This window comes from Pelmatolapia mariae, linkage group LG14, assembly GCF_036321145.2.
Source record: "Pelmatolapia mariae isolate MD_Pm_ZW linkage group LG14, Pm_UMD_F_2, whole genome shotgun sequence".
In the NCBI taxonomy this organism is placed as follows: Eukaryota; Metazoa; Chordata; class Actinopteri; order Cichliformes; family Cichlidae; genus Pelmatolapia; species Pelmatolapia mariae.
Window position 1 is genome coordinate 6,708,410 of NC_086239.1, and position 243,464 is coordinate 6,951,873.

General features: G+C 39.9%; 1 protein-coding gene across 3 annotated transcripts; it reads left to right on the plus strand.

The window, feature by feature from the left end:
- Positions 1-75,509: 75,509 nt before the first annotated feature.
- Positions 75,510-240,175, plus strand: clcn2c (chloride channel 2c). 3 transcript variants are annotated; one of them, XM_063492667.1, is made up of 25 exons: positions 75,510-75,716; positions 119,905-120,055; positions 136,373-136,423; positions 150,124-150,255; positions 152,263-152,391; positions 153,359-153,492; positions 156,585-156,662; positions 165,736-165,814; positions 166,373-166,498; positions 168,626-168,710; positions 171,908-172,009; positions 173,897-173,981; positions 175,564-175,719; positions 190,433-190,502; positions 191,657-191,767; positions 196,108-196,321; positions 203,164-203,297; positions 206,708-206,901; positions 208,517-208,628; positions 209,652-209,722; positions 210,263-210,337; positions 222,912-222,950; positions 225,137-225,241; positions 231,196-231,282; positions 235,730-240,175. In XM_063492667.1, the coding sequence occupies exons 1-25, from the start codon at positions 75,666-75,668 to the stop codon at positions 235,922-235,924; spliced, it is 2,766 nt and encodes a 921-aa protein (XP_063348737.1). In that variant the 5' UTR covers positions 75,510-75,665; the 3' UTR covers positions 235,925-240,175. The 3 variants fall into 3 exon arrangements, with proteins under 3 accessions (XP_063348737.1, XP_063348739.1, XP_063348738.1); XM_063492669.1 differs by lacking the exon at positions 210,263-210,337; XM_063492668.1 differs by lacking the exon at positions 136,373-136,423.
- The last annotated feature ends 3,289 nt before the right edge of the window (positions 240,176-243,464 follow it).

Below are 243,464 nucleotides of genomic sequence, written 5' to 3' on the forward strand. Positions count from 1 at the left end.
GCAGCTCAGTTCATGCTCACTTCATATTTCCAGCTGAATCAAACTCAACTCTACCTGAAGCAGCACTCTTGGGTTTTTTTTTTTTTTTTGGTTTTTTTTCCAGACTCAATTTGCTTTGGTTTTGCTTGGCTGGACACAGAACTTTAAAAAAAAAAACTAAACCTAAATCTTTCTTAACTTAACTGCTGACACACTGAGAAGAACATAGTCTCCAAAACTGCTAACACACAGACACAAAGCTGTTAAGAGTGTGAGAAATCTATTATTATATATGATTTAAGATCTTTCTTTCCTGATTTTAGAGAACAATAAAACCTGCTCTAGTATGTAAAATCCTGTGATATGACATGATTTCAGAGTTTGTACTAGAGAGACAACAGAGAGACAACAGTCCATAATGACATCACAAAAAGCATCTGCACTTGAGGAGTGCAAGGTAAGCCCACACAGAAAACCTACAGGTGGACACGAGAGGTCCACACATCCGCTTAATTCTCTTCCTCCAAATGCTACTCATTCGGAAGTCAACAATTCAGTACAGTATGTACCTCTGTGCAGCAGTGTAAAATAGAGCTAACACAGAAATTGCAGTTACCCTGGGGAAAGACCTATGGATGGCCTCACATGAGCCTCGCTTGTTCCAATTCCAATAAAGCTGGAATGCTGTGCAAAATGTAAATCACATCAAAAAGTAAACAAAACAGAATGCAAGGATTTGCAAACCCCATAAACCCGTTTTGTCCACATAGACCACAAAAAACATATCAAATGTTTGCACTGAGACATTTTTCTATTTCACGAAAAATATTCACTCATTTTGAATTTGACGGCAGCAAAACATCTCATAAAGGTTGGGACGGGGTCATGTTTATCACTGTGTACTCTTTCTCCTTTATCATCAGTCTGTAAACGTCTCTGGACATGAGAAGAGTTGTCTCATTGTTGTCTGATAGAGGATTGTAGCTGCTCCACAGTCCGGGACTTTCTTCATTGCACTTTTAGTCTCATAAAGCACCAAATGCTTTCAAAGCCATGCTGTTGTAACAGATGCAGTGTGTGGTTTAACATTGTCTTGCTGCAATATGCAAGGCCTTCTCTTAAAACGTTGTTGTCTGGATGAGAGCATATGTTGCTCTAAAGCCTGTGTTTACCTTTCTGCAATGATGGCGCCTTTCCAGATGTGCAAGCTGCCAGTTTATAACTGGGGATTCTAAATTACCCATGGGTGTGAATGGTTCTCTCTCTGTGTGTGAGCCCTGTGACTGGTGACCTGTCCAGGGTGTTGCCTGCCTCTTACCCTGCAGTAGCTGAGATAGGCTCCAGCCCCCCGCAACTCTAATTTGGTCAAATGTAAAAAATTAGCCTTTGTTAAGTTGGAGTACATTTTTTAACATAGTATGATTTTAAAATATGGACATGGAGGTGTAATTAGGAAGGTGTTTAAGTTCTGACTTCATAGATATTGTTCAACCTTAATTATTGGCACTACATCTCGTTAGAGGAAAAACCGGCGTAACTGAATTCAATAAATAAAAACAAAGTAAGAATAACGGTGACGGTGTCATGAGTGCAGCCCTTAAGGAGGTGTGAGGAGGAAGGTGTGAGAGAAGCTAATTTGAAGAAAAGAAAGGAGTGAAACGAGATGAAGAGTAGGTGGGAGTGTTGTGTTGGTGTGACCCAGGTTATTCATTTCTATTTATCTTTCACACCGAGAAGACAAACCAGATTAAACACGAGTGCCAGCCTGCGACAGCAGGAGGGAGAAACAAACACATCTTAGCATCTGTAAGTCGGGGTGGCAGTTTTTCATTTTTATGCACTGACAATAACGCGTCAGCAAAACCAAACCTCAGCGGGTTTTGAAAAAAATACAAAGGACATCACGACAACAGAGAGCACACTGCACATAGATCAGAGGCACACACACGTGGCCACATTTGTTATGTACTAACAGCAGAGCTATAGTGTGAACACAGCTGCTGCAGCCACCCGATGGTCTCATCTGTCACGCACACACACACACATACACACATGCATACTGATTACACTTCTTTTTTTTTTTTAAAGATGGGACTATTAAATGCTATTTAAACTGCCCCATCTGATCTGGGGTCAGTGTTCATGTGATTGAATCATTAGCAGTTATGGGCACAGGAACATCAAGCGAGTACTCGTGCAGTCGTTACTTTGCCTCTTCTCAGAAATGATTTTCTTTCTCCTTCTTTTGTTCTTTTTTTGTCCAAATTCACTGTGGTGCACACAATGACACCAAATGACTCAGTGACTGCTTGTCTCCATTTGAATAGTCTGAATGAGTTGAAAGAACAATGACTCATAAGATGCTCCCTGAAGACAATAGTTTGCTTGAAACATAATGACAGCTCAATTATTTATAATAAATATATTTAATTCTACAGCAAACCTGCATTGTTGGTAATAAAGCTGCAATACTGTCTCTTGATAGCCATGAAGCAGTCACAATGTACAATCTATTCATGTTTCTCTACACAAATGGAGCATTCATCATCTTCCGGGACATGAATCCACAGGGGTTTGTACGGTGGCCCAGAGAGGTCAAATGCACTGCAGCGTAAGAAAACACCAGCAAATATAAAGAAACTGCAAAAGCACACAAAACAGAATGGGAGTTAAATAAAACTCTTTGGGAGGAATGACGAAACAGTTGCAAAAGTGACAAAAACCCAAACGCATGACGGATCGCACTGAGATGCGCTGAAATGAAGCAGGGATTCATAGATGACGTGAACAAGATACATTAAAAAATTTTAAATTGCATAATAATTCTGTTGATATAGCTTTACTATCAGTTGTTTACACATCATGTTATTGTCTCCCCTAAATCACTCATGTTCTGTTTTGTGAGCCTTTTTTTGCAGCGTTTACTTGCTGGTGTTTTCTTACATTGCTGTGTTTGATCTCTCAGAGCCACCATAGCTTTGGTTAAAATATGAGTGTTTTCACTTTTCCATTTTCTCTTCAAAGAGTCCCCAGAGCATACGTGCTGCAGACACAAAATGTTCCTCTTTGAAATACATTCAGTTCATAGTTATGCTGAGCATGATGTCCATGGACACAAATCGAATGCTCTTTTATGGCTATTTGTCATTTCACCACGAGACTACATCCTTGTGCTACAAACTCAGTTCAGAATACCCAGGTTATCTTTCTGTTGTCTGGATTCACTTCACCAAACATCTGCAGTCAGGCTGAGCTCGGTAAGAGTTTCTCCTGCACGTTCCTGTAATATGGATGGCATTGGAAACATGACCGATCACAAACACGGATAAGTGTGCTTGTTTTTAAGTGTGCAAGAGGAAGATAAAAGTATACTATGAGTAAAAGTATGAAAAGGTTCAACAAAACAGCTGAGTTTGTGTGAGAGGGAAAGCAATGTGCAGCAGGTTAGTGTTAAAAGCCTGTTGGAATGTGTTTCTGCAATACAGTCTAGCCTATTTGAAGCCTGGAAAGAAAGCTGTGAAAAAAGCTGACTGCGCAACTTATCAGTATTAACAATATTACAACTTTTCATTAATACACAGGAGACAGATTATAACAGGGGAAAAGGAATAAGGAATACAGCTGCACCTATGAATCAATTTTTGTTATTGTTGCTCATCAAGGAAAAACAGAAATCACTCATACATACACAAGGAACCAGTAAAACTAGATTTATATAACTAATTATTTCCTATGACTTTCGACCATGTGGAAAATGTTATGAATGGGTGTATGTTTATACTACACTGTCACCCAAAATACCCAATAAGATTTTTATTGTAACCCAATAAAATATTTATGCCCAAAATATTGACTTTAAGTAACTGATCACACGTAAATTTTCTGTGTAATCTTGTTATATAAGTAAAATGATACATTTAATGGAACCTGGTCAAATGAAACTTGCTTGCATACATCTTGTTTACACTAAGCACCTTTTCCTTAATGATTAATTATCTGATTTTTATATTTCAGTTACTCAGAATTATTTCTTCATCTTGGTGAAGAATCTTTTGATGAAAGTTAGCAAATGATTGCTGTCTACTTTATAAACATACACAGAGAGACTGCCAACACAAACAATCTGAGTGGGTCTGTTTCCATTAGCACAACTTGTCTGACGAGTCTCTGGTGACAACAGGTGGCTCTGAATTTAAGTAGCTATAGTGTGAATTTCTGTTTATGGATGCAACAACAGATTTAGTGTTGCTACATTTTTACAGTTATTAACTACATTATCACAAACAGATTGCATGTAACTGCCAACTTGACCCCATTCACTCAGACTGATAGCAGACTGACTGCCTTATTGCCATTTTATATCCATTATGTGGTGACAGGAAGTGAATGCAACAGATCACAGACCTGGCTCCTGTTTACAAAGCAACCCTTTTCATTAATATTATCTCTACCGTGGACCTCTGTTTTCCCTAATGTGACAACAGCAGGAAACATTTGACTCCATAACACATGGAATTAAATGTAAATGTAACTTTATTACTGAGCATGGCATTAAATTAATCTAAAAATATTTTTACTTCCCTGTTTTTGAGAAATGATAGAAAATTATTCCACTTAAAGTCCAAACTGTACTGAGCAGTTTTCTCCAAAGTATTAGTTCTTGGCTCTGAAGGCTGTGACAATTTAATAGAGTCTCACTTGTCTACTTTGGTTATTATTTCGCCTGTGAAAAAAGTGTCAGTTATTTTACAAGCCAGTCTACACATTTCCTGGATTTGGTATCTTTTTAAACTTTGGAATCTCCAGTAATCCATTTCCATGATTTGGTCTCCTGCAGCATCTATGTCACGATTTGTGGATGAATTTCTGAATTTCTCCTTCAAATCTATGACAGTCTGCATGGATTCTGATTTGTTAAAGAAGTTAATAAGAATTTGTGCACTCAAGATTTGATGCATGCGCGAGTTTGTAAGTAATGGCACAAGCTGGACAAAAGAGGTTCCATTTGGACGTTTTTAATTAGAAAGATTAAATATGTGTCGTACTTTGAAAGGTGTGCTAGGAATAGATTCACATAGGGCTGATTATCAGGTCACTGAAATGACTCTTGATAGTGTGAGCAAGGCTCATCAATATTTTACCACTGCTGCCCTCTGCTGTGAACAGCTGAACTGACATTTTAAATCACAGCCCTAAAATGTGGATTTACACTGTTTAATCGACCATATACACACGAGCCTTATATAGCCTCATAAAATAGTTCCTGCTTCACTGCCACAGCAGAAGCCTTTCACACCATAAAGACCCTTCTGAGTCCAGTCCTGCCCCTGTAAAGCTATTCACAAAACACACAGCCTACCTGCTCCACTTCTGCATTTTCAAGGGTAAATGCCTCGCTCAAGGGCACTACAGCAGAGAAAATAAACTTTCTTTTTGTATGTTTTCTGTGTGTGTGAGAGCTAACCTTCAGGCACCCTCTCCACACACAAGCGAGTCCAGCTGTATCTGAAGAAAAGCAGACAAAGTTGCAGAAACTAAACTATCATATCAAACGGATTTTGACTATAAGTTTTTTAGAAATTCAGCTTTGTGTTTAGACTGTGCCTCAAGCAATGAAACACCCTCTGGGGTTAAGGATGAAAAAGAAGCACTTGATGATTTATCTATCTATAGTTATATATGGCAAGGAAACTGTATAAAGCCCTTTTAAGGTGGGCAAAAGTTTGCTTTATGACCTTCTCTCTTTACAAAACTTCTGAGTATGACTGACAAGGTCACCAACACGACTCCTTTATACTCTCTCAGTTAGCTGATCTTTGCTGATATTTTGGATTTTGCAAGGTTATGTCTGTTTGCTGTATAAATGTCATATTAATCTAAGATTTCTTTTGAAAAGACTTTGATTTGAGGCCTAGCAGCACCATTACAGCAGAAAGATAGGTTCTTTTGAGTAGTACCTTTTGACAGACAAACATGAAGTGGGGATGACAGAAGTGATTGTATATGACAAATCTATATTTATAAGCCATAGATTACTAAAGGACATTAAGAGATGCACTTCAGTGCTATTTATGTGAGCACTGTGTTTGTTCAAGCAGCTGTTCTACAGCTGATAACCATTCTACACATCCTGCTGGTAAACTGTTTATGCTGCTGTAGATACTGTAATAAAACTTAATCTGTCACATATCTGTTCCAAGCCTCCCCAAAGGTCACGATTTCCGGGACATAAAGCGCCAGGCTTTCTTCACAGTTGCTGGTGTGACAAAACCAAAAATCCAACTCAGAAATGACAGGTATCAAGCGGTTACCAACTTTAGCCCAGGCTTTAAAAGAAGTATGTTAATATATTTATACTACCACTCAGTATGCTCTTGGGGCTGCTGTTTCTTTCTAATGTGGCAGCTTCGTATTAGAACTCTGAAACTTGCACCTGAACATTGCAGGTTATCACTGTGTTCAGCTCTGACTCTGCCCCATAGCCTAATAACGGAGACATGAATACAGCTTTAGTTTGTCAATTCATTTTTTAGCATAATTACTATGATGAGCTAGCCAAGTATAAAGGGAGCTACCTTTATGACATTGAAAACTGTGACTTAAGGCTCAGCTTAACATAGATATTCCATATCTTTATAAACACAGTTGCTCTTGCAAAAGTGGAAAGCCATACAAAATTAATTTAAAATTTCTAGTTTTAGTTGTATTGCATTTCTAATCTTGTCTTTTTTTAAGTGTAGCCCTGTCTTGCTGCTCAATGGAGCACAGATGCTACACTTTAAATACAGGGAAAGATTGAAAAAAATTCTGGGGCTCACTCATTTTTAAACCCAGGTTACAGCCCTGCCTGTAAAGTTGAGAATTTTACCTTGTAGTTTGTGAGGACTCACTTGCTGTTTGGCCCTGCCTTAAGTGATTATAAGAGGAAGCTTTTTATTATTATTATTATTATTATTATTATTATTATTATTATTATTATTATTATTATTATTGTTATTATTATTATTATTATTATTATTATTATTATTATTATTATTATTATTGTTATTATTATTATTATTTGGCTTCATTTTTCAGCCTCGGATGTGACCACTTGAAAACTATAAGTAGAGTGAAAAACAAGAATATGAGAAGACAAGTTATTCACATTTATGCAGTAAAAACAGGGCCAACAGAACAAAGTACTTCCAGTTCGTATTAATGCACCTATACAGTAATTGTATGTAACCATGAATCATGAATGTATTTTTCAAGCAGCTCCTTCGCTCTATGTCAAGTTCGCTTCAGCGTTTATTTGTGATATAGCCTTGGAAAGAAAACATTAAAGGTGCAGTCTCAAACTCAAGAACACTTAAGACATTTGGAGTGCTGAGGGATCAAACTTCAGATTTGCCACTCACAGGTAATTGGTTGCTGGATTTCCTTCTTGGGTGGCCGTAGGGTGAGATTTATGCACGACACGTAGAGTCTGATGTTTCCGCGGTTACATCAGTCAGTCGGATTCTTGCAGGGTTTTTTCATCTAGACAGATTTAAAGTATGCCAAATGATCTAATGTTTCAGGAAACATTATTTCATCTGCAGTAGTTTTTATATAGAAATATAATTGTTGTTGGTTTTCACTTAATTTCACTTAATTTCTAAATTCTGATCTCTGAACCAGGTCCTCAGTATCCTCGGGACAATAAGCAAATCAGTAATTAGTCTGGTAAAATCTTAAAGTTGACCTCACATTACGAATCACTAAAACAGAGACAAGAAGAAGAATGAGAATATAGTTTCGGGTGAATTTTAAGCACCTGTGATGAACCATGTTCTTGTTCATGAAATGACAACAAAGAAAACAGAACAAAGAGTCTGTGTAGTCACCACAGAGAGGAGGAAATGTAATTCCTGTGTTATCACAACGGCAACCGGCTTTCACTGCTGACGTCAGTGTCAGCAATTTTGGTGAATCGCAGAATATTGTTGACCTATTGTTGAAGAATATCAGTTTGTTGACGGACTCAACAGTGTCAACCTCTGATTTCTCCAGAGCAACAAGGTGCAGACATGTAGCAAGGGAACATACTACTCTCTGAAGGTAAGTTTGCTGAAAACACTGTAAGCACTGTTTTCTCCATTTTTGTTTTTTGATTCAGTGTGAAATGAATGCTCAGCGTTGTTTTGACGCTGGCTGGCTGTGGTCTTGAGCAGAGAAAAAACTGTATTGGAAAAACTGGATATGCCAGAAGTCTTGCATGTTTTGTGTGTGTATTTTAAAAATTGGGTTTTGTGTTTTCAGGTTTGAGAAAAGGGGGGATATCTTCCAAGAAACTAGCATTTTTTACAATAGAAAACAGTCCCTCTTCCACCTCCTCTCATTCTCCCCGCGTGCATTTAACTTCTTTACCTGTAATTAGTAACGCAGATGTGGCATCTTTTATTCATGGATGAGGACTGATTACCAACACAATAGCTGTTTCACAAAGGAGCTCTAGAGAGTCATGATTACAACTATGTTGCTGTCTTTCATTTAACAGAATGACTCTAAATGAGTTTTTATGGGTGACATTTTATAATAACCGTAATGCTAAACTGATGGTTATCTATACTATTGCTATATTTACTATCTATACTAATATTTAGTTTATTATGATACCATGGTGTCAAATGCGTGTCTTAAAGATGTGTAAGTATCTCAGTAATGAGACCAGTTGCTCTTGGACCCAAACCACAATCTTTTCCTAAAAGGCCCCTACTCATTGTTTCTTTGATTTAGCTGGGGAAAGTGAAATGACAGCAAAGCAAAGCACAGTGTCGTAAGTACATCTTACTGGCTCCATAGGTATTACAAAGTAAACAGCGGCAACTAAGTTCTGGTAATCAAATGCACTTGATTACCTGAAGTGTGAACACCTTTATAGTTGGCACTCTGCTGGTCTGGAGGAGTCAGGTGAGTCTTAAAACAATTCCAAAATCTTCTTGGGGGCGGGGGGCGGGGGGCATCCCAGCAAAGTGACAGCATGCAATGCAAATAGCAAAATGGTACAGTTACGAAAACCTGAACAACAGCTTCTCAGAGAAAGCATTTTATCTTAAAAAAGAAGATAACAGCTTAGCTTTGCAAAGTTTCAAACAAACAAATCACAAGATTTACTGTGTGTTTTATTGTAGGGTCTTTACCTTACAGTATTAAGTGCCTTGAGGCAGCTGTTGTCACTGTTGTTGTATATGAATATAATTAAATTGAACTGAAGACTCCTAAAATAATGTTGCTTGGACAGACAAGACCAAAATGGAGATGTCTGGCCATAATAGACAGCAACACTTTTGGTGAAAACCAAAAACAGCATATCAGTACAAACAGCTTATGACTGAAAAGTGATCATTTACATTTGTTTTGCAGCCCCAGGACCTGGGCACCTTTCAGATACTGAGTTGACCATGAACTCCTCTGGATCCCAAAGTATTGGAGAGGCTATCTAGAATACTTAAGCTTTCCCAGAGTGGGTGGTGCAACAGGGCAATGATCCCAAGCATACCAGTTAATCTCCAAATTTACAACAGAATGGCTGAAGAAGAAAGAAATCAAGATGTTGCAAAGGCCCAGTCATAGCCAAGACCTGAACCTGACTGAAATGCTGTGGTGGGATCTGAAGAGAGCTGTGCATGGATGCCTGCTCTCCATTACAGGTTTCCTATGAAACAACAGGTAAAACATCACTCTAGAGACCATGTTTATTTCAGTAACAATGCCCAAGCTCAAACTGACTGGTTATAAAGTGTTAATACTGCAACTTCCAACTTTTACAGTTTTTCAGCCTGCTAGCTATTCTAACATGTCAACTGCTGCTGTCCTGGTTTGACTCTTGGCTGCACCCACTCGACTCCCTCAAATCACAGCCAGCAGACATGGACATACCAGGCAGCTCTGCTAGCTATGTTAACAATGTTAAGTGTGAACGTGAGCAAAAGGAATAATGTGATGCTGGTGGGAGTGACATCACAGACTAGCAGCATTTAATTACTTAGCAATATTCTTAATCGTTAATGTCTGCTCTGCTTACCACTGTCTTGCTTTTTCCTCTTTCAGAAGGGCAACAGTTATTTTCTTTTAAGCCTAGTCATAAATTCCATTTGTAGTGGAAGAGAGTGGAGGCAGCTGGGGCCCCCTTAGCAAGGTTAGGTCTCTTCAACTGTCAACACAAGCTTTGCACATTTACACTGCTGTAGCTTGCCTCAAGGCTTCCCCTTACTGGCCTGGGGCTCAAGTAGTCGCTTGCCTTACCTGGTGTGCCACCAGGTAACACTTCTGCCTAGTATCATTATTTACAGTTCGCTATGTTATGCCATGCCTTATCCTTTAATATTGCTCCTCTATCATGCAGGTCTTTAGCTTTGAGCAGTACTCAGAGAAAAAACTCCTTCTGCTGGCTGTTCATTTTCTGCCACTCTGCACAGCCGTCACCTCGTAACAGTGATTTTTGACAAGTGTGTAGATAGATAGCCAGAGGATACGGTTTACAGATTGGATTAACTCTCTCTATTTTCTGTGTGCAGGAAGCAGAACCACAGGTACGACAGACTGAGGTACACATGCTGTTCAGTTCCCCCAAATCTATGTTTTAATCTACAAGCAGCTCTGGCTGTACGGCAATGTAAACCTGTCTGATATGTCTTAATAAATAGTAAATTATTGTGGAAAAAATTAACATATAAAATCGCTTTTTTAATTTGTTTATCTAATGTCAAACTGAACGGACTGAGAGGCTTGACACAGGTCCTGCGTGGAATTCCCGTTTTTTATATTGATGGAAGAATGATGTTTACGAGTAACAAGAGCAGTTATTGAACATAATGGTGCTACCTCCCAGCATGTTTCCATTGCCAGCTGGATATGGCATCATTCATTATTTCCTGCAGGGGTTTATTGCAGCTTGTAACTCTGTTGCGCCCTCATCAGAGACAGCAGGGCCAGATATGGTAAAGTCAGATTATCATTACTCCTACAGCGTCTGCAGCCATTATCTTCAGCCCGAGCACAGAGGTTAGACTGGACGGCAAAGAGTGTTTTCCATTATTCTTGCCAAAACAACAGCTGACATTTTCAGATATAAAAATAGCAGGATTGGTTATTTCAACGTGATTAGAGATGGATTTGCATTATCGCTGTGTTTTGTTTTTTTGTGGGGGGGTTTTTTGTTAGATGTCGAATAGATGTCCCAAGTATTTTTTAAAGTCTGTAAGACTTATAACCTTCTGTCTGTAACTTTCTGTACTGCTCAATGAGCCACAAATTTGAAACTGTATCAGTCATAACATCCATTATATTACAAGTACCAAATTATGAATAAAAAGAAACATTTAAAACCAAATACAATGGCTAAAGATTATGGCTTAAGTCACCTTCTGAGAGACAGATAGATAGGTTTGTAATCACACCTTGTGGGGGGGGGGGGGGGGGGGGGGGGGGGGGGGTTCGTTTCCATGGCTACAGAATTGACTTTTGACACATTTTGTCTATTTGAAATTGTTGAATGAAAGCAAAAATGAATTGAGCATGCTTTTCACTTGGTTAGGCAAAGTCACCACCATCTGACATTATACATAAGCTAGTATCTTGAATCACGTTAACTAGGAAAGCAGTTTAGCAAGAAAGACAACTAGCATTTAAGTTGTAAAGATAAAAGGGAAAATAAAATAAAGGGAAATGTCTAGAAATAACATAATGCAACATTAATGCTGCTTTGATTCATTTTTGCATTGGGATGTTATTTTGTCTGTAACATTGCACATTAGAAAAACCAGTTGTTTTTAAGCATCAGTTAGAGATAATATTGGAGTTGCTGAATATATTAGCACTTTTGTACACTTGTAGTTGGTTATTTTGTCTTATTGTACTGATACTGCAAAAACAAAACTTGATTCCTACTCTAGGCTGATTTTTGGCTAGTTTTGACTGGATATACAATGAGTTTTATCACAAACACAGGACAAGCTGCATCCATTGTGGATGAAAACACCTGTCTAAGGGAGCCAGTTGCTTTTCCTGAAACACATACTCATTCCCAGCTCCTGTAATACATTATAACAGACCTCTTACAAGTTGAGCTGTTAATTTCCAAATGTGCTGCACTCTATCTGGTATTGTCTAGTATTTCACTGTGCTTATCGAAGCATGCAGACAGAGAAAATTATACCATATCTCCCTCCAGCAGAGAATATTTTTTTCAACTCACTGTAGACTACACGTGATCTATGCAAGCTTCTGTCAATTCAACTAACTGTCTAGATGTTGCAGGTGTTCTTCAAGCATACAGTTACTAACTCTATTTGCATAAATGGTTATTTAGATTGTTTTTGTTTATTGTGAATAGCTTATATTTTTGAAAAGGTGCATAGGTATCATACCAGTTGTTACCATATAAGGCCATATTATTCATTATTGTCTCAAAAGAATATGCAAATAAGCCTGGAAATTATAGTACGCAGACAGCTGCTAAAATGTCCACAAGCTAAAGGAAAGTAGTGAGGTGAGTCTATCTATGCAAGACAGACTCAGGTGCTGCAAATGAGAAAAGAGCTGAGGAAAAACAAAGCAAGTAAGCTTCCTGTTCACTTAATTGTAACCTCATAACCTTACATACCTCAGTCTGGGATATCAGGCTCTAATTGGGACTTATAGAGTTCACATTCTCATATACCCGTCAGCCCTGGTGCATTTTTCAAGACAGGCCTTCTACAGTGCATAAATGAATCTGCTTTGGGGTTGTGAAGCAGCTGGCTCACTGATCTACGGGATAATTGAGTGAGATCACGGAGGGCCAATGCAGTGGTGTTACAAATTACTTTATTGACTTCTTTATGCTTTCGGCTTTATGTCTGAAGAATGGCTGTGGAAAAAGAGTCGAGCATACATTGTCAAAGGCTCCAAAACAAATAATGCCTCACATGCATATGGGTTTGAATTCCAGTACCCCGGTTATTGACAACATTATTTGTCAGATGTTCACATTACAGTTGTCTATACTGCTTAGTTCACTATATATGTCTTCTTAGCTAAACCCTGCTGTCTTACATCACTGTTGTTTAGTTAACTTTTCTAGTCAAACTACATCACATGGTATTGCCTACATTTAAATGGACTGGTGCTGATATGGAGCACTTCTACTCTGAGTGCTTAAATTGCTTTTTACTGTAAGCCTCCTTTATCCAATCACACAATCGCTTTGTTTTTCTATGTCTAAGAGCTAACATTCTCATGCACACTCATAACTTGAGCTTAAGTATTTTGCCCGAGGATACTTAAGGAAACAGACTGGATTAGCTGAGGAATTGATTCAATGACATCTAATCCTGCGCTACAGCCAAAAGCTTATTTTACTATTTATTTTGCTGTCTTCATACTGCAGACTTTCACAACCGCACATTTGGAGTGTGCTTGCCTTCATGTGTGCTTCAGATTAATACAGCATGATTCAACCCAACAGAGCATGCTTTTCATTTATTAAATACACAACTGAATGCAGAAACCCACAAACAAGCAAACAACCTAAAGGCCTGGCAGAGCATCTCAGCGGAGGAAAGACAGAATCTGGTTATGACTGTGGGTTCTAGATTTTGAAGCAGTCAGTAACTGGTAAGGATTTTCATCCAAATAATAAAAACAATCCTTACGTTAAAAATTATGTTAGCTTGTCCAATTAGCCTAATTTTGAGCCTCTGAAAACTACGTATAAAAATGTAATTTCTAAACTGTTAACAACATACTTTTGTTAAACCCCTTCAACTACAACTGAAAGTCTAACTAAGGACTCAAATTATGTGGCACTGGTATAACAGCAGGATCGTCCTGAGCTTTTCCTGATTTTTCTTGTTTGTGTGGATAAAGTAAATTAAAAGGGTAGGCTGATACCAGAAGAGCAGGCCAGTCTTGTCTTATTTATTGATATGCTAAAGTTTTTTAAAATAATGTCAGAATAATTATTAATGTGGAAATCTAATATATAGCATCTTTAACTCTTAGGGGGGAAAGCTCTTAGAGGTGCAGGAGCTTTTCTGCTTTAAAGTGCTTGGATTTGCCGATAAGGCTAGAGACGAGCTACATAAAAGCAGCCCACACACCATTTTCCGTTGGAAATTCTTTAGGCCTGAAAAAGGGCAATTTACGATTGCCTGTCTTATAAACACAAATGCATTTTTATTGCAATATATCAACACAAATGTCTCATAAACCTCTGAATTATTTCTCTGTGTAAAAAAAAGTAGCTCAGTCTGCACTTTAAGTTATTTTGGGATGATATTTCTCTTGTTTTTTGTTCCCATTACTCTGCTGCTTATTTTCATCCATGCGGTCCATAGGAGAGAGTCACATTTAGAAATATAAAACCCCTGTGCTGTGCTGATATTAAAAAAGGGTCTCATAAGCTTTTACTTTTACAGTCAAACACTTCAGATATGTCTCAGACCAGATACTATTAGATTGAAGGCTTTAACTGGAAAAACTTTCTGCGCATGACTGCAAAGGAAAATCAGAATTGGATAATCGAAACTCTGGAAACCCTTCAAGGTTCATTTTTTTCTTTTTCACTAAGAACAACAGACACTTCTCAGCAGGCATTTATTTAACTGAAAAAAAAACATGCATAAGTATGTTTTCTAATGTTTTATGTATGAAAAACTAATACGTCTTAGAAGAGAAGTATGTGATTGTGGAGGCATTGATGTACACATAGCATGATTTTACTGAAAAAACTATTTCACTTATTTCAATGCAGGATTAACAACATAATGTGATGTAAAATGCAGAAACTGGAATTAGAAAAAAATTTCAGAATCAGAAAAACTTTATTAATCCCAGAGGGAAATTGGGTTATCATAGCAGCAAATATACAACAAACAACAAGGACTCATATAAAATGAGTGTAGAAACTGAGTTATGATAGATAAATATTACGATAAATAGATAAATATAGAGATATAGGTATAAATATACACAGAAATATAAAAGGACAAGTATGTGTGCAATATATGTCGTGGCATACAAAAGTGAACAAAGGTTTGTTTCCTTAGTTAATATTTATCAAGTCCAATGTAACCTCATAACATAAAAAGGTCCACGGATCCAGAATCAAACTCTTCTGTTCATTTTAATGTGACCAAATCCCTTTAAAAAGTGTAAAAGCCTTGCTGAAATAATCTCCTATGGAGCTTTTGTGTATGTTTTTATGCTCCAAACAAAAGTTACAGATGTTCTATTTCCCTGCAGCACCATTGTCCATTAAGTTAAGCTGTAAAAATGGTTTTATTAGTGCTTTTTTTTTTTTTACAATGATTTAATAAGACTGAAGATATGAGTTATATGCCCTGATAAAGGTTTTTTGGGGGGTTGTTAATAATGAGGTTTGAAATGCTGGAATGCAGGGGCATCACAGTAGCCTCATATAAATGGTAAATGGCCTGCATTTGTATAGCGCTTTACTTAGTCCCTAAGGACCCCAAAGCGCTTCACACTACATTCAGTCATTCACCCATTCACACACACATTCACACACTGGTGACGGCAAGCTACATTGTAGCCACAGCTGCCCTGGGGCGCACTGACAGAGGCGAGGCTGCCGGACACTGGCGCCACCAGGCCCTCTGACCACCACCAGTAGGCCATGGGGTTAGTATCTTGCCCAAGGATATTTGGCATGCAGCCTGGAGCAGCCTGGGATCAAACCACCGACCAATGAGATACAAACAGTGCTGGCAACAATCAGCAGTTCAGATCTGACCGGGGACATTTTTTTCCCTGTTTTTTCACTCACTATGTGTTTATAGACCACTCTGAATGTATTTATTTATTAGTTTTTCACGGTGTTTCTTTGTTCTGTCTTCCTTGCCTCACTCCAAACCGGTCGCGGCAGATGGCGGGCCCTCCCTGAGCCTGGCTCTGCTGGAGGTTTCTTCCTGTTAAAAGGGAGTTTTTCCTTCCCACTCTCATCAAAGCGCTTACTCCCAGTGGATCCTGTGATTGTTGAGGTTTTCCCTGTTTCCTTTGTGTTATTGTAGGGTCTTTACCTTATAATATAAAGTGCTTTGAGGCCACTGTTGTTGTAATTTGGCGCTGTATAAATACAACTGAATTGAAGTGAATAACGTAAATGATGATGGCTGAAAAAAGTTATAAAAAATATTTTAGTTGATGTAAGTGGTAAAGAGGGAAATAGGAGGACTGCACACTCATAACTCATACAAATCTTGTGAATTTATTGAAACACTAAATACTGACATTTAACCAAACTGGTTTCTGGAGTGGTCAAACATTCCAGCTTCTCAAACAGCAATCGGTGATGTACTTCACCAGCAGTAACTCTATGGAGGAGTCTTAAAGAGAAAGACAAAAGCTTACATGACATCTCAGAAGAACAGTGTGATCCAATGAAACATCACCATGGATGCACAGTCCTCAGTCCCTAAAAATCTGTTATCTGTTCTCCTGAAACCATAAAAGTTCAGCGCTGTAAAGTCAAGTCAAAACAAAGATTTCCAGAGGGTTTGAATGCTTACAATAGCAAATAATAGATTCTTTACTAAAGAGTAAAAGCATTTTGGCAAACTGGTGGGGTTTTTTATATATATATATGTGAGAATTGCATGCCTTCCTTTCCCTATACAGCCTTGTAACAAATTTGTACAAAGTCTAATTACCAAACTGTAACAACACCTAGCTACATAAGTGATTGTTTCAAAGGGAGCAGTGTGCAGGCATTTCACCTACACACAATTAGAACAAAACAAAAGCAGAGGAATTACTTGAAACCCCAACATTACTCTGCAAGTCAACAATGCCCCAGACGAGAGTGAGTCTGCACTGGTCGTGTTTTTTTTTACTCCCAAAAATTGATTAAGACTTATGTGTTCATACAGCCACTGAATCTTTTGCATGTAAATGTAATTTCCCACTCACACACGTACACAAACTTACACACGTCCTGTCTTTCTCCCCTTACCCTCAACTGTTCTCTTAGAATTGGGAGGGGGTTACATGTGATGGGCAGGTTCCAATCTGCCCATCACATGTAATGTTGCCTTTCCTTTTTATTTTCAGTCATCCCCAAAAGGCATCACAAATAGAAGGTCATTCGTCCAATCTGCTATTGTTTTTTTAAACCAATTATCAGTTTTTCTGCCACCTCATGATTTATACTGACAGTGTGGGATCGGCTACTGCTGCCTTTTAAAGATAATTGGTTCACAACATGAAAGTTTTACTCTATCCTAATACACAGATATCTAGTATGTATATGCAATAAATCTTGTTTATACACAGCTATTAAAATCCAAGGGTCAATAACTAAATATATGAAGGGGTGAAAAACATTTAAGCATGTTTCTCTGTCCAAAAAAATCTCAAAGGCAGTCTGATATCAGACAGAATAGACAGCTCGGCACACTCTGACTCTCAGGTCTCGAGTTAGAGAAAGACAATAATTAATCAATAATAAATTATACCCACATCATACTGTATTTGAAAGATACCTTACTGGACTGAAGTAAAGGACTTAAAATTGTATTTTTTTTTCTATTGGGCAGCAGGGGGCGACTCCTCTGGTTGCAAAAGATTTCTGCAAACTCTATGTAAAATGCCCCCCTTATTGACCTCAGTAAATGCTTTTCTCATGAGTTCATGCTCTTAATCGCCACTTTCATGTCTTATTAAACACATTATGATGTTTATTTTGTAAAGTGTGGTGCCTGCTAGGGTCAAAAAATGAGAATAAGGCTGTATGTGATCACTGGCTAATCACTCAGTTTTGGGTGATGGCTACTTTCATTTTTAAAGTTTTAATCTTTAATCCAGTCTAAGTCTATCCCTCAGCAGGGATCACATTAAATGAGAAAAGTTATTATTAATTATTTAAACCAATCCTGGTTCTTTCCTTTCAATTCACTAAATATTGACTTGTCACCATCTAAGTGATTTTTGACTTTTATATATATATGTGTGTGTGTGTGTGTGTGTGTGTGTGTGTGTGTGTGTGTGTGTGTGTGTGTGTGTGTGTATAAATGAAGATATTTAAATCATAAATTGAAGCAGAAAGAATACTCAGAAACAAACCCCAAGCTTATCTATATCAAGCTAACAAAATAATTTCCTAAATGAATCACTTATTGCAAAAGAGACCGCATGCTCTTTCATTCAAAGAACTCGATTATTTCTAGATTCAAATGAAAGGACCATGAAAGCTCTAAGTGTGCAGGAACGCCGGTTAAGGCGCACTGACGCGCGGCACGCACAGATGCTCCTCCGCCACTTTACTGATCACCCGTCTTTGTCTGCATGCCACCTAATTTCACCCAAATCTCCCTCAGGTATCCACATCGCGCTCTCTCATCCAGCTCCCATGCCTCCTCCAGCAGTGAGCTCTCCTCCACCCTCCTCCACTCGCTCGCTGCTCGCCGCATCCCCGTCTGTCCTGGTCAGCTCCGGGCGCTGGAGGCACCACATCTGGGGGTAGCATGGGCAGCCGAGGAGGGGTGTGTGTGTGTTGGTGTGTGTGTGTGTGTGTGTGTGTTAGAGAGAGAGATTTGTTGTTTGTTTTTTTTTGCCACGGCAGCAGCAGCACCCGCATTGCAACACAGGAGCGGCTGTTGAATGTGTGAGGAGCATCTCCCTCTTCTCCCTCTCTCTCTGTCTCTCTCTCTCTCTGCGCTCCGTGTTTATTGAACAGACAGGTAAGCACGCTGTTCCATTTATCAAGACGTCTCTTCACACGGTCACAGGGAGGGGGTGTTTTGGGTGGAGGGAGTTTTTAAACGCGTCTTGGAAGTTGGGGCTGTTTGTTGCAGCCAACAGGATTTCGCCCGGCAGCCTGAAACGGCGGCATCCGGACAGGAGCCTGGAATCTTTGCAGCAGCAGCAGCAGCAGCAGACAAGTTCCAGCGGAGGATAAACTGTTGCCTCGAATCAAACTTTGCCTTTGAACTTGCGGGATTTTTCGACCTCTTTCCTCCCGAGCACCCTCCTCCTCTTCTTCCTCCCCCTCCTCCCCCTCCTCCTCTGCCCTCAGCGCTCGGAGGGTCTAGAGATGGAGAGCAGCAGGTGACTGACCGCTCACCGCCGCTTCAGGACGCCTGCCGGGGGTTTCACTGGTTCCACTGGGGGACACCCAGGGCCCCGACGAAGGACGGTGAGTAACCTGCGCACTGCGCCTCTGCGTGACTGATGAGTGTCCTTGCACGCGTACATGCGTGCATGTGCGCGCGCGTGTGTTACCAAGCATCTTCTGCTTTTCCCCTCAACTTCCTTACCTCCTACTGTCCCTCACACACACGCCCCCCAACCCCCCAACCCCCCCCCCCCCCCCCCCCCCTCCTACACCGAAAGAGGGTCGCGCGCGTCCTTTCCTTGTCACGGGACAGATAATGCTATCTGCACATCAGCTGCGAGCTCTCAAATCACAAGACGGCCTCTCCGAGGGCCACAGCGCTTCACACATTATCTGTTTTAATAGGGAAGTGATCATGTGCTTCACCCTTTCAAGAAAAGAGAGGGGAGAAAAAAACTCTTTTAATTTGTGCGCCTTGTGGGTTTAGTCATGCCTCCAAATACGGAGACTCTTGACACAGTTCTGAGTGGGCCCGAGGCCACCAGTCTTTTTGGTTTTGTCCGGGTGGAATCAAAGCGGAGCGCTTCCTGTTGCGCAGAGCGTGAACTCTCCGCAGGTCCCGCTACTTAACTGTGATGAATACTTCAGAGTGGTTACACAAGGACCAGCTGTACCTGGATTGTCCCACCAGGGGGCCCAGAGCATCCGTGTTACAGGGCTTCCCACACACATTCAGATATGATCGATCTGGGACCTTCCACTAATCGTTCTTTAATTCGGTTTGCCAGTTTCTCCCAGTGTGTATCAGTCATCTGATTACACGGCTAAATATGCTGCGACAGTGGGAGAAGTTGGAAATGTGAGAGCTGTCACATAAGTGGGACTTCTCAGTGTTTCTCGGTCTTGGAACGAATTCTGACATTTTTAAGAACTAACAACAGAATCTGGCGCCATTATTTACATTTCAAATAAGGAGCTACTGAGAATTTTGACTTCAAATTAGACATTTGGTGTCATTTTATGTACGAAATTCCTTTGAATGAATGTGATTCGAGAATGAAGTTATCATTGAAACGTTTACGTTTGTTTATATGAAAGAAACTGCTTACATGACAACTTTGGTATTCAAGTCTTCTTCCTCTGTGGTCCTGCTAATGTTGTTTAAATATACTGTGTTAAAAGTTGTATTGGACAAAAGCCAGGTAGCACTCCGGGTGTGGCCCAAATGTTGTCACATTTAGCCTGAACTGATGGCACTGATTCACGTGGCTCATGCCGCTGAATGGATGTCAGATCTGTTGCGACAATGAGATTAGATCCCAAAATAGGCGCAGCAATATCTGCAGGGAAATATATAGGTGAGCCCTGATCACATGGTTTCTTTTAAATACGAACTGTAGTTTGATTCAATTCATTTTATAAGTTTTCTAGCACTAGTTCACTCTGTATTGTAAGGTAATTACCCTACAACATTAGAGCAAAAATCCTCTCAAAATGTGTTGATCCCTATAAGGAAGCATTTGGTGAGAGTGGGGAAGAAGAACTCCCTTCCTCCAGAATCAGAAGCAGAATCAACATTCATCATATCCGCGATCTAATATGGACATCCAGATTTAGCACAATATGTGAGGTGTCCTAGCTAGTGTGCTGACAGCACATGTATCAAAACAAGTAGTTCAAATGCAAATTTTCCAGTAAGTCTGCAGAAAACTGCATAGCCTGTCAGCTGTCAGCTCACTGACAGGAGGTCAGAGTTATAGTTTGTAGAAGTGCAACACATCCTTTTGTGTGATTGTAGTGTCACTAGAAGTGTGTGTTATATGTATGTTCACAGACACAGAAACCATGAAATGTGATTTATTACTCCTGTGCATTTTGTTTCTTGAGAAACGGCATCGGTTAAGTGACTTTTTCCAAAAACTGTGTCAGCGCTCAGTTTAATGGCGAATACATACTCCTAAATATCCTATTTCTGCACACTGACTTGCTGAGATTGTTTTGCTTCCTACCTGCATATACAATGCTGATTTTGGTCTTCCTTTCATGAAATTCAATTTGGATTGATTCCATTTTGATCCTCAGACATTATACAGCTTTTTGCAATATCTTAAAAAAATCTGAATTTCTAAGTAGATTACATTTAGAATCTGTTTGGGGTTTTCTGGGGTGGGAGATAATGTCTGTTTTGTTACCATATGGAAAAATTAGTTGTATTCCTGGTCTTGGACTCAGATTTTTTTTTTTTGTGTAGATCAAAACCAACTGTGAATAACTTTAACATGCACAAAATCTCCATGCTCATAAACACAAACTGTAGTGCTTCCAGTCTGATAAAAAAAAAAAAAGGGTGGGAGATGGTGGCGATGTGGAGGTCCCCGAACTTTCACCAATACTGGGTACCAGTACTGGGACATAAGTTGCATTGGACTTACTGTTGCCACAGCTTCGTTAGACTGTGGTGTTTAATGTGTCAGATGTCTGGGACAAAGGCAATGTGATTTCTGGTTGCAGCTGCATCAGAACAGCACAAGTAACAGAGTTTTGAATCCGTAGCTAGCAAGTGGGTGTCGTATCTTTTGCTTCCTGAAAGCTTTACTCAGTGAGCACTGTCTTTTAAACCTGCTGAATATCTCCAAAAGTGAGAACACATCTGATGAAAAGAACCTCTTGCTGTGTGCAACATGTGAGAAAAGACCTGACCTGATTCTTACCATTGTTGTTTTTTTGTTTGTTTGTTTTTTAAACATAAACTATGATTTAAAAACAGCAACTGAAATTCAAATTTCATATTCAAATTTCAAAACACCAACTGAACTGCTAATAACACTTGCTCAACATCTCACAAACACAAGATTATTAAAAAATTATTTCCTTGAGCTGTGGTCTTTGCTTGGGAGGATGAATGAACTTACCAGTTCCTCTAGCCCCTCTAACCTCCAGTGTCTTCCTGCGTCCTCCTTTTCCCTGCAAAACTGCACTTCATGTATCTGCAGATAGATAGGATAGCTAAAATACAAGTGATACCATGCCATGAGACTGTTGCCGTGTAAGCATGCTGAAAGGATCGATAGTAGTATAAATCACAAGTTTTCAAACCAGGGGTCTAGGCTTTGAGTATAATGCATTCTACATTCTTTTATCTCACCTTTTGGTTACTTTAAGCCTTAACGTAACCAAAGGGTGAGATAAGGTATCAATGACAACTTAGGAAAGGTTCAGAGTTTGGATTAGAAGACCCCTTTTAGCACTGAACCTGTGCATCCCCTATACTGTTTGTGGCTAATTGGTAGTGAGACTGATTTCAATGTTGCCATGGCTGGACACTTTGTTTCGAATGCCTAATGACAGAGAGGCAGTATTGAGAATGGGCTGGCACAAAGCACACTGCCAACTAAAATACATTACTAAAGTTAAAAGGACATTCCTTAAACATGTACGGGGGTAAACACATTGTGTAAGTGTGATCGAGTTGCTCCTTGAGTTGTGAAATGAGACCAGTTCTGTATTAGGAAACCATAAATCTTGTCCTGCATGTTGGCTTTCTCCATGGTTCTGTAAAACATTTACTTCCCTTCAGTCACGGGCTCTTTAGACACATTCCATTAACGCCGTAGTTGACATTTAAGTGTGAAACAATTAGGTGAGGCATCAGCCGAGCTGGCAAAGAGCCGCAGGTCTGCACTGCAGGCCTGGAGGGAGTTTTCACTTCAACATATCACGACTCTAATAGAGTTGTCCACCAGCAAATAAAGACTGAGTGTGTCAGTGGACGTGCAGCCCAGAGTGTGTGATGGATTTTCCTTTAAAGTTCACCACTCGAGGGACAGTGTGAGTCTTGTTGAGACAGGAAGAGAGAAAGGTGCAATGTGGTGGTGTGGGGGGGGGAGGGTTGGACTGCTCCCAGTATTTATTATTGATCTTTGAATCTTGCTTCCACTTTGATGGCCTTAAAGAGTGAGCCAGAGTGTGCTGCATCATGAAGTGCTCGAACACATGAAGTGAAGAGGAGATCAAACAGACTGTTTTGTTTTTAGCTACTTCTGCTAACAGAAAGTGTTAGGGTGCCTGGGTCGTTGACCCAGAGTTTTGAGTTTTCATTATTATTGTACTTTGATTTTTGCCTTTATTTATCATTTCTAGTCTTTTGGTTTCTTTGTCAGAGTTGTGCCTTCTGGTTTCTGTTCTGTTCCATAGTTGCTGTATCCCTGTGTCAAGTCTGCGTCTCTGTGTTATGTTTCCCGTTTTACTTTTAAGGTCCATGTCTTATTTTAATGTATCTGGTTTTGCTTCCCCTGTTTCGTTAGGCCTGATTTGCCCCAGCTGTGTTTCCCTCCTGTTACCCATTCCCTGATTGCTCCCTCTGTGTATTTAAGCCTTGTGTTTCCCTGTGTCAGTGTCGTGATCTACTGTCATATTGTATTGTGTGTTCTGTCTGCCAGCCTGCTGCGTTAGTTTATTTTGTATTCTAGTTCAGCCAGTTTTCTGTCTTGCCGTCCAGCATTAAAGCTGTATTTAAGTTCACCTTTTGTTTCCTTGAGTCTGCATTTTGGGTCCTTTTCCTGCCTGCACACAGCCTTCACATGACAGAAAGGCAGTTTTAATGAAGTTCATCTATTTGGGGCGGGTTGGGGTCTAGAAATGAGAGCTTAATTGAGATTGGTTTAATTCTACTTTGCTATTGTTGAGAATAGATTCCTTAATATACATCAGAGTTAAAGAGAATATAGTTTGTGATTGCTTGCAACATTATAATATTGCGGTTAATGGGTGTAAGAATACAAAATAGAAAATGGGCCTGGAATGGGAACAAAGAACTGGGGTGCAGGGCAGGAGGACAATCAATCCCCACCCCCAGGGCAGGAAGGAAGAGTTACTGAGAGTGAGGGGCAGACAAAGTGCAAACGGATACTACCTAAAAAGGAGATAGGGGTCAGGGTGTCAGCATCCTTGGCCACTGTACTAGTGTATTTCCATTGTGGGGGTGTTTACTGTAGGGGGGAGGAAACCAGAGGTTATAACTGTAACTGTTGTGTGGAGTTCTTTAGATCAGCCTTTAGCATAGGACTGCATAGGAATGTAGTGTGCTGATCTCCAGATACATCTGTAAGAATAATGGGTAATAAAAGGATTGTGTAAAACATGGAAACATCTCAGCGTGATCTCTACCAGGACCAAAAGAATCACAGAGTGTCAGTGTGTTCATGTACATGTCTGTGCGTGTGCAGTGTGCAATGCCACTGGCATTCCTGTTTAATTGGAGCTAGAAAATCATTTCCCTTGATTGCTTGCACACTCACTGGGACACAGCTTAGATGGATTGTATTGTTCCACAAATTACATTGTTTTTTCCTCCACAGATGGGGCATTGATGTTCTAGTAAATACATGTAACAGAGATATTCGGAGCCAGAAGCCCACCCATGAGCATCAATGATTTTAAAAAATAGCCTTGCTGATATTAGATTTCTGAGAAAGTATATACATAGTCATTTAATGCCATAATACAATCTGAAAGCCTAACAAGCTCCTGTTATTCAAATCAAGATTACAGCTAGCTATATTGGCTTGCTTTAGCTATGCAGTCGAGGTGGGTGGATTGATCCAGATATCAATAGTATTGATACCAGCACTGGTATTGATATCGGCTCGATACTAGCACAATAAGGTCAATCCTTTGTTTCTATCATTCTTTCAGACCACTCTGTCTGGGCTACAGCAGCAGAAGATTGCACTGGGTGACCCAAGAAACCCAAGAAAGTGAGGGTAGTTTGTATTGGCTCACCAAAATTGGACAACAGAAGACTGGCATAGCTTCACAATCAAAGGCTCTCTAGTTTGATCTCTGCAGGGATAAAGATCAATTGGGAGTTTGTGTATATATATATATATATATATCCCTAACTTACTTATAACCCTGAAAAGAAAAACAAAAAATGAGAGGTACAGAAAAAATGGCCTCAGCTGCCACATTTGAGGGAGGATGATTAATTTTTAAACACTGCCAACTCCTGAATCACCCTATTTTCAGGTGAACCTGTTCACTGTGAATGGTTTTAATCTGTAGTGTAAGACCGGGGGTCTCCTTTTTTGGGCATATATATACTTATTCCATCAATCCGGAGACTGCAAGTAAGTTAGGGGGTCCTCAGGTGTAACAGTCATTATTCTGGGGTCGCTTTGAGAGCCAAGAAAAAGAATTTATGGGGATAACAGTGAGTCCACCTCCCAGCATATAAATACCTTCCTTGTAAACATCAGTGAGGGTGTTGCTGAGAAATAAAGCTCTTTTTGTCTGGAGAGCATTACTTTCATAGGCAGAGCATTTCCAGGTAGACATGCACACAATGCAGATGCTATACACACACAATGCAGTCATACCTGAACGCACTCAGATGCTTCTTTCTTGCAAAATGACTCACACACACACACACACACACACACACACACACACACACACACACACACACACACACACACACACACACACACACACACACACACACCTGGACCCACGCACATTCTTATAGATCTGAGAATCTTTATTTCCTTTAATTGAATCATCTCAACACCTTGGTGACCTTGTGCAAGCTGCCTCAGCAGAGCTCAGGCAGCTTGCACAAGGTCACCATTGAATGGACATGAGTAGATGCTTCAAAATACAAGGAATACACTCTTTTACGCATTTGTCTTATTTGCTAACTCAACAGTCAGCTGTTCACCGTGCCAGAACAGAACTAAATGAAACTAGTGTAGAGAATGACAAGATGTATTCAAAGTAGTAGCAGGTCATAGCAGATGCAAGTCTTTGTTCTACTCTTTGTCTTTGCACGCGACTTAGATAAAGTAGATTTTGCTGACAAGGATTTTCAGCTGTTTGATTATTAAATGGATTAAGTGGGATAACTCCCAAAACAAATAGACATGCTGCAGAAAAGAAAGAAAGAGCACCCTGCTGTGTGCAGTGAAACCAAACTACACACAGCCTCCTGAGAAGTTGGGAGGCTGTGTACAATGCGTGAGGCTGTGGAAAAGATACGTTGATTTTCAAATCATTTAAATCATATATTGAAGTGAAATTGGACCAAAGACATACATGGGTATAAAAAGAGAATCCCCTAAGGGAAGATGGATATTGATATGTTTATAATAATATATATTGTTTTTTTTATTACAAAAAAATGGGCAATTTCAATAAATCAGATCATTAACAGGTTCAGAGAAGTGGTCTCTGTGTACAAGAGAAAAGACAGAATAGCCATGATCTACTGGAAATCATTGCATGGATTTAAGAACTAATATCCAGTGACGGTGAACACTGTTCATTAGTGTATTAATAAATGCAAGTCAAAACTCTAAAATATGAGGTAAATACATACATAAACAAGATCCAGAAATACCTATACCTTCTTTGGACCTATAACCTCATTTAAAATGGACTGAGATTAAGTGGAAAACAGCCCTGTGGTTTGACCAATCAAAATCTGAAAATCATTTTGGAATACATAGATGCTGCGCCCTCCAAGCTAAAGAGGAGAGGGACACTAGCTTTTTATAAGCACACTGTGATGATGGTGCACACTAATGCACATGGAATTGATAGCACATCTGCAAAGGGCTCATTTAACCCTTGTGTTGTCCTCGGGTCAAAAATGACCCCAGGTGTATGGCAAACAAGTGTATGGAAATCCAGAGCACATTACAAGGGTTAAAATGAATGACACATACATATTTTGTAGCAACACACTCTGTCATCCAGATGTTTCTTTTTTGTCTTCTGTAGATGGTATTGCTTATTTCAGTAAGACAATACTGAACCTCTTCCTGAACGTACTGCAGGTTTTCAAAAGTATAGAAATTTGACTGCTGACTGTTACAAGAAGAGATTGGGGGGGGGGGGAGAGAGAGAGAGAGAGAGAGAGAGAGAGAGAGAGAGAGAGAGAGAGAGAGAGAGAGAGAGAGAGAGAGAGAGAGAGAGAGAGAGAGAGAGAGAGAGAGGAGGAAAAATGCTTTTTACAATTAAAAAGAAAAATGTAATGGTTTCCCACTTCAAAATAGGATAACTGATCCCTTATAGTGGCTGGTCGGGACAGCTTTAAGACATCAAAACTGCTCTGGGTCAAAACTCAAATGCCTGAAAATGTCACGGGTGTAAGTTAGAAGGGAACCCCTTCTAAAACGGGAGGAGCAGCAGGGGATGATCACGGGAACAGAAAGACATGTAAAATCTGGTTAAAATAATTAATCAAATGTATACTTTATTTACAGCATAAAATGTATCCTGATCAGGGGAAAGAATAATTAAAAGAACGTAAAACGAAACAAAATAAAGGTCCATTCCGCAGTCCGCAAGCTGAAGCCCCCCAAGGGTCCCAATCAGTCTCCTCCACACTTCAGGCTGATAACAGTCCACCGAACTCCACCAGTGGGGCCAGGCCGACAGCATCCTCCAGTAGTGTCCTCCGCCACTCCGCTCCGCTTCCACTAAACACAGTGAAGCAGCAGCAGTCACCCATCCTAATGTACCAGGGATGTCTTTACACATTTTTACAACGGGACTCTAGGTCTAAACTCTGCCTGCCGCTGCTCCGTGCCTAAAGCATTTTAGCTGGCATCTTGCTACTCCATGGCTGTCTCTTCTCCTCTGCGTCCAGCCACACGTCCCTTCTCCGACCTGCTAGGCCCTCTTATTGGCCGCTGCCAACAAGGGAGGCCTGACTGATTGCGGTCCCCTGTGCCCTCCAGGTGTGTCTAATTAGGGAAAGCAGGGGGCGGAGTCTCTCCGGAAGAAGCTCCAATAAATACAATAAAAGCATGCAACACTAAAATACACTCAACATTAAAACACAACAAAGCATGCAACACTAGATAAGAAATCCTTCTTCCCCGGATGACAGAAGCTCAAAAGCAAGATGCTTGTTTGTTCTCTGATCACTAAGCAGATATATGATGTCACATCAACTATTCTGTTTTGGACTTGAATTAGGCACTAAAGGCTCTTAATACCCTGATAGCCTCTTCAAGCTGCTTGTCACAGCTGGTGCCATTGATAAATCTGATGATCACAATGGAGGGCAGTCAAATTAACAGACCTTTTATCTTAAAAAGCTGACGTTTATAATGGTGTGACTTTAGAGTAGCACAGTGTGAGAAGTATGGAGTGTCAATATAATTGTGTTTGAGTTTAAGAAACTTTAGGAGGCAATTTATTACACTGTAAAAAAAAAAAAATCCCTACAAGCATGCTATAATCTGCTGTTTTTATATGAGGAAATTTTCCATATTGGAATTCACAAAAGTATCCATAATTAGTAGGGAAATTGTACAGTAAATTTACAGAATTATATGTATTGAGGTTGATAGAAATGACCGTAATACAGTCAGCAGAAAAACACATAACATTTTGGCAAAAAAAAATTACCAGTATTTTACAGATTTTTTACAGTGTATCTTATAGAGTGACTGATCTTTTAAAAAAAATCATCAGCTGTTTCTGACAGTTGTCTTGCTGAAGTGTCTGTAATCTCAAAGTAAACGGTTTGCAAAATTATACACACCGCATTTAAAATAGGCTACCTCTCCTCTCCAGTTGTCATTGCACATTTCCTGCAAAGCTAGTGACAGGAGAGTAGCGAGTGCTTTGTGAACCTAGACAGTGTGCCCGTCTGGCCCAGGGGATTTGCGGGATGATTTATTCAGCGTAGCTCAGCTGATGGGAGAAAGAAAAAAAAAAAAGAAGCTCATTCATATGCAGCTAGAAAAGTTTGTTTGACAGCTGGATAGAACCAGTGCTAATAACAAATGGAAAAGAATAAAGAAAAACTGAAGATGTAATAGCAAAAAGGCTCCAGTGTCCAACTCCCAGCATTTTCACAGCTTGAAATATGACTGCACCCTCATGGTGCTATGTGCTTTGTTGTATACCAGGGAGGAAACTGAAGTCAAAAAGTGTTTGTTGTAGAGTTTGCAGTGAGGGCTGCAAAAAGAAAAAAAATCTACCCCAAGCTTACTGACTCTTCTAGAGTGTTTATTTGCATGTGCACATTTATACCCTCAGGCTGATATTCATTTATAACACCATTTGGCAATGCATGTGATAGTCCTGATGATAGACTGTTACCTGCACTGTGTATTGCTGTTTGTGTGTGCGCTTTAATCACCCTGCAGCGACGCTAATGTAGTCACAGAGTCACAGGGTCACATTACAGAGTCTCACCTCAAAAGATAAAGCTTAGCATGCCAGGGTTCAGCCTTTTTTTTTCTTTAGATCACAACTGAATCTAGTATAGACTTTAAAAATACCTTTTCGAACTCATACTTATTATATGAAACCTCACCATTATGGTTCAATGCCAGTGCATGGAGTAGTCTGCTGAATTATTGTTGCTGAATTAAAGTGTATCAAATGACAGGAGAAAGGACCTAACCACAAAATTTTACCTTCACAATTTCAAAATTACAGGCTCTCAAAATACATAGGGGTGGATTGAAATATAGCATTTTGTGATCCCTCACTGCAAAACACATGAAATTTTCAGGGTTGGAAAACACATTTAAGCAAGTTATCACATATGAAAGTTTTCTTTTTTTTAATGCTATAACTTTCTAACTTTTAATATCTGACTCATCTTCTAGTTGTCTAGTTTGTGACAGTGAAAAGAATTTTCTAAACCACATTTTGCAGTAAGTCTGACATTATTAGTCATTAACGGGTCCAAACTTCTTCGGTTCTCAAACACTGCGGCATCACTGTAGGTTAAAAACTGTTTAAATTCTTTCATCTTTAATGAAAATGATCAATGTGGCTGTTGTTCAGGTGCTACAAAAAAGTTAATATTCAAGCATTCATTAATAAGAGGATTAGTGAAGTTTAATGGAGTTTGATAAGAGCAGGAAGTTAGCTCGCTAGTTTTCACCTAAAGATGATATACCATTTTCTGACTCAGGGATTTCTAAAAAGTAAAAATGGACAGCTCTGCTATCACTTCGGACATAAATGAAAACAGAAAATTAAACAGCAATGTTTGTAGGTTCAAGGTTACTTTATTTATACCTGTAATTAAATTTGATAGCATATTAGGAGGGTTACTGAAGTTGAGCTAGCTGGCATATAATGGCATGCGTCCTGGCGGCTAGCTACAGAGCTATTGCTAGGATAATATAAGTACATTGTGACCTTAAAAATGGAGAATGAGCGTTAACTTAATAAAAGTTAATGTGAGAATCCCTGATGGGCAGAGATAAATACAATCACATAACTGGGAAAAAATGCAGAAAACAGGCCACACTTCAGTCGAGGGAGCATCTAAGATGATCCATCCCCAGAATGAGGTTAGTCATTAATATGATTTTGGATGTCTCACTATAAAAATTCCTAAGTTCGATGTACCCATTCAAATTTTGGTTAGCCTTGGGGTAATTCTTTTCTAAAGCATTCAAGTATTTGGTGTCCACCAAACTGTGAGCCCATGGGCTAATGTTACAGCGCAAGGTTTTAAACTTATATAAAATCAAATATGATATAAATAATTAGAACACATTAAAAAGACAGTAGCCTTAATGAATGCACGTCTTCAAGCAACTCAAAGAAGTCCAGACGCTTTTCTTTGCAAACTCCTTTGACTACGATGACCTGGATGACTGAGAACCTTCACAGACATATTGCCATACATTTTGGGAGGAACACCCTTCAACTGGTGCGGGAGTATGAAAGGGAATCAAGGAAACTGGCGGATTATAGGAACCACCTTCGTTTCAACCTAAGATGCAGACAAAGCAGAGTTGTTTCTAAGAGCTTGCGCCTTGGATCCACTGTCAGGGGACACAGAGCAGACTTGATTCTACAGAGAGCACAAAATCACCTTTTAAGTGAAAGGATAAGACAGGTCCATTTCACTATAGATGCCCTCCAGATCAAGATCAGCCAGATTCTGCAGGAACTGGAAACCCTTCTACCCTCTCCAATCCTAGAAGAGGTTTACAAGTTTGTTGACAAGGCTCAGCGGGCCCAACACTCTAAAGGAAAAGAAAGACAACGCAGGAAATTTCACACCTTGCTTTCAAAAACCCACACTCCTCAGTCTGAACCCGCACAACTCGGAGAAGAAAACACACCTGAAGACAGTCGGGAGAAATGGGTAAAGAACTTTTCAGACCGGAATCTCACTGAACCTGAAAAGAGAGTTTTAGCCAAAGGACTCAATTTTGCCATTTCTCCGCAACAGTTGCCCATAGTGGACCTCATCACAGCCACAGAAACCGCCATACGGATTAATAAATTATCACAGACAGAAGCAGAGCAAATCAGGAAGAAAGTCTCAGCCACCCTCTCCAGTGCCAAAGTCCCTCCGTCTAACCTTACATTACAAGAAAAGAAGGCCGTCGCTTCCCTGAGCAAAGACCACAACATCACTATATTACCAGCGGATAAGGGAAGGTGCACCGTGGTCCTAAACACAACGGATTACCACACAAAGATCACTACTCTCCTCAGTGACAACAACACCTACGAAGCTTTAAAGCGAGACCCCACAAGCAGCTACAAAAAGAAAGGTATAGCTTGCCTTCAAGACCTTGAAAAGGACAAAATCATTGACCGCATTACATATCACCGCCTTTATCCAGGGGATGCCATACCCTGCATTTATGGACTTCCAAAAATCCACAAGGAAGGGGTCCCACTCAGACCCATAGTCAGTAGCATAAACTCAGCCACTTACAACATCTCGAAACACCTTGCTACCATCCTTGCACCTCTCGTGGGGAACACCCCACATCACATCAAGAACTCCACCGACTTCACCGACAAGGTCCAGAAACTTACCCTGGACCCAGATGAAACCATCGTGTCCTTTGATGTAGTCTCACTCTTCACTTGCATACCCACCACGGAAGCAGTGGAGACTGTCAGAAAACGACTACAAGAAGACAGCTCCTTGGAAGACAGGACCAACTTCACATCCGATCAGATTTGCACACTGTTAGACCTCTGCCTTACCACAACATACTTCAAATACAACGAAGGCTTCTACAGACAAAAACATGGCTGTGCCATGGGCTCCCCCGTGTCACCTATTGTAGCCAACCTTTACATGGAGGAAGTGGAAAGGAAGGCTCTTGGCTCTTTTAAAGGAAGAGTACCCAGCCACTGGTACAGATATGTAGACGACACCTGGGTCAAAATCAAAACACAAGAAGTGGAATCCTTCACTGCGCACATTAACGCCGTGGATAAAAACATCAAGTTCACCAGGGAAGACACAAAGGACAACTGTCTGCCTTTCCTGGACTGCCCTGTGCACATTGAAGAGAATGGCAACCTCAACATCGAAGTTTACCGGAAGCCCACACACACGGACCAGTACCTCCTCTTTGACTCCCATCACCCTCTGGAACACAAACTTGGAGTAATCAGGACCCTACACCACCGGGCAGAACATGTTCCCTCTAAGCCTGAGGGAATAAAGAAGGAACACACACACGTAAAGGAAGCACTCAAAACATGCGGTTATCCTAACTAGGCATTCATAAAGTCAGCAAAGAGGCACAGAAAAGAAGATCAGACACCAGCGAGGGAGGATAAGAAAGACAGACGCAACAACGTTGTCATCCCCTATGTAGCCGGTGTATCAGAGAAACTCAGGAGAGTTTTCTCCAAGCACAACATCCCAGTGTACTTCAGACCCAGCAACACACTCAGACAGAAACTGGTTCACCCGAAAGACAAAACTCCAAAACACAGACTTAACAACATGGTGTATGCTGTACAGTGCAGCAAGGAATGCCCAGACCTCTACATTGGAGAGACCAAACAGCCACTTCACAAGCGCATGGCACAACATAGAAGAGCCACCTCCACAGGACAAGACTCAGCAGTCCATCTGCATCTTAAGGATAAAGGACACTCTTTCGAGGATGCCAACGTTCACATTTTGGACTGAGAGGACAGATGGTTTGAAAGAGGAGTGAAAGAGGCCATCTATGTCCACTGTGAGCGACCATCTTTGAACAGAGGCGGTGGTTTACGACACCAACTGTCTGCCATCTATAATCCAGTTTTGAGTTCCCTCCCCAGACGCCTTAATGCCCACTCACATCCTGGGCCATCTGACCTCAGGAATTCACATGACAAGGTGGGGCCAGGTTTCACAATGAGCTCACCCGAAACCCTGGCTGATTAGGTCCCACACCCGCTTTCACACCTTGGCTCATGTGATTAGAGGATCATCAGGGGACCCCCTCTTTGGGGGGATACTCCCACTGGGTTTAAATCTGGGACTCTCGACCATTTGACCTTAGAACTGAAGAAGCTTCTCGGATGAGAGGTGAAACGTCTTCAAGCAACTTAAAGAAGTCCAGACGCTTTTCTTTGCAAACTCCTTTGACTAACAGTAGACATAGACAACTAAATAATTAAACACTGAAACTTCAATCACATCTTTCAAATATTTTAAAACCCCTGTGTTAATGAATGGTACCAAAAACTACAAAACTTGTCTTATTAGACCTAACTGTATTCAAGGAGTTAGTGTGTGTGCAAAATGTGACTAATGTTAAGTGTGCTTGGCTTCAGGATAGGGTTAGAGTCGGCACGGCCAAATTTTCTGTTGGCTTTGAAATGTTTGCTTTGCAGATAGTGACCAGGTCTGTGACTACTCACAGTTAGTTGCAGTCTGCCTAGTAACTGTAGTGCTGTAAGATGGTGATAAAACATCAAATTGGCAATTGCATGGGGTCACAAGTACATGCAATCTACTTGTGACGATACGGCAATTAACTGTGATCATTTGGCAAAACTCAGAAATCTGATCAAAGAGATGAAACAGAAATTCTGAATTCTTCCAGAAATAGTGACGTAGGAGCTGCAGGATTCATTTATTTGCAAAATGATATAGATGTACTCAGCAACCTTGCGCTTATATATGAATATAACCAGAATATGACCAGCATCAAAGCCCCAGAATAACTCTGATTGATTGCAACATGCTGACAATCTGTCTGAGAGTGATTGCAGTCAGTCTGAGTCAGGTTTTGGAGACAGGTTGTCACCCACCAGATGAACTGTGCAATTGCCTTGCAGTTGAAAGTGGTCTCCCAGAGGCATGCTCAACTAGGTGACCAGATAGTGTCTTCTTCTTACAATTGGTCTCCAACAGCACAAAAAAAAATCAGTACAGTCACCATGCAACCACCAGTTTTTCTTACTCATTCTAATGTGACTGAGACAAAAGAGGCTTAGGATGTGCATTCACAGTATATGATGTTAGGGAGGGTCTGCGGAGAATGATTGCTAGTCAGTGAGAGCATGACAGAGCAGTTAATGGAGAGATACAAAGAAAGACAGCACTGTGATAATTTTATCTTCAAGTAGTCTGAAATTGATTTTCAAGGTTCTTGGAAAGACAGTGGGCCTCGTTCATCAAACTGCCTTTTGTTACACTGCCAAACTGCATATTTATCAGTTTAGTCTTTGTTGGAGCCATAAACAAAGGTCCATCTCTGTTCTGTTTACAAAACCTCATTTGAAATTGTATTTGAAAACCTACTGGGCAAGAAATCTTTAACGATTACCTATGCCAAGTCTTTCAGGCTTATTTATATCCATAACCTTCCTGTGAAAGTGACATCAAAACGCTAATTTCTGTCATATGTATGCTCTTATAGTGCTCATATTAAAAATGGTCAAAGATTCACATACATTTTTAGAGTTCAATACACGTAGAAGTGCTTCCCTTGAGCCAAACACACAGGATTTAGACTCACCAATCAACAATGAGTGTCAGTGTTTTTTTACTCTTGGCTTTTTTATAATATCATTGAGATTATACGTCCCTTAGTGTACCCATCTCAGGAACTCAACCAGATAACTTCTAATATAACTGAGAACTCCCAGGATGTAATGCTAGCATTTTATGGTCAAATTGGCATATCAGTAAAAAATAATTAAATAAATTTCATCTAACTTGGATTCCACATATTATCAGTGCAGTATCTTCATCCACTAATAAAACAAAAAACAAACAAAGAACAGTTGGATTTTTGTGTAAAAGCAGTAATCAAGAATTGCTTTAGCCATTTCGCATTTCACTCTTTTGAGTTTTGTGCAGTGAGTTTAACAGGAAGTGGATTGGCTCTTAGACTGACTCTAACACACCTTTGGCTTTCAGGACAAAAGCCCCACCCACATTCCATTCAAACCTATTTTTTATGAGGAACAGCCAACCAGAAGAAAGTTGACTTAAACAGAAACGCATGGACTCACCTGGTTTTTAGACAGTGAATACATAAGGATTATTGTGAACTTAAATCATACAAAGCCATTCTACAGGAGTCCAAGAATAAGAATGTGGTGTTGAAAACAAGCAGAATAAAGAGTTTAAGACTCAGATTATTGGTGTTTTCCATGTCATGAAGATTGACGTTTTTCAAAAGTTGCGAGCTGATTCTTACATTTAAATTCAAGTGCAGATTTTCCATACAAACACAATCACAGTGAAAAAAACTATGATAGTTGGTTGGGATATTATTTTAAGAATTATTTTAAAAATAATTAAAATGGTCACTTAATAGCATACTTTGTGGATTGAGTCACACACTTGTACTTCTACTTCTACTTGAATAGAAATTTTAGTCATAGAGAAGAAGTACTTTTTCAAGTGGAACTGGGTATCCTGCTGAACAAGTTGGACTTGTCACACATATGTAAATTTCCTTTAGCTATCAGAAGTAACGAAGTACAAATACTTTTGATTTGCACAACACCAGACTAACTGCAGGTGTCCATAAGTTACAGTTGTGGTACTTCAGCATCTAGGTAGCCCCACAGAAGAGGACTGAACATAAAGGACTTTTTTTAAGTAGCAGGTAATGTCTACTCCAATGTTTCTATCAGCTCAACAAACATCAGCAAACACACAAACTGTTTGTGTGCAGTTTTTCTCACAGTGTGTTCCTAGCTAAAGATCCAGCTGATGTATTTCACAGGGAAAGAAAACAAGGAGAGCTAACTTCACTCAGAGATGGAGAATGATAAGAAAGACAGTACAGGAGAGGAAGAAGAGAGCTTAGAATTAAAGGTAAGAATGCTTAGTGGTGCTTGATAAACTGAAAATTTAAAGCTTACGTGTAAGTCTTCATGTTTTTAAATCAGATATTGGGTCTGTACATGTGACAAGTTTTTTACATATTTTGAAATGTGCTGCAAAACAAACTGAGGTAGACTTTTTTATTTAAAGATGATATGAAAAGCAGTTAATGCAGGATCAACAGGTTTGTTTGCTGTACTGTGGTGGGTTTAAAGTAAAGAACAGTGTGTGACTGGTGCACAGTGGCTGTGGTTTCATGGTCAGTGTTAGGTTACATCAAGTGTAGCAGAGATTCATACTGATTTTAGCTGATGATGCTTAGATCCATTCATTGAATTCCACCTTCATACCAACTTTATACCATCTAGAAAAAAGGGCAACATAAATAGTATACTGTAAGTGCAGAGGATGGAAATTAGCCAGGAACTCATGAAACATCTGCACACATCTGGTTGAATTCGGGTGTGTACATCCACAAAGAGCAGCAGGTGTCACGATCCTGGGTCTTTTGACCCAACGTTTTGAGTTTTAGTTTATTTTGATGTTTATGTTTTATGTTTAAGTTCATTAGGTTATCTAAGTTCATTTGTTTATTAGATTTCCCTTGTGTTTTCAACCCCTCTGTTAATCTTCCTTTTCATGTCTGCATATTTTTTGTTGTCAAGTTCATGTTGTCATGTCTGCGTTTCATTATGTTTCCTGTTTTATTTTGAAGAGGTCCTATGTTCCTGTTGTCTATGTGTTTAGTTTTAAGGCCTTTCTCAATTCTCAAGTACGCGTGTCCGTACTTGCATCCTCGGCGAGTCCGGACTTGCCGAGAACGCGAGTACGGACTTGCGATTTGTACAACTGGAACACCAGCGTACTTGATGATGTCACGGGTCTGGAGTTTTTACTGCTGTCCCCTCTTAATTTAACTGTGATTAATATGTTATGAAGCTTAACTTTAATCTCAGCCAAACCAATTTACTCAGGAGCAAATAAAACACTGAAATAAACCAAACATTAACATTTAGAAATGATCTAAGTGACTTATATATTGTGTTTAACCTCAGTAGTGAAATCTCTATTAATAAAAATAATGTACATGTATGCCTTAATAAAAACAAACAGGTGAAATGTTAGAAGGCTTTTATTTTTATTTTAGTGGACACTCAAAAATTACAGTAGACAGCTGCTGGGGTTTGGAAGAGAACTGAACAATATTTAAAATATAATCTGATCATTTTGAAGCATCCTTCAGAATCTCCACGTATTAACATGTTGTTTTTGTTCCCGGTGAAAATGTCTCCTCCTGAATTGAAATATATCTCAGCCAAACTGATTTACTAAGGAACAAATAAAACACTGAAATAAACTGAACATTAACATTTCGACGATATCTAAGAGACTTATATATCATGTTTAACCTGAGTAGCGAAGGACCGCGGAGGGGTTGAAAACGATGTGCCTGTTCTCGCCAGCTCTAGTGATCCTTGACCTCCGGGTCTGCTGTGGAGCTGATGGGTAACAGACGTCTCCGAAAACGTCAGAGCACATTTGGAAATATATGATATCTTGATAAATCGAGCAGATATTTGAAGCGTACACAGCTACATTCTCGCTTGAAAATAACTTCAAAGTTTATTTTGTGAGCCAGAAAGAATAATATTTAAAAGTTTTTAGCCGCGCTCCTCCGCCATTGCCACGTTTGGGTTTTGGACAAAATGCATTCTGGGATATTTAGCTGTACCAAGTACACACAAGTCACCACCGATGCATGCTCAATAAAACAGGCGGAGCGAGAACACATCCGAGAAATTTGCACGTTCTCGCGTACTTTGAATTAGAACAGTACTTGGTCTCCAACTGATGATGTATCACGAGTACACGAGAACGCAAGTACGCACAAGTATGCATATTGAGACAGGCCCTTACTCTCCCCTTCTGATGTCGTTATGTTCTTGTGTGTCAGCTGTTTCCCCATGTGTTCCAACTTCCCTCATTAGCCTCCTGTGTGTATTTAGTCTATGTGTTTTCAGTCATTCCTTGTCTTTTTTTGGATTCCCATCTACTGATATTATTTCATCATTATGTTAATATAGCACAAGGCTTAGTTAGCTTTCACAAAAATAGAGAGGTCCTCCAAAGACCTACTTTTTATTTTCTTGCTTTGACATTTCAGAGTTTCTACTTTTTTTTTCCTTTATCTTGAGTAAATTAGTTGAATCAGTACTTCCAACTTTTACTGGAGTCTTTTTAACAGTACTATTTGTACTTCTATTTAAGTGCAGAATGTCAGTACTTGTGCCAACTCTGTCTACATTATGATTAAGTATCTTTATTCTTGTCTTGCAGTTACATAAACACTCAGCCACAATGAGCCTTAAAAGCAGTCATAAAGAATTGTTCTAGCCATTTTGCATTTCACTCTTTTGAGTTTTGTGCAATGAGTTAACAGGAAGTGGATTGGCTCTCTTAGACTGACTCTAACACACCTTTGGCTTTCAGGGCAAAAGCCCCGCCCACATTCCATTCAAACCTATTTTTTATGAGGAACAGCCAACCAGAAGAAAGTTGACTTAAACAGAAACGCATGGACTCACCTGGTTTTTAGACAGTGAATAAATAAGGATTATTGTGTGTACTGTAAACCATACAAAGCCATTCTATTAGAGTCCAAGAATAAAAAATGTGGTGTTGAAAACAAGCAAAATAAAGAGTTTAAGACTCAGATTATTGGTGTTTTCCATCTCATGAAGACTGACGTTATTTAAAAGTTGCGAGCTGATTCTGACATTTAAATTGAATTGCAGATTTTTTGTAGAAACACAATCACAGTAGAAACAAAAACTATGGATTAGTTTGGGATATTATTTTAATAACTTGGGAATATTGTATAAGAATCACTTCATGGCATAAGCAGGCTTATATTGGCTAACTGACTCGGTGGAAAATAAGAGAACTAAAGCTAAAAAGAGAACTAAGAGGACCACTGTTGTATTGCCCTTGTCTACAGCAATGAATTTGATTGATTTTTCCATTCATCCATCCATTTTCTGATGCTTACCTGGGTTCAGTTTGCAGGAGCGTCTAAGCAAAGAAGCTCAGACTTATCTCTTCAAGGGGAACCTCCTACAGCTTTTCTAAGGTGACCTCTAGGTAATCAACTTTGTTACATCTGTAGTGTTCCTGGTCAAAAGTGACCACCATAGGAAATAAATGGCAATCCCCCCCACACTCCCTTTGGCCTCTGACCCCCTGATGGCCCACTGAATGACCAAATAAATGAAAGACCCACTGAACAACCCATTGAATGGCCCACTGAATGACCACTGAATGACTCAGTGAACGACCCATTGAACTACCCACTGAACTGAATTTGGTGGTGAAAAATGTTTTTTATGTTAATTTAAGAGCTGTTAAAACTGACCAGTCCATTGTGACCGGGAACATTAAAGTAAAGGGGGTGGGGAGCTAGTTTTACACCTTAACCACCTCAACTGGTACCTATTGATGTGGAGGATTAGCAGCTTTACGCTACTCCCTTCTGAAACATTAAGCTCCTCACGCCATCTCTACGAGAGAGGTTACCAAGGACTGTCCCATGGCCTGCTCATAGATTTTCATGAGTTAAAAACCAAGGAAAGACTGTGGATTTTCAATCTTTGCCTCAATTGACAAGCGCTTCTTCATTGTTTTTTTGCTGGTGAAACAGGCATCGTTGTGTTTTAGAAAATAAAAATGTTATAAGCAGGGGCGGATCTAGAAGGGTGGCAAGTGCCACCCTAAAATGATCTCTTGCCACCCCAAGTGCCACCCTAGTTTTGCATATGATAGTGTTGTTTATTAAAATAAGATAGCAAGTCGCTCATCATTGATGTTATGACTCTGATCAGGCTGGGACATTATATTGATGAGAGCTCTTGAATTTTTGTGGACAATGGAAGAAACCACTGAAAGCACTGGGAGTAACCTGTAAACTGGATTCTAATGGACAACAATTATGGACATGAATTATCACAAGTTCTCTGTGGACTCTGGAGAATGTGTAATATTCTAGTGCTGTGCAGTGTTACTATTTTGGATTCTTGTATTTGTTGGGGGAAAAAAAGTTAAATAAAAGTTAAAAAAAAAAAAAAAGATAGTATTAACACTTTGAGCGTAGTTACAACATAAAACTGAATATATTGCATCGTGTTACCCACCTCCACCATTAACAAATGGTCCAGCCCATAGCGCAGACCGGCTTTTTTCTTGTTTTCAGTAGCAAGTGATGCTTATGATTGTGTGAGAGCACATTTTGAACAACACCATGGGAATTTCAGATTTTACACAGCTGGTTGGTTGTTGTACTCTGGAAATGGAATAAGGGTGAGTGTTATTAACCCTCTGGGGTCCACGGACACGCTGCACCTCCAAATCACATGACTGATTCAAGCTGACATAACAACAAGCTGCAGCCACGCTGACACTTTCAGCCCGTGTTGAAAGTTCGGACTTCAAAGTTTTAATTTTAATTACAGGCCAGTAAATCCAGAGTTAATATAAGTATATATATATATATATAAACTGCCAAGCAAAGACTCACAGCCTTGGCCAGCCGCTTGAGGAGGTACACCAGAGAGATAGAAGGCAGGAGAATAAACCAGCTGTTCTCCACAGAACCAGCAAAGGTGTACTCTCAGTGGCAAGGGAACAATAAGAGAACAGCACCACCAAGGCTGGAGACGGAGCAATACTGGAAGAGCATATGGGAGAAGGACGCAACCCATAACGGCAATGCTCAGTGGCTAGTGGATCTGAGGGCAGACCATAGCGACCTCCCTGAACAGGGTCCAGTAACCATCACAGTGGCAGACATCCAAGAAAGGGTCTCCAGTATGAAGAGTTGGACAGCACCAGGGCCCGACATGGTTCACGCCTACTGGCTGAAGAAGCTGACTGCACTCCATGAGCGTCTGGCAGCACAAATGAACCAGCTGCTAGTTAACGAGAGACACCCGGAATGGCTAACCGAAGGTCGGACGGTCCTGATCCCCAAGGACCCCAAGAAGGGACCGGTCCCATCCAACTACCGACCAATAACCTGCCTCAGTACTACATGGAAGCTCCTGTCAGGCATCATATCGGCTAAGATGAACAGGCACATGGGTCAATACATGAGCAGGGCACAGAAAGGGATTGGCAAGAATACCAGAGGCGCAAAACACGAGCTACTGGTAGACAGAACAGTCAGCCGAGACTGCAAGACCAGACTGACCAACCTGTGCACAGCCTGGATTGATTACAAGAAGGCCTACGACTCAATGCCCCACAGCTGGATACTGGAATGCCTAGAATTGTACAAGATCAACAGGACCCTAAGAGCCTTCATCAGGAACTCAATGGGGATGTGGCGTACAACACTAGAGGCCAACTCCAAGCCCATAGCACAAGTCACCATCAAGTGCGGGATCTACCAAGGAGATGCTCTGTCCCCACTGCTGTTCTGCATAGGCCTGAACCCCCTCAGTGAGATCATTAACAAGACTGGCTACGGATACCGACTACGAAACGGAGCGGTTGTCAGCCACCTCCTGTACATGGATGACATCAAGCTGTATGCCAAGAGTGAACGAGACATCGATTCACTGATCCACACTACCAGGCTATACAGCAATGACATTGGAATGTCGTTCGGACTGGAGAAGTGTAGTCGGATGGTAACAAAGAGAGGGAAGGTAGTCAGAACTGAGGGGATTGAACTACCAGAAGGCAACATTGCAGACATAGAGGACCGTTACAAGTACCTGGGGATCCCGCAGGCAAATGGGAACCATGAAGAGGCCGCTAGGAAAGCTGCAACCACCAAGTACCTGCAGAGGGTCAGGCAAGTCCTGAGGAGTCAGCTGAACGGTAAGAACAAGATCCGGGCCATCAACACCTACGCCCTGCCCGTGATCAGGTACCCTGCTGGCCAAAGGAGGAGATAGAAGCCACTGACATAAAGACAAGAAAGCTCCTGACCATGCATGGAGGGTTTCACCCCAAGTCCAGCACCCTGAGGCTGTACACTAAGCGGAAGGAAGGGGGCCGGGGACTGGTGAGTGTCAGCACCACAGTCCAGGATGAGACAAGAAACATCCACGAATACATCACGAAGATGGCCCCAACTGACAGCGTGCTCAGTGAATACCTCAGGCAGCAGAAACCCAAGAAAGAGGAGGAAGGCGAGGAACCATCATGGAAGGACAGGCCCCTGCACGGTATGTACCACCGGCAGATAGAGGAGGTGGCTGATATCCAGAAATCCTACCAGTGGCTGGACAAAGCTGGACTGAAAGACAGCACAGAGGCACTAATCATGGCAGCACAAGAACAAGCTCTGAGTACAAGATCCATAGAGGCTGGGGTCTATCACACCAGGCAAGACCCCAGGTGCAGGCTGTGTAAAGATGCCCCAGAGACAATCCAGCATATAACAGCAGGGTGCAAGATGCTAGCAGGCAAGGCATACATGGAACGCCATAACCAAGTGGCCGGCATAGTGTACAGGAACATCTGTGCCGAGTATAACCTGGAAGTCCCGAGGTCAAAATGGGAGATGCCCCCAAGGGTGATGGAGAATGACCGAGCTAAGATCCTGTGGGACTTCCAGATACAGACGGACAAAATGGTGGTGGCTAACCAACCGGACATAGTGGTGGTAGACAAACAGAAGAAAACAGCCGTAGTGATCGATGTAGCGGTTCTGAATGACAGCAATATCAGGAAGAAGGAACACGAGAAGCTGGAGAAATACCAAGGGCTCAGAGAAGAGCTCGAGAGGATGTGGAGGGTGAAGGTAACGGTGGTCCCCGTGGTAATCGGAGCACTAGGTGCGGTGACTCCCAAGCTAGGCGAGTGGCTCCAGCAGATCCCGGGAACAACATCGGAGATCTCTGTCCAGAAGAGCGCAGTCCTGGGAACAGCTAAGATACTGCGCAGGACCCTCAAGCTCCCAGGCCTCTGGTAGAGGACCCAAGCTTGAAGGATAAACCGCCCGCAGGGGCGAGATGGGTGTTTTGTTTTGTTTTAATATATATATATATATATATATATGTATATATATATATATATATATATATATAGATAGATAGATAGATAGATAGATAGATAGATATATTAAAAAAATTTTTTAAAAAAAGTCAACACGTGGGATTTGGTTGTTTAGGCAGAGGGGAAAGTTTTGGGAGTGACAGTAACGGCAGCGAGACAGAGCGAGCGAGTGAGAGAGCGACTTTTTAGAAGTGGGAGATTTCTGACGTTTATTGCGGAGAGTGTAGTTAGTTGTGTTGTCTTGTGCAGTTAGTCTGTTGTGTAGTCGTTGTTTTGTTTTGTGTGTCAGTGAGGGCACTAATGAATGTCATAAAGGCACATTGCAGTGTAAACACTCTCACCAGGTAGAAAACCAGTGGAGTGATACACCTCCTGTTGTCAGGCCTGCAGATTTATCCCTGTGCTGTTCTCCTCTGTCTTGTGGTGAACAAACTTTTTTTTTACTGGCACACACAATTTGTGGAGCCTCCTATTGCGAGACCTGATTGTTCTCTCATTTTAGTTAGAATAATATTTTTAAATGGTTGTGCAAAATAAAATAAAAACGGCAGGTGTATTGGCTGCATTTTTAGATAAATAGTTGTATATGTTTACAAAATGTGTGCATAATTTTTTCGAAATGTACAATTTATATTTGCATTTCAAGTTATAAAGTAATTTACTCAACATGTCCGTGTTTTTTTACAGTAAAAAAAAAACTCGTATTTTAAGTTCTTTGTGTGATTTCAGATCAGTAATATTAATACAGTATGTCAATGAAAAAACAACTACATTTAGACACGTGAGGTTGAGCTGAAAAGAATGATACCAAGCAGGACAAGGGGGAAAAATAAAATGACACATTTTGAAGGTGAAATACAAACGTAAAATCAAAAGGAGTCCAAAGTGGCCGGTTGTATTTCGGACCTCAGAGGGTTAATCCAACAAATCATGAAAAATTAGGTTTAAATTTTTGTTCATGACAGTGCAGATTTCTGCAAGAACCGCCCCATGTTGTGTAGCTTTCTGGATTTTATACTTATTGGGCTACATATTTATTTATTATACTGGCTATACAGTACATAACATCACATGTTTTATGTAACTAAAGTGTTTAATTATGTGTGCTACAGAAAAATATTAAGTTATAGACTATATTTATATGAAAAACGTGTATACTTACTGCATTTGATTCATTTTAACCACATGTAACCACCTGCATATGTGTTTGGAAAAAAAGGCTTTGATTTTGCCACCCCATTTGATTTCTTTGCCACCCTCATGCCACCCTATGAATTTCTCTAGATCCGCCCCTGGTTATAAGTAATGTTATATCTTATAAAGGTAACACCAAATGTGGTTTCATTCAGGCCTAATGTAGTGCTGATTGGACCGAGCAGACCTCCTGGTGCTCGCTGTTCTCCAGAGCCTCCAGATGGTCAGTCTGCTGCTGCCTGAATGCACTCTGAATTATTCATTTCGAGTTGTGTGACTCCCGTGGGTCCTGTCACACAAACAGACTTATAGCATTCTGTATGTCCTGGAAATGTGCAAACTTATATCATAAGTTATATATATTATCTCCGAGAGCCCTCCTCATAATATCAGGGGACTTTAATCATGCCTCACTGGACTCCACACTGCCCACCTTCACCCAGTATGTGACCTGCCCAACCAGAGACAATAAAACACTGGACTTACTGTATGCCAATGCTGAAGAGGTATACAGTTCATCACTTCTCCCTCCCCTGGGCAGATCTGATCACAACCTGGTGCACCTTGTCCCTGTGTATGAGCCCTTAGTGCGCAGGGAGCCACCAGCCACCCGCACAGTACAGAGATGGTCGCAGGAGAGCGAGGAGGCTCTTAAGGATTGTTTTGAGTCGACTGTGTGGGAGGTGATCTGTGACGACCACGGAGAGGACATCGACAGCCTTACTACATGCATTACGGACTATATTAATTTCTGTGTGGATAACACCGTACCTACCAGGACTGTACGGTGTTTCTCCAACAACAAACCTTGGATTACCCCGGAAATTAAAGCTGTCCTCAAGCAGAAGAGGAGGGCCTTCAAATCCAAAGACAAAGAGGAGTTGAAAAGGGTGCAGAGAGAGTTGAGGGGACTGATAAGGAATGGGAAGGATAGCTACAGGCAGAAGATGGAGAACCAGCTTCAGCAAAATAACGTTGGTGAAGTCTGGAGAGGCCTCAGAACCATCTCGGGCCACAAACATCAGAACTCTCTGCCTGGGAGGGATGTGAGGTGGGCAAATGAACTGAATCATTTCTTCAACAGATTTGATTCAGCCATGAGGCAGTCTCCAACATCGGCTGCAGACTCAACCACCCCCACTGCTGCTGTTCCACCTCTGACACCTCAGACACTTCACACCTCCTCTATTCACCCTGCTCACTCCTCCCCACCCCCAACAACAGCATCCAATACACAATCAACACAAGGCTCCAGCCTGTCTCTCTCAACCACCCAGGTTAGGAGGGAACTGAGGAGGATTAATGGCAAGAAGGCAGCGGGTCCAGATGGCATCAGCTCGAGGGTCGTCAGGTCCTGCGCGGACCAACTGTGTGGTGTGATGGAGCACCTCTTCAACCTGAGCCTGAGGCTGGGAAGAGTCCCACAGCTCTGGAAAACCTCCTGTGTTGTACCAGTGCCAAAGACTTCACGCCCCAAGGACCTCAACAGCTACAGGCCGGTGGCTCTGACATCCCACCTGATGAAGACCCTGGAGCGGCTGGTCCTGGCTCAGCTTCGGCGCCTTGTGAGCTCATCACTGGACCCACTTCAGTTTGCCTACCAGCCTGGCATTGGAGCGGATGATGCCGTCATTCACCTCCTACATCGCTCCCTCGCTCACCTGGAGACCGCTGCGAGCACTGTGAGAATCATGTTCTTTGATTTCTCCAGTGCCTTCAACACTATTCTTCCCTCGGTTCTGAAGGACAAGCTGGAGAACTCTGGAGTGGACCATCACCTCACTACCTGGATTTTGGACTACCTCACCGACCGACCACAGTATGTGAGGACTCAGGGCTGTGTGTCGGACAGGGTCGTCTGCAGTACGGGGGCCCCACAGGGAACGGTTCTGGCTCCGTTCCTCTTCACCATCTACACTGCAGACTTCTCCCACAACTCCACCCAGTGCTTCCTGCAGAAGTTCTCTGATGACTCTGCTATAGTCGGCCTCATCACTGATGGGGACGACAAGGAGTACAGAGGACTGACTCAGGACTTTGTGGACTGGTGCCAGCTGAACTACCTCCAGATCAATGCCAGTAAAACCAAGGAGCTGGTGGTAGACTTCCGCAGGCACAAACATCCTCCACTGCAACCACTGAACATCCAAGGTATGGACATTGAGACTGTGGACAGCTACAGGTACCTTGGTGTTCATCTGAAAAACAAACTGGACTGGACTCATAACTCAGACGCCCTCTACAGGAAAGGGCAGAGCAGGCTGTACCTGCTGCGGAGACTCAGGTCGTTTGGAGTGGAGGGCCCACTCCTGAAGACCTTCTATGACTCTGTGGTGGCCTCAGCCATCTTTTATGGTGTGGTCTGCTGGGGTGGCAGCATCTCTGCTGGGGACAGGAAGAGACTGAACAGGCTGATCCGAAGGGCCAGCTCTGTTCTAGGATGCCCTCTGGACCCAGTGGAGGTTGTGAGTGACAGGAGAATGGTGGCTAAGCTGTCATCCCTGCTGGACAACATCTCCCACCCCATGCATGAGACTGTGACAGCACTGAGCAGCTCCTTCAGTGGGAGACTGCGGCACCCACGGTGTGGGACGGAGAGATTTCGCAGGTCTTTCCTCCCCACTGCTGTCAGACTCCACAACAAAGACTTTAACTGATCATACACACACATCCACAAATGTGCAATAACACAAATGTGCAATAATCTTTCTGGCACCGTTGTATTTTTCACTCTGTTGTATATAGCATTTGTATTCTATTTTTATCCTATTGTATATTTTATTCTATTTTATTCTACTGTATATAGTATTCTATTTTTATTCTATTCTGTACAGTTGTGTACTGTATTTATTCTTATTTTATTTTATTCTAAGTGTCCTTCATAACTTTTGCACTGTCCACTTCCTGCTGTGACAAAACAAATTTCCCACGTGTGGGACTAATAAAGGTTATCTTATCTTATCTATTATATAATAACTCTGGAATGTATGGAAGACAAAAAGTAAAAAAAATGAATAAAAACAAAATATAGAAATAAATGAAATAGTTAAGAATCAGAATCCTTGTGTTTCTACATGTTTACTTCACTGTTTTTTCATTTCTGTTATAGAGTATCCATGTGTTAATGGGCTGGGCTAAAAAGGGATTTGGCAGGTAGGGGAAACCTAAGATTTAATGTAACAATTTCAGTATGATTAAAAGACTAATTTAGAAATTTAATAGAATAATTTGTGTTGTCAACTCCGACCTTTCCTTTTGTGAGGGTTACTGCTCTTTTTTAGATTTAGACAAGTATGCTTTCCAAACTTTATCCAGCTGTATTTACTGATGAATTTTATATATTTAAGTATATAATTTTGAAAAATGTAAATACATAAAAAATTTGAATCGGACAGTAAGTCTTTACATTTGAAAGTTTTGGTCAAAGCAAGAATGATATCTGCTTTTGACAGTTTTCTTTAGATCATTCTCTGCTTTGAATATTTGACTTCTTTGACTCTATAAATGATGAGTGTTAAAATCTGTTTTTATTTGTTTTAGTGACTTAAAGTCAATAATCAGTGAAACAAATCCACAGTGGCTAAATTGGGAAACCATAACATTCAACAATATGTTGCTATGACACAGATGTTTTGTTTTGATCTCTGTATTACCATTACTTACCTCCAGAGCACCCAACTGTTCATCTGACATAAATCAAGCCACAACTTTTTGGTTAGTCCCACGAACAAACAGAGAAGCTGAATCAACCACATAACCTGGCTGATGTAATTAAGTTGCAGCTGTGAAAAACTACTGTGTATACAAATGGTGAAGAACAAAAGAAAAATGTGTTTATGTGTGCATTGTGGTGTTCCATATGACAGCCACAGTGGTCTGACAATAGGTGAGATGAAATCTAGGCTTACTCTAAGATAAGCTTTCTTAGCAATGTATGCTATGTACACATAAGGAAACTATGTTATGTTCCAATCAGTAACTGAGTTAAAGCTGCTAACATATGACATCACTGCATAAGGATCAGGTTAGATCTTTAGTGGTCCATGGACTCAGTTTATGCTCACGTTTCAGACCACCAGCAAACATTTCTTATCACATTTCACAAGTTCAGATCTAAGAGCAACATTATTTACCAGATTCCCCTCAGTGTAGATGTTCCTGCATAATCTCTTCTGTTCTGATGGAATACATTTTAACATTAAATTGCTGGTGGCTGAATTGCATTTAGCTGCTGGGAGTCCTCATATTGTACATGCTGCCTCACACTGAAATGGCTTATCAAACTTTAATACAACCAACCAGTTGTTTATTTTGCTAGTGAAGCCTATGATAAAATTCTTGCTATGGAAAAAAAAAAGCTTTTCCAAGCCCTCAGTGTGTTGTAGAAAAGAAGAATGTTTTAAAGTTCTCAGCAACACACTGGCTATTTCCTGTCCACAGGTGTGAGTGACTTATTTCACTTGTAGTGATATGTGACTGTAACAGAAACTTATAGAGGTTATTGTAATTATGACAGGACCAAAGGAGAAAACAAGTGTGTTTATTACTCCCACCATGCCCAGAAATATCATCTGTTTTACTGAATACAATGATGATTCCCTGAGCCTAAATAAGACCCTTTTTGGCCTTAAACAAACAGAGGTTACATTCCCCTTTCTACCCCTACCCATGCACCTGACCAATGTTCCCTCTAAGCTGCGCGCGTGCGCAATTGCGCACTGCTGGCAGGGTCTCTGCGCACAGAAAATCACAAAAAAAAAAAAAAATCTAACCTGAATTGAAATTAAAATTAATACTTTAACAATTCTGTTTTGCAGTGTTAGTCAGTAAGTGACTGGCTGCTCCCGTATGGGATTAGAACGATGCCACCTTATCCCATAGTCCAGCCAATAATGCGATTCACATTCGTATGTACGCAGCTAATCAATGTCGTTGACAGGCTATGACAGCGTCCTTATGTGCCGACACCGGTGTTTTAGATAGCAAAGCGGCGTGGCTGATGTGGAGTGAAGCCACGTTAATGACAACATGTACGACCATTGGAGATGTGAGCAGGACAGATGGAACAATTGACGGAAAAAGTGTGGACTTTATACCAGTTTTTAAATTGTGTTGATAGGCCACGTAAAACCAGAGTTATGATAAAAATATATGCAATGTTTGTTTTGTTTCCTGAATACTATCGTTGTTTATATTTACTGCGGGAAGAAACGGTAAAAACGGCGTTTTATAAGGAAAGCGCTTAAAAGCACTCTCCGCCTGTGAGCAAAAACAAAACCAAAAAACCCCACCCTTTCCTATTGGTCGAAAAATGTACCATGTCGACCAATCAAAAATGATATGGCAACATGGCATTTAGTAGTTTAGGAAGAGGGAAGTTTTAGGAGTGACGGTGGTGTTTTGAGATGTGAGAGATTTGCGATGTTTAGCGCAAATCTTGTGTAGTTAGTGTGTAGTGTAGTCAATAGTTTTGTTGTGTGTGTCAGAACAATGAGGCGACCGCTGAATGCTACAGGTGTTACAGGAGTGATACATCTCCTGTTGTCAGGCCTGCAGATATCAGGCTGTTGTTCTCCTTTATCTCATAGTGGACAGAAATTTTTTTTATTTGTGTGGCATCAAATTTGATGCAGAACAGCTGATTGTTCTGTAAATAGTTTGAAATGTTTATTTAAAGAAACGCCTTTGCTGCATTTTTAGGTAAACAGCTGCAAAAAACTTTGTTGTTTGCATAACTCAGTTACTTTTTTGAAGAAGTAACTATATAATTAATTGCCCAACATTGGTCACTATATACTGTATTTTGCAGACAGAGAGTTACAGGACTCTCTCCCAGACAACACACTCAGAGCTTTCAGTCAGAGCTTTATAAAAAATAAAATAAAATAAAATAAAAAAGAAAGTTGTGTTTTCAAAATTGGAGCTCAAGTTATTGTTTTACTTCCAATAGTGTTAACATACTACACAGGTCATGAACAAAAAACAAATTAGAGGGAACATTGCACCTGACCATCACCTGTGAGACTGTAGATGGTTGAGAATCGCTAGGTGAATCATATGTGTCATATCTAAAGAACAAAAAACATTAACCACCACTTGTCTACTGAGAAAAACTTTTTTAGCATTGTTAATGGTGCACGCCCACATGCAATATCCTTCCAAGTGTGTAAAATGCAAACCTTTGTATCCCCAGGTCCAGTTTTGAGAAGCTGTTGATTGCTTCGGCAATCCAAACATTGTCTTCTTTTTTAGAAGACAGCGTCTAGTTTCACGTGGATGTAAGAGGACAGGTTTTTTTTGTCCCTTTTTTGTTTTTACTACAAGTTTCATTTACCAGAGAAACACATATTCAAACAAGAATTTTTTTTCTTATACCTACGTTTTGTCTACCATTCTCATATATTTACACTCAGATCAATGTATCAGGGGGAGTTTCAGGTTCAGTATCTTGCAGTAGCTCGAAGAACACTTGGAGACAGAAGCCACTGGGATTGAACCACCAACCAACATTTGGACTAGGAGTTAGCTAATCAGTAGACTGAATATTAGGTTTTATTCATCCATCCATCCTCTTCCACTTACTCGGCTCAGAGTCATGGGAGGCAGGAACCTATCCTACCTCCCATAGGACGAGAAACTGGGTACACCCTGGGTTGCAAGTCACAGGTCAAACACAGAGAGACAGACAACAATTCATGTACGCCTTTACACTTATGGGAAATTTAGAATTGTCAATTAACCCAACCCTACTAATTGCATGTCTTTGGACTGTGGAATTAAACTGGAGTACCCGGAAAGAATATGCAAACTCCAGAATTTGATGTTCCTTAGCAGACTGGAGACTGGAGAGATGTAGTATATGTACCTTTCTGTCATATTTTGTGAAGATTTTCTCAGAGATTAATCAGAACATGGAACAACCTATATTTAGTCAGATGTTCATTAGATATGCAGAATATAAATTATATGTGTACGCTGTGCAGCCAACAAAAGGGGTCACTGTTGCAGTGTTACCACTGTGTGAATGAGCCTAATTGTTGCAACCACAGAACAACATCCCTTCCTCACACTCCACTGTTGCAAATGATCTATTGTGCGGCAGTCCTTTGAGCAGCTTTTTAGATACACCAAGAGAAACCACACATGGCTGCAGGATGTTTTTGAGTTCTGCACATGCTGCGAGGAGGATAAGCAGGAGGTCCTCTAAGCCTCAAAGATTGCAAGTTTGATTTCACTGCTTATTAACACAGAGAGAAAGACATAAAAGTGTCAAGACTGAGACAAACAACATCACATGCTTTAGCGGAGAGCAGCTTTGCATGAAATGGGCTCTAATATAGCACACTTACACTCACACAATATGTATATGCACAAACACACTCATTCAAACCAAGAATAAACAAATTAAGGGGTGGAGAATGCATTATGGCCCTTTAAAGTCAGAGAAGGTCAGATGTTGACTGACGAAAGCAGTGGAGAGGAATAATAAAGTTTTAAGTGGAAATATCACTGCTTAAAAGAAAGTGTGCACGCAAATGCTCCATTCAAAAATAAATACAAGAATAAAAGCCACACAAATATAAAAAAAATTTTTTTTTTAAAAAAGGTCACGATATAAATCAAAATAAAAAGAAAGCAGCAGCATCCACAGCTGGGAGACATGTGTTTAGAATCTTTTTAATTGGTTTACCGCACATCAGACCCTCGTGGGTGAGAGCGGAACAAAGCTTGAAGGGATAATAATACTCAGAAAAGTGATGACCTTTTTAAAGGTTAACAAACTTATACAGTGGTTTAAAACAGAGGGTTTATGACGGTTTTTCTTATGAAATACAGGTAAAGAATAGCTGTCGCAATTTATTGATGAAAAGGGTTCAGAAAAAAATTATATTATTCCTTTATTTTTTCATATGTTTCTGTCAGGTTTACACACTGAAACTGACAGTAAACTATTGGTGGTTCACTTACATTAGGTATAGATAGATAGATAGATAGATAGATAGATAGATAGATAGATAGATAGATAGATAGATAGATAGATAGATAGATAGATAGATAGATAGATAGCAATTTGGCCACTGAAGTTACTTCTTTTGTTAGGGAGGATTGGTTTGTTGTTTTGTGCAATGTTAAAAAAAAAGTTCTTTAAAAAACAAAAAATAATTTAATATGAAGGCAATATGAGCAGAGAGTACAAACATGTTGAGGGATTGGCTGTGTTAGTTCAGTGAGAGAGTTGTTGGTAAAGGAAACAATTTTCACTATTATTCAAAAACTAATGTTTATACGTATGTCTGCATTTTTATTTTGTTAAATACAAACAAAATTATAGCAGAAGTGCGGCCAGAAAGAGGGTACCAATTTGTTTATTTGGTAGTTCAATGAAAGTCTTCAGTTAGTTAAGAGAAGAAAAAAAATACATTCACGTTTGCAGTTTTGTCTTGTTATACAATATTAGAAATTTTAAAAAACAAACAAAACACTACAATTTTGGAAATATTTGCAGGTGTTTCCTTGTTTGTTTGGTTGGGTTTTTTTGTACTACTTGAACACTAAAGTGGCCTTCCAATGAGAAGACAGTGCCAGCAGTGGCCCACAGCTCATTTAAGTTTGAGACCCCTGCCTTAGTATAAAAGATAGACATAAATACCATAACTTCATCTTTTGGTTTCTAAAATCTTGAGTAGATGTGGACATATCGATTCAAACATTGATAGTATCAATCCCAACAGTGGTACTGGTATCGGATCAATACTAGCAGGATAGGTTCGATACTTTGCTTCTGCCCTTTAAGTTCAGTATATAGCCCACTGTGATTGTGTTAAATTAATTACTTTTTTGGAGATAAAAAAAAAGTATACCACAAACATACACTAATGGAAATGTCTGAACCTTTTAGTGTTGACTAGGGATGGGTATCGTTTAGGTTTTATCCGATACCAGTACCAAACCGGTACTTTTGAAACGGTGCCGGTGCTTAAACGGTGCTCGAACCGGTGCTTAAAGAATGGAGAACACACACTTTGTCCAAAAACCTCTTATGTTTAGCTGTTTTTTTGTAAAAAGATAACAATGTTAGCCTTTTCTGCAGCTATAGGGCATATATGGTATTACTCTTGGCTGGAAGCAGTGCTTAATCAATGGAAAAAAAAACACCAATTTTGTCTAAAAACCTCTCATGTTTAGCTGTTTCCCACTTTTTCTTTGGTCATTTTAGCCTTTTTTGCCAGGGTGAAGGGAGTATCTGCCATCAAACAAGAAGACAGCCGCATGTAACTACGACGGTGTTTGCTAGTTCACCTTACATGCATTAATTTAATAACGTGGTTAGCCTACTCAACGTAAATTACACACGAACAACATTAAGCTACTCGCCCAGAGAAGAACAGCTGCTGCTGCCATCATCATCCGTCATCATTTCTGCTACACTGGCAGGGCTAGGGGCCAGGACTCTCCTCTTCTGGTTCTTGGGGGATGTTGCTAACTCCGGGTCCGATAACAGGCACCACACCCGCAGTAGATGTGCACGGTGTGAGGTCTCGCAGCAAGCTATCAAATACGGTGCATTTCTCGGCTTTTAACAAAATGCTATACGTCGCTAGGTGTTTCATCAGATTCGAGGTGTTACCTCCTTTGCACAGAATCACCTTAAAGCACTTGTTGCAGGCTGCTGAGTTTGCATCTTTTGCTGTGAAGTACAGCCAGACTTTTGACCGCTTCGCCTTGGGCATTTTTAATCTGTAGCTCTGCTCCAAAAGAACGTACGTACCTGGGCCCGCCTACTACGCTTGCAAAGGTAAAACGATTGGCTAGAATCCAAAGTGTATGACATCTCAGGAAAAAAAAGCACCGAAATAAAGCACCGAAATGTGCGCTGCTTTTCGGTCTGGTTACTACCGTTTATGTCAGAACCGGTGCCATAATGGCACCGGATACCGGTACCCATGCCTAGTGTTGACTGTTGCATCTATTTTATTTACAGCCTAAAACACATTAAAACAACAGCGGCTGACCCAACGTGCTTCAGAGACAGGCACGTTTACATTCCAGGTCTAAAAAAAAACTCAGTTTCAAAATACTTGAAAAGCTGAAAGGTGTGTTTTGTTGTGTTAACTTATTGTTGTAATTTAGTGGTCATTACAATGTGTTCAGAAGTTATCTTATAAATCATGACACAGTACTCTCCCATATAGTTGGCTTTATAAGTTAAAAGTTATGGATATTGGTATTGGCATCAGGAATACTGAGTTCTGTATTTACTTGGTATTGATACCAAAATTTGCATTATCATGCAACGCAACTTCTGCAGTTGCTAAAGAAAAAGACGGCATGCACTGAGGAAGGGCAGGTCTCACTGTGAAACTGCACACTCTTTGGCTAATGACTTGTGACTGACAACTTACAAGTCAATGAGTGTGCAGTTTCCTGCCACAAATAAATGTGTATTTTCAAACAAAGTATGACATCGTTTGATTAAACAAACTATATATTTTATTTATGACCCAAATGTGACTGAGATCATAAGCTCAAAGTGTTTACAGAGGTGAGGTCAGAAAGCCATTCAGACAGAATGCAGGCTTTTTAGGCACTTCCACATTGGCGTCATTTATCAGCCCGGAAACATACTGTTTATGAACATAAACAGTATGCATATTCTGTCAATGTTCCACACAGAAGGGCCCCAGCTGGAAACCCAGCTGATGGATTCGAACGCAGGTGCTAACCGCCACACCATTTCTGCAATACTGGAGGGAAAATATTGTATACTTCTTTACTGAGATAATATTGGAGACAACTTTTGATGTGACTTCTTTTAAACCAGAAGCTTTCTGGTTTCCATTTTTAGCCTGTTTGGACTCTCAGGGTCTGTTGGAGAATCAGATTTGAACAGGTTTTGGCTACATGTAGGTAGATTGCCCTTGTGGAGAGTAAAAGTGGGACTGGGTTTAGTAAAAGGTAATGTCAAAACCGTGAGCTATCTTCTGCATAGTGTTCTGGCTTCAAATCATACCAGCAGTGTTTTAAAGTGGAGCATCTAGGTGCACCTAGATGCAAATGCACTTCATAAATTTGGTTCTCATTTCAGTTAAAAAACAGCATAGTGCTGTTAGAAATGGCATGCAAATGTATTTGGATAATGTGCTTGAAATGTGGAGTGAAAAGCTTTGTGCTATAACTTGTGTAACAATGGAAAGTGTAGCATTTTGAGAAGCTGCATTTGTGCCAATAAAATGGAAAGCCCAACTTTAACAAATCAGAGAGAAAGTAAGAAGCAGAAATATTGGGCTGTTATCGGTCTCACTGTCTGTGTAAGCATGAAATTCATATGGACTAAGGTGACTTTGTTGCCTTTCAAGCAGTTTGTTTTGCCCTTTAGCGGATCGAAGACTGCAATGTTTCTTGGAAAACCTTTATTTTTGGCTAAATTATGCAGGTGGGACCAAGGTTGAGCTGCTTAATTTTCTATGTTTGATGACACGATGGAAAAGAAAATCACTTAAAATCACCTCATATCTGCACTGCACGGCTGATAAGGCTGACTCAGCTTTCATATATGTTTGAATGTGAATGCACATTGTTGTGTTATCAAAGCAATACACCCTTTCTCCTAAACACTGGGAAAAGCATGGAAATATTTGTTGATTTGATTATGATTTAGTTTGAATTGATTTAAATATTTAAGTTGATTAGTATGCATCTAATTTTTACCCAGAGCCCTCTGATGATGTCATGTCCTTTCTGAGTCTGTGAGTCCACCCCAATAAAAGTGCATCTTTTATTGAAAATTCAGCCTGACGCCTAACTCTTTAAATATTGTGCATGCAGAATTTTGGCATTGTCTTCTTTCAGTGTTGCTTATTTGTGCTTTGGTTTTACTTTCAATTCTCTTTATTTCTTATTTTTTGTCCTACTTCCTCCTTTGTGATCGTTCACTCTGCGCTCTTTCACCAGCATTCCATTCTCCTCCTGCCATTCCCCAGTCACTTCTCTTTGGTTATTTATTCTTCTCTTCCCTTTATAAAGATTTATCAATGAATACCTGCCAGCAGTTTTCTTTGTTTAAACTTTAAGTTTTTGGTTTTTGAATCTGTCTATGTTGTTTTATTTTTAATCAACCAATCACCGCTCTGCTGTTGTCATGCATTTGAGTCCAAACTCGAGTCCACCCCGATTTTTTTAGTTTGCGTTTGTGTTTTTCAGGGTTACAATTTTCTTAGTTTTTGACATCCCCTACAACAAATCATTTTACTGTGAGGATTTTATCAGTCGAAATGTTTAGTGTCAAATATTGACTGATATGTCAACTTTTACACATTTCTCTTGGAAATCAATAATGAAAGTAAAATATTATTTTTTAAGGTAGGACTGTAAACATTAAACATCTCATATTTCTAATTTTATCTCTTTGTTTTATTTTATTTTTATAATTATCATCGTTCAAAGAAAAAGACAGCGGACTCTTTGAAGTGCACACATGTCACAAATGTCTGGTAAATTTACATTTAAAAGTTTTTTAAAAAATCTATTTACAATCGTAAAGTTGCTAATTATGATCAATATTGATATATACTATAAATAAACATTAATGATACGATAAGATGAAGTTTTCTTGGTGGATGTTTGAGAGTTTTCTGGATAAAATTCTGGAGCAGTGAAGTAGAGGTATAAAGCAGAATAAAATCCAAGATCCAGCTACCAGAAAACCCCACTTGTAGTCCAATGACAGATGTATAACAGTAGGCACTTGCAGGCTATTGGAGAGCAGCAGACCTGCTGGAGGATGCCAGGTGTGTCTTTCACAGAAGTCAAAAGAGGATTAGAAAGAGTGAAATGTGGTGGTTTTTCCTGCTACCAAACTGATTTTTCTTATTGACACAGACTGTATGGAAAGGAGAAATCTGGCGAAGGACAGAGCCGTCGCATCTGAGCACCTCCTGCCACAAAAGGTGCTCACCTACCCGAGTCTCCCACGTGTAAAGTTAATTTTTTTTTTTAGCCCTGTCACTACTCAGGCCTCCGCTTCTCCCACTAACCAGTTCTGTTGTGCAAGACACTGAGCATTTAGCCAGCATTTGGTTTAACCATTACACTCAGAGACACTGAGTGTTCCTGCCACAGTGTTCGAAGCTTTCTTTGTGTTCTAACAGAATATGATTATTCAAGAACTTACACTCAAAACACGCAAACACATACATACACTAATTGCGTAAAAAGGAAATTACCGGCAATTCGTTCAAGTGCTTGGGTGTCAGCTTTCTAATTTAGTGTTCTGTAGGTGTGTTTACCCCTTCTCGGCCAGATCTGTCAAACTTACATGCCTCCAGCAAACAAGCTGTCGCACAGTCAAATAATAGTCATGAGCTTTTGCATTAGCACTCGTGAGTGATTGCTTTTACGTTAATATGGGTGTGACAAACACATTTTTTGTGCATTAAATAGAAGAGAAAAAAAGAACGGAAAAACAGGGCATTAAGCCTTTGTTTATTTGTCTTTAGATTATAGTCCTTGAGTTTGGTATTCGCACTTGACTAACATCAAGTATTTTTCCATCTCTCATGCTTTGGTCTCAGTTGACATTGGGGGTCAACTTTTCTTCCAAATAACAAAAAATTCTTTCCATTTCTTCTTTTCCTACATTGTCAAAGTTAATAATTAGAATAGCAGACATGTACAGTTAAGTCCATAAATATTTGGTTCTGTACATTATCACAATGAATTTGAAACAACTTAGATGCAGTTAAAGTGCAGACTTTTAGTGAGCTGAACAAAAGGATTGCATGAAAATGTGAGGACTAAATTATTTTTAACACAATCCCTTCATTTCAAGGGATCTAAAGTAATTGCACAAATTAAATAACTGAAAATAAAATGTTCATTTCTAATACTTGGTTGAAAACATTTGCTGGCAATGAAAACCTGAAGTCTTGAACTCACGGAAATCACCAGATGCTGGTTTTCCTCCTTTTTAATGCTCTGCCAGGCCTTTACTGCAGCAGCTTTCAGTTGCTGTTTGTTTGTGGGACTTTCTGTCTGAAGTTTAGTCTTCAACAAGTAAAATGCATGCTCAACTGGGTTAAGATCAGGTGACTGACTTGACCATTGAAGAAAATTCCTTTTTTTTTTCTTTTGCTTTAATAAACTCCTGGGTTGCTTTGGCTGTATGTTTTGGGTAATTGTCCATCTGTATTATGACTGTATGTCTCTGAACACCTTAGAATTAATTACCTTCTGTCCTGTGTCACATCATCAGTAAACACTAGTGTCCCAGTGCCACTGGGAGCCATGCACACCCAAGCCATCACACTGCCTTGGTCGTTGTAGGTTTGCTTATAATAATCAGTCCGCTGTAACTGTATGCCAGGCGTTTATTAGCAGCCAACATGAACGTTCGTACACTCGTAACAGGAAGTACTGTTATAGGCAAGTTAGAACCACAGCGACATATGCTGGAAACCTCCGTGACAGCAGCAACGGCAGGCAGTATAGACAAGCATAACATTACTGTTATCTACATCCCCCTTTTCATTCTTTTTTTTTCTCTTTTAGTTTTGCACTTCTTAGGCAAACCCAAATCAAACAACACCACTGTAATGGAAGAACTTATCAGGTTATGGATTACACAAAAAATAAAGGTTCAAATGTCAAATGAAATTCACGGTAATCACTGTCATAAATGCAACAAATATGCAACAACATAACATGAGAGAAAACACATTTCAAAACAGAAAATACAGCATCAGTGTGCTTAGACACTCTACCAGATCTGGTTCGGTACAAGTTGTCATCAGAGCGTACTTGGCATTTTGTAGGTGTGATCACTTGTTCGGACTGTTTTGTGCCAAGTTGTGGTGGGTCAAGTTGAACTTGAATTGTTTCATGTTTGTTGGTTTGTGCTTTATTGGGTTCAGTTTCATCCACTCGTCGAGATGTGTCCAGTTCATTTTGTGTTGTAGTGAGCTTTTCCGGTTGAGGCTTGCTCACAGGCAGAAGATGTTGTCTTTGCGCCTGTATTCCTTTCCATCCGACTCAACTACATAACAGCGAGGTTCAGCACATACCTTACTTACAACTCCAATCTTTTTTTTTTTTTCTTTTTTTCTTCTCTTCTTTTTTTTTAAACCTGTCCCGTTTGGTTCTTTTGCCATCAGAATTATTGTCTAAAGGCGAAGAAAGATGCCCAACGGATTTACTTTACCAAATGGACCATCCCAGCCTTGCCGTAATGGTCCATTTGATTTACCTTTTATTGTTTATTTTATTTTATTATTTTTTTTTACTTGCTAGATACGGGACAGGGGAAAAGAAAAGGGAGAAAGAAAGAGGGGGGAAAAAACAAAACAAACAAAAAAAAAAAAACAGCGGAGAAGAGGGACGGGGATAAAGGGCAAAAAACAAAAACCAACAAAATAAGCAGACAAAAAATACATATATCGATCACCTGGATCACCTGTTGAGAAAGAAAAAAGAAAACAAGCAGAAGAAAACGAGAGTAATAGAATAAACAACATCACAATGATATATGGGAATATAACACTACATACTTAATATTAAACATTATTGTGCAGCACGTAATATCAACAGCGCACAGTGTGCTTTGAGGTAGGAGCCAAAAAGGGTGTAGTTTGTGTGTGTGATCACCTGTGTGTACACCTGTGAGCATGAGCGCGCTTGTATTTAAAAGGTTCCTTAATGTAATGATCTGCTAGAGGGTGTGGGGGGCCACAGTCCCATCCTCCAGGGCATGAAGCAGGTATGGAGGAGATCAAAACTCCAGACATCCAGAGGCCCCCAGAACACAAGAGACCAAGGAAGACCAACAGAGGGGCAGCCGCGCCACTGTCCCAGAAAGAGCTGAGGAGAGTCCCAGATGAGGGATCACTCAGCAGCCGCGGAGCAGAAGCCAGGGGGGGTTGCAGTGACGTGCCCGTGAGCTCCGCCGGCAGCCAGCTGTGCCTGAGTGACCGAGCCCCAGGCCGAGAGGCCGAGGGCACCCCACCCCCGAAGTGGCCCGAGCGAGCCCCAGGTTCCAGGCCCCGATAAGCAGCCACCAAGGAGTGAGCCGGTGTGTACCCGGACGCCCACCCCCGGACACAAAGAACCACCAACGCATCGATGTCTGAGGGCGTCTGCCACCGGCAGGGGAAGTGGTGGGGGGAGATAGGCCTCCAAACCTTGGAGGGCCTGAGATGTCCCCAGAGAGGTGGCGTCTGATACCCAACCTGACATATAGACACAGACATACAGGCACACTCAAATACAAACATCCATTCCCACCCTCATGCTCTCATAGGCAATTACTCCACACTCAACCAACGTGGAGACAGACATAAAGAGACGCTGTACACACAATCACACTCCCCAAGCGTACTCTAAGAACCGGGTCTAGGTACCCTTGCCCCTGGAGGGGGAAACTGCACCCAGACCCAGGTGGTGTTACCCTTTTCCCTGCAGTAGGGAGAAGCAGACTGCCCCGACTCCGCAGCAGCAGGGAGGACCCACACCCCAGACCCCAGTCGGACGGCCAACTCCTCCTCCTAGCCCCCCCGCTCCAGCAGGCCGCAGAGACCGGGGGTGTGAGAAGACTCCAAACCTCCCTCTACCCGCTCATATGTAGTGTTGATGTATATGTGTTCTAAGGTGCAATTAAAACCCAGGAGGGCATGGAGCTACCTGCCAGAGAGCAGCAGGTAAGCGCATAGCCCCTCCAAACATGACAACTCCAATCTTGTCATGTCCTCTCTGTGTTTGTAATCTCACCACCTGGTTTGGTGTTAATGGACTGAGCAGCTTGCTGGACTTGTCGTAGTGCTGTTTTTGAATTCTACACTTTTTGTGAGTTGAGTTTTGATAGTGGTTGTCACTTTTGCTGTTGGTGTTAGCAGTTTCTTGCACACAGGAAGGGTTCACCGCTTTCGCCTTGATAGCAGTCTCTGTGCTGGTGAGCCAAGAATGTTGTCTCGTGGCGTGTTGCGTAGATGTAACAGGTTCAAATAGAAATCAGTTCCATATCTTTTTGATGTTTCAAGGAGTCTTTTAGCACTCCGGACAGCTCTTTCACTGAGTCCATTTGACTGAGGAGACTCAGGGCTGCTTGTGACATGTACAAATCCCCAGTGTGTAGCAAACTCACGAAAGGTCTGGCTGGTGAACTGGGTGCCATTGTCTGAGTACAGTTTCTGTGGTATCCCATGTACTGAGAAGTGGCGTTTGAGTTCGTTAATGACTGAGGCAAATGTTAGGTTTTCAAGTTTATCTATTTCAAACCATCCAGAATACAAATGCACGAGCACAAGGTAGTGGCAGTTGTCCCATTCGAATATGTCTGTGGCTGTGATGGACCAGGGAAGATCAGGAATTTGGTGTAGTTTCAGGGGTTGTTTTTGTTGGTGAGGCTTTAGACTGTTGCAAATACTGCATGATTTGACTTTGTTCTCAATGTCAGAGTTTATTGTCAACCAGAACACACTGTCCCTTGCTCTCCTTTTTGTAGACTCCATGCCTGGATGTCCCTTGTGTAGTTCCTGTAGATAGGTGTCATGTAGTGATGCTGGAATGATGGCTCTGTTGCCTTTCATAATGACATTGTTGTCGATGATTAGTTCATCGTGGTAGCTGAAGAATGGTTTGATTTCTATAGGTACACTACTCACTTGTTTTGGCCACCCCTGCTGGATGTAATGAGCAAGTGTCTGTAGAGTAGCGTCCTTCGAGGTGTGTTCGGCAAGCTCTTGTAGGCGTGAGACGAGCTGAAGTGACATTACCTTGAAGTCGCGCCCCTCTTCCTTTAGAGGTTGCTCATCCAGCGTTGGTGTGCGAGAGAGTGTGTCTGCGATGTAAAGGTGTTTGCCTTTCTTGTATACAAGAGTCAAGTTGAACTTTTGTAATCGTAGCATCATGCGCTGTAGCCGTGCCGGAACTGTGTGGAAAGGTTTGTTTTGGATTGTGACCAAAGGCTGGTGGTCGGTTTCAATCACCACTGGCTTTCCGTAGATGTAGTCATAAAACCTGTAACATGCGAACACTACAGCTAGTAATTTCTTCTCTATCTGAGCGTACCTTCTCTCTGTTGGAGTTAAAGTTCTTGATGCATACGCCACAGGTTTGTCGTCCTGAAGGCATGCAGCTCCTAGACCATGCTGGGAAGCATCACATGTGAGAGTCACTGTTTTGTGCATGTATTAAAGTATTGAAGTACTGGTGGGCTGGTGAGGCACGCTTTAACACTAGGTTTACTATCCTGCGCAAATTTGCGTAACTTCCCTAAACCCAACACCCCCTAGAATTACTGGCTTTTTTATTTTCTGGTGCAAGTCCCGAGGTGTTAAGCACCCCTGCTGAGATTTTCACAGGTCGTCAGCTTGTTTCTCCTACAGCTTTTGTTGTGCAAACCACCCATTATCCTTGAGGCCTGCCACATTTGCATTTGCTCACTCAGAGTTGCTCAGATCCAAGGCAGGCCAAACCTCTGTGTTACAACTTTCTGAAATGCCTGGTAGAAATGCTTCAACTTACTCATGAGATTTTGACCACATTTCTTGCGGAAGTCACAACTATACTGAATGCACGACCGTTGTTGCCAGCTTCCCTACGAACCTTGGTAGGGAACAGCTGTTCCCTACCAAGGTTCGTTGTCCATTCACACAGTATATCGCAACCAAGCCAGACAAATTTGGGATCAAGTTCTGGATGGCCACGGATTTGGACACCAGATATGTCTGCAGTGCATCTCCTTACTTGGGAAAGGACCCCAGTCATCAGAAGGGAGAGAGACTGGCAGAGAACGTGGTCATGAAACTGATGGAGCCGTTTTTGGATGATGGGAGAAATGTCACAACGGACAATTTCTTTACTTCACTGTTACTGTCGCACAGACTGCTGCAGCGCAAAACAACGTTACTGGGCACGGTGAATAAACTCCGGCGTGAACTTCCTCAACTTGCAAAAGATACTGCAAAGCGAGAGGTATTCTCCACTTCAGTGCTTAGAAGAGGCAGTGTCTCCTTGACAATTTATGCACCTAAAAAAAACAAGACTGTGTGTGTTCTAAGTTCCATGCACCAAGACGTGACGATCGGTGACGGCAGAAAGAGGAAACCCAACACGATCACAGACTACAACCACATGAAGGTATGTGAATGTGTGTACAATTTTACACCAGTGCTACAATGTTTTCTGATGTGTGCTATACAGGCCTATAGAAAAAAACATATACTCATGACTCTCTCTGCTTTTACAGTGTGGTGTAGACATGTTGGACCAAATGGCACGGATGTATTCCATAAGATCAGCAACACGCAGGTGGCCAGTAGCGGTTTTCTACAATATGCTGGACCTGGCGGCAGTGAATGCCTACATTTTGTACAAGGCATGTACAGGGTGGACAGGCAAAAGAAGATTGTTTCTGAGTCTTCTAGCTCAGCAACTTCGTTGCCGATTCATGCAGCACAAGGAAATATTAGCACAGAGGCAGGCTGCTGCAGCTGCTGTGTCGGGGACTGTAAAGACAACGCAGTGCCAGGTGCAAGAGAGCTGCAACAGGAATCGCAGCAGGTTTACCTGTGCAACATGTCAGACGTTCACCTGTGCCAAATGCAGGGATGATGGACACTGGGTCCGCAAACGCTGTAAAGTTTGAAACACTTTGAAATAAAACAGACTTGTGTACCCATATATTGTGAATGTGTGTCTTTTGTATGTAGGTTGTAACACAGAGGTTTGGCCTGCCTTGGATCTGAGTAAACAAATGCTAATGTTGCACAAACACACACACACACACACACACACACACACACACACACACACACACACACACAGCAAATCTGCATTTATTTGTCCCACAAGTGGAAAATCTGCATTGTCATTGCAAAAAAGTGGACAGAGCACGGTATAGAAAGTGCACTATACAAACAATCTGGAAACATATATATGGACACGACTATTCAAAAATATTGGTGTATGTATACACACACACACACCTATCTATCTATCTATCTATCTATCTATCTATCTATCTATCTATCTATATATATATATATATATATATATATATATATATATATATATATATATATGTATATATATATCTGATATAGATGTGTCTGTGTGTATAACTAGACTTTATGCATATTATATAAGGTGTGGCTATATAAATATATGTACAACTCTGTGTATATATGTTTATGGCCAGGCATCCAATGTAGTGACAAGAACTAATATTGCATATGAGAAATATTGCACATAGAAGCTACCATGGTGTATAGTACGCTGCAGGTAAGGAAGGAAAGTAGCCTTGCAGGGAAGGAAAGACCTGAATCTCTCATGGTTAGGGGTTGGGGGAGGGTGTGTTTGCACAACAAAAGCAGGAGAACAATGGAGCTGAAGACCTGTGAAAATCTCAGCGGGGTGCCGAGAGGTATAAAGGTCGGGGGGAATTTACGCAAATCTGCGCAGGCTAGTAAATCTAGTAGTAGGGACTTGCACCAGGGAAAAAAGGCTCAGTAATTCTAGTGTTAAGTTTGTTGAAAGCATCCTGCTGATGTTGAGTCCAGCTCCACACCACATCCTTGTGAAGCAACTGACAAAGTGGTGCTGACAGTTCACTTAAGTTTGGGATGAACTTGCCCAGGTAATTGATCATTCCCAGGAAAAGCTGGAGAGACGTCTTGTCCTCTGGTGGTGGCATTTCATTGATTGCGGTGATTTTAGTTGGATCTGCTTTTAGTCCTTCGTCAGTGAATATGTGTCCCACGTAGCTCACTACTTTAAGTCTGAACTTGCACTTTTTTGGATTCAGTCTGAGTCTTACTTGTCTGGCCCACTCCAGGACTTTTTTCAAATTTTTGTCATGCTCCTCTATTCCTTTGCCTCCCACTAGGATGTCGTCCACAATCACTGCGCATGGATATCCCATTAATATCTGTTCCATGGCTCTCTGGAAGACTTCAGAAGCGGTGTTGATGCCAAAGGGCACCCTCACGAATTTGAATCTGCCGAAAGGTGTTGCAAATGTAGTGAGAAGAGATGAGGCAGGATCTAGTTTGATTTGCCAGAAGGACCTCTGCCAGAACTGAGAAGATGGTTGCTCCAGACATATGAGCAGCTACTTCCTCCACAGTTCGCATGGGATGGTGAGGTCGTATTAGTGCCTTGTTCAGATCCTTTGGATCAATGCAGATCGGTATTCTTTTTGTGTGTTGCGACCATGTTGGATAGCCATTCTGTGGGCTCCTCTACTGGTTCAATTACTCCCAAGGCCTGCATTCTTTGGAGTTCCTCTTTAACTCTTTTCTGCATGGGAACAGGAACGCGCCTTGGAGGGTTGACGACAGGTGACACGTTTGGAGTGAGTTTCATTGAGTAGGTTACAGTAAGTCACCGACTTCATCTTTAAACAGGTCTGCGTATTCGTGAAACACTTTCTGTGCCAGTGTCTCATCCTGATCTGTGTCAACATGGTAGACTTCCTTGCTGAAACTAACCAGTTTCATTAGCACGCTGTCCTTTAATCCGATAATGGAATGCACATCGTGTTTTACAACTTGGAATTGCAGGTCATATAACTGTCCAGCTAGCTTGCACTTGAGAGTAACTGTGCCTAGGACTTGATCTTCGTGCCTCCGAAAGCAACGAGATTTACTGTTTTTTGTGACTTGCGTAGGGTTTCGTTGTTGCCGATGTTTCTGTAAGTGTCTAATGAGATTATGTTGCACTTTGTCCCAGTGTCTACCTTTAGTTTGAGGGCCTTATCAAAAACTTTGAATGTGCAGTATCCTTCTTTTTTGTGATGGTTCTCGCCCTCCATTGTTGGGTGCTCACTGCAAAATGTCTCATCACTGTCTGGGTCAGTATCCTCTGAAATTTGGTTCACTTGTTTGCCTCTTTGATGTGGTTTTGCTGATCTGCATTGTTTTTTGCAGATGTGACACTGTTGTCCGAAAGCAGGACATTGCTCCCGTTTGGCTGGATGCGAACCTCCACAGTTTCTGCAATTTTGAATGTTCGTTAGGGGTTTATTGGTTTTCCTTTTGAACTTGCCATGTTTAATCTGTACAGTGTCCACACTAGCAGATGTAATATGCTTTGGTGTAGAGAGGGCTTTGCTATGTTGATCTGTGAGCTCGCTTATTTGGCATATACGCACCGCCTTGGCAAGTGTGAGTTCCGTCTGTTTAAGCAGGGAACATCTGACGCTGTCACTGGTTATACCACATACTAATCTGTCTCTGATTAGCTCATCTTGTAGTGCACCAAAGCTGCAGGTTCTGGCCATGTTCTGTAATGTGCTCACATATGCTTCAATGGTTTCACCGGGTTTCTGTTGTAATTTGTTAAAGTTATGCCTCTCCATTATGACATTGGTCTCTGGGTTGCAGATCTCCCTGAACTTTCTCTTTAGACATGCGGGGTTTTCCCGCGATTCTGGCGACTTCTACTACGCCTTCAGCTGATATGACTGCCGGGGCATACGTGAATGATCTCCCTCTTTCAATGGCCTCTGGTCCCGCCAGATTGAGGAGTATATAGGCCTTAGTCTTAGCATTTTTGTCACTGTGGGCAGCAGTGATAAAGATGTCATATTCGCGCTCGAACTTATGCCAATTTTCAGCGACGTTGCTGTCAAAGATGAGAGGATCTGGGCGCCGGAATCCGTCTGCCATGATGTGTGGAGATTGCTTTTCCCGTCGTCCTTACCGGCTCCCCTTTTCTTCTTGGACTGTGGAGGCTTTGTAAACCATCCCACTTCTGACACCATGTAGGTTTGCTTATAATAATCAGTTTGCTGTAACTGTATGCCAGGCGTTTATTAGCAGCCAACATGAACGTTCGTACACTCATAACAGGAAGTACTGTCATAGGCAAGTTAGAACCACAGCGACATCTGCTGGAAACCTCCGTAACAGCAGCAACGGCAGGCAGTATAGAGAAACATAACATTACTGTTATCTACAGTCATGTTTTACTGATAGTGTGGTATGCTTGGGATTCTGAGCTGTTCCACGCCTTCTCCACACTTTTTTCTTGCCATCATTCTGGTAGAGGCCAGTTTAATCTGTCCAAAGAATGTTTTTCCCTGTGCTGGCTTTTTTTTCTGTGGCTTTTTTTGGCCTTTTTTGGGGGGGCTAGTTCAATCTAGCCTTTCTATCTTGAGGTCTAATGTGTGGTTTGGACCTTGCAGTGAACCCTCTGTATTTACTTTCATGCAGTCTTCTCTTTCTGGTTGAATTGGATATTGATAAACCTACCTCGTGGAGAGTGTTTATCATTTGGTTGGATGTTGTGATGGCGTTTTTCTTCACCATGGAAATGTTTCTGTGATCATCCACCACTGTTGTCTTCTGTGGACATTCAGGTATTTTTGCATTGCTGAGATCACCAGTGCTTTCTTTCTTTCTGAGGATGTACAAAAGTGTAGATTTTGCAACTTCAAACATCCTAGCAATTTCTCAGATGGATTTTTTTATGTTTTTCCAGCTTAAGGATGGCTTGTTTTAATTGCATGAAAAGCTCATTTGACCACATGCCTGCTCACAGCAAAATCTTTCAAATGCAAGCACCACACCTCAAATTAACTCAAGGAATTACCCACACCTGTCCCTGAAATACCCTTTGTGCCAATAGTCCAATTACTTTTGGTCCTTTTAAAAAGAGGGTGGCACCTATTAGTGAGCTGAAACTCCTAAACCCTTCATCCAGTTTGGATGCTGATACCCTCTAATGAAAGCTGAGCGTCTACACATTATGTCCATATCTATTATATAACTATAATGGGTAAAAAAAATAAAAATAAAAAAAAAACTTCTGCCAGTGTCGAAATATATATGGACCTTACTGTAATATCTGATTATATCTTGGTAGAGCAGTTAAAAACATTATCACATGTACAGATATGGTAAGGACAGACACAAACCAAACGTATATATATTAGTGTGTTTTAAAAAGGGTACTCATTTAGACCAGGGGTCGGCAACCCTGGGCACGCGTGCCAGCTTAACTGATGGCACGACCATAGCTAGACTGGCCAGTATGCCCGATGCCTGTGGTGATTTTTCATTTTTATGGGCCGATGATTTTTTTTAAATTTTTTTTTTGTAACGGTATAAACAATGAAAGGTGGTGGATTGGCCAGATGATGGCCAATGTGTAAAAATAAGTCAGTTCTTTGGTGGTGGCCATGGCGGAGCTTCCACAAAGGCCAGCAGGTGGATGAGGGAAAGTGGAGGCAGGAGGAGGAGAGACCCGAGGCGGCCGCCGGTCCGAGTGTCAGGTGAACTGAACTTCAGGTAAGAAGTTATGACCTGCAGTCTATCTGGGTCAGATATAAACCAAGTTTAGGTGTAGTTTATTTTCGTTGTGCTGACTTTTTACAGTCAGTTACAATAACTCGTACTGCGTTCTAGCTAGCACAACGGAGTTGCTATACAGCTGGGTGGGTGCTATGATGTTACTGATAGTGAACTTTATTTTATTCATAAGGTTAGTTAGTAGAGTTGCCAACCGTCCCGTAAAAAACAAAATCGTCCCGTATTCAGAGAAAATATTACGCGTTTCGCATTGAGCTGAGAAGGAACACAGTTTGTCCCGGACTTCAGCTAGAATGGAAAAAAGACACAAAGCTGGAGTTATTCTTTGTCTTTACGCTGCAGCTGCCTCTTCTTCTCTCATTCTCTCCCCTCCCTCTCCTGTTGCTACTTCAATAATGAAACTGTTCAATGATCAGCTGATCGGCTTTTCTGACGCAAGTCCCGTCTCTCTTGTTTGTTTATTTCCCACTTTGCGCCAGAAAGAGGAAACCAGCGGATGTCGCGCTAAACAACAGCAGCATGTTTAAGCTTGATCAGCTGTTGTTAGAATTTATTTATTATTAATTTCTAGTATCAGCTGATGTTTGCTGGAGCCACAGCTGTAAAAGCTGGTGGTCATGATATCGGTTCGGATATGTGGTGAGGGGGAAAGATGAAGATGAAAATAGGAGATGTCCTTACTGAATCATCAGAGCTGAACAGGTGATGGAGAAACAGGTTTACCTTTTAGGTGACATGGATGAGTTGAAGGGAAGTTATGAACTGTTTCTGAGAGACAAATAACACCAGGATCCTTTTCTATGTAGCTGACAGCTGGTAACTGTGCAGGGGCGGGTCTAGCAAAGTTTTGCCAGGGGGCCAGGTAGGGCATTAACAGGGAAAGGGGAGCACAAAGAAATACTTTTCTTTCTTATTCTCATTTAAAATGTCTTGCTTTTAATAAATAATTATCTGAATCTTACAACCAAAGTTTTTATCTGATGTAAAATGCATAGAAATCATACATATACCAACAAGGCAGTGCACATCACTGTCACAACAGCGTTTGTTTTCATTCAAAGGCTTTATGGCTTTCCCTATAATACCTGGTGGGCCGGTCTCTAGTCAAAATGCCCAGGTCCATTTTTTTGTCCCAGTCCAGCCCTGGACACGACACACAGTGAATTAATCTGAGAAGGTGCATTAAAAAATAAATGGCCGGGCCAGCGGTGCACATCGCAAATTAGCTCGCATAGACACATTAGTTGTGCCGCTTCTTAATGACGGTATCTTAGCTAACAACCCCAACTACCAGATTCAACTTGTAATTGGCTAAAAATAACTTAGCCTACCGGTGAGAGGGACGTTGCTAGCTGGCAGTTTTTGCAAGCGATGTTGAAATTTCCACATTCCAACACTTCAAATGCTTCAGGGGCTGTCCACTCAGTGCAGCATCAGCACCGTGGAAATACACGGATACATCCGTAGACTCGAGACAGAATTCACAATGTGTTTTCAGGACTTTCAGGTGTATGGACCAATGTTTTCTTTTCTGATCAAACCAGAAAGCTTTAATGAGCAGCTGGATTTGTCTCGCATTAACTGGCTGAGTTAATGCCAGTTAATGCGACATCGAAATGCAGCTGATTGAAGTGAAAACCTTGACTCTGTAGGGGTCAAAGTTTGCAGAACTATGAACGCAGCTGGAATCCATAGCTGTGCGTGTTCATGGAGCTTGCATTTTCACCTGCTGGACATCACTACCTGACAAGTTTAACTGTCTTCAGAACATTGCAGAGGCATTATTGACAGTATTTGGCTCTACATAGCTGTGTGAGCAGATTTTCTCTCACACGAAGAGTGTCCTCAGGTAGCCGCCTGAATGCTGGACACTTGGAGACCTGTGTTTCTGAGTGGGAGAGGATAGATCACATTAACATGTGTATCTCTGTATTAACAAACATGCCATATTGGCCCAGTTTATTTTTCTTATCATTGTTGTGAGGAGACCATAAATAGCATTTGCATTTTCTGTTGTACAGTTCATTTGCTGTTCTTGTTATGGATAAAAAGTGTCTTTTTTTGTTTCAAAATAGCTGATAACTATTCGCTGATAGCTGCCAACATCTGTGAACAAATATAATTCTATAAAATTGTTCTATATAGTGTGTAACTGTTAATATAGAGCATTATTAAATTTATTGCTAATGCAATCATATGGCACATTGACTGCTGAGGAAATTTTAGATGGCACTCATCATCAGAAAGGTTGCCTACCCCTGATTTAGACTAAGGTAAAATGAACACGAGGATATTCAGATAAGGTTGTTCTAAACAGAGAGACTGAGAGAGAGAGCGGAAACAGCAGTGCTAGCTTTATTTTTTAATGTGGTTGAAGAATGGCAAATAAAAAGAGTGCAAAAACAAAAAAGATGAATTCTTGAAAATTTTCAAAGACATATCTCAATAAAAGACTGAAAGTCATATTTCCATTTTCTTCAGCAACAATAGAAATGAAGAAAAGTTATTCAGATGTATACGTGATAGCCAGATACAATATGGACATTGGACAAGATTCTACATACACTGTTTAGACTGAATTTGGACCTAGCCCCAAATCTTGTTCTGTGTAAAATGATATACCTGTACATGGCAGTAAAATCTCTGAACTGGAAAAATGTGACTTAAATCAGCAAGTTTCACTAAGTTTTAATAATGCATTTTCATCAAGGTACTACAGGGGCAATATTTGGAGAAAGATGCATAATGGTGATCAGAGAAAAACTGCTCTTCTTGAGGGTAACATATTTAATTTGCAGACTTTTAATGACAAAATAAACTGTGATAAACTTTGTGGTCTCCTTAAGAACAATGTACGAATTATTTCAGACTAGCTGCCTCATCATTTATGTTATGGTCATAGGTCTTTGACCCAGTGTTTGGAGTTTTTGGAATTTCGCTGTGAGTTTCCATTCTCACTTTTAGTTTTGTTATCCTTTGTTTGTTGTTGTTCTTGTTTTGAGTTTGCCTATTATCCCTGTTTCAGTTTATTCTGCCTCGTCTGTGTTTTCCATGTCTTGTTATTAAGTTAGTCTCCTTCCTGTTTGTTTAGTATTTAGTTTTACTTCCCTTAGTCTTGTATCCTTGATTGTACATCAGAGTTTTCCCTGCTAGTGTAATAGTTTCCCCTAAGAACCCTGTGTGTATAAGAAGCTTCAGTTTTCCTGTGCGTTTTGCTGGTGCATTAGTCTTCCAACATGAAGTGTTACCTGTAAGTTTCGTTCCTGCTCGCATGACTTCTTTCTTTGACTTCTTTCCGGCTGAATGTTGTTCCTTTGGACTATGTAACCTAAAAAGCAATCATTAAACGTACAATACGTTTCAATTTCACCCATCTGTGTCAGAGTCTGCATTTCATGACAGTTTAGCCAACTCTCTCAAAACAGATTAATATAACAAAAAAGGGACATAGCCACCGTTGTGGTGCGTGGTGTGCTGTTTTAAAGGCTCCAGTTTTGTTTTTCAGCTGTCACCATTTTCAGACCTGTGACTCCTTTCAGCTCTTGCTAACAAACATGCACTTTGGATGATAACTAGACAAATTTAACTGCACAAGTGGTTGATTTTCTTTTTCAATCTCTATATACAACCATTGCTTTGTGAAAGTATTCTGGACGCTCTCAAGTACAACAAGTGAACCAGGCAGAGGCCAGAGACCCAGAGGCATTACTTATACTCCAGATGCCCTAGAAATACCTCGGTTCACTCTGATTAGAGATGGAGGATGTAGTAGGGAAGATAGATCCCTCAATAAATGTTTTGTGCCATCACTGCCCAGATCCGGATAAGTGGTAGAAAATAGATGGATGACTGCTGTTGATCAGCTGGTGTTTCTGCTTATCACATACCTCCAGTCATTTTCCATTGTGAGTCATGAGTTTCAAGAATGTGAACCCTTGCATAACCTTAAAAACAGCAGCTCCACAAGATAGGAGCTGAATCTACAAAGGTTGTCGCTTTCAAACGAGATTCACACAAAGCAGTGCTATTCTAATGATTAACCTCTTCTGTCCAACAGCAGTGAGCTCAAGTGTGTATTTTTGTAGCGTTTCATGTCAGGTTGAACTCCCCGCTGACAGCTATGAATAGGTTCCTAGTATTTGTTTCACATCACTGCAAAAGAACATCAAACACCTGAGTTTCTCGGTATCAGGTTTCTGAAGACAAATTAAATCAAACACATTATTGACCTCAGGAAAAGTTATCTTTGTTCGACTGGATAGCAGTTAATATCTTTAGAATGGTTAACCTCTGCACATGAAAAGGTTTGTTCAAGTGATACCGAGTGAGAGTGAGCTTTCTCTGCATTGATCTGATTGTCTGTGGTTTCGGCTCAGATCAATAACTTTCTATCTTTTATTTCAAGGCATAATCTTTCAGATGTGATTCTTTTATGTGAGAGTATCTTATTCCAAAACGATAAGCAGAATGGGATATTGTGTCTTTGTGTCTTACTTAACAGGACTGAACATCTACACTCAAAACTCTGTGAGTCTGTACCTCAGGGGAAAAACAGTAAATGCCAGTATCACAATGCTAACATCCTCAAAATTACAATGCAAACATGATCATTCTTCTATAAACTGTATAATAATGATGGATGTAGTTTCTGGTGCTACAAAATGAAACCTAGCAGAAGTGCCTGAATTTGCCAAAAGGGGGCGACTGCAAAAAATAAGTCACATTGTATGGAAGTCTTTGACAAAAGCCACTAGGTTACTTCTTATTAGATTTATTAACTGGAAAAACATTTTCCTATTGGGTTTAAGTCTCAGTTGCTGTATAGCATACAATTAAACAAAATTCGCTAATTTCTAAAGACCCTGACTGATGGCAAGATGGTTAATGAATGCAGAAATGGATCACTCCCTTGTGCAGCCCAAACAACAAATACCTAGTGCTTCAGCTGATTCACCACCTAAAGAAAACAATAACAAGGAAATATTTAGTAGTCAGTACTGTGAAAGCAACCTGTCTTATAGGTTTAGACAGACTGGGGATTTTATGAGCTCGCAGCTTGAGAGTGCCATCTGTTGAGAGAAGCTTTCTTATCCTAACATGGTAACACCAGCTAAAAAGGCAAAATCAAACATCCCGGGCACTCCTATTGCTCACTGGGGTAAGCAGGTGATTGCTGGGTTTGAATCTACTCCAAAGCCAAATGCTCTGTCTCCAAGCATTCATTACGTCTCCCACATTGAAAAAAAACAAAACAAAAACATAAAACTGTTACAGACGTTTCCTCTCCCCAAGGAATATAAAACATAAATCTGAATTGGGGGAGAAAATTGGTTTTATTGTTTTAAAAAAGAAAATGTCAATGGTAATTTGAACCCTCAAAGTTGGCTAGCTTGGTGGGTTCAAAATGGTAATCCAATGGTGTGGTCCTATTGGTTACATCTACACAGAAGGCGATGTAAATTTGGCGGGTCCCAAGATAAACTTTGAGACAAGTATTTGAAGCGACTGCTGATGAGAGAGCACGATACTGGTGACTCACAGATAACCTGCTAGCAAATACATTAGAGGGTTACCTGGGTAGCCACAGGCTGGAATGTCCAATAGAGACTAACTATCACCTTCAAAGTGATACATGATGAGTGAATCCCTCATTGTCATCCTTGTGTTGATGCAGCTTTATAGTTAAAGTTCTAGCATCCTAGCATGCAAACATGTCTGCACTGGCAACATATTGATGTTTGCAACATTTGAAATAGTTCTTTTTTATAATATGAATCATTTTAGTTTTCTACTTTAGCATGTTAGCATTTGTGCTAGCAAGTAACAAATACTAAGAAAATATACAGAATGTTATTAGATTTGAATAAACTAGCTTACTGTGTCTGTAAATATTATAATAATAATCAGAAAATGGAAAAAGGATTAGATTACATAATCTTAGAGATTTTAATGAATTGCTCCAAATTTTACTCTTGCTGGCAGTGTAGCTTTGTAAAAATGTCATATCTTTCATCCCTTAAAACAGAGTGAAATACATCAGTTAGATGGACTACCATAAAACAGGGTATATTAAGGCACATGGAATTTTAATGAATACTTTACACAGTGTAGCTTGTTGGTTGTCAGTATTGACAGGTCAGCTGGTATAATTATGGTATAATACTTCACTAAAGCCTCAAATACTGTAGTAAATATGTGGCAAATCCATCAGATAGATCGCATTAGGTCACCATGAATTATATCTGCAGATAATCACTTAAACTCAAAAGAGCTTTGTTTCCCCCCCCCCCCCCAACCGAAATGCAGACATTTCTATTTCTAACATTAAAAATTGTCACATTTTGTTCAGTCCCAGGGCTCTGTTATTGTGCATTCAGACACAGTGGGCTAAATGTGGGCTAAAGTCTAAATGTTTGCTGTGAGATGAGGAGTCATTAGGAGCTCTACCATATGATTGCAGCACCGTTCCTTATGAAAACGGTTAGCTTGATTGTCCTTTGTTTTTTGGTCCTGAAGAAGCTTGGACCAGCTCAGAAGGCTTTAATTAAAAAATTACTCATATTATTTAAGCTTTAATGAATTCCCTGATTACATACACAACAACAACAACACAAGCATATATACTAAACTAGACTGTTTGGATAAAAATTAAAACCAAAACAAAAGAAAAGAAAGGATTAAAGGTAAAAGAAAAACCATGAACAACCCAAAGGTTCCTTCTGGCTTGACTGACACCTCCCACTTAAACTAGCAAACCAAAAGCTCCGCCTCAGCCTTCTATCTTGTTGAGAACTTGAGGCTATAAAATGAAGGAACTTACTGTAACCAGTTCACAGTCTTTACTTGGAGTTCCTTTTGTGAACTCCTTAACAGAAACTACAGTAAATCTAATGCTTTAATCAGTGAGAACACAGAGCAATAGCGCTGTCGGCTTTTCCTTTCACTTGGCGACCTGAAAACCGCGAGCTGAACCATGGCAGGAGACGGGTCAGATCAGCGGGCGCTGCAGTATGAACAAACTCTTGTAAGTCTTCGCTTGTCACCACTCTGAACTTTGTTCCCTTGTTCGACAGTGCGTCCACTTCTCTTGGGTTGGCGGAGAAGCCACCGTGTGCCCTTTTTGCTCGTTAAACTGTTGGAGACAACGATAAAGAGCAACGTGTGAGCCAAGTGTGGCCAAAAGCTGGAATAGAGATGTAATGAATGAAGTGTGGGGCAGTATGTACGTGCCGAATTCAACGGTGTGCATATGTGACTGTGAAAATTTCTTGTGGAGTGTGTATGAGGTAGAAAACACAAGTTTTAAGTATAAACTGTCACTTTTTAAACGAAGTTCAACCTCCGGGTTTTCTCACGTGAATGGTCGAGGTTTGCGGTGTCGGAAGCCTGCTGTGTCCGGCTAATGTGCCCTTAATTCCGTAATTGCATGTCATGTATTCTTGTGAATTAACATGAGCTAATTCCTAAACTGGTGAACACCACACACTGCTTGTGGCTTCGCTGTAGCTCTGGAAGTAAAGGTGTTCGTCCGAACATCTGGATTTGGCTCTGTGAACAGGTAACAGCCGATAACACCCACGCAAGAGTTCAGCCAAACTCACTGTTAAAAAAATAATCTGGCCGTAAGAGTCGTCTGTATTGTCATAATACCATATAAGAATTTACTTACTTAATTGCAGTTTTAATGTGTAAGTGAGTTTATTAATTCGGCATACAAATTATACCAGTTTGCATCAAACAATACTGCATCCATTTCCAACCGATGGACGCAACCGTACTTTTAGATGCTTTATTAGCTAAATGTAAATTTTGCAATGCATATCTGACTGCCAATAAGTAAATGAATCTTGCTGGACAGCTTTTTGTCAAGATTTAAATTGCTACAATGCAAGCGCCATTTGGCAAATAAATTAAATGCCTGTTAGATAGTTTGGGTAAACATGCACATGTCATAGGGATTACTGGTAGTGTCAGGAGCTCTGGATGTGTATACAACCACCAGCATCAGACAATGGATCAATTCATCGTTGATTAGCGGCTTGGGTGCAGAGGCAACCTGCTGTGTGCATGTCCATGCATAATGTGCAGCAAGATGTGATGCAACTGGCAGCTGTGCAAGTGTCTCGTGCAGCACCCACATCTGGCTCACCATTGTTATCGTAGGCCATCTTCTTTATCTTGCTTTTTTTTTTTTTATTACACATTACACAAGCAGTTGTCAGAAGTCCTAGAAAGTCTTCATGCAGCTTTGGATGACTGATTTTAGACCTGATTTAAACAGCAGGGGGCTCCCACACATTTTAATGCCACAGGGCCTCAAATGAATAGAGATCAGGGCCTGTAGGTTCCCACTCCATATGAGGACTAAGTGAGGGCTTTTAATTGGTAAATTTGAGCACATCCCTCAGAATGGTTACAGGGCAGGCTTTAAGCTGAGAGTCCCCCTCGTGTGTGTGTGTGTGTGTGTGTGTGTGTGTGTGTGTGTGTGTGTCTAGTTGAACTTTTCCTGACAAAAACAAAACTTTGGTCAAGCCTAAAGAATTGGCTGTTTGAATAGACTCGTCTTATAGGCCAACTGGATCCATTCAGCGGCACTGAGGCTTTAAATTAAGAGGAGCCACAACTGTAACACTTGTTTGGGCCTCTGTTTCTTTTTTCTTGAAGTTTCTCTGCACAAACACGCACACACAGACACACTCGGCTCTGTCCACCCTGCCTCTGCTAATCTGTGTGTTTGTGTGTGAGATTACACAACTTGCGACCCGCTGATTCAGCGCTGGACGCTCTGTCACCCTGGCAGGGTCTCGTGCCCGTTCCTTCAGCTCTCGGAAAGAAAGAGGGAGGAAGAAAAAATGTGTTCAGACTACTTCCTTTGTTAATCTCGGCTCACTTCACAGCATATAGAAGATTGTTACAGGAACAAAAATTGTGAAATGGAATCAAATAAAAATAGCTCCAGTGTGCGAATAACCTCTTTCATCATAAATGAGTTCTCTCTCTGCCCCCCATCCCCTCGCCGTGGGTTGTAGTAACATGGTGTCTTTGTGCAATATTGGCAGTCGTGGTGGTTGTGTGGGTTTTGTTGTGGGCAGTGGATGCTCAAAGAGGCCAGTGTAGTTTGGCTGTTAGGAAGGCTGAAAGGCTGGCTGTACAGAAACACTGGCAGAAAAGCAGCCTCAACATATTGTCGGCTAACATCAGACTAACACGTCAGTTTGTGCGTGTAGCTGATTTTTGGCTGTTTCTTCAAGAACATAAAGTTACATTTGCGCGTGTTTGAATGGTACATGGTGTGAATCTAGTGTATAAAGTTACGTACGCACATCTTTTGTTGCACGAATTATCAGCAAATGACACCTTCAGTCAAGAAGTAATATTTTTGACCTTCATAACTGTCAATGCAAGGCTAACATTAGCAAATCATTTATGAAATGAGCAAGAGAATAAATAACTGAGCAAATGTTAAAGACTTCTTCTTCCAAGAAGTTGTAACAAAACTGTTTGATGGCAGTTTAAGGGTTTGGTTTTTTCCATTTTTTTTTTTTAATTAATTAATTAATTTTTTAGCTCAAACGTAAGGTTTTAATAGGTCTTGTACAGTGGTGTGAGTAGCCTATCAGACGTCACAGGCTAATATTTATGACATTTTCCGTGGCGACCGCTATCATAAGCAATAAAGTGAAATCCTGTTTGTCGGTGTTGCTCCAATTTATTTGCAAAACTGTGCGAACATGTAATAATTAACAGAATGATCACACTGGTGCCAAACACGGAGTGCACACGACACGCGAGCTTCTTGGAGGCGCTAAAACAGTTGGTTTACTCGTCACGAGGAATGCTAATAAAGTTATGGAAAGTGTTGTAATGTCTCCTGCAGCTATAAAGAGTCCAAAAATAACCCTGAACAAAGGACATAATGGAAAGTGTCTCTGTTGCAATCTGGAGTTTAAATTAGAGTTTGAAAGGGAGTTGGTGGCAACAAGAGATGCCATCACGTTGCATTATGATAATTGTAAGATGCTAACACCTATGTTATTTACTCATTTTTTAAAAAAAATGAACCCCCTGAGGCTTAAATATTTCCAACCTTAACCCTACGCTATCAGATATGTAGTCTGTTTACTTCTTTTCTGCTTTTCAAGATTGTTCTTTGAAGACTTGTCAATCAGGGGCCAGAAAAAACAAATGAAAAACAGTTCTTCTTCTTCTTCCTCTTCTAAAGAAAAATGTTCCCAATAACATTGCTATTATCAAAACGTTTCTCTTCTTTTCTCTTCTTTTTTTTTTTTTTTTGGTCCCAAAAAAGTCACTGTCCACATAACAATGAGAAGTCTACGCATTGGATCATGTATTTTTACTATTAGATGAAAATAATGAAATCAGCAGAGGCTTGGCTTATCATTTGAAACCTGTAAAGGTAGCTGGCCTGGAGCTGTTTTTATCTTAGATGGACAGTCACATGCACAAAGTAATCCAAGACGTATACTGAAACGCTCGTTTTTTTAAAGTTTTTTTTATTTTTATTTTTTTGTTAGTCTGTTTAAAAAAATAAACTATGACTATTAATATAAAAACTATGGTCTCTAAAATATTTTGTTTATTTACATAAATAAATAAATTGAAATCATGAATTGCAGTGGCCGGTCTACTAATTGCTTGAGCTGCTTATTAGCATTTCACTATGAAAGCTAAGGGTAGCGCTGGATAAGAGTCCAGAGATAGAGCTTGACTACAAACTAATATAAAGCAGGAAACTTTAAAGATACATTTTCTGTAGAGTGTCAAAGATGCTCATATTGGAGCGTGACCTATTATAAAATGTTTGACGGGTACACTCCTGCACTGATTCTGGTAAAGTCTGACTGGAAGACGCTGCTTCTCACCCTGATATTCTAGTCCTGAAAAAAGTTTTCACCATCTCTTAATGTGGAATTGGCAGCACTGAATGGGCAACTTTCCCCACTAAGTGACTGATTAAATTGTGTGGTGTATAAAGGTGTGGCATTGTTAGACGTTAGAGTCCTAACATTGTGGACAGCTAGCTGATCACCACCTTTGCCCTTTTATCTCACTCACTGGCTTTGATGGCTTGCTATGACAGTGTGACATGGTATGTGTGGAGGCTTACGACCAGCTATTCCAGAACCCGTATCAGTGTGGTTGTTGGGCGTGCATGTTCAGTAATTCAGATATGAGTGATAGGACAACAAGCGAATACAGAGTTAAAGATGGTCACTGATTGCGCTCGTCTATGGTGATGCAGGATGCTACAAAGGCAATGTTGGAACCTTATTTCAGTCAGACTGTTTCATTGGAAGGGAAGTTACGGGCAGGCGTATTTTGTGACAACAGGTCTTCTGATTGGGAATGTGCTGCCATTATTATACTGACCGAAGGCTTTTTTGAAAACGATGAGGAAGTGAAAGTGTCAGCTAAAGAAGTATGGAGACTTCATAATTTGCGAGTCCATATTTCCCTGTGTTTGTGGGGGTGGCTCTGTGGGTTGTGTCCATTTGTCTTGCTGTGACACAGAATCATTTGTAACCTTGTGTCTTTCGCCTCGCTGTGGTAATTAGGCTTTTTGTTTGAAGCTTGCTTCCCAGCATTCATAGTGGAAATTTCCCTTTACTGGATCTCTCTCTGCTTCATTATGCCTTGTGGGTGAAGTTTTTTCTTCTTCTTCTTCTTCTTCTTCTTCTTCTTCTTATTTATTTCTTTTTTTTTTTTTTGCAGACAGGTCAAGAGCTACTTGACCCCCTGCTTTTGAGTTTGTGCAGAAAGGGCTGTTTGCATAACCTAAGCTGGCTCTAGCTGCAGATAAGCGTCAAAAGCCTCTAACAAGTTTCTCTTTCTGTCAGAAGAGATCAAGCATTTAGTTTCTTTTCTCTTTCATAAACTGATGTGTCCACCTGTATTTACTCTTTCACAAACAATTGTGATGGATTTGCCTCTTGGTGTTAAGGGCTCTTGAGGACAAACGGTTTCACAAAAGCAAAATTCTTAAACCTGTTAATGACGAAACCACACATAGTAATGGTGCATTTGGCAATCACTTCACAGGCCGGGACAAATGGTGGCCGGGCCTTTTTAGGTAAAACAAAAGCTGGGATGTGTTTGTGCGACTTACACTTTGTTCTAAGATGCATTGATCACGCAGGCTGGGTTGTGTTGATTATTAATCACCCAGAGATGGCGGAAGGGAAAGGTTAAGCTCGATAGGCCATTAGATTAAAAGGATGAGGCAGTTTTTAGTGTTGAGGCGTGTCTCGTGATTAGTGCCACACAATTTTTTTTTCTTACTCCTCTTGAGTCCTTAACAAATATGGATCAGAGAAGAGATCAAAAACAGATCTTAGGCAAATACAGGAGATTCAGCGGAACTGATTAGAAACTCAACGAGGTGATGTCAATTTAAAAAAAGAAAAAAGAATGGATAACAAAAATAAAACACAAAGCACATTCACTTGACTGCAAAGAGTGGTATGAAACTGGCTGTAATGAGATGACAGGAACAGTTCTCTAGCCAAAAGCAATTAGGAAACCTTGAGTTTTGCTATGGTGCTGCACTACATACCTTTTAACTGTGCTGGCCTGTAATAGTGTCTGTGTGTGTGCAGGCTTGCAGAGGTAGGGTTTATTGGGGTTTTGTTCACAAGTGATGGGAGAAGGCAGCGGGAGATCGACAGACGGATTGGTGCTGCGGCTGCAGTGATGCGGATGCTGTACTGGTCTGTTGTGGTGAAGAGAGAGCTGAGTGTAAAAGTGAAGCTGTCAATTTACCGGTCGATCTACAATCTCCCTACCCTCACCTATGGTCACGAGCTGTGGGTAGTGACTGAAAGAATGAGATCGCGGATACAAGCGGCAGAAATGAGCTTCCTCCAAAGGGTGGCTGGCCTCTCCCTTAGAGATGGGTTGAGAAGTTCAGCCATCTGGGAGGGGCTCAGAGTAGAGCCGCTGCTCCTCCACATTGAAAAGAGCCAGTTGAGGTGGTTCGGGTACCTGACTAAGGATAAGAGTTGTCACCATATAGTGTGTACAGTGTGTTTTTAGAAAAAAAAAAAAAAAAGTAAATATTATTTGAAACTTTTGACCTTCAGATCAAGCTGTTGACCCTCAAGGAGAGGTAAAAGGGATAATAATGCTATATAGAACTATTTAAAACTATATTTCTGACTGCTATTGTTTGTACTGACGACATATAGGCATATACGGAATGATCTATGGGGATTCTAAATATCAAAATGTTGTTTTGTGTCCACGTGAACTCAGTGATCTCACTTTTACATTTCACATCTGTCTTTGTTTCAAGATGACCCCAAGATGTGTTATATCTTCAAAGAAAGTATTGTCAAGAGAGAGAATGAGCTGCCTACTTAGTGAGAAATATACTGTAGTGTAATATTATATAATAAGCTCAAGTTATTCATGTCCAAATCAATATCTATTATCCATGACCGACTCCTACATCATGTTTGTGTAATCAAAGTAAACCTCTGTCATGCTACCCGCATCTAATTTTTACTGAGCTGTCTTGGTAGAGGTTTGCTCTGCTGGAGCGCTTCTTGTTAAAAATTAGTTATGTTTTAAAACCTGTGCAGGTAAAAAAGAGAGGAATTCATCATGTTTAAATTAACTGTACAATTTTGTCAGTCACTGCGTCAGACTGGTGACCTGTCCAGGGTGTATCCCGCATCTCGCCCTAAGACAGCTGGGCTCCATTGCCCCGCGACCCTGAAATGGATAATGAGAAAAGAATGGATGGATGGATTTTGTCAGTCACTTGGTGTAACCTGATAATGCACTTAATGGCGATAAAGTGGTAATAAAGGACAGTGGGAGTGCACAGCCGGAAGAAAGATGACAATCATGATGTGGAGCACAACCGATCGGTGTGTGATGCTGTGCTTTAGACTGTGCAGTGCAAGTTGTGGCAAAAAAATCTACTGTTCAACAGTAGTAGAAATATTTAGTTTAGCTAATTTACTACCCAGCACTATACCTTTTTCTTTATTTTTATTTTTTTTTCTGTTGCTTCTTATATAAGGTAAGAAGATAAGCAAATCTCTTTGATCATATACCCTGAATTCACTTCTTTAGTACTTTTATGTACTATTTTGGTGTTGGATGTTGGTTTACACATGTGCCTAACAAGTGAAAGATCCCTGATTTTTAGACTGGGACAAGGGAAATCTTTTTGGGAGGTTGTCTCAGAAAGGGCATCCAGTATCAAAAGTCTGCCAAATCAATTACTTGGAGCTGTGATTGAAATGCAGCTGTAACTGGTTTGAAGGCTGGTTGTTTTCAAGTTGAACTGATATTGTCTGTTCATTTTTTTTAAACTGTTGTAATATTGATCATTTTAGGAACTGTAGCAGATGGCTAAATGTTTCCTTACTTTGACTATTAAATTCTGTCTGAAAACGCTGTCAGTCACAAAAGCAGAATGATGGGCCTTGCTCACAAAATATCCAAGTCAACTGGAACGCAACAAAAGTAAATGGGGTACATACATATAGTAGATTGTTGTAAAGGGTAATTAAACTACTTCTTTATCTTAAAAGAAGGAAGAAATAAAATGTGAGGATGTCACAGTAAAAACTCATTTTTACTGTCTTGACCTATAACATCAGATTGCATCCAAAGAACCAGTGTTTACTGTTTACACCCATATCAGCACTTATGCTTTTCAAGGGAAAAAATGTAAGCATTTCTGTTTATATGAGTGTCTCCACATTTATTAATTTCACACTTTCTCAGTTTGTGAAGACTTCCTAATCATAGTAGAAAGGAATGCATACTTTGATATGATAAGTTCATATCATAACTACCCGTCCCATCTCTAGATTAACTCCTTGAGTCTGAACTTATGTTAGAATTCTGGTAATTCTTACCCTTTAAACCTTTAGTGTCTCATCACTTTGCTAAATTAATCTAACATAGTCCAGTGTGTAAGATGTCATATGAGAAACGTATTACTATGTTTTTCAGGAAACACTTTGTGCTTTACCTTAAACATCTGCAGACTCTTTGTTTTTTAAAAAAAAAAATAAAAAAAAATGGTAATGGGTCTGTGAAATTGAAATAAAAATAGGACAGCAGACTTCTTGTGAGTAGGAAAAATTGGTGGTTGTCTGGTTATTGCATTTAAAAGTAGTTGTGGTGACCAGCTGGTTGCCCTGTGCAAAAACCTCAACCTCTGGGCAATCACTTTTGACCACAAGGCGGTCTTTTGAGAGATCTGTCTTCAAACAATAGCGGTCCAACTCAGATGAGTCAGATTGGCCTAAGTTTGCAAATAATTGCGGTCTAATTTATAAATGCAGAAAGATTGACTGCAATGTGTTGGCAATCTGCACTGATGAGTGCAATTCATCTACATGCCTTTTGCAACTGGGGGACTTGATCCAGCTGGTTTCCAGCTGGCTCTATTCTGGATAGTGTGTTTGCCAAGTACCTATATCATTTTGAATTTCTTTTTCAAATTTGTGAGGTTCTGGCTAGACTCTGATTTGTAATTTTTCACTAGTTTATCATAGTTATCACCAATGACTGCAGACTGACAATCCAACTTATTGCTATTTTATTTCCTTCTTGATCCACTGAAATCACTTTGAACTGACTGCGAGTGGTTGCAGACCTTGTCCCCATCTAAAAAACAACAATTTCAAAGGAGATAAGATAACAAGTTCATCTCACACAGCTGCAGTAATTTTGGTTGTGCTGCAGTGTCCAAGCACTGTTTTCCCTAGACAGTCTGTAGCATTATGTTAACTTCAGAGAGGCACACTCCAGTGCATTCACTTGTTTGAGCATGAGGTACTTGGAGGTTAAGTCACAAAAAATGTACATATAACTATAAACTTAAAAAAAAAAAATCAGAAAACCCAGCAATAGATCTTATGGATTATTAGTAAGGAAAGAACTGTTTCATGTGGCCCATCCACCACACAGGTGATAGGTGAACAACAACCCTACATTTAAACAATCACTACAGGAGTCTGTTATGCTGGCTAAACCTTCAGTGTCCTCGAAACATTATCTCACATGTTCAGGAACTGAAGTCAAAACACAACAGAAAAAATGATGACAACACTGTTAAATTAAGAATTTAAAGTTAAACATTACCAGTCCCATGAGTCTTCTGTTTGCTTTTGCAATAGTGTTTCTCATAGGAAAACCGATATAAATCGAATGTTGTGCACAACTTGCATTGCACAAGTTGTTTCCCTTTAAAGTGTAATTGAGGTTGAACCTCAATGACCTTATTTACCTCTAACAATGGTGAAACATTGTTAGAGGTAAATAATTATGTAATCTGTTTATTCATAAAATGCAATGTTAGTTTAAAACTAAAACAAAAATCTAGAAGATGAGCATTAATTGTAACATTCCACAACCATAATTAATACAAAAAAATAAAATAAGAAATTGTAGTTTTGTTTTTTTTGTTTTTTCGTTTTTTTTTTTTTGTCAAGCGATTTATAATGGGTATTTATCAACTCTAAGGAAATTACTAGTTATCTAAGGGGCAAATATCAAAGTGCATTGTGATTTATTATTGGTTAGATGGTTTATATGCTGGAAATTTTATTGATTTATTTGGGACTCCAGCCTAACCCCTACACAACTGTTAACTGTGCACCTTTGAGTGAGTTCTAGAAATCTTTCTCTGAGCTATCCAGTAATCACCATGAACTAGGCAGACACGGTCTGTATTTGGTGGGTTCAAGCAAATGGGGAGTCTGACTTTGGTATCGGATCATGGCACTCAGTCACCTCAAAGTGACTTAGCTGGATTTTTTTGATTTATTTATTTATTTTTTTAGCGTTGACACATCAGCGGATGTTCAGTCCACTATCAGTACTATGTGTGACTGTGTGTTTGTTTGCTGGGAGATTTTCCATGCCTGGAGCTGCTTTTACTTCAAACACCTTTTTGATAAAGGAATTCTTGTTGATGTATCAACTCTGTGTAATGAAAAAGATCCCAGACTTCTTCACCTTGTTTGGCCTAACTACCCCAGTGCCTAGTGTTAGATTTTTGGCTTTTGAAAGTGCTTCATCTAAATGCTGCACCTAAACTCATTATCAGTCTTTCAGTTAGGGTTATTTATAGTCATCAGTGTTGACTTGGAACACACAAAGTTTTAAATGGTCAAAATAGTATTTGTTCTCTTTGGGTTTTTTTTTTTGAAGCCCTTTACCTTCTTTGAATGACAACCCAGTGACAGGGAGCCACAAGCCAGTATACTCCCGGTACTGATCCAAAGCCCAGACAAATGGTGAGGATTGTGTCAGGAAGAGCATCTGACATAAAATCTAGCCAAATTAAACATGCGGGTCATAAAGAGTAAGCTGGAAAGGATATGCAGCAGTTGGTGGTACTGGGGGCAAAAAAGACAGGAAGCCAAACTGGAGGTAGCAGAAGTGAAGATGATATTTTCATTTGGTGTGACCAGAATTGGCAGGATTAGAAATAAGTACATCAGAGGGACAGCTCAAGGTTGAGATGGTTTGGGACGTGTCTAACAATCTTTGTCCAGGCCGGAGGAAAAGAGAAACTGTATTGATGAGTCCGGGAGTATTGTTGAATATTGACCCTCCAGAATTTCGTATGGGTTCATCTCACACAGCTGGGTTTTTGTGTTTTTTTTGTGTTTTTTTTTTTAAGTTCTGCTTTCCATTTACAGATTTAGTTCTTAAAGTGTTCAATTTATATAAATTCTAGAGAGTTTTACAGAAAGAGAAATGTAGGTAAGAAATTATACTTATTCCTGTAAAAAGTATTCCCAGTGGAACTGGTAAAGTAACAGGTTGTAGCATTACCTCTAAACACAAAGTACATCTGAAGCTCATGGGACTGTCAGTAGTCTTGTAGGTATTTGCTAATATATGTGACAAAGGAGGAAAAGCCAGGGGATCATCAAAGTTGGTGCCATTCATGATCTGTGCACAATGAAGTTTGGCATCTACTGAAGGAGCTGAAAGAGATGGAAGGCACAGTAAGATCATGTTGTTGTTGTTTGTTATTTTCTTTCTTTCTTTTGTCTTGTACTTGTCTTGTGCCTGACAACAGCCTTAAGAAGTTCTAAATCACAGCCTCTTTGCATCTATTGCTGATCTGTTTATGTTTTTTTTTTGTTGTTTTTTTGTTTTTTTCTGTAGCCTGTGGCATCTTTCGAAAGCTGCCCAATCAGAACAGAGCGGGCTTAGAAGTGGGGCCTTGAAGAGCTAAAACAACCCATTCAAGACAGAGGCTAACCTGAGGGCTTTCACAAAGGGCCATTTTAAGATAAATAAGGGCTTTATTAAACTGTAAATCATGCACCAGCAGAGCCTGGACATGACAGTGTTTCTGAGGGTTTGCTTTAAGGAATTTACTGTTCAACATGAATCAAACCAAGCTCAGCTGCTTTATGGTTAGTATTGATTCTGAAAAAGTTTCCGTCTCCTATGTTTCTGATAAGTCGCTAATGTGCTTCTAATAGCCCTGCATTTTAGTGCACTTTAAAATAAACCAAGACTAACACATTTATCTGCCTCAACTGCAAGGTAATTGTGTGAATGCCACACACACAAACACAACACTCCTGTGTGCTTGTTCTTTGTGAAATCTGCGTACTGTACAAGATCAGTTCATAAGCCTAGAATTACAGTAACTCTTCCCCCTCAGCTGCCTGATGTCTAATTGCTGTTAGTTTGCGGTCGATGGAGTGTAATTAAACAGACGCTTGGCGGTGTTTAGACCCCGATGAAGTTGATCAACGCTGCTCTTGGCAGCAGAGACACAGCGGTCCCTGTGCTGACAGATTGGAAGGGACGATGGAAGGTGCTTTGTTGCACCAAATGTTGGTTATCAGCTGGCTATACAGAACTCTTAGCACACACACTGTCTCACTAATAGGCACTTGGCCTTTTGCTTACATGCAGCTCTTTAGACAACGGCATGCAGGGAGGTGTGACGTGGACACATTAACACATCGGCACTCGTGCACAGCCCACCTGTTTATTTGTATCATCCATGACTCTTTATACCTCGTGCCGTTCATCCTGTGGCTGTGCAGAGGCAAACTGTTGCTAACAGGGTGCAGCTCTGAGCATCCAATCAGAACACAGTAGATTAAATATTATGCAAATGAGCCACTTTGCTGTCCTGTCTCAAGTGTTTGAGGGCCTGGGTTTGTTCTCACTTTCTGCATGGCTGTCCCCGTCTTTATTTTCTTTCTCTTTGTCCCCCTACCATGCCTGGTCGCAGACGCTCTTGTCTCTTGTCTCTCTATCTGCTCCTGGATTGTCTGGGACTGAGCGTAACTTGCCTGTTCTTGCTGATAATATGGTGCTGATGTGGGGGTTTCTTTCAAAGTTCTACTGTGTGCCGGCTGTTCGACCTTTGAACATTGGATACTAAAGTGGGGGTTTTTTTTTTGTGTGTGTGTGTGTGTGTGTGTGTGTGTGTGTGTGTGTGTGTGTGTGTGTGTGTGTGTGTGTGTGTGTGTGTGTGTGTGTGTGTGTGTGTGTGTGTGTGTGTGTGTGTGTTTTTTTTTTTTTTGTTTTTTTTTTTTTTTATTTTTTTTATATTGACCAAACCCTTTCCTTCAAACAAATCCTTGCTACTGCACTGTGTGTCTGAACAAATGATGTAGCTAACAGTATCCCTGTGAAGAGTCAACTTCTGCTTTGGCACAAATTTTCCTCTGTACACTTCCTCAGTACACTTTAAATCAAACAAACAAGATAAGATTGAATTGCAGACTTTCACTTTTAATTTTGCATATAGGAGTTTAAAAAAAAAAGTAAATTAACTGTGTAGGCGTTGATAAGGATTGTTATCTAGATCATTTAAACTGCTGTTAGTTTCTCCAGTGAAGTTGAGCCTCTTGAAATGTCAGGACTGTGGAAGACTGTGTATTCAAACTGTTTGTTTGTTTGTTTTTATCAAATGATGAATATTTTTTGTCTCAGACGGTGCCAGATTGTTTAACATCCGTGTTGCAATCAGCTCAGAACGTCACTATTTATTATTTATAATGTTAAGAGTTAATCGGCTTTATGTATTATGTTTGTTTTTGTATTTCATCACTACTTTGTGTGTCCAGCATATTTTTCCGGCATTTTGCTTTCCTAGAAATGTTTCCTAAAGTAAAATTAGTTGATTTATTAATTAGTGGACACACGGAAATGAGTTTGTGCTTATCCATAGAGTCACATTGAATTTTGTTTTTGAAGTGCACTCACTGTGTTTTTAAATTGAAAAAACTGTCCTTGAGTTGTTAAATCTTTTCATCTCTGCCTGTTGATTGCCTTTTAGTGTTATGTGTTGTTGGCAAGCCCTTTTTAATATTGGTTTTGATAAGTAACTTTATTACTTTATTATTATTTTTATTATTGATGAATCATTTACAAGAGGGAATTTTACTAAACAGCCAACATCCAAAGGACGTTGGCTATGAATGTCCTTCAAGAAGCCTTGAGAACTATTCCTAAAAACTACTTGGAGAGTGATAATTGTATAAACTGTATTTTTTGCTTTGTACACTGGACAAGTTTCTCATTTTCCTTGCAAAGTGTAAAGAAATGAGGGGTGGCTCAAGACTTTATTACATGCATGGAGAACCAGCAACAAGCTACATACATGCATGGAGAACAGGCTCTTCTTTGTGCGCAAATTGAAGAGAAAATTTAATTAATTTATTTAATTTAGCGATAATGTTTCTGGCTTTTAATTTGGATTTTTTCGTTTTATAGGTTTACACAGTGTAATGAGTTTTTAATTAGTTTTTTAACTAGACATGGCACATTATATGCTGATTGGCTGATGATTTAAAACAAATTACTGCAATAATGGAATACAAACATGTTAAAGAGGATAAGGCCAGTAGGTTATAATTTATATATATTTTTTTATGTCTTACAGTTTGTTGCCCTTTGTCTGCAACTATCAGTATTTGTTTTTTGTTTTGTTGTATTTATTTATTTATTTTTTAAATTACAAAAGAAACAGAAACAGGCGAATAAAATAATCCAACAGCCACCACAATAAAAGCTTGGCAACAGATGTAAAACAGATCATTATAACATCATATATTAGAACATTATAACAATGATTGCATATAGGAAATGTGTGTGTTAATGATGGAAAATTCCATAAAGTAAATGAAGAGTGTCATCATCACTATAATAGTAATGACAATAAAAAACCATTATGAGCTGGGATAAATGCAAGTAGGAGGTTTATTCTGATGTCTAAATTTTACAGGACTTTTACACTTTCAGATTTTGTTATTATTTTATTTTCTTAAAATTTTGCTATTGTTGTTTCCTTCTTTTTTCACTCATGATGTGCATGTATTTGGTCAAGTCAGTTTTAGTAACACCAACAACAGTTGCTCAATGTGCTTTATATTATATAGTAAAGACCCTACAATAATACAGAGAAAACCCCAACAATCATTTGAACCCCCCATGACACGCACTTGGTGACAGTGGGAAGGAAAAACCCCCTTTAACATGAAGAAACGAGGCTCAGGGAGTGGTGGTCATATGCCACGGCCGGTTGGGGTGGGTGTCCTCCTCCATAGTTTACTCCCCTGTCGCTCTATCGTCTTTTGTTCTTCTCTTTGTGGTAAACAGCTGCCCCTCGCTGAGCCTGATTCTTCTGGAGGTTTCTTCTTGTTAACAGGGAGTTTTTCCTCCCTACTTGTCACCAAGTGCTTGCTCATAGGGGCGCACCTGATAGTTTGATTAGAACAAGAACCCAATCTATACCATACAATTCTAACACCTTGAGGCGACTGTTGTTGGTGATGGTGGTGGTGCAGTAGCTTCTGCTGGCTTTAGAGTAAAGGCTGATTAATATCATATTTAAATATTGTGAAAGATGGACAGTTTGTAACAGAGTTTTCGTGTGTCAGCCCTTTTGGTATATTTCATGCTGGTTCTTGTTCACACACTTGTCAGACTTCACAGGTTTAAAGTATATTGATGCAGTCTCTCAGATGCGCGCCCCTCAAAGAACAGGCGTTATGCAAGCACAGTCCTCTTTGCTGATTAGTCAAGGAACATTAGATGTCAGTGCACTTCAAATTCAGGGCTAAGTGAACAAAACGTGTCGCTGCTTTCTTCAATTTGTCATTCTTTAGCACCCCTGTAGTCATTTGAACAACCACATCCACAGCACATAACTGTAATTGAGCTTTGCTGTAGCAAAGGCAAGCATGGGCGCTACAATCCTGTGTGTGTGTGTGTGTGTGTGTGTGTGTGTGTGTGTGTGTGTGTGTGTGTGTGTGTGTGTGTGTGTGTGTGTGTGTGTGTGTGTGTGTGTGTGTGTGTGTGTGTGTGTGTGTGTGTGTGTGTGTGTGTGTGTGTGTGTGTGTGTGTGTGTGTGTGTGTGTGTGTGTTATGGATGGATTGTGTAATGTGATGTGACACTGGAGAGAAAAAGGAAAGATTAAGTCTGAGAAGTCGCTGCTATTAAAATAAACCCTCTAGCACACATCAGCAGAAGTAAACCCACATGCAGACAGACAAACACCTTCTGACTCATTATTATTTTACCTGCGTTTATGTCACTGAGACCCAGCTGTGTGCGTCTCACTGTTAGACACAGTTCTTTGGATATAGCGGTAAGCTGTAAAACGGATGCCACTGACTTTTTCTGGCATGTTTTAACAGAAGAGCTGTGAGGGCCCTGTTTAATTTAGCATCACATTACAATGGGGCGTAACTCTGCTGGTCTTTAACTTTCTACCTTTTTGTGGTGTGCGACTCGCTTCGGCACCTACTTACAGAGCTTCTGGATGTGGCTGCGACTTCTTTGCTCTCTACTTTTAGTTCTCGGTGTAATTTTTTCCTCCTTCCTTTCTAACAAATTTGTGCATTTGCTGTCTTGCTGTTGTTGTTTTTCTGTTTCTGCAAACAAATTCCACAGCATTCTTTCCCCATAGGAGAATGACTGTGTGCCTTTGAACGCCCCTCTGCACTCTCACCACAACATACGATTAGTCTTCCCACACACACACACACACACACGGAGTGGATACTATGGGCACACTACAGAAAACATGCAGGAACATACAGGCATCAAAGATGCACATTAAACACACTTTGTTTGAAGGTCTGCCCACTAGATCTAAGTTGCAGTTAGAGTGTGTAACTTGATTGTTAACTGGTTAATTCTCGCCCATCAATCACCTCCCTTCTCTCTCTATTTCTCTAGTTTCTTGCCTGTTTTTCTCCAAAGTGATTTCTTTTTTCTAATCTGCTTTCATCTTCTTTAACCTCTCCAGTCCACCATGAAACACTGCACAATTGTTCTATGGGTTGTAAATTTGGATCTTTAGATTAGATTAGCATTTAGTATGACCTTTTTTTTTTTTTATTACTGATCAAAGTTTTAGGGAAAGCACTATCTACATTTGTCATCCACTTACTTGCCATAGTTTGTGATTAAGCCACAAAGTCCTCTAAAAAAATACTTGTTGGCATGTCAGGCGTGAAATGACCATTAATCTATCATCTGAAAATTTTTAACATCCCTGCTCAGAGGACATTTGTATGCCATGTACCCTTCCTGCTTCAACCCTTTGCTTGTTGGGAAGATGTGTAAACCGCCACACTGTGGCATCACCATCTGAAACTGCTGACCTTAATAATAAATGAAAATTTAAGCTGACATGATGCACTTTGATGGAGACTATCGTTCTAACAAAATGATCAAAGATCGAGTGGTAGTTCCCATCTCTCAAATGACCTTTGGCCGAGACACAAGCACAGGGCACTTTAACCTGATAACAAAAAGTTTAATCTTCACTCTAAGAATTAAAGATGATTTCATAGTAGACATGATCTGCTGATGTCAATTGTTGTTGTAAACTGTGAAAGCAAGGATCAGGGTTGTTTATTTGTATTTCAGCTTGGACCAACTTAATTAATCATCAGTTGAAGCGAGTGGGAGTACATAAATGTTACTTCTTCCAACTCCTTTTCGAGCTCCTATTGTACTGCAGGACTGTATTTTCCTTCCTGTGCATATGCTCTATTTTGCGTATATGTACACATATGCTCGAAATAAATGATGATAAATGGAAAAATAATTCAAAAATCCTGTTCCCCTGATGTGGCCAGTAGACTTTTTTTAAAATTAGATTTCCAGTGTTAGCACAGTGATAACCTCTTTTAAAGGTTATACATTAAGATTTGGAGTTAAGAGATAAAATTATTATCAATAAATTGATTATTTGTTGGTTTAACACTGACTCTACAATATGATATCTAGAGTTTGTGTTGTTTCTGCTTTTCCATTATGGATCTTTTCTTCTATCGATCGAGAGATAGATAGATAGATATTTATTTATTTTTTTTTTTTTTTTAAGCCCCGCAGGCATCAGCAGCTGATGTCCTTTGTGCAGATAGCATTTAATATATCCAAACAAAATGCACATTTTCAGTCTTGTCTTCAGAATTTCATTTTGGCAGGGTAGAAAGGTTTAGTTTTCCCTCTGATCTGTAGGCAGTAACCAGTGTGAGAAGGTTAAATAGCGTAGGAAATGTTTGCTGAGCTGCTAAAAGAACAAACAGGCCTATTTTTTTTATTTATTTATTTTTTTTTTGCATCAAATCCTTCTGTACTACAGTAGAATATGCAGTTACCGTGTTTTCTATGTTAAAATATTTATTTGGATGAACCCTGTGCTTGCACTCAAAAGCACAGATTTTTTTTTTTTTTCTCTCGAAATCTGATCAAAAATCCACACCAGACTTGGACCAGAACAGCATATTGATTTCTGCTGTTGTGTTCAGGGAGGAAAAACTTGACTTGGATGTTACACTGATGATATCTGCAGTGTTGTCATGTAACTATCTGACCTGTCTGGCTCAAGTACACAAAGAATCAGGTGTCTGTCAGGCAAGCGCCGGCCTCAAGGATCAAACTCACAGAGGTGGAGAGGCTGATGATGCATTTGGCTTTCTAATCTGTTATGAAATCCAAAAAGAGTGTCTGTGTGCACGTATGCTCAGGGGCACCTTGTGGCTCATGCCTACCTCTCCCATTCGCTCCCAGACTGCTTATCTCACATTATGACTATCTCATAGAGCTTATGCAAATATTCAAAACCAGGATGCCCAAACCTCCAGCCTCTTTGCTGCTACTGACTACTTCAAACAAACTTGGCCCTCTGGAAGATATCCTGAATTTGGTATAAAACGTCTCAGATTAACAGTGACACCTCCAGCACCTTCTCCCCTTTGATGTCATTTGCTCCCTCTGCCCCAGATCACTTCTTAAAGATCAGGGTCAGGGCTGTTATGTGTTTTGATGTCAATGTTTTTTGTGTTAGTTATTTCACTTATGTTAACTTGATCCAAGTTGGGATTTTTCAGGGAGTTGAAGAGATGAATATATGATGATATATGCTGCTACCTGCCCTTTTGCAGCTGAAGCCATTTATCCTGTATCATTTATCCACCTCAGTGTTCTCTAGAGAAAGAACTACTAAGGGAGGAGCATCAGTCTGTCAGCACCTCTGATACTTGGAGGGCCATGTGGGCACTTACCGGTGTTGATGACACCTGTAGGCCAGAGGGCACGTTGCTATAAAGTAATCTCCCCTCAGTTTCACACCGGAAAGAGTGCATTATGTGAGACCAGAGGCCACTGTGTTAGCCTGTAGTGCCACCTGATGCTACCCAAGCATGACCTGGCTACGACCTTTAAGAAAAGACACTGACTGAAAAAAGTGAGGGACAGTTCTACGCAGGGACAGAAAGAAGAACTAATACACTGAATAAAACAGTAGACTGTTTTGGAAAGAAGCAGCTTCTATCTATCAACCCCATTTAGTCATGCCTTCTTCCAATTGTTCTTAATGGTTAAGATGTATTCCCTCACTGAACTTGTTTCCCATCTGATGCTTGTCACTGGATGCCTTGGTATTCTATACATTTAGAGCGCTAATCCACCATGTGTGTCAGCATACATTAATTACACATTTGATTTGTTGATCTGTATATGAATGCATGCATAACAATGTAGTTAATGACAGTAAATCCTGTGAAAAATCATTGTAAAAGTGCAATAGAAGTTCTGTTTACAGTATATGTGACCTCCCCTTCTTATCATCCTGTGTTATGGTAAGAGTTTGCCATTTTCAGGACTGATAACAGTACTAAACTAGTAGGCCAAATCAGAATAATTGCAAGGCATATTTGCCAACAGTCCCTGATTAGTTTAATTTAATAAATCCCAGGCTGTCACCCACGCAGTTATTAATTACAGCTGTTTGTTTTTACAGCAGTCTTTCACTTGCCCACCTGCCAGCATACTCTACCAGCAGTATATATCTGCAATTTAAAAAAAAAAAAAAAAAAAAAAAAAAGGTGTCTTGTGCCCTTTAAAATGGACTCAGTCACTTGCCTAAAAAGTAACACAACATATTGTTATGCTTGGGAAGTGCGCAACAAAATCTCTGCAACAGAAAATATGTTATCATGACTAAGACTTTATCTCTCAGTGGAATGTGTCATGGGTTAAAAAATGAATAAAACCAAAATGTTACAATGGTTATAATGTTAAATTTGTTTTGTTGATCATACATTTTGTTGCCATATTGAAACGTAATCTCTCTCCGTGATACTGTAGCTACAAAACCACAATCAAGCCAATGAAAACCCAGCTATCTATTTGATGATGAGTCCTCAGGTCCACCCAGCTCTGCTCTGCACTTCTTGTTCCCTCTCTCCATCGCTCTCTGTGTTCGAACTGTAGCTGAAATATCTCCCCATTTTATTTTTACCGCAGGTGGGTGTTTGTTTGTTTGTTTTTTTTTGTAAGTATGGCACCTACGGCTCAGCTCATTCTCCCAAAGCTGGTCCCCTGCGCCACTCTTCTCCGTGATTTATGTGTGTGCATGTGTGTCGAGTTGCCAATCTTTCAGGAAGGACAGATATGAGAGTGTAGGAGGTTTTTAAAATTGCCTTTCCTCTGCCTTTGCTCTCGAATCTCTGAGTGCAGGTGAGAAGCTATGCTCAAATGGCTGATATTAAGCTCTGTGCACGTGTGTTTGTGTGTGCGTGCATGTGTGGGTGGTAAATTGGAAGGAATGTTTGTATGAACACCACAGACTGTATATAAAAGGTTTACTTGGCCACTGTGACATTACCCAGTGGTTTTAAACTCTGGATTTTGAAGCTTTAACGTTAGCCCTTTGGCTGACGGCATGTTGGGTTTTTTGAAGCCAGAAGTGACTGTGGTAGTGTCAGAAACGATTGACTTATCCTCTACGCCCTACTCCCTGCTATAATGGTCATACAGTGTAACTGAACTACAATACATAAGCTATAGTAAAACTCACTAATTCAAAAAGTGCAACCAAATGGCAAACCAGCTAGCATGACAGATTTTTGGAAGTCCATATTTGGACGAGAGGGTGGAGTCCAGAGTTATCGGCAAAGGCTAGCAGCCCACTTGGGTCCCAGTAACGTAAATTTTATAATCAATACTCAGTTTTTTGTTTTGTTTCTTCCTTTACTATACTACACTAAAAGAGTGGAGATGATGCCTTGCAGATACCTGTCAGCTACAGCTGCCTTTTTATAAGTGACCACACTCTAACTTAAGGACCAGATTACTAACCAGGGCAAAATAGCACATGAGCCCAATCTCCAAATAGCACCCATAAGTGTGGTTAGTTTTACAGACGATTTACAGAAGTTGTGTTGGTTTTCAAACACAGCTGCATTCAGTTCATTTCAGTCCCGTTAAAGTATCGTGTTAAATATCTGCGCTATTAGCAGTCAATCTGCATGTCACAAATGCTAGTAAATCAGTTTGTACACTTGATTTAATTATTACACTACCTATATTTTTTGCCTTGAGAAAGGAATTTCCAGAAATGCATACAGTGCTCTCTTTTTAAAACTGTTTTTTTTTTTTTAAAAAAACACCAAGTTTGTGCTATTACAGTGTGTTACTAAATCTAATCCAAAATCTCAAAATCCAGATGGGTGTTATATAAAAATTCTAACAGGACTTTTTTTTTTTTTCTTTTTTTTTTTTTAAATAAAAGGGAAATTGGTCTTCTGCTGTTAAGCCGGGCATTTCAACATTTCTAAACAGATTCAGCCAAAATCCTAAGTAGATGGAAGTTTTTGTATCATCTCCTTATGGCTGCATATTGTGTCTGTTTTAACACAGTAGTAGTTAGCATGTTTCTATAATGCTACAGTGTGCATGACCTGTATTGGTTGTAAACTACCTGCTGCCCTGCTATATTCATGTTCAAATTGGATCAATGGATGTTATTTTTAGCCCCCCCCCCCCCCAAAAAACAAAAAAACAAAACAAAAAACAAAAACCATCATCCCTCTTGTCATTACTATCCCCTCCACTCATCCATCCCATCCAAACTCAAGAGTGTGCTCACTGGCTTGCCCTCCCAAATCCTGCTGCCAATATTGAGGGCTCACGCACATCGATCTCTCTCTAATAGACTGGGTCAAGCCTCAGCCGTTCTCATCCTCAGAGTCCCATCCTCCTCTGCTCTCTTGTGAGGGAGGTATTTAAAAAAGTGGCACAGGGAGGAAAACCTGTTGGGGGTTAGGGTTTAACTGCCTTAAAACGCTGCAGGGCAATGGTGCACTACATTGGGCTCAAGCATGGTAAATGGACTGATTCTTATATAGCGCTTTTCTACTCTCCCGGAGTACTCAAAGCGCTGTATACAACATGCCTCATTCACTCATTCACACCTACTCATACAAGCACTTCCTTAAGTGCAATCTAACCAGCATTCACACACATTCACACTCTGATGGACAAATCGGAGAGCAACTTGGGACTTGCAGACTGGGGAAGCCAAGGATCGAACCACCAACCTTCCAGTCAGTAGCTGATCTGCTCTACCACCTGAGCCACAGCCACCCCATGTGACACACAAGCTTTGTATTTTTGATGCAGTGATGGTCTGTTACATTGTCTGGCTTGGGTGTGCTGCAATTTGATCAACACATGCCACCTCTCACACACACAATCCAAGGACAGACGACCTTGGAAACACCTTGCTCCTGTTGCAGTAGTCATATGTTCATTATGACACTTGAACGCACACAGACGCTGATAAGAATGTGGACATTGGACACAGTATCGCATCCATTAATGGCACTGCATTGACAGACTAACGCCTGTTAATATCTCGCTGTTTGAGCCTGAGTGGTGACACAGAGGAATATCAGAGCACAAGGATTTTATGGACATACATACTGTAAACCACAGCCTGAGAAATACCAGACCCTGAGAAAGCAGGAGGTGGAAGTGTTATAAAATGTTTCGAATGCTGTTGTCATCTTCTGCTGCTGTGATAAAACTTTGTTAGCTCTGCCCTTAAAATGTTGATGCTCCTGAGCTTTCAGACACAGTTTTACTGTAGCTGGCTAAGTTTTCAACTAAACCAGCTCATGTTTCAGGGTCTGTCAGCCCAAATTGCACACTGTTGCAGCGTGATATGTGTAAATGTATTTCTTTTGCCTAATTCATAAATTCCTCCCTGAAATGCTCTGCCCATTTTCTGAACTTCTGTTTTAAACTGTTAGTTTAATTTTCAAAAAAGGGATTCAACAACAGATGACATAAAAGATGGATGTAGCTTCTGGGTCTTAAATCCAGTGTGGACGAGCCTTGAAGCATTCTTTCCAATGGCTACAGAGGGGAATGGCTGAAGCCTAAATATAGACGTTAGGGTGACATGGATAATCTTCCACATTTATATCTTCTGTAATCTTCTATTATAGTACATAATGTCATTTAAGAAAGAATCTATGGCTTTAATTATAATACTTGATGATGTACGTCTATTTTGTAGTTGATCCAGGGTATTACAACATGACAAATCTGGCTTCTTTTATCATATTGATACACAACCGCTTGTGCATATACAAGTCCTACATTGTCCTGGTTTTACCCAGAATGGTCTTGTTTCTAAAACATTAAACTTTACATGTATTCAAGTTTAAAAAGGAGGTCTTTCAAACAGACCTATGCTCCTTAGAAACCATTAAAATTTAATGGTATGCAACAATAACAAGAGTGATTGTTCTTTACAGTTGTTCAGACCTGTCTGTGTGTGCTGCAGTACATACATGTATGTAGGCTACTTTTATATATTTAGAAATATATTGTTTTATCTATATATTGTCTGTAACTGTATGCACCTCACCTTTGTAGAACTGCAGTCAAATCAGCCCTCTACCTCTGTGTTGAAGGGAACTTCTCTCACTGCGCTCATAAGTTGAAAATTGAGTTTAATATTTGCACACGTGCAGGTTAAGTTGTAATCCCCCTCGCCTTGCAAGTTACCTGTAGCTTAGTGCAGCTGGATCATGCAAATATTACACTCTGGCAGGTCGGAGGAAAGCAAGTGAAATGAGATATAGTTGCGTTGGTGAAGCTGCCTGGAGGTCGATAATTGATGCAAATGCGAGGTGGCATTTAGAGCTGACTTGCTCATTCATTAGAAATCAGCCTCCTGTGGTATAGCTTCGAAACCTTCATTGTGATATAGAATTGACTTTAAATAAGGTGCAGTGAAATGGAAAGCAAGCCATTGTTTGGCACCTCTTTAAAAGTATCCTTGCCCAACATTGGTTACATCTATATTTTTTTTTTCTAAGATGAGTATAAATTTCCTTTATTATGCATGTATATATGTACCTTGTATATATGCACATATGATAAATATAGTAAGACGATGCAACAGCGAGAACTTGTTGTACTCAGTCGGGTTTTTTTCCTACATTTGAGTAAAAGTGCTGAATATTTATTAGATCCATGAATCCTACATGATCAGCTCACTTTCACTCTTGATGGGAGAGCAATGCAATTACACCATCTCCAAGTGCAAACAATATTCTCACCCTCTGCTGCAATGCTCTACAGGGATTCAGTATCGTAAATGAAGCGTTAGGGATGGACACACACACTCACACACACTCTTTAGCCCAGCACAAACAGCACTGCTACTGTGACTAATAAATACTAACACAAATTGTACTGGTATACATTTGAGTTTGTGGGTGTGGACATTGATTGCCTCTTGTACCTCTTAGAACATGATAACCCCACTAAGCATGTATACAAAGCCCACAGTGACCATAGCACGACACATTCACATACTCGCACAAAGGACATATTTGTGTATGCATATCTAAATGCCCTGTTGATATAGCCCTTAATTGCTTGTTTTTATTCTCCTCCATGCTGTAGGAGCCACTCTCTCACTCACTCTCGTGCGGTCGCACGCACACACACACCTCAGGGGTATTTGCAGTAACAGTTAGCAGTGCAGGTGGTAGTGGCCTGTGTGAGGGGGTGGCCTGGCTAAATCAAAGGATACTGATTTAATCAGTTACGTGTGTGTGTGTGTGTGTGTGTGTGTGTGTGTGTGTGCACGCACTTTTACAAATGACATGCACTTGCTTTGAGACAGATGGGAATCATTAACCTTAAATTAATTACAGCACACACCTCCCTCTCACTCCCCGACTTTTCTCTTTTCTAGCAGAGATGCGCTCGGAGGCAGCCGCATTGTCTTCCACAAGACGATTGAGTGTGGGGACGAGCATGGGTGTACCTTGTGAACTTGTGTAATACAGCAACTCCCACAGAAAGTCATTTTAAAGCCAAAAGTTAATCATTTTGGCTCAGAGGGCAGGAAAGAGCAAATTGAGGCTCAATAGATAAGAGTCTGGAAAACTCTTTAGCGCTTCTTTAAAAAATGATAATGATAGCAGTGTATGAGGAAGTATGGATCTCCCACTCCACTCCAAAGTCATTAAAAGGCCTGTGTTGTGTGTGACAGTTACAGTGACAGTTAATTTTCATGGCTTTAGAATTGTGAAGTCAAAGCACATCAGTAACAGTCTATTGTAACCTTTATTAACACAAGCTGCGACAGTGACTCTGCTGGAAATGAATCTGCAAATGACTGATTTAAGATGCCAAACATCTGGCGATTCACCGTTCCTGCCTTTAGTTGTCCTTCATAGTACGCAGAAGCATTTTGTGAATAACTTGTGACAGCTGGTTTGATATCCAAGAAATCAGATGCTTCTTTGAGACACAATGATAAATATTTGCTGACACAAAATAAAGATTATCGTGGCCCTTCTTTTTTCTTTCTTTTTTTTTTCTGCATCTTTTTATCGTCAGGCCTGTATTGCATTAACACCAAAAGGTTTAGGTACAGAATCATTTTACATTGTGGGCCACATACTGATCATTTTGATCTTACAGTAAGTGGACCAGACCAGCAAAACTCCCCTTACTGTCAGTTTAAAGACGTTTAACTACATATTTAATCTCTGCAATGTCTTAGTGAAGGGGGAAAAAAAAAAGTTCTTGGTAGCTCATTGTGCAGACTGTCCTATAATTAAAGTCATAAACGTTTTACTGTACATTTATTGTAAAAATAAATAAATAAAATAAAAACTTCTATGGCAGATCGTAGAAACAGGAACTTTTCTTTCATTTTACTGTTTTTCTTCTACTTAATTTCCGTGGCGTATGAATAGCCATGGGGAGAGGGGGAGGGAGGGTGTCTTTATTAATCGGGAAAGCTTTAAAAGTTCTGAAACTACAGTTGAAAGATTACTTTTACTTTTTTTTGTGCCTTTATTTTTTCCAGAGCTGGCTAGTGGGCCGTATTTGAGTCTTTGCTGGGCTTTATGTTTTACACCTGTGATGTACAGGGACTTTATAAAGTTATTTTAAAACAAGACGCAAGATACTGTGGCTCCATAATGTAGTAGTTTACAAGTGAAAGATTCCAACTGGAAACACAAATCCCTGTGCGGATTCGTCAGGAAGGACTTCCGGGGTAAAACTCTACCAAATCAAGACCATGGTGACCTTATGTGACAAATTAGCAGCAGAAAGTAGCATCAGTTTCAAACATAAGACCTTGTGGGCCTTAACTTTTGTGTGGATGTTACTTTTACATGTATCCATCCACCCCTGCCACCTTCGTCCAAGGGGGATGACCCTCCAAACTACCCAGACTCAAACATCCATGGAGGCCCTACGCTGTAACACAGTGCACAAAGGATCTTCTGTAATCCCAGTACCACACACCACAGCATCCTTCCACAGGTCCCACGGATGTCAAGGACATGTATTCACACACTTCTCTTATGTAACCCTGTCAAAAACATGTCGGTAGATAAAACTAGTGCCTTAGTATATCTCAGCCATGCATGGATACACAAACATAAGTTCACATGTTGTACAAATTAGTCACAACATAACAGTAAATCCTCTGTTTCAGAAAAAAATTACTACCTTAAGACTTTTATTAAGGGCAGAGATTCAAGCTGTAGGGGGTTGGTGTGTTTGGCACAAGAGTAGCTCACATGGCTCAGTGGACTAGCAGTGGGGCATTTTGATGAGAATCTCCTCGCCTGTGTTTGTGTGTTCCAGTGAAAGCACAGTGCAGAGGCTGGACTGACATTCGTCTCACTGTGCCCTAAAAATATGAAGTCCTCTTTAGATGAGATCATACAGCCTGTGCCCACGAGCAGTTCAGCTCTGCTCTGCTTGCCTCTCATTATATGGACAGCGAGTGTGGACAGATTCTGTGGCATGTAGTGAATGTCAGCAGCATAAAACCTTCAGGTTTCTGTGTGACTTCTAAGCTTATGACTGTCTTAAGTCGTAGTTGGCTCAACTTGGGTAATACACCATGCATAGCAGTTCAGCTAATGCCCGTATCCGTGATATGACAAGTGCAGACTCGCACAATAGAAATGATTGTGAAATTATACAAATTATTTTGCACTTTTAAGTGATCCACTAAGTATGCTGGATAGTATTGATTACACGTCTGGTTCAACATGGTGATGAAATTAAAGGCTTTAGTAGCTAAAAATGTGTGCTCAAACTTTTTGTTGGCTATGTGAATGCAGTGTTAGTCTGTTACATAACCACTATGCGAGTTAAACACTCATTATTGTCCTTTCGTAGTTTGACAAAAGGCAGCTGCTTTGCTCTGAGTGCTCTCTAAACTGTTGGTGACCTCAGACTCTGATCCGGGACCAGTTCAGTCACGTACTCTCTCCATCACAGGACTCCCCTCCGGAAAGGACTGAGCTCTGCAGTGATAATGTTAGAGGGCTCACTTTTAAATAAAAGATTGACTACGTTTTGGAGGAGAGATCACTTATTATTCAATGTTACGCTGTGTATTCTTGAAAAACTAATACCATTAACCCTCACTGAACTCTGTTTGATCGCTAACTTAGCAAATCTGATTTTTCTTTTTTTCCTCTTGAATGTTCTGTAGTGATATATGGTGTTCAGTCGGTCATTCTATGAAAACCTAGAGAGATAACTGAGTGGATCGATTTAAACTTACAGTGTCTATATTTACCAAGTAGAAACATCTTATTTTTTTGTAACTAATGCCACAATCATGATGAATATTAATTATTATAGTTTGGCGCTAGCATTTCAAACAAATTGTCAATATCCCCATAGAATGAGTCTCTTTTGGACTTTGATTACCTAACATTTCATTCGCCAGCTGTATTTATGTTAGCCAGATAATAAATGTAAAAAATATTGCTAACTAGTTTTTTTTATTTTTTTATTTTTTTTTTGCCACTCGTGAAGTGTGCCACCTGGTTAAAAGCATGATCATTATTTAAAGCATTGCTAGCTATTGCTACTAAAAGTACAAAAAAAATTTTTTTTTTACCTTGCTCTGAATTTTAAACACGTTCATTTTGTTTTCATTGCATCTATTACTTTTTTTTTTTTTTTTTTTTTTTAAAGAAGCAAAATAAAACATCCACCAAGAACTTTTTTTTTTTTAGACTGCTAAGCTAGGTTAGCTACTGTACTATAGCGTTAGCCAAACTCCCTTAGCTTATTTCTCAACTGTCAAATGTTTGAATCATTTACTGAATTACCACTGTCACTTTATGAAAATGATTTATAGCCAGACATAAGGAAAACAGTGCATTTTTATTTTTTGCTTCCTAGTGTGCCGTACTATTATAATATCATGCAATTTTCGGTTTAAGAAGCTGTTACCCTACTTTCTTCCTCCTTTTTAATTTCCTCTAGGTGTCTGAAAGTACTCTGATATAACTCGTCAGCTAAGTGGATTTACTGAGGCGCCAGTGTGGAGCGGTTTCACTATCACTGGTCCAAGTACTTAATCCTCAATGATCATTTAATTTTCAAAAGGCCATGCACGACTGATGCCAGATCAATATATGTAGATTGGCCGTGTTATGAAATGGGGATCACGGAGGATTTTAGGTCTTTCTCTGTTTTTAGTGAATGTTACACCACAAAAGCTGATATTATTGCCTGTTTTACGGTATGATCAAATATATTTGCAGGTTATCCACCCGCCCCCCCGCTTGTTGTCATCAGGTGTATAATTTTAAGGATTGAGTTGTTTTCATTTTTCTTGTTTCTAATCTCCTCCCACGTGATAAAGCTTAAGCAGCTAATCTTTTATAAAATGGGGTAAAAGTCATTCCTCCGTGTGTGCGTGCACGTGATTTTTGTCGGTCTGTGTTATTTGTATTAATATTTGTATTAATCCATGTTATTTCCTTTCTGGTCCTTCGATTGGACTCTGCTGTTCCTCTTGTTTTTGTTTCTCCTCAGTCTCTCTGGTTCTTGCCATTCTTGTTCTTCGTCCTCTTCATAAACATTCAGTAACACCCCTTCTGTTAACATTGCTTCTGATCATCCTCGCTTCCATTTCTTCTCCTTTTTTCCTCCTCCTCCTCGTTCCTCCTTCCCATAATCCCCTTCCTCAACCTCCTTATTCTCCTCCTCCCCTGCTTGTTCTTCCTCTTCCTTCTCCTTCTCCACCTCCTCCTACTCCCACTTCCCATCCAGCATCTTCTTCTTCCCCCATCTGTTCCTCCCCCAATTTCCTCCCACTTTTCCTCCTCCACTTCCTTCTGCTGTCCTTCTCCTGTCCCTGCTTTTTGATAGTCATATCCTCTCCTTTTCCACTTCCTCCTTCCTCTTCTGCCTTGTACTAATTTTATAATCTTGTTTTCCTGAAAACAGAATCCATCTATTAATAATAATAGCTTATTAAATGGGAAAATTGAGGCTAGAAGTGCAACTACTTTAAATCACATCATTTTGAGCATAGATGGAAGCAGTTTGGGTTTTTCATGAGCAAAGGCAGGACTCTTATTAGATTAATTGGTAAAGGGGTGTTGCTGGTGGGTGGTGGTGGTGCAGTGCAGCAATATGCTGAGAGCTGCAGGTTTGTCTCACACGCAGGTTGATTGAATATTGTCTCAGGCAGCCTTTATTTCATTAGAGATATTGACACAAAACTGGCCTGCCTGGCACTAAATGGTGGCCTTCCTCTCCTCTTCTTCCTCTCTTTGTGTGTGTGTGTGTGTGTGTCTGCAGCTGTGAGCCTTTGTTGTATTCTTGTTTATCCTCTCACCTGGGTCTGTGTCTGACTTTTCTCACATGCTTTTTTTTTTTTTTCTTTCCTCACGCTTAGTGGAGTCCTGTTTGTGTTATGATTCTCATATTTCAGCCCGTCTTTCTCCCCGCGTAATGTTTTCACATGCTCTTGCCGCCGCCCTCTCTGGAGGGTTCACACCACTTGTTGCACAGAGCCCAGCCTTTGTCTTTTGTGCCGTTTTTCTGTGGATTTGTCTGTTTTACTGTGTTTGTGCGTCACTTTCTCAGGCTAGTTATTGTCACAGCTGTGTTTTCTCAGTCAGATGTCACTGATGAGTTTGCCGGACAGTGTGTCCTCAGCCCGCGTCTGTGTGAGAGTGTGAGAGTCGGGGCCGGTACAGGGCAGTGCCATGGCGGTGTCTTCCCACGTCCTGACTGAGCACGCGTGAGAGACGGAGCGAACACTGAGGGTCATTGTGCATAGTCGTCTTTTCTCAGCTCCTTTTCTCACTGGGACTCCATTGTCTGTCCTCTGACTGTCATATTTCATTTCATCTTCAATTCAGCACTGGCATTTGAAAGTGAAATGTTGTGGTAACATAGTGACGCAATTATCAGTTTCTAATCAATACGATGAGTTGGAATCAGCCGCTGTCACAATACATTGCTAGCACATAGCTGGTCTCACAGAGCAGCAATACATTATAACTTGACATGATAACCTTACTTGCCCCTCATTTATCTGATAAACACCTAGGAGTCATGAAGAGTACCCCTGATGTGTCAAACAGGCTGTCGAATCTGTTAGAGCGCCTACATATTTTCATAAAAATATCGATATTTGGCACCTGTGTGTGTTGGACCTGCTGGTGGTTGGGATGACTGAGAAAGATGCAGAAAGACTCAGAGACATATTCAGATTGCCTAGGGTGTATATTCTGATTGTCATGCACGTAAACCAGGCTGATAGCCTGATCTATGATCAGTTATTTGAAGGCTGTCATTTAACCGAGCAGCGCACGATCACATTCTGTACATAGGTGTCTGTGTGCTAACCTGTGAGGAAAGAAAGCTGCTCTTCCCTGAGTAACCTGATATCAGGTGTGTGCCTGGTATTTAAAATAAAATGTAATAAAAAAAGTCAAGTAATAGTTTTAAAAGACTTCTAAATACTCAGTATGTTTTTGCAGGCTGTTTTACGTTGTCTGTTACAGTCCACTTAATTTTGCCTGAGTCGATGTTAAATTTTTTTGACTGGTTGATTTGTTGAAATTTTTTTTTAATATTTCATTTTTAATAAGCTAATGAAACATCTTAACAGGATTGTCCCCTCATTGGTTGCTCTATTAGTCCGGACGACCAGGTGTCTTCATGTGGGACTGCGCAGCAGTTTTAATCCCTTTGCCTTTCACAGTCTTCCAGATTTTGATTGGCTCATGTTTTTAAAAATCCACATCATAAAATGGGTGCTTTTCCTAAATCTTATTTTCCTGAATGCCTGTCAAGACAAAGGCTGTCATTAGAGGTTAACGTTTCACTTTCTGCGCTACTCTCAAAGCAGAAAATTGCAAGTCCACCGCAAAGTCACACAAATGTTTGTTGCATGTGATGTAAGCTACTGCAAAAAGGAAACGTAGCTCCGATAAGACTGGAAACTTGTAATAACTGGTTATTGAGTTATTACTGGTTATCTGAGTTAATTCTCAGAATTTTATTATGAGTTTATTTGTGAGTCAAAAAGAGACGTGCCAGTGAATATTTGCACCACTACTAAAATACAAGTGGTCCTTAAATAAAATATAGGTTATCCATAGAAATATCCATAACTTAGTCTTAAGAGCTTCAAAAGAAGCCGAGTGGACTTTTTCATGTTAATGGGAGGGTTGACATCCCAACCCCCCCACTCCCCACACACAGACACACACCGCTGTCTGTCTGTCTGTCTGCAAAACCATTTACCTAATGGGAATCTCTTCACCACAACTTCCTCTTTATGGACGCCCTCACTGCAGTGCCCTCAATCTCACTACTGTGTGTGTGTGTGTGTGTGTGTGTGTGTGTGTACAGTGTGGGATGGATTTTATAGGTAGGGGTAGGCTGAAGGAAAGAACACACTGTGAACAGCATCATGGTGGTATATGTTTAGAAATGTGTCCACTGTGATGGAGCACTGTTATTGAATAGCAGTGCATTTGATCTCGTTTTCATATCAGATTTCTGACTCTCTCTGTGTGTATTCTTTCTGTAAGGCCTTTATCTCTGGCTGCCACTTTATTCTAAAACTGTCAATTTTCTGGTTTCCTCTTGTAGAGGACTGAATTATTCATGGCTAAAATGATAATAAGTGCTGAGTGAAATTAAAACCCGTCCACTTGTAAAGTGATTGGCTCATCATGGTGTAACTGATGGATTGTGGCTAGAGGACACTGCAGACTGTGGTTGTGCAGGCACCACTATAATGTGCCTAGGATAACACTACCATCTCATATGGTAGTGTTATCCTAGGCTCTCATTAGCAGTTGCGGCAGTAGCTCGCATCTAAGTTGAGAACTCAGGACCCAGCCACGCTACACTGTTAACAGTTATTTAGCCTGATATATGTACAAGTTACTGTATTTCATTTACAATGCATACTTCCTGGTTATTACATTGATCTTGAATCACTGCTAGTTTTTTCCTGTGACACTGTAATTAACACCTAACACTTTACTTGTAGCACTGTCCCAAATACTACTTGCGCTCCAGATATTCTGGGCAGCTTGCTGAATCAATTAAAAAGGACTTTATCACTGGACTCTTTTTGCACTACAGAAGGACCTCAGCACAAAACGGTGCTGTTCATCATGCTTCAGTTCATGTTGCTGCTGCTGACTTAGCAACAATGTTCATCGCTTTTCTTTTTTCTTTAAATACCACTGTTCGATGATCGCTGCTGTGTCAGTGTAGTTTCAAACTTTAAAAAAAAAAATTGAAATTCAAATACGTTTACGCTGAAACACAATGTGAATAGTCGAATATTTGTGTCCTCTTGTAAATTGATTGAAAACAGTTCCTTCTGTGGTTTTTTTTTTTTTTTTTTTTTTTTTTGTGGTTTTCAGTTGATTGTGTACTTCTTCTTTTTTTTTTTTTTTTGAACAAATGCATATTTTTCTCTTTTTAGAGGTCTTTATTTGTCCGCAAAGATTCTTGTAACTAATACCTGACTTAAGATCCAAGACTGTGGCCGTGTAGGTGGTTGCATTTTGTTTTCCCCTAAAGGGAACTGGTTCCCATTACCATTTAAACAGTAACAACAACAAAAAGGCAACAAGCATGGTAGGTCCTTGTCTGCAAAGTTTAGTGCAAATTTTGTTCTCAGTCACTACTCTGATCTGTGTTGTTGAAGATCTCAGCAGCTTGTTAATCAAGACAGATCGTTAACTATTTCTACGGGTTGAGAAATGTACTTAGAGGTGATCAAAAGGAACACAGAAACTACTGTGTTCCTTTTGATCACCTCTAAGTACATTTGGCAACCCATAGCACCCACAATGGATTTACTTCAGTTTAGCAAGTTTTAGCCAGCTAGCTTTGACCTGTCATCTGTATGTTTCTCGACCTCCAGGTCAGTCAGCTTGCTGTATCGGAGTTGTCAGTGTTTTCAGCCTTGTGTTCATACACATACCGGTTATGTACTGCCAAACATCAACATCATCAATCGGAACCAGCACTGAAAGTTGTGCTCTAAAGTGAAATGAATGGACAGAAATGCCAAGATAATTTGCTGAACTAAAAGACAAGGTGATGATTCTCCATGCTCCCTATGAGCATTTAACCAAAGATTTTAACGGGGGGGGGGGGGGAATAAGCATTTTGATTAGAGAATTTACTGGCTGGCTGAATTAATTGGAGGAATGCAGTTTGAAAGCCTTCTTCAAAACCACATGTGGCTTTAAACCTTGGAAGGGACGACCAAGTGATGAAGTATTTGGAAGGAGCAGGTGTGCAGTTTGCCAGCAGTGCTGAATGTGCCCAAGTAAATATGGGTTTTCTTAATGAGGCAACAGGAGAGTGCAAGTTCCACACACGCACGCGCGCACACACAGTCCACAGGTGAATATCAGTGCTTTGCAGCGTGTGTGGCTTTTCCTGTGGTGGTTGTTAAGACGTGGTGCTAATACCAATGTGCAGCTGCCAGTGCGCCGTTGGAACTGATTACTGGGGCGAGTGAATGAAGCAGGAATGGACAGAGGGAGAGGGAGAGGAAGATTCATACAGTCTCTGTAGCACGACATCAGTGCTCGTTTGTCTACATGTAACTGATATGAGGAAGTGAGAGATTGCTGCGTATTGGACTGAATAATCTTATTCATTTAACTGAAACTCTGGAACATAATTAAACAGCGTATTGCACCAACTGGAGCTGAAGTCGTTTAAAGACAGGGTCACTATTCAAGCCCCTCCTGTTACTCACATTTTGTACATTAATTACATTTATTTGCTTTTGTTTAAGATGTGTGAAACCCCAGTCATTAATCACTAGCCATTCCTCCAGTGTTCACAGCTTCACTGTTTCATTCTTCTTGCTTCTTCCCTCCTGCCCGAACACACAGTTAAAATCTAAATTCAACTCACACTGTAGGATAGATTCTGTATGGACTGCCAAACTTCTTAACACCCCCTCACACATATATCAACCTACCCCACCTCTTTCTTTTACCCCTCTTTGCATCGTTTCCATCACTGCACAGTGCTGTTCTCCAACACGTCCTGCAGCTTTTCCTGCCTCTTATTTTTCTGTCATCTGTCTATCCGTCAGTCTTTCCCTCCTTTTTCTGTTTGTCCAGCTCTGGGTCAGTGTGAGAGAGGCCTCGAGGGTTGGCATGGCAGCTTGGCACAAGTTCGCAAGACTCCCTAGTAGCCCCCCTGGGGTCCCTCACAGGAGGATAGGGAAACCTTTATTTACTGTAAATCCTTTTATTACACTGCTCCTTGTTTTCTTCTTGCAGTCTTTTTCTTGGCCACTTTGATTCGCTTATAGTAGTAAAATCCTGCTGGTTGTTAAGCATGTATTTGTTAGACCTTTCAAGAATTACACTCAAGATTAGTAGTAAATGTTTTGTAGTAAAAGTATTTGACAGTAAAGTTCAAAAGTAGTTTCAAGAGCTAGGTCCACATTGCCGCCAATGAGTTGGACTTGTTCTCAGCGGGCTGCATTTGTCCCTGATTCTCTTCATAGTTTTCATAGGCAGAATTTTTAGGTGTAGCCAACTGGCAGTGTTCTGTTTTGGTGGTCTCAGGATAAGGGTCTGGAACAAGTTGCTGCCCCAAGTGAGGAAAGAGTGGAACAGGAAATTGACAGATTGGGGCTGTGTCTGCAATAATCTAGTTCTTCTTCTGGTCTGTTTGGTGAAAAGAGAGTTGAGTGTAAAAGCAGAGCTGCTGTCAGTCTGCCTCCCTGTCCTCAACAATGGTCACAACCTCTGGGTAGTGACCAAATGAATGAGATCACAGGTTGAAGCAGTGGAAAAGAGATTCTTCAGAAGTGTTTCTTGCCTGTCCCTTAGCCATAGGGTAAGCAGCTCATTTACTACTCTACTCTATTATTCTACTATTCTACTCTACTCAGAGTAGAGCTGCTACTTTACATCAAAAGAAGCCAGTCAAGGCGGTATTGGCATCTGACTACGATGTCTCCTAGACACCTCCTGGGTGAACATGTCCTACTCAGAAGAGGCCCCAGGGCAAACCCAGGACAGGGTGGAGAAATTACATCTCTTGGCTGGCTTGGGAACGCTTTGGTATCCCCCCTGAGTGAGTTGAAGGAGGTGGCCACGAAGAGGGCATATGCAAAGGCTGCATATTCCTTGATTATACTTGATTATACTATACTATTGCAGACAGTCACAGACAGATATCTGGACTACTTCTTGAAATTCTCTTTTTTCAGTTTTTCCCATTTCTCTTTGGTATATGTTTATGTAGGTCTAGTCCAAAAATGGCTGTCTTGTCTGGGAATGAATCTTTCAAAATGGAATTCATTAGAAAATACCTAGACCCACATCCAGAACCTCTTCAGAGCTGAACTGAGACAAGTCTGCTAAAACCTTTACACAAATCCACCCATAACTTTCTGAGTGATCCTGATTAAAAATACATTTTAAAAATTAAAAATTGAAACTTAATCGGTCACAGAAACTTAAAAAAAAACAGTAAGCCTGCAAGGTTACAAAGAAATAAGCTTATCATAGAACTATATTCTCCTTTAGTCTGCTTGAGGCTAGCACAACAACACTGATATACTGGCTGAATAATGGCTGGTTAGGTGGCTGTGTGGTGAAAGATGGGTATACTCTTTGTGATATTGGGGTATCACATGAAAGTTGGCTAACCGCATATATAAATACAGCATAGCAAGGATACAGATTGCGAAGGATTACATCAGGACATTATGACCCATCATTCAGTTGTTATTATGGAGAAGTCTGCATAGATCAAACCTAAACCCAAATTCCTTAGACCTGGGTCGTACAGTACAGATTGACTGTAGCCACACTGAGGTACCTTTACCTGGCACGGCTCACACTGGACCTCATTTTGATTCTTTGGAAGGAGTTTCACTTGTCTTTTAAAGTGCTGTAGTCATCTTTAGTGTTGTCTGTTTTACTTTGTTGAGATAAAAATATCTGTGAGTCAATGTAACATTGCACAGTTTAGGTGTAAAGCGAGAAGTTCTGCCAAATAGTAGCAGATTTGAAATTAAAAAGTCAGCCAGCCATTCAGAATCAGACAAAGGTGCTGCTGTGCTCAGTAATGTTCTGTGAACATTAAAATCTCAAAGCGGTGCTGTGTTTCCCCACACAGCTTTCTTCTCATTAGGGTGAAGAATCTTTCACCAAATTCCTCCTTCTGTCCCACGCCGTCTCACCGCGCACCCTTTCTTCTTCCAGTCCTCTAACACAGTCCCTCCTTCAGATTAATTACACAATGACTCTTTTAAATTCTCTTCTTCCTTCCTTCCTTAAAAGTATGCTGACACACTTGGACTTGTACACTTAAAAAACAGGAGGAAAAGGTGTGTGTGTGTGTGTGTGTGTGTGTGTGTGTGTGTGTGTGTGTGTGTGTGCGTGTGCGCGCGCGCGCGTGTGTGCGTGCGCGCGTGTGTGTGCGCGCGCGCGCGTGTGTGCGTGCGCGCGTGGGGACACAGATGCTGCAGATGGGTATGATGATCAGTGTCTCCCTTCTTTCTGTTGCTTAAGAACACAAAAATGTACCATGGAGAGAGAGACACACACACACACACACACTTTCATATCCTTGTGGGGACATCTAATTGACATAATACTTTCCCTAGCTGCTTACCCTAACCATTACAAATGATTTCCTAACCCTAAATCTAACCATAACCTAACTGTAACCCTGACACTTAAACCACATTTTGAGTCTCAAAAATGCCTTCAAACTTGTGGAAATGTAGATTTTATCTCTATAAGAGCTGTCGGTCCAAACAAGTAAAGTAAACTTCCAATTTTTTGTTCCCACAAAGATATAAATACACAGTACACACACACCACCTCACTTTATTTGCTTTATTAAACTTGTCTGCTGTGCTGTATTTGTCTACCTAACAAGAAGCCATAGGGAGGACTGACAACAGGATCTGAATGTGCCTGTCATTGTTGACCATAAAATCCTACAGTGTCACTCACTTTTCTCTAACCAAGCGACAATAAATCGTACAGCTTTGGCTGAACACGGGTGGTGACACAAAGTTGTCATTCAGACTGCAGGAGAATGTCAGCTTCCAGGCTTCCTAGATGCAGCATCAAGCACATTTTTTTTTTTCCATTGAAGTTTAAGTATTTTCAACCCACGTGGGCGAAAGTTAACTTCTATTGGTGTCACCCAGCCCGAATTAGCATCTTCAATGGGCTCTTTGTGTAATTGTGTGAGAAAACTCTACAATTACAGTTGCACTACTGACTCAGAACAAGTTCTTGAGACATGCTGCCCGGCCACAAAGGAAAACAAATGTGTTTATAGATGGCCACAAAGCTAGCCAACCGTTCAACATGCTGTTCAGACAGACAGCAAGTTAGATTAGCTACATTCAACTTGACTTTATTATTTTATGACAAACTATTTTTCAGGTTTGTTTGTTTGTTTGTTTTTTCTTATGTTTTTTTTGTTTAGTTTTTCTCTACTGTTGGACCTTTAAAGCTCTAAGTGAAAGAAGATATCTTTAATATGGTCATCAGAAGCCCCTCCCATGTTCTGTTTGCAAAAGCAAAAAAAAAAGAAGCTGGCTTAAAGTTGAACTGCTCCGAAGACAAGCAACATGGAGGATCTAAGGATCAAATCTGATTCATGCAAAGCTACTGTAATAGAATCCAAAAATAAAAATACAAAGGTAGACATGAGGGGAATGTCATTTAAAATCAAATTCAGTTTACCTGTGGACAACTGTGTTTACAGTGTACACAAATCTAAACAGAAACCGAGACGATAAATACTGATGATGTCAGTTCAAGTGCAGCAAAGACAATAGAAAAGAAACAAACAAGCAAGAGGGAACAGGTGTGCACGTGTGTTGTGCTAGTCTAGTTCACTGATTAACATTGAGACTCTGTGAAACTTGGAAGATGTGACAACAGCAAACCTCCTTGATTGGCCCTTCAACTTCACCTTCTGTTCTGTGTCCTCTTTACCTTGACTTGTTTCCTTTCTCCAAACTTTTTCTTTTTTGATAACGGTATCAATAAACCATGACTTTCTGTCTTATCTCTTACCTTTTGATCTTGTTTTCTATTCTCGGAGTCATAAACAGTTTCAGATTTCACCTGAAATGTCCTGCATCATTGGCAGTTGTTGTCTTAACACTGCCCTGGGGCGTTTTGTTGCCCTGTCTGCTGAAAAATCTCAGCTTTTAAAGTTTGTTTCAGATTTTAAGTAATATTTTACTGTACTACACATGGAAATATGCACTCAATGTACCTTGCCCCTGTCAAATAAAGCACCCCGCCAGAGATCTTCAGATACTGTGATCTGAAAACGGGTGAAGCATTTCCCTTTTCCCCAACCTTCCATGTAGGGTTTTTTTTTTTTTTTTTTTTTTTGTTGGTTTTTTTTGTAAGACTTTACTACATCTAAACAAAGATGAGGAACAACTTGGGAACTATCTATCTGTCTCTGCTGCTATCTTACCTGTTTGAGTGCCTGTCATTAAACAAGGTAACTTGACCCTGGAGTCACAGTTGGTTTCCGCCTACCCAATCCTTGTCCCTTGTTAATTGCATGCTTGTAATTTAGTCTCTGAACTGCGTTTAAACCATGTTAAATAGATTTCGTGGTCTTGCAACAAACTGCCCTTTTGAAAGGACCTTGCTTCTCTGCTTCTTTCCAGCAGCTAATACCTTTAATATCAATACAGGCATTATTTGTCATCTGTGCCCTCTCTCTTGCCCTTGTGGGCAGGACAATGAGTCCAGGACAGCCCGTTCATCTGGGATCAATTAACCCAGGCATTCAGGCTCAGCCAAATGCCCGTTTCTGACTATGCTCAGCATAATGATAGGCTTTCAACCAATAATGTCTTTGTTCTGGATGGGTCTGTTTGTTTTCTTTCTTTGGTCAGATCCAAGTTTCAAGGGGTGCATCTGAGAAGGCCTATTTCTGCCCTCTTGTTTTTGGGTCTTTTGAGTTTCCGTTGCGTTTGAAGCTTCCTTACTTAATTAAAACTTAGGGTTGGCGATCATGAATGTGGCCGAGAATGCCATGCAGAATGGCATCTTGGGTTAAACAGCGGTTGGCATTTGATGTCAGAAACCCCAAATCGCTCCCCAAATGTTTCCCTTCTTGATTTTTTTTCTTCCTCCGTTTCCCACTGTTTGTGTTCATTCCTGTCCTCCTCCCATATTGGACTTTAACATGGACCCGGCGAGGTATTTCCAGGCTTGTCAGTCTATTAATCCTTTCTACCAAGAAGAGTCTGCTATTAAGAAGTGGTTTTCAACTGGAGCCAGATCCACATTTTCGGACCACAGATTCATCAAGAAATATTTTAAATTCTTTCAAAGCCTTTTGATTCTGTTCATCTGGGCCTTTAAAAGAAAGTCCCGCTGTTCTGTGGTATGCTAGTGTTTCCCAGAGAATTGCATTTTGTTGACGGTGGTTGTCGGATGCATGCGGATGTGTGTTTTGACAACTGTAGGTACATGCGACCTTCCACAGATGAATTATTAAATTATACCATTATATTTAATATTTCAACTTCCAACTACTATGTGACAAATGCATGATGAGTAATAAACTCTGCTGTCTTTCCAGTGAGTCACCTTGTTTTGGAGGAGAGTCAATAACCGTAGCTGTTGTCCTGCTCTGCAGTCACAGTAACCTCACTGAGGCTGCAGGTTCCTCTTTGAAGCATATCTCTAGAGCAGAACGAGCTTTGTATTCCACCTCCATTTGACATTTCAGTGTCTTTAATGGACAACTTTACCTAAAGGAAGCTGGTGTCATTTACCAGAGAGGCAGCTGGATTAAGGACCACCACATAACAGCTGGCCTACAGGCAGAGAGACCAGTTAACAGCTAGCTGGTTTGCTGCAACTGATCTTTCAAAACAAGAGTGAGGCTATTATGCATGGCACTGTGCACTCAGATCAGGATTGTTGTAGCATTCAGAAGTTGGGGAAATCTTGACTTAAATCCAATAATGATGCACAGAAAAGCAACTACTTCAAACAGCTACTTGAAAATGAAGTGTTAATACAACAGTGGAAGTCTAATGACTTGATTAGACTTCACTGACATTGCCTTTGGTTCTTACCTGCCATTTGCAGGTTTAGACACCTACTTCAAGCCCAGATGGTTTGATAAGACTGAGCCGGGCAGTTTCAGGTGCTCCTCAGTGAAGCAGCACATTTTATACAGTTATGCTTCAGGAACTAACATGAGGAACACTGGAAGGAAATTGGTTGACAAAAAAAATATTGAAGATTTGCTTATGCTAAGCACCTGTCAGATAAATATGTGGGCTATTTCAGTGACTACACTGGTGGTTTTGAAAGTTGGAAGACTTTAATCTCAGTCTGTTGGAAAATTATATTTTACCACCTAAAAAAAGTCCTTGGCCTTTGGAAATCTTCTGCTGCACACTGTCTTAAAGTCAGGTGATCACTTAATTGAATTTGGCCTGAACACATACTTCCTTAATTTGTCACTTCATAGATCTGCATATTCAGGAACTTAGACGCACTTAGATTTGCATCTAAGTGCCTAGATCTAATCTAGATCAGTCATTGTTAGCTGATACCTGATCTATTTAATAAAGTCACTACTGGGGCTCCTGGTTACTCCTGGAATTTCATTGACTTTAGTGACATAACTGCTATGGCTTTACAGAACCCACACGAGCTTGATAAGGACAGAACTTGCACAAGATGTAGTCAACCTTTTCACAGCACGGCTGTAACAAGAGACACAATGTGACCGGAGCCAACAATAAATGTGACTCAAAGGCACCTTTTCTGTGAACTGAAAGACCTGCATTTATGTCTTTGACCTCCTGTTTTGACTGAACCATGGCTACAATTTGAAGTCCTGTGCTGCTCCTCACTCACCCTGCGCCAACCTGTCAGCTCATACGGGATTTGCAGTTCAGACAAACTTATGCAAGAATGTACATGGGTGTGTGTGTGTGGTTAAAAATAGCCCACAGAAATTTTTTTTTTTTTTTTTTTTGTGCATGGCAGATGGTGTATACAAGTGCATATTGCCCGTGGGTGTAAGGGTGTGTGTGAGAGTCGATCTGCATGCTTTTCCCCTTTGTATGTTATCAAAACAGTTTCTTTTGTCAGCCAACAGGCGCCACTTTCCAAGAATTTTTATCCTGGTTCCTGTGTCTGTTTTATTCTGGCATGCACGGAATCATTCTATATCGGATCTGGACATTTGATTATTAAGAAAGTGAACACACAACACAGTCATGTGAGCCGTAAAAGGAATGTGCCCTGAATGATTTTTCTTTTTCTTTTTTTTTCTTCCTTCAAGGCCATGTCAACTAGTATTTCCAATTTAAAACCGATGATAGTTGGTGTCTGTGCTCAGCATGAATTATTCAATATTTGGCTGTTCTATATTTCACACTGTCCACGGGCACGCACGCGCACATGCACGCACGGCACTCAAACACACACACACACACACACACACACACACACACACACACACACACACACACACACACACACACACACACACACACACACACACTCATAGTGAGTTTTACACAGTTCTTCACTGTATTTAGTTTTTAACCAAAACACTTGAGTTTTTTTCCAATAGCAAAAATCAGATCTCTTTTAATGGTGAAAAAACCCTGTAATAAAATAAATAAATAAAATAAAATAAAATCACAGGATATGACATTTTAAACATGCTCAGTCAGACCACAACACATATTTCATCACGTATTTAACTGAGCCCCTTTCAGCCCCTTTAACTGTTTTTATTGCTCGTAAGAGCAGCTGTTAATTGTGCAGCACTTTCACAGTGGTTTATTTCCATAAATGTTTAACTTCATTAACTTTTATAACACATGCAATTGAACCGTTAAGTTAATGTACACCTCTGAACGTAAAGGCACTCTTGGCCGTGTAGTGCGGTGCCTCCATTGATGTTGCAGGAAAGCTTGAGCAGGAAGAAGAGTGGGAGCGGGATTCATGGAACGATGAGGAGGGAGTAGAGTTGGAGAGCCTGTTACAACTTCACAGAAAAGGCATGTTATGTGATTCCACTTCATTGTGTTTTATTAGACGCATCCCCAGTTCAACTTTGGGAGGAGACACAAACCTCAGACCTCTGGTCTGTGCCAAATCAAACAGCTGGTGTGGCGACCCATTTGGAAATAAAGGAGCAGCCAAAAAGTACCTAAAGAATTACCAAGTTTGAGTCTGACTGTGAATTTTGTCCAAAATACTTCTGTTTTACAGAGCATTAAGTCTACAGTGGACACGCCAACGTCAGTATAAAGAGACCTGATGCCAATTGTTGTTTGAGCAGTGTTGATACTCAACTTTGTGGACACGATAACGCAAAAATGAAGCGATGAGATATTGTCAGTGTGTCTGCTAAAAATCTCAAGTTCAAATCTCGGTGACTTTGACCTCAACGAGAAGAAAGTCACCTAGGATTTTCAAATTGATAGGAGGAGGCTGAGGGGCAGCACTGGCGGCTGTCAGTATTTTTGTAATTTACTGTAGGCAGCAATATTCTCAAACAACTAAACCACCACCAACAATAACCTCAGTTACACTTCTAACACTGTTATTTCCACCACTACGTTGTAGATTTTACCCACCAGTGAAAACAAAGCAGAAGATTTTAATGAGAGTACATTGCTGATCCCCAAAGGGACAGCTTGAACTGTACAGTATCTAGCACTGTGTTCTTATTCTTGCTTCTATTGAACATGACCAAATATAGTCCGATACACTTTTTGGGACCTTTCACAACCAAGTGAGCGCTGATGAAAGTATATACTGAAACACTTCAGGAATGAGGCTTCATTATACTCCATTTCCTTATTTGCCCTGTTCACTTTGGACTAACACTGTGATGTGTGCAAAATTTTGCAAAAGTCTGAATGTGTGTGCATGTAAAGAATTGGGTTTATAAGTATCCAAATTTTGAACATCACACAGCAACTTTGATGCGGCCTTGATGGCCTTGCATGACCTGCTTCAGGAAGTTTTAAAAGCCTTGCTGTGTTGAGAGTGGAGGGGGCGGGGGCCAAGAGGAAATCATCAGTGCCCCAGTTCCTGTCCAATACCCAAGATCACTATGGGAGGGCGAGCTGGCATCTAGGTGGTGCATAAAACTTGACATTTCCTGCCTCTTGTATTGCTGACTTGACTTCTTTTCTTTTTTTTTTCTGTGTGTTTGTGTGTGTGTGTGTGTGAGATGCAGCTTTTGGAGGGAGTCAGTTTGAGATGGAAGGTTCCTGTACTGAGGTCACAGATTACAGCCAGTAAGGAGTTACTGAGTTTATTGCTGAGCATAAATTTATTACGTAAACCTGTGAAAAAGTGAGGAAAAGCGAGGACGCAAACCAAACTAATAGACATACAGTAAGATCTCAAACACAGACAGGAGGAACCCATAGAGTAAACAAACACTGAGTCATAAGGAGTATTATATAATACTACAGTATAAAGTTTCTTGAAAGTCAATCTTTTTTTAATGAAATCAATCTTTTATGCTTAACTGTGGTTAAATTTACCCAGACCTAACCCTAACCTGATCTTCTCCACAGCTGTATGTATCAACAGCAGTATTTGAATGGCACCATTTTAAAAGAGTTATCCTTTAGTGGAAGAATGTGGCCTGGGATGCTGAGTGGAGCGGTCACTATCAAAACTCAAGTTAATGCATCACAAGCATAGGGCAGAATATCAGCAGAGTGTATCTCATGTTGTATTTACACAGAAAGTGTTGTACTGCAGTTTTCATGCCATGTTTTCACTGCACACATAATAGTAACCAGGAGCTCCAAGCAACCAGAACATCACATCTGTTTTTCATTTTCTATTTATTTTGCACTTTGAGCTCTGAGCAGTTGTAAGAGGCAGGTGACCTAGGCTTAAGACTGTACCTGAATGCCTCCTGTGTTGATACACAGACTTTTGGTGATCCTGATTGAACTGTATTTTTGATTTGTTACTGACGTTTAGGGGCATATTTAATATGTATGTTCCTTGAAACCTAAAAATACGACTGTGTCCATTTCCAGATGTATGGGCGTTACACCCAGGAGCTCGGGGTGTACGCCAAAGAGGAGGCCGCTCGGCTGAGGGAGAGCGGGCAGAGGCGATCAGTCAGCGATCGAAGCCGGACATTGGACCTGCTGGAGTACGACAAGGGCCGCTGTGCCAAGTGTCGGAGTAAGTTTCAGACCACACAGCCTCATACCAGTTTCTGGAATTAGGGCCACTGATGAGACTTTCTTATTATTTCTGACCATTTGCTGAGCGTGATTTAATGACACTCAAATGAACACAATTGGTGTGAAAAAAGTGCAAAGTTGGAGATTTCCTGTTTGGTTTTAACTAAAATCTTTTGCAGTGCCAGCACCAAAAATTTCCTCTTTTGTGTGAACATTTGTGACATGTAATCTAAAATCCTGTCACTGCAGTGATCAGTGTACAGTGGGCCATTGCTCATTGCTATACAGTTTACTTTTTGACCTTTTTCGTTATATCTTGTCATGTGTGATATAGCTATAGGACTTCTCGGTGACATTTTCTGGTGGTCGATAATGTCTGCCTTGGATGTGAGTGTCCCACAGTACTGACAAGACAAGATCGCTGAACATCGGGTTTTACTGTGGTTTGGCCATGTGCCCACTGACTGACAGCTCCAGTATGGCACAGTTCAATTACTATAAAGTGCGTTTACCCTGGTCATAGGGGCTTTTAGGAGGGAGGTTAGGGACCTTACTAAATTACTGGAATTCTAGACATTTCAAGGGTTTGGACGAAAGTTGATGTTTTTCTAAATTGTTATTGGAAAAAAAAGATTAAGTCAGTCTTTGGCAATGATTTAGCTCAGGACAGTCATAGTAAAGAAGTGCTATAGTGTGTGAGTCACACTAATAGATATATAAACAGTACACACTCATATTTACATAGAGGAGCCTGACTTCCCCAGCATCACTGGGTTGAGGAAAATTGGTCACTATTACCTTTGTGTTGAAAATGTAGTGCCAACACAAGAGTTATCAAAGTGTCAACTTTGATAACTCTAAAATGGCTCCTCTGCCTTATGTTTAGCTTGAAGCATTTAGCTTACTGGAGAGTTAATGGAAGAAAAGAGTCAAAAGTGCAAGAAAATACTCACAAAGGCAATTCTTGGAGCTTTTTAATGCATGGCTGAATTCATGTGAACATTCCCCAGCCTTTCTCTCCCTGCTGTTGGTGGGGATAAAAAATAATTATGAGTGTGTGCATGTTATTCAGGCAGATAAGATTAGATAAGATTGTGTATATAATGCTTTGCAGGATAAAAGAGGTTGTTAACACAACATTACAAAGGGAAAGTCTTTGACATTTATGTTGGATTTTGAAGGCACATGCACAGGCTGTCTGTCTCAGATGGTAACTGAGACTGAGGTACCAGTTTAATTCTTGGTCAAGCTTTATTTGTCAAGAGGTCTAAATCCAGACTGACACTGGTACAGACTGATTCAGACCCAAATCAGGATAAATCTCCATCAGAGGAATTAATTGCCTACAGTTTAGTTTACATGGAGTGTTACTTTTTACAGTATTGGGCTTGAATGTTTTTTTTCAAACGGTTATTTTTTTTTCCTGGGGAATAATTATTTATAAAATACATCTTCTATAAGAGTTCAAAAAGAGTGCAGTTCACAAGTTTTGGTTTTCTGAAATAAAACAAGTTCAAAAGCCATCAAAAATTTTGTGGCACTGGTCTGATTTAATATGTGACTACTCTTCTTAGCAGAATTGGTAGAGTTCAGTTAAATGGTCTATTTGTAACAATAGTCAGAGTTAAGGTTTTCAAATGCTATTTCAAAAGCTTAGAGTTGGCCTGTTTTAACCAGATTTCTCCAATGAGCTTTTAATGTACTTTATTATTGCATTCACTCTGTTCAATGTGCCAGAGTCACTGGTAGCAAAACAGCCCCAGGAAATGATGCTAACCCCATCATGCTCTGCAGTACAGTTTTCTTGGGGGTACTCATTCAAACTCTGATGATTATGGCAAGATACCTTCATTTTTATCTCATGTGAACATAAAAGTCTTTATGATTGTCCATATGATCACCCACAAATTTTAGTCAAGACTGAAGGTGTCGATTTGGGGCCTCTTTCTTGGACAGCATCATCTCAGGCTATGGTGAAAACCTGGCTGACAGTAGACGGTGCAGGGGAGACCTTTCTGTTTTTGTTTTTTTTTTTTGTTGGTTTTTTTTTGGGGGGGGGGGGGGGGGGGGGGTGTTTCAGATATGCATTGATCACACTGGACTGTTTCACTATGTTTTTCACTCCAATGAGTGCTGTAAAAGCCCAGGGAAGATCCCAGCTTTAGTCAGTCATGATCACTAAGAGAAAATTAAGAAACTTGACTCTTACAATTGCATGCTGTGCAGTCTCTGAGCCACAGAGAAAGGGGAGTTTGGAGAATTCAATGAAATCCCATTATTGTTAAAACATTGACCATAATGAGTGCACATAAACTCTTGACAGGAACCATATATAAAAAGATCCTAATGACTGGCTAAGCTGTTGGAGCTTGCCTGGTTGTTAGTGCAGTAATATTAATTTATAAATAGCTCATTTCTTTATACTACTGCAGAAATGCTGAATGAAGACGTTTCTCATTTTTAGCATTATTTTAAGGACACACACTGTTCTGACTTAAATCAGCAGACAAAGGCACCTGTGGGTTGTGTGCTTATTGTCAGTGCGAGCAGCGACATCATGTTCCGTATGGTGTGGGCGTAAAGTTGCAGTTAAGCTGATTAAAAAGTTGCGACTTAACAATCCAAACTGATAAAACAAGCAAAAAAAACAAACAAAACAAAAACCAAAACTTGTCTTCCAAACCTTAGTGACATGTTGAGACTTTCTACTTCTCGACCCACACTAGCTTTTTATCCAGGGTTTTTCCAGGCTTTTTAGCTTCCCCAAAAATTAATGTCTTGCAAGCTCCCCTCAGCACATTGTTTGCTTTTCACAGTAGTGCCAAAGTTTTAGGAAAATTTGTGTCAGCAAATTAGTGTGCTGACATCACCGTCTGAGGTCTAAGTCATCAAAGGTGAAAACCCTAACTCTAGGCTATCACAGAATTTAATTTTTGCTCTTATTGTTATCCTAAGTCCTGGCAATGAGGGAACAAATAAACTCATTGTTCTAAATGACACATCAAAAAAAGAAAAATCAGTTTTGCCTTCCAGCAGAGAGGGTTAAGTTAGGGTTATCTCCTATAATGATGTCTGCTTCAGAGGTCTGAAAGCACTGCGGTAAATGTTGTACGCGTTTCTGAAAATGCATGCATTTCTGTTCCTGGTCAGCATTGGCCACACAATACAAGCAACATGTTTGCTATTCCAGGTTTTTGTTGCAGGTGCTGCAAAAATGAATGTATTTGACTAACTTACACTGTGCTCACATGCAAGCCTCCCTCTTAAAAATCCTGTAACCTTCAGAAGGGTTGGGGTTGGGCCAGCCACCAATCTTGGACTGCATTTTACTCCTCAAAGAAAAAAAAAAAGCTCCCCATTTGCTCCTATGGAAACACAGCGACACAAAGGTTTTTGGTTAAAAAGTTGTTGCAAATGTGCAAATGTAGACGTTTTGCAGCGGCTTGGATCAGTGGGCAGTAACTTAGGCTTCATCAGACTGCTGAAGGGTTGTTGACCATGCTGCTGCCTGTTCAGTGTTAATGGACTGCCCTCTGCTGTTCAGAAGTGATCGGTGCACACAATCATGTAGACGTGTTTGTCCTAAAATCAGCAGATTTTTTTTTTTCTGTGTGTGTGTCCTCTGCTCTCATCTGAGTGATGAGTTTTGCCGTTGTTTTGCTGACAGCTGATGACTCAGCTACCAGTCCATCTCTTTTGCCTCCTCTCATCATCTCTACACAGATCAGGACACCAAAATGCCAGCGATTCAATGGATTAGTCCCTCAGCAGGTAGCTTCAAGCATGAGAGAGGTGGTGTGGATAGCCCTGCGGCCACACACACTTTTCTCTCCAGGAGGGAAAAGGCAAATATAAACACACACAGAGTGAGGCAAAGGCATAAGCCACAAATCGACTGGCTTAGAAAGTGTGAATATAAACCTGAAACACACAAACGCTTTTTTTTTTATTCATTGCTGTGGGTTATGACTGCAGCTGCCACCGAAGTCAGACAGCCACATATGCATGGATATGGACACACACAGATATACACAAAGTATCCTGTTGCGGAGATCTGCACAATCTCTTTATTATTGCTCACACTGTTTTCTAATTCACATTTTTTTTCTGTCATGCATGCACACACACACACACACACACACACACACACACACACACACACACACACACACACACACACACACACACAGCAGAGAAACAAACTCACATCTCCCTTTTCATTTACTGCTGTTTAACGATGCTGAATGGCACAGCCAGGAGCAGTCTCCAGCCTATCCTCTGCATTCTGCGGCCCCACAGGAGCTGTCATCGTTTCAGCTCTGTGTCGACACTGTGGGTTTTTTTTTTTTTCTTTAATGATGTATAGAAGTCCCAGCAACTCTGTGCAGCCTGAACAACAGGTAGAGTGGGTTTCAATATGGTCAGCATTATAGCAGAGAGAGTACAAGTGAGCTGTAAGATGCTGATGGTCTGTTAATGTGTGTTTAATGTCAGCTTTATTGCTGGTCAATTTTTAGGGAATGGTATAAAAAGGATGGGCTCATTAGATGAGAGCAAAATCCTAATAAGAATGCAGTGATGCATACATGGCCTTATATTTAAATTTAAACTCAGAACCCAAGAATGTGCTCTTGAAATTGGCATAAATCATGGGAGATACTTAACCTGGTTTTTATTTTTAGGCCTTTGTTGTGTGGCTTTTGTTTCTCAGCAGAGCAGGATTTTTTTTTTTTTGTCTGACACAATAAACTAACACATAGGGACAGAGGTGTTGTCTTTGAGAAGGACATTTCTCAGCACACTCTGTGGATAAGACACAACGGTTATACTTTCAAAGTGTTGCAGCAGTGCTCAGAAGCTGATCGTGGAGGAGGGTCATGAACTCACAACGGCACCTGTGAACTGAACAGTATATTCATTTAATTTTTAGTTTGTAACTGGTGACTTTTAAACCGTTATTGCTTTTGCCCTACCAGCTGTGCTCATCTATCATTCCCTTATGAGACAGAGTCCAGTCCTGCACCATCAGCAGTGGCATTGCTGCCCTTTCCATGCTGCAGGAAAGCTGAGTGGAGAATTGTACATTTGTTTCAAGATCAAACAACGAGAGTAACTTATTCTGGGGAAAAAAAAAGCATTTACACCTGACTCTGCTCTAAAAGTGCTGTCACAAGATGGCTTTGCTTATAGCTTACTAACTAAAATTGATGCATTAAAGGTAACAGACTTGCTGTCCTGGTGTTAGTGGAGTTAGGGTTGTCAGCACCTGTTACCTACAAATACAAAGCACTGATCTGATATTATTGTGCTTTGTGTGGTTTCATCGCAGTTTTTATGGGCCTCGCCGTTTGGAGTCCATGAAAATACTTTCTATTATTATCACTGATAATTAAATTTGATCCAGTCTATATAAGATTCAATTCAGTAGTATGTTTTATTGATATAACCCCAAATCCCAATGGTAGACACCTCAAGTTGCTTTGTATTGTAAGGTAACGACTCTACAATACTGTGGAGAGAACCCCAACAGTCAGACGACCCCCCCCCCCCCCCCCCCCCCCCCCCCCCCCCCGCTGAGCAAGTGACGAAAAAGTCCCTTTAAACTTTGAGACATCAGCAATTTAAAGAGCTCTGAATTTTAAATGCCTGTAAGTTACAAATTTAAAGGCTAATGACTTGTGATATGATCCATGGAGAATCATATCACAAGTCACAAGAGGGGAGAACACAAAAAACAGTATATTCATATTTAGGACATTTTTTCCATCTTTAGTCATTTACATATCATTAAAATTAAACGAACTATAAAATGATGGCAGACTCTCAACAGACCACAGGTTTTATCTGTAACATAGGTCTTAAAGGATTGACAGTTTTTTTTTAAATTTATTTATCTTACCTTACATTTTAGAGTTGTATTTATCCAAGTATTATAATACAGCTCTCGCTGTCTCTTTCTAACTGTGGCTCTACAAAGCAAAATCACATTTTCTAAATAACAATGAACAGTAGCAAAGACTGGAAATGTTCACATAAGTCTTTGAGTGAAATGTACCATAGCTATCTCAGTGTATGTCAGAAGATAGATTTTTCTGCACCATCTAAGTCAATGAATGTCCTTTGTGCACATGAGGGCTTTGAACAGTTTACACTTTAATGCTCCTAAATACAAACAATATCTAAGAGCAGCAAAGCCCAGTGATTTTATATACTCAAATTACCTCAATTTAAGGACCATAAAGTGGAAAAAGTTACCACAAGAGTGAGCATATGGTCTTTTCACCGACTGTTAGCTGTTCAACCACCCAGTGGAGTCCTTGGGGAAGGCCTCATTCTTGTGCCTCATAACCAGCAGGGTGCAGCATTGAGCTTCAGAGCGCTACACTGGTGCTAAAGGTGGGAATGTGTTTGCCGGAGAAAACGGGGACCCCGGAGAGGAAGAGTAATCTCGGCGGTCCCTCTCGTCCTCTACAGTAGTGTTTTTTTTGTATGCGCGCATGTGTCTCTGCTCAGGTGTGTGTGTGTGTGTGTGTGTGTGTGTGTGTGTGTGTGTGTGTGTGTGTGTAATCTGTGGATGTCAGGGATAATCTTCTTATCCTCAGCCTGCCTGTTCACACTGCATTGATTGGTCACACACACGTCTGTGCTGTATTCTGTTTTTTTGTTTCCCCCTTCATCCAATTATTATTACTATTATTTTTCTCTATAAAAAGAGGAAAAATCAGTTTTAAAGTTAGGCTGAAGTTCCTGTATGTAGCCCCCAGAATAATTTAATTCTCTATGATAATCACAGGTGAGACAATTGAATTTCCCCCTGCGTGTTATTTTGCTCTAAAGGTTGATGGCATAAAGATACTGCTTCTGATGTGAAATTGACCGTTTTAAATCGAATCCCCCGCACCAGACAGGGCTGAAGGGTAAGGATTACACAAGCAGTGTGATTGCATTACTGTGTGTGTGTGTGTGTGTGTGTGTGTGTGTGTGTGTGTGTGTGTGTGTGTGTGTGTGTGTGTGTGTGTGTGTGTGAATTCTGTTAAAAGAGCTCAGCCATGAGAACGGACATAAAATATTCAGCTGACAAGAGAAACTTGCCCTGCCGAGTACAGACACACAGAGTGGAGCGGTAGACGGTAACTCACAGCGATGCACCAATTCAAATCCCAGTCAAGCTTTATTCATCCACAGATGTGGCTTAGAGAACTGATGGGACTTGCCAAAGCAAATCAGCATCAGCACCATTAGCCCCCCCCCCCCCCCCCCCCCCCCAACCCCTTGTTCTCTGTTTTTGTTGCTCTCGTCTCAGTTAATTGATTTTTTTTCCTTGCTTTAATTCTCAGGGAAAAAAGATATAAAGCTATTTTCTTGTGATAATACAGGGGGTGAGACAAAAAGGCTGGTAATAAAAGTGTCTATTTTTGTTCCCTCCATTGCATTGTCTCCATCTTTTTGTTTCCGTTGCTGTGGTAAGAGGGAGAGGGAGGGTGGTCACCTGAAGCTTTTGGAAGCATGTGCTGGTCTTGCTGCTGATGTCACAGACTCTCTCATCCCAGAAGAGAAAGGGACACGGACACACACACACACACGCGCGCCACATGTAAGCAGCTGTGCCCAGGAGGTGATCAGATCTACACAGCTGTCCTTTTTCTTCTTCTGTCTGTTTCTGTCCCTGAGTCCTCCTCAGTCTAATTGGCTCCAAGAGACACAGACACACACACACACACACACGCGTTTTGCTTCAACAGGTGTGATGTCAGCAGGAGCTCAGCGTGGCGCCGCATGTTGCCATGGTGACCGGCAGGCGCCTAGCGACCAACAGTTGCTCGCGTGCTCATGTCTTCTTCCCTTTCATCTTCCCTGCTTTTCAGCTCCTTCTTCCTCGCAGCCCTCCTCTCTTGCTCCTGTGCTCTGTTTTCATTCATCTTCCTTCTTCTTCTTCTCTTCCTCCTCTGTCTGTGTTCCTCCACTTGATGGTGGTGTAAAAAGATGGATTTAAACAGCAGAGCAGAAAAGCGTCTGATAGCCTGATGGCCTGTCCAAATGGTGGAATGGACACATTTGTCACGGGACACACATACACAGACTCACACAGACTCGCACAGATAGACAATGGCACGCGCACTGATTAACCAGTGATGCTTCCCATGTCGGCATTCAGGGACCCGTGTGAGGTGCAGGGTCTGTTGGTCTTACTAGCAGCTATGTGTCCTGTGTATAACCTGTGTTTAAATGCACCTGCATGCAAAAACTGTGTCTTCACAGAATTACAAGAAGAAGCTGTGAGGAAGCTTAAACACTGTAACCACATGCATAAAATATGATTAGGCAGAAAGGCAATGTTCATGTCAGTGTATGTAAGATGGCAGGATGTATTTTTAATGGATCAATTCTATGTTTATGAGACCGTATGAATTTTTTGGAACATGTAATTGCACAGTGATCAACATGTATTCATGAGTAAAATATTCTTTCTTTTCTATGAAATAAACTCTATGGACTAAACGACGTGACAGAACTTTGGTCCATGTGGCTCACAATAACTTGTAACCCTTAACCTGAGCTACAGCTATCTTTCATATTATCATCGTGCACCCATTTCCCTCACTTCAGAGTAGGGCTGGGCGATATGACCCAAAATTCATATCTTGATATTTTTTAGCTGGATGGCGATATACGATATATATCTCGATATATTTTTTTTAAAGCCATAAGGTAAGAACAAAAAGAGAGTTTAGTCAAAGCTGTGTCCCAGATGTCACACAGGCACTTTTATTAACATACAGCGTAGATGTACATGAAGAAATTACTCAAAAATAAATTATCAGCATTTATTAAATAATAATGCTCCATAAATAAAAGAAAACAATGTTGTTTTTGTGCATAACAAAAAGCTCACAATTGTGCAGTCAAAATGTAAACTAAAAGACGCTGAGCATAATAACAAAGACCGACAGATTTCACAGCTGCTCTATTCCCAAGTTCTATTGCGTGACTGACAGCCTTGAGTTTGAAATCCTCTTTGTAACCATGTCTCTTAACAGGTGCCGTTTATGGCCCTTACCCATATGGAAAAGAAATAGTAAAAACTTACTTTCATATATTTTTTTAGTAAGTATCCAAAACATACAAGTTTCATTATATAATTTTTCAAGGGATCTTATATGTGTTTTCACTCTTGTATGCTTTTCATACAAGTTTCACACAAGACAGATACAAACTTTATAAAATTTATATATATCTTTTCCATGTGGGTATACACACACACAATATGGTAATATTACGTTGAAGCACAGTACGTATCACTCCGCGAGGCTCCAGACTACGGTAGCCGTAATGCTCCGACAATCCATCAAGCGGTGCAGCTCCGTAGCTTACCAAAGTCGTACTAAAACATTTTTTGACAGATTGCTGAGCGCCGTGTACCACATAAAATCGGTTCGCGATAAGCGAATAAGCACAACCAGAATTCATACATAAGGCGCACTGTCGATTTTTGAGAAAATGAAAGGATTTTAAGGGGCTGCATATCGTTAGCGCGGTTAGCTCGCTAACACGTTGACGCCGTCCAGCGCCACGCACGGGGCGATCCGCAGTAACTTGTTAACGGAGATTTGCCGTGTTCATCTTGTCGTTGCCTGCAGGTGAAGCTATGGGGGAGGGGGAGTTGTGTTCAGTGAAGGAGAGGCGAGGCCGAGTAATGTTGCGTAGAGACAAAAGTGGACGAAAGAGAGGCAAACTTGCGGCTCCACAAGTATAATTATAACGTAACATATACTATATCGATATAAACGATATTGTCACATCTTATATCTCGTATGAAAATATATCGATATTTTTAAAAAACTCGATATATCGCCCAGCCCTACTTCAGAGTCTCCATCATCGAGGCAACATAGCAGAGACTCGGCGATTGTGGTGTAAGACACCCTTCACTTCAGCATGGACCACATTTAATGAACCAGCAGCTTGTGCAGTGAATGGGCTCTGTTCCTCCATTCAAATCTACTCCGTACACACGCGCACACACACACACACGCTTCTTAAACGTACGTTAGACAAGAGCCACATGTGTGTACTGCTCATGCTGCCATGTGTTGGGTATCACACTGACGCACTGTGGGGGTGCTCAGACGTCATCACTTTTCAGCTACCTGCCAGATCCAGGAAGCAACACAACTGACACACACACAGAGATCGTGGGAGATTGTGTGTGTGTGTGTGTGTGTGTGTGTGAGAGAGAGAGAGAGAGAGAGAGAGAGAGAGAGAGAGAGCTTTCACTTTAATATATCAAGTAACCAAGGAGACTTGGGCCACTAATCAATATTTGACACAGTGCCACTTGAGCTGTGTGTGGGTGTGTGTGTGTGTACGTGTACTTGGACAACTCTTGTCCATTGCTTTTACTATAGAGGTTGTGGCCCAGGTCCAATGTGAGTGTCAGCACAGAGAATCGTCTCCAGCCAGCTGTTGGCTTACATTTATTTTGTAATCTCAGGGAGAGGAGGCTGGTGGTCATAACACTGCTCGTTGGAGCAATAAGATGGTGATGTTCGTACACCTGACCAAAAGTGCCAAAAGTCAACCGGGGATAATTACAAAAGCTACCGGAGGATGCTCAATACCTTGAGGGAGGGTATGAGTTGTGTCCCGTGTGGGGTGTATTTGTATTGAGTGATTACCTGTTTATTAAGATAATTCATGTGTACAGTATTCATTTAGTTCTTAAAGTCTCAAACCTTTTAGCCAAGGTTTTCTTCTGCTTATTATAGCCACTATGAAACTGTTACAGGAACCAACTCATCTTTACAGAACAATTAATATAATTATAAAAGTTGGTGTACATTCTAGCATCATTATTCACCTGACAAATCAGCAAAAGTCATAGTATGGCATCATGTCAGGCTGAACAACTAACTTTTAGAGTTCAAATGCCGGTTTTAGAAACCAGTGGGTAACATCAGTGTTGCTACATACGTTACTTAGATTCTGTCTCTGAGGAGATTTGGTCCAGACTAGGTGTTACATTCCAAATAAAGTGGTTTTTGAGTGAAACACAATAAGAAGAGTGCAGCTATGGGACTGTCCCTTACCTCAGGGATATGTCATGAATTTGGCAGTTGGTACCAGTATGGTAAAATAGAAATGGTAAATGAACTCGCTCTTACACAGCGCTTTTCTACTCTTCCTGAGAGTTCAGAGTGCTTTATACAGCATACCTCATTCACCAGCTCTTCTTTGCTTTTGCTGTATTCACACAATCACACTCTGATGGATGTGTCTTGAGCAACTTGGGGTTGAGTATCTTGCACAAGGATACTGAACCCCAAGGAGGCTGTACGGCCTGAGCTACAGCTGCTCATTAACACTGGATTCAATCAATCAAAAGTGTGTGAAAGTATATCAAGATGAATTCTTTTATCAGAAAATAACTTCAAAGCATGTGATAATGAACAGATGGATATACTTAGGTTAGCCTAAGTAGAATGATGGCAGATTCAATACAGAAATTTTAGGACTTCTTTGCACAGCTAAAACTTTTGTTTCCTTTGCACTTGTTGCTGCTCTTGTCTCTCTGCTCCTACGATGTCTGTGAACCCTTGGGTACCTTTTGACCCAGAGAAATGCACATACCAGCGAAAGTATCGGATCAAGCATGGCTTGACAGTTGACAGCAACACTGATGGGTCACGTATCGCTCTATGCTGTAAGAGGCCTGGGCACATTATTCATTATCCTTGTGCACAGTATTGCCAGTGACTGCTCCCCTGCACATCTATCTCCTGTTGACAGTGGGCTAAGGAGAAACAGTGAAACTACCACTGAGGGACTCATTGGGTTGCCAAAGTCATCAGGTTTCCACATCTGCCAGGAGCTGTTTTAAAGAATAATGCCGTTCCCCAGTTCAGGTTCCTCTCTGCCCACTTGAAAGATTTTGAAAAATGCAACACATTGAGGGTGAAGGATGGGTTGACAGATACTAGGGGAGGGGGAGTTGAGAGTTGGGCCAGGAGAAAGCAAGTGTAGTGTGAATCATTCACCAATATAATAAACTGGTAACAGTGCTGATTAATTCCTCAGAAACTGGTTCTCACTGACAAAGGTTGATTTTTCAACATTACAGTCTAAACTGCAGTCCTCCCACTTTTAAAAGCAGCCATTCGGTAGATGCAATAAAAGACCAGATTTATTTCTTAATTAAGTGCAGTAGGATGGGAATTTGTCTGCAGAGATACAGTTTGTGAGTGCAGAAGTATAAATCAATAAGCCCTGTGCGTGTTGCCGACAGCTTTTTACTGCAGCTGTAACCAAACAGGCCAAAGTTTTATTAATGCCATCATTAATCTTATGAGTTTGGATTGTGATATCAACATGTGGTTTTAAGAGTCGGCCCCTCTCCCAGTAAAATCAATGCTTATTAAACTCCAAATGCCACAGAGAAGTCGGCGTCCTACTTTCTCTGTTACTTTGCAGGTTTTTTTTCTTTTTCTTTTTGTTTTCATGTTGCTTTATCTTTTCTCATTTCATTTCTTCCCCCCTCTTCCTTTATCTGTCCTTCTTTACCTCTTAGTTATATCTAATCCACTCCCCCTTCACTTTCCCCTTACTTCTCTCCTTTCATCTAATTATCTTGTGGACCCACAGTCTCTCTCTCTTTTTCCTTCCATCTCTTCTTTCCACTCACCCTTCCATTTATTTGACCTCTTCTCAATCCTGTCTCTCCACTCAGCTCTCTTCACTACCCTCTCGGTAGGCAATCCATCACCTCCCCCTCTCCTCTGCTGGGTATAATCTGTGATATGAGTGTGTGTTTGTGCGGGTGTCTCCCTCCTTCCCCATCCATCTGAGCCTCCATGTTCTCAGTTATTACTATCTAATCATCAGTGAGCCCAGAGCTAATCCACCATCCACACACATCCATGTTTTTTTCCCATACTTTGCAGGTTTGTATCAAGACTCGAAGGAGAGCAGTGAACTTTTCCTCTTCTAGTGTAATTGTCTTCCTTTTTGTAGGACAGGCTACCTGCAGGAGATGCATACGGCTTTTCATGCTGCAGCACCAATGGATTTTTGCTGTTGCTGGTTGGTCCTCTGCAGATCTATCATCAGTGTCTTTGTCTGCCCTTTGCTTTAAAAGCAGAGAGTCATATGTTTATGATGCTCTCCTGACGTCATAGATGGGATGTTGTCTGCTGACATTTAACGTACAGATCAGCACGGGCTGATGGAAGGCCTCAACATGACGTTTCAGTTTTGATTAGATTTCATCCTGGCCATACTATTTGATTATGATCATATAAAAAATTGTTTCAGTAGACATAATGACATAAGAATGGATAATTAACCAAAACTTTGCTCAGTCCCTTGCCCTTTTTTTAACTGTTACTTCAGCTGTTGTCATGCTCGTTTAGCCTATAGTTTCTCTCCTCTGCTGTCACTGTGTGTGTGTGAGGGGAAGTGAAGAGGAGCTGAACATGGAGTGAAGTGGCAGAATAGAGAAGATGGTGTTATCTTGAGCTGATTGCAAGTTGCTAGCCTACTGTAAGGGCAACACAAACTTTCCAAGTAGTGTTGATTGGTCCAGAACCAGAAACGGGCAAATGCCGACTGAACCCAAGCGTCTGTATGTCTGACAACAGTGACATAACTGTGGGAACATGTTTCACATAGGGAACGCTTGGAGGATGGTGCTGTATGTGTCAACTTGAGGCAGCGCAAACTCACACATATGTATTCATATGAAAAAGATCCACATAATTTAAGTCAAGTCATCTTTATTTATATAGTACATTTAAAAGACATCAAGTGTCAGCCAAAGTGCTGAACAGAGGGATAATATAATAAAAAGAATTAAAATAGATAAGATGAAAACATTATAGAAACATTGTAAGACATCCATATATGTCTGTAAAAAATATGTGTACATGCAAATATGCACATACATATACAAAAATGTACACATTCACACACAAGCACACATATGTGAACATAAAATACATGTATACGTGTATACACATGCAAACATCAGCCAATGAGATAAAAGACCAGAATAGCTAAAACAGAATAAAAGAGGTGTCAGAGAGATCCGAAAGCCTTAGAAAATAGGTAGGTCTTCAGGTTCGATTTGAAGACTTCCAAGGATGAAGAGGATTTTATGAAAGGGGGAAGACTGTTCCAGAGTTTCGGGGCAGCAATGGAGAAAGCCCTGTCACCTCTAGATTTGAACTGGAAGCGTGGAACTAATAACAGCATCTGACTGGAGGAGCGCAGAGTTCGAGTGGGTAGGTGGAGGCTAAGAAGATCTGAAATGTAACCTGGAGCCAAACCATGGAGAGCTTTAAAAACAAATAATAAAACCTTAAAATCAGTTCTATATTTAACTGGCAGCCAATGCAAGTATCTGAGTAATACACTCTCTCTTTCTAGTACCCGTCAGGAGCCTTGCGGCTGCATTTTGAACAAGTTGCATGTGGGACAGGCTTGAGTGACAGATGCCTAAGTAGAGAGAGTTACAGTAGTCAAGACATGATGATATGAAAGCATGGATAACAGTTTCCAGGTCTTTAGATGACATGATATTTTTGTTGGAAAAAACTGCCACGAACAACTGAATTAATTTGCTTGTCCAGCTTGAGGGTAGAATCAAAGATGAAACCAAGATTTTTTTACGTGGGGATGTACATTAGCTGATAATGGGCCCAAGTCGTTTCTTATAAGACTAATTTAAGCTCAAGTATTTCCAATGTGGAACTGACCTTAAATAAAAAGTTACTCTGATTAAAAGTATAATAACTCAAAAGTAAAAACAGGCAGGCTCTGAAAAGTATAAAAGAAAACAAAAACAGCTCTTAGGAGAAGATTTCTACGAGCTCTTTTTCCTTTTTTTTTTTTTTTTTTTTTTTTGTCAAGCTAACTGAACCTTACGTCACTGATATCGTAATGAAACGATATACAAGCAAGCTTTATTTCAGCTTATGTTCTAATTCTTATAACTCTATCCAGATTTAACATTTATTTATGTGAAGCAGCAGCCGAGAAAAATGAAGAGAATTAAAAAAGAAAAAAGAAAAGAGAGAAAAACATCTAACTCAGATTACTGGAAAATAATATTTAGTAAGTCTTCTTAAATGTCTTAAACCTAAAGTAATGAGCCTGTTAAAGTATAAGGAGTAGAAAATAGAGATTTTGTGCTAAAAGTATAACAGGCAAAAAAAAATTTTTTCTGGCAAACAAAACATAAATGGATTTTCCCAAACAGTTATTTGTAGTTATTTACTTACTCATTCACGCTCTGCCCGCCTCTGCTCAGATCAGCTGGGTGGTTGCTAGCTGAGAAGTTGCAGAGCCCCCTCTGGTGGACAAACAATGCACTCATGACATGGCTGAATGGTGTTTCTCCTGTCTCTCCTTTACTTTTTTAAAACTTGTGTTTATGGCCATCAGCCATAAATCAGCCAACTACCTGGGCTTGGGTACCATTTACTGTGAGACAACTTACTTGTGATGTCGTTGTATACGTTTCCTTCAAAGACGTGTCTGGAGTTACTTCTGTGACCACATTATTCAAATTCAGCTGTCACTCTGTTTTTATCCTATCAGTTGGCTCAAGATCAATTCTAACGTGACAGAAACTGTGTGGGTTTTTGTGTTTGTTTCCTCCCCACCAGGTTTACTGATCATTTGGGGTCATGTGCAAAGTGTTAATAACACCCTTTAACCTGTTCATAAGTCCATCTCCTTGACACTGCACTGGCAAGAGGAGATCTAAAGCTTGATGGGTCAGCCCTGCCCGTGGTTTGTTAGCTTGGACCACTGTTCTTGGATGTCGATTAACAAACAGTTAATTTATGAAGTAAACATGACCAAGTGGCCTTTTATCCTTTACTATTATAATATTTGTATATGTTCTCTCACATCGGATCATTCATTATCAACTCTTCTTATTAAACTGCCGTCCTTTTCTTTCTCCCTCTTCTTTTCATCTCCCTCCCCCCTCTTTCTCCCTCTCCTCCTGCTCCTCCCCTTCATCTCATCGCCACTCTTCCAACACGTATCCGTCTGTCTCGGGGTTTGCGTTCTTCCATCACTCCTACGTCCTCCGCTGCTTGTTCATTTGTCGTGCTGCTGAGTTTGCACAGGGCCCACATCAATCACAAACTAATAATGTTATGTAGAAAAATGGATAAAAGAGAGATGACTTTCTTTCTTTTACACTGAGGGAATAAAAGCTTGCGGGGGAAGAGAGTGTATACACACAAACACACACACAGTGACACACTGCTTGTATTTAACTATGCTATGTGGTCTGTTTGTCCTCTAGGGTCTGGGTACCCGTATGTTCTGGAGGCCCCAGCTCAGGACTTTATATCTGGTAAACAAGCGAACAAAAGAATATATATCATCCCGCAATCGCCCCTTGAACTACCAACTAGCCCACAGTCCTCACACTCTGCTACAGCAAATAAAGCTGCATTAGCGCTCAGACATTAATCTTTGATAAGTGCTCATTAAGTGTACCGAATGCTTGAACATTCTCCCTCGCTTTGCTGTGTATTAATATGGCCATCATTCTAATAAATATCACATGTAGGTATCTGCAGATTCCAGCTGTGTGTGTGTGTGTGTGTGTCTGTCTGTCTCTTAGGGCAACAAAACAAAAGGAAAAATGGTGACCGGATTCATATATGCACAGTCACCTTGTGGCTTTATATTAATCAACAGCCAACATGAAAAATATCTATGTGTGTATATTATTCCCATTCCACTGTGTGCTCCTCTGCTAAAAAAGACTAACTCCCTCAGCCTGGCCTTATTACAGCTAGCCCCAAGCCCTAATGGAAAGTAATAACGAGCTCCAAACATCTGTGTGTGTCTCTGTGTGTGTGATACAGGGGATAAATGGTTCTGATTAAGGCCTGCTGCAGATGGGCATGATGATCAATGTCTCCCTTCTTTCTGTTGCTTAAGAACACAAAAATGTACCATGGACAGACACAGACACACACAGATTTATTTTTATAAGCTGTGTCTGCCTTTTTGCATTGTGTTGCCAGCAACTGTTAATACTTCAAACTTTTTCCATAAGATTGATGGTGTGTTTGTTTTTTCTCTGCTCCCATATGTATGCCTTGCATACATGTAGAGTACACACGTGTGTCTGCTATGTGGATGTTGTTGCCATAAGCTTAAAAGACAGCAAAGGTACTGCATGCACAATAAAAGTGCTCTAAAATTGTCGAGGGCAGGCTGTGAAAGTGTAAATCAGCACACTCGTTTGTCTGCAGAGGACTGCGGAACGGAAGTGCTGACTCTGCAGCGGCAGAGCACGGGTGGTGTGTGGGTGTGTGTGTGTGTGTGTGGGTGGAGGGGTTTGGGGTGGGGTGGAGAGAAGAGGAGGGCCAAACTGTATTGAGAGACTGAGAAATGAAGGAACTGCAGAGCAGCAATTGAAGAATAATTTGAAGAAGAAGCAGTTGGGGGAGAGGAAGGAAAATATATAAGACTGAGGGGTGGGAAGAAGGGAAATGAACAAAAGTGAGAGAGGGGCAGGTGACAGCAGAGGGCCGCAGAGTGGACAGCTGAAATTGATGAACAGGGAGGGGGGGAGGGAGATGAGAGGAAGAGAGAAGCTTTCCAGGGAGTCAGCAGCAGGCCCCTTGGCTTTTGGTCCAGCAGGCTTTCTTCCAGGAAATGAAATGACTTACCTCTCCCCAGTGCCATTCGAACTCGGCACACACACAAACACACACGTGTGCAAAGCGAGAAACATATTTCCCCGACGCATTTAAGCCAAATGCACACAAACTTGTACCGATTGGCTGTTATTGTGATCATCATTGCCACCATCTGCCTATTTTGGCTCTGTGTGTGTGTCCACAGTGTGTGTCCCTGTTGGAGAAATCATGCCGCCACTTTCTCAGTCGCCTTGTCACAGCCAACTTTTATTCATCATTGTCATCATCACCAGTATTGGACTGGTGCTTTGCTGAGAGCCATTAAACAGAAGCATCCAGTAACCAGTTCAGACAGTGATTTTTCTCTCAGAGCCACATATAAATACCGTGTAATCTCATGTGGTAGCTCATGGGAGTTTATTTTTAATCATTGTTACATAGGGGAGCATATTGCAAACGAGCAACTAATCAAAAAATCATCAAAAGTGACCTATAATGTTCATGTCCACCTCTGTATTTTAATTCTTGGACTTTATTAGAGGAGGGCAGGATTCATACTTCATAAATTTGCCTCATTTATCTTTTACTGAGCTTTGGTGGAGCCCCTCAGCTCAACGAGCCATTTTAGCTCGCTTTCTGCTCCCTTAATCCAGCTTACCTCTGATTGGCTGTTTGTCATAAACAGAAGGTATGAACACAGGTGAGCCTGAGATACTCATTTTTAGGACTGCCCCCTCTTGCTATCATCATCCAGATTTAAAGGCCGTGGCTTTGGCTCCCAGAGATTTACTTGTTGATACACAGGCCTCTGTATTTGAAAATTTGGCCATGTTTAATATCATTATCCACCATTGTTACAGGATACATATGACAGAAAATGAGGAAAAACATGATGGGGCCATTTTTCCATCGTGAATGTAACAAGCAAGTCTATAAGAATAAATAAGCCAAACATCAGCAATGCCCCATCATAAGAGTTGAGCATAAAATAAACAGAATAACACAAGACATGAATAAATTACTAATATTACTATTATTAATATTACTAATATTAACCATTAAAGCTAGCAGTACAATTTCAGCTTTGCAGGTGTGTGTGTGTGTGTGTGTGTGTGCGTGCGTGCGTATCACTGGACAAAACAGCTTCATGATTAATGGGTTTTTTATCTACATTTGTGAATACAGTGGCAAACATCTCTACACGTGTTACTGTTGCTTTTAATAAAATAAAGTCATCGTCGTTGTGGCAGCTGCACTCAGCCGATCTGAACTTTTCACCTCTTTTCTCATTATTGATTCCTTCTAGACTAATAGATCCAGGAGTGGAGGTTGCCATGACAGTAAAGTTTGGGGTCATTCTTTCAGAAGCCAGCAGGTCAGAGCTGGCTTTGTAGGTTCCAAAGCCTCTGAGGAGACACAGCACTGAAGTGACTTCCTGGAAAGAGACGGAGAGGGGAAAGAAAAAAGTCAGTCGCCTTAATGCATTCATTAAGGATGACGTTAGGACTGCAGTATTGATCTGTGTGTGTGTGTGTGTGTGTGTGTGTGTGTGTGTGTGTGTGTGTGTGTGTGTGTGTGTTCGCCTGGCGATGAAAAGGGCTATTGATCAACAAGTTTAAAGTTGTATGTAAATGTTTTGAGCTCCAGCTTGGAGGTAAAAATGGAGATACAGTAGTGACAGGTCTAGTCTAAGCAATTAACCAGAGACATGTAGTCACAGGTTATAAGATTTAGCTGTCATTGACATGCAGATGCCACAGGAACAACTTGAGAAGGTGTTGACAAAAGAATTATTTCCTATCCAGCTCTCTGCAGTGTCTTTAACACTCAGTGCCATTTTAGAACTAGCTCCAAGTTGGTCATATTCCCAGACTTGTTAAGCTCAGAGTGTGACTGATTTCTTAACAGGTCCTTTCTCTTCTGTTGGTTAACCACAAAGACGGTGTACATGCAGATCAGGTGTTCACTAGCTGTATCTGTGTAAACCCACATAAACTGGCTTTAGTATCTGCAAGAGATGAAGAGCTTTCCACCCAAAGATATTTCCTCTTCGGGGTTTAGTAAATGGTATAGTGGTGCCGAGCACTCTCTTAGCTGCCTGTTAGCATTGCATGCCCAATCTCTCTGAGTACCTAAGGTGTAGACTTTGATTCATAATTGGATGTAAGATTTTACCCCATGGTATCACCACCACGACAGTGGGCGTGTGTGGGGTTTTTTTTTTTTTGTTTGTTTGGTTTTGTGTGTGTGTGTGTGTGTGTGTGTGTGTGTGTGTGTGTGTGTGTGTTTTTGTTTTGTTTTATTTTAGTTTTTTTTTTTTTTTTTTAATATATCATATGAGAGTAAATGAAAGAGAAAAAAAAACTGTTATTGGCCTACTCAGGGTGAGCTGCACACAAAGATCAATAGCAATAGAGTTGCATCAACGTGGGTGACTTTTAATGTTATTTGAAATGGGTGACTACCACTGTGGGGTTGTTATTCAGAGTGGCACTGGCTCCTTCAAACAGTTCTTAGAATATGTGTGAACACTGCATCAATCTTTAGTCTTTTAAGTCGCTGGAAATTTAAGGACATTTTTTTTAAATCAATTTATTAATTTTGCTATTTTTTTTACTGCCCAAAGGTCCAGTCTTGAGTTCAGCAGAGAGTACTTAATCCATGTATTGAGCTCCCTAACATCCTATCCAACTTGAGCTCCCTGGTGCCAGTCCTAGCTGTCACACTGCAAGAGGCGGGGTCACCCTGGACAGGTCACCGGTCCACTGCAGGGCTACCCCACTGGGACAGACAAGCACACACTCTGTTCCACACCTGTGGTCAATTTAGAATCACCACCTAACCCTGGTTATTCCGCTGGATTGTGGATAAAACTAAACCCATCAAAATATATAGCCAACAGGTCTCTTTGGTATCTGTAACTGATGGCGTACTGTAATAGAAACACGCATGGGATGTAGCCTCCATTAATTAGCTTCACTCTGTAAACATTTTCTTTTCAGAGGAAGATCAATGAGCATGTGTACTGTAGCTAGAGCTGTAACCGAAGACCTAAATTCGGTCTTAACACTGTGTGTGTGAAGTGAGTTACTTAAAACTCGATCGATGTTGCAGAAGCGCTAGTCCAAAATACGGACCTTGTTTGCTACTGGAGAACAGCTTTAAAACATTTATAAAGACATCTACAGGCATTCCTCTTCTTTATCCTGCCCTGCTTTTAAATGCAAAGAAATCCCCCCAGCTGGTTGTGTGAATTTTAGTGCTACTCCCTGAAGAAATGTTAAATATACATCACAAACTCTCTGGAAGTGATTAAAGGAAGTTAACGGGCAGTTTTGCATGTTAACTTTGCTGATTTTTAGCTGCTCTGTTTTTGTTTGTGTGTTAGGGTGTGTGTGTGTATGCATGCTCACAGATGCTTGTGTATGCCAATACGCCATTACACCTCATTAAGCAGACATTGTACTGCAGCCATAAGACGGGTGCCACAACAGTCGTTACTCCAAGAGTGATTGAGTGCGAGACGAGGTGCTTTGCCTTCTCGCCGGGGACTGACGCCGAGGCTGTTACAGAACATTTACATAAACATCACCTCCTTCTTACATCTCATTAGCATAGAGAACACATCAACATGTAGCAAGGAGCGGAGGTGTAATGGATAGATAGATAGTTTAAAGGACAGATAAATGGGGAGGAAGGGAGGGAAGAGCAACAAGGAGAGTGTTCTGAGTGACTGGAGATGGGCATATTTAGTAACAGAGGAAACATTTACAGATGCATTGTTAGTTTTTATTTCTCTAACATTGTTTTTTTTTTGTGTGTGTGTCTTCAGGGGCTAATTTGTCCTGTTAGCTCTTTTCTTCATGCTTGTAACTCCTTTCTCCCTTGTGCTTCCTCTTTATTTTCTACAGCTGCACAATCAGCTCCTTTCCAAAATTAGCTAACTTCATCGGAATCACGGAGCCCAGTTGAATTACTTGGGGCTAGGTAAAGCTGTTGGGAACTTTGAGGAAATTAAAAGCCTAAGAGTGTCTCCCATCATCTACCCATGCTGTAAACTACTCAACCAGAAATGCATAGTTTGCAGAGAAGAGAAAAACATAGTGATTGCTTGACATTTTCTTGTGCTTTCAAAATAGATTTGACCTGTCAAGGCATTCTGCAAGACCTCTAAAGGTGCCTAGAGGTATCTAGCACCAAGAATTTATAAGACTTGGAGGACAGAATCTCTGGGGACTTGTTAAACGTTGGGCTCCTACAAATAGGTACTCACCCATACTGACTTGGTCATAAGTATTCGGCACCTATGAAGAGACGCGTTGCTTTACTCCTCTTCATGGCCCCCAATATATCAACCATAAATAGAGGTGGCAGACTTTGTACTTCACAAATCAGTACAAATCAAGTGTATTTGAAGTCTTGTTTTTAAAGCGTTGAGCTGAGGATTCCAGCCATTGTCCTTATAACCAAAAGGTGAGTTTGATGCTGGAAACTCATACGAGAATGATTTGACAATCTCAATCTCAACCACAGCCTAAAGCTTACCTTATTTTGTAGTCTATTTTAGTTCAAGTGGAATTGTACTTTAAAAAATTTAACATGAGTTGGGCAAGTCAGTCAGACTTGAAAATGGTCATTGAGACTATAAAGTAACTGTAAAGTTTTTAATAAGTTGAAGAGTAATGTAGTTTTTTATTTATTTTTTTATTTTTATTTTGGGTGTACAATTGGATGTCATTTTTGCAGATAGATCATTAGAAAGAATACAGGTTTAATGTACTTCCACATTGGTCATCTGCCGAGCACGTTAATAGGTAACTGTAGCTTGTGAGCACAGCATGATGCCTGAATTATTTTATTTTGCACTTTTGTGTTACGCAGCAAGGTGTATAGAAATCTAAGTTGACATGAGACCAAAAGTTGCGAGGAGCGATTGTGTGAACAGTACAATGCCACCAGCCTCCTTTAGATCTTAAAAAAGAAAAGTCAGTCTATATATAGTTATAATGATTTTTTTTAAGTACTTGAAGTGGCTCACTGTTTAAGCAAATGACCATCTAGCTAAGTCAAGTATATATGTCTTCATTTATATTTCTGATAAGGGCAAGCAAGGCAAGCAGTGTTTATAAAAATATACACCAGTTAACTTCAAAGCAGAGCAGTCGCTGACCTTTTAAACCAATCTCAAACAGCATTCTCTCATAAATCTTCTCTTATTTCCTGTTTTCACCATCCCTCAGATTGCTTGCATCTTTGTTTCCAGAGTTGGGTATCGTCTCTGGAAGCAGGATAAACTCCACTTGTCCGTGATCACATGGAATTAGTAGCACAAGTCCATTTCTGTATGTTTGATGTCTGTTTGCCTTTCTATAAAAGTCACTGCACGCCATTTTTCACTGTTGTCTACATATCAACTTAGTGTGAACAACAGGTACCCAGAGTCAATCCAAATCTATGCTTTTAATGCCCTCATCTATTCCAGAATAGAGCGTGCCTAAGTCTCTGAAGATCTCACTGTAAAAATATGGGAGAAAAAATTCCTCTGGCTCTGTCATCTGTTCCATATTTTAAACCATTCTGCCTGCAGCTCTTATTAAGAGATGGTTTTACGTTACAGATGTTGCATCTTCACTCTGCGTTTTATCTTGAACTTGCACATAGCTTATGTAAGAGCCTGCTGGTAAGCTGATGTAATGGGTAGACAGGAGAGGGGTGGCACTGTTTGCATATCTCTAGACTGCAGCTTAGACATCTTGGAATGAAAAACTCAAAATATTTTTTTTCTTTGTCTTTTTTTGCCTTATCCCTTTAATCTACACTGTACAGTGTACAATACTAATGTTGTAGATTTTTTGTTTTGGTAAACTCTACAGTAGAGCAGTCATGTAATAAAAATGACTCTTCTACATTTGGATGTCATTAATAGAATGGTTGTTTCCATCCTCTTCTTCAATTTACTTTTATGTTTGATCTTTATGTACATTTTATAGCAGGTGTGTTTAGTCCACTTTTTAGAATAAGAAGCACACACACACCTTCCAGTCCCCTCTGCCGCTAAAGAAGTTAATTTCTACCACTGAGCGTACCCCTCCTTCTCTCTTTAAAAGTTTCCGTTTAAAAAGCTGAATGGTCAGATTTTTCTATCTATATTAATTTTAATCTAATTATGCCAGTGGTCTTAAACACAGCCAGGCATTTCTAATTGAATATCTCCTTACGCATGAAGCTACATAATGAATGTGGGGGCACATACACACACAAAACGAGAACAGGCCTCATTGCCATGACTGTGCAGAATTGAGGCATTAATAGTAGGCTCTTTTACCCTTTCCACCCATATATAGCTGTCACCCTGCATAACAAATGAGCGCCTGATTTGAATAATTGGGTTTTATCTGGTAGCGGTCACAGGGATTCTGCACTTGCAGTGATTTTCATCTTGGATGCATGTACTCATTCTTCCTGCTTCCTGCCCTCATTTTCCACATAATAACACCAGAGATGGAGCAATGTGTTGTTTTTCCTGATATAACATATTTCATATTGCTTTGTTGGTATCATCTGAGAGAGTGGTTTGATTAATTTATCCTTATTACACATTTCATGCAAGTGTGTGGGCGTTTCTTATGGAGGAAAACACTCATACAGTAGAGTTTTGTAACATTTTCAGGCAGAACAGCAACAGCTCTGGCTGTACAGTCACTGCATAGACTGTTTCATATCTGTGCCCATCCTCATATCAATACATTCAAGTAAAAGACTAAAGTATACTATATTTCATTTATTATTTAAATAGTAAAAAAATTAAGAAAATGGGAAAATTGAGATCTTTAAAAGATGTCAAATAACTTCAAAGGTATTTCCCAGGTCAGTTGAATTTTCAGTCTGCAAAATATTTGTTTAAATTATTGAAAAGAGTACCCAATCCGTTTCTTCAACTAACTCATGTAGTTAGTCCTAAATTACAGGTACCTTTTTCATTTCCATTAAATTTAAAGAAGGCTTCAACAAAAAATATTTTTTGGAAACAAACATAGAAAAAAGAATGGAAAATTTCTGAAAGTATATTTTATGGTGCTAAATTGTTTAGAAAAAACATGGCAGAGATATGCTGATACTGATACTAATCATTTGTAATTATGAGTGACAATTTGCACTGGTATCACAAGTGATTCATGTCTTATAGCGACTCCTACTGGCTACAGATAAATGTGCTGTGCCTGAACGCCAGAATTAAAAGGGAAAGTAGCTTTATGTCATTATTTTTCAATAAAAATATCAATTGGTATGAAATTCTTAATAGGAAAAAATAACTACACAGTCCACATCACAGCTATTGAACTGTCAAAAGTGAGTTCTCCAAAAAGTCTCAGACTTTGATGTGCTGAAACTACTCTTCTATGCAAACCTTAATCAGTTGCAAGATAACTGAAGATACATGTACTGCCTGTTTCACATCCCGTGCCATTCTGTTTCTTCTTTTTGGGGCTCTCCATGGTGGAAACACTAGTGTACTTAGTATCATTATCTGGTTTGACTACAGCTTTCAAACAGATGGCCTCGCATTATCTTCAAGCACTCTTTGAAACGATGCATAATTCATAGTGGAATCAGCGACTGAAGGCTGCTCTGTCCCTGAGGCAACGAATCAAACTCCGAACTATAAGATTTCCAACACCATGCTGCCCACTTACATGGCTAATTTGGTTTCACAGACTACATAGAAAAGATTGATATAGTTTTTGGATGCCTCATTTTAAGCCATCTGTATTTAGATGACAGGGCGAAGTGTTAATGAGCTAATTCTAGTAAGCTGCGTGCATAGATCATGGGAACAATGCACAACACTTGCTAATGTATACAGAGACCAATAAAATATTACTCACTAAAACTGTAACACAAACCTGTTGAGAGTTCATTACCATACAGCAAAGTTATTTCTAAGATAATTGTGTGAAAATATTCAAAAGTCATCAGCCTCCAACTTTAAGGGTTAAAAATACCTTTTTGTAATTACGCTCTGTAAAATGTAACTTTTTAAACGCCAGGGGGCAGAGTTTTACTAATGGCTGTGTTGAAATAGTTTATATTTCTTTTCTTAGCTTTCTACCATAGACTTTGCACCATAGCGTGTGGTCCAAAGGTGTATTACATACAGGCTGTGGCTCTGGTCCTGCTTCACTTGATCCCAACACAATCTGTTCTTTTAACACATGAAGTCCTAGAAGCTATTTGTTTATATTCTGTTGATAGCTTTTGTTGATTTGGATGGTTTCAAACAGGAATTTACAGAATGTACCTGTGAGCCATGTGTGCCAGTCATGGACCTGCAGTTTTTGACATTTTATTTGATTGTCTTTCTTTGGATTTTGTGAAACGTCATTTATTTGGAATTTGTCCAATAAGAGACCAAATGTCTCTCACACTGGCTTTTTAAATCTACCTCTTTTATGTACCCCAGCCTTATTATTGGCTGGGGTACATTCTTGACCCTTTAGTCTTTTCTTTTAATTTCCTATTATGGCATCTCCATAACATGTTGCAACAAAGTAAACACAAGCGTGTGCGCATACAGTATCTTAATGCCAGAGCTATGAACTAGATGCACTGTGTCTCCAAGGCAACCTAAATTGGTCTCAGCAGGTATGTGGGCATTATGGTTTTTGCTGAGGACAGAGTGAGCAAGTGAGAATGAAAAACAGGGAGAGGGACGAAAGCATGTGTGTCGGGGGTGGGGGGCAGTGTGGAAAGAAGGAGTGGAAGGCAGGAGATAAGGCTTTGTGAGGGAGAACAGGAGATGAGAGGTAAAGCTACAGGTTGAATGTGATTAGTAGAAAGCAGCTGCAGGAGGAGGAGGTTAAGGATGAAGGGGGCTGGGGTTGCAGGGTGTGAGTGGGGAAGGCAGTGACAGTGATTGGGAACTAGCATGCTGCTTATTGCATGCCACGAAGAATAAAGTCAGTAACCAGTCTGCAGGATCTGTGCTTGTGTGCGCATTGCAGAAAAAGCTATTAAGCAATACCAGCACAGGCTGAGCTAACTAAATTACATCTCCAAAAAGGCAAGATTAAACTTTAGGCTAAATGCTCACACACACACACACACACACACACACACACACACACACACACACACACACCCTGAGACACACATACACACTCTAACACTCATTTACATTGACTAGTGTCTAGATGGCAGAAGGGGTCCAAGAACACAGACGGCCCGTGGGTGAGATGACGCAGACACCTCACCCACACACACAGACATGCACACACAGACACACACATGCTCTGATAACACGTAAATCTAAATATACACATGTACGAAGTCTGTTTCTCAGAATTGTCATATAACTGACTGAAGTGATGGAAAGCAGAGTGTCTTTGTGTATGTGCGTTCTGTATTTGTCACAGCTTTCACCTGCATGTGCGTGTTAGGCAGCTCCTTAAGGTGTTGATTGGGGGATGCGTGGATGTATGTGAGCTGAAGTGCGACTTGGGTGTATTCTGCATCCTTTTCTCAGTCCCGGCAGCATCTCTTATTCCCCTCCTGACTTGTCTGACTCTTTCTCCATTTCCCATGTCCATCACAGAGATGTCACACAAACCTCTACAGGAAACTGAATGGTTGTTTGGTTTTTTTAGGTTGGTTTCTCAGTGGCTTTTGCAGGATTTCTACTCCCACAGATCTAAAGGGCAAGGGGATTCGAAAGTTAGGATTAATAAAAATATTGCTGAGATGCTACAGCTAGCACTTATCCCTAAACACTTTCTGTTACTTGTTTCCAAAAATAAAAGAAAGTACAATACAACTGCAGTTTTATTGTACTATATATATTCTATCAATACAAAGTAGTTTTGGTGACAATGAAGTCACTTTTTTAGTATGATAATACATCTTGCCACAGAGCAAAGAGTTTGAGAGGTTTTATTTATAAAAAACAAATCAATTCAGTGAATCAGTCCCAGTCAAAACTTATGGTGGAAATTGAGGGGGAAGAAAAGATTTATGACAGGTTCCATCCTGTAGAGCGGATCTGTCATCTGCTGTTCGAGAAATGTGAACCCATCTGGATGGAGATGTTTTTTTGAGTCAGTGTAGTCCATGCCTCAAATAATTTAGGCCATTATAAAAGCCAGGTTTGCTATGTTTCATGAATCCAGAATGTTCATCTGTTAAACTAAAAGACTTTTATCTTGTTTTGATTTGGTAAAACTTGCATGCCACTAAAGTGAAAGAGCGATCCAAGTGTGGTGATTGTAGAATTTTCTTTTTCTGTTTGTCAGCAGTTGTTTTGTGTCGGTGTCCACATGTGTGACAGCAGACAAGAGATTGCAGTACATATTGTAAATGACAAAAGATATACATGTTTATTTGTTTTGTGTCACTAAGTATGTGCAGTCTGGGCCTTATTTGGACCCTTGTAACACACAAAAGTCACTGAATGCATAAGTGCATAAAGCCTTCACGTTTCACTCCGGCAAAAACGTATCTGAATCAAGAAATGAGCTGAACTTTGTCACACAGAGCTTTGTCACACAGTTACTGTGGGATATGACCCCTTGATTCAGTTATTGAAGAATTTATACAATTTTTGTGTGTGTGTGTGTGTGTGTGTGTGTGTGTGTGTGTGTGTGTGTGTGTGTGTGTGTGTGTGTGTGTGTGTGTGTGTGTTTCTTTTTTTTTCTTTAAAAATAAATATTTCTCATATGTCATGGATTAAATAAAGAATAGTAGGTGGCCTGTATAGATGGATAAAGGAAGTAAATGCTGCTCTGACGATTCTATTGGATTTTTTAACCTTGATTTGATGAAAGACAAACATGTTTGCAATCTAAGGAATAACAGTCGTTCTTCTTTATTTGTTCCATATTGACAGATCACCAGAAGTCAATGGAGGGCAGATGTAATAAGAGATATGAAGGATAGAGAACCATGGCCTAACATGTCAGGTTTTAAATTAAATAAAGGTTTGAGAATTCCTGTCCATGCTGAAATATTAAAAAAAAGTTGAATGTGATAAAGGTCAACCATTAAAATAAAAAAAAGTCCAAGTATTTGGAGTGTTACATGAACATTTGTTCTACATGCTGAAGCGTAAAAAGGACCCAGTGCACCCAAGTGTCTTTCCCCTCCAGAGGAGAAATGGGGAACAGAGGACAGGTTTGGAAAAAGGGTGGCAGGGGAGATGTGGCGTGAACAAGAGGCTGTATGAATTATGGTGTGTGCGTGAACATCCTAATGAGTCACTGTCAAACTAATGTTTGGTTCCAGCAATTAGTCATAATTACTAGAAGTGTATGCATGGCTCACACTGAGGATTATACAGTATATTAGCCGTGAATTTCAGTTTCCCGTTGCTTCTAGGTAAGTAAAGCAGACGTGATTGTGCCTCATAACCTGGCTTGTGTGTGCTTTGTATTTTGGCTTCGTAGTGCCTCTATTTCAGTGACATTTCTGTTGTGCATTTAATATTCATTGATCAGTGTAGTCTCATTTGTCTTTATCATCTTGCCACATTGTGTATGAAATCATATCCTGGACACGGGTTGAATGTGACGTAACCTCTGCTATACATGGCTGCCAGTGGTAACAGTGACAGATTTATTCTCATCCCATGTAACATTTCCAACATGTGGCTTCCACGTCTCAGCTAGCTGAGTTTCCATCCCAGTTTTTTATTTAAAAAGGAAATGGTTTTCAGGTCTAAAAACTCAAGTCAATGCAAAGAAGTCAAAGATTACTCTTTGGTTTCACAGATCTGTCATAATAGGTATTTGTTATTAAGTTGCACCACAAAGACAAAAGTCTATTCAGAATAGAACATCTCATTTGTCTAGAATTTATGAATTGACATAAATGAATTGACTTTTCACAAGATTGAAAACCTTACAGCCTTGAAATCTCATTCAAAGAATTTATCAGAAGCACATGTCTCCATGAGCAATCTAACGTGCAAACAGTTTCTCATGGAGCCCCTGAAGAAGTGGTCCTCTATTTTACATTTTCATAATTTTACGAAGAAAAATTCTAAATTGTGTCGAAAAGCAATTCACCTACTTCAAAAAACAGTGTTTCCCATGGCTTGCTTGTTGCTGGACTCTGTGTGGACTTTATATGGATCTTAAATTTAGGAAACTGATGAACTTTTGCCTTTTTTTTAGATTTTTTTTTTTTTAAATCACTCACCACTAAAGTGTTGTAGCATTTAGGATGAAGTAGTTTTCTAAGCAGACAGCATGTTTACTGGTGCTCAATATTTCAGAAACTGTTGGATGGAAACACAGCTATTATTGGCTAATTTTGAAAATATTCTGTTTGCCCCGTCCAAGTGTTAGTGCCAATCTCTGGGTGATGTAGTCCTAACATGTTACCTTGTTTCCTGCCGTCCCTTTAGTCTGCACGGTTCGCTGTCAGAAGTTCCTGATCTCGCGTGTCGGCGAGGACTGGATCTTCCTCATCCTGCTGGGACTCCTCATGGCCCTGGTCAGCTGGGTGGTGGACTTCTGCATCGCCATCTGCCTACAAGGTAAGCAAGCAAGGGACTGCATTTTTCACCTGTGGGTTTGAGAATGGAGAGTGCCAATAGTAACACAAGCAAGTAATGTACAGACTGTTTTATATTGGGATTAGAGTGGGAAGAGAGAGAAGTTAGTGGGAAGGGGGAGGTGGTAAAGGGGTGAGATGGCAGAGATGGGAAAATATATTGAGTCTATATTTTCAGATAACACTTTTACCCATGTGTACAAACATGAAGTGTAAACGAAGGGAAAATAAGAATTTGAACTAGCATGACATAAGGAATTAGTCAATTAAGTGCTTTAGAAATGGAGAAAATAAATTATTTCCATATGGCAAAAATAAAGCCTCGCTCAACTTATATTCTGTTGTAATTCTCCCATCCATTTTTTTAATACCAAATTTTTCCCAAGGAAATTTAATCAGGAGAAAGACCTTTAGATGTGCCAGTGGTTGGGAAGATTTTAAATTCAGGAAGGTGCCATTTAAGCGTATTTGGGATTTGTTAAATGCCTGGTAGAGAATGGCAATAAATGGTACTTAAGCCTTTCATGGGGCTGAAAATAATGGAGAAAAAAAAAGCTTTAAAACACCTGATGACTTGGTGCTGGACCTTCTTCCAGTTGGACAGCAAGTTTTGCTTTATTAACAGCATAACTTGCAGAACTGTTTGGCGGAAGCTGTGGGAGTTCTAGGTGGTTCTGCAAGTAAATCAGGCCGTAATCAGCAGCCTCTCCAGTGAGTCTTTTATCCTGTTATTTGAGATCAGCTCCACCACATTAGAGAGCAGTTGCCAATTTAGTCTTTGTGTAGCTCTACACCTTTGTGGAGTTTATGCAGCAGAACTGCAGTCGGCATTTAAAGCAGAACAAGGACTTCTCCAACCACCCGTAGACCACAACAGTGGACTGCAAGACAACAGACTTTTTGGAGAGGCAGCTGAATTATCTCAAGGACCGCCGAAACGGTGATCTGGTTATTCCTGCAAGGAAATGGAAAAACACAACAGGAAGGGCTAGAAAAATCAAAATAAGAGTATATTATTTTTTTAATGTGACAGGGTTCTGCTTTATATAGATCGAGACAAATACAAGACATTAAGCTTTTTTTCTTGTGATGAGTTTTGCAGAGTGAAACTCTTTCCTAGAGCTTTATCGACACATCTGCATAATGTGGTAGTTAATTAGGAATGCTTTTATTGATCTGTCCCTACAGGACCTTGTAAATAGAAAGATTTTACTGAGGATTGAGCCCTGTTGGAAATGAATGCAGATGATGATAATAATGTGCAGCTTGTGATGTGTGAAACATCTTTAGAGGAGTAAAACCAAGGAGGTGTAGCAGGCAAAAGTTTGGGGGTAAGAGAGAAGTGAGTAAAAAAAAAAAAAAAGGAAGCCGAGAGAGTGGTGGAGGGATAACTGGGGATTCAAGGTTGATCAAAGGGTGGCAGCAAGGATGAATGGAAGGCCTCTTATGGCATCTATCATCAAACATGGAGGTAGATTTAGAAACGGAGAAAAAAGATGATGAGGATGAGGGATTAATCAGTAAGTAAACTGTACAGTCCAGGAAGAGGAAGGAAGACGCTTTAAAACGATTGAAGAAAGTTGTGAGAGCTGATCAGAAACCTCACAGGACTGCGTCTAATTCAAATGGATTTCTCAAACGGTGTGTGTGTGTGTGTTACGCTCTCAAGAGGATGCTAACCTAGTCTTGTCAATTCCAGTTATGCTGTACAGTTCTCGTAATTGGATCCAGAACATGACTAACTACCTGTCCTGTGCAGAGAAAAACCACACAGCTACACATCTTTCATGTCTTTAAAAATATTTATACAGCCGCTCTCCTGGTTGTGCATTGACTGTGCGCTTGTGTGTGTGTTCATCAGTTTGTTCTTGTGAAGTTTTATCTTTGACTGTATTCGAAATGAACACATTGTTTCCTGTGGAGTGTGTCTGCGATGCTTTATTCAGTGGATGGTGGCTTTACACGTCTGTCCTGGTTTGTGTGTCCACAGCACAGAAGTGGATGTACGGTGGTCTGGACAGTAATGTGTTCCTGCAGTACCTGGCCTGGGTCACCTACCCCGTTGTCCTCATCACCTTTTCCGCAGGCTTCACTCAGATCCTTGCTCCACAGGCTGTTGGTATGATACGTAAAAAATAATACTGGTTTGCTAACCACTTGCATTTAACCAATTTAGACCTTGTGAGTGAGTAACCACAAAATAATCAATTAATTTTGCAGGGCCAAAAATAAACACCAGCATGGATTTTAAATCAAACAGTCAATGTGGCTGAAGTGCAGACTATAAGATTTAAATCAAGGGAGTGAATGTATTGCATTCATTTTTATAAACAATCCTCCATTGTTTAGAATGTCAAAAGTAATTGGGCAAGTGACTATCAAAGACTTTCATTGCCAGGTGAGGCCTGTTCACTTGTTATTCCATGACAAAAGATCCAGGGTGTTAAACCTGTGTTTTGAAGCTGTTCACTGGAACTCTGAATATGAGGTACAAAGAAATGTTGATGCAAGCGAAGGCTATCACTAGGGTGAAAAACCAAAAGGTGAGATGGAACTATTTTAGTCCACATGTGGGTCAAATCTGAACTAGAATGATATAGTGATTGACAACTAATACTAGAAATTTAATGATAGCGACACAATATCACCAGTAGTTTTACTAAAAAAACATTCCTTCAAAACACAGTGTACTACCCCTACTACATAAATAATAGTATAAGCATGTTGTGATTTGATAGACTGAACATTATTGACTGTTGCTAACATAATAGTCTGATAATAATGGTCAGGCTATAATTGGCACCCAAGTTCATACAAGTTGCAGCTTTAGAAGTTGTTCCCTCTTATAGGATGGAAGATGGTGAGATCTTTTTTTGTGTGAGGTAGAAAAAACACAGATGTGATGTCATGCACTGATCAGAATTTATTGGATCAAAATCTTGTTCATCTTAATTAATATGATTATTAAATTCTTATCAAATAGTTGGATTTCTTCTTAGAGATTTAGTTGAGAATGATAACAGCTGGAAAAATGATGTTCGATTTAAAACAATCAGCTATACGTGCCTACTGTTGTCCTATTACAGGTTCAGGTATTCCAGAGATGAAGACCATCCTGCGTGGAGTCGTCCTAAAAGAATACCTCACCTTCAAAACTTTTGTGGCCAAAGTCATTGGCCTCACCTGTGCTCTGGGCAGTGGCATGCCACTGGGCAAAGAGGTAAAACAAATCTGCTTCACCCACTCTAAATGTACATGTACTGCATGGTGTGTACATACAAATGAATACAAGTAGCTTTCTGAATGGGAAGATGGGATGGACAATACATTAGAGACACAGAAAAAACTGACAACTTTTTTTAATCAGTGAGTCAGTCATTGCAGGACGTGACTAATAAGAGTTTATGTAATACAAGCCGCTTTCACACATGTTGATGAAAATCAGTTTCTTTCATTAAGCTTTTGTGTCTGCCTGCATTAACAATACTAACAGAGAAGTTGAGAATAAGGACTTTGTACTTTAAAGGCTCCTAGCTAAGCTAACATTTTAATAAAAAAAAAAAATAGGCCATTTTAAAACATTTCTATACCTACTTACGCAAATTATAAGGTGGAATAAAAAAATAAAAGGTGGAATACATTTGTACTTCTAAAATGTAAAACAATATCTCATTAATCTGGCCGAGATTGTAGTTACTGGTAGTCTACTAAGCTAGGCTAGTTAGCTTTTAGCAAGACTATTCTGTCTGGTGTTACGTTTCTCTCCAATATAATTTTGGTATTGGCTTTATTTTTGTTTGTTTATTCAGTTGTATAACAAATTAATTCTTAAGGGTTTAGAGCAAAATTGAGCTTTCTATTTCTATAAACTGGAAAAAGTGAGTTGTTAACTATTGCTTTAACTATGGTCAGTTATCACTTTAGCTATTGATAATCTATAGACTAGAAGTCTTACCTTAAGAGTTCAGAGAAGTACTAATAATATTCTGCATGAGGAAAAACCTGCTCTCGTTGGAAATTCCATGCTATTACAGTTATTGTAGGTTGTTACTATTGTTTTGTGGAACTGGTCATACAGCATTGTGCAAAAGTCTTGAGCCACCTCTCATTTCTTTATATTTTGCTTCCAAGGAGCTAAACATTCTTATAATTTTTAAAGTGGTCATAAGCAATAGTTCTCTAGCTTTCTGACGATCTTTCAAATATTATCTTTGGAAATTCGCTGGTTTTTCACTCATTTTCTTTCCAGTCCTGATAATGGACTATTTTCAGAGGAATATTTTTTTTGATTGCTAACCTATGAATCATTCAATAAAAAAAAAAAAAATGCTCTTAACCCAAGGGATAAACTAGTGTTCTGTCTACACATAACAGACATAACAGAACTGTATGTGTGTGTTGGCACTTTGTTACTAGTAGCCTGCCACAAAAACATTTAATTTGTTCCCATTTCTTTAGTTGAATCTATGAAAAATGCCAAAGGTAACCCAGTTTGTCAGACATAAAATATAATTTTTGCACCAGGTAATTTCTAAAGCACAGTGTGCAGTGTGTCCTTAAAAAAATGGTGAAGGACAAAAGAAATGGCAGGCCTAACAAAACTACCTGATAAACAGTATCTGAAAGTCATGTCTTAAGACATAGGAAAAAATCCTCTGACACAGGACCTGAGAGATGCATCTGGCCCTTCAATTGATCCAACTAACATTCACTGAAGCCTCATATGAAGTGGTCTCAGTAGAAGAGTGGCAGTCAAGAGGCTAGTCTTAAATAAGGGAAACAGAGAGAAAAGGCTGAGGTATGCCAGATTTCGCAAGAACTTAACTGAAAGTCAGTGGTAACTGGTCTGTTATGGTTAGGGGCTGCATTGCAGCCAGTGATCTTGGGGATTTTGACATTTGGTGGAGTCCTCACAGCTTATACCTTAACATTATTGAAGCAGTGAGGGATCATCTTCAGAGAGAGTGAAATAAAAGTCAGCCAGCATTTAAAGAAGAGCTTTGAATGTCATTCAAGAAGCCTGGAGAACTATTCCTGAAGACCGCTTAAAGAAATGACAAGAAAGCTTGGTGGACAAATACATGTATTATATGTATGTTTGCACAGAGTGAAGACTAACAGTTTCTAGTAAGATAAGTTAAGATGTCAAATTTGTTTTGAACAGAAGTGCAGTTAGTATGTTTTTTCTTCGTAGAACAGAAACGGACAGCCATGTCTTTATCGCTACCTTTATGAGACACAATCTAGTTTCTCTTTTTACTTTTCAGCAAAACCCAAGCGCTGACCCACATTCTGCTTTTGTTGTTTACTAGCACAGTTTCAGTGATTCACAGCATTAAACCTTTGTGTTGTGATACAGAGCCCTCGCTAGCAGCTGGGCCCTTTCAGCTTTGAATGCCGGCTTTTACAACATTCAAAATAAACATTAAACATCGCTTCAGAAGACGGGCTTCCACTCAAATCATTACTGGTTGTCAGAAACCCACGTAGGTCAAAGTAAGGTGTCTGAACAGTGGTAGGATGTGTTGTGAAACGACTTGCCTTAAATCTCTCTGTATATTCACATACTACAGCACATGAACCTTTGGCTGCTCATTCACATCCCTGCATCATCCCTTGGGTTCAGGTGACGGAAAGTAGGAAGGTACAGGGATGTTTTCTGATTCAGCTGGGAGAGAGAAGACTGTTTTTCTGGGAATATTTACATCCCTTTACTTCACGATGCAGATGTTGTTTATATCGCTGAGTATTTTTCAGGTTTTTTGTAGCAAAAACAGATCAGGTGTCAACTCATCTTTTTGGAAATGCATTTGGTTAACTTTTTGTTTGTTTTGTTTTAAATGCTCTGGTACTTCTTTGTGAAGCACTTTGTGATCTTTGTCTTGAAAGGTGCTATAGAAATAAAATTTTACTTACTTACGGTTTTTCCTACACCCACAAAAGACAGCCTTGCCTGAAGACATTCTTGCAGGAAAACACTGTTTCCTAACACTTGTGCACACAAACAGCCCTCAGGCCCTTCTGGTTACACAGCACTGCAGCAACATCCAGCGTTTAGATTCAGAGCAGGCCTCTCGCTGCCTTTTAAATTGAGCATCACTTTTCTGCTGCTCTCACTTTTAATCCTGTTAGTTCCACTTTGAACCTCATACTCTGAATGTTAATATTCCCGCTGACTTTCTCCCTGTTGATGTGTTTTCAAAGAGTTGTGTTGTCTTGTGTGACTGACTCACAATAAAGAGGAGCCCAGAGTGCTCCTTAATTTGTAATTTTTTTTAACCTGATTTCTGTCTGCGTTATTCCTCCTGTCAGGGTCCCTTTGTGCACATCGCCAGTCTGTGTGCAGCTCTCCTCAGCAAGTTTATGTCTCTGTTTGGAGGAATCTATGAGGTAAGGCTAACACTTATTAATATAACACAAAAAAGTCATCCTTTATATAATTTTAAACATCTACTGTTACTTTATTGTAATCATTTTAATAGTTTACCTTTATTTTCAAGCTAAAATCTCACATTGTTGGTCTGAACTGTCCTGATGCCATAATCCAGATGTGATCTTGATATTCCCATTAAAGCTTCAGCTGGGATTCTCCTTTCAGGCTGTATGCATACCCTACCTTATTGGTGAATGTACTCAGCAGTTAAGCCAAGCCAAAAAGCACTACATATTCACTTTATATGATATTTATTATTGACTTTTTACATTAGTTGGTTGCACATGGAAAAAAAAGGTATGAGGTTAGCTCACCATTCTCATAAATATTGTGGGAAAATTGTATACTTACGCATCATATGGTCTCATCGTTGCTGGCAAAGACTCCAGTTTATTGCTCTTTGAAGAACAGACTCTATGCCGTCAAACACCGATCATCTTCAGTCTCCAGTACCATTTATGAACAGCACTGAGACTCCGATAGACATCAGAAAGCGGGTTTTTGTTGAATGTTGTTAAAGTTCAGAGCCACAGTCTGGGCTTTGGCACCAACATACCCGAATTAGTGATGTGCTGAGGGTTTCCTCTTTGACTTTCATGAGGCGTACAACCAAAACAGTGGCTGGAAATGTGAGTAAGTAAAGTGTCTGAAAGGCTCTTCCAACACTGTCCTTGCGTTGGATTAAAAATATCAGCGCCATAGCCTGAAACTATACTTAGTTGTGTGCTGGAGCACTGGATTTCAGCATTGGCAATCAAAAACATTCGCTTACCTTCCTAATGTAGGACTTGCAGCCATTTGTGTGTGTATTAGTCCACGCAAACCAGCAGCACACAGCTCGACATTGATTCGCTGTGTGGTTGAAAACTAAACGATAAACAGAAAACAGAAGCACAAAAAAATCAAAGATAAAAAACAAAAACAGCATGAAAAGCACAGCCTGGTGGCCCACCATCGGGAACGAAAACCAAGTTTTTAGTGGGCACACCCAGTTTCAGTTCTTTTATGTTAACTTCACTCATTTCCACGACTGGATGAACGACCAAAAGTGGCACAAGCAGTAGTCCACAGACTGTTTGTCCGTGTCACTGCCCCCTGGTGATAGTAAACAGCTACAACATTTGTCATTTGGTGTTGTTTCTTGGATTGGATGAACTGTTGTCTCAGCACAGAACATGAGACCAGGAGTGATGCTTAATTTTCTGCTGTGGCTGACAGGGTGAAGGTGGGTTACAAAGCCGCTTGCAGGATGGTTGCACCTGTGGGCTGGCTAAATCGGTTTTAATGCCTTTCCCAATGTAAGAATTGCCATTTGGATGTTTAGAAGAGTATCAACTGGCACAGGCAATGAGGTTAGCTCACTGGCCATGATTGTGGCTGAGCCTGCCTGAACCAATGCTATGACTGATGGTCAGTAAAAGCTTATTTTTAGAAGAGCAAAGGCAGATTCATGTGCAGGAATTTTGCAAACTATTTAATCAGTTTTCCCGCAATTTGTTTGATCGACGTGTTTGAATGGCGGGGCGCTGTGGACACCCAAGTTTGTGATTGCGTAGAATTTTCAAATCAATACCATGGTTGCATCTACTGAAAACCTCTGTTAAGTTTAAATCTCAGTGACTGGTGATTGGTAAGAACTTGATGCAGTTTTTAAGCAAAACTGTACCCAAGTTCAAGACCATATTCATTTGTTGTTTTGGTTGTTATTTATTTAAGGCTATTTTTTTTTAATTTTCACAAGAATTACTAGTTCCCCCAACAATCAGACTATTCCCTGTGAGCAAGCATTTAGCAACTGTGGGGAGGAAAAGCTCCCTTCTAAAGGGAAGAAACCTCCGACAGAACCAGGCGCAGGAAAGGACAGCCATCTGCCGCAACTGGTTGGGGTTGGGGGAGTGAAAATTAAAAAAAAGAAAAAAAAAAAAAAGAAGCCAAAGTGATAATTATTGGAGCAGCTTAATTAATTTTTGCAGTATAATTTGCTGTTAATATCCTTTTCCAACCCAGTTTGTGTTTTTGTCACTTTTGCCCAGGGTCAAAGAAGCAATGCTGGAGATTGCTACTGTGTGGTCTTTCAGTGTCAATACACGGGAACACCTCTTAGAGAGGCCAGGGTTGAAAAAGGGATACCAGAGACCCTCTGAGGGTGTTATGTGCTGGTGTGATTCCAAGGCCAACATCTATTTAATTCTAATCTGACATTCCATTGTATACTCAGCTGACCTGTGAAATGTACAAATATATATGATTGTGGAATTTGTATAAAATATTTCTTATATTTGAGATTGAAATTGTATTTTCATTTCATTGAAACTTGAACAATTTAGCAAATGTTTAAACTACAGTTCTATCTAGGTAAAAAACAAGTCAAATCAAAATAAAATTTAGAATAGGCCTGTTCAGAATGCCAGATATACACTAGATGAAAAACTCTCTTTTCAAAGTACTTGCTAGAATTGTACCAAATAGACAATAAGCCTTGGTTGCTACTTAACCAAATACATACGTACCTGAATTAATTAGCATAGCGTTAGTACATTTTTAATTCCTGAGATTATGAAAACCGATCAAACTGATCAAACGTTTGAACAAAACATGTGTGATGTTCACATGAAAGACCACCTTATAAAGTGCTTCCAGCGGAAATGATGAGGGACAAAATCTGTGCTGCTTGTTATATGAAGAGTCTGAAATTTTAAACAAATATGTGGCTGAATTATACAAACATAGTGAAAGTCTTAGTGTACCCCTGTATGTTGACACAGACCGTGCCCCTGCTGAGCTGCAGCAGAGGATCAGTAACACAAGAGAGAATCTTTTTTTTCTTTCTTTTCTTTTTTTTTTTTTTTAAAGACTAACTTTACAAGATACCCCCTTGATCCGACTTATCCGACAATTCTGAGGACGTGTTGCACATAAATAAGCGTATTCCTAAATTTTTACAAAAACTAAAAGATTCAACATTTTTGCACCTGCATCAGTGTTAATGTGGGCACTCAAAGCTAAATAGATATGAAAATATAAATGAACCCCCTTAAAGTTACTATTGTGTTTCTGAAGGAGACCTAATAGATGCATTTCTGGTTAGACGTACCAACTGCTTTGACATTAAGATGGAATCAGAAAATTGAAAATTTGAGTCCTAGAGGGGGATTTTAGTTGGAGTTTAGGAATGACAAGCAAAAAATAGCGAGTTAGTTTAAAGTATATACATGAATTTCTCATCCAGAACTAAATGCCCACTATATGTGAGTATAGACTCAAAATGTAACTGTATGAATGTAACTTATGCAATCTAGAGTTGGTGGATCTGCAATTACATTTGTAATGGCACATGGATTTGTGAGATTTAAGTCCATTTACTCTAAGATGCAAATTAATGCATAGTATGTATGGGTCTTTCAGTGTAGGCAGGGAATTTATGGAGGGCAGTTTCAGTTGTTCAGAACGGTTCACAAAAGCAACTTTGCAATATCTTGAGCCAACCCTTGCAAAATCACCAGGTCAGGGAAAAGTGCAGGAAATAAAATTAAACAAAAGCTAAGAGATGACGAACACAGCGGAAGGAGGGGGTGCTGACATTTCTTTTCTTTTTTTCAAGCTGTTTGAGTTTGAAGTAACAAAAAAAGAGAGCAGAAGGCCTGAAAGAAAGGGTAATGACGAAGAGAAATGGGGAAGGAAGAACAAAAAGAATATTTGAAGGTGAAGACCAGAGCTGGAACTTATTTCCAGCAGGGTTGGTGGATTTTCGGGATGCTGAAGCCTGCAGCTTTTTTCTTTTTAATTACTTTTTATGGAGCACATAGGCTCAACATAGAGCTATTAGTTGTTAGTTAGTTTCTAACTTTTTGTCCCTCTGTTATTTGGGCAGTTAAAAAGTTCAGTTTTTTTTCTTCTTTCTTCTTCAGGAATTGCTCTCTTGCAGCTCATGTATAGTCAACAACCACTTATATCCTGTTTTTTGAAGTTTGAATCACTTTTATTTGTACACAAATACATCTTTTCATCGTTTCTTCCAAGAAACGTATTCATTGATTGAGATGGAAATTTTGGAAGCGCTAATGAGAATAGGGAGAAGAAGAAAAAAAAAAAAGTCAGATGGAAATTACTCTGAGTGTGTATCCATTGGGAGAGGAAGCTGGGAGCTGAAGGAAATCAGAAAAACCTTTGACTTTTTGTTTTTCTCGTGAGACGTGAGCATATCCGTTGGGGGGGGGTGAAAAGTTGAGAAGTTGAAGAAAGTACAAGACAAAGCTGGGGTACTGGGAAAAGGGTCTATGCTGTAGCCACTATATCCCTACTCCGCATCAACAATACACCATTAAGCTAAAGGTAAACACTGTATTGCCAATACAAATATCAGATAATGTTTTGCTGACCCATCCAGCCACCTGGACCTACTCGCTACATGGACTTTATTGCTCTATAATGATGCCACCCAAAGTCTCTCTTCACACTATATACACGTCAAAGTTCCTGTGATTGCTTTGCCCCGTGTTGTAGTTCATCCTGGTAGTTTGTACACTTTTTCAAGATCATTGAGAACTGCTGACCAAATCCTTCTAGCTTTCCCGAGGTCCAGATTAAAGCAAAAAAGGAATCAGGCTTTTGCTGTGGCTGTTGTGTTTGTTTGTTCCCAAACTGTGGAACAAACTGCCCCTTCACATCAGGACCTCCCCAACATCAAAAACCCACTTTCATTCTCTAGCTTTTAAATCGGAATGAGTTACTTTTATTTTTTATTTCTTACTCAGGTTTTCTCATTTTGTTTCTTTTGTTAAATTCTTGCCCTATGTTTTTATGTCATTTGATTATTTTTAGATGCACAGCACCTTGGTCAACAGCTTTTCTTGTGCTGTAGAAATAAACTTGACTTTGACTTTGTTAGAAAAAGTTGATGTCATGCAGGCTGGCTAACTTCTTCCAAAATAAGTTTTTGTCCAAAAACGATAAAACTCTCTAAATAAAGTGGACAGAATGCTTTCTAAAATAAGGCCACATATTGTGAATATAAATAAATACACCAGGGGCATGAATACTTAAGGCGGACTTGCACATTTAGACATAATACCCCACAGCTGCCTGAACAATTATATTAAATCTCTTAGCTAAAAATACAAAGCTCTTTCCTTGGTGTTCCTTATATGTCCTTCTCATGCATACAGCCAAGTCTGTGAGCACACCTGGATTCAAACCTTGTATTTACAAAGGATAGCCATTTAGAGGAAAGCTGGATAAGGGGAGATGCTGCAAAAATAGCTTCTTCTTTTTTTCTTTTTCAAGGCCTAGTACAAGATGACAAATAAGAATCAATTTAAGTGTGAATCGTGCAACGCTATTCTAGAAGGAAGAGTCGTGCAGTTGGTGCATAGATTTGACCTTTTGAAACGTCTTTCTGAGAATATGTAACACACCGTGCAGCCAAAAGATAGTCTTAATGCTAATTGTTGTGAATAAAAAATGTACTAGAGTCCATTTAAATTCGCATTTCATTATCTGATTTCACTTCAGGTGAAGATAAAAGGTAGTAAAAATGCTCTTTGCTTTTGCATATGTCCGTATACGTGAAAACAAACCGTTCCGGTCTGTTCTGACTTTTACATCCAGCCAATTTAAATGTAGCAGCAGTAATTAGTTTACAACCGTCATTCAATGCAATCTGCCCCTCCACCGCCATTATTTTCCCTCTCGTTCCGCTATTTATTTTTCTGTTAAATTTTCCATCTGCCTCTCTTCCTTTATATTAGTCTCTTCTGAAAACCCTATCATGGGCCTCATTAAATAGTCTACCTGTAACCCTCTGTTACTCCATCCTGCTCTTCATCCCTCCAGAGTGTTGTCATGCGTTTTATGGCATATTAATGCTGAGTGTGTATTTGCCTGTGTGGATGTGTGAAGAGTCCCTTTGCAGCAGTATCTGGTCCTCTCTAGTGGTTGAAGTACAGTATGCTAATGCAGCCTGCGGGCTGTAAAAATTAGCTTTCTGTTTCAGAGTGCCATACTTTTAAAAAAAAAACAACAACAGCTTTTTTTTCTTTTCTTTTTTGCACTTCATATTTTTCCCATACACATTGAGTACTCTTGTTTGAATACAGCTGGCATTTGATTAGATATTATAAGATAAAATGCGTTTTATTTGAGCTGTAAATGTCAGCGGAGGAAATGTTGAGTTTAATGCTAAAACACCGGGGACTCGGTTTCTTGAGTCTTGTAGCATCACACAGCAAGTTTAGGCAGTAATGAAAAAGACTCTTGCATTTGTTCTTTGCTAGCTTAACTTGTGTCTCTTACTCCCATGCTTCCTGAAGGAGCCCGGTGTTACAGGGATTAAGGTAATTCAGCTGCAAAATTCCCGGCATGAACGTTCCTTCATCCCTACAGCTAAAGTCAAACTGATTTACTGAGCTCCTTTTGTTACTTATTCCACTATCCAGTCTACAAAACATGCTTTAAGTAGTGCTGTCAGCGTTGATCTCGTTAAAATGACACTAATACCATAACCCCATTAACGCCGCAAATCTCCGTTAGTGAGTTAGCGCAGATCGCCCCGTGCATGGGGCTGAACAGCGCTAACGCATTAATACGTTAACGCGTTGACGGCGTGCCGTTTTAACGAGATTAGCGCTGACAGCACTAGTTTTAAGCCTAGAAATAAAGTTTTTTCCCATTTGTTTCACCTTAAAATTATTAGTCAGGCTCCATTGAAAGATTTGTTTTTATTTCTTATGTAAGCCCATACATACATGCATAACCCACTGTTCAAATACAGTTAAAGACTAAAAGAGAGGAGAAAGAGAAGAGCAAAAACACACACGCTCTTTTATTAGCATTTGTAAAGCTTTATCAAAGCCGCTGTGTGTACTATTCATACCCAACAATATTTGAGTCTAGTGAAAATGAGCTGAGAATTTACTTTATCTGCATTTATTATTTATGATTTATTAGAAATAAAAACAGCAAGTCTGTCCTTCTTTAAGTACTTTAGTGGAACTTTAGTTTTACTTCAGATTTGTCTAGAAGTTGATTGGAGGCCACTGGGTCTGTAATGGCCAAACAGAACACTGTGGATTGGGAAGTGTCCAAGAACACAAAGGTAACTCCAGCAGATTTTTAGAAGTCCTCCAAAAGATGGAGAACCTGCAAAACAGAGGACCATCTTGTATCATCAGTCATGGTAGAGCAGCTCCATAGACCTCTCTCAGTATACAGTAGGGCAAAGGATAGTTCACTCAGAGTACTTTAAACGAGTCCATTAGGGAGGAGATCATCTGTTCTGACGAGACAATAGTGGAACTGTTTGGGGAGAAGTCCAGGCATAATGTGTAGCTCATCACCGCAGCTGTTATAGTGAAGCATGGTGGTATTGGCATCATGCCTTTGAGTTGCAGGAAGGATGAATGAAGCCAAAACATCTGAAAACTCATTTCTACTTTATCCTTTTATATTTTTGAAAGTAGATTGAATCATATAACTGAGAATTTTATCAGTTTAAAATAAAATCTGTGACAACGGAGATAAGCAGTAACTTTCTGAACTTGGAGTAACTAAGCCTCATGCAGAGGGAACAGAAATATAAATAATTTGGTCTTTTGGGTTAGAACTTCCCTTTAGGTAAGTGGCCAACCCTTTTTTTAACATTTGGATTTTTGGTAATTCCAAAGAAGTAATAAGTTATAATTTGCAAGTAAAGATTATTTATTAAGTGGTTTGTTTTGGAGGTTTTTTTGCTACATGTTTTTGCTGATTTTAAGCAGCTAGTGTGTGATTCAGTTTTTTAGTGAGGATCAGCTTATTTTTAGACTCTGCTGACTAATGTCAGCAAATAAGATGGCCCTGGTCAGTGTGGTATTACATGATTTGTTTTTTTTTGGGGGGGGGGGGTTTCTTCTAAATGTTCAAAAAATGTTTGATAGACTGAAAAACATCTTTTTTTTCAGTTTTTTTTTTTTTTGTGAGTGTGTTTTGGTGGGATAACAGGGGAAATGAGACAAACAAAATAAAGACAACAAAAATCTGCATCAGACAAAATTGCATGTGCAGTCCTGGAATCTGCTCAGAATAATTCACAATTCATAATCCATGCATCCCTACTTGTCATTCACAGAGGAAAGTTCTCTGAAGTATACTTTGTTTTACTAAATATTAAGCCTTACACGCACCTTCTCGTCCACACCAACTTTTCCATATAAAATATTCTGTTGTGAAAGTAAAACACGCAGTAACTTTCCTTCAATTCAATTCAATTCAATTCAATTCAACGCAGTAACTTTCCTTTACCACTGTCATGCTGCTTGAAGGACATCGGTCTCATAGGAATGAAGGTAAATAAGACCAGAAGTGTCAAAAAGAAAGGAAAAAAACCTCCATTCCCATAATGCACCACAGTCCATCCCGCACTCATGCAGCATGATTGTCCCTTTCCCACTGTCTTTCTGACTGTCTTACGACACAGCTCATTATATGATCCTTCATTAATATTATTACTGTTTAATTTAAAATATAAAAAATGATTTTCATATATCCATGGTATTTTTTAAAATATTTTTTGACTTGTTTTGTTTTTAAGACATCCAATTTGTTTTGTACTCATTTGAAATTCAATTTTGCTTTGATTTAGGAATATTTTATTTTGCTTGTTAATTGTTGATTATTATTATTATTGTTGTTGTTGTTGTTGTTGTTGTTGTTGTTGTTGTTGTTGTTATGAGTAGGAGGAGGAGGTTTTTTTTAGTTGATAAAAAAATAAATTTAAGCAAACCTTTTTCACTTCATCATTATGGAGCATGTATATGGAGGGTGTAGGTGAAACCATTTTGGAATAATGCTGTGACATGACAAAATGTGGAACAAGTGAAACACAGAATCCTTTCCGGATGCACTTTTTTGCTTAGGTGTCTTATTAAAAGTGTGTCATAGAAAAAAATGTAATAATTGACTCACTTCTTTCCTTTTCGCTTTTGTTGTTGTTGTTGTTGTGGTTGCTGTTGAATGACTGCTGGTGACTGAAATCTAACCACTGTGTGGTTTCAGAATGAGTCGAGGAACATAGAGATGCTGGCAGCAGCCTGTGCCGTGGGAGTTGGTTGCTGTTTCGCTGCCCCCATAGGAGGTGAGTCCAAAGCAAACGTGATGTAGTACCTGAAGCCTGTCACACTCTGTAATGAGCTAAATGTGTAAGCACTGTTTAACTTTTACAATGTGTAACCCACTTAACATATAATGGGCTTCATGTTGCTGAAATGGATGGAGCAATCAGTGCTGTTTCATGGGAAATGTTTTTTTGCGCAGGTATTCTCTTTCTGCACACCCTCGTATCATCTCATGTTAAATTTAGAGCCCTGGTACAGCCTTGGAGCACACTACACGCCTTTGTATCAGTGACATAATTTATTTAGCTTCTAGCTGGTTTTCCTTCAGCCTGTGCTTCCAACCCACCATGAATTCATCTTGCTAAGCCTGAGCTAACTGAGGTAAATGACACTTCCAAAAATGGAGATCATGTCTGAATACAGACGCTGGCAAACAAATTCATCTGTGTGCAACGCAAGGAAATGTTGTTGTTACATGAGTGTTACATGAAGTCTGCATGTCAAGAAAAGTCCGTTTAACTTGTTTATGCATATTTTAAATGTCAGTGCTCATGCCTTGTGGTGTTTGTGTGTTTCAGGTGTGCTGTTCAGTATTGAAGTAACTTCCACATTCTTTGCTGTGAGGAACTATTGGAGGGGCTTCTTTGCTGCCACTTTCAGTGCCTTCATCTTCAGGGTATTAGCTGTTTGGAACAGAGATGAAGGTAAGACTGATGTGTTCATTGTACTTAGTATAAGACAGTATAAGCACTTTATTAGGAACACTTAGTCCAGCACAATCAAATCCATTTTTGTAGTAGCTAGTGGCATGTTCAGTGTCTCTTGTTTTTGAGGGGCAAAAAATCAGAAAAAAGTCATATCAAAGCAAGAGTGGCCTTATAGTTGGTTCAAACAGTGGATAAACTGAGGGGCTTCACCAAGGCTCAGTTTAAGATCGATAAGGAACGAGCTGTGAGTCATGCAGTTAGAATTCAAATATAAGGCTGGAAATGATCTGAGTGAGTCCACTTTAAGGTCCAATATTTTAGTGGTTTGGAGACGGGGACCAGGTCTGCAAGCACTGAGCCATCACGTCACGTCTTCACAGCAACTTTTGTGAATTAAAACAGTGAAAAAGCAGCAATAAGATGGAGTCAGTCTGCTATGAATTTGGGATTGAATGGTCCAAATTTTTCAATTTCATGCAGTCTTTTGTGATATTATTTTTTAGCATATAACATACAATATAATAGCAAATAATTTCTAGCATATAACCCTTTTTAAAATATGCTTTAATTGACACTGTAATCCAGAAAAGCAGAATTTATAAACAAAGATTTATGCTTCCAAAGTGAAACTGTGAAAAATTGCAGGACTTTTAATAAATAAATGTCCAGGTGTTGTACAGGATGTCCAATTTTGGCACACCTTGGACACCATATGCGAGTTGAATTTTTTTAGGTATTAAACAGCAGAAATTATTTAACTTCATTACCATGCCTAGAAATGCTTGTCTTTTGAATATTTTTGAAGAATTAACCACACATTCCCAGTCAGCGGGCCCTTTCTGTCCTGCACCCTGGTGAGTTTAAATGGCCTCTGGCAATTTAAACTCTGAGGGGTTGTAGCCTCGGCCTCTATTGGCCAATTTGCATGATTGACACCTCTTTTTAATCGGTTGAGCCAATAGAATCACAGTGACATTTTTGTGGTCTTCTTTTGCAGCTTGTCTAGTGAATTTTGGTTGGAGCATGGTGAAACTTGGTGTTTTGGAATGCGTGAGAGCCCTGCAAGCTAACTAGCCATTGTTTTCATGGCTACCTGAAGTCTGGAGAATTCTTGGCTCGGTTGTGTGTGTTTAGCGGACTTTTGCGCATTTACGTAACTGCTCTTTTAATCATTGCTCGTTTTCGCTGCGTTTGGTGGTTGTAGAAATGGTTTATATGAGCATTTAGCTGAGATACTAAGGTTTCTGTGGATACCACACATGTTGATATTTGCAGGTTTGGCTCTTGGAGTGTTACATACCTCTTGAGCCTTAATCTGTGTATAAATGAAGCTCTGTCATTATTTTACTAGTTACATGTGTGCAAGTCTAAATAATATACTGAGTAAAGGACAAAGACTTGCTGCACATAAAACCATATGACTAAGAACACTGGATGTGCTAAAAATAGAATTTTCTTCCTACCAAAACAGTAAACTGAGAAGTTCTCAGTGGCAGGCGTCCAAACTTCTTTGGGATTTCCAGGATCTTGTTAGTGGTTTAGTTTTTCACAGCCTTTTCTCCCACCAGTTGTTTAATGTGGTCAGGTATTGTGAGGTTTGGAGTTTTGGGGCGATCGTGGCTCAAGAGTTGGGAGTTCGCCTTGTAATCAGAAGGTTGCCGGTTCGAGCCCCGGCTTGGACAGTCTCGGTCGTTGTGTCCTTGGGCAAGACACTTCACCCGTTGCCTACTGGTGGTGGTCAGAGGGCCCGGTGGCGCCAGTGTCCGGCAGCCTTGCCTCTGTCAGTGCGCCCCAGGGTGGCTGTGGCTACAATGTAGCTTGCCATCACCAGTGTGTGAATGGGTGGATGACTGGATGTGTAAAGCACTTTGGGGTCCTTAGGGACTAGTAAGGAGCTATACAAAATACAGGCCATTTACCATTTTTTGGTCATCACCTCCACAGTAAGCTGAAGTTTTCCTTTTTACTCCTTCCATCAGTCAGATCAGTCAGTGATGCATCAGTAGCTTTAATATATTTTATTTATTGCCCTACATGTGTTTAGAAGACCTGTTTTTAACCTCGCTTAATGACTTTGAGGTCTGTTCAGTGATACAGTGGCTTGTCCTCTCTCTCTTTCTCCAGAGACCATCACAGCCCTGTTTAAAACCCGCTTCCGATTAGACTTTCCCTTTGACCTCCAGGAGCTTCCTGCCTTCGCTGTCATTGGGTAAGTTGGTTAAGATGCTGAAGTTAGTTTCAATTCAATTCAGTTTTATTTATATAACGCCAAATCACAACAGCAGTCACCTCAAGGCGCTTTATATTGCACAGTAGATCGTACAATAATAGATACAGAGAAAAACCCAACAATCATATGACCCCCTATGAGCAAGCACTTTGGCGACAGTGGGAAGGAAAAACTCCCTTATAACAGGAAGAAACCTCCGGCAGAACCAGGCTCAGGGAGGGGCGGCCACCTGCTGCGACCGGTTGGGGTGAGAGAAGGAAGACAGGATAAAGACATGCTGTGGAAGAGAGACAGAGAGTTTAAAAAAAAAACAACAACTCATCAATTAGACATTACCCAGCAGGTCCATACTGTAAATAAGACCAAGCCTAAATGAATAAAAAGCTGATTGTCAACCAATATTAGTAAGAAAATGGAAACTAGCTTGTTTCACAAAAAAAATTCAAATAAATTCATCCACTCTGAGTCAGTTTTTTGTCCATCTGGTTGCTCTGACAGGTATTCCCATTTATTATGATTGCCTCATAAATTCAGACATTATTCAGGAGATCCACTTACTGTAGCTTGTGAAGGTGTTACCTCGGGGTGGACTGCGTGAGTCACCTAACATGGATTATTCAGCTTGCAACAGTTGCCAGCGCACTGAGGGACATCTTATTTTATCCTGTCCTAGCCTGAGGGCTCTTCTGTGCCTGTGAAAGAGACCACAGGCTCCTAGAAGGAAGCTGGTGGAGAGTTTGGAGGGGGTGCTCTTGCTCCATACTCTGTCCTTCTTTTTCAGATGAAAGCATGTGCCTGTGTGTAACTTGTGTAATGACTCCCAGAGAGAAGACAATCCCTCTCTTTCTTTTTTTGGGGAGGGGGGGAGGTCGTCATCTTTGTTCTTCATCCTTCGGCTTTTTTTTCTTTCTTTCATATTTAGTTGGGGGTTTTTTTTGTCCGGAGGCATTAACACCCACCACTGCATCAGTGGCTTGCACATACAGTACACTGTCTCCAGAGAAGGCAGCAGAGTGCTTAGTTCTAGTTTTACACTGTGTGAGTCTGTATGTGCGCACTGGCAGATTTGTGTGTGTGTGTGTGCGTGTGCGTGTGCGTGTGTGTGTGCGCGTGCGTGTGCGTGCGTGCGTGCGTGCGTGCGTGCGTGCCGGTGCATCGTTGTAGTTTCCATCTTCCCCTGCCAGTAGCTGTCAAGCAGGGAAAGTCGGTCAGTGTCTCAGTCAACTAGGCCAGGAAGAGTTTGGTGTGTGCTACATGCTGCCAAGGGCATGTCTTTGAAGAGTCACACACTACTCTACTTACTGTTTACAGTTTACTGTTTTAGGAGGGAGAGGGTCACCTCAACATGTGAAGGCTGCCATGCAACCTACTTCTTGCACATGTATATGTGTCCATAATGTGTGTACCTGGACTTTTTGTAGGCCAACAGGAGGGTGATTACTTTTATTATAAACTATTCTGCTGACGACTTCCTCCAATGAGCAACAGAAAATCAGAAAATAAAAATATTGTCGAAAAATTGATTCATTTTCCCAAAAATGTACAATGAAAATGTGAGATCATATTTTAAAAAATGAGTGATATGTCATTTACATTTCAGAAATTTTCTTGTAAAAAACAAAAGCCTAACCAGAGAAACAATTAATGGATTTGTTGACAAACAGCCAATTAGGCAAATTATTTATAAAGCAAATTGTTGCAGTTTTTTTTCTGGTGTTGCAGACTAAAAAATCCAAAATTAGGAGAAGTGAATAACTCAGTAAATAAAAATACAGTTGAAATTAACAGAAAAAAAATTAAAAGAAAATCAAAGATGCATATCAGTAGAACTCATCATTAACCATTATTATGAAAGTAAGTAATACTGACAGGCTCCATTATTTTCCACCTTCTCTAACATTACTTGAATGTGGGCCTTCATTTTAAAGTATATTGTATCTTAACTTATTTTACTTGTAAGGATCAGTCAACCAATGAGTGCAGCGTTTCCCCTGTGTGACAGCTGACTCATTTGCATGATGAAGTAAAGTTGTCTACAATAATAACTGAAAAATTAAGTAAAAGAATTGAATATGGAAGGAATGTAGAATGAAAATGCATTGATTGGGTATCTCTGCAAATGTATATAAATACAGAAAAACCTTTCATAAATGAAGGCCCTGTATTTATTTATTTTTTGTTATTTTTAATTCACTTAATGCTACGTTAATTTATTGAGTCATTTGATGTGTTCATTTTATTTCTTTTTCTTTTTCGGTGGTCTGTACACCATCGCCTGATCATAGCTTTAACACCTTGTTATCCTCAAACGGTACACTCACCCGTCTTTTAATCATGAGCACAAGCCCAGATTCCAACACTTAACCCCCACCCAAACGCACACACACACAGAGGACACCGGGGTTTTTTGTTTTTTTTACGTGTACCATACAAAGTGCATGAAAAGGTAGACGTGCTGCATTTTCCTCAGCTGTGCCAAAGAGGCAAAGACTCCCTCATCATCCTGTTCATTATTTATTCAAAGGTATTTGATGGAATTAATAATGCAAGAGGATAAATTTATAAGCATTAGGTTGTCTGCGTAGCTGTCTGAGTCTATTCTTTCCCGCCACCTTTTCTCTGCTTTCTTTCGCTCTCACTCCCATAAAGAGGACTCCCACCAAGCTTCTAAATGCGCGCTTATATAAACCTCTTTTTCCGCTTTGTCTGAGACTCCCCCACAAATCCCCATCTGACACTGTGTTCTCGCTCTTTTATTCCTACTGTCTCATGCCTGTGACTCCCTGTTCATTTTTTTCCATGCTCGTCTTTATTTCTCTCCATCTACAGTATATGCCTCCCACATGTTTTGTGTACTTTCTCTTTTTTCCTCCATTCCCATATTTCTTTGTTTTCCTGTTCCCCACAACTTTACAGAATTACATTTGCACTTATTACCAGCAACCACCTCCAGTCGATTAGAAACTCATTACATTTTCATTGTTTTTATTGTAGCCAAATGCACTGGGGACACCCTATGGAGGTGGATCAAGTGAGAAAAATGTTGCACTCGATGCGCTGATGCTTTGCTTTGTTTACACTTAAACAAATTTATTCCATTCTGTTTTGATTTGATGCATTATACCGGGGTGGGGAAAGGGAAAAAAATGAGTCCTACTTGTTTTCTCTGTCTGCAGTATTGCCAGTGGTTTCGGTGGGGCTTTGTTTGTCTACCTGAACCGACTCATTGTCCAGTTCATGAGGAAACAGAAGGTCATCAACAAATTTCTAATGAAAAAGTAAGTATAATCACCTTAATAAAGCAATGGGTGCATACAAAGTACATACCAGAAAGAATATTCACTGCATTTTCTCAAGTGATATAGTAACGTCTGATCATTTTTTTTCTATGCAAAGCAGAAAGCATGGTGCATTTTTACTTTAAACTTGTGTCAACTGTCAGGATAACATTGTACAATAACCATCATTTGAAAATGGGAAAATGTAAGTTGATTAAATTTTAGTTAATAGTTTTTACAATTGGCCAAAGTAATGCAGAAATAGTGTTTGATAATTGGTTAATACTGTAATTGCTTTGTAGTACTGTGTGGGTGGTTTATTTGAAATTGCAACTTTAATGAAAGTTGCAATTTCATGACCCTCTGGGAATGAAAATAAATGAATGTGCTCAAAACGACAATAACAATCTCCCGTTCCACCACAAACTTACTAAAGGTGCTTAGCAGAAATCGAGAGTCATCATACCAGGCAGTGTTTTGCCATTCTTCTGTAGTTCAATTTTGGAGAGCCTGTGTGAACTGTAGCCTTGGTTTCCTGTTCTTAGCTGACCAGAATGCTACCTGGTGTGGTCTTCTGCTGCGCTAGGCCATCTGCTTCAAAATCCAGCATGTTGTACATCCTTGTTTCTCTGCAAACCTTGGTTGTAAACAGTTGACAGGTGACTTCCTATGAACTCAGAGTTCATCAACAAAGCAGATTCACAGAGAGAACTGCTGCTTGGTGGATAATATAAACTCTAGAGATCATTTTGTGGGCAAATCTCACTACTTTAAATGAGTTGCTCAGGTCATTTGGCACCAACATCCATGCCATTCAAAGTCACTTAAATCACCTTTCTTCCCCATTCTGGTGCTCAATTTAAACTTCAGCAGGTCATCTTGAGCATGTCTACATACTGAAATGCGTTTAGTTGCTGCTATGTGATTATCTCACCCTAAAAAAAACAGTCAGAAGTTTATAAATGGGTATTAGGTACTGATTATAATTAGATTTTTTGTTAATAGTACCTGTCCACTACTGAATTAATAAAATAAAAAAAATAAAATGAGCACATCGTGTAACATTGCATCCAGCGGAGTGTGAATGGTAGCTAGAAAGCACTTAACAGCATAGAAGACAGTGAATAGGTGAATGTGGCATCTTGTACAGAGCACTTTGAGTACTCCTGGAGAGTAGAAAGCGCTATATAAGAATCAGTCCTTTTACTTGTAAAAGCCAAATTCAGATTAGGAATTTTTAGGGTTTGTAATATTAAAATAAGTTTATGTAGCATCAGATATCAGACAAAATAGCAGAAATGCTCTTTTTTTTTCTTTATTTGGGAGCATTATGATGTACGTGACCTGTTCTTGATCAGTGTCAAGGAATATTATGGACAAATGAGAGCAGCTTATTTGATTTGTAACTTTATTTTTTATTTTTTAACCCTGTAAGATCTCAACCATGAAATCATTGCCAGAAAATTCAATTTTTTTGAAAATGGAGCATTTATTGAACCTTAAATCTTTTTAAAAGAAATTAAATATTAATTTGCACATATTAGTTTTAATTTGAACCATATTTTTACGATTTTAAATTGACACTGAAAGCTGAACACAGACCTGCTCAGTAGCCGCAATAAAATCTGTTCCCCCGACAGGATCCTGTAAAACAAAAGGTTAAACATCGTTGGACATTTGTACAAATACTGGGATAAATAGTGTTAATTGAGTTGTCTGAAGCGGTGCTAACAGGAATGTCATCATGTACTCACAAATGTGCAGACTTTATATAATCAAAGAAAACACAGCTTTATCACCAAGCCTATTTAAGTGTCACACATCGATTGTGCCTGCTTTTTTAAATCTCTTTTACTGTTTCTCTCCTTGTCTTTCTTCCTCTTTTAGACGTCTGCTGTATCCAGCACTGGTCACTTTAGTCCTTTCTACCCTCACATTTCCTCCTGGCTTTGGACAGTTTATGGCTGGAAAAGTACGTTCCCCAATTTCATTCAACATATATTATTTTTATTACATATACTCAACACCCTGCAACTATTACAGTGGATGTAAAAGAAAGCCTGGGGCATTATGGACCATTATGGTATGATATTGTATTATATTTAAAATTTATGTTATGTGTCCACTGCATTTTTTGTGTCGTAATTTATGTGCAGTAAGTGTCACTGTGCAGGCCCTGAGTGCATTCAGATGTATCCATCTAACCATGATTTTCATGTCTCACTGTGTTGTTGAGCCAACTTAGATCATTACATTGTTAATATAACAACTTTATTACCATTCATGTCAGGGTGTAGTTGTTTTTTAATGTGTGCAGCGCAGTTCAGATGTGTTTGTGTGTCACCTGTGTACCCTGGAGGATTGGATGAGCGTACTGTCTTTTTGCTCCTGCGATGACTCACAAGTGTGTGCTTGTGGCTTCTCTCCAATATCACTCACTTCATCTGTCTTAATTATCAGTATTAGAAAGGGAATAGCCTCTGCATCAGAGGATGTTGCACACACACCGACAGTACACACACGCGCGCTGTCGCTTGGTCTTGGCCGCTAATGAGACAGTGAGTCAGGCCTGTATGGCTCTAAATCTGCCCACACTGGCCCACTCCTCTTTGGAGTGCACACTCAAAATTGTGTATCTTAGTCTTACTCACAACCTCTTCATTGGTGAGCTTTGTGGATGTGGGCAGCGTTATCCCCACCAGTGTGCACTGTAAGTTTTAAAAAGCTGCAGCTCACTTTGTGCTCTTATACTCAATGCCTGCAATACTGAAAAAGTTGGAATACTTTGCAAAATGGAGAGCTCTCCAGATTCTCTAAATCTTTTGATTTTATGTACCACTGATCAATACTTTATGAAACTATAAATGGACTTTTTCACTTTTAAGTACAAGTCTTATTCACCCAGAGACCCACATATTCATAAGGTGCTATTATCTATAGCTAAGCACCTTCACACTTCACTATCTCACCCAAGGATGCATCAGCATCCTTTTGCTGACTGGTGAACCTCTGCCCATCTTCACTTCAGAGAAACACTGCCTATCTGAGATGCTCTTTTTATACCCAGTCATGTTGCTGACCTTTTTTTTTTTTTTTTTTTTTTTGTGCTGACCTGTTGCCAAGTAACCTCATTAATTGCACAATTTTCCTCCAGCTGTTTCTTTTTAATACCTCTTACTTTTTCAGTACACAGCATAGGTACACAGCATCAAAGAGAAATGGGTAATGATTTTGATTTTAGCACAAAATTGTAGGCGCATGTGACCAAAGTTTTCTCTTTCATTATCACTTTTGTTGTTCCACACTGTCTTTTTTAGATATTGATTTATTTAATTTATTTAGATTTATGCAAAATGCAAAGAAAAAAAAATGATAGTGCAACTCAGAGAAAACATGGCAAGGGTTTTTTACTGGCCTAGTGATTGTTTATGTGCATTGTATCTGTGAGTGTCTGTGACCATCCTCCAACTTGGCCTGTTTTTCTTTTTTTTTTTCCCCCTTTTAAGTTTTTAAATGAATCTTAATCTGAATAAAGCATGTTGATTGGTTTGCAGCTGACTCAGAAAGAGGCTTTGGTGACATTACTGGACAACCGAACCTGGGCCAAACAGGGCATCGCCGAGGAGTTTGACTACATTGGAAACGCACAAGCCTGGAGGCACCCACAAGTCAACGTCTTTGTCACGCTGGTCCTCTTCATCGTAATGAAGGTAGGAAGAGCAAAAAATTATAAAAAAGACTCTGGAGTTTTTAATGTAAAATGTTTTCAGTTGTTTGCAATTTTTTAATGTGAAAACTAAATTTATCACAGTTGTTAGACTCTGTTGGCTCTTTCTGGTTGCTTCCCTTCCTTTGCTGGACTCTTTAGTTTCTCTCTGAATTGAAGCATGTATGCTGGCACAGTGAGTAAATCCCATACACGGTGCATGACAGGATGTACTGCATTATAAATCCAAGGAGTGTTCACCCTTTTATTTAACACTAGAGCTGAGCTAATAGGCCAAATAGAACAGATCACATCTCTTCTTCTCGCTGGTGAAGAACAAAGGGAGACCATGTTAAATAAAAAAAAATGTTAGAAAGTTGTCTGTCTTCCCCCTCAGTGTGTTATAGTTGTTTTCCCAGGAGGCCATTAAAAGTTTTGTGTCACTTTGATGCTGTATCAGTGAGCGAAAGGACTGATTGAAGAGGATTCAGCAGTCGGCTACAAGAATGAAGTCACATCCCTATGTCTTCTGACTTTATGTAGAAGACATAAAGATGGACAGATTCCAAAAAGTAAAGCTAAACTGTGGCTATAAATAGAACTTCTCATCCTATAGATGTAAGAAATTGATCCTTAGCTTCAGTAAACACTTTCCTGGTGAGTTCAGGAAATGGGCCTTATTGGCGTCATCCGTGATTTGTTAATTGTTCCACTTGCAACTGGTGCCCTTCTGTTGATACATGTAGAAAACACAGAATGACATTTAACTGAACCTACAGCTCAGACCATTTTGACGATCCCTGGTCCAGTTCTTTGAGTCAGGGTGGAACCGATGTCCATATGTCTGTTCAGTACATTCGGTGCTATCCAGGGTTTGCCGTTGTTCTAGCACATCCACTGTTCTGGATTGTACCATAGAGTTAATTTTAAGTGACTCATGTTGCAGCAGAGAGGTGTGGGAAAAAATGCAACATGCATCTCTAGAAAAATTTATATTTAAAAAAAAAGGTTTTACTGAGATGACATATGTAGACAAAGTACCAGTTCTTGGACTTGGCTCAACTCCTAAGTTTGAGTGAGGGCCGAGTGTGGTGGAATGAAGGCTCTGCAGTCCTGGCCTCTATGGACTCAAGAAGCTGAACAGTTAGTATGTATTCATTTATCTACTTTACCGCCCATTCTCCTGTTTTTTTTCTAGTGCTCAGTAACAAGAAAAAACAGATATGAGTTTGGTTGTTCTGTGCTCCACCATCCTGCCTGTTTAAGAACACAGGGCCGCTTGTCTGGCTTTTTATGTAACCTTTACTTATTGGGCTGCACTGCTCAGCTGAAATGAAATGTCCTTTTCCAATACAAAAACACTGAATGTGTTGTGGGCTTCATACAGCAAGTAGACTTCACACAGAAGTAGGAGTGGGTGCCAAGTAGAGTGGAGTTGAGTAATGTGTAGGGGAGTATATGAGAGGGTGCCTGCGAGGGGGATTTGGGGGGACTTTTTTTAAATGTAGCTTTTTAAATCTGGATAGCTGTTACTGTACATGACATGAGTCTATTTACAGCAAAGCTACACAGCTGTGCAATCCACTGGGGAGGTCAAAATATCACATAACACACAATATTAAAAAAGAAACAGAAAGTTGCCTTCCTAAACAACAGAAACAAAAAACACCCCGAACATCAGGGAAGTACTGAGGAGTCATGTGACTTTACTTGGTACCTGGCTCAGGTGGAGGTAGATAATTAACAAACTTGAGATAATAACACTGGACAATTTGAACGTTAGTGAAGTCTAATTTTATATCGATGACCATTTCAGAGCGTCATTTAACAACTCCTGCTTCTCTGTGTTCTGTGTCTCAACAGAAAGCAAATGAAACTGATATGCAATTAAACATCCTTAAATATCAGATTTATCAAATTAGCTTAATACCGGCAGATTTTAAGTTTCACAAGAGGTGGCTATGACCCGGTGGTTCGATCCCTGGCTACTCCAATCTGCATGTCGAAGTGTCCTTGGGCACGATACCTCAACTCCGATGTGTGCATTGGAGTATGAGTGTGTGTCGAATGTTAGACAAGATGCTCAGGTATAGAAAACAGCACTCGCATGAATGTGTGTGTGACTGAGTTAATAAGAATTGTAATAAAAGGCTGAAGAAAAAGCTTCTCTGCTTCCTCAGCCTATAATTTTCATGCACTCTGTAACTTGTGAGTCATTTTTGCTTTATGGAACTTTTACACCACTATTCAGACTATAACCATGTTGTTATGGTCACAAGTGCTCATCCTGCAGGTATTACTCTTATTTCAAAGTCTCTTTGCAGATACTTTATTATTTATTGATGCATCTGTTACGTTTCAGCACGCCTCTCTGTGTTTCAATGTTCTTCCACTATGAATCATCACATTTTTTTTAATGTTTCAAATCCTACAAATGGGTCCTTTGAAATTCATTGCCACAAAATCATCTAAATTAAACTCATAAAGTAAACAAATGGCCCTCTAGGCTTCCCTTTTGTCAAAAAAACAAACACAAACTGCCCTTCATAAAATGGCAAAGTTGTGAAAGCAGAATTACAGCCAAGCGCATTGTCCTACAAAATTTGGTTAAAGACACTCGGTGAAACAGGAATCTAACACTTACCTAAGCTCCGGTGTCAAAGTTATGTAAGCAAAGAGATTGATGATGTGCACCATGTAACAGCAGTGCCAGAAACTGACTCACTATCATTGTTTCTCAACAGCATAATAGCGAATGTCTCTCTCAGCTGTTTTTCTGGTCTCGGTGAACAAAGCACAGTCAAATCCCAATTTCGAATCAGTTTATAGAGTGAGTTTATGCAAGAGAGAACGGAATCAAAGCCACTAACTTGTTGTCTTATTCCTGTGTGTGTCTGTGTGTGTGTGTGTGTGTGTGTGTGTGTGTGTGTGTGTGTGTGTGTGTGTGTGTGTCAGATTCTGTCCTACTGCTGTCCTTTATCAAAAGTCTTTCAGCATCATTCCTCTCAGCATGACGTCCACCTCATGTGTAGGTGTGCCTATGCGCATCTTCTGGGCATGTATAGGGTTACCAAATATGCAGCATTTCATGTAGGTCACATATAGGATAGGCATAACACGCATGCACACATACACACACCAAAACTTTTCTAACTAAATCACTCCCCTGCAAAATCTCATTGGGCAGTTTAACATCTGTCTGTATGGATGCACACACTTGGTCTCCCTTTTACACACAATTACAGTCCATACATCCACACCAGAACATAATACAACACGCGCACACACACAACATTCAAAGTGAGGCTGTAATGGCTCTGTCTAATTACAGCCTTTGGTTTTCCTGGATTCAGCCTGGTGACTTTCAAAAGAGAGATTGCTCCCTCTCCCTCTCCCGCTCTGTAATGAATGGTTCTTTTATTCAACTTGGCAGCCATCTTGTCTCGTTGCGTCTTTTCATGTCGAAACTTCAGGAAGACCGAATTCAGCAGCTGAACTTCTGAAAGCCAAGGTACAGATAAAATGTTTAGTGTCAGGCAGTTCCAGCAGCTGGTCAGCCGGTGAAGCTGCTGTATGTGTATTTGAATCATGCAAATCAGTACAAGACAAGACAGGAAGTTAAAGAAAGTTCCCCAAGAGAAAAGGCATTCAAGTCTCTCTCTCTCTCTCTCTCTCTCTCTCTCTCTCTCTCTCTCTCTCTCTCTCTCTCTCTCTCTCTCTCTCACACTCACACACACACACTCACACACACACACACACACACACACACACTTGCACACTCATTTGGCATGCTTTGTAGTTAAATGCTATTTTTAGTGGTGTGCAATTATGCACATCAACAGCTCTCAGGAAGAGATGGGTTTATTAATATAGGTATGTGTCCTCCAGCCTGTGCGAGTCCTTTGTTATCTGTTGGTGTGTGTGCGTCAGTGACAGAGAGCTGGCGGGACTGTAATTGGAGTGGGAATAGAAGAAGGGCCCCTGAGGGTCCCATGAGGCCCCTGGGCGACAGACTGTCCTCTGAATGTGACACACACATGCAAGCACAGAGGGCTCCCAGATGACTGACAAATTAGAGTATAAATGTCCTGGATAGTGCGTCATAACTGATACCCTTGACTTGACTATCCTTCACTCTGTCTGCCTGCTCCTGTTCTCCTGATTTCATTGTTTTCCATCATTTAGTCAAAGAAACATCAATCAAAATCGGTCTCAACACAAGGTGCAAGAATTGTGAGTCTTGTGCTCTTATGAATAGATATATAACTTAATTTAATCAGGGGGAACCAACTGGGACCAAAGCTTAGGTTGGCTGTACTTTACTGTCGTTACCTGATCAAAAAGAGAACAAAACTAGCAGTTATTTACTCAAGGACAAAAAAACTGAAGGTGTGACCTGATGTAGTCTGTTCCACCTTTAAGGCGGATCAGTGGATTTTGTATTGAGTATAAGGTATTATCACAATATGTAACTGCAATGTGTAACTTTTTCAAATTACTATGTAAGTTACAGACACACCTTTCAGTTTCAAGTTACCCTAAAACAAAGGTGGGAAATGAGTTCTCCCATGGGGGCACATAAGAAACTGGGACTGAACAAGAAGCTGAACTCAGTTCTTTAAAAGCTTATTGGTGCGGCCCTCTACAACAGTCCCAGTTTCTTATGTGGCACATTAGAAAAGTTCATTTCCCAGTGTGACACCTAAAAGTGTGATTGATAGCAAGGAAAGTGGAAAAAACTTGTGAGGAAGGAAAACTGATCATTTTTGTATAAATTTTTGTGTTCACAACTAACTGGCAAATGAATAAAAACCAGGAAAAAAACCCGCCAACTGAAGAAAAATGAAGAAAAGCATTGTGGAAGCTACTCATTTCAGGCCAAGGATGTAAACAGCCTTCTACCCAAGTGCATCACATGTGTGGAGCAGCTGACTAATCTTACTGGGGACACAGGCCAAAGAGGTGCTTGGAAACCCAACAACTCTTCTGAGAAAAGTGGGACAAACCTGACATACAGTCTGAACCAGAGACACCATGACTGATTGAAAGTGCAACAAGGTAGTGCTAATGAAGCTTATAGCAAAGCAATATTATTATGTTTTCATTTTAGCTTCCTCTTTAGTGCGCCATTGGCACAAAATATTCTAAAACTACTGAGGTTCTGTAATTCATAAATGGGATATCCAAGGGTTCTTGTGTAATCCAAGTTTTAAAAGTGATGATGATTAGCATGGTATTAGTAAATAATTTGGTAAAAAGTAAAAAAAAATCTAATTCTAAGAGAGTTATGACAGCATGCAGGGGCTTAATCATGTTGGCAGCAGTGTTAAGAAACCTAATTATTTAAAGCTTCTTATGCAGCTCCTCAGCATGAGTTGTAATAGCAACTTGATCATCTAACCAGATACGCAGGTGCAAGATGGGAAGGCTTTTATTTGAGCCCCTTATTTGACTGAAAGGAAAATTTAGAGGGTTTTTTCATGTGGGATCTGGTAGAGAGTATGTTATTACTCTTCTCTAGCTTTAGAGAGAGCTTAATTTTAATGAAAGCCTTCTGGAAAAAAAGAAAAATCTGATTTTAATTTTGGCAAAGCATTGTCAGTAGATGTTCCAGATGGTAATAGCTATTACTAGTATACTATTTACTTATCAGTGAAATACAGATATACAAGAGACTATCTAGTATGTCTGCTGCAATATGACCAAAATAACCATATGTGTCATATACAAATACATGCATTTGTTTATTACACATACACTATACAATATATTTTGAAGTAGCCTTATGCAATATGTAATTGAAATGCTGACTTATAGGTTTAGTTGAAATTTGCATGAACCTATTAGGAATTTTGGCCATTTTTATACAAAATCTCTTATTTTCAGAGGCTCAAAAGTTATTGGACAGTTTACTGACAGGTAGTTTCACGACCAGGTGAGAACCGTTCATTTGATATTTCATCAAAGATGAAGCGGACATCTATCTAACTGACTTCTATTTGAAGTTGATTTCAGTAGTTCAATTTATAGATTGCCACTGTAATTTTAAATATCATCCCCCTAAGAAATGTCAACACAGTTGAGGGAAGCTGTCACTTGGCTACAAAATAACTAAATAACCCAGTCAGAGAGAGAGAGAGCAAAAACTTTGGCAGTAGCCAAATCGTCAATCTGGTAAATTGTTAAAAAAGAATGAATGCACTGGCCAGCAACACCAAAGGCCTCAACAGTGTCTTTAGTAAGTAGGCATCATGCCAAAAACGAGCTCTTGCAAGAGCCACACAAACCCATATATAAGCAATAAAAGTTTTTGTGCATTTAGAATCATGGTCCAAGCATGTAGCAGCATGTAAAATCTGTTTGTCACCATGAACACTGTTTTACAGACTCAAAATGCCTAAAATACATTTAATTAATCTAAAATTGCTTTAAAAGTTTTGACAGAGCATTTTTATTCAACATCTTCTGTAGCAGCAGTGTGTCAGCATCAGTGTAATTTGACCGCATTGCATTTAAGTCATACTTGTAGTTATGTTTGTCATCAAATGTCAAAGTATTAGCTCTGTTACAGTGAAAGGCAAAACATAAGTACGTCCTGAAAAGACAACCTTTGGGGGGTAGATGTCTATATTTGACGTTCTGGCCTACTTTTTACACTTTACTGCTGATTCGGTTAATCATTCATTTTCACATAAAGCCTATTACATCAGTGGCGTGATAACTAAGGCGCATCATTTTTTTTTAAAAGGCAGCTGTTCAGATTTTTGTTGAGCAAGCACAAAGCTAGTATTATACACTGATTAAATCTCAGTTGCGTATATTAGCAAATGATGCTTTCTCCTAAAATAGTATAGCCCTGAAGCAGCTTTAGAACTTATAAGACTCATTAAAGCTACTGTCAAAATTCACAAGGTTCATTAAGAATTTTCTAATTGGATTTTAATAAGGAAAGATTTCATGCAAGTGGTTTCCTTGATCACTTGTTCTACTTGAATTTGCAGCGGTTTAAACCAATAACCCAAACAGTCCCAGCTTGATTTTCAGGTCTTAAGTTTGCTGCCTTCCACTGTTTATCAAAGTCCCCTTTCAGTTTGAGGTCAGAGATCCTCATAAATTTTCATGGTCGTGAACTAGCTCTGCGAGATGTACATCTACTAGATTACGTTAGATTAGATTAGATGAAACATTAATGACTCCTTCAGGGGGAAGCGAGTCATTGCTTCAACAAAGAATTGGATAGAGCAATAGATAAGAGGACATAAATAGTAATAGAGCAAATAAAGGGTAGAGGGATATGTTCGGAAATGCTAATGTGTCTCCTCTAAAACAATCGGCTCTCAATTATATGGTCGTGCTACGTCAAATTGAAAACTATCCATTTGCTTTATTCTCTGCACACTTTGGCTCAAAAACCTTAGAACCTTTGGCAGTAAGTGTTAGAGCAGGGTAGGGTTATAGCTAAACTAAAAACACACACACACACACACACACACACAGTCAGACTTGACTTATCAGACCATGTTGATTAATTCTCTAATTAGTTATATACCATTAATTATGTACAAACTGTCTTAGGTCCAGCAGGATGTTGAATGTAGCTGAGTCACAGTTAGAGGGACTTGCTGTTCCCCCATGTTTTTATGAGAAATGCAGTATAATTGATAATAATGAATGAAACTGAGCATCATGATGAAGATGGCATTGCAAATCATCAGCATTAGCATTTGTTGTGGTAGTGATGGTGTAGAATCAACCTTAACCAGACGATAGACAAAGGTATTCAAAGGAAACTACAGAGAAATGCCATGTATAGTAAGTATTGGTTTAAAAAGATTTAAGGAAAGTGCAAACTACTAGTAAACAACAACTAGCAAAGAGCTGACACAGGCCCTGAGAGATGCATCTGTATTTTGTTTTTGTTTTTGCTTGTTTTTTTTAACGAAAACCTCATCAGAAATGGTCTCAGTGCCATTCTTAAGAAGAAGGAGGAGAAAGGTACAACAGTGTCTACAGTCATCTGTAAAACCAATGAGACACCGTCATGGTTTGGGGCTATTTCTCCCAGTGGTGTCTGGGTTCTCGTGAAAGCTGATGTAATTATGAAGGCAGAAAATACAAACTCATTTTTGCCTACAAACTGTATTTCTAGTACAGCATTGGCATACTACTAGGAAGTAGTTGCAACTTGAAAGTCCATATATTACAATATTGAAGCATTTAAAGTATGATTTATATATAAAAATATATTTTACTTGCTTGCAAATATTTATACAATATGGTATTACAAATGTGGACACGATAATGTAGCATTAATTCCCATGGAGCCATATTTACAGCCAGGAGTATCCTGTCCGTGTCTATTAGTTTATGCCCCCAAGTGCAACAACTAGCTCCAAGCCACCTGAAGCAGTACCCATTGGCGGCTATTACTTTGCAGACATCAGTTCAGTTGCTATAATTGAGGTTTCCGTCCTATAAGGCTGGAGAATAAAGTGCCTGCAGCATCCTGCCACAGTCACTCGTGCTCAAGTGTTTTTGACCATGTTACTATGAGTAAACAGGCTGCTGGTTTAGATTACACTGTCATCTACACACTCTCAACAGAACTGCTGAAAGTCTATTTGCAAATGACATCTTATTTTTCACAATATTTGTATCTTTTTTTGACTGGGTGTCTCCAAAAAATGTTACATGCACAAAAATATTCATTTTTAATAATAAGTGCTAAAATGCCCTAAGAGTAAAATAGCTAAATTTAAATGTGAACATCTTTATCCTTTATGGTTCAGAAAATGAGTGTGTCTTACAAGATGAACATAAGAAAGCACACCAAATTAATTAATGTTGACATTAAGGTGAAAAACAAAACACAGACACAGATTAATGTATGTAAATGTTGACACAGCACTTTTTTCTTTCTTACTGCTCACTGAAAACTTCGTGCTTCATTCTAAACATTTTATCTGTCTCATATTCATGTTCAACTTGGAACCACTAGTTAGTTTAACACATGTGTCTTTGGACTCAGGAAGGAAGATAGAGTACCCATAGGAAACCCAGGGAAATGGGAAATGCAAACTCCACGCAGAAAGGCTCCCATGGGGTTGACTTAGCAAGTTGTTTAGTTATTATTGTAAGAAGAAAGGTGGAGCATCCTCAAAACAGAATGACAAAGTGCTTATTGAGTGGAGGCTGGGGTGGATGGATGGGTCAACACAAAACAAACTTTACTGATTGTAGACATAAATAACAAATATTCATTTTGTTACCAAAATAAATTCTAAATGTCAGGGATTACTTATGGTCATACTCTATGACCATGATTACTTTATTACAAATTAACCCAACTGGTTTTGTGCTGAAACCTTAATTATGGTGTTATCACAAAAAACGTCTTGGGTTGAATAATTTTAGTTATCAGTCATCAAGATTGAACTGTTTCTGACACTTAATCAGTATAATTTGAAGTGGAATTTAGAAAGCAAGAAATTGTTTAAAATTTTAGATTTGATTTTTGTAACACAATTGTCTTCATTCACTTTCTCATTGTTGTGCTTGTTTAATAAAACAAACAAGATTTTCTGCTGAACTTTTTAAAATGCCAAATATCCACCAAACTTTACATTTTCTAATTCCAGACTCTTACTTTTTAGTACCAGAAATCAGTCACAAGTATTATGATTTTAGAGTAAATTGTACACAGTTCATGTTGAGTTTCTATTAGTTAATTTACGGGCCTTTATTGTGAGCCAAAGATCAGATAAAAATTACTTCTTTTTTTTAAAGTAACACAACAATGTACACAGTGTTTCTGAGTATCATAAAATACAAGGTGTGTGAAGGTCTACCTGTAGTTTAACAACCCGGTAACAGTGGACTCCTCTCAGATCAGTGTGGCCTCAGTATTGACGATATAACCCACACATACCCAAGGACACACTCACCTTCTTGTGTACTGCTTTCCTGGGAGTTCATGGCCTCTAATAAAGTTAAGCCTCTTCTTATGAGTTCTCAGATCTTTTAAAAGTTCCCAACTCTTATTCTAGTTTTTACTGTCTAGGTGGAAGAGAAAGAATGAGAGAGGAAGGCAAGTCTAAAGATTATTTCACACTGCTGTCTTCATTTTCCCATGAGGCCTATTTTGTGTTTTGTAACTGTGTGTGTGACTGTGTTTTAGCCTGATTCTCTTCGCTGAGTCCGTGTTATAGTGTGTGTGAACGCCTACGCACATATGTGTGTTTGTACGGGGTGCGAAAGCAGCGGCAGTTTAGGGTCACAGAAGGAGATCCATTACGTCACCATGGCAGCCAGGCTTAATTACAGCTAACTATAGTTGGAGCAGAGGGAGCAGAAAAGGGAGAGAGAGCGACGGAGCAATGAGTGTAATTAAAAAGTCTATTTGAAACCATGAGATTATTACAGTGATGAGGTTTGTGTAATGGCTTGTACAATACACTGATTCATGTGTCTCATTCTGTGCATGCAAACACTGAAAATTTAAGCCTGTGCTCAATACATTACCTGCTCCATGTCGAAGAATACGTACCATTTAATAGTACTGGCCTATTTAAAGGTAACATCATGTAAAATAATCTCTAATTGCACTATTGATCCATTTTAGACTGATATTTTTTTTTCTGATCAGCAGTCTAAAATGACCCCAAATTTGAATGTTGTTTGCCATGTTTTTTGTTACAGCTGTTAAATTGGTGTAATAACCACTATCTTTGCCATAACTGAATTGTCCTAAAGATTTCTATTCAGGATACTTTGAGCATAAACATTGTCTCTTATAATCTCTATTTCTACTCACACTTCTAACTGATGGTTAATTTTTAGCTCAGAGAGCCAGTCTAGACCTATTTTCATTTAAGTACATATCTATTAAGTCGCTTTATGGTGGCTGACCCTTTCATGCTGCATCTTTATATTAAAAGCTTTTTATTACTGAAACAGGATCCGTTTCTAATTTGGTGAGAGTAATGGAAAAAGGAACAGAAAATTTGTGTTTCTAGGTGAAGAGAAATACATCTCAAACTTCTCACCAGTTAACAATATAGCCCTGAGGCTAGAGTCCCACACACCAACACAAATCTCTGTCCTAATGAGGACACAGACGGGATCTTTTAGTTTTTATGTATTAACACATATCAAAAATAATTATAATATATTTTATTTATTGGCACATTTAACCTCCTAAGACCCGAACTCTTCCACGACATGCATTTTTAATTTCTCTTTGATATTTGGGCATATTGGGGCCCAATGAATGTAAAAACATTTTTTTTTTACCTTATTTTTGTTTTTAAGAAAAATAAGAGCCACATATGAGGATATTTGTTTTGATAGAACAGTAGCAGTATAATGTCCTCATAAGTGGATATCACGCCCATGTAGAGCAAAATTGAGTATTTTGGTCTAAATAACCCAAAATGTGAAGTCCACATATGTGGACTCCAGGTCCTAGGAGGTTAAAGACCCTCAATGTCACCTTACATTATTACAACAAAATTAAAAAAATAAGCTAAACGAGATAAAAAAAAAAAAATGGACTTAGACAGAAAAGTGATGATGGGTATGCAATTCTGAATACATGGGTTTTAAGATGTGATTTAAAAACAGAGTTTATAGTCCGGAGATCTGGTGGAAGTGCATTCCAAAGTTTCGGTAGTCAGTCCCATTGTAGTCAGGTGAGCAGGTGGAACAGACAGAAGGGAAGCTGAAGAAAAGCGGAGTGTACGAAGGGGTGAGTACATGTGGAGAAGGTCAGGTAAATATGGAAGCGCAAGGTTTTGAAGCGCTTTTTAAGTAAGAAGCAGGATCTTGAAATTGACTTGGAGGTGAACTGGAAGCCAATAAAGCTGTGTTAGAACAGGTGTTATATGTTCAGTAGATCTAATTTTTCATATAATATGAGCAGCTGTATTTTGAACTAACTGCAGTTTATGGAGAGGCTTATGAGGTAGACCATAGAGAAGAGAATTGCAGTAGTCTAAACTAGATGTGACAAAAGCAGTACAAATATGGCGGTACTATTTGGAGTAAGTGAAGGATGAAGGCGGTTAATATTACGAAGATGAAAATAAGAAGACCGAGTGATATTATTTATATATGTTGTGAAGGAAAGAGTGCTGTCGAGGATGATACCAAGACTCTTATCCTCAGGGGAAGGGGTGACAACAGCGTTATCAATGGATAATGAAAGACTTCGGTTAGAACTTTAGTCAGTTTTGATTTGGTGCCTATTAGAATAAATTCTGTTTTATTGCCATAAAGTTTAAGAAAGTTATGAGTAAACCAAACCTTGATTTCACTTAAACAGTCAGAAATGGATGTGGGTGGGAGAGTAGCTGTGGGTTTGGAAGATAAATAGAGCTGGGTGTCATCTGTGTAGCAGTGAAAGTAGATATTATATGACAATGAGCCTAAACAGACTTCAAAGTTAATTACCCCAGTGATTCTACTTTAGAAACATGAACAGGTAGAAACGGAGGCTGCAGTCTAGCTGCTCATCACTGCCTTTGTTTCTTGTTGAAGTTCAGGCTCTGGCTGCTGGGCTGGGGTCTTCATGCACTCAGCTTTAACATCACTCTGCTCTTGGCTAGCTTTGAGTTAGCATGCTATCTGTGCAGATGCTACTTAAACAATTAAAATTGTTCAAATTCACAATCTCAGGTCAAGATCAAGGAAACAAAATCAGTAAAGATTATATTAGTCCAACTGTGTGACCCTTTGTAGAGGCCTGTTACTTGGTTGGGAACAGCAGGTAAAAACTGTTCCCAACTGTTTCCACCACATACAGTCTCAACCATAAAATGTTGTATACCCAACTTTACATCGTATGTTAATATTTGTATTTAAATGGACATAGTTTTTTGAATTTGTTATTTATAGTAGAGTATTTTAAAACAGTGGATTTCATGCTTTGATTTAAATAAAGAATCTGAACTGAACTCTTTCAAAATGTCATGGAAACATATGCACAAGCCTACCTGTAGTTTAACAAATTACAGAATAAATGATTACAGAATTTGGAGAAAAAGTTTTGACATTTTAGCTTTAACTTACTCAAAAATGTGAACTTTTAAAATACTCACTAATTGATTTACTTACAGTCGATTAGTTTATTACTCAATTCAAGGGCTATTAAAGCACTTTATCTCCAAATCCTCTTTCCTTTTCTTTTCATTAGTACCTTAATGGATTGGACAATCAAGACCTTGGGAGACTCGCACTGAAACATTTTTACCCCTCATTCACTGGGAACCTGATTCTAAGGCACTTCCCAACTTTCGTTACACAGTTCAGCTGAAACAAACTCGTACATGTGTCTTGTACTCTCTGTTAAACTTCTGTTTCTGTCTGAAAGGAAAATGAAACAACCTCAACCAGCATTTAGTGTTAACAGAGAAGTGAGTTCAGTGTTGTACAAGCAATATTTCAGCCTCACATCAGAGTCTCACATTTCCTAGAAAACTCATGTTCGAGATAATTAATTTCTTACATAAGCAGAATACAGTCAGTTTGGTGTCTAGAGTATCTCTCTTCAAATATGATGGTTGTTCCTTTTCTGGGCCTCTTTGATTTCCCAAATCAGCATTGCTCCCTGGCCAGGATGTGCACATCATCATTGTTGAGAGTCAAGAGTCGGGGCCGGAGGTGTAGACAGCAGAATTGTGGCCCGATGAGGTAGCTCTTCTGTTTTGCGCTTAACCAACAGTTGTTTGGTTTCCCCAGTGTATGATTCACAGCAATCCTGTTGGCACTGAGGGCAAGTCAGAGAGATGTGATTGTTTTGTAGCCTTAACAGACTGAATTTTTGGAAGATGCTTTTGGTGTGTGTTGTGAGTAGAGTGCAGCATGTTGGTGCTCATGATTCAATGCACCTTGGATTACCGGTCTTCAGTACATAAGTGATCCAAATGGCCTTCATGTGTGAACTGGCGACCGTGGGAACAAGTAAGGATTTGACTCTGTGAGGATTTCTTTATTAAGGCATTGAAAAGGTTCAAAAATACACTTTGTTCTACAAATAAACTGAGTTAGAGTTAACTTTGAAGGTTGACTTAGTCAGTCTTGACTACCTCAAGTGTCAAGGATCAGACAGTTTTTACTGAAGAACCGATAAATACTCTGCTGGTAGTGTGGAGTATAAATGGAATTTTAATAAGACTTTTTAATCTAATATTGAGTCCAGTCAAGTAAGCGTGGATCATCGTTTTAACGATGTCCCAGGTATCAGTGCAGACTTTTATTTCCATAAGTGAGTATGACAGCCTTTTAAAACTCATCTCTGTTCAACCATCTTCCTACATCTTGCTACACTTATAAATTTGCACACACACACACACACACACACACACACACAGACCTGACGATAATGCTCACACATTGTCAGTGATGACATTTCCGTTTTTGTTTCTTTCCTAATTAGCAGTCTCTCCGCTCGTCTGGTGCACCGTCGGCCAATCGGCAGAGTCCGCTCATTACCCAGGGGTTTATTTCAGGGTCTTTGTCAAATGGAGAGTGAAAGTGACAGCTCAATCTAACCTCAGCAATAAGCCTCGCATGGTCGCCTCCTCACTGCTGGTAGAGGGTTCAGCTTGGCTATCATCGAGGGGCACACCGGATGGTACTCTGAAGCTAATTGAAATGCCACCCTGTTCTTTCTTTTCATGTCTTTTCTTTCTTTATCTGCTTCTATTTTCCCCTCTTAGTTCTGGATGTCTGCCTTGGCCATCACTATCCCAGTGCCCTCCGGAGCCTTCATGCCAGTATTTGTCATTGGTAAGAAGTAAATGACTACATGTGTTTGTGTGTGTAAAGGGACAGAAGAAACCTAACCCTAGGTTTAACCCTGCTCTACAGGATTACGTTTGTGTAATTTAACATATTTACCAAGAAAATCAAACAAAAATAAATCCTTTGAAAGTCAGTCATGTTAACGTACTATAAATTACTATATATGTTTGCCACTAATTAAATACAAATAATGTTATTATATTTAATTTGGGCATTTATTTGGCATTATTAGTATCTTTATTTAAGCAGGAAGTGAAACTTATGAGACCAATCTAATTAGCATTCTAGACTGTCACTGGAACTGCTGCCATTGAATTTGCTATTCTAAGTCTAATTGCTACCCTGCTTTCCTGTCCAAACAAAAGATGCAACTATAACAATCATTTCAAATATCCAGCTCTCAGTTGAGGAGAGAGGAGGCAGTTGTCGCTGTAGGTATATGGTACATAGGATTAGGTGATGTCTTTTGACCTCATAACTTTATATCCTCCTGACATTTGACCAGGAACCCCACATCCAATTCAGGGTGGTGGTGGAGCCTTAACCCAACTGTCATAGGGTGGGAGGCAGGGTACGCACCGGACTGGTCACCAGCCTGTTGCAGTGCTAACACAGAGTCAGACAACCAGCTTTCTTGTTCACCACCCCTAAAGTACAGTACATGTGTACTGGTGTATAAGAAAGGTACATGTACAGTATTTTCAAAACGGTTGGGGAAAAAAATCAGTCATTTTTAAATACCCTGGTGTGGCTTAATACCAACGTATGGTCCAAGCGCAGTGTTAAATCTGTTACAGTTTTCGTTTTTTTAATTGGTTCATTTCCATTTAGAGAAAGGTTTTTCAAATAAGGAGTGCTTGATGCTGTCGTTCACATGAGAACCAAAGCAGTGGTGTATTGCTCATATTTGGAAACAGCGAAAAAATCATAATCAAATACAGTTATTAAACTTTCACTATAAAACTTTTTAGCATACCCTAAAAAGTATGCTTTTTAGGGTATGAAAGATGTTTGTATTTTTTGACCTAAGGATTTATGTTTTAGTGGTTGGCGTTACAGCATCTACTGGGCCACCACCAATATTGCACTTGCGTAATGGTCTCAATGATTGTGTGTCTCTGTTTCCCTGTGTAATTCAGGGGCAGCCTTTGGTCGTCTGGTTGGAGAAAGCATGGCTGCCTGGTTCCCTGATGGCATTAACACAGATGGTACCATCTACCCCATAGTGCCAGGAGGCTATGCTGTTGTGGGTAAGTTAAAGACACACACCTTTCAACTGTCTCTCACTCTGCATCCTAATCTACATATTTTTGCTGCAATAAAAGACGTTTGCTTCTACAATTCCTCTGTGATTCAGCCTTTGCATTATAAACCTATATACACATTTTTCTTCTTGGCTTTCTGTGAAGGGCTTTCATCTTTGATGGCAAGAGAAATAAAAGTGAATGCACAGAAATATTTCCTGTAGCAGAATTGCTCAGTTTTTCAGCTCCAAGTTAAGGCTTTAAGTTGACCCTGATTAAAGGTGACGCGGAATATGAACAGACTCAAGTACTCCAGACAAAATCGAATTATATTCATAAGATCCCCAGACTAGTCATGACAAAGAAACCTCCTGCAAAACAGTTTAGACACCAGCTGAAAAAAACAACAACAAATTTCTTCACAGTGGTGTTGTCAGATGTTCATATTCCACTAGAAAGTCTGGAAGTTGAATATCCAAGCTAATGTGCAATCCAGGAGTCCTGTTAAGAAGCAGACATTGTTTTGTTGCTTGGCAAAGGCATATTTTTGTTTTGTGTTGACTGAATAATGTACTTGAACAATATATATATGAATACAAAAAGTGTTAAAAGAATATATTGATAAGAAACTGTATTGTTTCTCTGCATTTTAAGTCTGTCTGTATAGATTTCTGAGAAATGAACTACCAAACATGACACATTATCCCATGTTATAATTTATTAGACAAATCCTAGGCTGTTATTAAGCTGACCATAAACTCCTGTACACCATAGTCTTTGTTTTGAGAAAAATGTGAGGCTATGTGTTCGACAGCTAAGACTTGTTTCAAACTGGATTGGGCATTCACTGGACAGAGTCAAAGCTGAGACCTTAACCTGATTAAAATGCTGTTTGGGGACCTTAAGAGAGCTGTGCTTACATGAATGCCCACAAAAAATTAATATGACAGACTAATAGCCATGCAAAGAATTTGTTATTGCTGCTACAGGTTGTTCTACAAGCTCCTGAACCATGAACTGTACTAAACAATGTGTAATATAAGGTTAGTGTTCATCTCAGGTTGTATTTGTACTTCTTTTTTTTTTAAAGGTTGTATTTACTTAATTTTTAAATCTGCCAGAAACTCGATAATTTTTATTACAATTTTTATTAGTTCCAATTTTTAAACAAGGGTAAATAGAAAGCTAATGGTAAATATGACAGCTGATGCTCATCAACTTTTACTCACACTGCACACCCCAGTTTGTGCTAATACAGTCATTAAGTCAACAATGCACTGCACTCATAGTGTCACAGCTTTGTTATTCAAATATCAAGGTAAGTTAAACACAAGGAGAGCAATGGAATTGTAAAAGTAATGTGATAAACATTTATAAGTTTGTTAGAATATGTGGAAAATTTTAATCAACAGCCACAATTTCCTACTACTAGTTTACTACCAATAATTACGCATATAACGTCCAAAAAATACCCCCTCTGGACAGTGATATTAATGAGCTAGTTAATGCAAATGATTATTTTAGCTTATTAATAATGTCGAAATATTTATTTTCTTCTATTTTTTTAGTTTTCCTGTATGGTTTATTAAACAAATGTACCTTAAACAAACAATATTGAGATCTTTACTCTCTGGTGAACAAACCATGTAATTGAGACATTATGTTTAATGACTCAGAACTTCCCTATGGCATATCTTTACTTCTGTTTGTTGTTACTCATCAGAAGCCACAAACACTGCGACAAGCTAATGTCTGATGTATCAGTCTAGATGATTTATTTGTCTGGAAACACAGAGGAATGGTAAAATAAGTGATAATAACCAGCAAAGGGTAATGATTGTATACACTGAATAGTGAAGCTGTACCCAGTGTTTCTTTAAAGAAATGGTTGCACTACATACATTATAGATTCTTCCTGAAGTTGTGTGTCTAATGAGGTGCAGCGTTGCTACAGTTGCTACTTGTTGACAGCCGTGCTGATTATGCCAGTGTTATGGGTTGGCGGTGGCTGTTTTTCTGGGGCTGATGTTGTTGTTGTTGTGCTGCACTATAGCTGATGAGTCACCCCTTTACAGGCCTGACACTCTGATGAGCCTCTTTCATCTCGCAGCGGAGCTTGCTTTAAGGAATAAATGTTGGGCTGGGCAGAGGGAGCAGTAGCATTTATCTGAGGGGCATACATGGGCTTAATTAAGTTAGGAGAAAGAACAATGAAACCTGTCTTTGTAGACTCTCTTACTCACCATCTGTTTCTCTTTTTATTTTAATGCTTTCATTCTCTGGTATTTTTTCCCCCTGGTGTTCATCTCATTCTTTGGATTGGTCTCATCCATTTTCTCTGTTAGTATAAACACTCACTTTGCCCATGCTGCTCTTTCTGCTTTGATGTGGCTAGAGTATTCCTCTTTTAACTACGCTGTATTTATTTTTTTAAAGAGATTTGCAAATGTAAAGTTTCCTTTTATATTGAATTATTCAAAATAGTTGATTTTTGCTTTATGGACATAGGGGAGAAGGCTGTGAGGGGATAAATGTGTATTTAGTTGCTTGAACTGAGTCAGTATGGATGAGATAGTGTTCAATTATATTCATTTTTATTTATATAGTGCCAAATCACAGCAACAGTTGCCTCAAGGTGCTTTATATTGTAAGGTAGACCCTACAATAATAAATACAGAGAAAAACCCAACAATCATTTGACCCCCTATGAGCAAGCACTTTGGCGACAGTGGGAAGGAAAAACTCCCTTTTAACAGGAAGAAACCTCCAGCAGAGGGAGGGGCGGGGCCATCTGCTGTGACCGGTTGGGGTGAGAGAAAGAAGACAAGATAAAAGACATGCTGTGGAAGAGAGCCAGAGATTAATAACAAGTATGATTCAGTGCAAAGAGGTCTATTAACAAATAGTGAGTGAGAAAGTTGACTGAAAAAGAAATACTCAATGAATCACGGGAATCCCCCAGTAGCCTACACTTATTGCAGCAAAACTAAGGGAGGATTCAGGGTCACTGGATCCAAACTGTATGCTTTAGCAAAAAGCAAAGTTTTAAGTCTAATGTTAAAAGTAGAGATAGTGCCTGTCTCCTGAATCCAAACTGGAAGCTGGTTCCACAGAAGAGGGGCCTGAAAACTGAAGGCTCTGCCTCCCATTCTACTTTTAAATACTTGAGGAACAGCAAGAAAGCCTGCAGTGTGAGAGCGAAGTGCTCTGTTGTTTTGTTGTTTAAGACTCTTATTATTATAATTTTTTTAAATGCTGTTAATGATCATGTGTAGTGCTGGAGCACATCTGGTACACCTGCTACATTTGGATTGTTTTGTAGGAATATCGATTTAAACACTTGGAGGTGGACATTTGAAGTTTAATTATGTACCTTAAATTTTGCCGAGCACAAAGATCAAAGGTTTTTTTTCCTAAAATGACCAAAACTTCAAGACGACGATTACTGTCAAAGTAATAAAAACCAGTTCTCTGGCTATGACCACAAAAAAATCAGCAGAACTGCCAAGTCAAAACTGGATCGAAATGTAGCAACAACGACCATAGCAGTGTATGGTTAAATATGGCGTGCTAATTAAATCAAGTACAGTTTTTAGGTCTTTATAGGCTCAGTAGAAACAGTTTCTGATTGTACCAAGGGAAGTAAAGCCTAAAATGACCACTTTTTATGCATGTTTTTATAAGATGTTGTATCACAGCTAACAGCAACAACCAAAAATAGTGTAATATGGACATGTAGTAGTTGAAGTAAAGAGTCTTGGAAGGTTTATTATAAAACATCAGAAAGCACTGCACTAATTCACACAAGAAAGTTGTAGATCATGTTCCAAAACAAGTAATTTGTCATTATTAGCTTTTCTATTGTATAGTTTGAAATACCTCTGATTATGTATTTTCATCTTGGGATTGGCTAATTTTACTTCCTGTAGTTTTGGGGGGAAAGCAGACAGTAATGAAGTCACTGATGGATCAGTACGGTAAAGAAACCAAGTGCAAGAAAAAGTTTTTTTTTTCTTTTAACATCTTCATAGACCTTTGAAGAACTGAGACTGAGAAAGTGAAATGTGTAAGTTAGAAATTTCAGCAGCTTGTCAGAATCTTGAGTCTCTGGCATTAATCAGCGGTTCTCTTTGTCATATGCCTGCATTGTAAGATAGTATTTTATTGCTCTTTGAAATAATCATATTAGTATTGACCCATCTGTTTTTGGAGGGGGGGCTTTTTTCCCAAAGGACCCCTTTCTAAAGCCCCAAATCTCACCTTACAAGCAAACGTCTAACCAATTATTTCTACACTTTCTCTCTCTGGTCCTCTACTAACCCCACTGTCCTCTCCCAAACCCAAAGGTGCTGCAGCCTTGTCGGGAGCAGTCACCCACACAGTTTCTACTGCAGTCATCGTGTTTGAGCTGACTGGCCAGATCTCCCACATCCTGCCGGTGATGATAGCAGTGATCTTAGCCAATGCCGTGGCCCAGTCCCTGCAGCCCTCCCTCTACGACTCCATCATCAGGATCAAGAAGCTTCCCTACCTCCCGGAGCTGGGCTGGGGTCATCACGAGTATGTATATTCTAGAGAAACACCAGCACACAACAAGACAAATTACAAATAAGTTTCAATTTTGTAAATACCATTATGCAGAATGTTAACTACTAAACCAAAAGCTAATAAGAATTTAAAAAATAATGGTAAAGGTTTATAGTATGTGCAAAAGGTTAAAAGTCATATAATATCTATGCATCAAATTGTTAAGAAATCAAATTTAACAGTATGCTTCAAAGAAAGGAATAAATTAGGGTTTGGGGAAATGCATTTATTGATTTTGTTAATGATTTTGAAAAGCTCAGTAGCATAGCTTGTAAATGAAAAACCACTATGACCACCAGTTAGTCAGCTTTAGCATAGTGTGAGATTAAACAAGTACAACATGAAAATTACTCAGCATTAGAAGTGTTACTAGGCTAATTTTTGGTGCCTAGGACAGCTTGAGGCCAGCTATAATTCTATTAGCCCACAGACAAAATGATTTTAAAATGTTAGCATGATAAAGTTGTCAGTGGGCCCAATAAAACTGTATGTCATCTCAAAAAAAGAATGCACACATTAATTGGTGGGAGCTGAATTACAAGATTTATTACTTTGTTATAAATTTATATTTATCTGGTAAATATAAAGCCACCCCTATTATGCTGTTAGCGTAACTTATTATTATGTTAAGTTAAGCACTGCAAATCATAACATGGAAATTCTTAAACTTCAGAGGCTGTATGAGAGGGATTTTGCTACCTTGGGGCAGAGTCAGACTCGCTGTACCTACATTAGCCCACAGACAGCATGCTAACATTTAGCTTTCAAGTTTTTGGCATGATCACGTTGGCATGATAGCAATTAAAATACTTTTTGCAGATATTAGAGTGTTAGTCTGAATCCACCGCATTGTCGGAGAAATGATATATATAGTCCCTTTTTAGGTAACTTTCATTTAAGCAGCATTAGCAGCATTATGTACAGCATATTATTATATAGTGGCATTATTCTTGCTGGACATTTGACTACTCTTCTTGGTAGAATTAGCAGAGTTCATGCCGGAAGCTTAATGTTACCCTCTTTTATCGATTCGAAAAATCAGTTTTAATGTGTTTGGGAAAATTGTGTTGTTGGAACACCCAGTAGTGTCAATTTTTCAGCAAAAAACAGCTCCAGAGAAAACAGCAAAACAGCTCCAGAGAGTTATGCTACCACTACCACCATGCTTTATAGTTCCTACACGGTTACATAACATAACATAAACATAACTATTTGTGCCAAGTAAAAAAAAAAAAAAATCTCTAAAGGGCATCTGGCTTGTGCATGTGAACAGATGTAAATGTGTCTATTTTGGAGCATTGCCTTCTTTCTTGGTCTGCACCCTCTTAGTCCATGGTGATATTAAACTTGATTCACGGTTGACAGTGATGCAGATGTTCCAGCAGTTTGTAGTTCATGGCAGGTTTGAGCCTAGGTGGTTCCTGGGTTATTCCTGAACAATTTCCTCTCTGAGGGTGACAGTGTGGGTCTTCTTCCAGACCTAGGCAATGTAGTGACACATCTGAATAGCTTGCATTTACACAGTTGATAAAACTGATGATCTCAGAACCTCAGATGTGGCTTCAAGAAACCTTCCTAAGGTGAGAAAGAGACTTCAGCTTTTGCATTGTTCTGATTGGTCAGTCCAATGAGTGTTTTCAAAGAAATCCTTTTTAAGCTGGCAAAGGGAAACTAGTAGTTGTAGAGAAATTTCAGCCACAACTGTAGATTCTTTAATGGCGCTGATAAGTTTATGGTGGCACTCAGTGACTGATGATTAACCATGATCAACCATGGAAGTTATTTCGCAGGGCAGCCTTTATTAGATGTTGCAATAAAGTTAGGATTTGTGGATAAAGATAGCAGGGTAATGACACTGTAGCAAAGGGTGGCTTGTGTAGAGTCAAACTGGAGGCTCAGCAGGGAATTTTGTCCTATGTGGCATGCTGTTTAACTATGAATGAAGCGTTGAGACATCTCATTCTGCTGATTACCTCAGCCTAACATACTATGGCTAAACTGTATGAAATATACTGACTGTATGAATACATTTGTGTTTAGTTGCTCACTAAATAACTGAATACACTTGCTTCAGCATTAGTCTGCAGTGTTTTTTAATGGCTTTGACTGTTGCCTTTAATTTGGGTGTTTAAGCTCAATCATAGCACTACATTAAAATCTGTTGCACAAAAATACAAGTGTGGCTGGAGGAACCTGGCTTGGTACATGGCTTTTAATGGACTTCACATTTAATAATAATGCATGCCAAAGACACAATGCTGAATAGGATTACCCACTGCCCGGTGTCATCAGAGCTCTGTGATTCCATACAAAAGCACTGTTGGTGTAATTGTTTGGAACTGATGTTATAGATGCTGCCAAATCATTAGGTGAACACGATAGTTGAATTTTGATGCGGCATTCACAAATTGAAAGCAATGAGGAAAAGTTTTGTTTGGTCCTCAGCTTGTTCATTATTTTCTGAAGCTGTTCCCTGTAGAGTTACATTTATGTGTGTTGCTTGAGTCCTTCACTTACATGCCAGCACCTCAGTTGACCCTCGCTGTCCATCTCTTCGTTATCTATTCCCCTCTCACTCTATCTGCTCTCTGCTCTCTCCTCTCTCCTCCTCTGTCTCTTCTTATTATCTGCTGTGACCTTGTGGCCTCTCAATCACACTCTCACTATCTTGTCTTGTCCGTGTATGCATGTGTATGTCGGGGAGAGTAAGAAACTGCAATGTGAGCAGTGTTTTCACCAAGTAGTTGTTGTCTAGTTTGTAGGTTCCTCTTATTTCTGATTATATAATGCTATTTGTGGCTACCTCACCCATAGCAGGGAAGACATGCCACATGAAAAAGCTTGGGGAGGCAGTTTAGCACTGCTGTTCGGTGTAGGTTGGAATATTATTCTCACTTATATTTGTAAAGTTTTGTAAACCAGCTAATCTTCTCTCACACAAACTGAATCTTCTCGTTGGAAACACTTTGGTCAAAAAATAAAACCTTTTTTTTCAGTGGCCTGTCTAAAGGATTTTTCCAGTGTGGCACCTTTTTCATCTAACCTCATTACTGCCAGCTGTTGCAGTTCAAATTAGCTGCATAAAGCATAGGTAGCCTTTATCTCAATATATCCTAGTGGTCATTGTGATATTACAAGAAGCCTAAAAAGAATTTTCCCATGAATTCACATAACGCAAATTCCTACGATAATATTGTATGAATCCTGTAATGCCTAAATAAGATCCTAGTTGTCCATGCATGCACCAATAAGGCATAACGATAAGGGCCAAACTGTGATGGCTGGACAGCTGGGTCAGAGCGTCTCCAAAACTGCAGCTCTTGTGGCATGTTTCCAGTCTGCAGTGGTCAGTATCTATAAAAAGTGGTCCAAGAAGGAACAGTGATGAACCAGTGACAGGGTCATGTGTGCCCAAGGCTTTTTGCCACAAAGCAAAATTGTTCAGTTTGAGGAGCATGCCAGTGAGTTTGAGGTGTTGACTTGGCTTCCAAATTCCCCAGATCTCAGTCCATAGGAGTATCTGTGGGACGTGCTGGACAAACAAGTCTGATCCACAGAGGCTTCACCTCACAACTTACGGCTTAGAGGATCTGTTGCTAACATGTTGGCAGATAGCACAGCACACCTTCAGGGGTCTAGTGGAGCCTATGCCTCGACAGTACAGGCTCTTTTACCAGGATAAGGGGGACCAACACTATATAAGGCAGGTGGCTGTGTGTGTGGATCTTAATGATTACGTTTCCAAATGTTTAAAATCGCACATGCATAGAGTGTGTGTGTGTGTGTGGATATGAGCCTGGACATATTGAAAATAAGTCATGACACAACCATCTGTCATTTTCTGTATATAACACGTTGCCAGTATTGTGAATCCATATGATATGTATAATGTGTATGTTTGTGTGTAAACACTGAGCACGTACACAAACTCTTGGAATCATCTATCTTCAATAACACATAGGCCTTCATGAACTTGACTCGTTATGCAGAAAGCTCTTACCTACCTCCTCCTTCATTTACTCTATTTTCTTTGGTGCCTCTTTCCTCACTCTCTCTCACACACCACTTTCCATCAGCAGGCCTGTGTGTGTGCGTGTGTGTATGTGTGTGTGTGTCTGCAGCATACGCAAGTGGAGGTGGAGGCGGACCTGTAGGTGAGACACTGTAGGTAGGTAGTGTGGCCCGCTCCAAGCAGAACGTGTTTTTCACTCTAACTGGAAATTATCCATCTCACACCCACGCAACCATCCACCCACACACACACACTCACAAATCCAGGAACACTTGTGTAATGCCTGCCGTGCAGTGCACGCGTATGATAGCATGTACATTTGCTCATACTCCCACACAGGCGTGGACAGAATTAGATTTTTTTTTTCAATCCTTTGCTCCCGCACAACTCTTACAGATATGAGTGCAGATACAAGCAGACATGTTGATATGGACACAAATACAAAGATCTGATATATGATCCGCTGCAGATATGCTCCTTGCACATATGAAGCCTTTTCCTGTGCCTTCAGTTCTTCAACACTGGAGTGGCATTTGAAAGAACGTGTGGCGACTGTTACATAACATCACTTTCCATGTGTTTGTCTTTTGTTTATTCTGTCACTTTGCTTTTCTTAGTCATTTCATAATGGCCAGTTCTGATTTATTGAATAGTCTATAGTCCGCTGTTGTCTCAATTTTTCTGACAATAATTGGAGCTCCAGCAGATGATCATTACAGCCCTTTAGCTATTAGTTTTCACCCCTTGTCCTGAATGTCTGCACCCTCTTCACTCAAGCATGTAGAAACCTAACAGCCAAACCCTCCCCTCCATTCTGCCCTGAGCAATGTGGATGATCTATGAAGCCTGGGTTTATAACCCTATAAGCTTGTTTTTCTTGGCTCAAACATATAGGTTGAGGCTCACTTCGATATAAGTCAGACTGATCAGTATCTTCCTGCCCAGGCTTTGCAGGGGAGGAAGATCCAATTAAGAAGAAATCAATCACATTTCATCAACTGCATTTGATATCTCGAGAGAAATTAGTCTTGGCAGTGGTTGTGGCCAGTTCAGAGGCATGCATTACATTATTCCCTCAGATCCACTATCAAATTAAAAGAGGCTGCTATTGCACCAGAAAGGATCTTTTTGCTCACCTTTTTTTTTTTTTTTTTTTTTTTTTTTTAATTTCTGCTTTCCATTGCAGACTAATAGAGCACTGTAACGATTCAGTCTCCTTCCAATGGTTTTTTTTCTCTTAATGATAACATTAGGTATGTAGAGAAGCAGGAAAATCTTTAGTGGTGCCCAAAATATGCTGAATTTCTTTAACATTTCATGGTCTCTGATCATGGTTTGATTTACAAGATGTCTAAAAGTGGTGAGTTATTGATAACAAAGATAAAGACCTTCTATTACTTTCATTTAGATTACAAAACTGCATGTTTTTTTCTAATTGTCCTCTTGTTATATAGCCATAGGGTTATGGTTTTATGTGGCAAGCTTTGTAAAAGGGTGGGAATAAATCTAACAGGCACATGCCTGCTGAGGGTACATAAAATCGAAAAGTTATATTTCAATTATTAATTTCTTTCTAGGAGTCTACTTTCCTCACTATAAGGATTTTTCTTTGGGACCATTTTTTTCTGAAACTAAATTCCAAAGTGCTTCCAATGAAAAATGAAAGCTGGTGCTACTAATGTCATTTTTCAGTGCTGTGAGGCACACAAACAAGATTTAGTTCACCTCCGTTGTGTACAGTGGAAGTAAATACCTCAAAACCTAGACAAATAAATCCAACACTGTCTGAATTTAGATACTGAGTCAATCATCTCCTGGAATTACGGTAATATTGGACAGTTTTTCAGCCTCGAGATTAATGTCCAGTGGCATTAAAAAAATGCTGATCGCCTGTAGTTACAAAGGCAAGTGAAGGTGAAAATATGTGTCCAATCCAAGCTGATGGCTACAGCTCCCTGAGCCTGGTTCTAGAAGAACTCCCTTCCTGTTTTTATGTTCTTGTCTAATATGGTTGAGATACTACTCTTTACAGTGTAGGTTAAGTGACCCTTGAATACTGTTTGTAAAGTGGATTTAGGGTTTGTTACAACACCTCAAGAGAGTCAATAGAAAATTTTTCTGCAGAACTGTGTTGTTGCCATTCATTTCCCTAAGAGGGATGTTGGACTAACTTCATGCATTGTGTGTATTAAAGAGGAGCTGGCAGACAATGGTCATCAATTTACCTTTGTATTTAAAGCGAGGTCAGTGTATTGACTTGTCACCACAGAAGGAGCCTGCATCCTGGCACGGCTGCGGAGGCTTGGCAGCGAAAACCACTGAGTGACTGCGGTCATGTTTGCAGGTTTTGGCAGGCTCAGGCTTTCTCAGGGAGAGAAATGCGAGTGTTTCTGACTGGTGTACTGGGGCGTACGATTATGCTGAGGCAAGAGCTGCTCGCGAAATGTCACCCACTTTCCAATACTGTACGCAGAGCACCAGCATCCGGATGACGTGTCGACAGAGTAAGGTGTTATTGGATTGACCGGTCAGCTGAAAGAAGGATGTGCTGTCAAAGCCGTACAGTATGTGGGGGGAAGTGTTTATAGATCCATGCACTAATCAAGCTTCAGTTGACAGTTCATCAGAGGAAAAAATGCATGACAGTCACACAAAATTTTTACAAGTCAGCGACGAAAGGGCTATTCAGAAGAATGTTTTAAAAAAATAAAATAAAATTCTCGCATCCATCTGTCTTATTCTCACTTTTTTTCCTCATCTTTATGACCACTTGATAAATGTCTCTCCTCTTTTCTCATTTCAGGAAGTACAATATTCGTGTAGAGGACATTATGGTACGCGACGTGCGGTACATCACACTCAACTGCTGCTACAGAGACCTGCATAACGTGCTGCTGACGGGCCAGCTCAAAACTCTCGCACTCGTGGAATCAGCTGGTACACACAAACACACATGCACCATTGTAGAGATGAGTATAAAGTCTGAGTAACACATTTAGAAGTTTAGTTTCAGGTTATTCCACTTGTTGATACACAAACAGGTTTCATTGCAATACATACACTTATTTCCAATGGCACACATGTCCAGATATTTTTTCTATAAGAAACCACGACTGTATTTATCTGTGTCTACAGCACAAATAGAGACAAATTTTAAAAATGTGTGCATGTCTAATAATTAACTTCAAAGGTTTTTCTAAAAACTGAAATTTAGAACCACCAGGGGTCAATATGGAGCCTATTGAAAATCACCAATGTGTAAAATTGGTTACTATTAGCCCCGTTGTGCCATTTGAATGTTATTTCATACATTTTCTACAAAGTCGGCATCATTAATGCTTTGAATCAGTAAAACCTTGTTATTGCGTTGCATTTTATGATGAAATCTGCCCGCGTCTACCACTGCTGAACACAACTTTTAATTAAATAATTATTGATTGATTGCAAAGTTACCCCCTAGATGTCCTTAGCCACTTCCTCTGATATGAAGAAAGTCAGAGCTCCAGCACTTTGAGATTTCTGAGAACACTTTTGGCATAACTGCATCCCTGTTTTGACTTTAGAGCCACTGCATGGCTGCATAGCTCTGCTGATGTCTGGTTCAAAAATAACAACCCAAACTGAAGTCAGCAACCAGTAGTCAGAAAAAACCTCTTGAGATTGTTTGCCTTCCACCGTCCACTTTCCTTTCTTGTGAGTATGTTAGCTTGCGGGTGCATTCGAGGTGTGTCTGGCTATTTTATTTTAAGTGTGTGCACTTTGCACACAAATTAGTAGGTGGCCTGGATTCAAATTTCTGATGGGCCAAAATCGAGTTTGAAACGCGTAACTTAATGTGTCAGAATGCACTGGTTTATATATTTATGACACAGCTCTGTGCTGTAGTCTTTGTTATAACAAAACAGAATAAACTTTATTTGTCACTTCTGAGTTTCTGCTCAATTTCGAATGAAATCGAAGGCTGAGCTGAACACAAACTGAACGCACAGCTCCCACTCCCACTGACATCTGTGCTTGTTAGCATACAGTGTGCACAGTCTGTAAATTGGTTTCATTTGGCAAATCAAATTAGTCTTCCAAAAGATGGTCAAATTGGGCAAATCACTGGCCTTAACCTCCTAAGACCCGAACTCTTCCACGGCATGCATTTTTAATTTCTCTTTGATATTTGGGCATATTGGGGCCCGATGAATGTAAAAACAAAGAATTACCAGAAATTTTTTTTTACCTTATTTTTGTTTTTAAGAAAAATAAGAGCCACATATAAGGATATTCGTTTAAAATTTTGATAGAACAGTAGCAGTATAATGTCCTCGTAAGTGGATATCAGGCCCACATAGGGCAAAATTGAGTATTTTGGTCTAAATAACCCAAAATGTGATGTCCACATATGTGGACGCCAGGTCCTAGGAGGTTAAATGGGCATTGAAACTGCACTAATATTTCCCAGTGGCCCAGATTACTGTGTATAATTGAAATGTTGCCACTCATACTGTAGTATGAGTGACTACAAACCCACAGAGAAATGTTGTATAACCCAACACTGTTTTAATTGGTTGTATTAATCTCAATTATCTTTAGCTCATTATACTTGTTGTCTTGTACATAACTCCATTCTCGTTCTTGTTTCCAGCTGCAGCAGGTTGCTGCTGTCAGCAAAATAGCTCTGACATGCCCACTGCATAGCACAAAGCTGCATAATTCTCTCAGTTTGACACATTGTATATAAAAGATTAATGTTCTGGCTCTGAAAAGGTTCTTTTCACCTACATTGTGATCAGGGACTACCATCAAAGCAAACGGGGTCTGAGTCATTCAGTGAGAAGTGCCATGCATGGGTCCCCAGATATTTAAAAAGAGTATAAAGATTTGTTGTTATTCATGACTAAATACCCTACTTTAAGAGTACTAAGCATTCATTTAAATCAAATAACAAAACAAATAACAAAATTTCAATCCATCCATTTTCTGCCTAAGCAGAGGAGAAAGGCCCAACTCTATCCCAGACCACCACCTCTAGATCACTGAGGTGTTCAAGGCGAGACATAATCTCTCCATTTTTCTATATTTTAGCTGTTAGCGTAGTCATTTTCTCTGACCATTTCTCACATTCATCTGTGTCACAGTCAGTATGCATTGTGTATGCCTCTGCCCTCATGAAAGGACTTTAAGATTTTAAAAGAGACCAATTTTTTGATTAATGTCTATCCATAATTGTCACTTTTCACCCAGACATCACACAACATTTCTGTACCAGAATGCTTTATTGTCCTTTTAAGTGACATCTACATTGGCTCTGAGAGGGCAAATGCACTGCAACTTAAGAAAATACCAGTAAATAGAAAGTGCACAAAATGCACAAAATGTGAAAGTGCACAAAATGCAACAGAAGTTGACTAAAACCCAATGTAAACAGAGAAAATACCTCAATAGCTTAAAAAAACCCCAAACAATGTACATTTGTGAAAGGCTGTGTTTGTTTTGCTCACAGATTTTCAGATTTTAAGGGCGCAATCCTTACAGTTCCCATGCAGAATGACCCATTCTGGGTCCTTTACATAACCTAAATTTCCAGTGACGTTTCCAGCAGATATTTAAAGTGAATAACAACAGTTGATTGTTGACTGCCAGCTTCTGTGTGCCCAAAACTGTCCCTTTTAATGTGTTACAACAGAGAGAGAGAGAAAAAAAAGTGTAAACTTCCAAGCACCCACCAGTGTGAAAGTGATATAAAAAACACAACAGTTATTACAGTAGTAAATCCTGTGTGAGAACAGTGTGCTAATCACCCCGTCTGATGTGCTATTCATGTCATTGTTCCATGCTGCTGATGATGTTGCTGTAAGCGCACTAAAAACAAATTCCAGCGCCCTTGGTGATGTGCTCATTAGTTTAATTGATTGATTGACAAACCTGCCTGGGTGCAGGCTGCTGATCGCGCCGGCCGCCTCGCTGAAGTGCAGATTTGGTATTCCGAGCGCTGTTTCAATTATGCAGTCGTGCAGGAACAATTAGCTTCGGCATTTAAGCAAATACATAATCAGCACGTACTGTCACAAAGGCAATTACTTAAAGCAAGTAAGCGGCCACCCACACGCACACTCACTCGCACACATACACACACTACTTAATACACATCCACTGCATTCTTTGCTTTTGTTATGTAACTCAGCTGAGCTCTCTGCAGTGCCGCGACATGTGTTTGGAATTGCCTGCAGTTAGCTCGCCCTTTGTCCCTGAAACAAGTTTACATTATCTTCACTTTTCTCGCCTCTGCAAACTTGCTCCTCCACTCTTTTTTGTCTTCTTCTTACCTCTCCCTCTTCCCCTTGTGCCTCCTCTCCCAGATTCAATGATCCTGCTGGGTTCCATCGAGCGTGCCCAGCTCCAGTCGCTGCTCTCACAGCAGCTCGGCCGTGCCAGGCGGCTGCAGTACATCAGGGAACGAGCCGTCGAGGAGAAGAAACGCCTATCCATCGTGTCGGACCCAGCCAGCGACGACAACGGCAGCCAGCGCACCAGCCAGGAAGTCCGCTTCCAGGTGAGAGGTTGCTGGATCACAGAGGTGTAGCGTTTTCACCTACACCTCTGTGAAAGAATCTCAGCACAAGTTTTAAACGAAAGTAACAAATTCAGCATTTTTATTTCTTCTACCTGAACTTGTAGGTTATTGATGTCTGAGAAAAGACAAACCTGCAGTGTCTGTTTACTAGATTATCTGCATGTGCAATGGGAGCCAGAGCCCCCAGCTGTCAGGCCTCTATAACAAACTGGGTTCAGGAGACAGAGACCATGCCTGTTATATCTGTAATATTAAAATTTTCCTTTTTGATATCAGGTGTCGGATCAGGTGGCTTTGACCCCTCCCATAGTTATGCTGCTGAGAGATTCCCCATGATGCACTGAGCATGTCTTCTCTGTGTAACTACGTTGCATTTCACTAACTTTGTATCATCTCTTCTTGTGGAGTTTGTGCTTCTTCCTCTCTGTCAGATGTCTCTGACCCTTCACTGCGCATGTTTGATCTTTTGATACGACCTGACCATGTTTATTGTTCACTTGTTTTTTATTGCTTATTGTTTATTTTTCTCACTGCTCATTATTTTTCTCTTCCTTCACCCCAACTGATGGAATACCCTGAGCCTGGAGGTTTCTTCCTGTTAGATTGGAGTTACTTTCCCCTCTCCATTGCCAGTGCTTGTTCCAAGGGTTTCTATCAGAAATTGAACGAATGTGTGAGGTTATCTGTGTTTTTATTTTTATTTTTTTAAAGAAAGAAATGGAAATGGGCAGCCAGGTAAAAGATAGATGTCCACATTGGTTGCAGGTACTGCACTGCAGTGCTTAAACTTGAGATTTATTTCCTTTTTCCCCATCTTTTATCAGTTTGCACTGAGTGGCTGAGCAGAACGCCCTCAGGCATGGATGTGGAAGCAGGAACAAGGAGTGTGTTTTGTGCACAATGCTCATTTCAGTCTCTTCTTTTCTTTGACTTTGTGCCTTCTTACCACTCTTTGTTACTGCCTGTATTTGTAGTAAAGGCAAATAGTTACATTGATGATTTTAAATTTGCTATAACATTAGTCATGCAAAGCTATGGCTGTGGAAGACTAAAGATATGAAGCGGGAAATGAACATAATGGGTCCCCTTTATATTTAAGAAAATAATATATACAGTGTAGAAAAGCATGCAGCCATGCTACTGCCCAGAAATTCTGGGTAATTCAGGGTATTTAAAAATAGGCAGGTTCACATAGTTTCCCATCTACAGTAGGGTATACAAGTACCCTACCTTTTCTTTTTTCATAAAACTAACCAATATTGTTTTTACCAAATAAAAATATTTTTAGGTCATGGAAATGGCAACAGGGCAAGTCATTGAAGTCATGAAATTTTACAAGGCCATCACAAGCATTCTTTTAGTTCTCAGCTCCTGCTGGTTTCTTTTCTTTCTTTGTCCCTCGTGTGTCCCCCATGTGTTTGCTTCCATTATGTAAACCTGCAGAAGTCCATCACTTTCTCTAATGAGTGTGAAAAAGAACAGAGATGCTGATCTCTTAGGCAGGATTGGACCTTTTTAATGCAGTTTCTTATCTTTGTGTGTGTGTGTGTGTGTGTGTGTGTGTGTGTGTGTGTGTGTGTGTGTGTACGCACAGATCTCAACTGAGGAGTCGTCCTTCAGTCCCACTCGTCCAGTACCTCATAAGCCCCTCAAACCTGCTCTGAAAAGACCCTCTGTGGTGGAGCGACCCACCGAGCTTCCCACCAGTAAGAACTGCACTTGCGTACACAAACACACGCAAAAAACAGGAAATCCAAAAGAATCAAGAATAGAAAAATTTCATCATCATCATCTCTGGAAGAAACGTGAGCGATTCTGTCTTTGTCTCTAAACTCGCAAAATGCTAATAACAGCACTCAGTCTCTGGTCCTCACATGATTAATAAGCTCTTGCAGCTGTCTTCATCTCTAACTGTTTGTCTGCTTCGCCACAAGGTGTCAACACAGTGTACTCATTTTTCTATCTCACAGTTTCAAATGGCGGTTTTTGCTTTGTGGCCACTGTTAAATGACAAAACCGATAACAGTTAGTTAACTAACAGAATGCAGGATTTTGTACAGTGTCTTAACAAACCGAACCAGGCTTAGAATATCAAGAGTCAGTAGCAACAGCAGGCGCTTTTGTACCTCTTTGTCCACTCTTTGTTTTTGTGCTGTGTCAGTGCTGGTGTGATCTCATTTTAGATGTTGGATTTTGTTAAGGGTAAAAGCTGGATGGCATATGCCTGCTAGTTCCCATTTCTGCACAAAACTTGACATTGATTAATTCCTGTAGTAATACACGTAGGCAGTTAGTACATACTCCTGTTGTATTTGAATTATTATTTATAAGGAGATGTGTTTATTACATATGCTGTAAATACCATATATTCTATATTATATTTCTATACTGCTTTCCTTTTGCACCGTGCCACCAAGACAAAATCCTCATTCGTGTACAAGCTTGGCAAAAAACCTAATTATGTTTCAGATGAGTGGAAGAGGGTTGCAGAGCAGTTTACATAGGCAGTTTGGTTACAATACTCACACACATAGCCTTCCAGTCCATTGAACACTTAAAATATAGGATTACAAACTGGACACAGGGTATAGGAGCAAAGTGAAAATGAAGACATCTGGAACAACACACTTGTTTTCTTTCACATGTTGGAATGCCATTTCGATGGGAGAGGTGCTATGAGCTGCATACCTAAAAGGTACCTAACCCTGGTTCCTCTGTCTCTGTTTCAGGCCCACATGATCATTCGGGTATTGCACTGAAGAACCTTTTCTGCTCCAGTCCAGACGCAGAAGCCCTGGAGGTGAGAGAGTCATGTCCTCGAATACACCCAACAACAACGGCGCCAACACACACACAGACACACACACACACAGACAAACACACACACACACACACACACGCAGTGGCTCACATCCTGTTGTTCACACATTCTGTACACCCCCACAGTCCTATGCTATCTCTCACATACAGTCCTTCACGCTCTACAGTACAGTACCTCCCACACACACACACACACACACACACACACACACACACACACACACACACACACACACACACACACACACACACACATACACAGAGTATCTCAGACAGCTTCAATATAAAACCTCTTTCAGTTTGTCTCAGCCTTGCATCCTGCAGAACTTTAAAGAAAAACTCTTCACTCCCGCATCACCCCATTAATGGCTTGTTTCATAGAAATAACCCTTCAATTTATTTATTTTTCCTCAGTATTGCAGGGAAGTTTTGCCGTGCCTTAAGTGGCACTTTTTGCCAAGTCAGATTGACATTGAGGTTGTTGTTAACATTGTGTGCTTGTCTCTGGTCGCCCCGGAAGAAAAACAACAACATGGAGAGCCTAATGTCTCCTGACATCAGGAGGTCTTCCAAACGGGTCCGGATATCCGTCGTGGTAAGAGCCACCGATCTGGGCCTGGAACTGCCTGTCAACAGGTTCATCAGTCAATCAACTGATTGTCACCCTACCATTCCATCCCAGGGCTAATCCTACATGCCGATGGATGTGATGATGCATGCCATCGTGCTAAAAAAGTGCAGAACATCGTCTTTCTTGTCCAGCCTGTAACTCCATCTGACCTCTCACTGCCTATAGTCAATGATATTATTGGCAAAGGCTGCCATCCATTCAGCTTAACCAGTTTCCACTGGTCCGATGGTCAGTTAAGGTTATGCAGAGTACTTGACCACTGAAATCCACTACTGCTGAGTGCTAATGCCAGCGATGCATCATTGGGACCTTTGTGCCATTGTGAACCAAATTGCCTTTTTTAGTTTTTGGATAAAGAGCATGATGTGGTATGCACGACACCACCAAGCATGCACTAGTTAATAGTCATTAAGGGTAATTTAACTGTGCCCACTCATAAATTACTCGAATATTTCATTTGAGTTTATTTAGAATTTTATCAAAAACTAATGCAAATCCTCAGATCCTGTGCATCAGATGAAGCCTTTTAATTGTATTAAAATGGAAATTCAATGGCAAAAGAACAGCCTTCACCACAATTTCTGCCTGAAATAAAAATTTGAAATAAATATTAAAAGTTTAAATCCATCCCCTCATTATCTGCTGCTTATCTGGGTTTGGGTTGCATGGAAGTCTAGACTTTCCCCAACCTGGCCCTCTCTTCTTTTCTGCTTTGTCTGATATAAGTGAAGGGGCTCGGAAGCTCCACCCACCTTCTTTAGCAGATGTTTGCTGAAGAGGCAAGGAATTTAAAGTGGCTTGTTTCAGATAGTGGATGAATTGAGGTGCTCCACCAGGCCCCAGTATGAGATCAAAAGAATTATTCTGACCCGAGTCCAGAAATTGGAAACAAGCATGTTTGGTCCAGTTTAATAAAACCTGTTTAATGTGATTCGTGTTGCAAAATTTATTTGTCATTGTGGATCTAAAGTCTTCTCCACTTTGACATGGTCCAGCTACTGTCTTATTTTATTAAGATGTAGTGGACCTGTGGTCAAGTATTCTTCAAGGACAATACTGTTCAATCACGCATGCTGTGCTGTCCATCATCAGCCGTGTCACCCGAGGCGTCCAATCAGTGATCGCCTCCCAGAGCAGGCTCTGCCCTGTTTCTGGTGTGACCTAAAATCTGGTGTTATCTTTTCCAGCCGACGTTAAAAGCTCTGGCGGCCCACGTCTTAAGTGTTCAGTGGGGGGGAGGGAAAAGTCGTGTTGTGGCAGACTCACCTGTGCATGCAGCATTAAATATCAGAATAGGAGCATCATATCTCTTCATTAGCATCAGGCACGTTTTAGAATGACAGCGTTCCTAGACAAGCTCACGTGAAATGATGATGATGATGCATGAGAAGTATTGGGAAGTACCGTAGAATATCCCTGTAAACTGGAATGCTCATCCCGCCATCCAATTACTACAGCATGTCAATCAATGGAGCAAGTGTCTGATTATAAATTGAGAAAAAGGATTTGGCGACGTAGGATCAGTCAGCATTGCATGACAAATGATCAGACATCAGCAGACGACACCAATTTCTGAAAATCAAACACTGTTAAGGTCAATTAATCATGTATTCTGACAGAATAAGTTCACATTTGTTCATTAATTAGCATCAATGATTTATTCATAGTCTAGCCTTTGTCACATCAAACTGTCACATTGTTTTTCACTCATCACATGTCGCTTCATTCACTAGGAGCCACCACCCGGCCTAAAGAGTTTCTCTGCGGTGAGCATGTTGTCCACATTGCTTTGAAACATTTTTGGTTAAATATCTGGTTCAGACTAATATTCAAAAGCAGTATATATTATTTTTCAATCTTTTGATTTGAAACTTTTTGTTATCATCACAACCTAATCAAGCATACCAAGCACACTGAAAAAAGAAAATAGAAAAGAGCAGACCACTTCACTCATACTTGGCTTGCAAATTTTGAGTCCTGGAGATATTAGTTTGTCTGGTTTCTGTAAGACTTTAGTGGAGCACCGAAATGTTTGTTTGTTTTTTAATTAATAACAGCTGAGCCGAATGACCAATAAAAAAATTAGGTTGAGTATTTACTGTAGCTCGGGTGTGCTGAGCTGTAGCCCCTTATCTGTTTGACACACACTGCAGAAAGCAAAGAGGTCAGTGAAGTGACGGGTGGAATTTTACAGGAGCTGACAGTACGGTCATTGCAGTATGCCAAGCAAACAGTCAAATCACAGATTTTCTGCAAGAAAGATATTTCTTTTTGTTTGAAAGGCGTGGGCAGCACAGTGGCAATGGTGTGGTCGTTAGCACAGTTTCTTCACAGCAAGAACGTTCTGTGTTCGAATCCACCATCTGTCGGGGCCTTCCTGTGTGGAGTTTGTGTGGGTTCTGTCCGAGTACTCAGTCTTCTTCCCACAGTCCCACACATGCGGTTTAGGGATTCTAAACTGTCAATGGGTGTGATTGGTTCTGTGACAGGCTGGGAGCCTGTCCTCCAGGGTGTACTCTGCCTCTTATCCTATGGCAGCTGTGATACACTCCAGCTCCCCTGCAACCCTGAATTGGATACGTGGAAGAAAATGGATGGATTCCTCAGAGAGTCAGCAGATTCAAACCCACAACGTTCTTTCAGTGAGGTGCCAGTGCTAACTATTGCAACACTGTACTGCACTAGCATGTGGGAACAGACTCGTACAAAATAAGCTAACTGTGCCGCACAGAGTCAAACACAGCCCAATGAGAATCTTCTCTTACATGTAGAGAAATATGTGAGTGGCATTAACATCTGTCCATTCATCTTCTGAAACACACAGGGCTAACACGGAGACAGAAAACCATTTGCCTTTACCTTGAAACATGTTTTCTATATTTTAGATTTTATGGAAAAAAATGCCTTCCGACAATATTAGTCTGTGTTCGTGGACCAAATGATGTGTGAAAGGGATGTGATCAAAAATGTCTTTTTTTTTTTCTTTTTAAGCAAATCTAACTCCTCGGGCCTCGGTAACTTTTAAAACTCAACAGAAATGAGTTCAGTGGATAACCAAACGGGTGAAATTAAAATGAAGTGTTACTTTTCACTTCTGAACCAAAATGAAACCTTTTTAAGCACATTTTCAAAGACTGATCTTTAGAGACTGGTCAGCTGGATTAAGACAAAAAATGTATGTTTTGAGGGGGTTTTAGGCTTTGGTTTTGGGTTGAAAAGAGGGGAACATAAGGCAAACGTCCCTTCATGCTTGGTTACAGTGGTGTTTGATCATGAGACAGAGACCATGTCAGCAGAGAGTATTTGGCCTTTCAGACATTAAGGGGGTTCTGCTGAAGTGCAGTAGACAAATGACCCTAAAGGAAACTCAAAAGTAAAAGTCCTGACCAAACATCCGTATGTGATGGTTTAGGAGTAAGAGCGTCCTGTGCTTCTGATTCTCAGTCATTATTATTGTGTCCGTGTGACTCTATTAGCACTGTTAATGATTTAGACTTGAGGCACTAAAAGGGCCACATTAGTTTCACATGTCAGTGACAATTATTGAAGAGTGTACACATTTTCAATCATTGAAAAGCACAGAACAGTGTCACATCATTCTTCATCTATCGCTTCAGGGGCCTTGTGCATAGCCGTGGTGTACAGCTGATGAATTACACTGTGAACAGTTTTGTTGATAAGTAAGGAAACCCACTGGCAGCATTGTGCTTTTAAATTATTCACTTTCCCCATCAAGTTCATCCACTGGCTCTCGAAGGGCTTTTTAGCACTATATCCAGTGTTAAATATTTTTGGTTTTTAACTTTCTAAAAAACTTTCAAAAAACTTTTTAAATACAGCTCTGTTATGAAATGATTTCTCTTGGCTATGAAGTACCACAAATGCTGTCCCGAAATGCAACATTTTGGTTCCTTAACACATTCATGCTGTGCAGTAACACAGCAGAAGTCAGACTTGCCTTGAGGAACTTAACAAAAAGTGTGAAATTAGTAACAGAGGAGGCATGCTGGGAGTGTTTTTTTTTTCTTTTTCTTTTTTTCATTTGATGGCAAAAAATTTGAACCCCAAGGCGTGTATTTCTCACCATGACACCATGACAATATTTGTGTGGAGCTGCATGGTGGCAAAAGACCACAGAGACTGTAACGCACAGGAGGAGCTTTAGTTTGAGGTGAATTACCAAAATAATTTCTTCAAGTGTAGTAATGAAACAGATTAATCAAAGTGAAATGTGGCCTGTTTCGCACATTTACAGAAGAAGTGTTGCTCATTGTATGCGCCGTTTGTCTTTGAGGCATCAGTTACGCAGCAGCGCAGCATGCCTGCTCTCTGACTGTTTAAAAAAATCCTATCGATCGTTCCAATGGGATGCTGCATTAAGGACCACAAAACAGGAAAAACTTCCAATAGTCATCACTGCTACACACGTATTCTAATTGTAAGGAAATTTAAATCTCTTTATTGATTTGTCACAGCATGATTTTTATTTTTTAAAAAAATTTTTTCCAAAGATTTTCAGGCATCTTTCAACAAACACCAAGGACATACGACAGCAGAATGTACTTAAATAGTGATAGTTAGATTATAATTTCTTTGATATCTAATCAAGTGGCACGTAACTGAACAGTTACATACCATAGAAACAGACATTGATTCATTTGTGTGAAAATATAATCCAATTAATGCTAGAATATGCTAAAAAATACTGTGGCAAACCAAAACCACTAGCCATATTTGTCACATTGTTTGACACAAGAAACGTAAACAGATTTCCCTAACACTCCCTAACATAGTTATTTACTTGTTTATGCTGTGTACGAGTTTGCTCAGTTCATCTGGTGGTTGTTTGCCAACATGGACGTCGCAGAGTGCCACCTGGTGGACAAACTATGCAGCACTAACATTCAAAACATGGTTGAAGGGTGTTTCATGATTTATGAGATCGATGTTTATCAATTAGCAGATTGTGAACACAAATCACAGTGACTTTTACTTGCCACAATAAATAGTTAATACAATAAACTAGGTTTTTTTGGAGAAATGGAATGTAAATATGCCTGTCTCTAAAGCACTATGGGTCAACTTGAGCTGTTAAAGCGTTTTATAGACTATAAAATCAAATAGACGTGACAGTCAACACAAAAAGGTTCAGAAGTTTTTCATACTCTATGTTTGAGGTATGTTTTTCATTCCCCCCAAAAATAAATAAATTTAACACAGTTCAGTAGGCTGCATACTGAATTTAGAGGATGGAAACAAAGTATCGATCTTATCGTGGCAGTATCAGTCCAATACCAATACAAGCGTTGGCTTTGATAGTAGCGATATTTGGATGAATCTTCCCACCTCTGTTATTCAGTGGTCATTTATTGGTTTTGTAGTGAAGCACACACAACAATATCATTTGTGGTCTTTGTAAAGAAAAACCCAACCCACATCTGAAGCCACACAAGTCCCCTTGGTTTCAGCAATAACACTTCAGTTTCTGAAAATACATAAAAATCTGTGGCTTATGTGAAACTGTTTGGCCATCTGGCAAGCCAGATCTATTGCACAATATATAAAACCAAGTTGGGTATTATTATACCCTCGGGGGACGAATTAGTGCAGGAATGTTTTTAGTGGTCACATATTATGTAAAAAATTTATGTCCTGCCTATACTTTTAAGTGTTTAATTTCAGTTCTCGTGAAGACCAGTCAAGCTTCCAATGGTCCTCATCTGCCACTGCCTGATGTAACTTAATAAAGTCCAATGATTTGATGAGTGCACCCATGAGGAGCATACTGCATGGTCAGTGGAGAGACAGATGGTGCATTATTAGAGCAGTGAAGTTTTGGATGTGTTAAGTGAGCTTAGAAGCATGTTGGTCATTATTGTCTTGCAGTGAACCAATTAGTTATGAACCCCTGTTGCACACACACACAAGTGTGAGCATTTAACTAGGCCCGCAGGCTTGTTTTCCCTGTCATCAGGAGTTATTAACATTCAACAGTGTATACATGCACATGGCAGAGGGCTTTGCTGATCGCAGCGCTGCTCTCAGTCTGCCGAGGCTCTGCGGGGCCGAGCAGGAATGTGGACAAACAAATTTAGCCAATTTTTGTTCCCTCTCCTATTACTTCTGAGTTACACCCCCATGGCAGAAGAGAGATCAGCTTATTACTTCTCCCCTTGCAATAGCTCCTCTCTCTCACACTTCTTCCACTCGTCGTTTCTGGCTACAGTTTTATCTTCGCACCTCCATTTCACACTCTTTGTCCAGCTCTGTGACTTCTCCAAAAACCCTCCTCCCATTGTCGTATCTCTGTTATCTGTCCGCACCTCCCCTCACCACCCGCTCCCCTCCCTCCTTCTATCTAGGCGGTGAAATATTGATGCAGGGTAAATGACATCAGTAGTCTGTTTCAGAGAAATGATGCCGCCTAGTCTCTCTGTCTCCTCTTGCTGTTTTTCTCATCATTCCCACCCCATCATTGCCTTCGTAATGCTACCATGCTTTATTTATGATGGCAGTGGGATAATTTTTTGACACGTCACTTTTCTGTCTTTATTTCTTTCTGCTTTCTTACCCAAGCTTCTCAACCAACATGTGTGCTGCTTTCTTTCTTGACATTTACCCACATGGCAAAGCGCATAAATGTACATCAATCAGGACAGGAAAGACAAGTCGTTTCAAAATGCTTGTGTCTTCACTCCCTGTTGCCCTAACACTGTTCTGTGTGTGCATGCATGTAATGAGTCCTCTATCCTAAACTGAATTCTGACTAGCTATTTGACTGTTCACACTCCACTGCTTCAGTCTGGAAGAATGAGTGGAAACGAGGCAGCCGGGGACAGCCAAAAATGAGGAAACTGGTCAAAATCTGCTTTTCTGTTCGTTTTCGTTTTCCTAATACATGCACATAATACCAGCTGCTACCTTTGAAAACAATTAGAGAAAATGATGATGGTGACAGAAGACAAAACCAAACAGCAAACTGTCTGCACTTGCAATATATAAATGGATGCAAAGAAACCTGCGACTGATTGGAGGAATCGTTTGATGTCAGCAGTTTTATCAAGCTCACGGGCGGGGGGAAAAAAATCAGGATTTCACTAGTTGTTTGACATGTTTATCCAACATTATTATGACAAATAACTCGAAAATTTCACAATTATCAGTGATGCTGGGAGATAATGATCTAAGATGCTGTGACATCTGGAGCCTCCAAGTGCCCAGACCAATTACATGCATCATAGTGTTACTGGCATCCAGCTGCACAAAACTTGGGTTTCATTATAAAAGATGATGCAGTTATTTTCTTCTTATTGTTCAGAACTCTAAATTGAAATATAGCTTAGCTAAAATGATAATTGATGCTTCCCATTTAGTACTTTCTACCAGATTTATATTTACACAGAACAAAATTGAAGGCGATCATCTGAAATGACACTTGATTTTGAAATTATCTTTCAAATTTTTGTAGATAAGGCAGTTCTTGAATTACCTTAACAAAAACACAGACATACCCTTCCAGAAATACCAGTAACACTGGCTATATGTTCTCTTTTTTCTTGACATTAGGATAGCATCATTGGATATAGGGCTGGGCCATATCATACCGTTCATGGTAATACCGGTATAATGTTCGGCAACGATAAGAAAATGAAATATCGCGATAGAATATGGGTAAAATGCGCATGCGCAGTGCCATTGTTTTCATATGCACATGGCGGAAAAACTATGGCGGCGGCGACGGAGAATGAGAAGGGTGAAGGTGGATTGTTGAATGAAACGGATGAACCAGAATTGGTTTGTAAAAATGCTGCAACTTCAGTGGTGTGGAACTGGTTTAGCTTTCGTCCGTCAGATACACAACAAAGCACTATTTTTGGTAGACCATGCTAGCGGGCCGTCGTTATTACCGTGTTTTTTGGAAAATACGGCACACTTAAAATCAATCCTTTGATTTTTCTGAAAGTCGACAGTGCCCTTATAATCCCCTGTGCCTTATGTATGAATTCTGGTTGTGTTTACTGACCTCGAAACGATTTTATGTGGTACACGGTGCTCGAAAATCTGTCAAATGTTTTAGTACGACTTTGCTAAGCTACGAACCCGCACCGCTTGATGAATTGTCGGAGCATTACGGCTATCATAGTCAGGAGCCTCGCGGAGTGATACGTACTGTGCTTCAACATAATATTACCGTATTGTGTGTGTATAACCTCTTTTTAAGTTTTGTGGATATTATACATGGTTATGCTGAGGATATGTCGGCCAATTTCCACTGGAAGTGCCTTTTGGTTAAACTGTCAGCAAGGAATTTGCATTTGCACTGTTAAATTTTTACATAACTTTAATGCACATAAAAAACAGCTGCTTGTTTTAGTGAAAATACATTGATGTTTTGTTTTGTTTTTTGCACTAATAAAGTTGTGGAGTTGTAAAGTATTTTGTCTAGTGTCAATTATATCGTCAGTTATATCGTTATCGCAAATTTTCAAATGTATATCGTGATAAATATTTTTGGTCATATCGCCCTGCTCTAATTGGATAGTTCTCATGTATTTTATAATGTATAAATGCTACTTCTTGCAATTATCTCCCTATTTATGTATTTCTAAACAAGTGAAAGTCATCCCAGTTTTTTAATTTAATTCTGTAATTTGTTAATAGCTTTTAAATGTACAGTAGTCCTAGCTTTGGATTTATTCATAGAAAACAATAACTTCCAAAAGAAAAATAAACTGGACTGAAATAGAATATTAATTAAACAGTAAATACAAGAGCAGAGAGGTAGACAGCAAGTCCGTAACAATAACTATACAAAAGCATACAAAAATTAGCAAATCCTGAAATCAAAACTACTTTCACCTACTCCTTAACTCACAGCAGGCAGCTCCATATGTTTGATGTGACTTGTGTGCCTACGCACCAAAAAAAGCCATAAACAACTACACTTATTACTAAAACAATTTTAAAAAATGTAAAAGCAATGTAGATTTAGTTCACATAAAGACGCTAGTTTTAAACAGTCTCGTACCAACTAGTTGTTACAAGAAGCTAGTAAGGACTTGAAAACAAATCTTTTGATTTATGAATCGCTGGTCCAATCTGATCTGACTGAAATGACATGAAAGAAGAGGATTATTGGCTACTAAAAGAGTGGCAACCAGTGTGTAACAGGAATTATATGTATACAGACATTAGAGAAAACCTTGTATTAGAAGCTGAACTCGGGCCTGGTCCCAAAGAGAGTCCAAGAAGACAGAATGATTAACTTCATTAAACACAAGGTTAAGTCTAAAGGACTAAGACCAGTGATGAGTTTGGCTGATAGTGCTGAACAAATCTGTCTTGAAATTTTTGTTCTGGGTGGAATGAACATTCTCACTTTTGTAATGATCTCTGTCTGCCTGAAATGGTGTTCTGTCTAAAACAGACACAGATTACAGTACGGGACACATTCTTTTGTAAAAATTTGAAACGGGGCAGAAATTATTAAAGTCATCAGGGTCAAGTGTTAGTCCTTTCAGAATGGGTTCAATGGCAGCAAGTTCTTTGTATTACAAAGACACTGACTCCATTAAAATTGTCCTTCAGGTATCTGATAGGAAGAATATTCCGGGGACAGGATGAAGTTTTCATTTCCTGAATAATTTCAGACAACACTGCAGAGAGGGTGAACTTATCTAGAGAAAATGAGTGTGACATGCTGGCTGTAATTTGTTTTGAGGGTGAACTGATTTGATGTTTGATATCAGAGGTTCAGTGTGGAGAACTTTGTGCTGGTTTTAGTCACAATATTAAAAAGATTTACTCGTCCCCTTTTTCACAACTTTAACCAGCGGTCGTAACAATGTGTCACTCCACAGTTTCGTTATTGTTCCACTGTAGTTGAATGAAACCATCAATGATGTTACTTTGAAACTATGTTAAAGTCTTTCAAATCTAATCGAATACATGGATAAGGCAGTAATGGAATTTGAAAGCAATAAACTAAGTGGGCATCGGCAGCAAGGAAATCAACAGTGTGGACATGAGTGATAAGCAACTATATTTGCAATGTTTCCCTATCGTGCCATTCAGTGCTGTGTAGTTGGAGAAAGAGCATACAACACTATACTGAGTACAAACACAGCCCATAAAACTTTATGGCACCTTTTATAATCACTGCACCAGTTATAACAGCCATTCAGAGGACAGAGAGCAGCAGGGCCCTAATGAAAACCCCAGTCCAAAGACCAGAGACCCACTACAGTGCTTTCAGGTAACATTTTAATCTTACCTGAAAGCAACAAGCTGAGATTTGATTTGGACCCCGCAAAAGTATAAACAACAAAAATGAACATTGCAATGACTTGACCACATCTCATGAGATCTGAGTCTTAGACTGTATAAAAAAGACGGCCGTAGTCTCCATTTTTAGCACCTCGAGTTTTGTATTTTTGACCGTTTTGTTTTTCTTGAAGTCAAACAATAAAATATCTAGATAAAACTAAGGAATTGATCGACATTGCTAATGCAAGCACTGGATGATTGTTTTCGATAGCAAGGGCTGTAATTTACTTTAATATCAAACCTTATGCAGTGAAAACTTACAAAAAGTATACGCAACGCACCAGCACTACCTTGAGCCTCAATATGAAATTTTAAATAAGTGAGTAGACATCTCCTGTACAAAGCTTCTGCTTGGTTACAGGTTTTCTGATATAATGTTAAATGGAATCCAAGTGATACAGGATTTTTATGAACAATACCAATATTTCTGTCATTATCAGCTGATATTTTTCCTTTCAGACCTACAAAACATAAATAGATGTCCCCAATATTTGTTATGTGTAGTTATTTGGTCCATTGTGTTCTGCATGATTCTGCTCTGATGAGCTGGTGGTTAAGTCCAAGAAAACTCAACAGCCAGGCAGCACATGGTCGTGGTGTTCCAGACACACAGAAAGTGAATCAATTCTTTAAGGTTAAATGCTCAGAGGTGAACAGTTTTACTCTAAAGCCATGAAAGACAGAAGCATGATTTTAGCAGTGTCAGTATCAGCATGTTATTGCTGTTGTGACTCGTAAATATTTGTGACATTGGGGGCAAAGTATTGTTTTGTAACTTTTGGATAATAATTTAGTAAATGTACTTAAATTTCTTCACTGCCCTGTGGATGGTTCCACTGACTCAAAGTAAAGATGGCTGCTGTAGGAGGAGCTAGTGAAAGGGCAACAGACCCTTTGACTTTTTGTTTGATCAAACCTGCAGCACAGCAGGCGATAATGGTTTCATCAGCCCATCGTCAGCACTCTGGAGCTCAGTGCCTCTCAATATGTCTCTGTGCACTCACATGCTCATTCAATTCTCATTTGAATATGCCCACGCAGTTTCTCTGAATTGACTGTCAGTGTCACAGAGACTCGAAAACTTTACCCTCCCACTTCATTCACACACACACACACACACACACTTCTGCAAAATTGCAGAGATTTGGTCTTAATAGAGCAGCTAATCTATCTAAAAGCCCCTATTTCCTATGCAGAGACCCACCCCCTCTGCAAATGCAGAAACCTCCCCAACTTCCTGTGTTTTACATTTCACACCTGGAACAATGGTGTATCTTGGTGACATTCAGAGCGCCCTTGTGTTGTGTGACAAGCAGAATGATCGGTGAGACAGAGGAGCTGAAGTGCTGTAGTTGCGTCTACGTGTTTGTTTTGTCTCATAAACTCCAGGCACGTCTGGCCTCTGCTTGCATAATGCTACAGTAGGGCACTTCTTTCTACCCCACGGCAACAGTTGCTAGGGTTACCGACAGGTCGGCCACTATGGTGATGAGGATAAATGAGCTCAGGGCTTCCATCAGCCCTCAGGTCACATTCCCCCTGCCTTTCTTTATGTCTCTCTTTCTCTCTCACACACACATGTTGCGCTGCGTCCAGTCCTGTGAATGTAAATACCTGTACTCAAGCACACAACTAAACACACACATGCTTACACACCCCATAGTAGTGCACCCTTCCACTCGGCTGTAAGTTTCCTCTCAGCCAGACCTCTGTAGTGTTTTTGGTTTATCTCTGCAAAGCACAGGGTTGCTAGTTTGACTTCCGCTCGTCAAACCGTGCCTGCTGCGTCCGCCTGTCAGTTAAGAGCTGTGAGTTCTGAGCATGCCGCCAATCCATCATTATAATGATCATCTGCTCTGACATCTCATACATCACATCCCCCGCACTCATTAAATATACTGTAGTCGCTCCTTTAGTCATTCATCCCATTTCTGTCCATCTGTCTCGAGACAGCGGCGCAGTACAACACTTATGATGTGATGCATGGGCGATTATGTGTCATTTAGCCTTCTGTGCACAGATGTAGTGAAGGGGGCGCACTTGAAAAGTACAAGTGAATGTTTATGGAGGTAATAACCACCGAGGTCCATTGTTTGTCTCCCATTCGTTTACTTTTGTTTTCCTCTGTATTTGTGGCATACAGACTGTACAAAGTACACTGATTAGCTTTATTTTCTGTTCTGACTGTTGTTCTGTTGCTTCTCATCTACAGGATGATGGAGATGTGGAAGATGACATGACCATTAGAGAGGTAAGATGCACAACCAGTCCAAGCAATGAGAGCGTAAGAGATCAGCGTGTTAATTGTTTTGGCGAATTAAAAAATGGAGGCACTACAAAATTTTTCACTTCATTAGGGGTACTACACAGCCAGTGAAAACACAGGAGGAGGTTTGTCAAGATGGGAAAATAGTCCCTGATTATGTCATAGTAATATCATCAGGTTATCTCATCTTGCCTGCATAGGCTCCCTGAATTTTAAAGGTAGCCTGTTATTCTTTTCCTCATTTCCTGCCTGATATATACCATTCTAATAATGGGTATTTACATTTACCATGGCCAAAGTTTTTATAAAAGAGGTCAGTATATGTACAAGTAGTCCCCGTGGGCCCAAAGCTCAGCCTTCATACTGCTCTAAATGCTGTTTCAAACTCTTGGGTCTTTATGATGTCATTAAGAGGGGCTATTCCTATTATCTCCTCAGATATATTCTTAGATGCAAAGTGTAGCCAATCAGGAGAAAGTTGGCTTAAAGGGAGAGAGGCTTTGAAAGTGATTCATGCAGAGCAAAAGCATCAGAGAATAAAATGATAAGGTTAGAAATGAATATACTAGGTCCTCTTTAAAGATGCTGGTGGTCACAGGATGGTTTAAAAGCTCTTTCAGAATAAACCTAAAAGTCATCTGTAAAAAAAAGAAAAAGAAAAAAAAAAGTAAGTATTATCAAAATTAGCATTGAATAGTCTTTAATAATGATGATAGAATTCATTCTAAGTGAAGTAAAGGAAAGGCATTTTGTTCCAACTCCGTCCAAATTCCATTCCAATACCAAAGCACCCAGTTCATTTAGCTCTTAAGTACTGTCGAATGAGTCACCAAACTGTATCAAAGTCAGAACTAGTGTAGTCTCTGTTACTTCTATTTGCAGTAAGTTATATTTGGAGACCTGCCTATGTTCTGTGACCTCACCACCCTTCCATGTGGATACATAAAAAGCTGAAGAGCAGCAAGACCAATAACACACCAGAGCAAGCATAAATGAACAGATTTAGCATTTATCAATTCAGAAATGACATGCAAAAGAGAAGCTGGGCTGAAGGTGGGTTTCAAAGCAGCTTGCACTTGCACAACAGCTATGGGCAGGTTAACTTTTAGGAGCGTGGCTCTTACAAGCTAGCCAATCAGACAAGTTGAAGAATGTAACATAAGCCATCAGACAATTTCAACCCACCTTGAGATTAGCTAGTTAAGGCAGGCAGCCATGGCCTGCCTGTACTAACGCCATGCTATGTTGTTTTCAGTTTGAAAGCGGTTCAGTTTTCTGCCACACTTGGACATTGTACTGTTTAGCATAATCTTTTGGGGTTTTTTAAACTATTTTCAGGGGAGGAATAACCTTTAGTGATGCGAGGGCACGTGAGATTTTAGACTCAGTAAACTACAGTATGTTTTTAATGAAGATGCTGTGGTATAACTTTGGCTTTGACTACACAGACAGCACTGAATCTGTTGAGCTGTCAAGTGCATTTGGTTTTGTTGGTCTTAGAAATCTATGTTTTTCTAACTGCAACTTCAGCCTCCACTTTGGTGACATCACAGCCTGACAGTCTTGGCTTTCTAGCTTTTCTCAATATCCCCAGATGGGCCGATTACCCTGGAGTCTTATATTTTTGGATATGACATCATTCATAATTCATCCATCAACAGCACCTCTCATTTCCTCTCTGTCAGCCACACATTCCTCACACTTTGCCTCTCCAGCCCCTCCCCAACTTATCGTTCACCTCTCCTACATCTGCCATGTCACTGCTTCTTCTGTACGTCTCCCTTCCTTTTTCGCCACTCACCTTTCCCTTCATCTGGTGTTGTAGGTCTCGTTATGATTTATAGAGTCATTCAGTGTGGTGCCTGGTCCATCGATTGTCTGTTAGAGGGATGTGATTTGTCAGGAAGGATTATTTTACACTTTGCCTTCTGATTAGTGACTGACACTGCATATAAAGACATTACACTGTACACTTTAGCCTGTCACTCACATATAGATAGTCAAAAGAAAAGTGTTGCACTGTAAGTTAATTGTTAATTAAAAACAAGCCTGTGTCATCTGAACTTAACATAATAAAGTTCACTAAAGTTCATTAACTGATCAGTAGTGTACAGGCTGGTGAAAATCATATATTGCTGCAAACTTTCACTGATCCTCTATGTGACTTGCAGATTGCAGAGTGGGAAGAGAGGCAGCTTGATGAGCAGGTCAACTTCAACAACTGCAAGATCGACCCCGCCCCGTTCCAGCTGGTGGAGCGCACGTCACTGCATAAGGTCTGATTTGTAGATATAACTGTGTTCAGCCTCTGTGTGAAACTAATATCCCTGCTACTAGGAAACTGTTTTTCCCGTTTATGTAAGTTGTGTGTAAATGGCAGTTAGTTTGTATTTAAACCTTCCAAAAATAAAGCATTCAAGACTGATTAACATAAGACGAGAAAGGTAAAACTTCACAGGCAGATCTTTTGTCTAGCATTAATGCAGCCTTCTTTATAGACATGACCCTCAGACAAAGAAATGGATGCTTATTTTTAACTGTGTGCTAACAGGAAGCTCTTGTCCCTAAAGCATGGCACATCCATAGTTCCCAAAAGAAATTAAGAAATTAGCTTTGCCTGTATGTTGTATTGTGTTTGTGTCTTGCATGTGAAACATTGAATTAGATTACAATTCACATTTTTGTTGGTCAGACCACAGGACAGTCCGTTTTTGACTGAACAAACTGAAACAAGCTGCCTTTATACAATCCAGTGTTCAGTTATGATCTGGAAAATTAGCTTCACAAGTTGTCGCATATGGCATATAGATAATGCCTCTATTGCATATTAAAAAAATTCAGAATCTGTAATGCAAAAATTATTTTCAGTTGAGGAAGTTTCATAATCATAATATATAAAATGTGAAAAATTGCATCAAATTCAAAACAACCGATTAAAAAAGACAGCTACATTTTCACACCTGACACGTTATCATCATAATATTTTTATGAAACACAGACTTTATTTCAGTGCTTTTGTAAAACAGAAAACCATAAAATCTGACCTGATGTCTGTTATGTACTGATTCATGAAATATGGAGTCAATGTGAGGCCAGTTTCATTCTCCTGATACACACAAAAGCACTTTATTACAATTTTGGTTCTACTACCTCACGCCAAAGTTCTTCCCCACCGAGTGACTCAGCGTAAAGAACTTGAATTGATTTCGTTTACATACTGCAACACACACACACACACACACACACACACACACACACACACACACACACACACACACACGCCCATTCAGCTATCTTAGTGAGGACCTTCATTGACATAATGGTTTCCCTAGACCCTGACCCTAACCATTACAAATGAATAACCCTTACCCTAAACCTAACCATAACTTAATTGTAAGATTTCGGTCCTCACAAATATAGCTAGACAGGAACAAACACACACACAAAAAACCTACTCTAAAATCAGCACACCCAGCAAACCCACATTTCAGTGTGGAAATTCTCTCTTCTTACAAAGCATCCACACACAAACCAGCTGTGGCCGTTGCCTCTCTCGTTCTGTCTCTCCCACTCTTTCTCATACACACACACACACACACACACACACACACACACACACACACCCCCTTTGGGTTCTGTGTGAGTACTCTTTAAACATTTAAGAGAGGGATCCTGCACCAATCTATCTCTCTCCTCTCTCCACTGCTCACTGCCAAAAGCCAATACCACGCACAATCTCCTTCAGCATATTAAACACTGCCACTGCTGATGCTGTACACAGACGTGAAAGTGTGTGTGTGTGTATGTGAAGCTATTCACTCTCCGGCTTCCATTTATCCCAAGCTGTTTACTGTTGCTGTTGTTTGTCTGCAGACCATTTTGTAATGGACTGTTTCTTGGAATATTTACATGACAATATAGACCTCAAGTCTTCAACTGTCTGGGATTTGGTCCGCTGTCAGTTCATTTGAGGTATCAGTTTACAGATCTCAAAGCGTCAGAATTTTCAGAATTTCAACATTTTTTTTGAAAGAAGGGAACTTATGAAGCCTGCTCTCTGTTCATAGTTTGATTAAGAAATTGCTGAAAAAAGCACCAACTCTACTTACTGGAGGCTTGATCTGTTTGCTGTTTTGACAGCACTAATGTCCAAAGTTCATTCTATAAGTCAGCATAGCCACTTTCTGTGTTGCAGTTTGTAACGTATCATTTATTGTCTCTCGAATTTACTTAAAAAAAATGTCCCAGACTGAAGAATTTGCTGTCCTTACTATCATCACACATCTTGCGGACATTTTTAACGATTAGAAGTTGTTTTGGGGACAAAATGCTGAATAGATTTCCAATAATAAAAAAAAAATCTTGTTTTATTTTGGCCGCAAACTACAAAAAAGATTTTAAAATGACTTTCTGAAAAGGGACAATAAGTGGATTAGATGAACACTGGTTGGCATTGGTGGGTCAGATATTGACCGTATTACCTGAGTAACTTGGGATCAACTGGAAATATCATTTTTGGGGGAAAAAACAGACTTTCTTCTCTAATAAATATTAAGTGAGAAATGATGAGTTACATAATCATATAGCAAATATCACTGGATTACTGAATGTAACCCAGGAAATCTGAAAATGTCTGTGTTTAATGGTTTGAAACTGAAAGATTTTATACAAGCGTATGTACTACAGTACTTCCTACTCGCACTGTTTCATATGGGTACCATGAAATGAAGCTTCCAGTAGAGTAGACTATGTTGTCCTCATTCTCCGATATGCACATTGATCTTTCACTTTTCTTTGCACTGATCTTTGGGAGTAGTGAACCCTCTTGAACTGACCATTACACAAATTCTTCAAGGCAAATTCATTTGTCTTAAATGAGTACCAAAGTTTTTAGACATGCGGATTGACTTGCATTAGGTATAACAGTGGAACACAGGAATGGTGGTTACTGAAACGTCTGTATCCCAGTGTGTATGTCATTTGCAATCAATTAAACTTTACATAAGATTATGGGACCTTTGTTAGAAATAGTCAATGTTTGTGACATCTAGGGATGGGTATCGAAACCCGGTTCTTGTTGAGAACCGGTTTCCACTGTTTCAATTGCTTGGAATTGTTTGCCATTTTTGCAAACGATTCCCTTATTGATTCCAGTCGCCCCGAATGACGTCACCACGTTGCGGAGCGTCATTTACCTGGCAGGAAACATGGCGGCTCAAACGCTCAAAAGTTTGGTTATACTTTACGAGAACGGATGACAACAGGGCAACTTGCAATACTTGCAAAGTAGATATTTAATTTAAGGGAGGAAACACTACGAATATCCAAAAGCATTTGCTCACAAAACACACGATAACCTTAAATGAATGTCGTGTTTTTAATTCCGCTCTGGACTCAACCCAGCAGCAGCGGTAACGTTTGCACGTCCTCTCCCGTTAATGCGGCAGGTAAATAATCAACTAACAGTGCATATTATGTTAGCGCGATCTGCCTTATTACAAAACCTGCCATTACTGTGCATTTAGGTGACCATGATGAGAGAGACAGACATAGTCTGGCTGGCTCAGATGCTGGCAGTTCTCGCTGCAGTCTACCGGTAGCGTCTCCTTTCAGGCCAGGATAGACGAATGTCACCGAGCAGTGACTAAGTTTGTGGTAAAAGGTTTGCACCCATTTGCCACAGCAGATGCCCCCGATTTTTGGTAAGTGAATGTGTTTAATTGTAGGCAGGGACATTACTGGATATTCTTGTGTAATTGCTACAGAATAATTTATGTTATACTTTGTTATTGCTACAGAAGAATATTTATTTTATTGTTTTACATTTACAATTTTTTTTCCTGGGGACCCTGTGACACCCCATTGAAGAGCCATAGGCTGTGGATCTCTTAAGATCTCACTGTTGGGTTTGTAAGGCCATGTTACTCCTAAATTTCTATCTTGTTCAAAGAGAAGATATAAAAGTTCTAAGCTAATCGACCTTAGTGTTCTCCTTTTTTTAAAAAGAATCGATAAGAGAATCGATAAAGAATCGAATCGTTAAACAGAATCGAAAATGGAATCGGAATCGTGACAATCTTATCAATACCCATCCCTGGTGACATTACACCATCATTCAAAAATGTACTAATGTTGTTAGTTAATTAATTACCAATATTTTTACCTGGTATTTGCAGAGCACTTTTCTGCATTTACTGAGCAAGTAAATACTCTATGCCACGAGTTACATCATGCAGCATGTTATCGCTCGAAGGGATGCATCCGTGGCAAATTAGATGTTCATTTAGGGAAATCAAATCACTTTTTTATTGTCACATCACATGTGCAGGTACACTGGTACAGTACATGTGAGTGAAATTCTTGATTTCAACATGCAGAGTGTAGAAGCTGGGCGTGAAACCTCCAACCTTCTGATTAATAGACTACTCATTCTGTGGTCTGAGCCACAGCATAGATCGGTGGTTGAAATTCTGACCAATGTGCGACTCTTGCATCTTCGCCATGTTGGGACCACATTTGTCATGATTCCTGTTCAGCTGTGCAGCAGGTTACACTTCTGATTAAAGAGGATGAACACCAGATGTGACTCTTTTGGCATGCTGGAGGCTTCTAATCAAATTACTTTGCTGTTGATCAATTGATTGCGAAATGCTATTTGCAGCACTTTTAATCAGTGAGCGACAATTTAAATAGAAGTGAATGGGTTGACGTAGGATTGAGCTGATCTTGAGGAAGCGCTTTCACATATTACATTACGTCGGGCGCAGCCTGAAAACATTAAACAATCTTCTCCTTGGCACAGCTTCTGTTTACCTGGTACACTGGGATCCATTTCAAACATCCCAAGTGCCCATTCTGGCTTAGGAGAAAGTTCCATTAAATGCTAAAAGGGCCTAGTACAAAAAGTTCAGCTGGCATTAATCCTGCACCCTTCCTCATCTACTCACTGAAGTTTTTTTGACCTCACACTCTTTGCTTTTAGCTGCACACAGACGCACTCCTCCACTGTAACTCTAGTACTGCAGATAAGATGCAATGAAATTTTAATGATCCCCTTGGGGAAAGCAAGTCATTGCTTGAGCAAATACAGTACTAACAGGGCAGAGTGTGTAAATAGAGCAAAATAGCATCATGGAAACATATAAAACCAACATTTCATGGAATATTAAAGTTGAAAAGCAAAGTAGAAATGTAAGAATAATGATACTAATAGAGAATAATGAAAACCTTTTATATTTTACTATTAAATACATTTTTTATCTTGCATCATAACTTCAATTCAGTTTTATTTATATAGTGCCATAACACAACAATGGTTACCTCAAGGTGCTAACAATAAATGATACAGAGAGAAAATGTCCAACCAGTTTGTACCCATTATCTATAATTTATGGAAGCTTGTTTCCACAACTGACAAAAGCAACATTTTTTGACATCCATAAGTCAGCATTTTGGGATGTTATCTTAAGATTTTTCATCTGAGCATCTCAAAATTTTGACTTAAACTCAAATGTGCAAGAAAAAACTTAAGTTTGAAAATCAACTATTGAATCAACTTTCAGTAATTAAGAGATCCGTGTTCTAGACTACAAACTTCAGCATGGGAGCCGTGTCTGATAAAATCCTCTCCTTATAGATCTGCATTGGTCTCCCCTGGCTCTCAAGGGGGAAAATTGCTAAGAATTTTTTGAGCTCTCCACAAAGGTTATAATCGCAAAGGTTGTATGAAAACTTCTGTGAAGTTTGTAAAACACGTTTGCATCTACTGCTCAGTTGCGTACAGCTGGAACCACTGCAAATCAAGAGGAATGTGGTACTGGGACACGTGTACCTTATGTGTGCCAGTACCAAACCATTGCCTTGAACCTTTCCTGATAGCTCTGTAGTCAAGTTAATAAAGAATTTTCCATCTACAGTCTAATCTGTTCCCTCCTGTTGTTTTCATCAGAGTAAACAGCATACTACTTAGTTCTTATGATACAAGCAGGTTTTTACCACTTCCATTTTTAAGCATCTCATGCCCCCCTCCTATATTTCCCAAAGTGATAATATCCCACTTAGCTGAACATTTGATTAGTTGAATGGATCCGGTGTGAATGCAGGTATTATTGTTGGATAATTGTCAACAGTGGTGCGTTCCCCAAACTGAGCTTCATATTCTATTTTGAGTAAGATGCCAGCAGAGCTGGTTTCTACTAACAATGCTCCACCTGTGTTTTTTTTTCTGCAGACCCACACCATCTTCTCCCTGCTTGGCCTCGACCACGCCTACGTCACCAGCATTGGACGCCTTATCGGGGTGGTTTCCCTTAAAGAAGTAAGCGTCTCTTTAAGTTTCCCTTTGGGCCGTATGTTCATGCTGTGCAGCTTTAATTGCTTTATTAGCTTGATAATAATAATAATAATAATACATTTTATTTATAGAAATCTTTAAAGGCCTTCAGGGTCACCTTACATTAATATAGCAAAATAAAACATATACACAAATAAAGTAAACAAATAAAATGATAACTATAAAACTAATCAGGTAACAAAAGACCAAGTTATAGTGGCAGCATGAGTTCTGAACAGATGGGTTTTCAGACCTGATTTAAAAGTAGAAAGAGAATTCGTAGTTTGGAGATCTGGTGGAAGTAGATTCCAAAGTCTTGGCGCAGGACAACTAAAAGCTCTGAGACCCGTGGCAGTCAGGTGAGCACATGGAACAGACAGAGGTGAGTACGTATGGAGAAGATCAGATAAAGACGGAGGAGCGAGGTTACGAAGGGCTTTGAAAGTGAGAAGGAGGATCTTGAAATTGATATGTAGGTGAACTTGAAGCCAATGGAGCTGTTTTAGAGCTGATGTTAAATGTTAAGTGGTTCTGGTTCTGGATATAATACAAGCAGCTAAATTCTGAACCAAGTGCAATTTATGGAGATATTTATGAGGTAGGCCATAGAGAAGAGAATTAAGAGCATTGACAGGTATGGCTGTACTGTTTAGAGTAAGTGAAGGACAAAGGCAATTAATAGTGTGAAGATGAAAATGAGTAGACCGAGTGATATTATTTATATGCGCTGTGGAACAGAGAGTACTGTCAAGAATGACACCCGGGCTCTTAACCTGTGGGGAAGGTGTGACAACAGAGTTATCAATAGATGAAAAACCCTTGGATTTAATTTCATGGTTTCATCCCTCCTGAACTTAAAATACATTAGAATCCATTTTTTCTGTTCATTTCTTTGACACCCAGCATCATGTGAAAAGTCATGACTGTCGTCATTTCCACAGACGGTATGTTCACCGCTTTTAATAACTGTAAAGTCACTGTCAATATCATCAGGAGTGCTGTCACCGTGCTGTACACACACAAATGATGACATTCAGTCATCATTAATGATTCCTCCTCCTTCTGTCTGTTATGTACTGTGACAGACTAAAGGCTGCTTAATATTGCTGTCTCTATCTATTGTCATTCTGTCTGTTCTCTGCCCCCTCTCCTGCTCCCTCTCTTTCCATCTCTCCTGCCTCATAAACAACTGAAAACGCTTCACTCTTTGTGAATTGGCCAGGAAGTGGAGAGAGGATTGTTGCTAAGTGCAGTGCTGCTTGCCTGTCCCTGACATTTAGGATTTTTTGTTCTGTGTACCAGCCTTCCCATTCTGCCTGTCTGTCACACAAACACACGGTTACATCACAGTGTCTCTGCTACATATGGACGACAACTATTTCAGGGATGTCTTTGTGCGTTTCATAGTTTTATTTCAGATCCAGAACACACGTACAGGACTCTTTTCAATGCTGCCACGTGACCTGTAGCACCCAAATCTTTCCCCCTATAAGCCAAATGACAAACTTGGTCTGGCCAAACAGAAAATGTAATAATACACAGACAGCAGAGAGATTCAATAGATTGTAGAGAACCATAACAAACTTTCACACGCCTGCAGACTGAATTATGAACCCAATACGATCAGATTATTTTTAAAAAACATGTTAATGTTTCTCTGGACCAAAACAGTTCATCTTGTGCATTTCCATTAAGACAGAGAAAATGTTAGCTAGCGAGAAAGCAAGTCAAAGCAGTTAGCATAAAGATTTATAAGCTAAGTCCTACATCCATAATTTTGTTAATAACATCAATAATAAATAATAGAGGATGTTAAACACTATGATTCCTATATAAAAGGAAACCTGTTTTTTTTTTTTAAACCTACTACTGATAACCTCTTAGGTACTAGTTGAGTTTAACCAGAGTTATTCTGTACAGTGTGAAGCATAGAGTAGGATTGAGAATATTTATGAACTTCAGATAAACAAGCTCAAAACTTTAGCATATAAATAAATTTAAAAGGATATTGTAATGTACGTTTTCAATTAAATTAATATGTGCAAAATATCTGTCTGTTGTTGCAAACAACAACATGAAATATTAAAAATATAAATGTAAAATTCTGTCACTTTCAAAATATACGTAATTAAATATTCTGCTACAGTCTGCTTTGATGACAGATTGGGAAAATTGATTGCCCACCCCTCATTTTCTGAGAGCAGCAGCAGACTGTTGGAGTTTGAGAGTCAGTCAATATCTTAAAATGACTCATCTCTGTAACGTGTTCTACATCATCGTGGAGCTCGTGGCTTCTCCATCAGTTGCAAAGCCAGCAAACTGCGCCGATAACATTTGATCAATCACCGCCTCATATCAAAGCAGCCTAAGAATGCGTAAGTGCAGTTTAACAAGGTGAAAGAAGAAGTGTTTGTAGGTAGTGTAGATGATCAGGCATGTGACTGGGAGTAAGAATATTTCTACGAGTTTAGTGTGAGTGTCCTGCAAAAACTTTCACTGAATCCATTTCATTTGCCTTTTGTTAAGCTAGCAGTAGGTTTTACCTTGAAACGGCAGTGCTTGGCTGTCCCAGGCTCTCCCTGCAGTGTTATCTCTACTGTCACAGGATTGCAAGCACTCAGAGTTAAATTCAGTTTCTGATGTGATATCATTTGCACTGTAGACTGTTTCAAGATGGAGCACTATGTGAGACGGGGGATACATATTTAGCAAAGGCAGGGATATGTATGCCAGAGGGGGGAGGGAAAGCCAACCTGCTCACCCATCAAATCAGACCCTAAATGAATATTATAAGTTGTAGAGCCATTTCTTTCTCTGCCTTATCAAACTTTTTGTTAGTGCCATTTTGTTTGACCAGATAAAGACCTCTCAGGTAATACCTAAAATAGTCTCTGACAATCATTGGTTTTATGTAATACAATGTTTTCCTGAAGATTTGTGACTGCAGAAGCATTTTTGTCAATTACTGCTGTGTGTGTGGCAAGCATTATAATCAGGGGTGCACATAAGTGGTCCGCAGGTGCGCCTTCGCTGTCAAAATAAAAAACGCGCACCAGATAAGAAGTTGCAACGCGTGTTTGCGTACATAAGATTTTCTGGAGGAGGATAGACGTTTGTTTAGAACTCTTAAAGATGTCGAAGAAGCAAGCTCCTTCAAGCAGTTACTTTGGTGTTCCTCCACCTCCAAAGAAATGTCAGAAGGAGTCCGAACCGCAAAAGAAGCGCGTATTCTCGGAAAAGTGTTTGCAGGAGGTGAGCTGGCTTCAAACAAATGATGAACGCACAGAGGTGTGGTGCATATGCCGTGAAAATCCACTCTAGCGGACAAAAACAGTGCCTTTTATATGTACGCAAACGCGCGTTGCAACTTCTTATCTGGTGCGCGACTTTTATTTTGACAGCGAATGCGCACCTGCGGACCCCTTATGTGCACCCCTGATTATAATCATTATTCTGTTAATTTTTTAATCAAACAGTAGCAGAAGTCTCCAGTGTCCTCTGTTCTCTTTATTACACTTTGGAAACGAGATTTCAGTCCAAAATAGGAAACAACCCGAGTACCTTTCCATCAGAAGTACTGATATAATCTTGCAATGCAGAGCAAGACCACTGTGGTCAAAATTTAAAGCTATATTCAGCACAGTCTAATGATAAAAGTGGGAGGGAGGGGGGACTCAAACACCAAACCCAAAGAGTGTATCTTTAATGTACACTATTCTCCCACAAAGTAATCCTTAAAAGAAATTGATATATTTTTTAAAGGATTTTAAAGGTTTCCAAATCATGTTTTTTGTTTTTTAAAAAAGAGAGAATTTAAACCCAAGTTATATATTTTGCTTTTATTGAGGATGTTTAATTAGCATAGAAAAGTTAAAATATATTGATATAAAATTATTATTAAAAAGTGTGTTTTTCAGTGTATTACTGTACTGGTACAGTAGAAAGCAACACATGATATAAAGTTCTTGTAATGAGGGTGATGGTGTATGAATTTTGATGTATGATACAATTCCTTAATGCTACAATCATATAAAATTCTGCACGCTTCTTTTGCGCTGACATATTTCTTACTGTTACAATTTAGAAATTGTTTGTGTACTACTGAGTTGGACATTCCCCTTTTTTTTTGTTTTTGTTTTTGTTTTTTGAAAATTGATTTTCCCTCAACCCAGCTGCCAGAGGTTTCTTTCTCCCCACTGTTGCCACTTTTGGTATGGCTCTCTAATGTTTAAGGATCTTTACTTTATGATATACTAAAGTCTCCTTACAGGACTATAGTTATGACCTGGTGATAAATAATAAAATTGCTTTTGAATTGGGTGTAGTAGTGCTGTCCAGATTGTTGAAACTGGGAGCCTTAAATTGTGCTGTGAAGTTGTGGTGTCACACACTTCTTGCTTCCATTCTAACTACCTTATCTTTCTTCAACCAGCTCCGTAAAGCAATTGAGGGCTCAGTGACTGTGAAAGGTGTGAAGGTGCGCCCCCCTCTGGCCAGTTTCCGGGACAGCGGCACAAGCAGCAGCGAGAACGAAACCACCGAGCTCCACAAGCTGTGGGACCGCCACAAGAGCATGTCGCTGCCACGCGAAAGCACCCCCTCCGAGTCCGAAGAGAAGTCCCAGTAAGGGAAAAGGTGAGGAGGAGGAGGAGAGAGGAGGAAGATGAAGCATTGAGGTCTTTAATCTCCCAAAGCTACAAACATGCAACAATCCTCAGGGCTCAGGATCAATATTTAATTCTGGAAAGAGTTCTACTGCTAGGCCAGCTTCCTCTTCATCTCTCGCCTCATCTGCTCCTCTCCCTCCTTCTCCGCTAACTTCCGTTCTTCCCGGACCACCCAGTGCTTTCTCCAGGAGCCTTGCACTGACCCAGAGAGACACTCCACCAGAGGAGTGGAACAAAACCTGTGCCCTGCTCTACATTTACCCTTGGGAACCCACAGCAGAGCCAGTGTGGATTAGGGTTACTGGGACTGGGTTAAAATGAAAAGGGATTCTTTCTTTTTTTTCTCTCTCTCTTTTTTTTTTAGCAGACTTTGTTTAGCTTGTGTGTCTTTTGATTTGGGATCAAAGTTTCAACCTGCAGACGTAATCCTTTGAATGAGTCTTCCACTTAAAGTAGAGAAATTCAGCAGTGGTGACAAGGAAGACTACTGTAATGTGTGCATGTGTCTTTTGAAAGCGTGTGTGAGTGAAATGAGACAATGTGTGTGCGCATGAAGAGGGAGGTAGCAAAACGACTATATCCTATAGGATTTTTCTTTTTAATTATTACGTCTCAAGAACACATGTCAGACTACTTTGTTTTCCTCATTTAACTGACTGATCAGGTGGTCTGGGTTTGACTGGAATTTGCCATTTCTTTATAAATTACACCACAGTTTGTCCAGTAGTGGACTCATAAGGGGAGAGATCCCTTAGCTTTTCTGTGTTTTCTTATTTCCATTCCCCCTCTTTGCCTCTTCACTTCGAGTCTTAATGGTCAGGTTGAGAGCAGAGCCTATGCAAGCAGACTTGCCTGTTGGCAGCGACTGAGGCACCTGTAGCCCTTTTCATAACGTCCTTTCATGCTGTAGCCGCAGCCTTCACACGCACATAGAAACACACACCAACATTTTTACGGTGATGCACTCGGCGAGTCAAGGTTTTCTGCTTATCTAAATATAGCTTTTAATAAGCGTTCCAGAGAGGGTTGGGGCGGATGGAGAGGGCAGGAAGCAAGTGAGGGAGGGAGGAAGAGCATGGAGCAAATGGATGGCTGAAAGAATGAAGCCATCATTACCTAACCAGCTGCTCTGTGCCCTCTCATCAATCTGCCTTTGAGTGCCATGTAAGTTTGTATCAGAGACATAACCCCAACAGATAAACGGCGGGGTGGTTCACAGGGTGAGGCGCACAGTGCAAGAGTGCCCAATGATGACGTGCGGGCATGTGGGAACCATGACAAACCAAGTAGTAGTAACATTATTTATTAGAAAGCATTAAAGAAAATCTATAAGTGACCAGCAGAGAGCATTCACAGATTTAGTTTAATCATTCATTCCAGTTAATTTACCAGTCCAATCACCAACTTCATCACCATTGGAGAAAGTTCCGAGTACTCGTCAGCTTACCTGATTCAAATTTGGCTGATCTCAACTTCAAGGTTATCTTCTCGGGCACCACTGGGCCGTTTTCACCAGCACAGTTCATATAGATTACCATGCCGAAGACGATGGTTCATTGACTTGAGACCTGCTGAACTTTAAAACGAGTTAGTTTGATCACACCTCGTGTTAAACCAGAAACCTGACGCGTCAATGTTTTAACTGCAGTGGGGTTTTAGATTTCTGTCATGACAGATAACGATAAAGTGCTTTGAGTTTAATAATTCATGTCTGCCATAATGCTCCAGGCTCGGCTGCTCATCAACAGTAAAACACTGATCTGGTTTGCCTAGCGTCTAACCATCTTTTCCCTATATTTGTTACTTATTTTTGACTACTGACAAACACATCTTTTAAAGACACGCTCCTTTTTTTCTTTCTTTTTTTTTTTTTTTTACTGACACTACTTCCTGCAGAATTGGCCCTGAATGCCTTAAAAATGCACTCACACACAGACACACACATATCCCTCCAAGTTCACTTCTGTGTGCGATGTGTTGCATGGATTTTAGTTTATCGGGTGGTGTCTTGTCTTGCTGCACCCAACCCCCCCATGAATTGAAAACGCACACAGTGACATAGCAGCATGCCTTTGCATGAGAGAGAGTGCATGTGGGGGGGAGTTTTCTATGAACGTAACGTACCAAAAAAACCCCAAAAAAGTCAAAAGCTTGACAGGAATGAATATGGATAGAGTGAATGAGGTTTGCCATCATGTGCCTGTGATTTTTGTTCTCTTCGATGGCATCTTCCACTCATCCAGCGAGCTTTATTCAGCCCCTGATTTTAACCCGGGATGGGGTGGGGGGGATTTTTGGGTTAGCACATTTCTACTTAAAGATTAATATATTTAATTTCATTCCTGTAATATAAAATCATAATTGAATGTCTTAACCAGTCATGACTTGTTGGAAGGAAATTTGGGGCTTGTTTTATATTTGTCGCATTATGTTGATTTTTAAAGTTAAAGTTTCTTTTTGTTTTCTTCCTTTTTTCTAATGCAAATTTTAACGTGATGTTGGATATATTTGTATTATTATAGACTTTTTTGTCTTTTTTTTGTAAAATGCAAATAACACTAACTGGGGGACTCCCGATGGCGCCTGCCCGATGGTGGGAAAAATGGAAGAAATGTAATCACAAAACCATGAGACGTTAATGTGGAAGCGACCAGCATGCGGTCCGCTGTTGACATGTTCATTTCACAAGTGCCTCCTCTTCTTTATCAGCGGGAATAAGCAATCGACACTCGGGGAGTGTGTGTGTGCGTGTACACAACCAGAGAACCTGCTCTGTACACACAAACAGACATGCAAATACAGTATGGGAGTGGGGTGGGTGAGGTTTCAGAGCATGTGAGTTCACTTATCTCCATGGAAACCTGCCCCACCACCCCCATTACAGCTCACCCGGGTGGGGGGGACAAGTGACCGACATCCACTGATTTGGTTCTTTTCATTTGTTTGTGCTTTTCATCGATTTTCATTATTCCAGCTCCTGCCGCAGCCTTCCTCGTCTCCGCCGACATTTTCACTGCGTTTCATCTCATTTTGCTAGCAGGCGGACCCAGGCCCAGCTACATGCATATTTATTAGCCAGTGCTAATCAGAGTACAAGTAGTACTTTTCTTTTTTCTCCCCTCCTCATTTTGTGTTTTGTTTTTTGTTTTTTTATGGTTGATCTACTTGTGGTTAATCAATTTGTGCAATAACAGTGGTTCATCTCACTTTGTAACCCAGTTTGAATCAAAGGCGTGAATGCGGTATAACCTTATTTTTGTAAAGAAACCTGAAAAGTGTAAAAACATGTATGTGTAGGCAGAGAAGCTACTCTCGCACGGGAGCTACTGTGTGATGAAGCGACGATGGAATTAGGGGGGTTGTAACAATCCTGAAACCGACACAAAAATCCAGAATCTTCCATGTTCATGTACCATAATGCCACTGTGGAGCGGTTAACTTTTTAACATGCACTGAGTCACCGGGGACTTATCTATGTTTGGGTTTGGTTTCGTTTTAGCCACATGCTAAAAAAAGTAAAAGTTAAAAAGTTCCATTTCAAATGAGGCATTGAGGAATTGCCACTACAGTGTTTTTTAAAAAACCGTTTGCATTTGGGTGTTTCAAACAGGCAATAAGCTTTAAAAGAGGTGGATGTTAACCTAACCCTACATGATTCACCAGTGACCTGTGGATGTTGATGCCTGGTTAAAGGTGACTGCTGTAACATTAGGCATGAGAATAATGGACTTTTTGCTTCGGAGAACAAATAATGGTTTAAAGCAAAGGTTTCCCAGAAGCTGCCATGAAAGCTCACTAGAATCTGTGTTGAAATATTAAAGTAACTGTTCACACCTTTAGGTCTTAAAAGGAAAATGGGTTTGACACCTTATTTGGTTTTTTGGAAACCTTTACCTTAAACATTAGCTGCCACTGACATACAAGCGCCTACCCCAGATTTTCCCTGATAAAACAGGCTCTGGGGAAAGTTTTATTATGCGCCCCTCTATCCTCTCCTTCAGTCTGAGAGGCTTTGATAAGACCCCAATCCCCCATCAGCTGATGAGGGTAATCTTTTATCCACTCCTAAGGGACTGTAAATACTGGAGGCCTCCACTACGGCAAACCCCCGAGGGCCAAACCAGACCGAGCTGAACAAAATCCAGAGCTATTTTTCGCACCGAAAAAAAAAGAAACATTGTTTTTGTATATCAGTGATGAATAAATGAGATTTTAACAAACATGCCGATTTGTTGGAGACTTCTTTCTTTTTTCTGTCTTCTTTAATTTCTGCAGCTGCGCTTCTTTGCTGTCTGCTCTCTTTCCTCCCTTCAGCAGCAGCTGGAAGGCACCTGGAGTGTTGTTTTTGTCTTTGACTAATACTCCCAGTGGGGAGGCATACACACAGCGATGCCACTACGGTGTTCAATATGGTTCAGTCTGTCCCAAATCTTTTTAAAGCTCTGAGAGTTACAGGTTTCACGCAGCTTTGTCCAAACCCCTTTTGGTCAGCGGAGAGGTCCTCTAAGAACACTCACCTCCTGTCCTATGCACGCTTCTGTTCTAAAATCCAAACAATCCCAGTCTGCCTCACATTAATAGCCTCTCGTGGAAGAAAGAAACTTTTTATAATCCATATTTACATAGGTTTTCTGAATTAAACAAATACACATATTTTTGTTTGTCTCTACTAGCAACTTCAACACAAGAGCCAGAGTGAACTGCAGCTCTAGTACTTATAGCATTATAGAAAAACAGATTTCATTAACAGTATTAATGTAATCTGACAGCATCTGGTTTAAACAGAAAAACATGGAAAATTGTTTTCTCTGTGGTAGGGTCACAACAGGTCACTCTAAGGAGGGATTTGCATAAAAATCCAATTACTGCACTTGAAAGACAGACATAGTTTTCAGGGTCTGACAACAATCCTTAAACCTGAATTGTTTCTGATGGCCAGCAGGGGGTAAATCTTGTGGCTTCAAAGAGAAAATCTATGGGGAAAAAAAACAACCTTTCATCTTACTTGATCTTTAGTAACGCTTTTCTGATGACTTTAGCGTTCTCTATTATTGAACAAAGAATTTCGATTCATAAATTATGATCATTATTGTTAAGAAGGCCATTAAATCAGGTTTTGCTTTAAGGGCAACTGGTTTTAAAGAGCTGAGATGTCAGTGTAGAATGCTCAGATCAAAACTTCCAAAATGAGGTTTTGCAGTAACCACAGTGGTGCTGTGACTGTCCATCCCTGGCTCCGAGACTTCCTCTCTTTGAAGTTTAGTAACCAAAAAAAGAGAGAATGGTCGTCCACCAATGGAAGGGACTTAATGCACAGAGCAAAGTTTCAGGTGGTGATGTCCATCTTTTATATACAGTCTGTGTCCTTTGAGCATTGCTGCATTCACTCACGGATGGACACGAGATGGGCACAAAGATTAAGAAGGATTGTGTGCCTGGTAGACATTTATAAGAGCAGAACACACAATAAACTCCATCTGTCCGTTGCAGCGTTTCAACTACGCTGCATTTCCATTTCCACTTTTTTAGATAAGGGAGGTGAAAACAGCTCCCTCAAAAGAAATGCCAATGATCTGGTCTTCCTTCTTAACACCGCTGCTGTAGAGCTGTAAACACGACATATCCAATGACATTAAAGTGGGTCAAGTGAGTCTGTTCCAGCACCGCAGCTCTAAACTGAACTAACAGCCTTCTGACTCTGCTCTTCCAGCGGGAGTCTTTGTTGCAACAGTTGGCACCATAATGAACAGACAGTACACACTTTTGTGCTTTCCTGCCCTCTCCTTCTGCTGCTTCCACATTCACAATTTGCAAACACACACGCACACATCGTTTCTTCATTGTGCTGTTTTGGTGTGAAAGAGAGGGGAGCATCTGGACTGTAATGGGTGGGGAGTTCTGTGCTAAAAGCTTAATGAGCTAAACGAGTTCATCGGTTAGGTAGGCTGCAGCTCTGTTCCTCACTGAGTTTAAAGTCTGACACTCAGAACTTCTCCAGGGAGACTTGGGCTTGTTTACATGCGTGCATGTTTATGGAAATCATTTCATGCATTTTTTTTAACCCCAAATAATCTGAAATGCATTGACTGCAGCTGTAACAGAGAGACAGAGTTGAAAGAATAAAGTAAACTACGCGATGTTTCCTCTCATGAAACACCAGTGAATGGGGTAAAAAGCACTTGGGCAAAGTGCCATACGTTCATGCTGACAAGGCAGATGTTCAAAAAAACGTCTTCTTGTAAGTTTTTACAGTGTGGGAACTTCCAAACTTTTTAAAACTGACTGATATCATTGATGGTATGACGTGCAGTCATCCATGCTCTGTTTTTTGTGGATCATCACTATCAATATCATCCAAAGCACAGTGGAAGCATTTACTGCTTCCGCTGTACTAAAAGTGGATGTAACGAGTGTTGGCAAGCATGTTTTACCTCTAGTTCCTCTCAGTTCCACATATTCCACTCAGTAAGTGGTAGACGTGAAAACTGAGCCTAAATGAGCATGAACAAGTTGATATGTTGTTTTTTAAAATTCAATGTAAATTAAGTGTTTTGTTCTCCTGCCCTTTATTTGACTTCAAAACAGATTCTACAACAGACCAACTATTAAAGTAGACCTGCTGGTGATGGTTAGGTTTGTGGGTCGGGGATCTATGTAACCTCAAAGTTAAGACGTGTGTGTGCAGATTGCAGGTAGAGAATCTGAGTGAGACTGTGAGGTTGTTCTGAGAGCTGATGCTGCTAACAGTCAAGAAGGGAGACGCAGTGAGCACCACTCTGCACCATCTGTTTGCTCTCTGATCAGTGACAGACAAACCAACAACCATTAGACATTTTTGTACAAACACATATTTATTCCACGTCTAAGAAAAGACCAGATTTTGATACAAATTGGACAACAAAGATCTGCTTTAGTTAAACAGAATACGTTTAATTTACTCAATTAACATGGAAACACAGATTAGTTGAATCGTCTAAAAACAAGGATTCCTGAAGTCAACCATGAAGGTTTTGAACAGTTTACAACATTTTTAGAACAAACACCTTCAAACCAGTTTGAAACTTAACATCAGCAAATAATAATTCAATAAATCTGTCATCTTTTACTGCAAAAAATTGTTCCAGAGAAATAAATCTGCAGGGTAAAACCAGCAGGTTTAGCAGAATAACAGCACAGTCCCCCGTCTTCGTATTGACAGGATACAGAGGGCCTCAGCATTGAGCTGGAGGTCACATGTGTTTTGGAAGCATTATGAGATCAGTACACGCCTCAGTGATGCCTATGAAACTGAGTTGAAGTGTAAAAATACAAAAGGTGCACAGCTGGACTGATCAAAGAGAGGAGCTGAGTGTTCTGTCAGACACATGTAAGCCAGATGATGGTGCAGGTCTGAAAGTACTGTCCCTGCAGCCTCCGCTGCTATTAGCAGCGTATCTATTCACTGCGCTTCAGCAAAACAACACAAAGATGAGCTTTGCATTTTATATCATCAAGTTTTGC

Excerpts from the sequence above, each read along its gene's own strand:
- clcn2c (XM_063492667.1), top strand. The coding sequence starts at position 75,666 with ATGGCAGGAGACGGGTCAGATCAGCGGGCGCTGCAGTATGAACAAACT. Across the intron at positions 166,499-168,625 it reads TGTTTGGAACAGAGATGAAG|AGACCATCACAGCCCTGTTT; the intron begins GTAAGACTGATG and ends CTCTTTCTCCAG. Across the intron at positions 225,242-231,195 it reads AGCGCACGTCACTGCATAAG|ACCCACACCATCTTCTCCCT; the intron begins GTCTGATTTGTA and ends TTTTTTCTGCAG.